The sequence below is a fragment of the Ambystoma mexicanum genome, chromosome 4q (genome assembly GCF_040938575.1).
Source record: "Ambystoma mexicanum isolate Mex_15411 chromosome 4q, UKY_AmexF1_1, whole genome shotgun sequence".
NCBI lineage: Eukaryota > Metazoa > Chordata > Amphibia > Caudata > Ambystomatidae > Ambystoma > Ambystoma mexicanum.
In genome coordinates this window covers 351,610,286-351,898,643 of record NC_090928.1, presented here as the reverse complement: position 1 = coordinate 351,898,643, position 288,358 = coordinate 351,610,286, and positions in this window count along the sequence as shown.

Genomic DNA, 288,358 nt, shown 5'->3' with positions numbered 1-288,358 from the left:
AGATACAGTAAGTAAGGTCTGGTATAGATTTAGACAGTATATTAGAGGAAAAAAGGAATCGTGACGAAACTCACACCTGTAGTTATTCGGGAAATTATGATACGTGAAACAGGATGCTCAGATTTCGGGAAACTCCACTAAATAGAAAGAACGTGTTAGAACGGGCAGAGAAGGAAAAAAGATATTTGTACCTCCTACAACAAGAAATACCTGTGATAAGGGACGGGACTGCTTCCGAGCTGCAGGTTCAGAAAAGTAGTCCGATATTTGTCGGGAGTTGCAGAAGCATAAGATTGACTGGGAGAGAAGGGAACAGTTTTAGGGCAATTCCTACAGTGTGAAAGATAAAGGAAGAGCTAGCCCTGCCTTTGTACCTCGGAGATTACTGAGGGATGATATTGTTTGATGTACAGAGGTAATCCGGAGGAATTCTCTTGAAAGCATGTGGGTTCGTTCTGCTCATGAAACTACTGCGGTTTCAGTTTTACGGCTGGGAAGCAAGGTATACTGATACAGGAAACAGAAGGTAGAAGGTAATTACACACAGTAAACGTAATAAGGACAGAAAGACAAAGCCTATGTCCGTACTTACGCAGCATTGATAAAAAGGAGTAGCAACGCGTCCGCTTGTTGCTGGAAGAGTCAGATATGCTGTGCTTGATTGAGGGGGAGGAGTCGAGGTGCCGTGTGGAAACAGAGCAGCTAGACTGCAGCAGGCAGTAGTAGCCACCATCTTAGATGTAAAAATGGATGCTGCATACCTCTGAACCCAACGGTACCATAAGGACCAGCGCTTCCTAAGAGGCGTGACAGTAGTGACCTGCAGTGGTTGTGGCTCCTGCATGGTAGATTATAACTATTGTTGTGATGGTTGTCTTACCAAGTGATACTGGACCATGTGTGATTCCAGTCAGTAATGTGGAGCGATTTACTGAATTGCAGGTAGTACATAATCTGCTATGGTATGCATTTTGTACAAGTTGCTGAAATGGAACGGATTTACAGTTAGGTACGGATACATATACAAAGCGTTCATTAGGAACTTCTTCTTGTGCGACATGGCTGCAAAGAGTGCATGCATGTTTCCGCATGTATGAAATCTGGAAAATTTCATTTATAGGTATGTTTTTATTTTCTAGTACTTGCCTTAAGTACATTAGAAATTTGTGTGGATCTTCTTGTGTGTTTATAGTGAATTTGACCATTACAGCACAGTAGTCAAATCCTGCCTTATTCTAGAGACACTGTAAGTGTTATCAGGATTGTTGGTTGCATTTCTGTGAAGGACGAACATTTGCAAACACAATTGGTCTTTCCGTGTACGTAAATGTTTTCAATAATTGGTGCCAATTGGAATAGAATATTGATTGCTACATTTGTGTAGCATTTTACACCAGTTATATTTGAAAATTTGAATTGACCTGACAGTTCTGTGTCCAAGTCATTTGTTCAGAGTTTGCATTGTTTCTTTGAAGAGGTATTTGACTTTGTTTGTACAGTAGATTCTTCTGTGGTTGTGGTCATTGATGAAGTAGTAGCTTCATTTAATTTCTTTCGAGGAATTGCCGTGAGATCCTGTCATGATGCCTACCCCCGGGGAACCAGACCAGGTCCACAAACCCCGGAAGCAGGCATCAAGTTATTTTGAGCAAGCCCAAAAACCCCTGCTAGGGGCTGTTTGGCTGCTGTCCTGGCACCTATGGCGCCAAGCTCATATGGAGAGCCAGTCCTGGCGCCATAGGCGCCAGGCTCGTAGAGTAGAACTTACCTGATGCAGACTATGCTGCAAGCTTACCTGATGCAGACCATGCTGCAGAGCTCCAAGCCAAATGAGGCTTGGAAGGGACTATTTTACCTAGGGACTATTTTTTACTCAGGAGGGGCTGGGGAGGAACACTTACCTGGGACTACTTTAGAGGCTATTTAAACCACGCCCGAAGAGCAGCACACGCTTCACCGTGTCTGCAAGCCTGCATCCAGTCTTCTGCCACGCCCGCCTCGAGTCTGCAGCTCCTTGAAAAAGGGAGGAACAGAAGGAGAAAAGGTTAGAACAAGAGCAAAACCTTCGATCCTTACCTGAATTCCGGATCCACCGCACCTTCGAGCTGGAAGAAAGAAGTATTTTACGCGCGCCGCCTCGTCTGCTGCAGCGCCACGCTGAACTCACCGGACTTTGCAGCATCCTCACGATCCACCACATCCTTCTGCATGTTCCCGCTGCATTCCGGCACCTAAGGGGAACACAAGAACAGCCAAGGTGAGCCAAGGGAATAAACAGAGGCAATAGTAACTACCCCCATAGACTTACATTATTTACTGCTGGGGGTACTATTCCTCTTCACGGGTCGGCGCAGTCTCCATTGCATCCTCGCCATACCCCGGCCCCTAAGGGGAACAAAAGGACAACAAGGTGAAAAAAAGGGACAAACAAGGGGAACTGTTCTCACCACAATAGACTTACCTAATTTTACCGCCAGAGGCATTATTCCCCGAACTTTATATTTTCTCTCCACACCTGAATAAGGGAGCAAACAACAGCTCACATTCTAGCCTTATTTTATTGAACTGTGTTGGATAAGACAAATCCTACCCTGAACTTCGTCAGCTACCATGAGGAACTCTTCGCTGGGGTCAAGCTGCAAACTGCAAGGAATCGGACAAGAGTGAAAGTCAGACATGTGAACTCTTACGAACTACATATTTTTCGGAGTCAATATTGTTCTGGAACTCACCAATTCCTTGAGCCAGTGAAGCAACTGGTTATCAACGCGCCCCTGCACTCAATGCAGGATGGAGAGCTCATCTTTTCAAACCGTCAGGTGAGACTATAAGAGGGGATTTCAAAGGTGATCTGTGGGGAGAACAGCGGGGAGGTGGGGGGATTTACGCTCAACTCCATGGGTGGTTAATTCCCTTTCTCCATTTGCAGAAGAATATTCCTACGGGCAAAGCAAACAAAGCTAGGTGGGCCAGTCCAGTCCGTCATCTCGGCCCAACGGGTCACATTGGTGGAGACTGCAGCTGTCCAGTTCAGATCGACGCCTCTGTGGAAGCCAGGTGAGCGTAACAGATCCTGCATAATTTGAGATTGAAGTAGTTTTCTTTTACAAAATTGTGCTTTTTGCCGAACAGGATAGGTTTTTAAATGGGGGTGTAGAGGGAATGCAGTCCATATTCTAGAATGCAAGGAATATCAGCATTTACTTTACTTGCAACAAAGTTGATTAGAAATGGTCTGTCAAGTGTATGTAAGCGTGATAGTGCTACATGGCTCATGCCTTCTTTGATCGCTGTGCTACCAATATCTATCAATGCTTTATCTAGGGTAAGATCTTGTGATTTGTGAATGGTGTTTGCGTATACTAGAGTCAGAGAAAATTGTTCTCTGCGTACATACATGTCTTTGAAAAGAAACAAGCGATCTGTTGAGTATCCTATTCCTTTTAACTTCTGATAGTTTCTCAAAGAGAATATTAACAAACTAAATTTTGTTGTCACATGCCCTTGGTCCAAGTCAAGGTTACGTTGAAGCATTACTCTACAGTTTAAAGATATTTTTAATATTTTCTCCAAACCAGCTGTGTTAGAGATAGAGTTTCTAAGGTATTTAGCCTTGCTGTGGCTTGTTGACACATGAGTAGTGTCATACAATGTACGTCCAGTTTATCTGTGGAGCAAATTTGAAGTATTGGTTGCATTTCCTTTTTTGACATTGTTTCATAAAATTTTGAACAGCTTGCAAGAGTTGGCATCAAGGACGTACAGTAAACAATTTTGTGTGCTAATTGTTCGATGACATCAGTAGCACATGAGTTGTGGCCATAGAGTGCATGGATGCGCCTAGTTTTCAATATAGATTGTGCTTCTTGAGATAGTACACCAACTCTAATATTTTTCAAAATGTTGGCGTATGTGAGGTCTGCAGATTGACACATGTTTTCAGTAAATTTCTGTTTTGGAAATGTTGCCAAAGGTTGACATTTCCTATGCTGCCAAGAATTTTATGGCATAGTTTGTGGCCTAAGGTTTTAAAAATAGGTTCACCTTTAACTGGTGTTAATTGAAGAAGATCTCTGAAAACTATAATGTGTTTTCCTCCTAAGAGTTCTTCATAGTCTGTTTTCAGGACCTCATGTAATCTGAGGTGAATGAAGGCTAACATTAGATTGGAAACCATGCTTACCTCATGCATTACTAGCATTTTCATTTGTTTGAAAAATCTGTGTATTTCCATTGCAGCTTCTGGAGAATGTTTGTAATAGTCTAATTTGTTTTGGTGTTCTACTGACAGGAGTAGTATCGGTGTAAAGTGACACCGCCTATGTTGTAGGCAGCTAAACCTGTGGGGACAGTTACAACAGCTGACATTTTGTTGTTTGTCAATTGTTGGAGGAACTTGCTGATGGTTTTGATTAAGAACGTTTTGCATGAACCACCTTGACCACTCACGTATAGCAGTATAGGTTTGTAGTCTTGGCAGGTTCAATTTTTACTTTCATGCTGCACACCATGTTCAATTTGTGTTGTTATTTCTTGGAAAATGCTATGCTGCTCCTTGTTTAGTTGTGATTTTAGTAGAGCACAGTCTTCTGTAGATTGCTCATACTGAAACATGGTGTTTTCTACTTCTGTCATGGCTAATTCTGTCTCATTTGCTATTAGTGGCTGTCCAAGTGGCTCTTGGCTTCCTGTTACAGAAGGTTGACTACTGCCAGGAGTGTCCACATCTAGTTGCGCCTGGAGTTCTTCTTCTTGTTGATGTTCATTATGCAACATTGTTTCGTACTGTGTAAAGTTTACGTCTGTTATAGTACTTTCATTTGATTTGAAACCGTCTTCATAGGAGTCATAGGTATCTAATAAATCTTCTTCTTTTCTCCATGGTTTAAAAAGTTGAAGCAGGGAGATGTAATACATTTCTTTATGTTGAGGAGTTTTTAATGACAATTTGATATGATTAATTAAGCTTTGTTTGGTAAGTTTCACTAAACTGGCTTCACACTTTTCCACTCTGTATCTACCTTTCTCCTCATCCAATTTAATATTATTTTTGTATGTGAAGTTTCGGGCTATGTGGTATAGACACATATTTTCCAAAGTGGTAATCCTGTTTGGGTAGTGTGTGCCTAGTAAATTGTTTTTCAAAATGTCTTGGCTGTTGGGATCATTTGTGGCTATTGCGTATATGTCTTCATATGATTCGAGAACTCTTTTTCTAGATTCAGCAGGACCAAGCCTTAGCCATTCTATATTTTCAGATTTTCCATACAAGGCAGTACTGGTTAAACGATCTGCAGCTTCATAGCAGCCACATTCTCTATGGGAGAGCTTTTTTATGTCTAAGCTGTACAATTTCTGTGATAGTGTTTTGTCAGATGATATGTAATCCCAGAGGTCTTGCAGCTCTGTTTTTTCTGCTTTGGTTAAGTAAGCTGTGACATACCGTGCAACTGCAGTGGAATTGTCTGCAATGCACTGCACATCTATATTTGCATTCCATAGGAGGGCAATGATTGCATTGTAATCATTTATGTATTTTGATCCTTCTGTTCTTTTTATGTAATATGTGTTCTGAGATGATTTACCTTTGACATTGGGCCTCATTCCGAGTACGGCGCTAACCAATGGCGCTATTAACGCCTTGGTTGACGCCGTACCCAGACCGGCAGCGCCTTGGTGGATGGCGGAATTACCGCCCCATTCCAAGGTTGGCGGGGCGGTAATTCCCCAATCCCCATTTACCCTTCCCCATTCCCATTCTTGCCCCATAGGGCATAATGGGAGTGGGGAAGGCGTCAATTACGCCACCGTAAATTACGGTGGCGTAATTAACATCAAGGTCCCTTAGCGCCATGGTTTTTAACACCTGCTAAAAGCAGGTGTTAAAACCACCATGGCGCAAAGGGAACTCGGAGTATGGCGGTAAGGGATTACCGCCACCGCTCTCGTTAGCGGTGGCCGCTATCCCTTACCACCATACTCGGAATGAGGCCCATTATGTCTAACTGAAGACATGAAGTTGTTCACTTGATCTGTTGTTGAAACTGGTCTAGGGAAACCAAGGCAGCATTTGGTGTAGTATTTCCCTTTGTTTTTATATTTGCGACTGCAATACTTCCCACATTTGTGTCTTTAAAATTGTACAATTTGTCCATGAAGGTCACTATGTGTCATTTGTGAAGGGATTTCACAAGTGACATATTTTTGGATGAACGGCAAAACAGTGGCATCACTGTCCTGACCAAATTTGGAAGTATCTTTAATCCACAAAAGCATGTGGATGTGTGGTGCTCCTCTGGATTTGTATTCCTTTCTCACAAAAGAAGTGTTGTACTTCTCCGAGGGGAAGAACAGTTATATTACAAATCAGGTATAGCATAGCAATGAAGCGATCTAGAGAGCAGAGTTCTCCTGGTGTTTTATATCTACATTTGTTTTGTTTTTGTTTGATATGCGTAGGAAATCGTCTAAATCTTCCCATGCATATTCTGCACAACTTAATGTCACAAACCAAGTGGGTGGGCCAAGGTTTCTTATCATACAGCATACATCTATATGACATCGGAACCAGTATTCTTTTGTTCCACACATGTTTGCTAAAAGATTTGCAATGCTTGTCTGTAAAACCTCATCTTTTTCTTACACGTTTTGTAGTAATTGAGTAGCTGACGTATTTTGAAAATTGGTACCTGATTTCAATGTGTGTGCAACTCCGTAGCATAGAGTTGCTAGTTCACTTTCAAAGAGAAGGTGGAATATGTATTCCACATTTTGGCCCTCATTACAACTCAGGCGTTAAGGGTTAACGCCACCGTTAACCCTTAACGCCTGATTCCCACCTTAACGCCTGCTTTTTGCAGGCGTTATGTTCCATGGTGCTAAGACTCCTTGGTGCTAATTACGGCACCGTAATTTACGGTGCCGTAATTAGCGCCTTCCCCACTCCCATTATGCCCTATGGGGCAAAAATGGGAATGGGGAAGGGAAAATGGGAAATGGGGATTTACCGCCCCACTCACCTTGTAATGGGGCGGTAAATCCGCCATCCACCATGGTGTAAACGTAGTTTACACCATGGTGGTAAAGTTGGTGCACTTAGCACCTCAGTTGTAATGAGGGCCTTTGTCTCAATCTGGGGTGTTCAGAATACATTCATAAAGAGTGGTATTCCGATGCTGTTATTTGTGTGGGTCTATCATCGTACCTTCCTCCTTTTCCAGTAGGAAAGAGTAGAGGAAAGGCACGTGCTTCTATACTTTTTTCCCATATGCTGACTGGAGACACTTTGGCTTGTCACATTTGGTATGTTTCCAGTGCATCATCTATGGTGTCTTTAGAGTGAAATGGGTGAATTGTATAATGGTCTAAAATATTGGATTCTGTTGCAGGTTCTAGAAGTTGAAATTGACCAGTTTCTGATGAGTCTTGAATTATTTGAGTGGTTTCCCTAAGGTTTTCTTCAATATTTATTTCTTTGTAGTATTCATTGTTGTTTTTTTTGATATTGCAGGGCTTGTCTAACTTTATGTAAGTCGACGAGTTGTTGCCAATTTTTTTTGTCTTTTGTAGGTACGCCATTTACTAAGATAAATAAAGATTGATCTATTGGACGTTGCACTCCCAGAGTTTGTACATTTTCTTTGAGATCTAATGGCAAATAAACTACTTTGCCACAACTGCCTTTCAGTAATTGAGAGGGAGGTAGTTTGGCTGTTTTCGGTTGAAGGCGTATTATTGCTTGACATGCGTACACTGTTTGAATTATGATGCTCTCATACAAGTTAAGTTGTTGCAGGGGTTTTGGTGGTGGTAATAATATTTGATATAGCACGTGAAGGTGTTTAGTTGTTGTCAAGTTTTGCAGTGCATTAACTGCAAAGTATTAAGCGGTCAGTAATTTGGTATTTGTTTTCTGCTATAAGATAGCGAGCTAATTGGAACCACTTGGATTCTTCACTGTCTTCTATTTTGTACATTATGTCTACAGTTTGTGTGCTATTCTTATAAAAAGCCCTGCAGCAACACACACACACATGGTTTGGTACTTTAGCAGATGTACTTTTAAACTTTAGTATTCCTTTTCATGTGTGTAGTAGAAGGTTACCATCTGTAAAGATGTTGCTAGTCTGTTGTAAAGCAATTGTATTTTGTAAGTGGCTTTCATTTCCAAAATATTTTCTCTGGATACGCTCTATTTCCTTGAGTAGTTCTTTGGCTGTACCATGTAGAAGATTGTTCTTTAAATTGGCTAGTTCTAAAGCAGGACTTTTGGCATAGTACAGTTTATGAATCAGATGTCTTATAGTTGAATGTTGTGTTGATATCATTTTGATATGGTGGAAGGTGTTTTTGCAAATAGGTCCACAAATGCAGGCTAATGAATGCCCTTGTAGTCCTGTGTATTTGCGCACTGGACAGGAGTCCATAGTTTGTAATAGTTTTATTTTCAATTTGTCTTTGCCTTTCACATACTGATTGAGGAACTGGCGTAAAGATCAGAAAGATTTTTTGGCTATTTTACACATTGATGTGCACGGCCATTCGTAGACTGGACGCATTGATTCAGTGGAATGGAGAGTTGATACTAAGTTTTCCGGGGATATTTTTGTTAGCAGCGTTTCTTGTTCCATAATGGTATTCTTAGGATTTTGATACCCTCATCCACTGCTATGTATGGCAATTGGGTGTATTTGCCTTTGTTTGTATGGTTCTTCATTGAAATGTGGTTCTGTGCTGGTGGTGTGAGTCCATTCACCCCCACAGATGTTTGCAAAGCTATCTTTGTTGATATTTTATTTATTGAGAAGTCTTTTTTGTAGTTTAGTACTTAGTTTTGTTAGTGTTTTCATTCTGTTTAAAACTAAAATATAAAATTTCCTTTTGAGACAGATTACACTATGAGAGCTTCTAGGATTCATTTTCTATGGTAGGTTTTAAGGGTTGTGCATGATATCTCTCTTGTTTTTATAAGGTTCTGAAGGACTCTGTGGCAGAACATTTTTTGTAAAATATTTTTTTTGGTATGCTTACTTGTTGCTATATAGAGATTTGTAGGTGCAGTGTTAGCACTAGTGGTAGTTGCAGTCTTGTTAATCATTTTCTCTTTCGTTTTACATTTTGAAAGAGGAGGCACAGTTTCCTTACTCGAAGCTGGTTTTGTTTCGCTTAGTGACTGTATTAGCTGTTTTGTTTGAACTTTTTGTACAAATTCTGCTAGAGGTGGATTCTTATTTTGGACACATTTATGTTGATTTTGTCTACATTTGCGTTTCTTTCTATGGAGTTGCTTTTTGGTAGACATACTTTGAGGTCTGTTGGAGAAAAAAAGAAAGTGTGGTTTGGGATATTGTGCAGTGTATGTGTGCCTACTGCACGAATGTCCGAGTATGATGCTAAGCATGTATGTAGAGGTGGGTGATTGAGCAATGGGCTGTTACTTCAGGTCGGGAAGGCTATTGTTATTTCTGTGTGTACTATACTTGTGTTTAGATGACAATAAAAAGTATGGAGCTGCTGAGGGGCAAGTAATACCGAATCCAATGCTGCAGGGTTAATACAATTGTTTGCTCTACAATACTAGAATTCTACAGTGTTTGAGTAACAGTTAGAACATTATGGCAGTATTGCACTTACTTTTTTGGATGGAAAGAGTAGGTTCCTTCTGAGTTCTGGTTTGTACTTCAGACAGTGCTGGTTTTGAAGAGAGTGGTCTTCACTGCAATTGTGAAAGAAAGAAGTTAGTAAATATGTGTGGTGATAGTACTGTTGTTAATGTAGACATGAATGTGTTTCTTTTTGCAGTAGCAGTGCTTTCTGATAACTATGCATACCATGTAGATGCACTTTCCTTTGTCTATGTGCATTCTGTATATTTTACTTACAATCTGTCAGACGAACCTGCCTTATAATCTAGTACAAATGAAAGCACACAGAGTACACACAGATTTTTAAGGCAGTGTTATTGGATGTTAGGAGATAGGAGAAATAACTGTATGTTTTCCTTGCTATTTATACAGGGTAAATGGCCGGAACTGTGGGGAAAAGCATGCAATGTATGAATTTGTGAAGGTGTGGGAAATAAAGCAGAAGGATTTGATGGGTTCAGCAGCTTATTACTCGCCAGGATAGTTGTAGGGTAGAAGGTTAAATTAAGAACACTTGGAAAAGTGGCAAAGGGACAAAGCAATTTTACCAGACTGCAGGTGATTAGCAAACTACTGGGTAATGGTGTGGTGCTTGGACGTGGAAGAGTCTGAAAGAAAGTAAGGGTTGCAATGAAAGGTGTGGCGCTTGCGTTGCAGACTGGAGGGATGGGGAGATGTTGTATATGTTGGTTTACTACACTGTTTGTACATAGTTGTACATGATGTGATAGACAGGACTGCACCTGTGTGTAGTTGAATGATGTGGTAAATTCTAGAACGGAATGGGCAATCACCTGGAATGAGAGAGCTGTCTAGATTGGAAGAGCAGTTGTAGAGGCAGTGGTGTTGTTTCAGCTGGGAGCCTTTCAAATGATATTGGCTATCTGTGAGCATGTATAAAGATGCATGTACTCATCCTGGCTGCGTGTCATTTTATAACATACTACAAAGCCTTCTCCCACAATCACACTGTTATTTCTCACATCTTTCAACATGAAATGACACATTGTTAGACAGCTGTGTGTGTTGTGTCTGATTACTATTGTAATCATTATTAAAGGAAGTTCAAATGATAGATTGTAAGTAAAATATCCAAAATGTATAGAAAGGAAAGTGTACGTACATCCTATGCACCATAATGCATTCAATACCATTATAGTTGAAATGTGGATAAATAGGTGGTAGTGGTCACACAAATGACAGAATGAATGAAGAGAAAAACTTTTTGCACTTTACAGTTAGTAATACGCGTAAATAAAAATTTGGAGAGCAGACAGCTTTGCAAGCGACACTTTATCGTAACAGATGGGAGGAATGACAGTAAGCTTTTTTTACAGGTTATACAGGGAAGTGACAGTTAGCATTTATTAAGTATGCATTTATACAAGAGGTGTACATGTACTGTGCAGAAAATATTTGTACCTGTAGTATGTGTCCATTCATGTGGATATGGATGAATCTGCAAGCAGAAAACTTGGAGAGTTTTACAGTACGGTATGTGCTTTGCAATCATAGCACAATTGTACTAAGAGTGATCAAAAGTATATCTAAAGTGCTGAACTGTGATGATGGAGTTAGATGTAGAGTTCTTGGATGTGATTGGTGGATGGTTGTGTGACTGCTTAACAGTAGCCAATGAGGGAATGGTGCCGAGAGTGAAGTGGAAAGGGTAGAACGGCTGCCCCAGTATTACTTACGCGCTCCACAGACAGCGCAGCTGTTTGCAGACAGGGTGTGTCACATCTGGGAATTCTGAAATTAATGTAGTGTACTTACTAGTTTTTTCTTAAGTGTTGCTGCTACTGCTGCGTAGGTGTGCTTTTGGTTTTTGCTGTGCACTTTCTGTGAGGTCATTCTGCTGGAGGCATATGTCATTTTCTTTTGGTATGTTCAATTATGTTGCATATGCTATGTAATTGGAATGTTGGTGTCTTACATTTACAGTTTGCACTTCTTATTTATTCTTCAATGTAATTTATGTATGTGCTGCTCTTTGAACATGTTCAAAGTTTTTATTGCATGATACAACAATGTAAGATACCCTCTGAGTTTTCAAAAAGTGTATTGACGAGTCCGTCCGGGGACATGCGCGAAGTCCGTGGACCTCAGAACAACTAGCGTGGGCAGGGGGTTCAGTATGTTCTATGTTATATGTATATTAACTAAGGAAATTCTACTAAACACCTATCAAATGCATGCTATCTATATCTTTATTCAGTGAAAAAACATTGTTAAAGGGACGTTATGGTTAAGTTGTGCTCCTAAAAATCTACAAAATTCAGTGAAAAAACATTGTTAAAGGGCCATTATGGTTAAGTTGAGCTACTAAAAACCTATGAAATTCAGTGAAAAAATGTTGTTAAAGCGACGTTATGCTTAAGTTGAGCTAGTAAAAACCTATCAAATTCAGTGAAAAAACATTGGTAAATGGACGTTATGGTTACAAGTAAAACTGAAAAACCCCAGAAATTCTAGTTATGGTACGCTAAGCAACCATAACTCGCGCCACCACCATGCACTGTTAAGCCTAACACCCAGGACATAAAAGATGACATCATAAATATCATCGATGACATCACATGTGCATTTACTTTTCATACAAGGTGTTCTGAATGTAATGCTGGCAAAAATGTATCAGGGATTATCGAGAGATGTGTATTAAACTACATACTTCATGACGCAATGTAGAGTTCTAAAGATCATTCCATTGCACTGTTCTTTCTAGTACAGGAAACTACTCATACAGAAATGTAGGTATTGGCCGCAGCATACACCATAGAGGTGCAATATTGTAATTTTCTAAAGTTATATAATAAAACAGTGATTGCTTCAGTATCAGACTTTTCTGTACTGTGAAACATGTACTAAGTAGCTAATAATGCATCACTTACTACATATTTCTACTAAAGCACACAAAACATAAATAGACTACAATGCATACAAATATGGGGCTTATACATGGAGAGTAAAGTAAGCAAACAAGAGGTAGTATCATTAGCAACTGTGTATAACCTACATGATTGTATTCACGCACAAAAATGATTGCTGTGTTTCAGGCCTGCTTCTTCCCCTATATATGTACATCATGAATGCATTTAAATTCTAAGGAAATAGTTTAAGAACATGTGAGAATAGCAACATTTATAAATGTAATACCTTTTGAATGTTAAGTTTCTGACTGTCAGTAAATAAAACCACCTGGCCTACATATGGCAGTGAACAAAAAAGAAGGGGCTAGGCATGTGATGTCATCGGTGATGTCATCAATGATATTTGTGATGTCATCTTTGTCCTGGGTGTTAGTCTTATCAGTGCACGGTGGTGGCATGAGTTATGGTTGCTTAGCGTACCATAACTGGCGAATTTCTAGGGTTTTCGGTTTTACTTGTAACCATAACGTCCATTTAACAAAGTTTTTTCACTGAATTTCATAGATTTTTAGTAGTGCAACTTAACCATAATGTCCCTTTAACAAAGTTTTGTTTCACTGAATATATATATATATATATATATATATATATATATATATATATATATATATATATATATATATATATATATATATATATATATATAAAATCTGGACATTCAATGTCACCATTTTTGTAAGCTCAACCCGTGGAGAAAGGAGGATTGCTAGCTGTGTGTATGTCGCAGCAAAGAAATAAGCAGAGGCTCGAAGATTGACCAAAGGAACACTGCTTCGCCTGGTGTCAAAGGCTAAAGCAGCCAAAACAGGTTATCAGGCCTTGAAGAACAGTGAATGTGAGACACGGAGGCATCCCTTGCTAAATTGCAAAGAGAGAACCCCATGAGTGGCAAGTTTCTTTGTTCAGGACAATTCAATTCTATATAATGGGTTGATTCACGATCTCCTGTCACGTGAGTCCAGGATGGAAATAGAAGTGGGCATGCAAGCCTGGACCTTGATAAGAACATGCTCACACTCCCTTATTTTGCTAGAGAAGAAAAGCTACTATAAGGCCAAGTTCAAGTACAATTTGAATGGCAGAAGGCATGAGTGATGAGAGATGATGGGCTAATTGGGTGAGGAGGTGCGGTCAAGGCCAACCACCAGCATCTGGGGTACCAGCTTACGTGCTGCTAGAGAATCGGATGTTCCAGAATTGTACAAGCGTGCCAACCAATTGTAGGAGGCCATATAACGAAGGGCCTTATAGTTTGAGAGCCAATGATGTATCGTGTTTCTAATCACTATCAAAGATAACTTGCACTAAGGGAGGGCATGAGTTGCCCGGCTGACTATAGAGACCCAATCACAATCCACTCCCTTATAGAAAGTATGCTTAGATACTCCCCTTAGTCTGATCACAATCCCATGTAGGTTTTTGTAGTTTGCCACATAGTATGATGTCACGTATGACAAGTTTTTGCTATAAAAGAAATGTTTTTTATGAAATACATTGAGACCATGCTGTGCGACGTCTGTTCCTGTCCGTTGTACTCCCTGTTTTAGATAATTGAGAATAAAACAGATGTTTTGCCAACTTCCTGAGGAGTTGGTTTTCTTATTTGGTGTAAGAGTTATTCTCCATCCCATGCATCGTTCAATGTGTTACCTTAATTAAAAGGACCATAAGGGTTGACCTTACTTGTAAAAAAGTTTGGTTTGAGTGAGAGTTATCAGATCCCCTGTGTTCTTTTTGGGCTTCCCAAGAGTGACTACCATGTAATCATGGATATTAATGAGGCTGAATGAAGTAACTATATTAGGGTGAGACAAGCTCTCATTCCTAGATATGAGAAGAAACCTTCTTTAAATCTAAATCCCTTAAGGGAACATAAAAAAAAAATCAAACAACCCCACCTCTGTGTACCATGTATGGCCTGTTGCCAGTGATTGTAGCAGAAAAGCTGTTGTCTTAGACTCAGCTGAGCCACCTTGAAAAAAGGTGGCGGCTGTAACCCTTGAAACCAGAGAGGCCACTTTAGGGGACTTCTCCTCAGAGTCAAAAGGCATAACCTGCCACTCTGAAGGGCCTAGCTTCAAATAGGGACGAAGCTCATAGGCCCACAAAGTTAGAGGTCACTTCTGTGACACCACCTTTAGTTAACACTACTCATCATCAACATAGTGCTTTATTTTACACATGTTCCTTTAGCGTGCAAAATTCATACACATCATTCAATATATGGTTAGTTCATCCAGGATACATGTGTCAACCATAAAAACTCATAAAATCAGAACAATTCACAAACATGAGTCACACCATGGGCATGTTTCAGAATTGTAAGATTTCTTGCCGCAAGTACATTTTGCAATCTCTAGGGTACCAGGCCTGAATTCCATAAATAGAGTGTGTTCATAGGCCGGTGATATTAAATCAAGGTATTGTTCGACTCCTTGATCAGTTTCCAAGACTACCTGTATTTTTTCAGATTGAGCAGACCTCACCCCAGTGTCAGTAAATCTTACTCCTAACTAGTCATGATATTTTGCTTGTTCAAGATCTATGCCATCTACTACCAAGGAGCATATGCTGAGCTTTGATCTCATCAGTTTGAATACCAGTGTTTTGGTATGGTTTTTGTTTAGGGTCAGGCCCAACCGACAACATTTGCTGACAAACATTCCAGGCAGTGCCTTATCCCCATAGGTGACATTGCCAAAACACTGGATCGTCGGCAGAAAATAGTGCCAGAAAAATGTCAGGGCCAAGCCTCAGGGGATCGAACCGGCCCTCTGAGCTTTCAGCCACCAGTTCCAAAATTACCTAATTTTTGTAGAGGCAAAACAGGAGCTGGGCAAGGACACAACTTTGCTGCACTCCCTTGTTGACTCTGAACTAGTCAGTGATTTCTCCCCCTGAACCCCAATTCATCACCGCTGTATTGTTGGAATAAAGTTGGTGATGATTGCTACCAACGAATCAGGTGCGCCCCATTTTGTCAATACCTACGATAGCTGGTCTCTTGAGACGCAGTCAAATGCAGTCTGTAAGTCTATGAACACTGTGTACACCTGCATTCTCTTCAATACTGTGTATTATTTTTATAACAAGGGACAGGCAAAAATGTTGGTCTACAGTGCTTGTCCTTTGCTGGAAAACAAACTGGAAGTGGAAAATAGGATTATTTGAGGCTACCCCATCCTGCATTTGCTTTAGAACAACCTTCGCAAATGTTTTTCTGGTGGTGTCAATTAATGAAATAGGCCTGTTATAGCTGGAAGAAAATGTGTGGAGTCACAAACAGAATACTTGTGCGCTATTTATCACTACTATATTCAGAAAAGGCGTCTCTAGCAGCAATTCCGTACCCACCAACCCATCCACAAAGGCTGGCAACAATTAACAATAGTATAATGAAAACGGGGGTAGGAATGCGCTTGACACTGTTAAACTAAAGTAAATCAACAGTCTTGCTGAATACAATGTTTTTAATAATAAAGCTTTCTTTGAAGAACAGCCGACACGTGTTTCGACACTTAGGTCGTTTTCAAGGCACACAAAACTAAAGATCATCAATTAGCTGGTTATATCCGGATCAAAATATTGAAAAAGTTCCCATCACTTGGGAAATATGGCGAAATGCAAAAGAACAAGGTACTAGTTGCCGTATTGGCCGACTGAATTATATAGCTCGATATATCGAGTGAGAAACATATATACCAGGATAAATTCATCCTGGTATATATGTTTCTCACTCGATATATCGAGCTATATAATTCAGTCGGCCAATACGGCAACTAGTACCTTGTTCTTTTGCATTTCGCCATATTTCCCAAGTGATGGGAACTTTTTCAATATTTTGATCCGGATATAACCAGCTAATTGATGATCTTTAGTTTTGTGTGCCTTGAAAACGACCTAAGTGTCGAAACACGTGTCGGCTGTTCTTCAAAGAAAGCTTTATTATTAAAAACATTGTATTCAGCAAGACTGTTGATTTACTTTAGTTTAACAGTGTCAAGCGCATTCCTACCCCCGTTTTCATTATACTACTGTTATAGCTGGACTTTTCTCTAATGTCTTTTTTGTAAATCAGCACTATTTCAGCACTTCACAAGGAATCAGGGGCCTTGTTAAGTTTAACCACTGCTAGACACAATTTACAAAGGATCGAGGCCCAGGCATCTGGTTTGTCTTTTAATAAATCAGCTGGTACCCTATCAGGACGTAGGCTTTCTGACCTTATTAATTCAGCATTGCATTATTTACCTCTTCTAGAGTGATAGTCATGGTTGGTCTATCAAATTCAATCAACTCTCGGCATTTAGTTGGAGGTCCTTCAATGTTATCACACACATTAACCATATTGTCTTTGTAGATCCCACTAAAGTGGTTATTACCTTTGTAGGTGCCACCAGGGTCCACAATGCCTTAGCATTCCTCCTGGTGGCTGCCTCGAAGACATGGCTTTATTGTAGCGCTCTTTGCTCTCCTTAATTTTGTTTTTATATTAAATTATCCATGAATGTAACCCCTATTTATTCACCTTCCCTTTGCTGGCCAGGAATTGCGTTAGGTCTTTCTTTATCAGACTTAAATCGCCACCAAACCAATCAGGCTTCCATACCACTCTTTTCTTTATCCCATTTCCTGGTTGTGTGAACAGAGGCTGTAGGCCTACTAACAAATGATCAAATTCAGCCAAGACTTAATTGTCACCATTACAGTCACCACAGATATTTTCAATGTTTCTCAAGTCCTTTTGGTAAACAGCGTATTTTAACCCAGGTGTCTCTTTTTGGTCCCGTTTAACAGTATATGATGGAATTGCCAGAGATCCAGAGATCCGGCAAGATCCAGAGATCCAGCAAGCGTTGACGTTTCACATAGTTTGTCTTTTAGTCTTATAAACAGCGAGAGGGGTTTGTGGTTGCTTTCTCAGTGGTCTATGATAGTAGAATTGTCCACAAGTCCCCAATCGCTGGTTAGCACAAAGATGTAATCAATCAGTGTGGATCATTCAAACCCAAAGAACGTGTTCCTTCGGGGTCATTCATCACTACACCCGCCATTGCATGCCCTTAAATTAAGACCTTGCAATATCCGGGGCTGAGTCTATCACGTGTTTATGGGCACCGGGAGGATAACTTGCTTCTAGAGCTGGGATCTCCTACACTGAGTCTTGTTCACCCCAAAGCTCTTCAAATTCTCTGAGGGGTTCGAACTGTATGTTAAGATCCTCCATGACTAAGATGTGGAATTTCCCTTGGACCCTATGGTTCCAGCTGTTTATCAGTTCTTGCAGGAGTATTATTGTCCCCAATGGATTGGTCCCATATGGTCTACTATACATGTTAAATATGAGTAGAGTACGTCCCTCTCTGTTTTTACCAATTACTAGTTGTATGTCTGATGAACTTAGGTAACTTATTTCTGTTTCCTCAATCCTGCCACCACTAGGATGAGTAACATTCCAGGACAGCGCCCTTAGTTCCTTAGGCATAGCGGAGTGTCAATCTACTGCTTCTAGTCCCTCACCCAGTGGAGCTAGGTTATACCTCCCTTCAATTGTCAGTAGCCCATGAGTTCTCTGCTGCCTCTCACTAGAGGAAAAAGGTTTTAGGGAAATTTATGGAGATTGAGGAGGGTAGGATCTTGCCTCAATTGCCAGTAACCCTTCAACAAGCGTATTGTCCTTCAATGTCAATTGTTTATAATCACTTTTTTCATTGGGACTAGTCCTTCTTTCACAGGTGATAATGTCATCTCTTATAATGGCAATACATCCCCTGACTTGATGTACCCAGTGGATACTCTTGTTGGTCAATATCTCCTTTCTCTCATAAGTCCCAGGCCATAATTCAGGGACATTACACATGTAGACTATCACACTGCCCCTATCCCCAGCTTGGTTATTGTTATAGATAGTAGGGCCTACTGGTCTTATGTTGGTTACTGGTTCGTGCATGCTATTGCCAATGATCTGTGGCAGGTGAGTAGACACATGTCTGTTAATAGTGTCTGTTATTGATTTAGCCCAATTGGAAATTTTCCAGGCCCTTTTTTAATGCTAACTCTCCCCCACCTCCAATGCTGTTAACCTCAGTCTGGGGATGCAGCAAAACATGTCCCCTGACTGTGTCTTGTTTTGCATCTTTTTCAGGCAGTGAATGGGGAGGGGGTTGAAAAACACACTCCTTCTGTATCCTGGACAACTCATTCCCCTGTTATGTAACTCTGTAACTCTTGTAACCAACTTAGCTACCAATTCCTTAAGTTTCCCAACCTCATCCATTTGATCCTTTAGGTTGTTACTCAGATTGCATTTGCATCCAAGGGTAGGTAATCCATGAGGTTGTTCAAGCAAGGAGCTGGCTTCCATTCCCTTTCGTCCACTTTGGGCTCCTACTCTAGATTTGGATGGCACTTTCCCGGAACTTTCTCTCCCCTATGCAGTCAGAGCCATCTCATCACACGTATCATCTTTTACTTGCCCTGATTGGGAATGTACTTGACAACATTACTGGTTGGGGAACCCAGTGATTCAGAGCTGAGTACTGGAATTAGGTTGTTTCCGCCCCTTCTTCCAGGCTTATAGTATTTCCCACTCTGAATTTGTTGAGGGGGTCATCATCACCAATTTTCCTTGCACATCAAAAGCCACAATCACTTGTGTTACCAGTGATGGCACTGTCCTCATCCTCTATCTGTATTACACCCAGTGCATTTGCACCCTCATTTAGAACTACACAATTAGATTTTATATTTTGTGCGGCAAGTATTCACCTCCTTTATAGGCTCAAAGAGTGTATATACTCTTTTTTATTTGACCCTGGCGAGACTGTGGACTTTGCTTTGCGTTTCACCATCCTCAATGCAAAGACATTAATTGTCTGAAGTCAGGGTTGTCGATCAAGATACAAATACCTCTAGGGCTCAATATTTACTATATAAATGTGTTGTGGGAGGCCCCAACCTACTATTAGGTTTCCAACACTATTGATGCCCATTGTAGTAACAACCTCCATAACTAACACAAGGAAGCTACTTATAGGGCTGCTTCTATGAAGTTTAAAGGTGCTATAATAATTCAAAGTGCATGGTGCAAAGTGCTAACCTATCAAGGAATTGCATATAGTGTGCAGAAATACAAGAACTGAGGCTTTACATGCAATATATATCAGCCTCACTAACACCTAAATTCAGAATGCAATGGATTAGGTATATAATCTTTGCAAAATGGGTGATGATACAGAGTATCAGTTTACATACAATATATATACATTATGTATGAACCTGAAAAAACACTAGATCTAGGATACCGTCCACTAGGTATCTAGAATGTTCAAATGGTGCAAATGATGCAATGTACTTAAGAACAGTACCCCTTTAAAAATAAATATTCACATTTGTTAAATGTTTAAAAGCTTATTAGAAACTTTTAGTAATCCCGGTTGTTAAAAAACAAACAAAGAAATCAAACAGCATCGAGAGCATGGGACACTCACTGCTCAGGGTGCATCCATAGTTTATTTCCCCCTCCTCGCTCCTTACAATGCTTAAATAAGTCAAAATGTATTGTGCAAGTATGCCTCACGATGTCCAATATACAATGACCAGAGGCGATTATTACTTTTGGGCACTCTTAGCCCTTATCTCTTTGCCCTTCAGTACAGTGGCAGGCAACAGTAAAGTTTGTATTTAGCAGTTACTTGTCCCCACTTTTGTATCAGTGCGGCTTGCAATCTTTATGGAAGCTACGCTCACTGCATGCCGCTCACTGCAGTCTCTGGTCTCCTGTTGCTCTTTCCTACCGCTGGCTCTCTCCTCGCAGCCTCCTCTCCCTGAGGCACCATTGATGATCCCCTAAGGGACAGCTCTCAATTCTCAAAAGCCTCCAAAAGCCCAAAACAGTTGAACCCTTTGCCATGGCAGACTTCACCGCAAGGGCAGCCTGCTGCAGTTGTTATCCTTCTCCTCCACCTGGAGTGGGGCAGGGCTTAGTGTCACAGCATGGAAACCACTGCCATGAAAAGCAGATAGGGTCACCCAGGACAGCGGTGCCCATTGCCTCGGCAGGCTTCCACAGTGTGGAAGTGGGTCAACGAATGGACAAAAACATAAGTGTTTCTATTACAACACTAATGTGGTGTAATGTCCTTGTCCAGGTCACTAATGTGAACCAGCTTCAGATGCTGCTGAGGTGAAAGAACCTCTTGAAAACTCACATAATGTTTCAACCAGCTGACAACAACTTAAGTGTTCTTGTCAAACCAATAGCATGGTGTAATACCATTGATAAGCTCACTGATGTGACCCCATCTTTAGTTAACACTAAGGTGATTGAACCCTCTGAAAATCCACATACTGTGTTGATGGTTCACACTGTTGATAAAAAACTTCAGTGTTTCTATCCAAGTAGTATTTTGTTGTGCTGCCACTCTGTAGGTCTCTGATGTGAACACGCCTTCAGCTGAGGCTGAGGTGACTGCAACCTCCGAAACCCCACAGACTGTGGAGGTGGTTCTTGAATCTCAAAACCTGGCCTCTTGTACACATCCTGTGGAGGTCATTCAGAGGGCTGACAAGAATGTAGGTGTTCCTGTCAGAATCCAAAATGGTTTAATACCATTGACACAATGGCACGTTGAGTTAGCTCTGAAGTGGCTGAACCCCTTGAAAATCCACATACTGTGGAAGTGGTTCATACAACTCAAAAACTGGATGCTCCTGAAAACCCACTTACAATGGAGGTGATCCAAAAGGTTGGCCAACTCCCACAGGCAAGGACTTTAGTTGACCCAAAGGTAGGAATTATGTTTTCTCCTTTATTGGTTCAAAGTGCCCATAAGGAAACTTCAAGGCCTGATAAACGGAACCACCTAAAGAGTGATACTACACCTTCTGTTAAAAAGCCTGTGACGCCAATTGCTCCTACAGGAGAGATTGATTTTGTGGGAAACTGTGGGATTCTCTCCAGAGGACCCTACTAAAAGTCATAATGTTAGAGCGACCTCTAACAAAGCCAAACCTAAAACTAGAACTAATGGGAAATGGGAGCTTAAACCATGCTATACCATTTCAATTCCAGATATAAAGCCTTTGAGCCACACTGCTCCTGAGGGAGAGGTGGTTAGGAATAATGGAGAACTCTCTGGGTATTTGGGCATTGTTATTCTCAAAGCAGGTGTACAACCAGCAAAACCAAGTCAGGGTTTAATAACTCAAAGATTATTGGATCCTCTACAGGGGGCTCAATTCCAAATCCTAGTGTAAGGTGGGAAACCTCTACCCAAGGTAAACCTAGAGAGTGGAAGCATCTACCATGCTCCTCCACAACAACTAAGAAACCAGAGACCTAACTTACTCCAGAGGGAGAGGTGCTGAGGAATCATGGAGACCCCTCTAGGTCCTTGGAACCTTTTGCTAAAGATCCCTGTAAAAAGCCTATTGCAGGAAGCTGAAACACCTCCCGAGGGACTGCTAGACAGACATCTTCTTGTAAAAAGAGAACATTGCTGAGCAGTAATTGCAAGTTCTATAGTTTAAGGATAATGACCTTTCAAACTAATCTGAAAAAGGGTTACAAAGGATTTCTGATGGACTCCACAGTATGTTTAACAGACTGGGACATGAGATCCATCAAGGAGTGGATTAGATCCTCCTGTCCCTTAGTCTAGGAGGATGAGCGTTAGGTAAGATGTTCATTTATGTGATAAATTCTCCTCACCAGTGCCAACCCTAGAACATTTTGCTGGACTTGGTGATTATCTGTCCTTGTTCCAGGGTGAGTGGGAATCTATGTCCTCTCTGACCATCTTGTTTACTCATTTTATGGGTGATATTGTTATATCTCTCCATAGAGTATGTTTGGATTAATAGTCCCTTATTCCATTTAGGGTGAATGCATGTTCCTATGGCAGCACACAGCACCTCATGGGCAGTGTTGCTGAGTTGCCCCTTAGACTTCCCTTTTATAATTTTCTCTTAACGTACCTTGGGTGAACTACTGTTCCCAAGGGTAGCAAGGGATTTTCAACCTATTTACATTTTATATGGAAGACCAGCACACTCCACTGTATGTGGAGTGCTGGGGCGATATATGGCATCCCCTTTCTCACTGACCTAATAACATTTAACTGTGGCAAGCTAACTCTTATGGCTGGTGGCAGTGACTCTATTTTAATGATGTTTTATTTAATATTGCAAGCAGGCTGTCAAACCAGCCATGGTAATGCACAGAGGGCTCACCATTCTGCAAGACTGGTGGCTTCATTCTTTTTCAAAGTAAGCCCCTAAACACCTACACCAGAGAGAATACAACCTGATAGGGAAGAAAGGCCCAAGCCGATCTTGTAAGGATAACAAGTTTAATCTCATGCTCAGATGAGAGTAACAGCAAAGAACTCTGCTGCTAAGAATCATCTGCCTAAGAGAGGTACAAGCAGAAACTTTTAAAGGTACACAGCATCTTATTGATGAAACAACATACAGTAAAACCTGCTCAGCTGATAGGATGGATCCTATACAGGTGTTGCCTTCATCCATATGGGATGGCAGTTTATTGGGATGCCAGCATCGGTGGTCCAGGGAAAAGTTGATTCAGTTGTGGGTCCGTTTTGATTATGTACCAATTTTTGTGGATTATTCGTTTGACCTGAACATTCAGACTAGAGTACTTTAGTGAGTGTATAAAACTCCTTTTTTCAATTTTGATCTTTGGGTCCAATAGGTCTTTGCGACTTTGTATTTTTGTTCTTCGATTTGCTTTATTGATTAGATTGTCTGGAAAGTTTCTGTCTGGTTCAAAGTCTGGCGTATAAGAGGGGGAAGAACTTTCGTGACAAACTGATTAGAGCTGAAAAACGGAAAATAAATAACCAAACTTTCTTGTCCAAACCTAAAAGGGGCACCTCTCTGTGCTTGAATTGCCAACATTGTTCTAATATAATAGAAGGAGACCACATCCGACATGGTAACAATGGGAAGAAAATTCTACTAAAACAATTTGATACCTGTGATTCAAATATTTTTATTTATGCTCAACGTTGTCCCTGTGGGAAATATTACGTAGGGAAATCAACCAGGAAAGCCAAAGAACATTGGACTGAGCACAAGTCAAATATCCGTATTAAGAATACCAAATCTCCTGTATACAGACATTTCAGAGACCATCAGCATACAGTGGCACAAATGAGAATGGTGATACTCGAAGTCATACACCCACTCCCGAGAGCAGGGGACTTACAAAAACTGCTATCACAGCGTGAACTCTACTGGATACATTGTCTTGACTCACTTGCCCCACTAGGCATGAACGCGGACTACTATCTTGGCCCCTTTTTATGAAGATCAGATCACCCATCCTAATTCCTTCTTTTCCGTACTGCATATTATTCACATCTAGGCAGACCGCAATTTCCACATTGTGCAGCATTAGTAACCTCTAAAATTAGTTATCTTTTGCATATTATATTGACATGCGGACATGTGTTTGTTAAAAAAATGTAATAATATGGATTGAATAGTTAAAATACCCCATATTTGGGTTGTTGAATGGTTGAAATATCTCTTTTTTGAAAAATGTGCCTCATTTATGTCTCAATGTGCATTATCATTTACTTGTTTATCTTAAAATGAAGTTCCACCAAATGAATATCACACTAATGTCTAAATTGTTAGATTGTTTATCTTAGAACAATACGTTTTTTTTTTGCTCACTGTGTTACTAACTGACAAAGGACGGTCTGACCTACCCACCACGTGACTCACTCTTTTACCTACCTAGCTAACAACTCCTGTGATGGTTATTTCTTATTTCCATCACTCTACTATATATATCTTCATGTCTACATCTACTCTGCATTCATTGCAATTCAAAGTTCCTTTTTGCTCAGGCATTCATGCCGTCGTTCTCAAGCGTTTGTGCAACTTCTTTTGTTTACATATGAGTCTGACGCCGGCTGTACCGTGTCGTCAGACCCATGACGAACACCAATACTTATTGTTTCGTTGGAACTCATGCGCGGCGGTCCATCGGCTACCACTCATGCCCGATCGTACGTCATCATCTCAGACAGTATTTAAGAGCAGCATCATGAACGAACCCCATCCGCTTACTCGGCATGATCTTCGCCATGATCTACCCGTTGAAGTACTGACACATTCCAAAGTAAGTGCTCTCTTGGTCTATGGACACCTGTGTCCCCCGGACCCTTCCTCTAACTATTTACTTTCTCTTGCACTCTTTTGCTATGTAGAACTATTGACTAGCACGTACCGCCTGCATTCGTCTGACTCTGTCAACGGACCGCTCGCTGGAACTTATACAGATTTCTATGTAAGTGTGGATTTAGCACTGTTATCTTTCTCTATCGACACTCAGAGTGTATTGCTTACTTTTTCATATTTTACATATTATTTATACAGTGCAGACGCATACACTTCCTCTCTTAAACACTTGCCATCTTCTGGACATCGTGCATGCTTCAACTATGCTTATCCCATAGTTGGTAAATTGCATGTTACACCTATTGTTTTATATATCTAAAACTGCAGAGTTTATTCTTGATTCATCTTTGAGGCAATTAGGTAGCTGACTTCACGCTCAGTTGAGAAATTATACTTCTTCTTTCTTCATAATACTTTTTGAATGACTATTGATCTGACTGGACTAATGTTTTTCACTCAGAATAAACAGGGCTATTAGGTAGTATCCCAGCCCACTTTTTTCAGGTATTCTAAATTAGACTTAAGATTCAGTATTTATTTTGAATTGTTCTTTTTGAAATGTTTTTAAATGTTTTTTGGAAATGTTTTTTTTAAAATGTTTTCATCAATAATTTAATAACATGGTTAATAAGATATTAAGTTGTACCTTTCTCTATCTTTTTCTAGAAATTGATTGTGAAATATGATGTTTGCCCCTGAAGAAGAGTTTTTACTCGAAACGCGTCGGGCTCAGAGATATTGTACAATAAATTGTTGTTTGCTGTCTATATAAGTTTGGTGAACGTATTATTTCTCTGATTGCTCCATCTATTCAACTGTCAATTGAAAAAAAAGTGTTATGAAATTTAGCAATACACAATACTAGAAAATTATTGATCTGCTCCGCAGATACCAGATAGTGTGCAGGGGACGGGAGTTCCTAAATTTAAGGAACAACCGCTTCTTTCTACTATTCAAACAGTGCCATAAAAGGAATGAAAAGCCATTTGAAACTGTGGGCTACTTTTCATTGGTGCCGAGACAATTTTATGGCCCAGTTCGACTTTTGCTGCTGCTCTTCTAAAACTGTAAAATTGGGCTGTGCTTACCTTGAATTGATTAGTGCACTCCTAAAATAATCTTACTGACTTCATACTTATCCATGAGTAGCTGACTGCCACTCTGTAAAGTATATGAGTTATTTACTTACCTTTGAACTGAATTCTGAAAAGTATTGCTAGTGTAACTGTATCCATTCCTAACAGAAGAACAAGTTGCATATGTTCCAAGGTGTATACTTGTAAACATGTTGGTATAGCTAGATGATTCTTGAAACTGAATAACACTGTAGGATATGACCAATAGAATCTGCTGCCCTTGAACTACTAACTGTATTCCAGAAGCCTAATATTGTTTTACTCCCCATGAATAGCTGACTGACATTCTAAATGTGTATCATTGGGTTTTACTCACCTTGAAATGCATATTGGTGCTCTAAATAAAGTTATACATTGGTTTGCATATTATAGTATTGTTTCAGTTTTTATAATTATGTTTATGAATTGGTATCAGGTAATAAAATCACAGCAAAAATGACGCCGGTAAAAACAAATCACTGCAAAAATGCTGTGGTTTGACCCAGTAAAGGTGTACCCCATTATACCATTTAAGGGGGGCAGGGGTTGCGGGGGTGTCCCCCGATCCCCTTAAATTGTATAATGGGTCTCGGGATTGCAGGGGTGTCCCCTGCATCCTTAACATGATTGTGGCATCAAAACGACAGCATTTTTGTGGTGATATTTTGTATACACAGCCATTTCTGTTGCGATTTTAAGACATGGAACCTATGAATTATGATATAGTACTTACCTTTCCAACGATGTATCTTTGCCTACATATACATAAATCGAACCATTGTTTTTACAATACATACATGTATCAGTGTTTCTTGGGACCATATGTAGGCTACAGTGTATTGGTACCTATGCACAGCCCTCTTTCCCTCCTAAGATTAACCTGGCCGCTGTGTCACCGAATAGCAGTGCTGCACAATGAGACCTGCTTTTCCCAGACGGCTGACCGACCCTAAAACAAACATATGAGTGGTTGCTGATATCTTGTGTGTGAGACACTGTCCACATCCAGTGTTTTTTTTTGGGAAAGAATACAGGGATCCCATGCCATTGGCTCAACGCATTCGAACCCCTTGGCCTGCAATACATCCAGCAGGGAGGAAATAACACCTTTGCAAATTAAGACACAACAATATTGCAACTGAGAAGGAAATGCAGCTTTGGCTGGGTCCTGTGAACAACATATGAGGAGACCATACCTGAGGCTTTTACACTTTGGAAGCGGCTTTCTGAAAAAACATATTTGGATTACCATTATTGAACACCTTGTGAAGCGAAAGAAACTAGCTCTTTGAAATTGAACGAATTTCGTCAATTCACATCAACTTGAATTCTGTTTTTATTAACTGTGTTTTTGATTGTAATGTATACGTCCTGATGAGGTGCACCAGACGGAAGTTGTATAGACCATTCTGGCAGGCCGACACTCGAGTCGACAACACCATAGAGCCTACTCCTACCAGAGTTGGCTTTAACTTGGGTTTACATAGATAAAATATGGGGATTAATATGGGTCCACGAACAATCACTTTGGAATACCTACCCAGTGTTCTTATATCCTTTGATGGAAAAAATACTGTTAAATAGGCACTTTTGGAACTACTAAAATATCAAACCCATACGGATGGGATGTTCTGAGTCACAGAACAAAACTATCAGGATTGCGTCTTTTGCACAAGTATGAGTGGTTTTTTGTATGCATGGGGATGAAAGAGTACGCAAGGAATGATATGTGAGATGTAAGCTTTTTTTGTTGATGTGATAAAATGTGTGTTCTTAACAATTGTTTTTTATAGATGGGTTATTAATATATTTGATATACCCTTTGGTAAATGTTTTTTACAATTGAAATATGATTAAACAAACCTAAAACAAATGCGTTTTGACATGCTGTCTTATGTCCAAAACACACACTCTTTAAATAGGGTTTTTTGTTTTGGAAGGGATTATGCAGCATCTTTACGCATAAATTCATATCAATCAATAATAGGAGGGTGTGCAGTTTATCTTCGGATAACTGCATTTTTGTTTTGTGCTGTGTCCCTGCTGCCAAGATCACAGGTGGTACAGCCTTATACTAATAGTTGGAGATTCTGTATTGCCAAAGGTATGGTTTTAAAAAATCTGGTAGCACTTTAGTCTGTACTGGATAGGATTTGGACATCAAACATACTTTTATCCAAATAGTCTCTTAGGAGCGGGCCACATCTACACCTGAATCTTCTTGGCAAGTTCATTATGTAGACATGTAAGGAGTGACAGTTGGTGAATTTTTTACTTGGTGGGGCATACATATTTTCACACAAATATTTAAGGACCGAAGGGAGATTCGTGGAGGGACAGGGGATTCCCTCCTCGAGAAAATGTTTTGCATAGTAGGTTAAAATGGAGAATGATACAAAACACTTTCTGTGAAAAATTAGGTAATCATCCAGACATGTTGCAATCTCATTTGTAAGGTAACTCAGGAAAAATGAAAATAGATGCAAGTCACCAAAAGTGGACAGGAGCATTTCCCAATGCATTTTCACAATGTGTTTCCATACAATAAATGTATAAAAACATGTTCACGCAGGCTATAGCCATACATTTCCATGCTGGCTGCATCAATATAGATGCACATTGTTCCCATATAAGAACATACTCATGTTTGCTTTGCACTTAACTCCAGTAATGATACTATAAGAAAACATGTCCAAGCTGGTTCTGCCAATATATTCCAATATCCCCACCTAAGAACATGCTTCTGTTGGCTTTGTCATTAAATATGCCATGCCACAATAAGAAATCATGTCAAAACTGACTGCATCAATGTAGACATGTCTATAAATTTTTGCTTATATTAATACCAAGTCACAGTAAAACAGTAGCTAGAGTGGCTGCACAAAAATGGCAATCGAGCCATGTAGTAACACTTTGAAGAGAGGGTCCCAAGAATGACAGGACGATGAGCCAAGAACACTCGCAGCCACCCATCTTATTTTGGATGAAACCCAAGTGCACCGTTTGCTGACATGTACATGGAAAGATATCCTCACAATCAACCATACAGACGCAATCCAGTGCAAGTCCTTACAGTTATATGGGAGACCATGGTGATCATGAATGGGAACACCATAATGGACAGTCTCAACTAAAGCACCAAGAAGCCACGATGCTGATGTCACTATTGACACCGCGACATGGCTGTGTTAGTCATGAAGCCCTTTCACACTACCGCACTGCAGCACACAACCACACACTTGCATTTACAAAGACCATGCTTACCACTTCTATAGCTAGAGGACGGACACCTATACATACTGTCAAAGCTTTTATTATTTTTATCAATAGCCAAATACAGTAATGCAGAAACGCAATGCATCAAGAGATCCTGAGCAATCTTGCAGATGCTTAACACGAATAACCCTATAGGGCTACAGGAGCAAATATGGGGCCTGTGTGACCATGTGTGACTAACGTTTAGGTTACTTAGTATAATACAAGGATGTATTCACCATTTTATACGTTTAAGGAAAGTTACTGATGGCCTCAGCCACAGTGCCTTAGACGAGAAGAGCTGATTCAGGCTGCATGAAGACCAAAGCAGGCTCACAGCAAGGTCAGAGATACACAGCCACATTCCTAATTTGAGACAGCAGAGGACCAGCTGCAGAGAAATTGAATACATCCTCGTAAATGCAAGCTCAAGAGTTCGAATTTGTGGTCTCCAAGCATGTGACACACCCGAGCCAAACAATGGACATTCACCTGTGGTGGGAAAGCAGAGACGATGCCAGCAAGCCAGCTGAAGAATGCAACACGTTTTGCAACATTGGAGTGCACGCTCATATACAAAGGTGGTACACTACCAGTTACAATACAGACACATAATCATTCACATCACATTGAAGAAGTGCACAGAGGGCTGAGAAATGAATTGAGTCCCAGGCCTGGGGAGATCAGCTCTAACCAATCACAGAACAGAAAATTAGGGGTGGAGGACAAGGGGCAAGAACCAATGGTAAACCCATTAATCTGCAACAATTTAATAGATAGTTTCTTGGAGATGGGACAAGCCAGCCACCTGACTTGCAAGGACCAGTAGATTAACCTCTATAGGGAACATCCATAGGCATTACCACTCTCGATAGCCAATCATGTGTAGTGATAGGATTTTCAGGGAAGGGCCAGCGATGACGTAATTCGTTCACATAATCGCAATGCACACATTGGAATACTGAAACGTACTGGAGAACCTTGATTGTCTTGTATGATCCCTGTTAGTTTTTGCAATAAACCACAGTCCTAACTTGCCGTTGGCTGAGTCAGTTTATTCTGGGGAAGGGAGTTGGGCCCTTGAGAGTCAGGCAGCCCTCCAGCCATGCTCTGCTATACCTGGGAAACCTACCACACCAACTTAATATGTTTTTCTTTAATCGTAGATACACAGTAAATAAAAATATCATGTCACAGTAAGAAATGGCTAGTCTGGCTGAACCAAAATGCAGTCTATCCACATAATAATATTTACAATGTTTGAATTGTCATAGATGGCCAGTAAAGAATGCTCTACTCCCTTTACCTCTCTCCCACCACACCCTGTCAAAATCAGTTCCCCAGCCCAGCAAACACACACACATATGCACACATTCATACAACATTCACTTGGTCATTCACACATAGCATTCACTCGCTCATTCACATGTGCGCCCATTCATGCCCATTCATCACACAAGGAGCCGTGCACCCATACAGACCTCAAATGCATACTTTCAATCATTCAATCTCATGAAATAAAGAAAAAGAAAATTCACTTGCATACATTCCCCAATCATATGCTCACACAATCAGCAGCATTCATTCACTATCACGTTCACCAGCATTCACTTGCACTGAATATTCCCTATTTGTACAACCGCATTGTCATATTCACCAGCATCCATTAACTTCATGGATCTCTTCCTCATCCCTGTAATTACTTGTGAGGTGGTTAACCTTTTGTGAGTACTGTGTGGAGGAAAGTTAGGACTAAGAGTATTAGATTATTAGTAAGTAATCCATGCCTTCACTCGCACCTTCCCCATTCATACACTTATGCAATCAGCAGAATTCTTTAACTCATTCACTTACAAGACATTCAGCCAACCGTTTGCATTCATTCACGTGCACATTCAAAAGCTTTACACCCTCACTCAAACATATGGACACTGCACTCAGAGTGCATTATGTATATTTGTGAGTGACACAGACGTTTTTGCTCTAATGTGGCCGGCCGACCCAGTTTAATGCTTTTTTGCAGCTTTGTGTGAGGTGTGCTCTGGCTGGGCTGGGACACGCAGCAGGCCACTGGCACTGCAAGCAGAGGAAAGGACACACAGAGACGGCTCTGTCACGGTCTAGAGCGGGAACTGCCTTGTTGGCGAGCTCTGCCTCCCATTTATTTACTCGTCCACGTAACAGTTGTCACGTGGACATCACATCCCTTTTCAAATTTGGATAAAACAAACCAAACATTTGAACATCATACAATTAACACAAGTCACCCTTTGGGGCTTTGGAGACAAAGTTGTCTCAGACAGTCTAGTGGATCTTCTTTTTGTTGTTCAGCCTCCTTTACGCACGTAGATGCCATTCAGTACATATCCTTGCAGTCTGGTGAGCAAGTAGTGTTCTCTTCGGTCTCTGTGGGGAGTTGGGGGTGTGGCTGTGTTCCTCTCTTCTTCTTTTTGTTCTGGACCCTTCTGTCTCAAGTTCTCGCCTGGCCTTTCCTTTAAGTTGGGGCTGTCTTCCTTTGAGGGCTCGGCTCTAGTGGGGCTGGCTTCTAGGTTCCCTTCTTCCCACAAAGCTGGCGGGACATTTCTGGTCACTGTCTCTTGTCCTCGGGTGTTACGCTCACCTGGTCTCTGCGGGGACGTTGGGGCACGGTTGCAGCCCTCCCTGGAAGCGGATTCCCCTTGTCAGGCTTCTTCCCCTGCTCATATGCTGTGGGCTGCGCTGATTGTTGACACTGCTCCTGCGTGGATATGAGAGACCGTGAGAATGCAGCTATATGACTGCTGTCTCCCTCAAACCCATCTTCCCAGAATGTGCTGAGCATGTGCCGACCCATATAGTCTCACCTGTTGATTGATGATGACGAGCTCTCCATCCTGCTTTTCAATGCAGGGGTGCTTTTGATGGATCGAGTTCCTTCACACTGGCCCATGTGCATGCCAGCCCAGACCAGCTGTGGCTGAACCACTCCTGAAGGTAAGCGTATTATGGCTTTTAAAATATTGTGATGTTGATTCTTGATTATAGTCTGCATCTTTTATAATATCTTTTCTTCGCTTTCTCCCAACAGATGAAATGCGGCCGAGAGGTAGTTGTGGTGCAAGAAGCGAGGCCAAATGGAAAGAAAATGGAGTCCACAATGCTCAGACAGAAGCTGGGTGTTGGTTTAAGGTCAAGCATGAGGATTTGTCAAAGCACAACCTTAAACGTAATGTCTTAGCAAATTCTAACTTTGTCTTTCTCTTTTTCTCTTGCAGGAACCATTTTCAGTCGGATTACTTTTGGTGTCGCGACGTTGGGCTGGAGCGCTGCTTTCCCGAGGTCTGGAGATGGATGATGAATGCCAGAGTTAACAATGATGCATGCCAAAGAAAGCAGATTCCAAGGTAAGTGTTGCGGCTGGTAGCTGGAAACAAGGTAAGATGCGCTCAGGCTGGTACCTGGCAGCAAGGTAATATGCGCTCAGGCTGTAGCTGAAAACAAGATGAGATGCGCTCAGGCTGTAGCTGGAAACAAGATGAGATGCGCTCAGGCTCTAGCTGGAAATAGATAAGATGTGCTCAGGCTGCAGCTGGAAACAGGTAAGATGCACTTAGGCGGCAGTGACTTTTACACTGCAATAGCAGAATAATGCAAAGCGCGTGCATGAGGGCTGAGCGGGTTTATATAGCCTAGCTCTGACCACACCCATTAGCCTTGACTCACCAACCCCACCCTGCCACTCCTAAGGGATGCTTACATGTGCAGTCTGACTCTCCCCAGCAGCCACGCCTGACAGAATGCACGTGGAGGCCCCTGCAGGGAATACAAAGTACTTGCCCCAAATAAAAATGTGCTAATGCACATTTAATTATTAGGCTGGCGCCAAAGGCACCAGGACTGAGTCCAGCTGGGCCCTCCCTGCTGTATTGTCCCCAAAGGACAATAAAAGGTAGTGTTACCCCGTGCTCTCGTTCCCCGATGCTCCAGGATCTGGGGTTCTGGGCCAATGGCCATGACAGCACTCGCCCTCAAGGCCCCTCTCATGGGTGTTCTTTCTCCTGGCCCTGGCTTGGTGGGATTGTTGCGATGGAGTTGTTTGATTAGTCGTGGAGCTTGGACAAATTCACTTGGTTCCCATGTACGGTCCTGAAGTCCATAACTCTTCCAGTCTATAAGGTAGTACAATTTAGATTGCACTATCTTGGAATCCAGAATAGTTTTGGCCTCGTATTCTGGTTCTACTTCTATGATGTCAGGCTCAGGTGGTGCTTCAATCTGAGTACCTGGTTTCATTGGTTCAGGAGTGAAACATGGAATACTGGATGGATTCGCATATTAAGTGGTAATTCCAATTTCATGGCGGCTGGGTATATCACAACTTTCATGGGATAGGGCCTCAGGTATCTGGGACGGAAGTCTTGTGGTCCTTTCAAGGGAATATTTTTGGATGCTGACCAAACCTTGTCTCTGACCTGCTATGTGGGGCTTCCCTTCGGTGTCGATCTGCAAACTTTTTCTGCTTTTCTTTAGCTCTGGTCATATGTTCAGCTGCTTTTTTAAGAATCCGAGTGATGGTTTTATGTAAGGTCATTACTGCTGCATTTCCAATTCATCAAGTGAGTCAAAAGTGGACGTTTGCGGATGCCGACCATGCACCGTGTAGAATGGGGTCTGTCTGGTGCTAGTGTGGATGGAATTGTTGTAGGCGAATTTGGTCAACCAAAGTATGTCTTTCCAGGATTCCTAAGTTTGTTGCAACATACATCTCAAATATTGCTCCAAGGTCTGGTCGGTCCGTTCGGTTTGACCATCGGTTTGAGGATGGTGACTAGTGGATAACCAGAGATTTTGGCTATTTTGCAGCATCTCCTCCAGAGTGCTGAGACGAACTGAGTTGCACGATCTGATATTAGTACTGATGGGAATCTGTGTAATTTGATAATCTGATCCAAAAATACGGTGGCATGGGCGGAACCGGTGGGGAGTCCTTTTAATGGGATACAATGGGCCATTTTGTAGAACAAATCTACAATAATTAAGATGGTGTTATATCCATTGCAGGGAGGAAGATCTGTGATAAAGTCCATCAACAACGTATGCCATGGTGCTGGTGGTACCGTCAATGTATGCAGTAATCCGGCTGGATTTAGCTTCTGAGATTTATGTTGTGCGCAGACACGACAGGTCGCAATAAATTGGGCGATGTCTTTTCTCCAGATTGGCCACCAATAGCCTTTTTGTATTTTAGCTTGAGTCTTAGCAATTCCCAGATGTCCTTCCACTAGTGAATCATAATAGTTACCTATTATTTGGTCTTGTAGCTTCTTGTCCTGAATGTAGAACCTCCCTTGAAAATATGGTAGATCATTTTCAATGGTGCATTGGTCCCCTCTAGATAGCCACTCCTGTCATTTTGCTTGGTTCATCTGAGATTGGAGATCGGTTTTCAAGTCATCCAATCAGGTGGCTGCAGTGATTTTGTTCTGAATTCGTTCTTCAGGAATGATGGCCACGGGCTCAGCCGTGGTAAAAGCTTCTTGGTCCTCACTCATCCATGACAAAGCGTTTGATTTCCCATTGCATACTCCGGGTCTGTAGGTGATGAAAGATCGTATTCCGTGAAGAAGAGAGCCCAACGAAGTTCACGAGAGGATGGGGCTTTGGCGGTCTTCAAGTATTGCAGATTGCAGTGATCTGTGATGACAGTGACTGTATGTTTCGCTCCCAGAAGATAGTGTTTCCATGTTTTGAAGGCTCCTTTAATCGCTAGCAGTTCTTTGTCTGTGATCGCATAGTACAACTCTGGTGCAGAAAACCTACAGGACCAGAATGCTATGGGATGACATTGTCCTGTGTCGGAGTCTCTTTGTCTCTTTGTGATAATACCGCCCCATGGCTACATTGGAGGCATCTGTTTTGACTACGTATGGCAGATCTGGTCGAGAGAACTGGTGCTGTAGTGAAAGCAAGTTTCAGCTCCTGGAAGGCTTTCTCTGCTTCTGGAGACCAAAGGAATTTCTCGTTTTTTCTCAACAGGGAGGTAATTGGATGAACTATTTGTGAAAACCTAGGAATAAACCGACAATAAAAGGTGGCGAATCCGAGCACACTTTGTACTCCTTTTGTGGATGTCGGTGATGGCCATAGAAGGATAGCATCCACCTTGCGTGTGGCCATGTGTACGCCTCGTGGTATGAGCATAAAACCCAAGAATTTAACTTCTGTTACGTGGAAGAAACGCTTTTCTAACTTGGCAAACAGCTGATGCTGTCGAAGTTTTTCCAATACTGCTCTTACATGGCCGACGTGCTCCTCCTTGGAAGCCGAACAATAAGAGAATGTCATCTATGTAGACAAGTGCGCAAACATCTAATAATTCATGAAGCATGTCGTTCATAAAAAATTGGAACACGGCCGGGGCATTACATAAACCAAAAGGCATAACCTGGTATTCGAAAAGACCATACTTGGTGCGGAATGCCGTCTTCCACTCATTACCTTGTTTAACTCTTACAAGGTTATAGGCTCCTCGTAGATCCAGTTTTGTGTAGATTTGAGCATTCCTTACCTGATCCAGAAGTTCCGGGATGATTGTCAATGGGTATCTGTTTTTATCGTGATCTGGTTAAGTGCTATATAGTCAATACAAGTTCTTATGTCACCCTCTTTTTTAGGTATGAAAAAGAGAGCGGAAGAGGCAGGGGAATTAGACGGGCAGATAAAGCCGTTAGCTCAATACTGATCCAGGTAAGATTTTAGATGCTGGTTTTCCAGCTCCGTTAGGGCGTAAATTCGACTGCAGGGAATTTGGGCTCCGGGCACCAGATCGATTTGGCAATCGTAAGGCCTTTGTGGAGGCAGAGTGTTTGCTTGTTCCTTCTGAAAAAGATCCTGGTAATCCAGATATTCTGGTGGTAAGGAACCAGTGAGCCCCAGAATAGTTTTTGTCTTGGGTTTCAGGTTGCCCACATCTTGGTTGTAGAAAGCGATAGCACACTCTTGAGGAAAGGTCAGAACTCGTTTTCTCCAGTCGATCCTAGGGTTGTGGGTTTCCAGCCAAGGCATTCCTAATATCATCTGGAACTGAGGAGCACCAATGAGATTGAAGGAGATGTCTTCTTGATGACCATCCTGGTACATAAGCATGACTTTTTCGGTATGATGCGTCACTGGCCCGGATGATAACTGAGAACCATCCACTGCTGTGACGTTTTCTGATTTCAGCTTTTATTGGAGAGGAAGGCCCATTCATGCAGGTAGATCTTGGTCAATATAATTTCCCACAGCTCCACTATCAATATATGCCTCCAAGGCATGTATCTTTGACGGTTGTTTGTGGTTAACCAAAAGTACCGGGATAACTAGATGTGAGGTCTGTACGGATTCCTTCTTTTCGCTCAACAAGTGGACAACTACGCTTGTCGGGCGTTGGTGTTTCCCAAATCTTGTTCCTTTTCCTCATCACTATTGTCCATTGCTCCAACTAATTTCTTGGGTGGCTTCACCGGGCATTCTCGGAGGAAATGTCCTGCTCTCCAGCAGTATAAGCAGAGCTGCTGTTGCCTCCTTTTCTCCCTTTCAGCCTTGGTGATAGGACTCTGTAACCCACCTGTAAAGACTGGAGGGGAGGTCTGTACCTCTGCTCTCTATATGGTAGAGGAGAGGCACAGAGGACCCCAGCCAAGATTCTCTATTACGGTAGCAATGGACGAGCAATCAAGGCCTAGCTTCTCGGGAGGTGATGCAGGCTGGTTCTTAAGTACAGTGTAGTCCCCAAGCCCCCACAAAGGAATGTCCACACACTGTATTAGTTAAAACACAGTATTTATATAATTAATATTCAAGGTTATGTACACTATCACATTAACTCACTTTGTGCTCAGAAAATCCACAATGGCAATTATATACAGTTATAAAGTTGTACCACAATTATTATCAGATCTCATTAAAGTGCATCAACTATACTCTGGTCAAATGTCACAAAGGTCAAGGAATAAAAGTAACCAAAAATAGATATAGGAGGAACGCAGTGGTTAGAACAATTGGCAGATTACGGGCCCCTAAACACTAGACACAGTTCTGTGTGGAGATCCCCCCACCTGGGCAAACTGTAAAGTAAAGATTTATCACAAGCCCAGTCCATATATTGTTCTATAAGTCTTATTTCATTCTATAATGTTTCTACCCCCCCAATGTACCTGGTGGAGCAGAGTTCTTCAAAGAGGCATCGATGGATCCTTCTTGAGTGACTCCCTTTAAAGCAGGAGCCACGGATCATTGAGCGGCATTGAAGAAGCTGAACTTGGCATCAACGGCGTCGATGAAAAGTTCGAGGGTGCCGAGACCACGGCGTTGATCGAGGCGGTGCTCATCGGCGACGTCTTGCGAGGATGAGGTGTGCGGAGCACCTCGGTGATTGATAGTTCAGAACCGCAAAGAGTTTCTGAAGAACTGTGGCCCGACAAGGCCGTCGAGTCGTCGAAGTCTTTGTGGTCTTTGGGTGGCGGGAAACCCACTGCAGGATTCTCCTCGGCGTGTCAGCACGCTCGACTGGCTCTGGCGGGATAAAGAGGCCGACAATGCGGACAAGGGAGTCCTTCGACTCAACAGTCTTAGGCAAAGGAGCAGGTGGCTCCGGTCGTCGGCGGCACAGCGTTAAGTGGTCCCCTCTTCTGGGCAACACGTCTTCGACGGGCCTCCAGTGGTTACGGCGATACTCCGAACCCTGGTCGACGGCAATGGACTTTGACAGCATCTATGTCCGGGTGCTTCACTTCATTCTCCTGAGCGGTTCCCGTCTTCAGTCGGCAGCCTTTTCGAGGGTCTGACTTCCAGGGAGCTTCGGCAAAGGTTAGTGCTGCTTGATGGTCCCTCAGAGCAGAGGAAGAGGGCGCCTAACCAGGTCCTCTCTCCGATCAGTCTTCGACAAACTCGACAGCTTTCAGATGGGGTCGATGCAAATGCAGCAGCAGTTCTTCTTCTTTCAGCTGGGTGTCGAGGATAGCAGTTACAGTTACTCTTCAAGTGCCAACTCAGCTTCTGAACAATTTCCAGTGGTGAGAGGTGCCCAGATATACTATTCTGTCTCTCATCCACACTGCTGGGTTACACTTAGCAGCCAGAAGGGCATTCATGCAGTCAGTCAGCCAATCAAACATACAGTGAATTCAGGCCATACTCCTCCCTCTCAGACACTCACAACAAGGAATGTGGATTGGGACAAGTACCTAGTCACTCATTACTACACACTGCATTAATGCCAGTTTTGGGCAGGGCTGTCTCAGTCTTTGTCTCTCATACCAGAAACCAGACATCCACAACAAGAAGTACATATTGGTCACACACTCCTTTCACCCAGGTCCCACCCACAGGGTGTACCCACAACATACAGTCACTGGGAAGGCTCCAGCCAGTCTGGCCTGGACTTCACAACAACACCATTTATGGAACTTCCACCCAACAGCCAGTCAGGGCGAAGGGACAGGGTCAGGGCTTCCAGGATTTTGAGAAAACAAGGTAACAGGCAATAGAAATCAAGAGGCCACAGGGGCCATCTTGTTTCCTATCAGGAATCAACTGATTCCAATGGCAGGGCCTGGGTATCCCAACATGGAGGATACTCTGAGCACCTGTCAAATTCATCATGGAGCTGCCACCAGCCCATACCCTGCTCTGTGGGCCACACACAGGTGCCCAAAAACATACACTAGGGGCACAGGATTGCACCACCACCCATGGGTGCCATAAGGGTATCGCATGGGTCTGTACACCAAACCAAAAACAGGAAGAGCTGCTCTGCTAGAAGTCCCTCTTGGACTCCTGGCCCAAACACAATACAGAACACAAATGATAAAAAAGGACTACAGGACAAGGACAGGGAGGACCTATCCCTCCAATGCATTTCCAGCATCACAGCCCCCCATTCCTCAGACTGAGGTTAGGATGCCTAATCTCCCACGGTATAGACATCCTCATCCAGATGGTCAACATACCTCTGGAAAGGCCATCTGCATTATCGTGACTCTCCCCTGGTCTATGCTCTATGGTAAAGTCTAGGACTTGCAGGCTAATGGACCACCTGAGCAGTTTCGGGTTTTCACCCTTCATCTGCATAAGCCACTTCAGGGGCTTATGATCAGTTTGGACCTTGAAGGTAGACCCCCTAAGGTAGCACCTAAAATGCCTAAGGCTCCAAACTATACTGAAACATTGCTTTTCAACAGTAGCCCACCTAAATTCTCTACCCTTGAGTTATTGATGAAGATGATCGGATGTTCCCTCCCTTAGTCATCTAACTGGGACAATACAGCTCCAATTCCGGTGTCGCAGGCATCCATCTGGACGATAAAGGGTTTGCTGTAGTCAGGCACAAACAACACAGGTGCCCTACACAGACTTTCTTTCAAGCCATCAAAGGCTCTCTGACAGTCTTCAGTCCAATTAACCTTCCTAGGCTGTTTGGATGAAGTCAGAGCTGTCCGGGGTGCAGCTGTGATTCCATAGTCCACCATGAAATTGCGATAGTACCCAGTGAGGCCCAAAAAGTCTCTCACCTGGGTTTGAGTAGTGGGAGTCTCCCAGTCATGTACATCCTGTACTTTACTGGGGAGAGGTTGGATTTGATCCCCTCCTACCTCATGACCAAGATACATGACTTTCCCCTGAACTATCTGGCACTTGGTGGCCTTGATAGTGAAGTTAGCGCTTTTGAAGGCCTGCAACACCTTATCCAGATGTGTCAAATGCTCTTCCCAGGTGGAACTGTAGGTGGCAATGTCGTCTAAGTAGGCCACACAAAAGGCCTCCATCCCACTGAATGCATGATTAACTAATCTCTGCAAGGTAGCAGGGGCATTCTTCAACCCTAAAGGCATGATCTTAAACTGGTAGAGTCCGTCAGTTGTTGAGAATGCCGTCTTTTCCTTTTCAGGGTCCGTCAGAGCTATTTGACAATAGCCTGAGGTAAGGTCAAAGGTGCTCACAAATTTGGGGGCACCTATGGTGTCCACGAGCTCATCAGCCCTGGGCAATGGGTGCGCGTCAGTTTTGGTGACGGCATTGACTCCTCGGAAGTCCACACAGAACCTCCAATCCTTGGTACCTGCCTGGGAACCTGCCTTGGGAACAAGGACCACTGGACTGGACCAGGGACTGGTTCAGGGTTCAATAACACCCACATCCAACATCTTGGCGACCTCAGCCTGAATGTGGTTCTTAACGGTATCTGACATATGGTAGCGCCTGCTTTTGACAGGCACACTTCACCAGTGTCAATTTCGTGCCTACACCAAGGTGTAAGGCCTGGTGTCAGTGAGAACAGAGAGGCATACTGCTGGAGCAAAGCCCTGCAGGCCTTCTGCTGCTCTGTCGTCAGATCAGGAGAGAGATGTACTCCCTCCACTGAGCCATCCTGAGGGTTGCTATGCAGCAAATCAGGAAGGTGCTCACTCCCATCCTCTTCTTGCTCTGAAGCTAGCAAGAGACATCAGACTTCTGCTCGCCTGTGGAAAGGCTTGAGCCTGTTAACATGGAATGCCTGAGGGGCTACCCCAGGGACACCCATTGACTTCGCCCATCTTGAAGATGGTCCTGAAGGGTCCAGTCCACTTGTCTGCCAAAGCTCTAGGCTTGGTAGGCCCCATAACAAGGATTTCCTGTCCCGGAGGCCAATCCACTTGCAAGGCTTTAAGGTCATGCCAGTATTTATTAAATTCCTGGATGGCCTTGAGATTAGCTGTTGCTTGACCCATCATCAGTGTCATCCTCCGTCTGAGGCCTAACACATAGTCCCCCATGTGCTTGGCGGGACCTGGAGGGGTAGCCTCCAAACCTTCTCTGATCAAGGCAAGAGGCCCCCTTATGGGATGTCCAAAGAGTAACTCAAAGGGGCTGAAACCAACACCCTCTTGAGGTACCTCTCTGTAAGCAAACAGCAGGCATGGCAGGAGGAGATCCCATTTCCTCCTTAGGGGCTCTTCCAAAGCGCCTAGCATGCCCTTGAGAGTTTTAATAAACCTCTCAACCAGACCATTGGTCTGGGGATGATAAAAGGTGGAGAATTTGTAGGTTACCCCGCACTCTTTCCACATGTTTTTCATGTAACTAGACATGAAATTGGATCCTCTGTCAGAGACAACCTCATTAGGGAATCCAACATGGGTGAAAATGCCCAAGAGAGCCCCGGCAACCACCTTGGAAGTAACAGTCTGAAGGGGTATAGCCTCAGGGTACCTGGTGGCATGATCAACCAAGACCAGGATGAACCAATGTCCACCTGAAGTGAGAGGGTCAAGGGGATCGACAATGTTGACTCCCACCCTCTCAAATGGTGTGCCAACCGCTGGCAATGGTTGCAGTGGGGCAATGACACTGCCTCCAGTCTTGCCAGACAACTGACAAGTTGGGCAGGTCCGCCAGTGTGACTCCACTTCTACTCCCATCTGAGGCCAGTAGAAATGGGCAGAGAGCCACTGCTTAGTCTTCTTGGTCCCAAGATGACCAGCTAAGGGCACATCATGCGCCAACTGCAGCAGGAAGGGCCTGTAAACCTGGGAGTACCACCAACCTCTAGAGGGCACCAGGTTCAGGATTAGTGGGCTCCCTAACAAGGAGCTCACCCTCCCAATAGATCCGGAATGTCCTAGGCACTTCTCCTTGTGCCTGGGACAGGGCCTGTTTCCTCAGACCTTCGAGAGAGTGTCACTCTCTCTATCCCTTACAGAAGTCCGCACAGGAGGGACCCCTTTGAGCCAACAGGCATTGAAGGTCGGGTGGTCCTCTGGTTTGAGGGCCTCTCCCACAGGAGAGTCTTTTGTCTCTTCTCCCTCAGGAGTTGAGCTTGGGTTTTCCACTGGACCGAGCCCATCCGGAGCATGGATCCCAATGGGTGCTGTAGGAAGAGCAGGAAGAGAAGGAGCACCTCTCGCAGAGGTGGCCTTCTTGGTCTTTTTTCTTCTTGCCTTAGGCCTCGTCTTTGGCTTGGGTACCTGACTCACAGCCAGACCCTGTGTCACCTGTGACCTAGTGACTGCAGCAGCAGTCATGGGAAGACCATCCGAGATCAACCCCAACTCTACTAGATCATTACCTAACAGAATGTTAGCAAGACATTGTCCTGAACCAGGACAGGAAGCTGTGTTGTTTTTTTTTTTTTTTTTTTTTATCTGTTTTGGCACAAGCCTTTACAAAATAATAAAATTATAAAATTTGCATGTATATTTCATTGATATCCACCAACCCTGCCAAATGTTCCTAATTTTTGCTGGTTCCAAATTTACAAATACTTCCACTTTACTTTATATTAGATTGTCAGGCCACTTTCTATTATGACCTGGGTTGCTGCAAACATCAATGCGGCGTTGGTGCCCGAGATAATTCTGTCCCAGAGGAAGTCTGTAACTATGTCTTCCTCCCTCCGCACGAGATCTCTAAAAAGTCTAAATCGTAGTGGCCACGTGCCTTCACAATCCATTAGTACATGTCTTAGTGTTTGTTTGGCAGGGTTTTCACAGACTGAGCATAGTTTTTTTGCCATGGCTCCTTGGTTACATTTCACTAGAACAGCACCACAATGGACAAGGTTCAGTCTCATTCTAAGGACGTCTGAACGCAATTTCCTATTGGGAGAATTCAGGAGATATCAGGAGAGACACCCGAGTTTCTTTTCTCCTTTCAAGAAGATGTTTTGTGTTGGGTCTTCTCTTACTTTTTCTACCGTTTTAATCCAGTCCCATTGTTCGAGTCTTTTTTTTACTTTAAGTGGATTTAGGGCCAAGATCTCTTCATTTAGATCTACTGCATCCAGTCTTTCCATCGTTTTCTCTTCCAATGAGGCGAGGATGGTTGATCTCTTTTGTAGAGCTTCGTGTCTTAGATCTCCATACATTGTCGAGTCCTTACTCGTTATTATTTCTCGATATAATGAGATGAGCTTCCAGTCTGCCATACAGTTCAGTGATTTTAGACCTAATTCAAATCTCAGACTTTTTAAAGAGGCACAATCTGGGAGGCCCAGAGCTTTTTTCCATAGATGGCTCTCAAAATTGTCCCAGTTTGTAAACCAGAGATCCGGTTTTGCTTCTAAGCCATATAGGATGACTGGTACCACTTTGGCTAGATAGAACTTCACCAATGGGAGGATGGAGAATTTGCAAAATGTATAGTTTAGCTTGATCATTTGTGATGTGAATTGTTTGACTTTCGCCCTAATTTCGTTTTCTGCTTTGTATATTGCTGGATGAGCATGGATGTTATATCCCAGGTATTTTATGGTTTCAACGGTTCTTATCTGTTCTCCTCCCATGTTCCAGTTTCTGCATTTCGTTTTTGATAGTGGATGTTTAAAGATCAAAATGTTTGATTTGGCTGGATTAACTGTCAATTTATTTAGTTCCACATATTCATTCATTTTATCAAGTAGATGTTGTAAACCGACCGGTGTTCTGTCGAGGAGAACTATATCGTCTGCATATGCAAGCCAACAGATCTTCCTCCCATTTAACATTGGGCTTAACAAAGCAGATGATTCCAAAAAAAGGCCCATGTCTGCCAAGAACAGATTGAAGAACAGGGGCGCTCCCAGGCAGCCTTGTCTTACTCCTCTATTCACTTCAACCAGTCTTGAGAGATGTCCCATTGCATCAAGCCGTATTCTCAAATTGGTATCTTTATATAGATCCACTAGAATTGATAATAGTGGTTCTGGCATTCCCCATTTTCGGAGTTTTTCCCATAGTAGTACTCGTTCTACCTGATCAAATGCTTTGGAAAGGTCTATCCAAGCTCCGTACATTATTTGTTTTTTTCCCCCTCTTTTTTGTTCGTTTAGGATATTTAGGATCAGGCCATTAATGGATGTTGAGTGGCCTTTGCGGAATCCTGTTTGATAGCGTGATAAAATATTGGACTCTTCAACCCATTTCATGATGTGATTCAGTAGAAGTTTCATGAAGATTTTACTTTCAATGTCCAGCAATGCTATTGGTCTGTAGTTACTTGCTATTCTTCGATACCCAGTTTTAAAAAAGGGTACTATGAGAGCCGTTTTCCAGGAAGCTGGGAATGTTCGTTGTTTTAGTATTTCCTTGAAGAGAGTGGATAAAAGTTTTGACCACAACACTGGTTCATTTCTCAATGCCTGATAAGTCAGGCCATTTAGTCCCGAAGCTTTAGATGTCGATGAGTTGGCTATGATTTCGAGTATATCCTCCTCCTTAAAGTTTAGTTGCCAGTGGATATCTGTTTTGTTTTTGAATTCGCAATTAATTTTACTCTTGAATGTTTCTGTCAGATGACTCACCCAATTATCTTCTGACACTAGATTACATAATGATTGTGTCTGGTCCCCTTCGAATTTGTTCAATATTTCCCAGAAGTTCTTGCTGTTTCTCTCTCTAAGGGTGCTAAGTATATGCTCGCCATCTGTTTGCATCCGATGGGCTTTGTGCGAAATTGACCATGATTTATAATTTGCTTTTTGATTTCTTATCTCCATTTTCATTTTTCCAAATGAGTATCCTGCCCTTTTTATATCTCTTAGAGCTTTTCTATGCTCTCTTTTCTTTCTTTGTGTGAGTTCATCGAAGGCATGAAGATGTTTCTGTTTGGTTTCTCCTGTTAAATATTTGGGTGTTAGAGTTGTCCATAGAAAATTGGTAAATCCTTCTGGGTCACATTGCATTTTCCAAATATGTTCCGGGAGCCCTTTAAGTTTTCCATTTAGTTTGATTCCCCCATCTTTATATTTTGTAACTCTGAGTTTTCCTTTTTTACCTTCTAGCAGCTGAAGTTCTCTTTCAGCCTCCGTTATTATAATATTTTCAAATGACAGCTCCAATCTACTGTGATCACTGCCTAACTCCTGTTTTATTTTTAGAGTAGAGGGCAAAGCATGTAGGGTTTTTGAAACGAAAATATAGTCTATGGCAGAGGATGTATTCCCTCTTCTCCAGGTTGTATATGGTTCTTGGTCGCCTTCTAGTGTGCACATTACCATGTGAAGATCCCATTCTTCCATAAATTCCTGCCACTTTTTCCCCTGACTGATTTTCCCTTGAGACATTCGATCTAAGCCTCCTTTTTGGGGATATAGGCAGTTTGCATTAAAATCTCCTGCCATCACGATTTTACAAGCGACTAAGGTAGTTTTTAGTAGTTCGAATAGTGCTGCTAGGTTTTCTAAGAAGCAATTTAGTTTCGATGTTGCAGGGTTCCAGTAAATATTTACAAAGACCCAAGTTGTAATAGTTTCTTGTAATTTTACTTCGGCTCTACATGCTTGGATCCCCCTGGGGATTTTTCCATATTTCTGTGACATTTTTAAAAATTAGATTTTTTAGTGCAATCAATAGTCCTCCTGAGGGATGTCCTAGTGGTTTTTGCGCAGCTGATAGACAGTAAACTGTGTATCCTTCAATATTTAGTGGGTTTACCAGCCAGGTTTCTTGCAATAGAACTACATCTCCCTGGCTAAATAGATATGATTGTGTTTCTTTGCTTCTAATGACACTTGAGCCCCTTGTATTCCAACTAAAAATATTTACATTGTTCCTTCTAAAGACGCTGTGTGCCTAGGCCCAGTTTCTGTAATACTTCTGTCAGTATTTCTGGGAGGAGCAATAGAGTGTTGTCTTTTTCTTTGAGATCTTTTTCTGAATTTCCTTTCTTTGTAGGAATCGCCTCGTTTTGGGATATTTTTCCTTTGGTTGATTGTATTGGGTTGTATTGTTTACTCATAACATTGCTTTCCCTGTCACTGCATGAGACCTCTAGCCCGTAGGATTCTAGTTCAACTGAGTTTTGTAGAATATCATTTTTTGCATTCTTAGAGGACAAGAGGAGTTCAACCAAAAATGGATCAGTTGACAGTGGGAATTTCACGCTCTCGATGTCTTTAGATTTGAAGGAGTGAAGATTTGCAGTTTTTTGTATTATGTCTAAGATCACTCCCCGATTCAAAGCTTTGTGGCGACCCTGATTTGATCGTAGTCTCAACCATACCCTATTGATTTTGTTTTCCAGCGTTGTATTTTGGATTGCTTGACCACATGTTATCGAGGAGTATTGGGACCCTATTTTATTTTCCTCGTGATGTGTAAGAGTATCAAGCCTAACACATTTTCCTTCTCCATTTTGAATTTTAATATCATTTCCTTCGGGTATATTTTTTCCCATCGTATTTGTTGAGGCCAATGACTTAGAAAGATTTGATCTAGGATCCTTAATGGCCACTTGCTTCTTTGATAAGAAAATTGGGGCAATTTTTATATTGTCATATTGATCTATAGCAGTATTTTTGCTAACAGCTTTATTTTTTCCAGGCTGGAGGTTTTTTTTAATGAAGATAGGAGCCCATTTAACTGCTTTTGTTATAGTCTCTTTTTGGTGTTGTGTATCTAAGTTGTTTTTTGCTGGTAATTTCTCCAGGTTTAGTTGCTGTTTCATTTCCTTTTCATCCTCTGTGATTTTCTTTTTTAGGTTGTCTTTTTGCCCTTTTTCCTCCTCTGTTTGCAAACCAATACTTGCTTTTGTTATTAAGGCTATGTCATCCAGTTGTTTTTCTTCAATCGTTTTGGTTTTTGCAGAAACTTCAGGCCTACATTTCTGATTCCCCTTTTCCATATTTGTTTTTTTTTTTTTTTGAGCCGTTGTAAGGGGCTTTAGGATCTTCTAGAATGCTTTCTTGTTCTTCACTGTACCCAGTTGATCGCAATTGTTCTTGTGCGTTTCCTTTCTCTTTTCTGTTTCTATTATGCTTTATTCCTTTATTTTGTTTCCTTTTTCCTCTTCGTTGTGTGGATTTGGATCTCTCTCTCTTTGCAAGGCAATTCCTTCTTTTTCTTCTCCCTCTTTATGTTTGTTCTCCTAGTTCTTGCCATTCTTGCATTTGTCCCTTTTGAATGCTTTTTTGATTTTCAAGTCCTTCTTTTTTTTTTTGCGGATTTTTTCCAACGTCTACGTCTTCCTCTAGTACCATTGCAAGTCTTAGAAATTCTTCCATTATGGATTCTGAAAGTGGTGAATCATCAAGTGAGTATTCCTGAGTTTTTTGTGGAGTTTTTTCTTTTTGGGTTGGGAACGCATGTCCTTTCAAAGTTAGTAGAACCTCTTTTAGCAGTCTATTGTTTTGTTTTCCAGTTTCATTTGTTTCCTTCATTGATTGCTGGATGGATGCGATATCGAGTCCTTGCTTTATAGTCTCGAGGTTTAAGGCCTGAATTTGGGTGCTTAATTTTGTATTGATAGCATTCCCCAAACCCACTAGAGTGGAATCGCAGAGTGTAATTTCTTTTGTTATTTCTAACAATGTCCCATTTTGCGATTGAACCTCTCCTTTTAACATCTCAAAGACTGAGACCAATGAGTTGAGAACAAAATTCAGGGCTTTCAGTGTATCTGCATTTACATTTGTTTGTGCTTTCTCCTCATTTTTTATGTCTGTTTCCCTTTTTCCCTGAAAAAGTTGTGTGCCATTTGTTGTTAGCTGTGAGCTTTCAGGGATTGGAGAAGGCACTTTATCCTCCTCCTGGCATACGGGGCCTTCTTTTTCCAGATTTGTTGATATCGTGTGTATTTCTGTGCTAGACGTGGGGGTTTGTGGGTTCCTTGGGTCTTCCCAAAGAATTAGTGATTCACCTTCAATGCTACTATGGCTTTTATGTCGTTTTTCCCAAAAAAGTTGTCTATTTTACTTTGCATCCTTTTTGTTGTAATGGTGTATTCCAATCCCCGCTTCCAATTTTGCATTATAGCAACATGTAGATTTTTCTCTGTTGGATTTTTTACTGGTGTGCTATGGTTTCCTTCAGCATGTACCAGTGCTTGGATTTGCAATGGGGTGTTTAAATTTACATTCTCCTGAGCATGTTGAATAGTTGGTGTGCTTGCTACGTCGTTTTGGTTTAGATAAGATCCATCCCCTGCCCCTTCCATTTCTTTTGTACTGCGTAGTCTCATTTCAATTTATTGTTTAGTTGATAGACAATCAGTAGTGTGTGTTTTGTTTGTGAAAGTGGAGTTCAAGCAGAGTATACCAAAGAGAATTTCAAAAAACTTAAAAAGATTAGAGACTTTCTACGAACAGAGGCGCGTGCTGCTAAGGATTTGTATATCTTGATAGAATCTTAAATATATCTTATCGGGGAATAAAAATGTGTTTTTTTGTTGCGAAACCTGTTATGTGATCCTAACGTGATCAAAGGAAGTAATATCCCGCAGTTTCAAGTAGGGTCTTGGATGTGTTATAGTAGTTAGATCATATGGTGTGGGACCTTACCTCACTACCACCTCATATGATGCTAGGTTGAACAGGTTTCGTCTCAGTTCCGACTTTAGAATGCGGCGCACTCGCGCAACAGCCGCACAACAGCCAGCGCCCTTGACCCCGCCGGGCTTAACGCCGCAAGGGTGGTTGGCTCTGTGCTTTGTAGCTGGTAAGGTCACGTGATGAGTCACGTGTGCTTGCCGGGTCCCGCCTCCTCCAGGAAGCGACCTCGCGCGAGCAGAAGCACCTGGATGGCTCGCAGTTTCTGCAAAGTGCAGATTAGAAAAACGTTCGTTTTCAGCTAAGTGAAAGTAGGTTTTCAGGCAGCAGTATTCGCCGCTCGGCTGGTTGGCTCTGTGCTTTGTAGCTGGTAAGGTCACGTGATGAGTCACGTGTGCTGGCCGGGTCCCGCCTCCTCCAGGAAGCGACCTCGCGCGAGCAGAAGCACCTGGATGGCTCGCAGTTTCTGCAAAGTGCAGATTAGAAAAACGTTCGTTTTCAGCTAAGTGAAAGTAGGTTTTCAGGCAGCAGTATTCGCCGCTCGGCTGGTTGGCTCTGTGCTTTGTAGCTGGTAAGGTCACGTGATGAGTCACGTGTGCTGGCCGGGTCCCGCCTCCTCCAGGAAGCGACCTCGCGCGAGCAGAAGCACCTGGATGGCTCGCAGTTTCTGCAAAGTGCAGATTAGAAAAACATTTGTTTTCAGCTAAGTGAAAGTAGGTTTTCAGGCAGCAGTATTCGCCGCTCGGCTGGTTGGCTCTGTGCTTTGTAGCTGGTAAGGTCACGTGATGAGTCACGTGTGCTGGCCGGGTCCCGCCTCCTCCAGGAAGCGACCTCGCGCGAGCAGAAGCACCTGGATGGCTCGCAGTTTCTGCAAAGTGCAGATTAGAAAAACGTTCGTTTTCAGCTAAGTGAAAGTAGGTTTTCAGGCAGCTGTGTTGTTTTGTCTCCAATCATGAGTGTGACTAAGGCTACAGGCGATAATTTGAGAGGCCCACCAGATAACCTGGTGGTTCTCAGAGGAGCACCTATATAGTCCTCTGGCTTGAGCAGGGTCCTGTCCACCACTGTCATGCTTGCCCCAGTGTCTCTCAAGCCAGTAGAAGGTTGGCCATTCAAGAGGACACTTCTCAAAAACCTAAGGGTGTTCTGTGGGATAGTTGCCAGTACTTCCGCATACTGGTCCCAGGCCCCAATGGACACTAAGGAAATCTCTACAGGAGCACCAAATGTGATCCCTGTAGAGGAGGGGATGACAGTGGCCTCCACCTCAGACAAGGGGTAAGGGTAGGTCAGGCTGACAGCCTGTACTCCAAGTGCCTTACCTTTACACTTGGAGACACCCTTCTTGTAATCCAGAGCCCCACATTCCCAACAGGTGCCAGGAATGCAGGGTACGGTACTGGAATCACTGGGAGCCTGCTTTGCAGCAGGTGGACCACTACTCTTATTCCCACTCACAGATGACTTATCCCCACTAGAATTTTGGGTTTTAGGAGAGGAAAGTTTTGGTTTACCTGACTGTGACTGCTTTTGGGACTGCTCAGCTTTCTGAGACGTCCCCTTTTCTTTGTCCTTGTCCTTCCCACTGGAGTCCTTTGGGGACACCTGGTGGGAGACACACTTGTCAACCTAGCCAGCTTAAAGGGATCCAAAATGTTCTGGTCAGCAACATATTGACGCAGCTCTGGTGAACAGGCGTCAGAAAAATGCTCAAAAGACAAAAGGTGAGACAATTCAACAAACGTTTTCACTTTGTACCCATCAATTCACCCCATCATGTTCATGTGTGCAGCACTCACCCAGTCAACCCAAGACACATTCTCTCTTTTCTTAAATTCCCTGAACCTTTTAAGGTATTGGGTAGGTGTCTTGCCAAACTTGGCAATCAAAGCAGACTTCATGCACTCATACTGACCCCTTTCTTCCACACTCAGTTTCAGAATACAGTCATATCGAGTCTGAGGCACTCTGCTTAACAAACACTTAGCCCAATCTCTCTTATCAACATCATGAATTGCACAAGCCATTTCAAATGCTTCAATCCATTGGAGGATATCTGAACCCTCCACAAACACACCAACCAAACCTTTCATAAACTTGGTGGCTGGGGACTTGACACTCTCACTGGGTTTAGCTGAAGACTCCACTTTAGTTTCTCTAGCTTGATTTTCTGCCATTCAGTGTACTTGTTCTTGAGTTCAAGGTCCTTATTTTTGAGTTCAAGATCCCTATTCTTGAGCTCCACTTGTTGAGCCAACTCCTCTTTCTTAATCTCAGCTTTCATCCTTAATAACTCAAGCTCCAAGGATTTGCTGGGGTTTGGAACAGAGGCAGCAGGAATGGTGGCATTCCCAGAGACAGATTCAGCAATAACCCCAGGGGAAGAGTCCTCATTGGTTGCATCCCCCCTTCAAGAGTTTCACCATCAGTCTGGTAGTCCACCAGGGCAGCTATCAGCTCAGCCCTAGACTTATCCACAAAGTCTAACTCCGTGGCTTCACAAGCAATCTGGAGAGCCTCTAAGCTCATCCTAGTCAATTTACCATTTGCAATAAACTCTGTTGCTTGTAATGCAGTTACCTTGTACACAACTAAACCTCAATTTAACAAAGTGCAGATATTTTGTAAGTGGCACGGTTATACACTGATTCTTTAAACCATAAGCATCCCACCGCTGCCACCAGTGTAAAGACTGGAGGGGGGTCGGTACTTCTACTCTCTATATGGTAGAGGAGAGGCACAGAGGACCCCAGCCAAGATTCGCTATTACGGTAGCAATGGAGGAGCAATCAAGGCCTAGCTTCTCAGGAGGTGATGCAGGCTGGTTCTTAAGTACAGTGTTGTCCCCAAGCCCCCACAAAGGAATGTCCACACACTGTATTAGCTAAAACATATTCTTTATATAATTAATATTCAAGGTCATGTACACTATCACAATAACTCACTTTGTGCTCAGAAAATCCACAATGGCAAATATATCCAGTTCTAAAGTGGTATCACAATTATTATCAGATCTCATTAAAGTGCATCAACTATACTCCGGTCAAATGTCACACAGGTCAAGGAATAAAAGTAACCAACAATAGATATAAGATAAAAGCACTTGGTTAGAACAATTGGCAGAATACAAGCCCCTACCCACTAGACAGAATTCTGTGTGGAGATCCCCCCACCTGGGCAACCTGTAAAGTAAAGATATATCACAAGACCAGTCCATATATTGTTCTATAAGTCGTATTTCCTTTTATAATGTTTCTAAACCCCCAATGTACCTGGTAGAGTAGAGTTCTTCGAAGAGGCGTCGACGAATCTTTCTTGAGTGACTCCCTTTAAAGCAAGAGCCACAGATCGTCAAGAGGCATCAAATAAGGTGAACTTGGCATTGACGGCATCAATGTAAAGTTCGAGGGTGCCGAGACCACAGCGTCAATCCAGGCGGTGCTCGTCAGCGACGTCCCGCAAGGATGAGGTGTGCGGAGCACCTCGGCGATTCATAGTTAATGACCGGAAAGAGTTTCTGAAGAACTGTGGGCCGACAAGGGCATTGAGTCGTCAAAATCTTTGTGTGCTTTGGGTGGCGGGAAACCCACCGGCAGGTTCTCCTTGGCGCATCAGGCATCCCTGATTCTCGACTTCCTCCGGCGGGATAAAGCGGTCGATGGTGCGGACAAAGGAGTCCTTTGATTCAAAAGTCTTAGTCAAAGGAGCGGGCGGCTCCAGTCATCGGTGGCACAGCGTCAAGCGGTCACCTCTTCTGAGCAACACAGCTTCGACGGGCCTCCAGCGGTTATGGCGATACTCCGAACCCTGATCGACGGCAATGGATTTCGATGGTGTCGATGTCTGAGTGCTTCACTTCGTTCTCCTCGGCGGTCCCCGTCTCCGGTCGGCAGCCTTTCGAGGGTCTGACTTCGAGGGAGCATCGGCGAAGGTTAGCGGTACTCGATGGTCCCTCGGAGCATGGGAAGAGGGCGCCTAACCAGGTCCTCTCTCGGATCAGTCCTCGACAGACTCGATAGCTTTCGGATCAATTCGAAGCAAATGCAGCAGCAGTTCTTCTTCTTCCAGCTGGGCACCGAGGATAAGCAGTTCCAGTTACTCTTCAAGTGTCAACTCGGCTTCTGAACAATTTCCAGTGGTGAGAGGTCCCCAGATATAATATTTTGTCTCTCATCCACACTGCTGGGTCACACTCAGCAGACAATCATACAGAAGGGCATTCATGCAGTCAGTTAGCCAATGAGGCATACAGTGCATTCAGGCCATACTCCTCCCTCTCAGACACTCACAAAAAGGAATGTGGATTGTGACGAGTACCCAGCCATTCAACACTACACACTGCATTCATGCCAGTTTTGGGCAGGGCTGTCTCAGTCTTTGTCTCTCATACCAGAAATCAGACATCCACAACAAGAAGTGCATATCGGTCACAGACTCCATTCACCCAGGTCCTACCCACAGGGTGTACCCACAACATACAGTCAATGGGAAGGCTCCAGCCAGTCTGGCCTAGACTTCACAACAAATTAACAAGGGGGGTCCTGGGAGTCCCTCTGCCAGACATTAGTCCTGGTTGCGAGAGACTTACCCAGAGTCTCTAGCTCACTATCTTTCACAGAGAAGAAATATCCTAAACATATCAGTATTTGTCCTGCCCTGGGGCAGTCCAGCACCGAAATGCTAGGCAATTCTCCTCTGAACAAGAGTACCAACAGCATCCCCAGACACGTGTTTCGGTCTGGTTGGACCTCATCAGTAGGGAGGAGCTGTGCCTCTCTAAGAATAGTGAGCAAGGGGTCCACGTCTGGATTCCCCTAGTAACTTAGGGTGAGACCCAAAGTTACTTGCATATGCAAATTAACAAGGGGGGTCCTGGGAGTCCCTCTGCCAGACATTAGTCCTGGTTGCGAGAGACTTACCCAGAGTCTTTAGCTCACTATCTTTCACAGAGAAGAAATATCCTAAACATATCAGTATTTGTCCTGCCCTGGGGCAGTCCAGCACCGAAATGCTAGGCAATTCTCCTCTGAACAAGAGTACCAACAGCATCCCCAGACACGTGTTTCGGTCTGGTTGGACCTCATCAGTAGGGAGGAGCTGTGCCTCTCTAAGAATAGTGAGCAAGGGGTCCACGTCTGGATTCCCCTAGTAACTTAGGGTGAGACCCAAAGTTACTTGCATATGCAAATTAACAAGGGGGGTCCTGGGAGTCCCTCTGCCAGACATTAGTCCTGGTTGCGAGAGACTTACCCAGAGTCTTTAGCTCACTATCTTTCACAGAGAAGAAATATCCTAAACATATCAGTATTTGTCCTGCCCTGGGGCAGTCCAGCACCGAAATGCTAGGCAATTCTCCTCTGAATAAGAGTACCAACAGCATCCCCAGACACGTGTTTCGGTCTGGTTGGACCTCATCAGTAGGGAGGAGCTGTGCCTCTCTAAGAATAGTGAGCAAGGGGTCCACGTCTGGATTCCCCTAGTAACTTAGGGTGAGACCCAAAGTTACTTGCATATGCAAATTAACAAGGGGGGTCCTGGGAGTCCCTCTGCCAGACATTAGTCCTGGTTGCGAGAGACTTACCCAGAGTCTTTAGCTCACTATCTTTCACAGAGAAGAAATATCCTAAACATATCAGTATTTGTCCTGCCCTGGGGCAGTCCAGCACCGAAATGCTAGGCAATTCTCCTCTGAACAAGAGTACCAACAGCATCCCCAGACACGTGTTTCGGTCTGGTTGGACCTCATCAGTAGGGAGGAGCTGTGCCTCTCTAAGAATAGTGAGCAAGGGGTCCACGTCTGGATTCCCCTAGTAACTTAGGGTGAGACCCAAAGTTACTTGCATATGCAAATTAACAAGGGGGGTCCTGGGAGTCCCTCTGCCAGACATTAGTCCTGGTTGCGAGAGACTTACCCAGAGTCTTTAGCTCACTATCTTTCACAGAGAAGAAATATCCTAAACATATCAGTATTTGTCCTGCCCTGGGGCAGTCCAGCACCGAAATGCTAGGCAATTCTCCTCTGAACAAGAGTACTAACAGCATCCCCAGACACGTGTTTTGGTCTGGTTGGACCTCATCAGTAGGGAGGAGCTGTGCCTCTCTAAGAATAGTGAGCAAGGGGTCCACGTCTGGATTCCCCTAGTAACTTAGGGTGAGACCCAAAGTTACTTGCATATGCAAATTAACAAGGGGGGGTCCTGGGAGTCCCTCTGCCAGACATTAGTCCTGGTTGCGAGAGACTTACCCAGAGTCTTTAGCTCACTATCTTTCACAGAGAAGAAATATCCTAAACATATCAGTATTTGTCCTGCCCTGGGGCAGTCCAGCACCGAAATGCTAGGCAATTCTCCTCTGAACAAGAGTACCAACAGCATCCCCAGACACGTGTTTCGGTCTGGTTGGACCTCATCAGTAGGGAGGAGCTGTGCCTCTCTAAGAATAGTGAGCAAGGGGTCCACGTCTGGATTCCCCTAGTAACTTAGGGTGAGACCCAAAGTTACTTGCATATGCAAATTAACAAGGGGGGGTCCTGGGAGTCCCTCTGCCAGACATTAGTCCTGGTTGCGAGAGACTTACCCAGAGTCTTTAGCTCACTATCTTTCACAGAGAAGAAATATCCTAAACATATCAGTATTTGTCCTGCCCTGGGGCAGTCCAGCACCGAAATGCTAGGCAATTCTCCTCTGAACAAGAGTACCAACAGCATCCCCAGACACGTGTTTCGGTCTGGTTGGACCTCATCAGTAGGGAGGAGCTGTGCCTCTCTAAGAATAGTGAGCAAGGGGTCCACATCTGGATTCCCCTAGTAACTTAGGGTGAGACCCAAAGTTACTTGCATATGCAAATTAACAAGGGGGGTCCTGGGAGTCCCTCTGCCAGACATTAGTCCTGGTTGCGAGAGACTTACCCAGAGTCTTTAGCTCACTATCTTTCACAGAGAAGAAATATCCTAAACATATCAGTATTTGTCCTGCCCTGGGGCAGTCCAGCACCGAAATGCTAGGCAATTCTCCTCTGAACAAGAGTACCAACAGCATCCCCAGACACGTGTTTCGGTCTGGTTGGACCTCATCAGTAGGGAGGAGCTGTGCCTCTCTAAGAATAGTGAGCAAGGGGTCCACGTCTGGATTCCCCTAGTAACTTAGGGTGAGACCCAAAGTTACTTGCATATGCAAATTAACAAGGGGGGTCCTGGGAGTCCCTCTGCCAGACATTAGTCCTGGTTGCGAGAGACTTACCCAGAGTCTTTAGCTCACTATCTTTCACAGAGAAGAAATATCCTAAACATATCAGTATTTGTCCTGCCCTGGGGCAGTCCAGCACCGAAATGCTAGGCAATTCTCCTCTGAACAAGAGTACCAACAACATCCCCAGACACGTGTTTCGGTCTGGTTGGACCTCATCAGTAGGGAGGAGCTGTGCCTCTCTAAGAATAGTGAGCAAGGCCTCCACGTCTGGATTCCCCTAGTAACTTAGGGTGAGACCCAAAGTTACTTGCATATGCAAATTAACAAGGGGGGTCCTGGGAGTCCCTCTGCCAGACATTAGTCCTGGTTGCGAGAGACTTACCCAGAGTCTTTAGCTCACTATCTTTCACAGAGAAGAAATATCCTAAACATATCAGTATTTGTCCTGCCCTGGGGCAGTCCAGCACCGAAATGCTAGGCAATTCTCCTCTGAACAAGAGTACCAACAGCATCCCCAGACACGTGTTTCGGTCTGGTTGGACCTCATCAGTAGGGAGGAGCTGTGCCTCTCTAAGAATAGTGAGCAAGGGGTCCACGTCTGGATTCCCCTAGTAACTTAGGGTGAGACCCAAAGTTACTTGCATATGCAAATTAACAACACCATATATGGAACTTCCACCCAACAGCCAGTCAGGGGGAAGGGACAGAGTCAGGGCTTCCCTGGACTTTGGAAAAACAAGGTAACAGGCAATAGAAAGCAAGAGGCTACAGGGGCCGTCTTGTTTCCTCTCAGGAATCAACTGATTCCAATGGCAGGGCCTGGGTATCCCAAAATGGAGGATATTCAGAGCACCTGTCAATTTCAGCATGGAGCTGCCAACAGCCCATATCCTGCTCTGTCGGCTACACACAGGTGCCCAAAAACATACACTAGGGGCACAGGGTTGCACCCCCACCCATAGGTGCCATAATGGTATCCCATGGGTCTGTACACAAAAACCAAAAACAGGAAGAGCTGCACTGCCAGGAGTCCCACATGGACATGGACTCCTGGGCTGAACACAATACAGAACACAAATGAAAAAGTACTACAGGACAAGGACAGGGAGGCCCTGTCCCTCCAATGCATTTACAGCATCACACCACTGATCTGCATTTGTTCAGTTTGTTAGTGGGTTCACGTTTGATTGTCCCGGGGTCGTATATAGACTGACCTCCCTTCAGCTCTTGTGCGATCCATTTTCCGATTCTGCAATCTGTGATCGAGCTGCACATTCAAGTTGATGTATTGCGCACTTGCCTCGGGGGGATTGACCACTTGGGCTAGAACATCTTTAAGTTCCCCACATAAACCTCGATAAAAGAGTGTAGTCCTCTTTTCTTCTGGCCAGTTTGTTTGTGCTATGAAACGATTGAAAGTGGCGATGTATGTCAATAGGTCTTCATTTCCCTGTCGGAGTGACAATAATTAATTGTCCATACCTTGTCCTTGTGTATGCCTTGCAAACAATTTCTCCATCTCCCGCTGAAATTCCCCAAAGTCTCGAAGTAGAGGATTATCCTGGTTTACTAATGGTATCGACCAGTCTGCTGCGCTACCTTCTAAATATGAGAGTACATATGCGACTCTGGCTTTATTGTTAGGAAAAGCCCCAGGCCGGCAAAAAAAATGAAGGCGACAATGGTTCATGAACATGGCGTACTTGATAGGGTCGCCAGTAAAGTGTTCGGGCGGGGCCAGTGGCGCTGCACCTGGAAAGAGTACTTGAACTGGTGGTGATGGCTGCGGCATGGGACGATGGGCAAGCCCTGGTAGTGGGACCTGACCCGTGTGGGTCTGAAGCATTTGTCTTGCCAAGTCGTTAGTTCGTTCCTGAGTTACAATAAGATCCCTCCTTAAAGCATTGGTTTCCTGTCTGGAGGCATGGACTTCAGCCCGTAATTCCCCCAGTAGTTGGGCCAACTGGTCAGTTTCCGAGGTTTCCATAAATCCCAGGCAGAGATTCGGAGAGGCTTTGTGTTCTGTTACGCTCACCTGGTCTCTGCGGGGATGTTGGGCACGGTTGCAGCCCCGCCTGGAAGCGGATTTCCCTTGTCAGGCTTCTTCCCCTGCTCATATGTTCTGGGCTGCGCTGATTGTTGACACTGCTCCTGCGTGGATATGAGAGACCGTGAGAATGCAGCTATATGACTGCTGTCTCCCTCAAACCCGTCTTCCCAGAATGTGGTGAGCATGTGCCGACCCATATAGTCTCAGCTGTTGATTGATGATGACGAGCTCTCCGTCCTGCTTCTCAATGCATGGGTGCTTTTGATGGACCGAGTTCCTTCACTGGCCCATATGCATGGTAGCCCAGACCAGCTGTCACTGAACCACTCTTGAAGGTAAGAGTCTTATGGCTTTTAAAATATTTTGTTGATTCTTGATTATAGTCTGTATCTTTTATAATGTCTTTCCTTCGCTTTCTCCCAACAGATGAAAAACGTCAGAGCGGTAGTTGCGGTGCAAGAAGCGAGGCTAAATGGGAAGAAAATGGAGTCCACGATGCTCATACAGAAGGTGGTGCTGATTTAAGGTCAAGCGCGAGGATTTGTCAAAGCGCGACCTTAAACGTAATGTCTTAGCAAAATCTAACCTTGTCTTTCTCTTTTTCTCTTGCAGGCACTGTTTTCAGATGGATTGCTCTTGGTGTCACAATGTCAGGCTGGAGCGCTGCTTTCCAGAGGTCTGGAGATGGATGATTAATGCCAGAGTGAACGATGATGCATGCAGTGAATGCGTGTTCTTGGTCCATGCCCCATTCCCAGAGGCCTTGGCTTTCGTAAGTGCGCGCAGGAGGGCGGCGGAGGTGCTTAGGTCCAGAATGAACTGGCTGCAGTAAGTGGCTATGCCCAGAAAGTTGCAGACTTCCATCGCTGTAGTTGGGTCTTGCGAATTCTTGATGTGGCTGACTTTACTTTGGTCAGGTGACACTCCATGCTCGTTGAAAACGTAGCCAAAGAAGCTCAGTGATAATTTCCCAAATTCACACTTCTACTCATGGCACACCGATGCGTAGTGGTTAAGATTTACACATTTGTGGCATGTGGTGCCATATGCTGGGCATGGGTTGTCCTGCCGCGCCGTCCTCCACATCAAATGTTGTCTTTCGGCCGGGCGGCGGGTTGGCTTTGTCGCGGTCAATGTTGCCTTAGGGCATTGATTGTCACGGTGTCATTCCTTGTCAGCTCTGTATCCAGTGGAAGGCAGCTTATGATTTTCTCCATCTCGATTGCATGTTCGTCCGTCTGCTCTCATAGTCGCCCCAAGGACAGGATGGTGTCCAGTGGAATGTCTGTTTCTGCAAGAATGGTACATCTGAGTTTTTCAGGTGACAAACCGTGTATTACTTGCTGTCTTACTGAGAATTCTTCGTTCGGGAAGTCGCAGTCTAGCGCCATTTCTCTCAGCTGGCTGTGTAAGTCGTCTATGCTCTCCTTCGGAAGTTGCCTGGCCTGGGTCATTTTAAATCTCTCGAAGTCGGCGCTGACCTTGGGCTTGAATTGTTTTGTGAGTACATCTTTCTCTGTCTCATAATCATCCAACGTGCCCCAGTTTGGTAGGGCTTGAATATGCGGAGTGCCATTGTGCCTAGGTTATGATATGATATGATATGGCATTTATAACGCACCTATACACAAATGTTTCAAGGGGCGAAGCTTGAGCATGAGGAATGGTCTCTTCATGTCTTCAGTGTCGATTTTTCGTGTGAGAAGGCAGAGCTCGAATTGTTGCATCCAAAGATCCCATCGAAGGCCGGTGCATAGTCCAAATGGTTGGAAGGGCTGCATAAACGTCCCTTGTGTTGTGTCCAGCCAGGTGCTGGAGTCAGTATTGCGGCACTGTAGCCTTTGCGGGGTTGCAACATTGTCCGTCATGTCATGGTGGTCTTAAGTCGGTGGATGCTATGCCTCTCACATGGGCTGGCACGTGGCGGTGTCTAAGTTGAAATGTAAGGGCCAGGCTGTGACTTGGCGAGCTGTGAGCTCTTCTCTTGGCTGTGGCCCTCCTGCTCTTGAGGCTGTGGATGGTGCGTGGTGGCCTTGCGTGCTGAACGTGTGGATGTTGGCTGTGGTGGTGGTAGGAGGTATATGGCACTCTGTTTTCCCTTTTGACGGTCTTTTATAAGGCCTGCTGGGCCTATTGCTTTGTGCCACTGTCCTTCTCCTACCCTTGAGTGCTAGGGTGGAGGGGCGCCTGTCAGTCTATATGCTTCGGGCTGCCATGTGCGTGTGTGGGGTCTGTGTGCCGTACATGCGGTTATTGTCCACTTACTGTGAAGTCTGCCAGGAGGCAAACTTGGGCTTGCAGCGGACCGTTGCAGCTCTCCTGTGGCAGCCACTCGTGGTGGTTTTATGTTAATTTTATTTTTTTCTTCTTCTCTTCCAAGGCTCTCCCAGGCTCCCATGTTGCAGGCGCGAATAGCTCAGCGGGCCTCCGGGAAGCATGGGGCGCGGAAGAAGGGCTGCCCTCACTGTGTTGGTGTGGGGGTGGGGACGTGCCGTGCGGGTCTTTCGGATCCCGCCTCGTCGCCAGTGGAAGTGTGCTCTGGGGGGGCTGGGCCACGCAGGAGGCCGCTGGCGCTGGGCGCACTGCAAAGGACACACAGAGACAGCTCTGTCACGATCTGGAGCGGGAACTGCCTTGTTGGTGTGATCTGCCTTCCATTTATTTTCTCGTCCACGTGACCCTTGTCACGTGGACATCACATTTTGCAATAAAGTCAGCACCATCTTTAGGGTAGAAAAGGTCTGTCCATGGTCTGTGTACATTACAGAAGAGGTGAGAGACACTGGTATATGCTCACACGAATGATTGCATAATGTCATTTCAGAACCTACTATATCAGACATTGCATCTGCAGAATGATCGCATAATGCCATTTCAGAACCTACTATATCAGACATTGCATCTGCAGATCGTGACAGAGACGGATTGTCACGATCTGGAGCGGGAACTGCCTTGTTGGTGTGATCTGCCTCCCATTTATTTTCTCGTCCACGTGACCCTTGTCACGTGGACATCACATTTTGCAATAAAGTCAGCACCATCTTTAGTGTAGAAAAGGTCTGTCCATGGTCTGTGTACATTACAGAAGAGGTGAGAGACACTGGTATATGCTCACACGAATGATCGCATAATGTCATTTCAGAACCTACTATATCAGACATTGCATCTGCAGAATAATTTTAAAATCCGTAAAATAAGCTCTCACTGGGAGCAGCACACTCTTACTGCAAGAGGTCGTTCACATGTGAGAACAGGCCATCAGTCCAGTGTGTCCTGAATTACGACAGCTTGCCATCCTTCCCTCCTCCTCCTCCACCTCCCGGCCAATACAGGACGTTGCTATCATATTCACAACCAAAAACTTTCGTTTCACACCGTTGAACAAGCAGCTCTCATTCTTTGCCTCAGCGTGCTGTACTCTCTCAGCCAATGAATTGCTGCATTCTGTTGATACTGTTGCCTGGTTCTAATGGCCTGCTAAAATCTGTTGCGGGCAAGCTAATGTGGGGCTGACAGGATGTGCAGTAAGGCATGCAATCTCCTTCGTGCCTGAATTACCCCCCCCCCTCCCCACTCTACTCACAGTGGGAGAAAGGTGCAAGCCTCTAGCTCTGTCCTGACCGCACAGATAATCAGCACCACTAAGCAACGGAGAGCCACTCATCTAAAATGTAAACCGCCATGCAGAAGGTTCAGGCAGTTGTCTTCCAAGTTAAGCTTAACGATGCACCAAGAGCCAGAGACTGGGTGTTGTAAGCAATGCCATTTATGTTTTTTCTATGTCTGGTGTTATTCATGCTGGCAATTGTATATTCCAAGGAGTGTGTTACAAGCATTGTTGGTTGTTGGTGAATGATGACCACGTTCATAAGTCTTTTTGGAATGTTTCATAGGTAATTCTTTCCATAATCAAATGGACACTATTTATACACTTTTTTGGGACACGATCCAAGACAGGTTTTCCTTTTCGGTTTTGTTTATTAGGTAGCATTAAAAGTGCCAACTACAATCCCAAAGTGTTTCCTATTAGTACAAATATGAAGGAGGTGGCTTGCAAAGATGGGCACACACCTTACTGGAGTTTCTTGACTATGTGTCCACACACTACACGGCCATAATCATGGTAGTAGTTTTGAAAATATCCACCGCTGGCCAGCCATCTCCACCCCAACTCTTCCCATTTCAATCTCCTTTGCATCTACACACTCAATGCACAATCTCATTCCACACATGCATCTATATACACACAACCTTACATTGCACATGCACCCTCAAATTGCACATACACACTCACACTGCATAGGCACCCATATAGCACACACCTTCACACTGCACATATGCCAACAAACTGCATTTGCATTAAAAATGAACATGTACTCACACACACTTGAGCTGTCGATACAGAATGCAAGTGCACCTTCGTACTACACAAACTCCTGCCGACTGCAGTGCATGCTATCCATCACTCCATCACTCGACACACACAAACCCTCTCACACATCACACTGCACATAACACTATACAAACACAAAGCACATCCACCCATACACTGCATACTGCTGAGATGTGCAAATGGTGCCCTTGCCCATATTATCCACACGTTGTACATATACACACACAATGCAGTGATTTGGCTGTTATATTCTTTTATTTCCTGATTAATATGTTTAGCACCTTCAATCACTGTGTGTGTTTATGAACAATTATTCAAATTTGGCTGACTGTTCTAGATTACTGGTATAACGGTTTATTGAGAGGTGACCTTCAACACAGGGAGTTCCTTCTCTCCCCAAGCTAAGTGTCACACAATAAATGGTAATGTCGGTTATTTTATAAAGCCATATCTCCATTTAATCTAATACCCCTCAGATCAATCCCCTGAGCTACCAATGAGCCAAGAACCAGGCCTATGTACAAGAAATATACATGTATTTGAATTAGATGTCAAGGAAATCGCCCTAAAATGTCAAACACCACTTTACCCATGGCACAATACATTTCTCTCAACATAAATAAATCACACAAGTGAGTTGAAAAGAACACATATCACACTCCTTTACTTTCTACAAATTTCAATTCAAGAAATAATTAAGCTGATCAATAAACAAAAACAGTGGGTTTTCAGACCCCTCTACTTTAGTTTGTTTTGGGGAATTCTGACAGAAAAATTGGGATGATTGAAGAATTTGGGATTTCAGACCCCCATCCAATTAAAGGCCTGTGTTCGGGAAGCTGGATAGCAAAAATTAGGATGATTTGAGACTTTTGAATTTCAGACCCCCCGCCTCCTCAACTTAAATGCCTGTGTTGGGGCTTGTGTATAGCAAAAATAGGGATGATTGGGGAATTTAGGATTTCAGACCCTTCTCTACTTAAAGGAATGTGTTGTGGAAGCCAGACCCATAGGATTACCAAATTAAATTACAGTCTATAGTTTTCACTGCACACCAGGAATAAGCTTTGTTAATTTCAAATTTTAAGAAAAATCACTCTGTAGTGTTCTGCCAAGGGGAATTAAATACATTGATATTTTTTTAGTTAAATAGGCCAAGTATCTACACAGTTGTGCCCCCCCCTGCACCCACTAGCTATAAAGTGAAAGGATTTAACCTTAGCAGATTCCCCCACCTTTTGGTTGCATATGAAACCTATGTTTAAAGTTCAGGAAAGCTAGCAGGGGTTTTGTCACTCCACTCTCAAGGATGGCTTCCAGCTAGCCATCATAGGACCCAGTCAGCTTTTCGGCCTTTGCAGAAATAGACAGCTCCACCCAGAGATAATCTCTGAAAAATCTACTTTTGGTGTTTGGCTGTCAGAGGGTATGTTTTAGCAGCTCCTTTCAAAATGGTAATTTTAGGAGGTTTTTTTCTTCTCTCATAGTGCATCCACTTCATATAGCAGTGATGAAACCATCGAGTTAATAATCTTGGGGAACACCCTGCCAGAGTCCTCGCAAATATCATTGGACTGTTACCCCTCTCTCTCCTCCCAAATCCATCCCATCTCTAAGGATTGGCTTAGGAGTTTGGAGCCGACATGTGGCAGCATCCATTTGCAATCCCCATTTGTTCTCATGTCATATCTTAATAAAAACCTTCATAATTTTACAAGTAACTGCCATAATATATGTATTTCCCGATTCAGGTAATGAGGGTGAATTAAAAAAAATAAAAAACAACAGCCGGGTCTGCACCATGTTGCATGGCTGTTTGGCAATTTTCTGCCATTTTTACAAAAAGCATAATAGTTAGGAACATGTAATTTATTACCCACATCGCTAATTTTACCCTTCACCAGTTTGCCACTTCTTAATTTCGGGACATTTTCAGATCAGCCAGAAACCCATTTTAGATGGCCACGACAGTTCCCTGAGTTGCAGGTGGGTGAATTTTATCTCACCAAAATCACCTGGAAATCATCTACAAATTAAACATACATGTTAATCAGTGTGACGTGCGGTTGCAGAGAAAAAGTTCTAATAGTCCATTTAAATTAATAGTAAATCTTCATGTTTGGTAAATGGGAGCTCTGCTTACTCAAGACATTTTGTCTCCTTGATGTTTGAAGTTTGCAGATCGTAAATACCTGGGATGCACCAGCTAGAGACATTTGCTCTGCATCGAACTGCTTTCAGAGACAGCAAGTCTGGCGGACACTTGGTTTTCAACACCCTTAACAGGACACGCATTATTGCTGTTGTAAATAGTTGGGGGTTGTACAAGCCAGGTTTGAAATGGGGGAGGTTTGTGAAGTTTGCCTAAAAACAAGCCAAAAGTATCTGCCTTGGGCATAAATTAAATCTTCATGTGACCCATGATACAGAGTTTTTAATTACCCTTGTTGATGGTATTTTGCATGTGAATCATAACATACATTACATCTTGTTTACCTGCACCATGTCTTTTTCCTGACATCTTCATGCTGGCAGGGGAACATTTCTCGCTTTTATTGTTTTAAACTTCAAACACACAGGCAAAGCCGTTTTGGTGTCAGTGTTTAAGAATCCAATTTTTAATGTGCAAGGGACCTTTGAATTTCCTCTGCCTTTATGAATTAAAATGCTGCTTTTCTTTTGATAATGACAGGCAGGCCCTTTTCACATGGCCCTTCAGTTCCATTGGTTTGGGGGCCTTTGATTACACCCTACATGCCCCGCCCCTGTTCTTGCAAGAATCTTTTGTCCGGGAGAGCGGGCGGAATGGGGTTTTCATCAAACCTTTTTCTTTTTCTTTCCTAATTTTGTTTTTTGTTCGGAGCCCGTCCGGCTCAACTTCCTTCATTAGGGAGTGGGCACTCCAGTCACCCCTTCTGGCTCTGGATTGGGGGATGTAGCACGTCTACCCCTTTCTTTCTTTTTTTATCCTGGAGTGAGCACTCCAACCTGGAGTGAGCACTCCAGCCTCCCTTTTCATCTTTGGGTTGGTGGTGTGGCACGGTACCCCTTTCCTCTTCCTTTCCAGGGTCCTGAGGGTCCTCCTCAGAGTCCCCTCTTGCCTCCAGGCTGGAAATTAACGAGATTAGTTATATAACAAAAGAAAGGAAAGTAGGTTCAGTACTTTTTACACACCACATTTCCCTGGAAGATGGACATTGGACATTGCAATCGAGGGAACATGTTTACATAGAAATAGACATCAATTTCAAGACTTCCATTCGAAAGAGGAAAACATTACATAAAACTAGGCTAAAAATCACTTCAAAGAATATTCATTAAAATACTCACCTGTTATTCTCCATTCAGGGTTTTCACTCCTTGGATGGTTCCTCCCCTTGACTTTCATTTGGCTCCTCAATCAGTTGTAAAGCGTGTCTGGGATGACCGTTTTTTAACTGATTGATGTGGACCCATTTTTCTTCTCTTCCGTCTGTTCTCCTTTTTGTATGCAGATCTTTTAGGCAACAGGCAATATTTTATCTCCAATTTCAAAGGCACCACAACAAGATGGAAGAAATGTTCCCTCCATGCCCTGGTTCATTTGAAAATTGAACATGTAAACCTTGTAACCTACTTCATATTATTTCTTGGTGGTCTTTAGATCATATTAGGTCTTCATTCCTTCAGAAGACTAATCAAAATTGTGCTGAGCATAAGCAAAAGCATGCTGGCAGTGATTCCTTAAATGTTCAATGTACTCATGAGTAGTGGATGCATTTATCAGGGTCTGTTCCTAAGTTCTTTAGTGTATATGTTGAGGTTTTCATCTGGTCATGAGCCCAAATGGTGACATCTTTTTTGTAGAATATGGTGTAGACCTAAAATCCATTGGGACAAGCGGTAATCAGATGTCCCAATTAAGTCCAGAATCTGTCACAAAGTTCTTTACGATACTTACCTTTTTTTTGTTTCTCTCTACCCCGATGCTTGAGGCTGTATTGTAGGCAATATGGAGTTTTCTTTTTACCCCTAGAATCTCCCACATCTTTGCCATCACCTCACTGTTCAAATAAATTCCTCTATCTGACTCAATCCTTTGTGGGAGGACAAAATGAGAGAAGATGTGATAGATCATTAGTGCAGCAGCTGTCTCCTCCTTACAAGTCAGGGTTTGAAGACATTCTACCCACTTTTTAAAAAGCATGTCACAGTCAACTGTACTTGTTTCCTCTAGAGCAGTGAATCACTGGCCACATGAAATCAACTTGCAAATCTGACCAAGGCAGTGTTAATCCCCTTTATTGTAGGGAAGCTCTGTGTGTTAGTGAACTGGGTTGGAATTCAGCATACACAATACACCCCTTTAGGTAAGTGTCGAGGTCCTGGCCCATGTGTGGCTAGTAGGTAACCTCACACAAGTTTCTAGTGTCTTGTGAAACTCCCTTTGAATGGCAGTGGCCGTGTCATGGGTGAGGTTCAACATCAAGCTTCAGAATGAGGTAGGTACCGTCCACGAGTCACAGCCAGGTAGGGCTCTTCTTACCAACAATCCATCTTGGATCCGGACCATGTTAGAAAACTTTATCAACACCTAGAGATCCTCTTTACCGGTATAATCTGACTCTGCTAGAGGAAATCTCGTGGGGTCTTCAAAGTGTCGAAACATTTCCCAATGATCGGGTCCTTTTTCTGTGTAGTGATCAAATCTGCATCTGGGGTATCTTTACTGCACTGGACAGTCGAGGGTTCGCTGGTAGCACTTGATGACAGCATCAATTTAGATTTTCCCAAGAAGGGATTCTGTTTCTATGAAATCCCCCATCAGATGTCTGGTTTTAGCGAGCTGGTCAGCCAGGTAATTCCCAATCTTATCTGTCCCCTCTATGTTGGAATGACCTTTTATCTTCTTCCAATAGATGGGCATCTCATTGGAGGTTGCCAGATCGTCAAATGACTGGATCAGTTTGGCATGCTTTAAGGGTTTATTTTTGGCACAAAGCATGCCTCAATACATACAGGCAATCAGGTGCTCCACTAACCCATTCCTGACATAATTACAGTCAGTGATTATGACCATTTCATTGAGATGGTGGTGCACTGCAGTGAGGATGGCTTGATGAACGGCCATGAACTCTGCAAACTGACTACTTTGAGGTCCTATTTTTTAACCAGTTAAGGGTTCCTGGGTATCATTCAGCCAGGCACTCCCAATGCCAGCCACAAGTTCTTTTTCCCCATTGTCATCAACATGATAGGAGCAGCCATCCACATAAACTTTGGGTTTCCCCTGACACATATCTTATTCATAGTCCTTGTGTGGGGAAAAATAATTACACCTCCATATTGTTGTTGATCATTGACTTTTGTCCTCGAGACAGTTTTCTGGAACACAATCATGCAAGTCTGCCAGCCCTGCTCTATGGGGCTCTTCTTGTTTTGGCCATATTTGACCTCCACAGGAAAGCCTGTCATGGACAGAATCCAGGAAGTAATTCTGGAATTACTAATGTTCCCCACCCACATTTTATCACTTTGTAGTTATTGCAAGGGTTGGTGACGAGTCTCGACAATTATGTGCTCTACCTGGATGAATGGGTGGTAGTTTTTGGCACCAACACCATTGCCAGCAGTGCCTTCTCGCAATCATCGAATTTTTCCTCAAAAGAGGACAAAGGGCCTCATCACAAGTCCAGCAGTAAATCAGTGCCTGTACCGCTGGGAGCAAATAGCTTACTGCCTAGTGGTGCGGTGCAAACAGTGTTGTATAACAACCTAGCGTGAACATGCCCCCGACACCGAGGGTAACGCCATTAGTGCCTTTGGTAACTGTGCCGGGATAAGGGCTACTGCCAATGAAGCCGCACTAAAAGTGCTGCCACTGACAAACCCGACGGTATTAGCGCTGGCAAAAATTGCGTCACTGCCAGAATGGGAAGCATCGCAGTGGCCATTTTCAAAAACACAATCAATTGAATATCTCCCTTCCTGCCGCCATCTGGTCCTATAAAGTTGTAAATATGTCCAAGGAGAGGCTACAAAGCAAGGGGGCTGAATATCGCCTGAGAAAGCCAAAATGTGTAAGAGGGAGCTTGTGGTCCTCACATATGAGGTAGTGGCCCCTGTGAGAAGCTGTACGAGAGCAGCCAAAAGAAGACCAGTGTCCAGCTGTGAACAGCAATCTGGAACTCCAATGCCCAGAATGTGACAGCAGTATCCAGTGTATCCTGTGATGCTGAGGACTGCCGCAAGAGGTAGAATGACCTGAGGGTAAGGGTTCAGGGACTGCTGTCCAAACGCCACTGTGAGCCCTGGCAACAGGAGGAAGCACTGTAGAGCCACTGGTCCTCACCACCAGGCAGGAGAAATGTAGCATGGTACAGGGCATCAAGGGGAAAGAGGGAGTCGGCAGTGCAGAGGTGGGAGCCAGCAGCCAGGAGGCAGGAGGTGAGTGACCCCCAACAAATGCATGCAAAAATGACAAACCAGCATAAGAAGCCCCAGTGGACAGGTAGTCATGTCAGCAGACCACAAAGCCTGGCATTTTGACAGGTCAGAGTGACGGGGTGGCACATGAGCCACCCTCCAAAGCACCCATGGTGCATGTCACCAGGGGCACCCCTAAGCATCACAGCAGCGGGAAGGGCAGGCAAGTGAACCAAACAAATTCCATTCGCACCACACCCCTACTGGCGGACTCTGTGCCAGCAGGATTGAGGTGCGTGTGCGGCCATTACACTATGCAGCAGTTGCCCAAGCATGAAGCTGTCCCAATAGGCCTGCCCCATGAGGGCATGGCAGATAAGTCACAGGGAAGTACACATCCCACAACAGACATGTGCCCAGCCTGCCAATCACTGTGCACCACAGTACAGCCCTAATGGATGGACAGCATTTCCCCATAGAGCCATGACAGTGCCATGGAACAAGCCCACCCAACCCCACCATGTGAGTTATACCCAGGCAGGGGATGTGGGGCCATGAGGGTCCACAAGAATGCATGTCAGAAATAAGCAGACCCTGCATGGACACGCTGTCCTACCCAAACACAGGGCAATAACCAACAGGCCATGGGTCTCACACCAATTGCCGCAAGCAACCCTATGACGGTGGTCCCACATGCATTCCATGGTCAACCATGCCCATTTGCCCATATGTGTGGGGACACACACTACAGTTACAATTGTAAATGTGTCTTGCATACCTACACATGTGGGGTAACCATATGTAATGACATTTCCTATGTCTCCTACAGGCACTCATGCATCGTCAGAGGCCTTGGAGGAGGAGGTAGCAGACCCATCAGGGAGTGGTGCTTCCCCACAGAGGCGCACACGATCCTTGCTGAGGTGCATGGAATGCTGTGCTATGCCTGCTACCCGCAAGGCCAAGCCTGCAGGTGGCACTGCAGGCCCTGTGCCACCACTAGCAGCTGACAGGAGCAGTGCAGGCCAAGCTGCACCCACACCAGCAGCTGTATACATGGACACTGAGCCAACGCCTGCAGCCATTGCCACTGAGGAGACACAGGGGTACACCAGCCCCGAGTCAACACCTGCCGGAGGCCAACACTCCCCAGATAGCCCTCCACACCGCCAGTGCATTGCAACACTAGAGTCAGATGTGGACACTCCATCTAATGGCTCACCCACATACAGCCCATGTACAGTGCACATCCCTGCACTCAGACTGAGTAGTCTATCTTGCAGCACCCTGCTGCAAAGGCTGGATGACATGATGCGCAGACAGTGGAAAATGGAGGAGATTGGTCACACTCACTCCGCTACCTGCAGACCATCAGGGAAAGTATCCAGGGGGCTACCCAATGGGTTATGTGGCAAATGGTGAGGAACAGGGGCTGGATGAGTGCCAACACACCCATCCTGACACCATATGCGCAACGTGTCAGAGAAATGATGGAGGGTGTCTTGGCTCTAGTGAAAGCCATCTGGAAGGGCAATGAGTTGCAACAGCAGCAGCACCTGGTGACAGGCTCCTCCCATCCACCTCCACCACACCCACGGAGGGGTCACAGCATGGCACGCAGCTTTGACAGTCACAGCCCCTTCTCCACACAAAGTCACCTGGGGCAGGCAATGGGGGGGAGGCCCTGTGTATGATTCTGGGACACTGGCCACCATGAGTGGGCATGTTGGGGAGTTGGTGGTGGGGGGAGGGGGTATAGTGTGCTGTGGAATTGGTGGTGGGAGGGGGAGGAGGGTAGTGTGCTGGGAAGTTCGTGGTGGGAGGGGGAGGGGGATATTGTCCTGGGGATCTGGTGATCAGATGGGGAAGGGGGATAGTGTTCTAGGGAGTTGGTGGTGGGAGAGGGAGGGGGAATAGTGTGCTGTGGAGTTGGTGGTGGGAGGGCTGATAGTTGGGGCACTTCATTCCATAAAAAAACATTAAAATTCATCAATGCACGGGCATTCATAATTGTGTCTTTGTCATGTTTATTGATTAGGGTTGTGTCACACAGTGGTGCATGGCTTGTGCCATGTGAAAGTGTCAAAATAAATTGGCTATCATTACCTGGCATTCCATTCTCCCATCCCTCATGTCATCTCTGGCAATGCATGTATTTACCCCAGCCATGGGCACAGCATCCTATCCTCTGGGGGTGGCATGTCCACATCAGGGGGTAGTGGAACAATTTCTTCAGGCAGATATTGTGCAAAATTGAACACACAAGCACTATTTTGACACATTTCTCTGGAGCGTGCATCAGGGCTCCACCAGTACGGTCAAGGCAACGGAAACATGCCTTCAGGAGGCTGTCGGCACGCTCAATGCAAACACAGGTCCTGCTGTGGGCATGATTCTAGGCATGCTCTTCTGGGATTTGTTGCTCACGCACAGTGGTCATTAGCCAGGGCAGCTCTGGGTATCGAAAGTCAGCTGCATAGGTGGAGGCACAGACATTAGTCACGGTGTAATGTGTGAGGGTGGACTTACACAATATCAGGCCAATGGACTCCATGTGCATGCAGATAGGCTTTCATTTCACAGCGTGTGTCTATTCTATGTCTGTGCATGCAGTGTCACTCATGCCATGCATTGTTTGTGCTTCACCTGCACTCCCTTATGTACAGTGTCTGTCAGTGATATGTGCAGCAGGCATGGTATGGTATGTTAGGTAATGTTTATTTATATAGTGCCTATGCACAGGCAAGTGTTTCAAAGCGCTCAAGGAGGGAAGGAACATGGGAAAAAACAATAGATGCTCAGAGCCCTTGAATTTCTGAAACGATTTAGATAAAGCAAATAGGCCTGACAGTGATTCTGCAGTTTTTTCAAGTTCACATTAAGGGGTGAAGACAAGGGAGAACAGACATAACAATCTGGGCTGTAAACAGATCATGCAGTGCGTGATAGGTGGGGGAGGGGCAGGGGACAAGTGCATCCAGTCGGTAATGACTGGTGAAGTGCTGAGAGAAAAGCTCTGAAGGTTTTGTTACAAGCGCAGTGGGGGTGGAGGGTACTAAGGCAAGTGCAGAGGGACTGGCAGGGATGCCTGGGACCTGTGAGACTCTGAGGTACCCCAAGCAGCCAGTCAGTAATTGTCCCGGGAGGGTAGCAGACCGGCAACATGCTTGCCTTGGAAGCAAGATGACACAAAGCAACACAGGTACGATCCCCGGGTCCGCGCTTAGAAACCTCTGGGTATTTAAGCGCATTATAAATAGGCAAATAAGACAAAACGCTAACTAAAAAAAATGTAAAAAAATAACAATTCCTGTAACAGCGCCTCAATGCCCTCGGGCTGTGTGAGCACTTTAAAAATGCAAAACATTTAAATAAAGTAAGTTGTGTGGAAAGGGGGGGTGGGAGAGACGGTATACCGAGGGTGAGAGAAAAGGAAGAGGAGAAGAGGAAGGTCTTGAGGAGTTTCCGGAACTATCAGACAGAGGGTGGTATGGAGGCTGGTCCAGAGAGAGGCACCTGCTAAGGAGCTTCCTCCAAATCTCTGCTTGGAGAACCGGCTCACTCACACAAGGTTTGAGGTAGGTGAGAGAAGGGCTCAAGTGGGACAGTATTTAGGAAGGCAGCGTTGAAGGTATATTTGTCCCAGGCCCTAGAAAGCCTTGTGGACAATGCAGAGGGTCTTGAATGTGATCCTTGTAGCCATGAGGAGCCAGTGAAGGGATTTCAGCACCAGAGAGGTGTGGTTCCTAGGCTAGAGGCCAAGGATAAGTCTCACGGTTCTGTTCTGGATGAGTTGCGGAGGGTGCATGGCGGAAGCAGGGAGGTTGAGAAGAGGATGTTGCAGCAGTCCAGCCCAGAGAGAACCAGGGGTCTGGAGACAGTGAGCCGCTGGGGGAAAGTGAGAAAAGGTAGTGTGCCTCTGAGGAGGTTCAATTGATGTAAGAGGAGAAGAAGAGAGTGGAGTCAAAGATGACCCCAAGGTTTTTACCCTCACTGCTGGGGGTAGGTGCGGGGGCAAGGGAGGGCGGCCAGAGTGAGAGGGGGAAGGAGGGAGCAGGTGTCCCAATGTGAACAATTGCAGTTTTACTGGCATTGAGACAAAGGTCATTTGCAGCACACCATGACTGAATGGCGGACAGGCAGTCAGGTGTGAGTGAGGAGGAGGAGTCGGCTGAGAGAAGCCTTAAGGAAAGTTGCGTGTCATCTGCATAACAATGGACATTAGAGGTGAAAGAGGCAATCACATGTGCAAGGGCAGCCATGTAGACATTGCACGTTAGAACCCTGGGCAACGCCGCAGGTTGAGAGGGTGATAGTCGAGAGAAAGGCACCAAGTTAAAACTGGTATGGGCGGTCATAGAGAAAAGAGCTTAACCAAGCCAGAGCCTGACCAGTGATCAGGATGTTGTGGTTAACCATGTCAAAAGTGGAAGAGAAATAAAGGAGAATGAGGACAGAGGGAGTGTTAGTGTCAAGATTTGAGAGCAGGTCTTCACGGGTGTTCAGAAGAGAAGTTTCCGTGCCTCTGTTGCTCTAAAGCCAGACTGGTGGTCGTGGAAACAACTGATTGATTATGTGATTAGGTTTAGCTAAGAGATAGCCAGCTTCTCGAGGAGTTTGCCCAGGAAAGGAGTGTTAGAGATTGGCTGTAGTTTGATAAAAATGGAGGGGTCAGCAGAGGTAACTCTTGAGAAGAGGGTGCACAAGGGAGTGCTTGAGAGCAGTTGGGAAAACTCCAGTGGAAAAGGAGAGGTTGCAATGGTTGGCCAAGGCTGGTGCGAGGGAGTCAATGTTTTCCTTGATGGTTTTGGAAGGGCAAGGGTCAACTTGCTTGGATGATGCCTTCAAAGACCATACTTATCTGGAGACCTCATCAGGTGTGATGGGAGGGAGAGAGGAGAGTGGGGGTGGAGGTGGGGCCAAGAGAGGCACTGGTATGGTATGTGCCATTGTCAGACTCCCTTCTTCTCAACGCAGAGGCAGCACAAACGCGGCTAGAACACCTCCCTCCCCGTCGGGTCTTGGTACCTGGGAGCAAGTAACACAGGGCACCTTGACCCTTGGGGGAAAGAGGGTTAGGGTCCGATGGTTGGATGGGTAGAGGTTGTTTAGGAACACCGGAAAGAGGGAAAGGGAGAGGTTATGGATGGGGATGGGGAAGAACAGGGTAACATGCTCCTCAGCTCCGGCTCCTGTATCTGGAGTTCTCCGCCCTGGCGCTTTCTTGCATTCACTCGCAATCTTACTTATGCCAGATGAAATGGGCCTTTGTACTGGAGCCCCAGACCAGTTACTGTGTTCAGTTTACATTCAACTATGCACACTTATGCCAGAGAAGTTAGGCCTTTGTACTGGAGCCCTCAACCAGTTACTGTACTTGTTCTTCAATCACTATCCTCACATTACTTCATGGAGGAAAGTACTGTCTGCATTAACATCATACAGAATGAAAGCACTGTCTGCATTAACATCATACAGAATGGAAAACTCTATACCCAGTTTCTAAACGTGCCCTAAAACAAACAATGTAAGTTGCACTTAGCTTCGGCACTGCTGTGTGGTCTTCTGGTCTCTTCGTGCTGCTAGACCCCTATGGCGTTCTGTACCTCACATGCACTGCAAGAGGCAAGAATAAAGTCAGAATGGAAGCATACATATAAGCGGAGTTGCTGTTTAGGGGTTAATAGTTCTGAGTTAGCAATTCTGCTCTACTGTCTTTTCAGTCTAAACACATGTAGAAAGCATTCTTCGTCTAGGAACACAATCGCGTGTTAATGATGTCTCATGCTGGGTTATTGGACCGAGCGCCATGCATTCCTAAACCGCTTCGGGCGCGGTTCCAGTACGGAAATCCAAACGCGACTTCTTCTAACAAAACTGTCATAAGAATGCTGCCAGAAGGTGCGCGCTTGGCTCAGCACTTATCTTTTTCTGTCACGCGGGGCCTGGGGTGGACTAACAGGCGGCGGGGTGCCCCGCGTAGGCTTGCCGCCAGGAGCTCTGGCTCTACACGTCCTTCCTCTCTGCTGGCCGGAATCGCAAGCGTGGGGCTTTGGGCGCGGTTCGCGCATGCGCACTCGCGCGGGCGTGGCTGACTCCATCCCAGCAAGCCTGTGCCACGCTCGGCCTGCTGGGAAACGTAGTTCCTGGGCTGTCCTTCGTCCCAGAAGCTGTTTCCTGAAAAAGGGATAAAGGACACGCCTGGGGAATAATGTAGGATGAATCCTACGCACCATTAGGGCACCTACCACACTGCCAAAGCCCTCACCAGCCTCAATCCTGACAGCCATGGTGTGGTGGGAAGGGAGGAGAGGCTGTCTTGGGTATTTGTGGTGAAGTATACTGCCAGGAGTGATAGAGGAGGAGGCTGCTGCAGGATTGGCCAGTTCCTTGCAGACTTTAAACATTTTGGCAGTGTTGTTTGATGCCGCGGAGATGCAGGCTTGAATAAAGACTCTTTTCTTGGAGTGGGTGCAGAGTCTATATTGTCTTTGAGGGAGGCGGCAAGCCAGTTTGTCAGATGGACAACCAGACAAATTCCATTTCCGCTCAGCTGCCCTGCACTTGCATTTAAGGGCAGCCATGTCGGAGTTGTACCAAGAGTTGAACTTTTTGGAAGGCTTCAGTCGGACCCTCATGACAGGGGCAAGAGTATCAAGAGTGTTGAAGATAGAGATTAAGGGTAGTAAGGGCTGTGTCAGGGTGGGAGTCAGCCACAGGAATGGGAGGAGGAGAGTAGACGGAGGCAAAGGCAGCCACTGTTACTTTTTTCATGGGTCCTGGTGACCTTGAAGCTGAGTGGCTGTGCCGAGTGAGTTGCTGCCAGAGGAGAGGAGACCTTAAAGTGAGTTGAATGAAAGAAAGTGGTTGGTCCAACAGAGAGAGGTAGTGAGAGTGATAGAGAGCATCTAACATGTGAACCGTGGTGTGAGTGGATCCAGAAGGTAGAATAGAGATTGAGAGAGAGTCACCTAGCTTGCAGAAAGGTCCTGACAAGTCAGGAGAGTCAAGGTGGATTTTGAGGTCCCCCAGAAGGAGGAGTTGAGAGGAGGAGGAGAGTAGAGAAGAAGATAGGTCGGCCCAATCTGAAAGGAAGAGAGTGGGCTGTCCAGGAGGCCGATAGATGGGGGGCAAGAGGAGAGAAAATTTAGGAGAGAGTGAGTGCCTGCAGACTAGGCACTCAAAGGAGGAGTAGGACTGAATAGGGATAATAGACACAGGTATCCATTCAGGGAAGATCAGTGCTGCTCCAACACCTGCATTCTTTAGTCTGAGCGCAGAAAGGATTTTGTAGCCTTCAGGGAGGAGAGTGCCAAAGCTTGTGACAGAGCTGTTCTTGAACTATGTCTCAGTGACGGTGAGCACATCAAGATCCATGAGTTTGAGGAGGTTGCATATATCGGTTGAGTGTTTTACAGCAGAGTGAGTTTTAAGGGTGGCAATGTGGAGTAGCTTGCCATCCTTAAAGGTCTACCATGGGGGGCGGCGCATGGGACAGTGGTCCCCACTGATCGTTGCAAAAGGGCCAGAGCGATAGTAGAGTATGGAGACGGAATCAAGGCTGACAAGGGGGCCGGGATAGCAGGGCAAGGCCCAGGTGCCTGTACAGAGGAGAAGGCAGAAGGTGTTTTGGGCAAATGAGCCTGGCCTGAGGGGAAGGTAAGATTAAAGAGGTGAGGGAGGAGTCTGTCAAAGAGAAGAAGGTTGGGTTGAGGACCCTGAGCCATGATAGTTCCATTGAGGTAGACATTAATGATAACTCTGGAAATGGTGACGAGGTCACGCAGGACCTCCCAGCGAGTGCCACCATTAATGGGAGAAGAGACAATAGGAGAGAGAAGGCTGACCATGTAACGAGTCCATAAGTCAGGTGAGTTAACGAAAAAGAGGATGTTAGTGAAAGTCTCTCTGGGGGAAGCTGTGACATAGTTGTCTGCAATAGGAAGGTCTGGGTTGGTGCCTAAAGTGTCCTTCTTAAGTTTCTTCTGTTCAGATTTAGTGATAGGAGAAGCACAGATTATCGTGAAACAGTTGCAGAGGATAAGAGAGATAGATAGCGACATGGTGGGCAGAAGTGGAAGGGGGTGGAAAGACCCTTGCCATGCTGAAGCACTTATATACTTGGAGGTGGGGGAGGGAGACAGAGGGGGGGTGCTTTGTGGTGGCCCAAACAGCCACAAAGAACAACTAAAATCAATTATACAGCAGGGCTGGTAAAATGCACCACACTAGACAGGCTAAAATCGATTATCCAGCTGGGCTGGTGAAATGCAGCACACTAGGCAGGCTAAATTCGACTTTACAGCAGGCGGGTGAAATGCAGCACACCAGACAGGCTAAATTCGACTTTAAAGCAAGGAAGGTGAAATGCAGCACACCAGCCAGGTTAAATTCGACTTTAAAGCAGGGCACACACCAGGCATGTTAAATTTGACTTTAAAGCAGGGCAGGTGATATGGAGCACACCAGACAGGCTGAATTAGACTTTAAAGCAGGGCATGTGAAATGCAGTACACCAGGAAGGCCAAGTTCGACTTTAAAGCAGGGAAGGCGAAATGCAGCACACCAGACAGGCTAAATTTGACTTTGCAGCAGGGCAGGTGAAATGCAGCACACCAGTAGGCTAAATTCGACTTTAACGCAGGGCAGGTGACAAAGTCAGCTACTGGCAGGGCTAGATAAGATGAAGATCAGATCAGGTAAAGTGAGAGGTAGCCAGATCCGGCGCAGAAGGAAGGATATGAGAAGTTACTAAGAAGGGCTGACCCTCAGAAGAGTGTTCAGAAGTCCATTTCTCACTGTTTGTGGCTATGATGTGGCTGTGTCTTCACACCACGCGTGTGGGATGCTGGGTTCCCCATAGACCCTCCCTGGGCATCTGGTGGCAACAGGTAGGCATTGCGGGCTGGCCGCACATGGGTGCATGGCCTTGTCACTGGAAGTGAGGTTGTGCTGTGTGTCATTTTGGCCATTTATCTGCATTGTTTTGGTGGGTGCATGTTGCAGTATGGAACCTGTAGTCATGTTGGTGTATTTAGTGGATCCTGTATGTATACTGCTGCTTCTCCAGGCAGGTAGGTCCGACATGTGCATGATCCCTGGTCTGTACTGTGACGTTGGTGCAGGAGGTGGGCATGTGCCGATTTTGCATTTGCTTGTGATGCCAGCCTTTGTGTGGTCATTCAACCCCCCCCATTTGGGCATGTGACCCACAGCGCATGCGTGCTAGATTTTCTAGTCACCCACTATCCATGCCTGTTGTCCTCTGTGCCTCGCTGTGTATCCTGGCAGTGTGCTGTTCTGTAGGACCATGGCATTATGGGTGGAAGCAGGGTAGTGGGCACAGCAGTAGCTAATGATGAGGTTGGGGTCGCAGGTGCCCTGCACATGTATGGGGTGGTAGTGCTTAAGGTTTTGGTATACTGCCTTGTGGGCCTGGGGGCCACCAGTGCAACATGGCTACAGTCCAGGGCAGCAATCAGATTTGGGCAATGGTATAGAACTGTGCCTACATGGCATTGCCCTGGGCTGGGGTGGTAGGCAGTGTGATGTGATGTTGCACTTGCCGCAGGAGGGCTTCAAGCACCTGGGCAATCACTAAACAGAATGTGGGCTGTGCCATGCTGCGCATCATGGCCACAGAGTGCTGGAAGGTACCAGTTAAAGGAATTGTTGGATGGACACTAGTTTCAGCCGTGGGGACACAGCTATCAGGATGTTTATCCTGCTCCCTATCTCATCCTGTATTGCAGTGAGCAGCTCTGTTATGGTCTCCCTGTTGAGGCAGCTCAGGGTGACCAACTGGCTGTCAGTGAGGGTCCAAGGTGAAGGTCTGACCCTGGGGGTCAGGGAATGCCTTGCTTGGCATCTCCTCCTCCTGCCCACCGCCACTGTACTGCCTGTGGCTCGTCCTCGTTTTCCAGCCTCTCTACTTCCAAGCGCAGCATGAGCAGCTGCCTGGTCCAGCTCCCGGTGACTAGTTGTAGCATGGTTTTGGAAACAGTGTTGGGGTAGAGTGAGCCTTATATAGGCCTCTGGGGTGGATTGGGATCACCTGTTGCTTCATTTCAGGCACCTATCTTCATTTACCAACAGCTGGACGCTGAAGGAACCTGCGTTGTGTTATCGGCGCTATTAGCACTAATTCTCGGCGCTAAAACTGCTGGACATGGACTTGTGATGCAGCTGTATTTGCACCTTGTGTGGCCGGCTGTAAGAGTGCCAGCTTTAATAACGCCGGCTCGAATGGCAGCGACTGATTTTACTGTCAGCAGTAATCATGCTGGCTCATGATCCGGTAGAGCGGTATTGGTGGCTGACTTGTGATGAGGACCAAAGTCTTGCTCACGTATGAGATGACTTTGTTGACCATGTTGTGCTTTTTATACAACACCGATGTTAGGCAAGTATCTGAATACCCTGTCTCCAAGAAGGAATCCTTGTTCTTTATGGGGTATGCCAAACAATGAGCCTGGGAAAGGCTTCTTCTCAGTTGTTTAACTGCCTCAGCTTGTTCCAAACCCTACACCCACTCTGACCTCTGCGTAGTCTTCAATGAACTTCCAACTATGATTAGTGAGTCCAAAAAGGCTTTTTAATTCTCGCATGGGGATTAAGACACTAAGGGGGGATCATGTGCCCTAAGAGGTTCATTTGGGTCTTACCCCACTCTACCTTCTGAATGAACAGTTTTGCTCCATCTTTCTGCAACTGGATCAGGACATAGCAGATTTCTGCAATATGTTCCTCCACAGTTGAGCTCTTGAATATCATCAACATAGGCCAGGTTTTCCCGTTCGCCCAAGTCGGTCATGGCCTTATGTAGAAAGATGTTAATCTCATTGCCGGAGTTGATGTATCTAAAGGGGGTCCAGCGCCATGTGTACTGCTGCCCCTGAAGGTAAAGGCAAGCTTGTACTGGTTTTCACCCCTCATGGGTACTGTCCAGTAAGCGTTGGTCAGGCCAATGATGGTGTATACCTTTGACCCTTGTATATGTGCCAGCCCTTGTTAGATGCAGGGAAGTGGTCATCTTGATATGTAGACCCATGTGTTCAACTACCTCAGGTCTGCACATAGTCTCCATTGGCCGTTTGATTTGAGTATCCCCAGTACCAGGTTGTTGAAGGTACTATGGATGGGACAAATTATCCCATAGGATTCTAAGTTCTTAATCATCTCTGTGAGTGATTCCATTGATGCAAGAGATAACCCATAGTGTTTCACATGTACTGGAGCCATCTTGGGGTCTGTGTAAATGGTGGTTGAATGAATGGATGTGTGTCCACAGTCATGTGAGTCCACTGAAAAGATATCTTGTAATTCCAGGAAAACCTATTTTAGGTTTTGTCGTTGCCTCTCGGCCTCACAGGAATCAGCAAGATTGATCTTTTCCTCAACCATCTGCTTGGAACTTGGAAAGACCTCAGGCTTGGCAATTTCAGTGCCATCCTACAGTTGGGTGCAGAGATCTCTTTTGAAGGTGTTGACCTGGACAGGAGATTTGAGGTAGTGGTCCTTGACTGTGAACACTACCTCCTACCACCTAATGGGACAGGTGACCTCTTCCACCCTGTAGTGGCAGGACAAGTACACCATGAACTTTCTCCCATGCCTAGTCAAAATCTTTTCTGGAGGAAAACCATTGCTGAGTTCAAACCAGTCATTGGGATTGGTCCCATGATTTCATTACCTAAATCAATAGAATATTGTTGGGCATCAACCACCATTGCAATAAAGGGGCCTGCGCCTAACGTGATACTACGAGGGTTGCTATTATCCACCAATATTTGAATGGTCTCATGTTCCAGGTCTACTGGAGGCATCGGAATATAAATCTTGTTGTTGGAGATGGGAATTTAAATTTGTATAGGCGTCCTGATGTTTGAGGTTCTGTCCTCGCTTAATCTTAAGGGGAATAGTTAATTGCAGCACCTGTTCTTGGATGTTAACCTCTTCTCACACTTGAACTTCAACTGCATAAGGCAGCAATTGAGCTGACTGGAATGCTTTTTTGGTGTTGTCAAAGCCCATGGATTCACCCCCAGTCATGACCAAGCTTTATTATTAATTAGTTCCAAATTGATTGCGAATCGGTTGAGAATGTCACAGCCCAAATAAAAGGTGGAAGGGACATCTCTCACAACCCAACAATTATAATGTTTTTGTCGCCAATGGCAATTATTAGCATACACCTGAGAGGCAATAGATGCTTGGAATTTGGGGTTACCAGACCTATTTCCCATTTGTCAATCAATTTAAAAGTGGGAACGGTCTGATCTTTTGGGAGTTTCCTGAATAATTCTTCGCTGATGAAGCTCCTTCCATTATTCCAGCATACTCTGGTGAGCACCGGCTCCTTCCCCTCATTTAACTGAATGGGGAAAAACAACTGTTTCCCCTTTTTATGACTGTCCATATCTGGTGTCACCGGGACACAAGGTTTCTTCTGATTTTGAACTAGTGTAAAATATTAGGGTGTTGCCTTCCAGTGGGAGGAAGGTTGATTTTCAAGAATGGAGAAGGGTTCCCATCGCCCATTTTTTCACCTACAGAGATGACAGTGATGTCTGGGACTTGGTTATTCTCAAAATGGAATTCTACTTTCTCAGAAAGTTGATCAATAAAATGACAGGTACCATTAATGCTTACATAATTGGTAGTCATTTTCATTTTATAAGCCAGTTAGTCTGGGTCTGGAGGACCTTGTTTACACAGTAGATCAGAGGTGATAACCTACTCAGGAGATAGTTCCTCAGTAAACAAGGTGTGCCCTCTGGAATTACAACTATCACTGGATGTTTCAGGTGATGTCGCCAAATCTTTATTTCCAGATCCACAGTACCTTCAATGGAAATATCATTCCTGTTAAAAATTTTGAGTTGTTCGGGAAGTGGTATGAGGGGAATTTGAAGGCCCTTCCCCATCCTACGGTTAGTTGGGCAAAGTTATTTTTGGACAAAAGGGTGACTTGGGATCCAGTATCCAGCAGAGATGATAATTCACACTGACCCTGAAATCTGCAGAAAATCAGCCTTCTTTCTGTCAGTTATTTGACAGCCCGGTTGTCATTTTCTTAATATTGAGCTCCTACATGATGTGATTTTGGGCAATCTTCTGTGTCGGAGATCGTGAATCTGTAAATAAAATGTTGCAATTCAAAATGGGTGCATTTGGGGAATCCCCTTTATCCCCTGATTCCTTGCTGTCCCCTTTTACCTGGAGGAAGTTCTCAGAACCTGTTTGGGGAAAGAACACCCCCTCAGTTTCAATTCTGTCTGGCTCACCTTTTTGGCTTTAAAGTGTTCCCTGTTCTGGGTCTGTCTCCATACTTACCCTGTCTCACTCAGGGTCTTTTAGGACCCATTTCCCCCATTTTTAAAAGAGATTGTCTGTTTACCTGAGTCATCCAGAGATTATTCTCTTTCAAAGGGAATGATATGGAACTTCTCCACAAAGTGTGCTCTATTTTGACTTCTCCTACTTACCCTCTGTTCTTTAGGTTCCAGCTTTTAGGGGGTAGAATATTCATATTCAGGCCGAGAGGCTTCTAGGGGTTTTGCTCCAGTGGGAAAGGAAGCTTCCTCTAGGGCTTGGCATCTCCCTTCCACCCAGGTCCCCTCTTCACGAACCTGTCGGTTGTCGAATTTTCCTTCAGTCACCCCCTCGCCCCCAAGGCCTCAGACCGGGGTGTTGCGGTGTTAAGGGCAGCAGGTTCCAGTTGAGAGTTTGACTGAGCCCTCATCATGCGTCCCAGATTATTGGTCAGTTGCTGGACCTGTCGCTCCAGTTAGGTAATATTTTCTGAGTTGAGAGGATGTCTCTGGTCATATCTCTGTTGCTCCCGGAAAGGGAAACTGTACCTTCTGCCAGAGTAGTTTGGGTATTGGAAGTTTCCCCCATAATTTTCCCTCCTGGGTCTCCCTTCTCCTGTGTTCAGGGATCTATTGTCCTGGAAGCAGGGAGAGAGAGGAGGATTATTCTGGAAGTTCTTGTTCAGGGGCTACCTGTGGAAAAAGTGTATGTTGGGAGGTGGAGTAATACTTTTTCCCTGAGGGAAGTTTAGAGGGAAGTTTCCCGGGGCAGTACTTACCTGGTTTGGCAACCCATCTATGCCGGGGGAGTATTAACATACCCCAGGATAAACCTATTACCCTTGTATCTCAGGCTTACATATGTGGCAGGGTCAGATGGGTCACCATTCTGGTACCCTGCCTGACTACCATTCGATTGGGCTGGGCCAGAGGGTCTCCTCTGCCTTTCATTCTGCTTGTTAGTAGAAGGAATATGTTTAGGCCCTCCCATCTCCAGATCCAAAAGAGGGCTAATGTTCACCTCTGCCACCTTCGCAGCAGCAGGTGTACTAGAGTGTTTAGGGGTTTTGGTGTTGTTTTTTCTCTCAGTCGGCTTCTTGACCACTTAGCTCCTGTTGGCCTGTTCAATCAAGCAATCCAGGTCCTGTGCTCATGGAAATCCCACACCAGCTGAGCCATGATGTAATTGGGAAGTGCATGGAAGTAGGTGGTCACAAACTCCCTACTATTGGGCTTCACGCGTCCGGAAGTATGTGCAAATGCTTGTTGTAAATCCTGCACAAACTCCCTGTGCACCTGGTCTTCCCCACATTGCAAGTTATATGCTGCCTTATGGACCTTTTTGTGGGTTCTGGTGGGTGGAAAAATGTTTGAATATGGCAGTCTTACAAATGGACCATTTATAGTGATAGTAATCGTCCAGCCCTACAATTAAATATTCGGGGGAGAATGTCCACTTGACAAACTCCATACAAGTCACATCAATTTTGAGTAATTTTTTCATAAAGCTCTAAATGCTTCCATACCAAATATTTTGCATTCTCATGGTAGGGAGTCAGAAAACGCTTTATGGCCTTTATCTGTCGAAATCAGGTCTTTAACACAACAATTCTTCTGTTTGGCAGCCTTCCTTTCCCTCTGCACCTGAGTCCATTCACCTTCTGACTCAGAGCTGCTACTGTTTGTAGTCTATTCCCTGTCCTCTATGCGCTCCCGATCTCAGTGAGATTGGGAATGCTTCCTGGAGTCACACGGTCTGGACTCTCTCCTATCGTTCTGTGAACTATCAGGGTCATTTCCCCTGTAGTCTGCTTTTTGAGCAGAAGTGTGCCCATTTGTTTCATACCATCTTCCAGGTAGGCCAGGGAAATCCCCCCATCTCCCTGAATGTGTGGAGGTTTTCCAAATGCTGTTCCTAGGCCAAAGCTTTGGATATTCTCTTTCTACCAAGCACATTAAGTGGTGCCTCTGTAAGTTCATTGTTTGCCAGTGCAACTCCTGGATTTTCTCATCATAGGAGTCTTCATGGTCAGAAGTACTCTGAGTGGAATTTTGGATTTTCCAGGACACACTGGTCTGGCCACCTTCCCTTCTGCTTGGTAAACATTTATATTCATCAATATCAAATAAGGATTAGCCTTCGGTCTCAGTTGGGCTAGGCCTGGGTGAGTCCAGCTGGCTCATGTTTCTCTGTTCTTGGTAAGTGGTGTGTATGAGGTCAGTTGCCGTTAGGACATATGAAGTTTTGGCTAACTGGCAGGAGTTCCCTGGTAGAGAGGGTATCACTTTTATATAAGTGGGCACTTTTCCATACCCTCACTGCTCAAGGTGCCTCAATGTCTGTTTGTATTTTTCAATTTCACTTGTAAAACTCTCATACCTGCTTCTCTATGTCTTGATTTCATGATGACATTCAGAATGCTGTCTTTCTAACTCTGAGACTAAGGCCTACTCAGAGCTATGAGTCGACCTTTCATTTGCTGAAATTCCTCCTGAAATCTTCATTTATTTCTCATGGTCCTGTATGACCAATGCATATTCCAGGCTTTCGTCTTTCAAGAGATTGTTCTCTTTCTTAACGTGCCCCTAGATTTTGCTGCCTGTGACAGGTCAGCCTCTACCTGATTTGTGGTTTGAGTGCCATAATGTCATCTAACAGCCCTCTATTATAAATAATAGTCTGATCATTTACCTTATGTTGCAGAGTGCTTTCATTTTCCACACACTCTTTATGTGCATCTTGCAGTGCAGAAAAATGTAATCACACTCTGCACTCTTTTGTTACCACATATTGAGCTAATTTTTGAGTTGCTCAAGGAGACTTTCTTGTTGTGATTCAAAGATGTGAATCTGTTGCTCTTTATCTTCTATCTTGCTTGGTCTCTTTCAAACCCACAGTCTGATTCTGCGCACTGGCCTCACTCTTTTCGAATCGTTCTTCCATTAACTGTAAATGAAAGTACAAATACGCTGTGAACTGAGCCATTATAATCTGCTCATCACAAGTTGTTTGGTCATGGAAAAGTCTATTAGAACTTGATGTAACAGACCGTTATCCTCCTCCTCCTTCCATTCTTCTCTAAGGAATAATTTGTATAGGGGGTGCGTAAGAGCCACCACAGGCACCTACGGCAGCACCCACGTGCCAGTGCACCTAGGCCACCCCTGTGAAGCAGAGCAGTGGGGAGGACAGCAAAGGGACACATCCAAGTGCCATGCACCACACAGCCATAGCGGGGGTCCAGCAGTACCCCACTGATGACAGGCAGTGGAAAGTACCAGCCCTTGCCCAATCACCATGTGCAACAGTCTAGTGGGTCATGGGCATCAGGAGCATGTGAGACATGCAACGTCTATGCCTATGCCAGCAATGTACCCCTGCCATGCCACCAGAGAAAATTCACATCCCTATGTGCCCTCCCTGCAGCATGTGGCCCCATCTCTGCCGATCTGCTACCAGATGCAAGCAGGCCAGGTCCATGCATGAGACCAACAGCCCTGTGCCACACCCCACAACCTGTAACTACTACCATGCATGCAAAAACATGCAACAGAATGTGTCCTAACGCTATCCCCTACAGGCACACAGGCATGTTCGGGAGAATTCTCAGAAATGTGCTAATTTCCCTTACCTTTTGAGTCCCCCAGCAACTTAGCTGTATTTGTAGGACTTCTATTTTCACCTGGAAAGAGTGTGAGCCTTTTTTCCCACTCTTTCATGTATTTTGATGTGTGTTTTACATTTTGTGTTCTTTGGATATGGAGTTTTAGACAACTCCATAGGCATCATTTTTTTCTTGGGTGTCAACCAGTGCAGTGGCACGGGAATGTCTTTCAGACTTCCCAAGGTTTAAATACCTTCTCTGTTACTAACTACTGTCTCCCAGTGAATGTAAAGTTAAATTGACTTTACTAGTCTTATTAAATTGCTAGACCCAGCACACACTGCCTTACAGCAGAGTGCTGGAGGGAATGTCTTTCAGACTTCCCAAGGTTTAAATACCTTCTCTTTTACTAACTACTGTCTCCCAGTGAATGTAAAGTTAAATTGACTTTACTAGTCTTACTACATTGCTAGACCCAGCACACACTGCCTTACAGCAGAGTGCTGGAGGGAATACCTAGTATTCCCTATGCCTAGAAAACTCATATAGCCCTCAAAGGTTACCCTTTCCTCTTAGAATGGCTGGTGGCAGTGTTATTAGCCTGATTTTCCCAACTGTGACCCGTTTAAACGCTTCGGTAGCTAAAATTCACTGGAACCATGTTTTTCAAGATGTTGTCTGAACTCCCTCTGAAAAAACAGGTCTGATCGACTTTTTTTGCCATTTCTCTTTGGAAAGGTCCTTCTAGTGTTTGTCTCTGCACGCCAAACCAGGTTTGGTCCCTTTGTTTGTTAGCCTTTGGCGGGCTTCAGTGCTGAAGCCCACTTCTGGCGCCTGAGTGTCTGGGGTGGACAGAATGTGAGGGAAGTGCCCGAAACTCCCTGTGCTTAGTCTCCTAGGAGACCTGAATGCACTCTGGTGTGATTGGCTGGCAGACTGTCCGGCAAGGACATTTCCCCTCCTGGGTGAGTGACAGCTAGGCTGGAATGAATGGGAGAAAATTGTTTAGAAGCAGGTCTCTGGGACTTGGAAGGCAGATTCGGCCACTGGAACTAAAGAACCAAAGACGAGCTGAAGGAAGACCTCTGCTGCAACTCCTGGACCGTTGGTTTGCCGGTGAAGCCCTGCTGCAGGTCCGAATTGCCAGAAACTCCCTCAACAGAAAAGCCCCTTAAGGACGACTTCCTCCCTGGAGCTGGTGGGAACAACCAATTCGCAAGCCACGTGGAAACCATCTCCATACTAGTCGAATTTTCATTAGAGTGCTGTTGAAAACCGGATAGCCAGTGAGAAGGATACCAGATTGTGGACTTTAAGGCACTCACACCTTAAAACGATGTTTTGTCAAGCTTGTGGCTTCTTCCCTGTGCAGTGCAGGAGCCACCCAACGTCCTCCCTCTTGTCCCCACGACTGAGGCTCAGGAACAGCGAGATCTGCAGGAACTACCAGGAACAACTGCCTCAGCTACAGCTTTTCTTCTTCCATAAGGTACTGTGCAAATGCGGTTAAGAAATCCTCTTTGCCGCGGTGACAGTTTGTGAAACGTTCCCAACTTTGGAGTCTTATTCGCTCCTAAACCGACCTATAACTCTTTTTCGTGCAAACTACTTCCAAGAACATTGGCAAATACTTAACCGTTTACTACCAGAAGAACTTTGCTATCCTATACAAGACAATGAACCAGTGACTTTGGCCCAGGCCTATTGAATTGAATTGCCTCTTGTAGTGAACTGAAACTATTTGCCCTGCCTATGAAAGTAACTGTGTTTTGATTCTTTTAACCTTTGTCTTTCTAACCATTTTGAAAGTTATTGAAGTGCTATTTTGCTCCCACTTCAGGTGAGCCTAACTTGTTCAGAAACATATTGGTTTAGTATTGTAGTGTATTGGTGTGTGATATTGAGCTGTTTACCAAAAAACCTTGAGTAAGTGTTTGTTTGAACTACTGTGATTGCAAGTCCTTTGTGTAACATCTTGTACTGCTCACATCCCTCTTGAGATAAGTCTGGCTGCTCAGCTACTGCTACCACATAACTGTGTAGTACAGACTCGTACCAAAGGTGAGATAGTGCTTACACAGGTAGTCTTAATTGTGTGTAGTGTTCCCAAAGGGCACTGCATGTAATTCTGCCTAAAAAGGCATCACCTAAGGCATCAAGGGAAGAGGGCACAGCAGGGCTGTCGACACGTGGGCCCTCCCACAACACCACCCGCACCACCCGCACCACCAGCACCCAAAGGGGATGTTAGTCAATTCCCAGGCACAAGATACAACCCGCCATGGCCCGCTGAAGCAGGGGCACACCCACTGGCCAAGCCCAGCATGCCAGGGGCACACCAGTGGCTAGCATTGAGACCACCATGCCTGACAGTGAGGACACAGCCAAAATAACCCAGGAGGAGGGAGGAACGAGCAGCCCCCACAGTGATGGTGAGCATGCAGCAGCAGCACCGACACAAGTCTGCAAACAGTGCCATCTATCAAAAACACCACCCGAGAGGCCAGTTCGGAAGACCGAGCGCAGCCCAAGGTCACAGGGCCTGGCACAGCACTGATGCACACACACACCGGAGCCAGATACAGACACTATTTCCAATGGGTCCCCAGTCAGAAGCCCCACCAGGAAATGCCTCAGCACGCCACATTAGCCAACTGCCGCCTTGAGTGCTGTAATGGAACACCTCGATGCTATGGAAGCAAGCCAGTGCCACATGAAAGGCCTTGCCACAGCCCACAACAAGCATGTGTAGGCTATCAATCGGGCCATTAGAGAGGCCATGAGGAGGATGGCCCAGGACAATATAGCTACCAGGCTGTAGTGGTAGTGTGCACAGCCTCCCTGACTGGGTTTGATCAGAGGGTGCAGGATCTTTGTGAGGGGCTCTCTGCCTTCACGGAGCAGATGAGGGAAAGCAATGCCCTCCACCACCAGCAGCTGCAGATGGCAGCCTCAATTCCCTCATCCTCCATCACCGCCTCTGATGAATGCCAACAGGGAACATCTAGGTGGAGGTCCCAGTGCCACCTACGCTCACACTCCCCGGATGCTGGGGCTCGGGGAAGGAGGGGACAGCCTTCATGACCGCCATGCATACTGTTGGCCTGAGTGTGCTACATATGGAGACGTTGTTGGGTGGGGGGCGGGGGGATAGTGTTCTCGGGTGTTGCTGGTGGGTGGGGGAGGGAGATAGAATGCTGGGGTGTTACCGGTGGGTGGGGTTAGGGGGGAGAGTTTTCTGGGGTGTTGTTAGTGGGTGGGGAGGGATATGGGGGTAGAAAAAGTCACATTAATGTCTGTTGAAATAAAAAAAAATGCAAGGACATTCATTATTATGAACTTGCGCTCTTTATTCAATATGTGTGGGTTTTGTAGTGGGTCGTGTCACTTTGCTAAAAGTAATTGTCTATCAGTGCCTGTCAGGCCAGTCTCCCTTCCCTCACTTCATCCCTGTGTGTGTCTGCCCTGGCTCCGGCCACATGCTCATCTTCTTCATCTTCCTCTGGGAGTTGCCTGTCAGCGTTGGTGGTAGGGACACATTCCTCCTGAGGCAAATGTTGTGGATCATTGCACATATCAATACAATTTTCCTACTATGTCTGGTGCATCCATCAAGGCCCCTCCTGTGAGTTCTAGGCACCAGAATTTTGACTTTAGTAGCCCGAAGGTTAATTCTATGCATATGCGTGTCCGGCTGTGGGCATGGTTGAAGGCGTGGTGATATGATGTTGGTGGGTCACGCAGAGGGGTCATCAGCCACGCCAGCTGCAGATATCTGGAGTCACCTGCATGGGGTTGAAAAGCGACATCAGTCATTTGTCTCATGAATGGGTCTGCAGTCTCAATGTATTTTCCCATTGTGAGCGGTGGGAATTCTTGTGTGCATCCGGACCATGCATTGTGTATGTGTGGTGGGTGTGCATCCTATTTATGTCATGCCATGCATTAATAGTCCTGGACATGCACACAGTGTTTTTGTGATGGCTGTTCTGTGGCATGTGATGGTTGAATGTACATGGGAAGATGGATGTGGCATGGGTGGACATGCTGTTGGCTGCTGCTGTGTGGATCTGCACTGTAGCACATTCAAGATACATTGTGGTTGATGTGGTCTAATGTGAAATTGTGTTGGCAGCAGTGTGTGTCCATAACCATGTGTGTGTCCGGGTGTGGTAGATGTGTGCATGCACCCTTGGATGCCCACCGGTGATGGTGCAGGTGGTACACGCGTGCTGCAAGTGCCCCCTCTTGACATGCAATGCTTCTGGTGGCTATCCCGCCTTTTTTACTTTTGCTTCAACATGCATTGGTGGCTGGGTTTGGACTCACACACTATATAGGTCTGTTGTCCTCTCTTGTGCCTCTCCATGTATCCTGGCAGTGTGCTGTTGCATAGGACCATGAAGTCGTGGGTGGATCCAGTGCAGCGCGAACAGCAGTAGGTAATGATAAGGTCAGGGCGACAAGTCACCTGCACATTTATGGAGTGATAGTGTTTGCAGTTCCTGTGGTCTGTCTCATGGGCCTAGGATGCCACCAATTCAGCATGGTTGCAGTCAATGGATGCTATCACGTTGGGCAGTTGGCGCTGGCATAGAAGCGTGCCTTCATGTCATTCACCAGGGCCTAGTTGGTGGGCAGTGCGATGTGCTGTTTGACATGGCGTAGAAGGGCATCCAGCACCTGGCCAAGGACTGCGCTGAATGTTGACTGTGCCATGCTATGCATCATGACCACGGAGTGCTGAAAAGTGCTTGTCCCAAGGAACTGCAGGACTGTCACCAGCTTCACCAGTGGGGGCATGGCTGTGCTGATGTTAATCCTGCTCCCAATTCCATAATGTATTGCGGCAATCAGCTCAGTCATGGTCTCCCTGTCCAGGCTGTACTCAGTTACCAACTGGGGGTCACTAAGGGCCCTGGGTGATGGCCTGACTCTGGGGAAAGGTGCTCACCCTGCTGGGGCTGCTCTTCTTCTCCTCCCCCTCCTCCTCCTCCTCCTCCTCCTCCTCATTCCACTCCCCCTGTACTCCCTGTGCCCTGGCCTGGTTTTCCTACACCGTAAGGGCCAGGCGCAGCGTGAGCTGCTGCCTGTCCCAGCTTGCATCAAATAATGGTAGCATTGTGTTGCAAACAGTGTTTGGGGCCTGGGTGGGTCTTATGTAGCCCTATGGTGGAGCTGGAGGCTGGAGGTAATTCTCAGGTGTATTAGCGCCGGATTTGGGCTCTAATACCGGAGAGAATACACTTGTGATACGGCTGTGACTGCACGTTGTGTTGTCGGCGCAGTTAATGCCGGCTGGATCATGCCAGTTAATGCCGTCTGGCAGTATTTGTACCTACTCATGATCCAGCAGAGCAGTATTGGTGGCGCTAATACTGTTACCAACATATTTTAGGACTACCGCCCTACTTGTGATGAGGCCCTTTGTCAGCAATTTCTTCTGGATCAGAATTTTCACCAAACAGTGCAGTGGGCGGAGAAGCCATTCCAAAGTGAGGTTCAGAATCGACATTGTATGACTTGGAATTGTGTGCCACCCATTGTGTGTCAGGAACTGCATGCAGTTCAACAGGAGTGGCCCCAGCTAGATAGCCCCAGAATTTTAAGCAGAATGTACGATTATCGCTGCTTCTCAGGGTTATAAAAAGCCAGACCGAGTATGAATTGTCCAACAAGCATTTATATGCCTTCAACCAGTTTTTAAAGTGTGTGGTTAATGCTGTAAGATATAACTTACCCTCATGCGGAAGGAGTGGAAGGAGTGCAGCTTAACATCTGACCCACACATTTTCCATGCGACAGGATGCCTTTTTCTGATGAATACGAAGGTCAAAGGGTGCCCTAATATGCTTGTTTTTTTTGCCAGAGAAGTAATATTTTTGGGACATACAAAAGGAGTGATACCAGCCGTCAGCTGTTGAATGTCCCAGGCATGTTCTGCTAGCCAGGATAGCAACTGGTCTTGGTGATCTACAATAAAGCTATTGAAGTTTCCTATTTTCTTTCCAGGCCATACTATACGATTTCCTACTACATTTTTCCCGACTGAGATGGTAATAAAAGATAGTATAAGAATTACCCAGACAAGAGTGGCATGATCACTTTGCTCATTGTGATGGATGTTTAAATATTCACAACCACCAAGTATTCTGCGGTTTACTATAACATAGTCCAGCAGAGATGTTTTTTCAGCCATTAGTCCAGGTGTATTTGGAACAAGGAAGGCCGGGATTTGCCCTAGGGAGGCAAGTTAAATCGTGTGCCATGTGAAATTGGTGCCAACCAAGATCCATGTTACCAACAGAATACGTTATTCAGGATTTTGCTGTCTCCATGCCTATTTCCTCAATCGTGACCAGATGTAAGTTGTGTACATTGATGTCTCCAGCAATCTACACTTTGCTTGGTGGAGATCTGTTGTACCATTTCAATAATATAGATGCAATCAGGTGTTGGATTTTCTGTGTTGCCATGCCATTAGGAGGGTAGTAAACGTTGCCAATTAATACTCTTTCATCCAACTGTGGGACTGTGAGGGAAGTTGAAAGTACTTGAGGAAGAGAATGATCAGCTTTAAAGAGTTCAAGAATTTATCGAGTTTGAGCTCCTATGGTTAGGCCACCAGAGGGACGACCTCTATGAGCACCTATTGCATGATTACAGAGGACACTATATCCATCGATATTAAAGTTGGCAATGAGCGAAGTCTCTTGTAGCATAAATATATCTTTGGTTGTTAAATGTGACTGACCCCTCTGATGTCCAAAAAAATGTCTCTGACCACGCATATTCCAAGATACCCATAACAGAAAAGAAGGCATTGTTCTTTGTCAGACCGACCCAGGTGGCACAGCTTCACGATCCATCGATGTGGGACGAGCAATGAAATGTGCGTTCTGAATGAGGATTGCGTGTCATTGTAGATGTTGCTGTTAACAGTTGCCACTTTTTTGTACTGTTAGTCAATGGCAGATAATGATTGCATTCTGCAGATTATTAGTTTGAACAACAGTGTTCCTAGTTCATTTACGCAAGTTTTCAACACGGCAAACATAAGAGGTGAATGAAACTCGAGTATTGCCCAACTGGTCGTGTTATCGTACTTGGGTAATTCACTTAATTTATGTTAGCAGATCTAATTAATGATAATCCACTAATTTGTAAGAATATTTAGACAATTGGCCTTATTACAAGGCTGGCAGTATCCATGCCTGTAGTTCGGGCACAGCTGCTGCCGGCATCCATTTTTTTCCGGCACCCGCAAATGGGCAATTACCGGGTCATGCCGAGTTTGGCAGACCTGGTAATTGTCCATTTGCGGGTTCCGGTAATAAGGGGCTCCCCATCCCCATTCTGCCCCATAGGGCTCAATGGAATGGGGAGGGTGGTAGCACCGGTACTGTTAATAACAATACCGGTGCTACCATCATGTTCTGCTCGCGGGTGCCGGTACGGCCACCAGGTCGGTCCTGCTGTCTGCAAGTGCACCTGTGAGCAGAATTCCTAGTATGGCGGTACGGTAGCAATGGTGCCGGTAGCGATACCATCACCGTTGTTCCCCTACTGCCATACTTTCAATGAGGCCCACTGACTTTTCGATACAGGAATGGCCCACAATTGGTTGAGTGAATCTCCTCCAGCCTCACCCATTTGCCTACTGAATTGATGTCTTCATCTAACAAGGTTTTCTTATTGGGTGGCACTTCTGTTACTATTTGTTCTTTATAATGCTTTGGACTCCCCAGTGCAGGACAAGAATCTTACAAAATGCACTAGAGACGACGGGTAAAGCTTTCACTGTGTTCAAGGTTTTATGGCCAGCTGATGTTCCATTGGTCATTGCTGCAGAGGAGGAGTAGGGTTCTGTGGATTTAAGTGCAATAGGAGGAACGTACAACCAGTGATCCATTGGACCTTGAAGGTACACCCTCCTAGTCGTACAATTGGCTATGGTGTGCGTTACCAATGTTTTAGTGGTTTCAACAGGGTGCATATTAAAATGGTTATCCATGGGATCGATCATTACTTGAGATAGCCCCTTCTCTTTTAGATGGCTTTCTTATTTTATGTATGTTTGTGTTTGATTCTCCTCTCCGGTGGACCAATAACCGGGCTATCAATGTCAGTAGGTAATTCCTCCTTTTCAGAATGGGGGGTAATAGTGACTTCTTCAAAGTCCCATACCTCTTCCTCTAGGTTCTTCAGCTCGAGATCCTTAATCACAGAAGGAGTTGTCTGTACTATTCCCTCCTTTAAATTCAATGCATTCTCAGATGGGAGGGATAGTTAAAATTTGTATTGCCTCTTTTGTAGTGTGCACTATGACTGTGGACTGGGAGTTTTTACCAAAATTAAGTCAGCCAGCTTTGCGACTATTAATTTGAATTCACACTGCTCCTTTGCAATTGTTGAGCAGAGAGCCATCAGAGCATCAACACTAGCCATTATCGCATTCAATTTAGATGCTAGTTGAGGTGCAATGTTTGTAATAAGGCCTTTAGTTGCCAATGGGGACTCGCTATCTGACTCACTAGTGCTTGAGTCCACAGATGACAAAGCACTATAGAAAGGTCGGGTGAGGCTGATAGATTAGTTCCAATCATATTTTCCCATCCATCCGATGCATAGTTTCAAGAGTGAGTTATTGTTGTCAATGTTTGTTGATGTATTTATGGCAGGTGACGGATGCGGTGAAGATGCATCATCCGGATTGTTTAGGCCTGATAGAGGTGATAGTACATCAATGAAGGCAGTGATTGGTAGTTGCGTTAGCGTGTGCTTTACTGTTTTAGTCCTTTTCCCCTCTCTAGCTTGAGTTTTGGGGCTACAAAGTCTTGTAAGTGCCAATGCAGATTTTCTCCATAGACCATGTTTGTGGGCTGTTGATCGATTCATGACTGTATGTGTCAGCCAATATCTGCACCCAAAAAGTGGGGAAAACCAACAACTGTACGTGTGCTTGCCTAACTGAGTAGATATACTGCGGAATGTGTTTGAGTGTGTAGGTTAAGTCTACTGTGAACCTATGCTGCATTCATAAATAGGTCTCAGTATGGAGGAATGAAGCCTGAGCGCAGAACAACAGAATAGCAGCCAACCTCGATGGGTCAAAGCGGCTAACTCCGACGAGGGGAAAAGCAGACTGTGCTATGCTCTCATGCTATATGTATGCTACAGATTGTCGCAGTCAGCCAAGCATCCATATCCTTAAATATGAGCAGTCCATGGGCCTCATTAGGACCCTGGCGGAGAGGGTATTACGCCAGCGTAGTGCATGGCGTACCTCTCCGCCATACTACGAGTTCCCGTAGCGCCATGGAGGTTTTCTCCGCCTGGTTTTACCAGCCGGAGAAAACCATGGCGCTACGGGACCTCGTTGTTAATTACGCCACCGTATTTTACGGTGGCGTAATTAACTCCTTCCCCACTCCCATTATACCCTATGGGGCAAAAATGGGAATGGGGAAGGGCAGAATGGGGATTGGGGATTTACCGCTCCGCCGAGGTCGGAATGGGGCGGTAAATCCGCCAACCCCCATGGCGCTATCGGCGGCTTTCCGCCATGCTTCGCGGTGCATTTAGCACCGCGAAATCCGCCTGGGTCGTAATGAGGCCCCATGTGTCGATAGCAAAAAACAGGAAGGATGTTACACAGTATAATGTCAGATTCAGAAAAGGAGTTCAAATGCCATGAAGGTGATTGTCTGCTTACCAGCTATGTGCAGCAGTTCCGCCATGGGCTGCGTGTATCCACTCCAGCCCTGCTTTCATCAGCTCATTGATCAAATCGAGAATTGTCAAACCCTGGCAGGGGCAGCAAATCTTCAACTGCCTCAACTGCCACAGCTGCCCCTGAATGCCCGTTGTGGCGCTTAGTGGGGTTTTATGGATAGCTGCAAAAAAACACCTCCCCTTTGACACAGATTGATTTAGAAATGGTAGTAAGACTACCAGTTGTTCATTTGGTGAATGCTGCTGGCACACAGCTCTGGCAAACAAAGTCTTTGCTTTTTTCAAAGAGCAACGTTTGCACAGGCAGTCTTAACTGTCACAACAGCCCTTGGATGCCATTTGTGACGCTTCAGGCCTTGAGTGGGGTTTCATGGGTAGCTGCAAAACACCACCTCCCCTCTGACACTCAGTGATGTAGAAACAGTAGTAAGACTACCAATAGTTCATTCTGTGACTGCTGCTTGCACACAGCACTGGCACACACAATCTTTGCTCTTCAAAAAGCACAGTGAGGTTTGCACAGGAAGTCTTCCCTGCCACAACAGCCCTTCAATGCCCTTTGCAGCACTTCACACCTTGAGTGGGGTTTTATCTGTAGCTGCAAAGCTCCACCTCCCATCTGACACAAAGTGATGTAGAAATGGTAGTAAGACTATCAGTAGCTCATTCGGAGAATGCTGCTTGCATGCAGCACTGGCACAAAAAGTTTTCGCTTTTCAAAGAGCACAGCAAGGTTTGCAGAGGCAGTCTTCTCTGCTACAACTGCCCATCAATCCAATTTTACAATTTGGATTTTCTTGCATGCTTAAAAGGCTAGCAGTTTTGTGTACAGATTTGGACAAATGCATATGGAAATTATGATTTCACCCAAACTTTATCCTTAAAATAAACACAGGGTGATTTAGCAGTGGGTTTTTCAGACCCACCTTCTTTGGTCTGTTTTGGGAAAGTCTGACTGAAAAATTGGCATGATTGAAGAATTTTGGATTTCAGGCCCCCCTCCAATTCATGTGTTGGGGAAGCTGGATAGCAAAAATTGGGAGGATTAGAGACTTTTGGATTTCAGACCTCCTGCCACTTAAAGGTCTGTGTTGGGGAAGCCAGATATGAAAAACTGGGATGATTGGACAATTTTGGATTTAGACCCTCCTCCACTTATAGGAATGTGTTAGGGAAGTCGGACTCATAGAATTATGCAATTAAATTACAGTCTAGAGTTTTGAGCATCCACCAGGAATGAGCTTTTTTAATTTTGTGGTGTTTTGCCAAGGGGAATTAATTAAATTTATATTTTTTTAGTCAAATAGACTAAGGATCTACACAGCCACCCCCAACCTGCTATAAAGGGAAAGGATTTAAGGTTCGCAGATCACCCCAACTTTTGGTTGCAAAGGCTTCATTTCTACTTACATAGAAAACCTCTGTTTTAAGTTCAGGAAATCCAGCTGCATGTCAGGATCCTCTGGAAGGACAAGGCAGCAGTCTGGTCACCCCACTCTCAAGGATGGCCTCCTGCTTTTCACCATAGGACCCAGTCAGCTTTTAGGCCTTCCCAGGAAACGACAGCTCCACCCATAGGCAATCTCTACAACATTTCCTTTTGGTGTTTCCTTGTGGCTGTCAGAGGGTATGTTTTAGTAGCTCCTTTGACAATGGCAATTTAAGGATATATTTTTCTTCTCTCACAGTGCATCCACTTTATATAGCACTGATGAAACCATCAAGTTTACAATCTTGGGCAGTACCATGACAGAGTTCTCGCAAATAGGATTGGACAGTTACCCTTCTCTCTCTCCTCCAAATGTATCCCCCTTCGAAGGATTGGCTTAGGAGTCTGGAGCAGACATATGGCAGCTTCAATTTGCAATCTCCATATGTTCTCATGTCAAATGTTTGGCAAAAACTAGCTATGTGGCAAAACATCATAATTTTACTAATAACTGCCATAATATATGTATTTCCCATAATATAACATCTGTGTCCGCTCCATGTTGCACGGCCGTTTGGCAATTTCTGTTTTTACAAAAAGAATAATAATTAGGAACATATCATTTATTACCCACAACCCCAATTTACCCTCCACCAGTTCACCAAATCTTAAATTCAGGACATTTTCAGATCAGCCAGAAATCAATTTTAGATGATCATTAATGTTCCCTGAGTGGCAGGTGGATGAATTGTATATCACCAAAGTTGCCTGGAAATAATATAAAAAATGAAACATACATGTAATCAGTGCAACTTGTGGTTGCTGAGAAAAAGGCTGAAGTTCTAATTTATCATTTACATTAATAATAAATATTCATGTTGGGCAAACGGGTGCTCTGCTTCCTGCAGGCCATTTGTCTCTTTGTTGTTTGAAGTTGGTTGTTTGCAGATCGTAAATACCTGGGATGCACCAGCTAGAGCCATGTGCTCTGCATAAAACTGCCTTCAAAGACAGAAAGTCTGGCAGACACTCTTAGCTGGGTACACTTTATTGCAGTTTAAAATAACAGGGGGGGGGGTGTAAAGCCAGGCTTGCATTTGAGGGAGTTCTTTGTAGAGGTTGCCCACCAACAAGCCAAAGGGGTCTGCCTTGGGCCTGAATAAAATCTTCATGTGGCCCATGAAACAATGTTTTTCTTTTCCCATGTTGCCGGTATATTGCATGTGAAGCATAATATATATCACATCTTGTTTACACGCATCATGTCTTTTCCCTGACATTTTTATGTTGGCAGGGGAACATGTTTCACTTTTCTTGGTTTAAACTGCAAACACACATGCAAAGCCGTTTTTGTGCCAGCGTTTAAAAAATTCTTGTGTTCATGTGGAAGGGACTTTTGAATTTCCTTTGCCTTTGTGAATTAAAATGCTGATTTTCCTTTGGTAATGACAGATAGACCTTTATCACAGGGCCCTTCAGTTTTGTTGGTTTGGGGGCCTTTGATTACACCTCACACTGATGTACAAGAGAAGACTACAGAATATAGGAAGCCATTTGAAATAAGCATACCGTTCCATTTGATGATAATCCCTGGCAGTAGGGTAAGTCTCTAGACCTTTGATTGCGGACCATGCCAATGTGCATGTGGTCTTTGGGTGACAATACCAAGGAACTATGTGAGTATGTAGATCATTGATGCTAATCACTTGTCATGAGCCAAGCACCTGCCATTTGATTTGAACAGAGGGCATTTAATGACAATGTTGTGAGTACCTGGGCATTTGATGGAAGTTCATGCCAATAGTGAGAGTTACTTTGGCATTGCATGGCAGTACCTTGCAATAATGTGTGTACTTGGACATTTGATGGTAATCCCGGGGAATGATGCAAGTGCTTGGATATATGATGCCAATACCTGGCAAAAGTAACGATTATCTGGATATATGTTTATAATACCTGTCAATGCACATTTGGCACCTAAGGAAAAAACAATAGGCTTTGCCAATGATTGTTCTATGTTGTAGCCAAAATATAACAACCAAAAAAGCATCAATGCAGAAAATAAAGCACACTGCAAGGTTGTTGTGTAAAAACACATTTGGATCCATGATGTCTGCCATTTCAAAAAGGGAAAATGTACAAACCATCTGCTCCAACCATTGTATTATATAATGTGCAATTCAAATTCCTTCTAACACAGGTCTACAATTAAGACAAATTATTCATGTCACTGGCCACATTATAGGGATCTTAAGTCACAGCTTCGGGGCTCCCCAGCAAACAGAATGGTGATGCTCGTAAAACCATTAACAGTTTCCAGTGATTCAAACATACATGCAATACCTCTATCAATATCAACATCTCCCTCTTCACCATATGGCTAATTTAGAAATTGCTTATTGATAGTCCAAGGAAATGTGAACTGTATCTGTAAATAAGTAACAGTTATTCAATCATTTCAACATGTTATTCTTTTCAATCTCATGGTTTTATGCTTTACTTCATTAAATATATTCCAAATATGCTTTTTTTTCAATAACATCTTCATGCATTCCTGATTGGCAATGATAATATGTTCTATTGCATGAAATAGCTCCTGTGTTTGTCTTTCTTTTATATCGACTATGTTGCCAATTCCCCTTACTCCACTCACTGAAACCAACAGCAAGGTACAGATGCTGATTACATGTTAATTGGTTACAAGAGGCTGTATAGCCTGTGTTGGTGGACTGTACTGACTGATACTGTCTGAAAGATTTTATTAAACACCCTTTCTCAATTGTGCCATTAAAGTGGTCTTTCAGGGTCCATACGGGCATCTACTTCCTGCTGATGCAAGCTGTAAAGCTTAGTTAAGATCTTAATGCTGTGTATAGAGGGTCCTAAATATGTCGTCTCCAAAAACATCAATCATTTTTAAGAGGTCTTTTTTTTATAAAAACTTGTATTTGTGTTTTGATTTCCATCTACAAAAGAAAGAACACTTTCACATTGTTTTTTTACAATTCATACAGTCCAAAAAGAGATACAAACAAATAAAAAAGCTACAAAAAAAGAAAACAATTTTAAAATAGTAAAATTTCAACACATCAGTTATTGTGTAAAAAGGAAAGGGAGAGGCGGGGAGGGGAAAGAGGAATGATCCAGAAAACAGCAAGAGGGTATATGCAGCAAACAAAATCACAGAAGGAGGAATCATAGTCCACTATGTGCCCCATTACTTATTCCTCTCAAGTGCCTCAAACCCCAGTCCTCAGAAAGCCTGCAGGCAATGGGGGGAAGCCGCTAGGGAGGCCCATTAGCCACCCTCCTCACTTAGTATGCTCCTTGTCCCTTCAACCCCCAGTCTACCCAATTTTCCCAAAATGTTATAAACCAGTTCACATAAAGCAAGAATATGGCTCTGTGCTTGTCCCCCATCAAGATAGCCCAGCAGGCCTCTGTGCCCTTTTCCATTCCCAAGCATTCCTAAGCATCTCAAACGTTCTTCCTCGAGTGCTGTGCAACCAAGTACGAGGTGCTTTGTTGTTTGTTTTTGTGCCGCATCTCCACACAGTCTACAACTAGGCTCTGTCAGGCCCTACCAACTTCCCACCCTCTGAATTGTTGGTAGCTGGTTCAACCTGAATTGTAGATATAATATTCATCTCTTGTAACATGGGAAAATGAGTATATATCTCAGGATCTCTTGTTTTATCCCAGGCATACTCAAACAGTTTTTCTTTACCTTTGACTGATTTGCAGTGAGCTCTTCCACGGTAGACCCTATTTCAATGAGCAAATTATTTTTTTTTGTTTTAAGTTTGGTAATAGAGTATGCCGAGGTTCGAGTCTGTACCGTTCCCCATGTTTCATACAGGGAGTGTGCTGGAGGGTCAAATAACTTGTCATAGGACGTCAGTTTTCTAAACTCCGCCCCCGTGGCAAGTGAGACTAAGCCAAACTCGTGTCAAATAATTGAGTTTTGGATAGTTTTGGCAAGTCTTAAGGTTTCCTTCCCTAACTTCCCTTGGAAAATATTTAGCTACTGTCCAAAATCATTTAGACTTATGTCCAGACCATACAGGATTGTTGGCTCCACCTGCATTTGATAGAATCGGATGCGTGAGACCAATGAGAAACTGCACAGTTGTGCATAAACCCACCTCATCTTCCTAAGCAAGGGGTCATACATAAGGTTCAGATCATGTATACCTCCTGCTTTGGAAGTGGAGTTTGAAACCTTATAACCCAAATAGGTTAGTGCAGTAACCTTTCTAATGGCTTATTCCACACCTTCCATTTAATCTTTTTTGTCCTTGTTTTTGTTGAAAAGATGAGTACCATAGATTTTGCCCATTTACCTTTAGGTTGTTTTCTAACGCATAACTATATAAGAGTGCCAATTTACGCTGTAATCCCAGGGCTGTGAGGTCGAACAACACACTACATCATCCGCAAAAGCGATCCAGTCCGGTGTTGCCGACCCCAACTTTACTGCGTTTGTTGTTCCCCCGACACATTTTGTCAATGTCAGTGGTGAAAAGGTTGTAGAGGGTTGGGGCCACAACACACCCCTGTCTGAACCCCACATGGGTCTCTATGAGCGGCATCATGGCTCCTTCCCTGTTCAATTTGACTCTAATTGTTGTTCCCGTGTGGAGCAACCTTAGTATTTTCATCATAGTTAGCAGAATCCCATACCTCACCAACTTATCCCACAGTCGAGTACGACTGACGGTGTCAAAGGCACTAGCCAAATCAATTGAGGCCATGTACACATTCCTGATTGATTTGTTCTTCACTGCTGTTCTCAAATGGGCTACCTATCTGTGACTCCGACAGAATGCCTTGTGCATTTATTTCTCTTTTAAGGTCTCTTAATAGCAGGGTCCCAAAAATGTTACTGCTGGAATCTAGGAGAGCTATCGGTCTACAGTTAGCTGGGTTTAATGTGTCCGCTTTTTTATAACCAATATGGGATTGTTCCACATATCGGGGACTCTTAAAGTATGATATATATATATATATATATAATGAAAGAGTTCCCATAGAGGTGTTGCCCATGTCTCCACGTTTTCCTTGATAACTACAGGAAGGTTACTGTCAGGACCTAGCGCTCTTGAGGCTTTTACTCTTCCGATTGCCCACACCACATCTACTCAATTCCAAGGGCACTTTACTTCCACCTGGGCCCCCTCTTTCAAACTAATTAACGGTTCGTTGTCAGGGATCGTATATTCCTTCCTGAAAAACTGAACCCAATCCTTAGATTTCTTTGCACTAAATATATATTTGATACTTTTTCCCCAAAATGTAGTCACGTTCCCCATATTGTAAATATTATGCTAAGATCCTGTTTCTCCATTCATCTCTGATTATTTATTTTTCACTATTTATTTGTATTTGTTCCGTATTTGTTCCGATCTTGCCAAGCCTTACGCTGTAGGCACATACATAGCAACCTAAGCCGGACAAAGATTATTTTCAAACACAGTAATGGTACAATGTGAATCACCACATTTCATTATTGTGGTGATTCACATATAAAACATTTCAGGAGAAAAATAATATAACTACAGTTATTGAGCACATACTTCCTTGTCAAAGCATGTGCTGTTTACAATAATTATTTCTATGGGTAAGTTTGTATAACTTGCTATTTTACTGATCAAGTGAACCATGTTTACGGTCATGTCCCGAGTGAAGCTTATTTCCGTGTGACTTGCTGCTGACAAAGTCTGCAATGCTCTGTATGTCAACCGGTCTTCAATGTTATCTGCGTCATTATGGCACAAGTTGTGGAGTGGCAACTGTAGATGCGCAGATAAATACACATCGATAAAATGACTGGGATGTTCATCAATAATTACACTACATTTTCTGATCCAAAAGGTGATATATATTTAGAAATGCGGTCACTCGATTATATTTAAAATGTCATTCAATAAGAGCTATTGTTTAACCATTTTTTTTTACTGAATGGGTCATCCGATAAACACTACTTTTCTATTTTTTAATCCAGAACAATGGCCCTGGTGGCTATCCACTTCTGACTAATTGCGCACCCTTTGTAAACGATGTTTCCATTGAACAGAGAGTAAATGAGATCACCCAGTGTAACCATGGGAATTAAAGGCCAGGCATTCTTAAACATTTATTGATGTGACATTCAGAAGCGTCGAGCCTTGAGATACACTGTACAGAGAATGTGCTAATAACATAATAAACTACCCACATTAGGGCAGGTGTTAACCTAAATGGAAAATACTCAAAGGCAAATAAAGCTCTTCGATTAACAATTCCTTGTTTGATACTTGCAAATCAGTCAAAAAACGCACAAGCTCCCGTCTGTTTCTTCACGGTGATTTTCTTAGTCTTCATTCTGAAAGGCTTAGAGTTGCTTTCAATAAGAGAACCCAGCAAAGTGACCTCTGCTCTCGTGTTGGTTTATGAATGGCAGACCTAAGGTAATTACATGAAACAGTGGAATATTCATGGATGTCAACTACGTCGGGGGTAGTTGGATCTAAATTGTATAACCTAACCACACATAATTTACAATTAACCAGCTATATTTGGGAGAATTAAGGGTTGTGGCTTCTATTCGGATGCCATTGTTCTGACTCCATTTTTGCATTCATTCTCTCATTTCGAGTTCGACTGAAACAGCCGAGCACGTTCACACCACACAGCATTAAAAAACAGCTTGAAACGAATTGTCCATGCATTTTAATTATTCCTAGGCACAATGAACACATACGAGTTTGCATATGCTCGTGCAGACGTGTTAGCTGAAGTCTTTTGTATGCAGTTCATATCATCTACTATAAAGTTCAGTTGAGCCAATCAAAACGTGTGGTGTTGCGCTGTAAACGTAGTAGCAGATGAAAGTCATTTTCGCCATTAGAGACCTGGTAACATGTCTAGTATGCTAGTCGTTTTTTTGCAATATTGTTTATTGGTAACAATTACGAATATTGCGAGTATTATAGTACTACAACAGTAATTTTGTAATCACATTTTTTTAATTGCACTCTTTTGATAGCCATGTGGAAGAGAGGAACACATGTTCAAATCAGAAATTAAGCAAATACAAACCTGTACTGGTCGGGAAATAGAAAATGAAATCAAGAGAACACATTTATATTACACGGTCTGCGGTAGAGGCCCTGTAGTTATGGTTAAGTTGCTGGATGGATTTTCACCAAATTTGCAGCAGGAGCAGCAGCTTGGTCCCGAAAGTGAGCTTTTGTAAATTTGGTGTAAATCCGTCCACTTGTTTTTTTAAAACCGTCAAAATGTAGGTCCCAAAAAATTTGTGATATCTGGGTCCGCTCCGCGGACCCGTACTCTGATTGGCCCGGAGGGCTGCATGATGTCCGCGGACAACCAACTCACCCACTGATTGGCTGGTCGGAAGAGTGATGTGCGTCATATTTTCCCAAAACGCCAGCCATGTTGTATCTGCGGATATCCTTGGATAGTGCAGCGGCAAACAGGGCTGGGAAATATGTTTTGGGGCATTTGGTGTTGGGAGGAGGAGCTGGAAAGGGTGGGGAAGTGAAAGATGATTCATATGATGTTTTTGTTTAGGTGGAAGAAGACTGTGTTGTGTCCGCGGCAGTTTGCAGACTCTGCAGCAGTTTGCAGGTAGGTCCTCAGGCGAGCAGCTTATTTGGTGACTACAGGCAGGCTTCATTAGGGTAGGGGAGTGGAATGTAGATGATATGAGGATGTTTGTATAGGCTGTACTATGCTGTGGCGGTTGTGGCAAGCCCCTAGACTCTTGGTTGCATGGCCACAGGCTCAGTTCCTGTGTTTGGTTGCATAATCGTTGGGACTGTGGGAAAAAGAATTCATGCAGGATAAAATTAAAAACGTTCTACGTGTATTTGATGTTACGTGGCACACTATTTTTCAATGAAGTGTGAAGTACTTACAGGAATCTTTAAGGTGCACATCTATGTGGGCTTGCTGTTATAAACACTATTGCAGTAGGAGGAAATGAAATGGTGTATGTGTTCTGCTTTTCGGGAAGTGGTGGTGCTATGTTTGCAGTAAGATACCAGTTTGCGTATTCTAACTGTTTATCTGTTTCCTCTTTTTATCAGTATCCTTTTATGCTGTTTGATTGCTGTTGGTGATTTCTAAGTACTGTACTATTCACAACTAATATTGCAGTATTGTGGGGTTAGTTAGAAACCGGTTGGCGTATTCTAACTGTTGATAGTTTGACAGTTGTTGAGAGCATGTTTTGTTGCAGTTTGATTGTTGAAGGTCGATTTAAGCAGTTCGACTGCTAAAAGTAACACTGTTGTACTGTGGGTGTACTGAGATACCAGTTGGCATATTCTGGCTGTGGATATTTAATAAGTCTTGAAGGGCTTCATCAGAAGAACTTTTGTTTTTACTGGTGAATTTTAAACTGTGTAATAATGATAAGTAATATTGCAGTATTATGGTTGCAGTTACATACCAGTTGGCATAGTCTGTTTACAGTTTCACAGTTTTGCCAGGTATGTTTTCATTCACCTTCATTCTTGTTGGTAGATTTTTATTTTCTACTATTGCCAAGTGCCATTGCAGTATTATGGGTGCAGTTAGATGCAGTTGTGTATGTATTGCAGTGGCATGGGTATAGTTAGACAGCCGTTGGCTTATTCTAACAGTCGGTAGTTTTACAGGTCAGTGAGGACAGTTTGTAGACCCTCATACTCAGTACTTTTCTTTTTAAGTACTATGGGTGAAACAATGTTTGTGTGTGTTTTCCACAGTTGTTGTTTCTGTGCCTATAATCATTGGGTCATTGGGGGAAAAAACTGTATAGCAGCGCAACTGATGTACTCATGGGCCAGTTGGTGTATTCTACGTTGTTACATTTTCACAGCGCAGAAGGGTATTTTTCGTTTGCAGTTACATATCTGTTGGTGGCTATTGGGAGTAGGCTAAGCTGCTTTTGTAGGTCAGTGAGTGCATTTTGGTTTCAGGAATATTAAGTAGGTATTTTCAAGATTTGCTGGTAATCTCTGCTTCAGAGTAATGGAAGTATCATTACATTCAAACCACCCACATTTCTTTTTAATGTATGCAGCATAGTGACCTGCAGTGGTTGTGGCAACTGTGTGCTAGATTATGCCTACTGTTGTGAAGGTTTTCTTGCCAAGCGATACTTGCCCATGTGTGAAGCTAGTAAGCGTGCAGTTGTTTTTGGTACTATCTGCGTTGCATCGTAAAAGCATTACTATTATTTATTGGCTATGTAAGTTTATCTGTAAGGTGCAACAATTGTCTGAAATGCAAGTAGTACATAATATGCTATGATTTGCATTTTGCACCAGCTGCTGAAATGGAATGGATTCACAGTTAGGCATAGATACATACACAAAGCGCTCATTGCGGACTTGTTCCTGTGCCACATGGCTGCAGAGAGTGCATGTACTTTTCCACATGTATGAAATCTGGAAGATTTCATTTATAGGTATGTTTTTGCTTTCCAGCACTTGCAGTAAGTAAATCAGAAATTCTTGTGGATCTTCTTGTGTGTTTCTGGTGAATCGCACCATTCCTGCACAGTTGTCCAATTCCTGCCTTATTCCTGAGACACTGTAAGCGTTGTCAGGATTGTTTGTTGCATTTCTATGAAGGAGTAGCATTTGCAAACACAACTGGTCTGCACCGTTCAAGTAAATGTTTTGAACAATTGGTGGTACTTGCAAAATAACATTGACTGCTACATTTGCATAGCAATTTACTCCAGTTGTGTTGGACAGTTCTGTGTCTGAGTCATTTGATGAAACTCCACTTTATTTTTTTGAAGAGATGCATCTCTTTGTGCAGTTGATTATGCATTTCCGTTTTCACTTCATCCTTCTGTGGTTGTGCTAATTGATGGAGTAGCAGCTGCTTTCATTTTCTTTAGTGGTACTGTTGGTGGATTACTTATAAATTGTGTTTGCACTTGTTTTCTTTTACTAAGTTTTCCTTTGTGAGGAACAGGGTACATTTTGAGATGGGGTGTGTAGAGTGCACATAGTCTTTTGTACTCTAAGATGCAAGGAATGTCAGCCTTGACTTTGTATTAAAATTGACTAGAAATAGTCCTTGAAGTATACATAGGCATGACAGTGCTACATAACTCATGCCTTCTTTAAAGACTGTGCAGCCAATGTCAATCAATGCCTAATCTTGGGTTAGACCTTGTGATTTATGAATAGTGACTGCATACGCACGAGCCAGAAAAAACTGTCTCTGCGTACATACATGTCATTGAAAAGAAGGAATTGGGCTGTTGAATGTCCTATCCTTTTAACTTCTGAATGTTTGTCAAAGTGGATGTTGACAAACTGAATGTTGTTGTCACGTGGGCATGTCTGGAAGACGACTGTACCGTGTGCTCCATTAACTAAACCTTGCTCCACGTCAAGGTTAGGCTTTAGCATTACATTACAGTTTAAACACAATGTTATCATTTTCTCCAAATCAGCCAAGTTGGAAACAGAGTTTTCTAAGCTATTTACTCATGGTGTGGCTTGCGAAACATAGGTATCGTCATGCCGTGCGCGTCCAATTTGTCTGTGGAGTTAATATGCACTATTATTTGCATTTCTTTTTTTCAACATTGTTTCATTGAATTGTGCACAGCTTTCTAGGGTTGGAATTAAGAACATACATTTTAAATGTTTGTGTGCTAATTGTTCCATGGCATCAGTAGCAGATGTGCTATGTCTGTACAGCTCATGGATGAGTGTGCTATTTAAGATAGACTGAATGCTTTTCAAAATGTTAACATAGTTGAGGTCTGTAGATGGACGCATGTTTTGAGTTAGTTTTCTGTATTGGAAATGGTGCGAGCGATTTACATTTCCTATGCTGCCAAGTGTTTTACAGCACAGTGTGTGTCCTAAGGTTTTAAAAATAGGTTCACCTTTCACTGGTGTTAATTGAAGATTTCCGAAAACAATAACGTGTTTTCCTCCATTTAGTTCTTCGTAGTTTGTTTTAAGGACCTCTTGCAATCTCAGGTGAATCAAAGCCAACATTAGGTTGGAGACAATGCTCACCTCATCTATTAGGAGCATTTTCATTTGTTTCAGAATTCTGCGTAGATACATAGCAGCGTCTGCTGAAAGTTTGTAGTGCTCTAATTTCTTTTGGTGTTCTACTGGAAGGAGAAGCAATCTGTGTAAAGTAACACCACCTATGTTGAAGGGAGCCCGGGGCATCCTTTAGGGATTACCATGGGTCACAACTTCAACCCCTGAAGTCTCCCTTTCTACCACTGTTGTCTCCCTTGCTACCCCTAAAAAAACATTTCTTTTAATTTTGGTCATTTAGGCTACTGGGCTGTGGCCATCAGCATGTGGCACTTTTCTGGTTGGTATAGCCGGTAAAATAGCTCAGTGGGTAGAGCGCTCACTGCTGGAATGTGTGTGTGATCTGCAAGGTCAGCTTAGCCTTTCCTCCTGCTGAGGTTGATAAATAAGTACCAACACAGGTTGGGTGATATGCTATGTATATTTTTTCTAAATGAAGTGCTTAAGCAGAACTGCTATAAAATGACACATCATTATTGTTAGGCCTTGGACGTCTTCTTGCATTCACAGTAATTTGGTAATATGGGCATATTCGCACTGATATTAACAATACATATGATGATCCATTCTTGTATGCCATTCATATCACTTTACAGTGATACCGTATACATATTTTTCACAGTGTACTTAGAAACAATGCTATGTGATTCCACTTCCTGTTTTTTAAAGGGGTGAAAGGTTGTGTTCCATTGCTTCCCGCAATGTCACTTCGGGGTGGGGTCAGATGACATCACATTATGTGACGTCATCAGAGGTCAAGGGTCGTGTGATGTCACTTCTGCTACCCCTGGAATTTTGGTGAAATGATGTCCCTGTAGGCAGCTAAACCTGTGGGGGCAGATACAACAGTTGAAAGCTTGTTGTTTGTCAATTTTTGGAGGAACTTTCTGATGATTTTTATTAAAAATGTTTTGCCTGAACCAGCTTCACCACTTATATACAGGAGTACAGGTATACATTTTTGAAAGGTAAAGGTTTTAGTTTCATGCTGCACACCATATTGAATTTCTTTAGTTACTTCCAGGAAAATTCTACGCTGTTCATCATTCAGTTGTGATTTCAGTAGAGCAAAGTATTCTTCAGATTCCTCATACTGACACATGGTGTTTTCTACTTCAGTCATGGCTAATTCTGCCTCATTTACTATGAGTGGCTCTCCAATTGGTTCTTGGCTTCCTGTAAGAGAAGGTTGACTGTTCTCAGGAGTGTCTACATTTAGTTGTGCTTGAAGTTCTTCCTCTTGTTGGTGTCCATTGTCCAACATGATTGTGTAATGCTTAAAATGTACATATGATATAGTACATTCACTTGCATTGAAAGCATCTTCATAGGAGGCATCGGTGTCCAATAAATATTCTTCTTTTCTCCATGGATTAAAAAGTTGCAGTAGGGACATGTAGTAAAGTTCTCTATGTTGAGGAGTTTTAAATGATTGCTTCATATGATTAATCAGGCTGCGTTTGGTCAGTTTAACCAGGCTACCCTCACAAGTTTTGACTATGTATTTACCTTTTTTCTCATCTTGTTTAATATTATTTTTGTATGAGAATTTTTGGGCTATGTGGTATAGACAAATGGTTTCCAAAGTAGTACTCCTGTTTGGGTAGTATGTGTCCAATACTTTGTTTTTCAAAATGTCCTCGCTGCTAGGATCATTTTTGGCTATTGCTTCTATGTCTTGGTATGATTTGAGAACTCTTTTTCTTGATGCAGCAGGACCAAGGCTTAGCCAGACTCATTTTTCATATTTCCCATACAAGGCTGTGCCGGTTAAATGGCCTGCGGCTTTGTCGCAACCACCTTTTCTATGGGAGAGCATTTTTATGCCAAAGCTGTATCTTTTTTGTGACAGTGTTTTGTCAGATGATATGTTATCCCAGGGGTCTTCCGGCTCTGTTTTCTCGCTTTGGTTAAGTAGACTGTGACATATTGTGCAACTGCAGTGGAATTGTCTGCAATGTACTGCACATCTATGTTTGCATTCCACATGAGAGCAATGATTGCATTGTAATCATTGATGTTCTTTGATGATTTGCTTCTTTTATTGCAGTATGTGTTCTTATGCAATTTGCCTTTCACACTGTCTAACAGAAGACATGAAGCTGTTTACTTTTCCTTTTGCTGAAACTGGTCTAAAGAAACCAAAGCAGCATTTGGTGTAGTATTTGCCTTTGTTTTTGTATATGCGTTGACAATACTTGCCACATTTATCTCTTTGAAACTGTAGAATTTGTGCATGTAGCTTACTATGGGCACATTCTGAATGGATTTCGCAAGTGACATATATGTGAATGAACTGCAAAACAGTGGCATCACTGTCCTGACCAAATTTAGGAGCATGTTTTATCCACAAAAGCATGTGGATGTGTGGTGCTCCTCTGGATTGATATTCTTTTCTCCAAAGGAAGTGTTGTACTTCTCCGAGGGGATGAATTGTTTTATTACAGATGAAGTGCAGCATGGCAATAAAGCGGTGATGGAATTACCTTGACACATTTAAAGGATCAAGAGACCATAGTTTTCAAGTCTATCCCAGCTTTGTTTTCGTTTCCTATGCATAGGAAATCATGGAAGTCTTCCAATGCATACTCTGTACAACTTAAAGTGACAAACCATGTAGGTGGGTCAAGGTTGAGTAGCATACATTGTACATCTGCGTGACGTCAGAACCAGTAGTCTTTCGTACCAAATATGTTTGCCAAGAGATTTGTGATACTTGACTGTAAAACTTCATCCATCTCTTGGACCTTTTGAAGTAGCTGCATAGCAGACATGTTTAAAAAATTGGAACCTGTTTTCAATGTGTGTGCATCTCCGTAACATAGACTTGCTAGTTCACTTTCAAACAAGAGGTGGAATATATTTTCAAAGTTCAGTTCATTCGTAAAGAGCGGTATTCTGATGCTGTTATTTGCGTGAATCTTTCATCATACCTTCCACCTTTTCCAGTAGGAAGAAAGAGAAAGTGTAGAGTAGTAGAAAGTAGAAAGAGTAGAGGAAAGGCTTGTGTTTCTACATTTTTTGCCATATTCTGATTGGAGATCCTTTGGCTTCCTGCATTTGATATGTTTCTAGTCCATCATCTACGCTGTCTTTGGTCAAATTGACCAGTTGAGGAGGAATCCGGAATTATTTTGGTAGTTTCTCTCAGGTTTATTTCAATGTTTATTTATTTGTAGTATTCATTGTTCAATGTAAAAAAATTGTAGGGCTTCTCTAACTTTGTTTAAGTCTACTAGTTTCTGCCAAATTCATTTGTCTTTTGTAGGCACACCATTCATTAGGATAATCAATCTATTGGCCGTTGTACACCCAGAGTGTCTACATTTTCTTTAAGATCTAATGGCAAATAAACTACTTTCCCACAAATGCCTTTCAGTAATTCAGAAGGAGGCTACTTGGATGTTTTCGGTTAAAGGTGTATTATCCCTTGAAATGGGTGTACTGTTTGGATTTCAATGCTCTCATCCAAATTAAGCTGTTGGAGTGGTTTTGGAAGTGGGACTATTTCCAAGTTATTATTGATGGCCAGTGAAGGCATTTGGTTATTATCAAGCTGTGTATTGCAGTATGTGCAAAGTATTGAGGGGTTAGTAATTTTGTATTTGTTTTCTGCTATAAGATAGAGAGCTAATTGGAACCATTGGGATTCCTCATTGTTTTCAATTTTGTATGATATATATACAGTTTTGGTGCTCTATGTTTAAAAAGTTCTGCAGCAACATAGACATACTTGGTTTGGTACTTCAGCAGATGCGCTTTTAAACTTTGCTATTTCTTTTTTGTACGTGTGCAATAGAAGGGTGGCATCTGCAAGGTTGTCGCTACTCTGTTCTAAAGTTACAGGATTGTGTAAGTGCTATTCACTTCCAAAATATTTGCTTTGGGTGTGGTCTATTTCTTCCAGGAGCTCCTTGGCTGTGCCATGTAGGAGAATGTGATTTAAATGCTCGAGTGCTAAAGGAGGACTTTTTGCATAGTACGGTCTGTGAACTAGATTTTGTATAGTGGAATGCTGTGTTGCTAACATTTTGATGTGGTGGAAGGTACTTCTGCAGGCAGGCCCGGAAATGCAGGCTAACGAATGTCCTCGCAGTCCTGTGTATTTGCGCTCTGGACAGGAATCCAGGCTTTGTAATATTTTCATTTTTAATATGTCTTTCACTTTCACATGCTGATTGAGGAATTGCAGTAAATATTTGATGGATTGTTTTTGTACGTTACACATTGAGGATATTCTTTCAATCAATGTTTCTTCTGTCATAATGGTACTGTCTACCTTTTCATTCTCTTGGCCATGGGTATATATGTCAATTGGGTTTGCTTGCTCTTGTTTGTATGACTCTTCATTGAAATATGGCTCTGTGCTGGTTGTGTGAATCCACTCACCAGCCAGAAGTTTCCAAAGGTATCTATGTTGATATTGCATATGTTGCGAAGTACTTTTTGTAGTTTAATAATTAATTTTGTTAGTGGTTTCATTCTGTTTAAAATGAATGTAAACAATTTCCTTATAAGAACTCCCAGGATCAGTTTTCTGTAGTAAGTTTTAAGGGTTGAGTGTGATTTCTCCCCTGTTTTGCTAAGGTTCTGAAGGACTACATGGTGGGCATTTTTTAGTAAAATACATTTTCTGGAATGCTTACCTTTGACTACGTTAACATTGGTAGATGCAGTGTTAGCAATACTGGTAGTTGCATTCTTCTTAATACAATTCTTTTTAGTTTTACATTTTGGAAGAGTGGTCACACATTTATTTTCCTGCTACCTGGTTCCGATTTGCTCAGTGACTGTATTAGCTGGCAGGAAGAATTAGTGTGTGTGTCCAATAGTGCAGCACTGCATAGGAGTGGGGACTTGGGAGCATCAGTATCGTTGCTATAGGGGCCAGTGCTGTAGTGGTAACTGTTCCCTATGGGGCTGGACTTTTGTGTGTGAGATGCTGCTGCACAACTGCTTTGGAAATGGATATTAGGGTGAGAAAAGGGGAATAAAGATGTACGGATTGGAAAGGAGAATGTAACTGTGTATGGAATTTGATTAAGTTTCCCACATATAGATGCCTGCTACATGAGTGTAGAAATCCTTTCCTGTTCTTGCATTTATTCACATTTGCAGTTGGCACTGTTGTCAATGTACACATGCATTTCTTTGCTTTAATTCCAATGGTTCCTGTTTGTAATTTTGCGATGTATGTACTTGCCATGCTTTGCTAACATGCATCCTGTTCCCCTTTTCTGTGTGCATTCTGGGCATTTAACATAGGATCTGCCTCCTGAATTTGCAGTGCAAATAATCCCTATGTGGTTTTCTTTTTTTTGTTTTACAACAACAGAGAGAGTGCCGATAAAATTGAAATATGTGGTTTGCAGCTATTCTGCAAGTGGGCATTGAAAGAAACATTTGAAAGCACTCAGCATTGTAAGTAACTGCCACTTGATGTCAATAGTAGGTTGTGCAGGGTAAGTGGCAGAAACTATGTTCTCATGCATTTGTGACAAAGTTGCAAATATACTCTACACAATATGCATACCCATAGTTTTTGCTGATAAAAGCAGAGGTGGATGAATCTGGAAGCAGAAATCTTGGAGAGTTTTGCAGTACTTTTTGATGGAGGTTCTTTTCAATTACAGCAGATCTGTACTCTGAGTGTTCAACAGTACATCTAAAGTGTTGAACTGAGATGACAGAGTTAGATGTACAATTCTTGCCTGTGATTGGTGGATAGGTGTCTGACTGCTTAATAGTAGCCAAAGAGAGAGTGCTGCAAAGAGTGAAGTAGAAAGTGAGGAAAGACTGCCCCTATTGTACACACTTTTCCACTGGTTTTGGTAGGTTTTTATTAGTGTAATGTAACCATAATGTCCCTTTAACAAAGTTCTTTCACTGAATTTGATAGGTTTTTGTTGTGCAGACTGTTTCACAGACTATGACCACAATGATGACATCATAGATCACATCACTGATGACATCACTAAATACATTACAACAGTAACTGGCAGTTACTGGCCGTAAGCATGGCCTTCAGCCATGATCAGTGTGTATGGCCAAATATATTATAACACATGAATGGCTATTAGTCATGGCCGTCAGCTATGGGCAATGGCCACAACCTTCATCCATGCACACTAACAAGCTACCAACCATAGATTTTGGACTTTACCATTGGATCTGCTTTCAACTGGATTAGGCACTAGCCATGGTCTTTAGCCCAATACTGGCCACTGACCACAATCTTTGGCTGTGCCCACTATATATTCTAACATATAAATGGGCCATTAGCCATGGCCTTTGACCTTGAGCAGTTTGTACATCTTTTGCCCATGTCCACTGAATATTTTAAAATAATAAAATGCAATAAGCGATTACCTTTGGGCGTGCCCACTGTGTATTACACAACACTAACCAGCCACTAGTTATGTATTTCAACCGTACCCAACGTATATTATATACACTAACTAGCCACTATCCATGGTCTTCAACACAATACTAGCCAGTGGTCACAGGCTTTGGCTATGCAGACAGTATATTCTGACATATTAATGGGCACTATGGCGTTTAGCCATGGCCACCGATTACAGCTTTCAATGTTGCCCACTATATATTTTAAAACAGGGATGGGCTACTAGGCATGATTTTTAACCATGCACATTGGTATTTTTTTAACACTAACTGACCACTGGTCAACCACTGGGGTCAATGGCCTTTGGTACTGGCCATTGACCCCAGTCATTGTCATGGCCAAGTCACCTGCCTACATTGTTATTAAGGTAATCAAAGTTTTCATTAACTAACTTATACATGATGTTATGTCTAAATCCATTACTGATTTATGTACAATGTAATTAGTGTTGTCACCAGTGATGGCATCAGTGTTGTAATTTGTAATGTCATCATTGTTCCCAAACATTCTCATTGTGGTCATAGTCTGCAGAACAGGGGTGCAAGGTGAAGGTGGCTTTAGCTGAGATTCCAGGGTTTTGTTGCATTAAGTTCTCACCTTAACATCCGTGCAACTAAAGTTTTTTCCTTGAATGTCAAGGTTTTTTTTACAATGTATTGCTCACCTTAACGTCCCTGCAACACAAGTTTTTCCCTAAGAATTTCAAGGGTTTTGTTATGCCATACATAATTAACATGAACAATATAGCTAATTTGCTAATAAAAACAACCTATGATGTCTACAAAGTAAATTAAAAAGCAATTGTGCAAACACATTCCCCCCAAATAAACCTGTTGTTACAAAAAATATGTTTGCATATTTACTTAACTTTCTAAAGTATTTACATGTACATGTACTGTTCATAGCGCCTTGAAACACTTGTGTATAGGCACGTTATAACTGCCATATCATATCATGAATAGTTATTAAAGTGTTACAGTAACTGTGTAAAAAAACTACACTCAATATATTTTAACATAAATATGTACAAGACTACTGCCCATATCTATATAGCTATATATATATATATATATATTTAAAGAAAAGGGTTTTATAGCCATATCTACTAAAGATGCTACTAAAGATGCCTGCACGGCTACATGCAGCAAGGACTGGGGGTTAGCCGCATGTGTGAAATGAGCCAATAGACACTGACATCCTCCAGCATGGCTACGTGTCTTTGCCCCTAATTTGCCAGCCAATCATATCACGCGCTGCGGCCCCGAAACCTTTTTATGCGTGTCAATGAACAATCCAATCAAACATTGGATGTATTCACACAAATACACCCATGCCGTCTGACGTAGCACGTGCATCTAAAATGAGCCAAAAGGACATGAAACTCCTTTTACTTGTCTACCAATCTTCGTGCATGGTCCACCAGCCAATGAAATCACGAGCTGTGGGTCTGTGCCTACACATGACTTATACGCATCAACAAACAATCCAATCAACCGCTGGGATGTATTCACGTTAATATGCCCAATGGCGTGTGACGTGACCCCTGCATGCAAAATGAGCAAATAGGGCATGGAACTCCCTTGACCCTTCTATAAATCTTCACGCATGACCCACTAACCAATGAAATCATGCACTGCAGCTCCGCGTCTACACGTGACGTTTATGCGCATGAACAAACAAGCCAATTAAACGTTGCAATATATTAATGCGGCTACGCCCACGCCGTTTGACGATATCCGCATTTACAAGACTATCCAAGTGGTTGGCGCTGTAGTCTGTAGCCACAAATAATCACCACACCCACAAATAAGAATTTCACATTTATCATTGCTTTCTGTAATTGCTAGTAAATGGGTTTCTCAGTAACTGCAAGCACCTTTGGCACTTTACCTGTTACATTTCTGATCCTTTTTACCCACCTTTCCCCTAATCCTATTTCCCTTTTGCTATGATTTGTTCAGTTTGTGTATTTGTTGTTTTACCTTTTTTGTCTTTTAAAAAAATCTTTTAAACATTTTTGCAGCATTGTCTTTTTTCTCTTGTCTTTGTGAAAGTTTTACATTTTCCTTCCTACTAAGAAATTTCAACATGTTTGAACATGAGAGCACCATTAGTGACAACATCATGATTTGGGTCCAATCCATCACCACAAGGAAAAAGCGCACAGGAATGAAAAATGAAAAAAAAAACAGCTGACAGTTGGCGCTTCTTCAAAGTGAAGGGACACTACTCCAAAAAAGAGGTGGAGTAGGTACTCTGCACCTTCTGTAATATGACTCTACGCCATGAGCCTTCTGATGTTCCATCTCAAAGCCTAGAAACATCAATATTGATCAACCATCTAGTGAGACCGCATTGGGATGAGGTGGACGATGAATATCAAAAAGCACACAAACATCATAAAAGGAAAATGCATGAGGCCCATTCCTTGCATAGAAGGCAACTAGCACCACCCGGAGAACCTCCATCCACCAGTGCACCAACAACTCCAACTGGAAATGAGGCCTCTACATCAGCAGTGGTATCCACTACACAAACTCCTCTCTTACCGACACCTGATCTAACTATGATGAAAGTCATGTGTAAAAAATGCTGCAAATGGGTAGTCAAAGGATATGCCACATATAATGAATGACAGAAGTTAATCACACAACACCAGATTACCTGCCATCGTTAGATTTTTGTTGCAATTTTCCCCCTTTTTTCTAAAAAAATACAAATAAAATACTTAATAATATTTTTCTTTTTATTTGAATTCCTGTTGTTATATGTTTCATTCTTATGTGTTTTCCTCCCCTATTCCAGCCCTTTTAAGGGCCACCTTTTATCTTACAAGAATAGATAAAATTGAACACAGACTGCAAACATATATAACTATATCTATTGGAATTTCTTTTATACATTTGGTTCTTAAAATTCACAATTGTTGTCTGTAGCCCCGGTTACCAGGGGAAACCGTTTATCCACAAATAAAGGTACTCCAGTCGTTGCTCACTTTAGCCACACAAGAAGAATCCTGTGATTCATTGGCTAATACTGTAGCCATGGCTGGAAATAATATTATAACATAATATACAACTGTTTCTATGTACATATATGCATTACACATATAGATTTCTCAAAAGTCTTAACAAATTCCTTAATACGTGTTCGCCACTTTCATCCAAACTACCAACTCTGAAAGAAAAGAAAATGTACATAATATTAATTTTAAAGGCCATTTATACTGCAGACTATTACCACCAGAGTGGTCATCTGGTGTTCATCATAACAAAATAAATTTAAAAGAAATATATCTTTTTCATAATGATACTAACAGGCCGATTCATGGAATAAATGTGTGCCGAAAATCTCTGCGCAAGCGTGTGAAAGTGTGCAAATCACAGCGCAAGTGCAAAAATCGCAGCGCAAGCGTGCGAAAGGCACGCACATTGATTCATGGAAGTCCGTGCATGTGTCAATTCTGGGATGTGCGCTAAAATCCTGCATGGCGCACTTGGGCGCACGCGTCATCAAACGGCGTGCGCTACGCGCACAGTGAAAGCGCACATAGCGCGGCGCACACAACAAAAGTGGGCAGAACAGTGGGCGTAACACGCGGAATGGGGAACAACGCGTGAAAAAGAAGGTGTAACTGGGGAAGTACTGCAGGGAACTACATGGAAAGCCCACACGCACGCAAACAACCTGCATTCATGGATTTGAATATGGGAAACCCGCGCATGGCAAAAGACGCGCATAGGCGTCAACGCGTCCGCCACACGAAGGCAGGCGGAAGCATCCCACTCACAGTATAAAAGTGTGCGCAAACAACAAACACGTATATACAGCTACGATGAATGCCCCATTTGTCACAGTACTGATCGTGGGACACCACAGGAGGAGGAGAATATCCAGAGCACGCATTTTTTCACCCCGGACAAGCCTTTTTGGGATGCCTGACGACCAGGTCTATAGCAGGTATAGGTTTCCACATCGTATCATCCTAGACCTGGTCATGGAGTGGGAAGATGACCTTACATCCCCAACCCTCTGCTCCCAAGCATTGAGCCCCTTGGAGAAGGTGCTCAATGTCCTGCATTTTGTGGCCACTGGGTCATTTCAGCGGACTACTGCCATAGTGGGGGGGTCTCACAGGCTACGCAGTCACGCAGCCTACACCAGGTCTTGGCAAGCATGACAGCGCGCCCCTCAGTCCATAGGCACATATACATACCCAGAACACTCGCAGAAAGGCAGGCCGTTGTCCAGGACTTTTACAGGGTGGCACACTTCCCCAAAGTGCTTGGTGCCATAGATTGCACCCATGTGGCCCTACGTCCACCTAGGGCCACTGAGCACATCTACCGAAACCGCAAGCACTGGCATTCCATCAACATGCAGGTGGTATGCGATGCAAAGGGAATCATCACCTCTGTCTATGCAAACTACCCTGGCTCCACCCATGACAGTTTCATATACAGACTGTCCGCCCTAAGCCAGGCCCTGGAAGCTGGGCAGTATGGTGACACATGGCTCCTAGGTGAGTACAAATGCCTGTGCACTTGCATGCATGTCACACACACACACAAATACACAAACCCCAATAATCACAACCATCATAACCTCTCCAGGGGACAGTGCCTACCCTCTGGCAACCACATGATGATGCCAATCCGGAACCCCACCACACCACCCCAGGTAAGATACAACGCGGCCCATATTGCAACCAGGGCCATAGTGGAGCACACATTCGGAGTGCTCAAGTCACGCTTCCGCTCCCTTGACTGCTCTTGCGGGCAGCTACTCTATGCACCCCCAGTAGTGTGCAGGATCATTGTGGCAGCATGTGTCCTGCACAATGTTGCAACACGGCAGGGTGTACCGGTGACATGGTGGTGCCCCCACATCCCCAACCACAGGCACAGGCACTGCCCTTGGGAGCGGACAGGGCATCACGCGAGGAAGCCTGGACCCAGCTTGTGGCCACATTTTTCACCTAAACTCCCACCCCTGCGGAGAGCACACAGGCCTGGCACATACCAGGTGACATTCGATGATGACAAAGGGACAGTCAACTGTCACAACCTTACCACCCTCAGAATGTTGCCATGGAAGTGCCACATTGTGTGCATCCCTAGCTACTTAAACATAAGCAATCCTGTGTGACCAAAAGGCACACATGCAAGGTGTGAATCACACAGACCTGCAAAACAGGCCATGGCTATCACTGGTATGTCACCCAAACCCTCCCAAACCACAACATGACATGGCAAGCAATAGATCTACACCAACACAGTACCAATAAGGTACACATTGACATGTGAAAAATGTAAAGTGGCATCAGGCAATGATGCCTGACATGGAATCAGATGAAATAACTGACCAACAACCTCCCACCCAAAAGAAGTCATACCCAAATGCATTCCAACAGTTTTAGTTGTAACATAACAATGAATGCCTGTCTACATGCACATTGTGAATTGCAAAATCAACAATGCAGCTTCTGTGTGCTGTGTCCACCTCTTGCAACACACTGCTCAGCGCACAGCATAGTGAACAGCCATTGTGTGTGACGCACACCCTGAGCATCACATCTAAGCGACAAATTACATCAAAAAGCAAATTACGCATGTACAGGATCCACAATTGGTCATAGATCATATGCTGCAGGGACACAGTGGCCACCAAAAGGCAAACAAAGTGTACATGTGGACATGGAAGGGTGGTTGGACATGTAGTGGATCATAGTGTGAGTGTGTGGGTCAGTAGGGACATGCACTCAATATATGCATGTGCAATCAAGTGACCATCAGTTTCCTCTACACATCACATGTGCACATTCACCATGTGTACACCCCAGCATGTCAAGCCACAACTATTCCCTCACACCTGAAAGTTAAACACAACACATGAACAGGCATTGATCAGCAGAATACATCATGTACATAGGATACCACAATTACAATGTCAGGGTGCACATCACACTGTAGGGCAAGGCAACTGTCAACAACAAAACCCCTCCCTCCTCCCTCACAAATCACCATGACCCACTGAACAACTGCACCTGGATTATGTAGCTTTCATCCTTGAATTTCACCTGGCCACAGGATCACCCTTCCACTTTGTCACCATCTCCCACCTTGTGTGCAAAAAGCATCCAGCACCCTCAGAGGCCACCTTGACTTGCAAAAACACCACATCAAAGAGAACTCAAAGCATGCCAACACAGAAGCCAAGCAAAAAGCCTGCAGGCAGCAAAACAAACCAGAAGAGCCTCCAGTAGATGACTTGAAGTAGCAGTATGTAACACAGCCCAAGTACTACCACAATGACGTAACAACCAAGGTAGCACAGTAAAACAATGTCACAACAGGATGTGTACCATGTGTCGTACATAACACAGAATGATGCACCACAAACTGATGTGTACTGTCACATCTCCCGTGTACAGGCGCAGGAGTGGCACAAACCAACCACCCCCACTGTAGTCTGGGTGCCTGCAAGGCCAAACTCACACAGGCCTCTAAGACCCTGGTGGGGAAGGAGGGTCAGGGATATGCAGTCGGGACAGGCATTGCTATACTGGATAACCGGAATGTGGGGCAGGAGAGGGGAGTAGGATTGACACAGGAAAGTAGGAAATGCACAAAACTGTACTACTCACATTAACACATACACAAGTACACCAAACTTGATCATCATGCACATAGTAACAAATGACTCAAATCGAAGACAAAGAGAAACTTATCTCTGGGGTGAGTGCTGGCCTCCTGCCTGCGCACTCTCAGGTCCGGTAACAGGAGCTGTTCAAAGCTGCAAAGAGAGCCACAGATACTAATCTGTGTGTGCCCATAAAACACAAACACACCACCATATATGCCCCAAACTAACAAACTACTCTACAAACCAACAATCTGGTGTGGATGCTTCATACCCATACGTAACATTACCCCTGTGATGGTTCATACACAGTCAATGCAGTAAGTCAGGCGCCGGTGGGTGCGTGGCAAATTGAAGACCAATGTGTCACGATTCACACAACATGCAATGTTCCCTGGGTAAGCAGCCAGACGCATATAGCAAGGTATGACTTCAGAACAAGTCGTGTTCCACCATGACCGAAATAAAGTAGGTAGTGCATGTGTCAAATTCTACATGGAAATGAAATGCACTGCACACAAGTCTGTCCCTTGCTGTCTGTCCCTGTGAGCTGCTTATTTCCATGTCTCGGTACGCTACATGGCTAATACAAGTGCCTCAATGGACCATGGTGGACCGGAGGTTATGTGCCACTGCCCCTGCAGGGGCCCCAGACAACTTTCCCATCAACTAGCCATTAGTCCACCAACACATCTCAGCTGTATTGTGCGCTTCAACACTAATATTTGTCCAAGCTCACCGTCAGTGCTGCTACTAAGCATGCATGTGCAACTGGCCTGGTGGAAGGTTTGCTGTGTTGTGGCCCCCCTGTGCTGCTCACCTTGCCTGGAGTCCCTTGAAACACATCAGCTGTTTTGGGATGTATGACCGCAATCCCTGTGCCTCTGCTTGCGCACACCTGCACATGTCGGCACCACCAAACGTGTCCAGCTTCCAGACGTCCAATGGCCCATGTCTGCTGGCAAAAGTGGTCTGGAGGCTTAATGCTTTAAATACATCTGTGTGTGTCTCTTCAGGCATTTCATGACTAGACCATGTCAGAGACGTACATCAGAAATCACACAATCAGTCCGTCTTTCACAGGCAAAGTGTGGAACACACTATCTACGGCATGAATAGCAACAAACACATGTACAGTAAAGATGAGAAACATACTACACAATGCATAGCAATGAATGTACACATGAATCATGAAACCCCCATAGCGAAAGAAGAACAGTGGTCAATAACACCCCTACCATCCCCACTAGGGGTGTTAACACAAGTTGAACAGCAGCAGACATGCCACAGATATGACAGTCCAAAGCCCTTGTGTAATAGGCTGTTACACCGAACCATCCTTGCGAGCCCATGGATAAGGGAAGCAGGAGTGGCATATGTGAGTCAAGGACCCCAAGCTGCAACACATACACAAGACAAGCTTGAAGGGCCCAGCTGGAACAGACAGTGGATGCTTTCAAAAGCCACAAAGCACCACACCGTCACATGAAAGCACAATAGAAAAGCAATTTTAAACTATATTAACTAATTACACTAACTATGAAAAACCTACATTACCTAAATAAACTAACTATAAAATAGAAACTTAACTAACTAAACTAAAAGAAAAATCAAAAATGGCCACATACGACCCGGGGGAGGGGGAGGCACCCAGGAGGGGGGAGGTAAAGGGTGCTGCTCAACACCCACATGCGATGATATTGAGGAAAAAAAAACCTCCATGGGCTCAACGCATGCACAGCACGACCTATGTGGGAGATAGATTGTCGCCCGAGTCTGGCTCTTCCTGGAAAGGAGGACGTGGCACACGAGCCTGACCATAACTAGCCACAGCTTGCCCCTCATCGGCAGCAAGTCTGCCAGATGGGTGAGCCTGGTTCTGTGCAGCGATCACACGTAGGTCTGCATGCAGGACCTCACGTGATACGCGTGCTTCCTCTTGCAAGGTAACACATGTAGTTCCTCCTGCAAGGTTTGGCTGGACAACTGTTGCACCTCCCAGCAAGCATGTAGCTCAGCCGAGATGGTACGCTCAACCTGCGCAAACCTCTCCTCTGCCCGCTCCCTCTGGGACATCAGAAGGACACCCAAAGTGGATCTGAAGGAGGCATACTCCTCCCTCAAGGCCTCCATGTGTGCCTCTGCGTGAGCAGCAATTGCTTGACGCAAAGACACCATCTCAGGCGGGCGTGCCCTGTCTGAGGCCGCCATGCCCAGCCTGAGCGAGCGGGCCATGGACCGTGCCGTCTGCTGCTGGAGAAGCACCTGCCTAGCAGGGGGGAGCACAGTTTGGGCCACACGCTCCATGCTCACAGCGATGTTCTCCATTGCTGCCCCCTGGTGTTCAGAATTGGCAGTCATGTCTTGCTCTCACTCAGTATACAGCGGTTGCGCGCGGCGACTGTGTTGCTGGGCTTGACCCCTGCGCGACCCAAGGACTGGGTGCCCTCGTTGTTTTGGCACCACCCGCGGCTGCACGACTACATGCCCCCATCGATGTGATGGCCCAGGCACATCAGCGACTGGTGTGGAGGGTGACCCTGCGTCCCGATCCACCACAGGCAGAGGTTCCAAGACTGTCTGACCCCTCAGTGCAGGTGTCGCGGACAGAGGAGTGCCCACATCAGAATCACTCACCCCTGACATATGGACCTGATACTCATCCAACTCGACATGGACGTCAGAGTGGTCATCCGGGCTGGACTCATTGCCAGCCAGAGACAAGATCCACTGTAGCACATGTAGGTTTTCGTTGTCTACCACCCCATGACCCCCACTTGTGCCGGGTTGCTGTAGTGATAACAACCCTGTGCCTGGCATGACAACACCATCCTCTGGCTCCATTGCGTCATCATCTGAAAAGTAGAGAGAGAAAAGGTCACTCACATGTTAGAATCACACAACACACACACACAGACATCACACAGACACCAAACACATCAAGCAGACATGTCACACACAAAATAGAACCTGCCATGCATGCTGGGTCAACTTGACATTGCTTCTGTGATTAGGCATGTAGAATGGTGTCAGTTTGCACATAAGTGGGATGCAGTGCAGCAACCTTTTATGTTACTCACTATCTACATGTACAAGTACTTCATGATGTGTGTCAGAAAATGTGAGGGCAGTGCAAGGTCAACTTCAGGCATCACGTGCAATGTGCATTCAATGGGAAGCATGGCTACAAGCAAACAACCCCTCCCCCCAAGTGCAAATGCAGGGATGCCTAGCATGGTATCAAAAGGCTGCCCATAGACCTGTGTATTGACAGACAGTGTTGACTAGCATCAACTGCATCATGTGAGTCAAGTGACAACACAGCAAATGATGATGGGAAAGTAAGCAGGACACATGATGAAACCTCTGGAGTACACCCACGTGTGAAGGAGACACTACACCAGTTGGACAGAGTCATTGGGCATTAAACAGGCTGAGGCCTGTGACCCACACAGACTGTCACACCCTAAACATGTGTGCGACGCAGGACTGAGCCACAGTGGACATGGGAAGGCTGATGAAATGCCATGCAATGTAGGTCACCCTGGACTCGTACTACAATGATCATCAAGTCAAGGACACAAAGGGGCATGCGTGGAATACACATGGAGCATGAATGGGCACTCATGTCCCTGCGGGGCATCTGACCTCTGCACAGTCCAAGTGAGACACCCTGCATCAAGTACAAAGGATGTACCACACAGCATATGTCTGTCAGATTGGCCGCTGGAAGTTAGCATGTACACAGGACGCCTGAACAGGGAAGTACTCAACAGCAAAATTGAAGCAGACCAGTGCAAAGGTGGAATTGGTGTGCAGAGTGGGGGTGGAGGGGCAAGGGAGCATGCCTACACGGAGTACCCACATGCAGGCAGAGGACACATGCACGTCAGTCATGCTATGACATAGTCCCTGGGCTGAGAGGAAGGTCACCCCACGCTACATGCAGAAGGGCCAGTGAGCTGGAACATGGACTGGAGGGGCATCCTGGTGACCAGCATGTGAGAAGGGTGCAATAGTGGTGATGCGGACAGTCCCCGTCCGCTCCACATGTCCACCATCCAGCAGAGCAGCCATGCATCAGGGAAGCATTGCATCACTTGCACATCAGAACCATGTACACGTAGTGGCAGTCATGCACAACACATCACACAAGTAAAACACACATGTCCTCAACAAACACGCAGCAACACTCACTGGACTGGGCATCAAAGTCCAGCATCTCTCCCACTCCTTCGACCGATTCAGATGGTATGAACTCTGCAACGAGTGACTCATGCGGAGTGAGGACTTCCTCCTCAGGTGCAGGCCCACTGCCAGTCACCAGAGTCAAGTTGTAATTTGAGGCACGCTTAGCCTTAGCGCTGCGTTTGAGGTCATTCCAACGCTGTTTGCACTCTTGCGCCGGGTGCTCCTCATGGCCGAATGCACTCACATGTTCCGCAACTTGCTTCCAGTGGGTATCACGGTGGGCAGCCGTAATCTGACAATTAGGACCCACTAGCATGTCACGGCTGTGGTCCCACACGTAGTCCACAAGGAAGTCCAATTCCTGGTTGCAGAAAGGCTTCTTCCGCAACATGCAGGAGGTCGTGGATGTGTGTGGGGTCCCAGCCTGTGTGCAGGTGAAACCTTCCTTCTCTTGGATTGTGGCGCAGATCCTGGCTGGCAAATGCCGTCCTGATCAGTATGGCCAGTGGCACCAGTGGATTGAGCCAAGGGAGTGGCAGGTTGAGGGACGAACAAAGGCCTGACTTGCGTCAGTAGCAGCTGGGTGCCCTCTAATGAACCCTGCGCAGCAACATCCGCTGTGGCAGGGTCATTGACCGTGACTGTCCTGGCTGGCAGACTCACAACCGGGGTGTTGTTTGCTGCATCTGCCCCTGCACTTGCCAACACCCGGCTGTTGACATTACTGCCCCAGGGACACGTGTCTTGGTCAGGGCAGCCCTTTGTGCACCTACGGTTTCCGTCCTGGCCTGTTGGAAATCTTCCAAGGACTCTTCAAGTGCCAACGCAGCGTGCGCTGGCAGACCCTGAGCCTGGGTGGTGGTGTCCACATCTGCACCTGCAGCTACCACTACCCTTGGGCCTGCGGCAGTCAATGAAACGGACTGCCGGGTCACACGGGCGCCAGTGCCAGATGCAGAAGCTGCATCTTCCGGAACCACAGGGGGTGGTGACATGACTGCACCGACACATGGCACAACATCGTGCTCAAGTGGCGCACCCCTGCCTCTTCCCCCTCTCCGGCCACCCTGGACAGCCTGGAGTCCCCCTACTCCCTGGTCACTCCGGCCATGTGCCTGACCATGCCTGCCACAAGGAGGACGCTCAGCTGAGGCACCCCTCACCTTTGGTGGCCTCCCAACCATGGCACAGATGGTCTAATGCCGGCACAGATGGAGGAGTGCAAATGGGAGGTGTACACCACAATTGTCACTTGAGGTGAAGGGGGTGGGATACAAGATGTTAACAGCCCCCCTGCACCTGCAAGGCTGTATGTGACCCCGGTGATGTAGTGACGGGTCACGCAACGCTCAGGCACCCCAAAACTGCAGTAAAACCGTGCATGCAACCCTGCATCCTACGTGCGTGGTATTAACCTCCCACAGTACTCAGTGGCCCCCAGTAACACAAACAACGCGTACGCGTGGGACACGCAGGCTACTATGACCTCGAAAATGGGTGCGATACACAGGGGCACCCGCAGTGGGAAAAATAACGTGCGCGACTCACCGTCTGACTAGCGTGATAATGAAAAACACGCGTAGCCAATACCCCCGCCAAAAGAAGAGATACATCCTTGATCCGCTGTAAAGTTGTTATCGCACGCGAAACAACACGAAGTAGCAACACACGTCGGTCTCCACGAAAGGCACGTACAGCGAACTGCTGGCCCCGCTCACCTTTAACCCGTGCTGAGGGAAATGCCTGCGCGCGTAACTTACGCGAGTAGGCCCTTTCCTCAGATTACACACATTCACACGCGGACGTGCAGTTTATTCACGCGCGCGCTGAGCCACTATGCCGATGTTACGATGGAAACGCCCGCGCGCGTCGCATCACAGATGCGCTTACGCGCTAAGGGCCTTTCGTCGAATTACATGCCGACATGCAATTTTTTCATGTGCCAAATCACTCCGTATCAAGCTGGCCACGCAACAACACACGGAAGACCACGCTCCTGCCCAGAAGGCTGAATTACTGCCCCCCAGAGCCCCGAGCATGCTCCCACCTGCCATCTGCTGCTGCTGACTGCCTGCTGCCCACGTGCCCTGCTATTTGGTGCCTGCACGTCAGCCAGGGGTGTAGTTGCTGTGACCACCCCTGCTGGAACTGAAGACTCCCGACTGGGATACCATCTCTCCACAGCCCAGCCCCAGGACCCAGTTGCCCACCCACACCTGCCTCTGGGGTTGCCATGTCGGGCACAACACCATCTGGCACCACTGGCAACCCCCAGCCAGAGAGGCAGAGGGCCACCAGCTTCAGTGCCAGGGAAGTTAGTGTCCTGGTGGAGCCCTCTTTCGAAGTTTGCGCGCCGACAATGAAGGACGGATCAGGATCTGGATGGACATCATGACTGCCATCAACGTGGAGGGGGTGGCAGTCCGCGACATCAAGCATGTTTGGAAGCGCTGGGAGGACTTCAGGTCCAGGACCGTCGACAAGGCCTGGCGCCTCTTGAAGGCAGCAGATGCGGAGGGGCGCCGGGGCAACCTGCCAACCACCAAATGAGGGTCCTGGAACGCAAACGTCCAAGCGCTCCACATCCAGTTCCTTGAGAGGCAGACCCGTCTGGAGTCGAGCGGTAAGTGTGCATGCATGCTGATTGGACGCTGTGCATGTTGTGGTGTGCCAGTAGTGTGCAGGTTGCACATGTGTTTTTGTAGGACCATGTATGGATGTGTCTGTACAGGGGCGTGAGGCTGCCACATGTGAGTCCTCTCATGTGTGAGACACATCGATGGTGTATATGTTGCTAAGCATGCTGGCCAAATGCAGGTGTGGGAGCACACATGTTTGAATTTCTGTGTATGTACTTTGGCATGGTTGTGGTGTCACACATAGATGGTGGGCCCTGCTGCATGTCTCTGCATTGTGTACATGTGCATGTGTGTGTATTTGACAAGTGTGGAACTGTGATGCAACATGGATGCATGTGACACTGACATGTACGAGGCTGATTGCCAGATGTGACATGGATGGCGATCTCATCGCTGCGACAGTTGGTGGAGATGTACACATGCATGTAAGTCTGGTGGCGTGTGTGCATGTGTTGTGCACTCCCCGTGTTTCATGTGATGTCAGACTCACCTGCGGCTGCTCGTGCTGTTGTTTGTGTATGGACGGTGCTGCCTGGTGCAAGATTCCTGTTGATTTGCTCATGTGTGTGAGTTGAAATGACATGTGTGTTGGGGAGTGTGATGCCATGTCTGTAGTTTTACACTGCCACTCATGTGCAACTGTCATGTGTGTATGAGTCCATTGTACAGTGCCCTGATGCCTGTGGTCTATCGCTTCCTGTCTGCAGCGTCAACTGTTGAAGAGGGCGGAGAGGGTGCTGTGGAGCAAAGAGGCAGGGATCGCACCACCAGCCGGAGACGCAAGGCCCGGCTCCCCTCCCAGGTTGTCATCTCGTCGGGGAGTGAGGAGTCTGGTGCCGCATCCCAGGCCGCAGCTTCCGAGGGTATGTCCAAGAGGCGGAGGTCGGAGGTGGACTCCTCGGCAGCAGAAGGGGCAGCTGAGACCCCACAGGGTCCGATGGAGGAAGATGGCATGGAGTCAACAAGGTTGGTGGGGGGTTTGGTGGAGGAGAAGGCTGTGGAAGGGACACACACGGGGTCTGGAGGTGGGGATTCCACTGGTGCTAGTTGTGCAGTGCAGGGGCAGGGACAGGAGGCAGCACAGGCTGCCACGGAGGTGCCTGTGTGTAATCCTGTCCCCGATCCTGTGACTGCATCATCCTGCACCAGCAGGGATGCCTACGTCCAGACCCATTTTCAGGGAGGGGATGAGCTCACAACAACTGGCCTTCCTCTCCCTGCAGACGTGGCAATCCGTGACCGGGTTGAGCCTGTCCTGTCTGGGATGGCGTAGCATCAATGGGGCATGCGAGGTGACCTGCAGTGTTTTCGTGAACACACTGCTCATCATCTCGGATGCCTCGTTGACCGTGTTGACCTACTGGGACGGGTCACCAGTGCTGGATTCCTCCGTATGCTGGACCTTGTTCCGACCCCCTCCTCACCTGAACCCCCTATGCGCCAGTCGTTCTCCATGCCATCTTCCCACCCATGTATCACCTGTGAACCCTGTGGAGCTGCCTCTGACCCTGTGGCCAGGCTGGTGGAGGACACATCCCTGCCACAGTCAGGAGTCGGACGTCCAGCAGGGGTGGCCACCCCAACAACTGTACCCCAGCCGGAGGAGGACGTGCTGGCAGCAAGAGCCAGGGCACAGGCACAGCAGCAGCAGCAACAAGGTGGGAGCCATGATGGCTCGGGGCCTTCAACATCCGAGGGGCAGGCATCGGCCAGAGGGCAGGAGGACCCTGGATTGCAAGTGTCTTCCGTGTGGCAGCTGTTGGGCCAGGCCATAGGTGCGGAGCGGCGGCAGGCGGAAGAGGCATGGCTCACAATGGTCAGGGCGGAGAACTTCATGCGGAGGGCACTGAGGCCGGCCGAGTACCTCGAGGCAATTCGCAGGGAGTTGGAGGTCAACATGGCATTGTCCCTATGAACCCTCAGGGCCATGGAAGAGGACCACCTCCAGGACATCGAGCAGGAGTTTGATGATGCCCTGGCCCAGGAAATCGGGAAGTGAGCCGTCGGACTAGCCCGACTCCATTGTATATAGTTTGTAGTTTTAGGTTTACTTTATCTTTTCCATTCATTTGGGGCGCTTGGACTATGCCCTGCCTTTTTGTATATATTTCTTTATTAGGTCGTTTTTTTGCTATGTTTCATTTCATTCGTTGGGCTCATGGACCCTGGATTACTTCTTTGTACATAGTTGAACAGTGGATTTATCTATTATTTTTCTCACCATGGAGCAATGATTTTACTGTTTCCGTTTCCTTTGGATTTGATTTGGAGGCCGGAGACTTTGGACACATTTTCATTTCGATTTGTTTAGATTCAGACTTCATGTTTTTCTTTTTGTGTTTTGGACATGCTGCATTTCATCTTTTTTTCAAACATTTTTTTCATGTTTTCATTTGATTACATTCTTTTTGTGTTCAATACATTTTGGTTTATTACTTTGATGTGTGGTATTCTCTCATTGGTTTCATGCATGTCACGGTGTAGGTTTTTAGAATCACCAGCACCCATTGTGTGTGTGTGACAGACATGTGTTGATGTACATTCTTGCCATTTGGGTTATATCATGTAATGGGCATTTCAATGTGGGGTAGATGGGATACTTGGTTGGGTCTTTGCACAGGGGTGGCATGTGGTGGGATTTGGGAGGCCATGAGGCCCATGATTGTGGATCATTATGACATGTTGGGGAGACATGAGTCGGGGCCTGAGCCTCACTGGTGGGGTGTGGAGGTCCTGGGGGACATGAGTCAGGGCCTGAGGCTCACTGCTGGGTGGGTGGGGGTGCTGGGGGACATGAGTCGGGGCATGCTGGCAGGTGCCCGTCAATGCTGGGTGGGTAGGGGTGCTGGGGAACATGAGTCAGGGCCTGAGCCTCACTGGTGGGGGGTGGTGGTGCTGTGGGACATGAGTAAGGGCCTGAGGCTCACTGCTGGGTGGGACGAGGTGGTGGGGGACATGAGTCGGGGCCTGATCCTCACTGCTGGGGGGTGGGGGTGCTGGGGGACATAAGTCAGGTCCTGAGGCTCACTGCTGGGTCGGTGGGGGTGCTGGGGGACATAAATCGGGGCCTGAGCCTCACTGCTGGGGGGTGGGGGTGCTGGGGAACATGAGTCAGGGCCTGAGGCTCACTGCTGGGTGGGTGGGGGTGCTGGGGGGACATGAGTCGGGGCCTGAGCCTCAATGCTGGGGGGTTTGGGTGCTGGGGGACATGAGTCAGGGCCTGAGGCTCACTGCTGGGTGACTGGGGGTGCTGGGGGACATGAGTCAAGGCCTGAGGCTCACTGCTGGGTGGGTGGGGGTGCTGGGGGACATGAGTCGGGGCCTGAGCCTCACTGGTGGGGGGTGGGGGTGCTGGGGGACATGAGTCAGGGCCTGAGGCTCACTGCTGGGTGGGTGGGGGGCTGGGGGACATGAGTCGGGGCCTGGGCCTCACTGCCGGGGTGTGGGGGTGCTGGGGGACATGAGTCAGGGCCTGAGGCTCACTACTGGGTGGGTGGGGGTGCTGGGGACATGAGTCGGGGCCTGAGCCTCACTGCTGGGGGGTGGGGGTGCTGGGGAACACGAGTCAGGACCTGAGGCTCGCTGCTGGCTGGGTGGGGGTGCTGGGGGACATGAGTCGGGGCCTGAGCCTCACTGCTTGGGGGTGGGGGTGCTGGGGGACATGAGTCGAGGCCTGAGACTCGCTGCTGGGTGACTGGAGGTGCTGGGGGACATGAGTCAGGGCCTGAGGCTCACTGCTGGGTGGGTGGGGGTGCTGGGGGACATGAGTCGGGGCCTGTGCCTCACTGTTGGGGGATGGGGTGTTGGGGGACATGAGTCGGGGCCTGCTGGCAGGTGCCCGTCAATGCTGGGTGGGTGGGGATGCTGGGGGACATGAGTCGGGGCCTGCTGGCAGGTGCCCGTCAATGCTGGGTGGGTGGGGGTGCTGGGGGACATGAGTCGGGCCCTGCTGGCAGGTGCCCGTCAATGCTGGGTGGGTGGGGGTGCTGGGGGACATGAGTCGGGGCCTGCTGGCAGGTGCCCGTCAATGCTGGGTGGGTGGGGGTGCTGGGGGACATGAGTCGGGGCCTGAGCCTCACTGCTGGGGGTTGGGGGGTGCTGGGGGAAATGAGTTGGTGATCACTAGTGCAAGGTGACATGTGGGCTGGCTGGGGGGCACGCCCATGGTGGATGGGCTGTGTGTGGGACATGACCAGGGGTGCTGGGTAGTCCCCTGTGGTGTGGGCTGCCTGCAGGGGCCGTGGAGGTGGTAGAGGGCACACCTGGGAGGACCCACACTGCCAATTCACGTGTGGGACTCCCAGCGCACCCCACTGGATACACGTACCACGCTCTGACAGCGAAATCGCATGTGAAACCCCCTGCGAACCCCAGTAATACACGTACCCCGCTCGCACAGGACCATTCACGTGTGATACTTCCCGCGCACCCCCCGAAATACACGTACCCTGCTCGCACTGGGCAAAACATGTGTGAAACTTCCCGCAAACCCCAGTAATACACGTACCCCTCTCACACAGGTCCAATTGTTTGTGAAACTCCCCATGAACCCCAGTAATACATGTACCTCACTCGCACAGGCCCAATTGCGTGTGATTCTCCCAGCGCAGGGGTGTACATGTATTCGGAGGGGTGCGCGTGGAGTTTTACAGGCGTTTTCATGGTTGGGGGGCTGTATGCTGGTCCACTGGCCTATGCGCCATGTACGGGATTTGGGCGCTGTGCATGGTGCACGGGGAGGGTTGGGGGCATAACTGGCTCTGCTGCAGGGTTGCTGCGCCACTCTGCACCATGGCTGGTTTTAGATGTTAAAATCCATGAATACGCTGTGTGCGGAAATGGATTTTGGCGCATGCGGCTGGCGCAGACTGTCGCACTCGCACACTGTGCGCCAGCTGCATGTGCCACTTGTGCACTGAATTCTATGAATTACCCCCTAAAAGTATACTGATTGTGGTCCAAGTTCGCAACCATTAACAAAGATGTCTTCATTAATCATGCTATAAAGGAAGAAACTAAACCTCTCTTCTGTTATTTTAAATATTTAACAGTCAGGTCATTAAAAACTCGTTTTTGCATCAGAAAATTTGAAAAAGATTCGCCCACAACATCCATAATTCATACACTGATAAAGGCATTTCACTACAATGCACAGATATTACAATAGTATACCAACATTACTTTATACTACATACTGACACATTTACAGACTTCACCAGGAAACCAAGACATATAACCTATGACTTCAGTTTTACAAATAAATAAATGAAGACATGCCAACACTGTAACATTATTTTGAGTATTTATCTTTTTAAAGTATAGTCATACCTTTATTTCAAATAATAGGTAGACAATAAAAACTTTTCTTTATTAACACATTAGCACTTAGCAATAACTACACTAATAATCTAACAGATGTAAGTTCCATACTTCTTATAAAATCTGTGTGTGTCCTTTGTTTCTCCACCTGCATGCATGAGAAGTTCATAATGACATGTCATATTTTACACATCATATTTTAAAAAAATGTAAAACTTCTAATTATTATATAAACTTCTGTTAGCACTGAAACTTCTATGCAGTGTGGAATACCTTTTTTGACTATATTAAAATTAAATCTAAGTTATAAAAATGATATCTACATTGCCATTTCATAACTTCTATCATAATTTGGTGTGTGTCCTTTTTCTGGCCACCCACACACCTAAGAAGCTAACCTCAATTTTCTTAAACCTACCATATAAAATAAAAAATAAAACATGCATGGTTTAATGACTGAATAGATTATCCAACTTTTCTGAAAACTTCACACTGTATATAGAAAATATTTCTACATTTAACAAACACACCTTTTGAGTAAGGTATTTTAATGTTTCATTTTAATTAGAATACTTTTCAAGAGCGTTGTGTTCATACTTATTTTCAGCACCCATACACATAGTGAACGCAGTATATATGTTTTGTGTATCTACAACCTACTGTTTACTTGTTTCTTATGTAAACAGTCATGGCCGTCTACACTCCCTCACACTCAGAATAGTGTGAATGGAACCATTTATGTAGCCTAGCGCTTATAGGGAACACTTGTACATATTAAAATATATAGGCCCTCATTACGACCCAGGCGGTAATCTTCCGTCATTACCGCCATGCCGTAATGAGCGTTTACGCCGTGGGCCGATGGCGTAAAGAGCGCCACATTACGACCCATCGCGCACGAGCATTACGCCATGGCGGTAATGCAATTAACGCCATCGCGGAAAAGGCCCCTACCGGCATCGGAAAGCGAGCAATGCGCACTTCCGCCACCGTAAGTAGCGGCCACCGTAATTAGCGGCCACCGTAATTTGCGGTGGCCCTAAAAAGCAGGACCTGAAATAGCGTCATCGCGCCGGAACGGGAAACAGCACGTCGGCCATCTTTAATAACACAATCCATTGCCATCCTAACGAACAACACCAGATCCAACCCTGACACCTGTCCCAACCAATCACCCACCCATCCAACTACCCAAAAATGCCTAAAGCTGTTAAGAAGGCATGTGACCGCCAGCGCCAGGAAAGATTCAGCCGGGAGGAACTCTGCATGCTTGCGGAGACCCTGCAAGACAACGCAGCTGTCGTTTTCTCCCCTGAAATGACCAGGACAGCGATAGGGAAAAAGAAGGCCATCTGGGCCCTGGTGGCCGAGCGCGTCAGCGCGGTGGGGACCGTACCCCACACCCCACAGCAGTGCAGGAAGCGCTGGGACGACCTCCGCATACGGGTCAGAGCGGTCATCTCTGCGAACCGCAACCTTGCAATGGGTACCGGTGGAGGGTCTGAATCCCCACTAAAACTCCAACCGTGGGAGGAGATTTGTGCAACCGCGATTGGCATGGAAGCCATTGAAGGCGTCAGAGGGATGGAAAGGGGAGCTCCGACATCAGGCGATGAAGGTAGGTGCCTCAAACAAGACATGCCATAGTCACTGCAGTCCATTCATGTGTAGCACAAGGTTGCCCTAGAGTGTAAATGCAACACATTTCCACACTGCCCATAGCCACATGCGAGCACCACCTTGTATACACTGCTGGCACCCGCATACCTGCATCCACATTCCACACTAAAAGGAGACAACCTGCATGGCCCTGCCTGAAATCTGCCATATCTACTGACCAGAATAATGTCTATCATTGTCATTCCAAAGTCCGCAGACCCATCAATAACGCCCTCCTTCCTTTGCTCCACCACAGGCACAGATTCACACCCCGAGGACCAGGACACCCCTGCGACGAAGAGAGCCAAGAAGGCCAATTATACCGTCCCCGCACCCTCGACCTCAGCTGCAGTGAGGCAGACCCCACAACAAGCAGGACCCACTGCAAGCATACCGGACGTCCCACCGGCAAGCACCCCTGTAGTCAGCAGGCCAGCAGCAGCTGCTCCACCTCTACCAAAATTGCCTGCCACAGAAGGCACCGGGTCAGCGGCCAGCAGCAACATGGGTGAGACAGCTGCAAAAGCTGCATGTTCAGACTCAGACATTGAGGAGCACGAAGTCAGAAGCCCCACTGACCTACTACATTCCCCCTGTTTGTCAGACGCCAGCCCCCATGAGGATCAGACACAGGGGCACACAGAGGTAGAGGAGAGGCCTTCTACCCCATGCCCAGTCCTCAGTCCACAGGAGGGGAGCAGCCCCTCCATCACACCACCAGCACTGGCCATGGGCCAGCAGGGGCAGCAGTCCCTCGAGGACATCACAGAACGGCAGCAACAACTGTCCACAATGCTGGCTGAGCATGCCGCAGAATGTGTGGGGGCTAGGGCAACCATTGAAAAGGCCACGGAGACCCTAACGGCCGAAGTTGCGCAGAGCACTGCCACCCTGAGGGATGCCATGCAGGCCATGTCCAGGGACATCTGTGCTGAACTTGCCGGCTTGCGTCGTGCGCTCACTGAGCTCACCCACACCCTACAGGAGGTGCATGCACGGGGGCAGGCAGGGACATCCTCCACTGCCAGTTCTGCACAGAGCAGCCCCGTCCGACGTTCCGGACGTAACCTGCGCTCCACAGCCAGGGGTGCCCCGGGGGCCGGGAGAGGGGGCTTGTAACAGCCTCTGCCCACTGTCACAGGCATCTGTTGACACCTACATGGGGTGTGTTGGGGTGTGCAGGGGGGAGGGGGGAGGGGGTGTGTTGGGGTGTGCAGCGGGGAGGGGGTGTGTTGGGGTGTGCAGGGGGGAGGGGGGAAGGGGTGTGTTGGGGTGTGCAGGGGGGAGGGGGGAGGGGGTGTGTCACGACGTTTCATAGTTTAAATACACTTGTTTCTTTCCCAAAATGAAATGTGTGGACATTTTCATTGTGTATGTGTGCTTTATTGGTGTACAGTCCACAGTGTGCATGTCCCAGAGACACACAGTGCCCCAAGTGCAGTCTCCATGTGATTCACACCAGCCATGTGTGCTAGAAGCAGTGGTCGATGATACTTTGGCGCATTGCACGCCGATCCTGTGCGTCGCCTCCTCCATGGGGTGCCGCCCCATCTGCACCCTCCTCATCCTCATCGTCAGGTGGTTGCAGTTCTGCGTCAGGGGGCAGGGGCACATTCCGTCTGACGCACATATTGTGTAGCATGACACATGCCATGACGAGCTTTGCCACCTTCTCATGGTGGTACAGGAGTGCCCCACCAGACCTGCTGAGGCTTCGGAACCGTGCCTTCAGTAGGCCGAATGTCTGCTCTATGACCACACGAGTACGTGTATGTGCACGGTTGAAGTCCTCCTCGTGCTGGTTCTGCGGGTTACGGACTGGTGTAAGGAGCCACCTTTTCAGGGGATAGCCTGCATCACCTGTATGTAGGCGAGAATGTATGTGTCAGTCATGTCGTCTGATCAAGAACATGATGTGCCAACATGGCTTGCATCCAACTGTTACTTCGGCTCACTTCTACATGCACTAATTGATTCACACAATGCAACCAGTATATGCTCATGGCTCCCATGGCCTGTTTTGCATGCCATCACCCAATGTATGCAGAGGGGTTGAGTGCATTGTGAGTGCCCATCCTCTGTCTCCGTTCTCTGTGTTACTCACAGCCAGGTGGAGTATTCATCATCCCCCCCCCTATCAGCCAGGTGGAGTATGCATCATTCCCCCCCCTTTCAGCCAGGTGGAGTATGCATCATTCCCCCCCCTTTCAGCCAGGTGGAGTATGCATCGGTACGTCATTCACCTGCCCACTTCCATGATATTGGACTCACCGAGTAGCCAGGATCTTGGGCCTGCATGTCGCTCCATGTAGCGTGGTATTGTGGAGTTCCTCAGGACCATAGAATCATGGGTTGATCCGGGGAATCGGGCACAACAATGTGTGATGATCTTGTTGGAGTCACAGACCATTTGCACGTTGATTGAGTGGAACTGTTTCCGGTTGCGGTACGGTACCTCCATGGCACGTGGAACCACCAATTCCATATGGGTGCAGTCGATGGCACCAATGCAACCGGGTATGCCGGCTAGTGCATGGAAACCCACTTTGGTGTTTGCAATGTCCTGGGCAGTCCGTGGTAATGAGATGTGGTCGTCTGTGTGCTTGAGGAGGGCATCGAGCACTTGGATGAGTGTTCGTGAGAATAATGGTTGTGAAATGCCATGCAAGTGCCCCACTGTGTGCTGGTAGGTGCCTGTGGCCAGGAAGTGGAGTACAGACACTACCTTCAGTAGGGGGGGGTGGCGGTTGTAGTTTCTATCATGCTGACGATGTCGTTGTGTATCATGTCTACGATGGCGGTGATGGTGTCCCGGTCCAAACGGTACAGGGTGTGGATCTGCTCAGCAGTGAGGTTGAATGGATTGGCTGTGATGCGTGGGATTGGGGGCTGCCTGCGTGGTGGCACTGGCTGTGCTGGTTGGGCTTGCTGGGCCTGCCTTGCCCTCCTTCTCCTCCTGCGTCTCCTCTGTGCTGCCTGTTGTTGTTGTTGCTGTTGTAGCACATGCATTGCTATCAGGTCCTCCAGCCCCAACATTGCTAGCCGTATTGGTATCATTGTGGAGTGTGACTGGGTGTGGGAAGGGGTGGGGTGTGCTCTTTTTGTACTTCCTGAGTCTGTATTGCCTTCACCTGTGCTGTTTATGTGCACCTGTGGCAGCTGCATTCACTTTACATGGCCCTTAACGGTTGGTTCGCGATGGCGTAATTAGCACCATGGCGGTAAGGTACTTAACGGGCTGGGTGATGGCGTTAGGTGCATGTCCGCTTGGGTCGGCATTTGCGTACCTTTCCGCCATGGCGCTAAGTACGGTGTGGCCGGTCGCGTGCGCGCACCCTTAGCGCAGTTAGCGGCAGCGTTAACTACGATGCCGCTAATGGCATCGTAGTTAACGGTCACGGGTCATGATCGGACCTGGCGGAAAACGATGGCGGTAACCATTTACCGCCATCGTTTTTCACTTACCGCCAGGGTCGTAATGAGGCCCATAGTGTTTTAAAAAATAAAACAGAAGAAGAAGATTGCAGAATGCTGTTTTCTCTTCTAATTCATATGTTCAGAATCTTACCGCCACATTTAATTAGTACTGTTTTTAAAGTACTTCCTAGTAACAATCCATCTCCTACATTACATAAAACACTTATTACCCCATTTTTGATTTCAAACCTTTATTTTGCATTTTTACATTCACAAAGAATATTACAAATATATTTTAAAACATTGCTTCTAACAAAATTAAGTAATGATTCTTTAAACCCTTTAGCAATCTACTATGGTATGTGACTTTAGAGTAATTACAAATAGGCTGATCTACTTCTAGACGCAGCCGTGTCGTGAAATGTCCAGATTTAATGGATGCCCCCTCATGAAAAATATTTGCACACTTTAAAATGTTTTCTTACTAACAGAAACCTGACCAAATGTATAATTCTTTATTGTTGTGTGAATTTTCTTATCATCTACACTTTATCTTTGAAATATAATCCGTACATATTTATTAAAAACTAGATTTTGCAGTGTTGATTGTAAATTACAACCACAGTCACTGCATTGCATATCATGGAATGCTTTAATTACAAGATCAGAAAAGTGTACATTTTTCTGATCTGGAACATGCAGATACACAAATCTTTCAAAGAGATCTCAAGTAGAATAACCTTTCTTACATTTTGGACACATATGATTCCACTCGTAACAAATTCCTAAATACCTTTCTACATTAACAATTTCCTTCACTAATAAATCAAGGACAATCATTATAAATTCTTGAATATCGTCCTGTGTGTTTTGAAAAATTGTTGATGCCCACTTGCAACAGATACTACATTTCGAATTGACATTGCTGAATGTAAACTGTGTGGATTTTCATCTACAAATATTTTAAGAAATTAACGTTCCACACGTAGCTGCTTCTCTGCTATGGAAGCTATTTCTTGCACCAATGGAGCCATTTGAAACAACACACACAACGCTGCATTACAATAGCATGCAATGCCTGTTTCATTCCTAAATCTGCTATGAGAGTATGTTATAGTTGAATGACTCTCCAACTCTGTTAAATTTGGTTGTTTTCTAGTCTTGAAAGGACTGATTTCATGTGAATGTACTTTCACTGACTCCTTATATTTCCTGGATGATTGCTTCACAGGTACAGGTTAAAGGTTCAGGTGATGAACATACAGTATACACAACCTACTATATTTTTCAATGCAAGAAATATTAGCTTTCCCTTTTCTTTCATCAAAGTTTATTAAATATAAACCTTCTATATTTTTCACACATGACAAGGCTACATATCACATTCCTTCTTTAAACACTGTATGACCAGTGTCAATAAGTTCTGCTTCTAAAGTCAACCCTTACGATTTATGAATAGTTATTCCATAAGCAGAGCACAGTGAAAACGGTGATCTTTTCACAAAGGTATCCTTAAAAATGCATGAAACATGCAGAGATCTGATAAATGAAGTGTGTTCCTTCTACACGGTAAAACTTAACTTCAACATGTTCAATATTTGTACTGTGAGGAAAAGTGTGAAATGCAATCACTGTTCCCATCGCTCTATTAACTAGACCAATTTCTACATTCAAGTTCCTCTTTAACATTACTTGTGTGTTGATGCACAGTTTTAAAACTCCTTCCAGACCTGCTGTTTTAGAAATTGATTTCTCTAGATGACTTAATCGAGCTTTTGCTCTCTTATCGAACTCTAAATGCATAACATGACCAGCTAAAACTTCATACCATTTTATCTCTACAATATTGTGCTGACAGTAGCATTTTAGAGTTAAACTTTTTATATTCTGCAAGTGTCTTTCCTTAAGAGTCAACATGACATCAGACACACTGCAATCTGCATGAAACATGTTAGAAATCAATCTTCCCTTTAAAACTGCTTTCACATTTTCCTCAAGAACACCTATACAAATGCAGATTGCCTCATATTAATGGTAAGTTCCTGGAAATCAAAACAGTTCCAAGTGTTAAAATGACCAATACTTCCCATAATTTTTTGACTATCCTTAGATTGCAGCATTCTGAAAACTGGTTGACCTTTCACAGGAGCTAATTGTAACAAGTCTCCAAAAACAAGTACATGTTTACCTCCAACAAAATGTTGTAGTTAGTCTCCAAAACCTGTAGCATTAAGTTAGACACCATACTTACTTCATCTACAATGAAGGTATTCAATGTTCTAAGAACTTTTCCTACTTCTTGTGCTGCACTTGATATACGTTTTTCGATACTCTAGTTTGTTGTCATGCTGCACTGGTTACATCAACAGGCGATGTAAAGTAACACCCCCTACATTAAATGCTGCCAAACCTGTAGGGGCAGTTACAATACATGAAAAAGAAGAATCTGTTACATTTTGGATCATAACTCTTATTGCATGAATTAAAAAATATATACCTGTTCCTGCTTGTCCACGAACATACCGCAATACAGATTTGTATTGCACAAGACCATTCACGCTTATCATGCAGTAATCCATGTAAGAACCTATCTTTCATTTTATAATACACTTCTTTTTGCTCTATGTTAAGTTTACTAATAATTTCATCACAATTAGCATTTGCAACTTTGCTTTGTTGCATTGTAATTTCTACTTCCTACATAGCAAGCTCAACATCAGTTTGAATAGCTGGCTCACCAAGGACATTTTGACTTCCTGCTGCAGAATCTTGACTACCCTCAGTAGCCTCTTTTGCCAATTCAGCTGCCAAAAGTTCTTCTTGACATAGTTCTTTCTCCCGTAACTCAAAATACTGCTCAAATATTGGACGTGTAATTAAGCATTTTTCAAAACTTCCAAGTAAATCATACTCTGCACACCATGTGAAGAACAACTGCAAAAAGACAAATATAAAATAATTCCTTTTTCTCAGCAGTTTGCCAAGACAGTTTCATGCGGTTAATGAGACTTGCCTACTCATGTCTCACTATACAACTACTACATCCATGTACTTTAAACCATCCTCTGTCACGGTCTGCTTCATTGTTCGATATGAGTAGCATTGTGCTACTTCACATAAACAAAGATCCTCCAACATTTCAGATTGATTTGGAATATATGTATCAATCGTGTTGGTTTTCAAAATCTCTGTACTGTTAGGTGCTGCTTCAGCTAACAGCTCAATTTCAGTCAAAGTCTTCATTACCCGATTTCTAGTACTAGCTGGTCCACGACTCAACCAAACTACAATAATGCTATGTCCATACAGAGGCAAACTTATTAGCCGATCTGCAGCTTTGTAGCCAACCCACTCTCTATGTGAAAGCATCTTCAAACCAAAGCTTAGAAGCTTCTGACTGACACTTTCATCTGCTGATAAATCTGTGCATACTTCAGATGCATTGCTCTTTTTTGCTTTTGCCGTGTGTGCTGTAACATAAGGAGCAACAGCTGTTGAATCATCAGCAATAAACTGTACATCAGTATTTGCATTCCATAGCTGAGCAATGACAGGATTGCAATCATTAATGAATTGGCATTCCTTATCTCTTTTTAGATGATAGGTATTTCTCTGTGACTTACCAGTAACATGGTGTTGAACAGATGGCATTAAACAATTCACTTGACCAACTGGTGTCACAGGCCTTTGTATGCCAAATCTCCATTGAGTGTAGTAGTCTATGCAGTACTTTCCACATGAATGCTTTTGAAACCTTTACACCTTGTTCTGTAGATCAGCATTCATGGGCTGAGCTAGAATAGAACAAGTAGCATATTTTGCAATGAACTCCATATCACAACCATCACTTCCCTTACCAAACTGAGGAGCATCTTTAATCCACAACAGCACATGTATATGTGGAGCACCACATGCCTGTTACTCTTTCCGCAAAAGAAATGTTCCACGGGGCCTATTGGACCATTTTCTTTATAACATATGAAGTGTAAGATTGCTAACAATCTGGGATGAAAAAAATGTGATACACTTACAGGGTTCATAGAACACAATTCTCCTGGTGTCATGTGTTATATGTTTTCTTTCTCTGCATTAGTTTCCTGGATCCCAACCATACTCAGGGCAACTAAAGTCACAAACCAGGTTGGAGATCCCAAGTTTCTGATCATGCATCTATTCTAAGTGTGTCTCCTACACCAAAATTCTTTAGTTCCTCTCATTGTAGCAAACAATTTGTAAGTTTACCCTCTAAAACTTCATTTTCTTTCTTTCACCTGTTGCAGCATCTCACATGCAGAAAGATTTTGAAATCTAGTTCCAGTATGAAGTGTATGAGCAAAAACAAAACATAATGTCGAATATTCACTTTCATACAATAATTGAAAAATGTATTCAGCATTGGTGAGGAATCGTGAATCTTCTGAATACATTCTTGTACAACGATATTCTGAAGCAGAGATTTGTACCTTCTGATCATCCGTCTCCCTCCAGTAACAGTTAGAGAAAGCATAGGGAAACAACGGGCTTCTAAAGTCTTTTCACAGATACTAATTGGTGCATCATTTGTTGCTTTCATTTGATACAATCCTAAACTGTCACCTTTGACTTCAAGTGAGTGTAGAGGATGAATAGTGTAATGTTCAATTAAATATATAAGGGCACCTGGTTGGGACCCTATTCTTCACAAGAGGGCTCTATAGTCAATGAACAAATGAACAGGCGAAATCTTTCCTATTCGTTTATCCCAAGAGTATCGCTAATATAACATAGTAGACACACCTTTTTTCAATAAATGTTTATATTCAAAAGTGGAGACATACTGGTCTAATAGCACACAAAATACACAGAACATTTCATTGATGGCTGAAAATGAACCAAATGCATGGTGTTGTAAGACATACATATTTGAGAAATTTTGACTAACATTTGTATTAAACATTGACTTTAAATAATAGGGTACCTACTGTTGTAAAGGAAAACAACAACAGGGATCACAACAGTTAATACAATTTCTCGACACAGTGTTGGAATAATAGTAAACAGTGTCGACAAATGATACATGAGGTGGAGTATGAAAAGTCTACACAGGTGTGTTTTGGCATTCACAGGCTACTGTATGGGCCTATCTTGAATGGGCCTTCATCAGGACAGAAAGACTTGTGGAAAGGCCTGTTCAGTGTGTGTGCTGCCTTGTCGTAACAAATAACTCTGCATGGTTTGAAAATTGGAAGGAGAAGGAAGGAAATCTATAGCGTATTAGATGTCCTCTTTACTGGACTTAGTACTTTCAACTGTTGAAGTCCAATCTGTGCAAGCCACAGCGTGTTTGTGAATTTTCAATGGCTGGCCAGTGTGTCTGCACTAGCTGTGCCCCTGACCGTCGGGGACCCATCTCTGATTAACAGGCAGGAACCCTGTCGGGGTGCCTCGACGTCACCTTGTCTCTTGATCAGGTGGTATATGCACAACTGGTGTCTAGTTGGCGGCACTGTGAATCACAGCTGATTTTTGACCCGCTGGGGATATTCGTGTCTTGGTTGTACTTGTCTCTGTTATCAGGAAGCGGATGGCACCATGCGTGAATGCCGGGTATGGCCAGGAAAGTCCTAAACCGTATTAGGATCCCACCTCGTGGGTATCTCTAGCGTTGGGGTACTGGAGGCTCTGCCGCGCGGCGGTCTGACTTCAATGCTTTGTCTTTCTCTCAACACGTGTTTCTACATGGTCTATACCCATGGTTTCTCAGGACAGAATTCTATCTTTATCTTAGATTCCTCTCTCTCTGTGCTTAGATAATTCCTCTTGTTTATCTTGTGTGTGTAACCTAGTTTTAATCTCCTAGTGGATATGATTGTCCTGACTCCATGCTGTCTACACAGGTGTGAAGAGAAAGACAAAGCATTGAAGTAAAGTTGGATGATATCAAGCAAAGTGACCACAAATATTAAAAGAAACATTTGGACAAAAAATTGAGAAAGTTTGTTTTTTCCAATAACAGTACGCAATTAGCGCACACCCATAGGATGCAGTTGGATCAAAAAGTATTTTGCAGGATTGTTTCGGTCACAATCTAGGTGTCCAAGTGAGTAGACAACTGGAAATTGTGAATATTTAAAAGGATTTGCCAGGCCATAAACCCAGTCTTTGACCGGAATTACGAAATAAAAAAAGAATATGACCAAAACCCACCTATAGACGCAGTTACACATACATTTCTCAAATGTGCTCAAAAACACATATTAAAAAGATTTCAAAATCAATTCACATTAGCCTTCAGGTGAGAACATCTAAACAGAAACACATGTACAAATCTGAACTAAAACATCCATAATATAATATGATCACTGCACCAAAATACAACCAGCTATAACCACAGTGACAGCAAACAGATTCGTACCCGTGGCTATCAAATACTGCCACAAAGTACGATTGCGATTGGAGCATTTTTTTACCCGCGGATCGAGTCAACCACCAGTAGTCACGGCTACCCGTAAAATCTTTACAGATTCAAAAAGACATATTGACAAGCTGTAACAATTCAAACAACATAAAGGTACACATGAGGGCATGGATTCAGAAACACATGTGAAATTGTGTAGTGTAAAATCAATGGGACAACATGATCAATGCATAGAAATTGCAATCGTTATACCCGCGGCTAAGGTGATAGTTATAAACGTGGCTACACTCACCAAAAATACATGGCGTGCTTGCTCATACTCACAGCTATAACCCATCTTACAGTTGTACCCAGGGCTATAATACACCTGACAGGACACAATGTTTCCTTGGCTGCTTTTGTAACTGCGGCTATTTAAAAAAAAACATCAATGGCATTTTCCTTTTGCAATATACTTAAAAGTTACTCTGGGTGGTTCTTAAAAGAACCTTTGAGTTCTTTTAACAACATATCACCAAACTTTTATTTTTAATCAGAGAAATTCTTTTCACATCTATGATGAATAACTTGTCTGTGCGCTCTCTTTAGATGAGTAATTAATTTTCTTTTCCCAAAGAGAAAAATACTTGTGCTCCCTTTCTAAAATATTTATCGACAATCGCAGCATATGTCACTCATTTCAAACACTCTGTCTAAAACAGTATTATAAAACCAAAAACCTTGTAAGCCAATGATTTGAGAACTCATCACCTTTTCCTCAACATCACTATTAACCCCATTCTCAAAATCCGCACATTTTCCACAGTCTTCTGAACAAAGAGATTACTCTCCTTCTGAAATTGGCTCCATTTTTCAAATATCCAATGAAACAATAAATATACCCCAAAAACAGCACTATCTCATAAAGTACACCTCACCCTCAAACAATAAAAATATACCATGTAGAAAATCTTTTAATATAATAATGCAATATAATCTACAGTTGTATTGGCATATAACTACATCACTTAAAAAATACATACTCTGATAGGTACAATATTCAACAGCATCTGAGGTACTTGACATCCTATTGGCAACCACCCATCACACAGGCAATGAACAACCAACCAGAAAGTAAATACAAGAAATCCCACCTTCTCTCTTCATGTAATCTTCCTCAATTGCTAATTCTAATATTTTAGGTGACAAGCAGTATTTGTGTCTATCACAGTACAATGGAAAATTACATGGAATGACTGGAGGAAAATTATCCTTCAGAAGAAGAAATTAAAAAAGAAGATACTCAAGAAAAGAAAACACAAGAAAATACATCACATTCAGGATTTTGTGAGTACATTCTTTATATTTCTGTAATATTAGACTGGCAATAATATGTTACTGAACAAACATCGGTCACCAAACAGATAATGTATCTAACTACTTTTAAATGTCAATGCAGCCAACACAAATATTGTTAAAGTGTATTATATCTTCAATTGTTTGAAAATATTTAAAATATTTTCAAACAGATGAAGAAGTCACTCAAGTCTCAAAAAGATTCAAGTAGGAAGCACCACAAGTACCCACAAAATAACTATTACTTAATATTCAACTCGAAATACAATTAATGAAAAAAGATATTCAAAAGTAAGACAAATCACGGACAGTAAAAATCCAGATAATTGGGCTAAAAAAGATGTATCATGTGCACCAACTAAAAGAAAAAGAAAACTCCCCACCACATCCCCCAAATAAAACTGTTTTCAACAAACTGTGTTTGAATATTTAGTTACCCTTTTCAAGTATGTACACTTATGTGCATTGTTAATGAATACGAAATATGTCAAATGTTACATACACTGCACTCAATACAGCTTAAAAAAATTATACACATTTATTTTTTTTCCAAACATTATGTATAGCCGTGGTTACCAAATATCCAATGACTACCAAATCATATAACCGCAGCTATGCTATTGCGTGTGTTTCTTTTCATAATCTTAGTGCAAACTATTAGTAACAAAAGACACAGTAAAAAAGAGTATGTAAATAATGCACTTTTTACACATTACAGCTAAAGCCGTGCATGCAGTCATAGAAACCTCGTCTAGGACCTCTCCCAGTCTTTGCTGCATTTAACCACGCCTCCAACATTCAACAGCCCATTGGACTCAAACATAGCTGTGGCTATACATCTATGTTTAAAACAACAAATAATATCCTTCTATCTGAAGAAAAAAGAAAACATAATGATATGATATAATATGATGTGACAGTTTATTTATATAGCACCTATACACAATGTGTTTCAAAGCGCTTCATGGCAAGGGAGGGAGCAAGGGAAAATACAATGACATTACACCAACGTGGTGTTATTCATCAATCATTGTTTTAATCATCAACCAGTAGCGGTTTTCAAAAGTATTCTCAATCTGTTGTCTGCCAACAACTTCTGTGAAGTCAATTTCAAGTACCTAATCCTGGCTTCCAATAGCGCCAAGCACCTGTTAAGCAAATCCTGTCTCGGGATCAATCCCGTGAAGTTAGCCTCTCATCTAGGCTAACTGCATTGGATTGATCCCGAGACAGGATTTGCTTAACAGGTGCTTGGGGCTATTGTAGACCAGAATTTAGACCACGTTGGTCTGAAAGCTCATTTGGGACATCTGTCAATCACTTTTCCACAATGGGAAAAGTAACAAACAAGTGTGTGGCCTTGAAAACGACCTATGGTCGAAACACGTGTCAGCTGTCTACTACATAAGAAATTAAAAAGACATTTTTCAACCAGCATTTGGAGTTAATCTTCTGGCATCTTAGGTGTCATTATTGGACTTTTTTTTAAATATTTAGACTGGGGTTGAGCGCGGGACATCTTTCCATATTCACAACTTATCATTTACCAATTTCAAAACTTTGTGGGAAGTTTTGCGGGAATCAAATTGCTCGCTGCCACCCCCCCTTTTTTTCTTTGTAATAGAAGATGGTAGAAAAGTTGAGAGTGGAAACTAGCACACAGTAAAATAACTCCAGATTCACCCGCAAAAATATAGCTGTGAATGCAGAACTACTCTTACCCGCAGGTATCTGGAGTCCTTTGTAGCCTGGCATATAGCCGTGAATATCGGTAAAATGACCATGTGCCCCCTCATCTGTGCCAGCTCCCCCCAATCCCCAGATGGCTACATGCTGCTTCTGTGATGCAGAGTGCTTTCAGATGTCTGCTATTCGTGGCTATGGCCAAAGCTACAGAAAGCTTTGTGTTGCAAACCCATTCGCTGGAACATTACCAACTCCCAAATTTTACTATGTGCCCTCTACCCACCCCTCCCCCTACTTCTACCTTGATGGCATTTGTATGTTTTTTGACCTGCCTATAGCTTTTTGCTGTGTTTCATTTTCCCATAACCTCAGTTATAGTTGCGAATATCTCTCACATTGAGAGAAAAACAAGATGGAGGTCATTTCATTTCGGAAAACCATGATCCTGCAATGCACCATGGGAGATATGTCAATTTTTTGGGGCGGGGGCAGCCCCTTCCCCATCAAATATTTAAATAACTATTGCACAGAATAACCCCAAACCATGGATGGCTGAAAGTCAACACTTCGTGCCCAAGTTATTTTGGACCTGGTCCAAATCCATCCAGTGGTTTGGGGTGTGCGCTTTGGCAAAAATGTTACTTTTTTGTCTATTGGAAAATGCATGGGAAGTCGGATGCACTTTTGGAGAAAAAATACTTTTGACGCTTAATACATTTTTTTTAACAAATCCTTATGAAACTTTGCAGTCTGGGGGGCACACAGACTTTTAAAGACTTTCAAATGTGAAATCTGTTACTCGAATCAAAAGATATTAACAATAGAATTTTGAGGGGTTCCTATGTGTCTCCAACTCACTTTAACTATAGGGCAGTGTCCGCCGCCGTATAATTACACAGCCACAGTAGCCACTCCTGGACGAAACCTCTCCGAACTTTGCAAAAAAAGTATATGGGCCACACTGAATTGTTATGCAAAGTTTGGTGAGGTTTGGTCCAGGGGGGCAAAATTATAGGGGGGTCCCAAAATGTCTTTTTCCCATAGACTGAATGGGGGAAAAACTTTGCTCACATCTACAGCCCAAACTGATGGATGGATTTTCACCAAATGTACGGCAGGAGCAGCGGCTTGGTCCCGAAAGCGTACTTTTGTAAAGTGATATCTATGTTTGGTCCGCGGACACTTTTCCCTGTTCCCTCCGCGGACAGTGTCTTGATTGGTCAAACGGCTTGCGTCATGTCCGCGGACATGTGATGTGTCCACTGATTGGATGGTGAAGAGCATCAGATTTTTGGAAACGCCCACCATCATGTATCCGCGGACGTCCGCGGACAGCGCTGTGTCAAGTGGTGGGGAAATACAGTTTTGGCAAGTCTGTTGGTCTGTAAGACTGTTTCAGGATGGTGGGGGGGTAAGAGGTGGTTCAAATATTGTATCTATTTAGGTGGTAGCCACCACTGTTGTGTTTGTTGTATCCGCGGACAGTAGCGCTGTCCTTGATGTACGCAATCGTCCCATATGGGGATGCTCTAAGGACACTATACCTGTCCGTACTGTTCGCAGGCAAGTTGAAACTGTTCTTAGAACACACGACGTGTCTGGGATGTCTGCAAATAAATGAAAATGAAGGTGTTCTGAGGACGCTATACCTGTCCGTATTGTTCGCAGGCAAGTTGAATCTGTTCTAAGAACACACGCTGTGTCCGGGATGTCTGCAAATAAATGAAAATGCAGGTGTCCAGAGGACAGTATACCTGTCCATATTGTTTGCAGGCAATTTGAAACTGTTCTAAGAACACACGCCATGTTCGGGATGTCCGCAAACAAATGAAAATGAAGGTGCCCTGGGGACACTATACCTGTCCATATTGTTCGTAGGCAGGTTGAAACTGTTCTAAGAACACACGCGGTGTCCGGAATGTCCGCAAATAAATGAAAATGGAGTTGTCCTGAGGACAATATACCTGTCCGTATTGTTCGCAGGCAAGTTGAAACAGTTCTAAGGACACTGAAGGTGTCCACGGACATACAAAATGCCATGAGGCCTAGTTAAAAATGTTTGATTATATGGGTGTGATCATAGTTAAAATTGTTTGATTCTATGGGCCATGCACCCAAGAGTCTAGGCCCTGGCTGCAACCACTGCAGCATATCACACCCATACATCACACCCATAGATTCAAACATGGGTGTGATGTATGGGTGTGATATGTTTTAGAGTTGTGGCCAGAGTGTACCCAAGACCGAAATTATAAGTACTGAAGTTATAAGATACTATGGGGTGATATGTTGTGGTGGTTGTGGCAGGGTGCATGGGTGCATGGGTGCAGGCTATAGGCTGTAAGCTGTACACCCAATACTCTAGGTCCTGACCACAACCACTGCACCATATCACACCCATAGATCACACCTATAGATTTGATTATATTTCAGCTAGTTTCAATTATACTTACTGCATGATTTGTTGAGATTCGATACATTTTTTACATGAGTTTGGCACCTGGAGGAAGTATTCTTTTTCAAGTTCTGTGATAAAAGAAAAGAGCATGTTAGTGTATGTATTCTATAAAGACTTATTACAATTCATAATAGATATTTCAGCTTTTTTTTACCCTCATATTTGGTTTACAAACCAGTGTACTGAGCATTTTTCTCAGTTTCTGTGTTTGTTTTTCAAATCATTGGGTCTGTGGAAAAAAAAATCTTTGTCGGATTAAAAAAACCTTTTTTGTTATGCTGCAGTCTATTTGTTTGTTTCCTTTCAGTGTTTACATCTTGTTTCTGGTTAATGTTCTATATTTTGGATTGTTGCTGATTTCTGAAGAAGTTAGATACCTGTTGGTGTATTCTAACTGTCTATTATTATCTCTTTGGTTGTTATACAATCTTGGGCTAGTTAGATACCTATTGGCGTATTCTAACTGTTTATAGTTTTTTCATTTAATTTTTTTAATGTTGAAGTACAGATTAATTATTAAATTTTGGTTTTAAGAATATTAAAAAAGCATTTGTAAGATTTGCTGGTAATCTCTGCTTTAGAGTAATGGTAGTATCATTACATTCGAACCATCCACATTTTTGTTGCAGATTTCTGAAGCAGTTAGATACCTGTTGGTGTATTCTAACTGTAATTATTTTTTTTTTATTCAGTTATATTCATTTATCTGTTTGGTTGTTATAGGCCACGCACCCAAGACTCTAGGGCCTGGCTGCAACCAATGCAGCATAACACACCCATAGCTCTTGTTGCACATTTTGAAGCAGTTAGATATCTGTTGGGGAATTCTGTCTATTTTTTGTTATAATTTAGTGGTATTGATTTATCTGTTTGGTTGTTGCAAAATGGGGCAGTTAGATACCTGTTGGCGTATTCTAACTGTGTATTTTTTGTTATAATTTAGTGGTATTGATTTATCTATTTGGTTGTTGCAAAATCTTGGGGCAGTTAGATACCTGTTGGCGTATTCTAACTGTTTTATTTCTTGTTATAATTTAGTGGTATTCATTTATCTGTTTGGTAGTTATAGAATCTTCGGGCAGTACGATACCTGTTGGCGTATTCTAACAGTTTATAGTTTTCTAATAGACGTTTTGTTAATGTTTAAGTACAGATTAAATTTTGGTTTTAAGAAGATTAAATAAGCGTTTGTAAGATTTGCTGGTAATCTCTGCTTTAGAGTAATGGTACTATCATTACATTGAACTATCCACATTTCTTTTTTATATATGCAGTGTAGTGACCTGCATTGGTTTTGGTTCTTGTGTGGTAGATTATACCTATTGTTGGGAATGTTTTTTTACCAAGTGATACTTGACCATGTGTGAATCCAGTAAGCTTGCAGTTGTTTTTGGTACCATCTGCATTGTAACGTAGAAGCATTAGTATTAAGTATTTACTATATGTTTGTATTACTAAGGTGGAGTGATTATCTGAATTGCAGGTAGTACATAATCTGCCATGGTTTGCATGTTGTACAAGTTGCTGAAATGGAATGGATTCAGAATTTGGTATGGATACATACACAAAGCGCTTGTTAGGGATTTCTTCTTGTGTAACATTGTTGCAGAGAGGGCATTTATGGTTCCACATGTATGAAATCTGGAAGATTTCATTTATAGGTACGTTATTATTTTCCAATACTTAAGATAAGTATATTAGAAATTCTTGTGGATCTTCTTGTGAGTTTATAGTGAATTTCACCATTCCACCACAGTAGTCCAATTTGTGTCTTATTCCGTAAACACTATACGTGTTGTCAGGATTGTTTGTTGCATTTCTACGAAGGACTAACATTTGCAAATACAATTGGCCTGTTCTGTGTAAGTAAATGTTATCAACATTTGGTGGCAATTGAAATAGAATATTCATTGCTACATTTGCGTAACAACTTACACCAGTTACATTTGAAAATTTGAACGGACCAGATAGTTCTGTGTCCAAGTCATTTTTTCGGAGTGTATGTTGCTTCTCTGAAGAAGTACCTGAGTTACTTTGATTAATAGGTTCTTCTTTACTTATGGTAAATGATGAAGTACTAGCTTTTTTTACTCTATTTGGAGAATTTGCAGTCAGATTCTGTTGCATTTCTATTTGAATTAGTTTTCTTTTACAATGTTTTCCTTTTTGTGGAACAGGATATGCTTTTATGTTGGGGTGTATAGTGTACGTAGTCTATTGTATTCTAGAATGCAAGGAATATCAGCGTTGACTTTACTTGCATCAAAGTTGATTAGAAATAGGCCGTCAAGTGTACGTAAGCATGATAGTGCTACGTAGCTCATGCCTTCTTTAAAGACTGTGTTACCAATATCTATCAATGCTTTGTCTAGGGTAAGACATCAGGAATTATGAATGGTGACTGCATATGCAAGAGTTAGAGAAAATTGTTCTCTGCGTACATACATGTCTTTGAAGAGAAGGAATCGAGCTGTTGAACGCGCCATCCTTCTGAAACTTTGTCGAAGAGTATATTGACAATCTGAATGTTGTTGTCACGTGGGTATGTTTGAAAGCCAATAACTGTACCCAGTGCCCCATTAACTAGTCCTTGCTCCACATCAAGGTTACATTTAAGCATTACTCTACAATTTAAGGATAATTTTAATATTTTATCCAAGCCAGCTGTGTTGGAGATAGAATTTTCTAAGGTATTTTGTTGTGGCTTGTTGACACATTGGCAGTGTAATACCATGTACGTCCAGTTTGTCTGTGGAGCAAATTTCAATTATTGGTTGCATTTCTTTTTTTAACATTGTTTCATTGAATTTGGAACAGCTTGCAAGAGTTGGCATTAAGGCCATACAATTAACATTTTTCTGCCCTAATTGTTCCATAACATCAGTAGCACATGAGTTATCGCCATAAAGTTCATGGATGTGCCGGGTTTTTAATATTGTTTGTGCTTCTTGAGATAGTACACCAACTCTAATACTTTTTAAAAATGTTGGCTTTGGTGAAGTCTGTAGATTGGCGCATGTTTTCTGTTAATTCTTGGAATTGGAAATGTTGCCAAAGGTTGACATTTCCTATGCTGCCATTAGTTTTACGGCAGAGTTTTTGTCCTAAGGTTTTAAAAATAGGTTCACCTTTCACTGGTGTCAATTGAAGAAGATCTCTGAAAACAATAATGTGTTTTCCTCCAAAGAGTACTTTGTAGTTTGTTTTAAGTACTTCTTGCAATCTGAGATGAATCAAAGCCAACATTAGGTTGGAGACCATACTCACTTCATCTATTAGTAGCATTTTCATTTGTTTCAAAACTCTGCGTAGTTCCATTGCAGCTTCTGTAGAAAGTTTGTAATAATCTAATTTGTTTTGGTGTTCTACTGGAAGGAGTAGTAATCGCTGTAAAGTGACAATGCCTATGTTGTAGGCAGCTAAACCTGTGGGAGTAGTTACAAAGGCTGACAGTTTGTTGTTTGTCAATAATTGAAGGAACTTGCTGATTATTTTGATTAAGAATGTTTTGCCTGAACCAGCTTCACCACTAGCGTATAGTATTATAGGTTTGTAATTTTGGCAGGTACATTCTTTATTTTCATGTTGTACACCATGTGCAATTTCTTTTGTTACTTCTTCAAAAATGCTGCCCTGCTCTTTGTTTAGTTTTGATTGTAGTGCAGTTAAGTCTTCTGTATCTTCTTCATAGTGACACATGGTGTTTTCTACTTCTGTCCTAGCTAATTCTGCCTCATTTGCTATTAGTGGCTGTCCCAGTGGTTCTTGACTTCCTGTTACAGAAGGTTGACTACTGTTGGGAGTGTCCTTATCTAGTTGGGCTTGGAGTTCTTCTTCATGTTGCTGTTCATTTAGCAAAATTTTTTGCACTATATAAAGTTCACATCAGGGATACTGCTTTCATTTGCTTTGAAAGCGTCGTCTAGCAGCCATAGATATCTAGTAACTCTTCTTCTTTTCTCCATGGTTTAAAAAGTTGTAGCAGGGACATGTAATATAGTTCTTTCTGTTGAGGAGTTTTTAATGACGGAGTTTTTAATGACAATTTGATATGATTAATTAAGCTTCGTTTGATAAGTTTTACTAAACTGCCTTCACAATCTGTCACTCTATATCTACCATTGTTTTCATCGGGTTTTATATTATTTTTGTATGCAAAGATTTGGGCTATGTGGTATGGACGCATGTTTTCAAAAGTGGTACTCCTGTTCGGGTAGGATGTGTCTGGTAAATTGTTTTTCAAAATGTCTTGCCTGTTTGGATCATTTTTGGCTATTTTTTCTATATCGTCAAATGATTTGAGAACTCTTTTTCTAGATTTAGCAGGACCAAGACTTAGCCATACTATATTTTCAGATTTTCCATACAAAGCAGTACCGGTTAAATGATCTTCAGCTTCGTAGGCGCCACATTCTCTATGAGAGAGCATTTTTATGCCTAAGTTGTACAATTTCTGAGATAGTGTTTTGTCTGATGATAGGTCATTCCAGAGGTCTAGAAGCTCTGTTTTTTCAGCTTTTATTAAGTATGCTGTAACATATCGTGCAACTGCAGTTGAATTGTCTGCACTGTACGGCACATCTATGTTTGCATTCTATAAGTGGGCAATGATTTGATTGTAATCATTGATATATTTTGATTATTCTGTTCTTTTTATGTAAAATGTGTTCTTAGGTGATTTACCTTTAAAAGAGACAAAGTTGTTTACTTCACCTGTTTCTGTATCTGGTCTAGGGAAACCAAACCAGCATTTGGTGTAGTATTTCCCTTTCTTTTTGTATTTGCGATGACAATATTGGCCACATTTGTGTCTTTGAAATTGTACAATTTGTGCATGAAGGTCACTATTTGTAGTTTGTGAAGGGATTTCACAAGTGAAATATTTTTGGATGAACTGCAAAACAGTGGCATCACTGTCCTGACCACATTTAGGAGCATCTTCAATCCATAAAAGCATGTGCATATGTGGTGCTCCTCTGGCTTGATATTCTTTTCTCCAAAAGAAGTGTTGCACTTCTCCGAGTGGAGGAACAGATTTATTACAAATAAAGTGTAGCATAGCAATGAAACGATGGTTGAAATATCTTGAAACATTAACAGGATCTAGAGAGCAAAGGTTTCCAGGTGTTAGTATATCTATGTTTGTTTTGTTTTTGTTTGATATGCGTAGGAAATCATGTAAATCTTCCCATGCATATTCTGCACAACTTAATGTAACAAACCAAGTGGGTGGACCAAGGTTTCCGTGACGTCGGAACCAGTATTCTTTTGTACCACGCATGTTTGCAAGCAGATTTGTAATCCTTGATTGTAAAACCTCATCTTTTTTTAGAACATTTTGTATTAATTGCATAGCTGACATATGTTGAAACTGCGTTCCCAATTTCAATATGTGTGCAACTCTGTCACATAGAGTTGCTAGTTCACTTTCAAAGAGTAGGTGGAATATGTATTCCACATTTTGTCTAAATCTGGGATCTTCAGAATACATTCGTAATGAGCGGTATTCTGAAGTAGGAAATAGTAGAGGAAAAGCACGTATTTCTATACTTATTTCCCATATGCTCATTGGTGATCCTTTGGGTTGTCGCATTTAGTACTTTTCTAGTGCATCATCTATGCTTTCTTTAGAGTGCAATGGATGAATTGTAAAATGGTCTAAAATGTTGGATACTGCAGCTGGATCCAGAAATTCAAATTGACCAGTGTCTCGTGACTCTTGAATTATTTCAGTTGTTCCCCTTAAGTTTTCTTCAATATTTATTTATTTGTAGTACTCATTATTGTCTTTTAGATATTGCAAGGCTTGTCTAACTTTATGTAAGTCGACGAGTTGTTGCCAAATTTGTTTGTCTTTTATTGGTAAGCAATTTACTAAGATAATTAAAGATTGTTCTATTGGACGTTGCACTCCTAGAGTGTGCACATTTTCTGTCAGATCTAATGGTAAATAAACTACTTTGCCATGAATGCCTTTCACTAATTCAGAGGGAGGTAATTTTGCTATTTTTGGTTGAAGGCGTATTATTGCTTGAAATGGGAGTACTGTTTGAATTATTATGCTCTCATATAAATTGAGTTGTTGTAGGGGTTTGTAGTGGGAATAATTCGAAGTAATTTGTGATAGCACGTGAAGGAGTTTGGTTGCTGTCCAGTTTTGTAGTGCAGTAACTGCAAAGTATTAAAGTGTCAGTTATTTCATATTTGTTTTCTGCTATAAGGTAGAGAGCTAATTCAAACCATTTAGAATCTTCATTGTCGTCTATTTTGTATGTTATATCTATAGTTTTTGTGTTAGTTTTATAAAATGTTCTGCGGCGACACAGACACACATGGTTTGGTATTTCAGCGGATGTACTTTTAAATTTTAGTATTTCTTTTTTGTATGTGTGTAGTAAAAGGTTGCGATGTGTACACTCGTTGCTAGTTTGTTGTAAAGGTATTGCATTTTCTAAGTGGCTTTCACTTCCAAAATATTTTTTCTGGATATGGTCAATTTCTTCAAGTAGTTCTTTGGCTGTACCATGTAGAAGATTGTTATTTAAATTGGCTAGTGCTAATGCAGGACTTTTAGTATGGTACAGTTTATAGACTAGATTTCTTATAGTTGGATTATGTGTTGATATCATTTAGATATGATGGAAGGTGCTTTTGCAAATAGGTCCTGAAATGTAGGCCAACAAATGTCCTTGTATCCCTGTGTATTTACGCACTGGACAGGTACCCATATGTTGCAGCAGTTTCATTTTGATTTTGACTTTGCCTTTCACATACTGATTGAGGAATTGGCGTAAAGATTTGAAAGATTTTTTGGGAATGTAACACATAGACATGCATGACCATTTGTATACTGGATGTTTTGGTCCAGTCGAATGGAGAGGTAATTTTGAATTTTCAGGGGATATTTTTCCAAGCAGTATTTCTTATTCCATTATGGTATTATTAATTTTTTCATAACCTCGTCCACTGCTATGTATAGAAATTGTATTTGTTTGCTTTTGTTTGTATGCTTCTTAATTAAAATATGATTCTGTGTTTGTGGTACGACTCCATTCACCTCCACAGATATTTAAAGTTATTTTTGTTGATATTTCGTTTATTGAGAAGTATTTTTTGTAATATAGTAATTAGTTTTGTTAGTGGTTTAATTCTTTTTAACACTAAAATAAATAATTTTCTTTTGAGAAGGATTGCACTGTCTATCAAATCTTCTGATATTAATTTTCTACCGTAGTTATTAAGGGTTGTGTATGATTTCTCTCCTGTTTTTATAAGATTTTGAAGGACTCTGTGGCGGAACATTTTTGCTAAATTATTTTTTTTGGTATGCTTACTTGCCATTATATCAAGATTTATAGGAGCAGTTTTTGCAGTAATGGTAGCTGAATTCTTGATAATCGTTTTCTGTTTCGTTTTACATTTTGATAGAGGAGGCAAAGTTTCTGTACTTGAAGCATGTTTTGTTTTGCTAAATGACTGTATTAGCTGTTTTGTTTGAACGTTTTGTACAAATACTGCTAGAGATGGATGCTTATTTTGGATACTTCTTTTTTATTTGCTCTACTCTACGTTGTTTTCTAAGGACTTGCTTTTTGGAAGGTATTCTTTGGGGTCTGTTGAAAAAAATAAAGAAGGTATGGGTTGGGTTGTTCTGCGATGCATGTGTGCTGTGTGCATGAGTGTGAGTATGATGGTAGAGATGTATGTGATCGTGTGTGATTGTGCATTGGGCAGCTACAACTAGTTGGGAAGTCTATTCTTGTATTTGTGTGTTACTACACTGGGGTTCAGATGACAGTACAAAGAAAGCTAGTGGTGAGGAGAAGCACACATCCTAAATCTTATGGTATAGAATTAAAACAGTTCTTTATTCTGAAATACTAACATTCTAGAGGCTGGTTATGTCATTTGTGCGCTAAAAAACGGGATTTGCGGGCAGAATGGTGCACTCATATTCACATATTCTTGTAACAGCGCCTCGCTGTCCCTGGGCTTCAAGTGCGATATACAAATGCAAATAAATAAATAAATGCATTTATGTAGAAACATAGGTATTGTGTGCAGCATACATGATGGAGGTGCAATATTCATAATTTTGCCATATTGAATACTGAAATGATAACTTCTTTCTTATTACAGTTTTGCGTACTGTGAAACATTTAATAAGTAGCGAATAAAACCTACTTACTACATAATTGCATTATTACAAAAAAACACAAAGAGACAACAACACATACAAATATGAGTATATACAGGGAAAGTGAAGTAAGCAAAAAAGCAGCAGTAGTAGCAGAAGTGTTCATAACCTACTTGATTATCTTTATGCAGAGAAATGATTGCTCTGTTTCAAAGGTGCTACTTAACCTATGTATATGTATCACATGTGTGATTGCACCCTAAGGAAAGTAGTGCGAGTACAATGTATACAAATATGAATATATACAGGGAAAGTACAGTAATAAATTTTTTTTAAAAAAAACTATCAGAAAGTGCTGATAACCCTACTGATTATCTTCATGCACAGAAACCATTGCTGTCTTGCAAGCCTATGTCTTCCCTTATGTATATGTTTCATATGATGTGACTGGACCCTAAGGGAATTACTGTAAGAACATACTTGAGCGATAACTGTACAAATATAGTACCTTTTCAATTTTTATTTACACACTGTTACTGAAGAAAACCATGTGCCCTACATATGTCAGTAAAGAAAAAAGGAGAGCCAGACATGTGATGTCATCAGTGATGTCATCAATGACATTTGTGATGTCATCTTTGATGTCCTGGGTGTTAGTCTTAGCAGTGCACAGTGGAGGCGCGAGTTATGGTTGTTTAACTTAGCATAACTGGCAAATTTCAGGGGTTTTTCGGTTTTACTTGGAACCATAACGTCCCTTTAGCAAAGTTTTTTTACTGAATTTCATAGGTTTTTAGTAGCGCAACTTAACCATAACGTTGCTTTAACAAAGTTTTTTTACTGAATACATATATATATATATATATATATATATAGCAATTAAAAAACTTTGTTAAGGGGACGGTATGGTTAAGTTGCACTGATAAAAACCTTTGAAATTCACTGAAAAAACTTTGTTAAAGGGACATTATGGTTATGTTGGACTAATAAAAACCTATGAAATTCAAAGAAACAACTTTGTTATGGAGACGTTATGGTTAAGTTGGACTAATAAAAACCTATGAAATTCAATGAAAAAACTTTGTTAAATGGACTTTATGGTTAAGTTGCACTAATAAAAACCTATGAAATTCAATGAAAACCCTTTGTTAAAGGGACGTTATGGTTACAAATAAAACCGAAAAACCCCAGAACTTTGCCAGTTATGGTAAGCTAAGCAACCATAACTTGCGCCACCACCGTGCACTGCTAAGACTAACACCCAGGACATCAAAGATGACATCACAAATGTCATGGATGACATCACTGATGACATCAGATGTGAAATAAATGTTGATGAAAAGTCCCTTCAAGGAGTTTTGTTTATATTGTTGGTAACAAGATGTCAGGGATGATCGGGAGACCTATCATGAACTACTTAATCTGTTAAAGATTGTACTCATCTCAAATCATTGTATTGGAGTGTTGTTGTTAATACAGAAACCTAATCATATATAAACATAGACGATGACTGCAGCAACATTAAAGTGTATCTTCATATATACAACTGAATTGTGTGTTTGAGGCCTGCATGTATGTGCAAATGAGCTGAGACCAAACAGTAGGGAAAGTACTTAAAGAACATATGACAAGGTTAACATCTAGATATATAGCAACTTTTTCATTTTTAATATTCTGACTGTCAGTGAACAAAACCACCTGGTTTATATTTGTCAGTGAACAAAAACAAGAGGCCCAGATTTGTGATGCCATCAGTGATGTCATCAATGACATTTGTGATATCATCTTTGATGTCCTGGGTGTTAGTCTTAGCAGTGCACAGTGGTGGCGCGAGTTATGGTTGCTTAGTTTACCATAACTGTGGAATTTCTGGGGATTTTCGGTTTTACTTGTAACTATAATGTCCCTTTATCAAACGCTTTTCATTGAATTTCATAGGTTATTAGTGCAACTTAACGACACGTCCCTTTAACAATGATTTTTCTTTGAATATATATACAAAAATTAATAAGTTCCCACGGGGAAAATATGCTTACACATGACACAGAGTGTATTCTGGAAAGGATTGATAAGAAACACATGGGGGAAATATGTCAACAGATTAACTCCCTAGTCACCCCACAACTGGCTTTGCAAACAAATGTGGCTTCAGAGGAGGTATGGATTTCCTATTTCACCAACCTTTTCTGGGCTGCAGAGAGAGTGGTAGAACTGGAAAAAGTCCCTTAGTCAATGAGCGCTCCTTTCAGAATGAAAGTCAGGACATTATAACTCTTATAAAGAACGCAAGTTCCTTCCAAGTGCCGGGCGTGACGGTCTGACGAATGTGAGGCGGAAGGAAGAACCAGAGTTATGGGCTGATTTCCTGATACTGTTATTTAGGTGATGAAATTAAAGGAAGTGACCATGTTTTGGAAGACAGCTATAATCATCCCCTCCTATTGCCCTTTTGGATGTTGGGGGCAAGATTTTTGCATCTATAATCTTGGAGTGCTTGAATAAATGGGTGCAATCCTCGAGGCAGAATGACGACACACTCACAAATCTATATAGCATTCATCCACCTGGCCCAAACTTTTGATAGCATAGAAAGAGATATTTGATGGACCAAATTGATGGAATCGGTTTGCCCTGGCGATCCTTTAGGAGCTACAAAAGCACTATACTCTGCTACTTCGCTGAGGGTCCGATTGTGAAAGACTGGATGCCTTTCTAGACCAATAAAAACGAGTAAGGGCCTAAAGGAAGGCTGCCCATTGGCTCCAGTCCTGTTCAATCAGTTTCTCTCGGATCTGGGTAATTGTCTGAAAGGGGCTGGAGCAAATGGATGGAAGGGCGCTGATCTAGTTGTTGTACACTGATGAATTGGTTCTTTTGGACCAGACACCAACAGGTTTACAGCACTGTCTCAGTGCCATGCATGCATGCTTATGGTAGGCGGAATGGGTAAATGTGGCTAAATCAAGAGTTTCAATCCTGCAGTCGCCCTTGGCCAAGCGTATACTACCTTTTCGCTGGCATTTGAATCAGGAGGCCCTACAAAAGGTGGAAACCTTTACATAATTGGGCATGTGCATGAATATTAGTACAGCTGATGCCCTGAGTGAAAGTCAAAGTGAAAAATCTGGCGACGCAGGGATGCGTCTTGTTAAGAAAATATGGTTGCTACTCATCAGTCCCAGTTCTGCACTTTTATAAACAAAATGTTATAGCTATTTTAACTTACGGCGCAGAAGTTTCATTTACATTGCCAGCCAGCACATGGCTGGTGCTGGAAGGCTTGTTCTGGTGGCGAGTGCTTGTATTGCTCAACAGAGTGCTGATTAAAGTTAGGTCTCCTCTCTTTGTATGCGCTAGTGGTATGGACAACGTTTTCATTGGATTGAAAATGCCTAGTTCTGGATTGTCCTGTTATGCTTCAAATGATTAGGGATACGCTGTAAAAAATTATGAACTAATCTATCATGAGTGGCAGCACGCCTGTAGGAGTGTGCTTGAGAAATTGGGCATGACTGAGGATGAGCTATTGGTAAACCCAGTCAGGGTTCAGGTTAAAATGTGGAAGTCAAGACTTTATCGAGATGCTGGAAGCAAGGTAAGAATATCAACTGTTCCATCCCTGCAGCATTGTTGACCTTATAACGTCAAAGTGCTTCCTTAAATTTCCAAGCAACCATTCGAGCCGATTCATGGAATTAATGTGCGCTGAAATTTTCAGCGCAAGCGTGCGAAAGCGTGCGAATCGCAGTGCCAGTGCGAACATCGCAGCCAAACCCGCACACAGTGATTCATGGAAGTCCGTGTGCGAGAAAATTCCAGGATGAGCGTCAAAATTCTGCGTGGCGCACACTGGCCACACGACTCCAAACAGCGTGCACTAAGCGCACAGCGAAATCGCACATAGCGTGGCGCACACAACAAAAGCAGGAGGAACAGGGGGCGTGACACGTGGAATGGGGAACAACTCGTGAAAATGTGGGCGTCACGGGGAAGTACAGAAGGCAAGTGCGTGGAACGCCCACACGCACGTTCAAAACACGTATTCAAGGAATCGAACGGGGCTAACGCGTGCGCCAAAAAAGATGCGCTAATCCGGAAACACGTACACCAGCAGGAAGCAGGCGTACGTGGACCCACGCAGCATAAAAGTGCGCGCAAACAACAAACACGCACAGACGCCAGGATGAATATACCGTTCCTAGCAGCAGTCGTCGTGGGATACCGCAGGAGGAGGAGGAGGATAGTCAGGCCCAGAATTTTTACACCCAGAACCGGCCTTTTTGGGATCCTGATGACCAGGTGTATGGGAGGTACAGGTTTCCACCTCACATAATACTCAACCTGGTCAGTGAGTGGGAGGATGACCTCACATCACCCACCCTGTGCTCCCAAGCACTAAGCCCCCTGAAGAAGGTCCTCAATGTACTGCACTTCTTGGCCACTGGATCCTTTCAACGGACAACTGTTATAGTTGGGGGGGTGTCACAGGCCACGCAGTCACGCTGCCTACACCAGGTCTTGGCCATCATGACTGCACGCCATCAGTCCGGCGGCACATATGCCTGCCCAGAACACCTGCAGAAAGGCAGGCTGTCGTCCAGGATTTTTACGGGGTGGCACACTTCCCCAAAGTGCTAGGTGCCACTGACTGCACCCATGTGGCTCTACGTCCCCACAGGGCATCATAGCACATCTACAGAAACCGCAAGCACTGGCATTCCATCAACGTCCAGGTAGTATGTGATGCCAAGGGAATCATCACCTCAGTATATGCCAACTATCCAAGGTCCACCTACGACAGTTTTATTTACAGAATGGTGACCCTAAACCGAGACCTAGAAGCTGGGCGGCATGGCGATACATGGCTGCTCGGTGAGTATAAATGCCACAGCACATGCATGCATGTCAGATACTAGGCAATGTCACAACCCCACTAATGATACCCATCACCACCTCCGCAGGGGACAGTGCCTACCCTCTGAGCACCCACATGAAGACGCCAATTCTGAACCCCACCACACCACCCGAGGTAAAATACACCCACATTGCAACCCGGGGCATAGTGGAGCGCACATTCGGAGTGCTCAAGTCACGCTTTTGCTCCCTTGACCGTTCTGGCGGGCAGCTGTTATACGCTCCCCCAGTAGTGTGCAGGATCATAGTGGCAGCATGTGTCCTGCATAATGTTGCAACACGCCGGGGCCTGCCCGTGGACATGGTGGTGCCCCCACATCCCCAACCACAAGCATGCCCACTGCGCATGGGAGGGGAAAGGGCACGGGGTGAGGCAGCCCATACACAGCTGGTGGATAATTACTTCACCTAAAATCACACCCCTGTGGAGTGCACACAGCCCTGGCACATGCCAGCTGACAATCAATGATGATGACATAAGGGACAGTCAACTCTCACAACCATACCAGCCTGAGATTGGTCACCTGAAGTGTTACATTGTGTGCCCTACCTACACAAACACCACCAATGCTGTGTCATCAAAAGACACACTTCTATGCTGCAAAAATCATTGCCCCCTTGCAAAATACAACATGACAACAGTGCCATGTCACCCAACCCCTCCCCAGCACCGCCACCCAACACACCATGGCATGTCATGCTATGTGAGAGCAAACAAAGCAATCCCCAAAACATCACACAAGTGTCAAAGTACAGTGTCCTCAATGGAAACTGCTGACACACAATATGCTCCTAGTAATGTAGAACTAACAACACACATGACCAAATACCTACCAACAATACAATGCAACTACACACCCTCAAATATAGCATAAACATGACAGTACTAAGTTAAAGTAGTGGTAGTCTTACAACCTGATCATGCCAGCACATCGGCCACTTCCAACTGTACAGTGCTGCTGCCACACAAATGTCCAAGTGCACTGCTTACAACATGAACTCCATCTCCAAAGTAGACGGCCTTGTGAAGACATGAGGAATTAACCTGCAAGTTAGGCGAAAGACATGGATGCACAAGCACATAGCAATACACCATGCAGTGTACAATTCAACAACAATATCCACTAGGAATGTATACACAGTATTGACAACAGACTGCCCACGCAGCTCATGGGAGTCCTATGTCACCGTATAAGTCAATGTCACTTGGGCACACCCTTTGCAAGCCCATGGAAACGGGAAGCAGGAGGGGTGTGTGTCTCACGAACCCAAGCATCTAACCCAAACTCAGGACAAGCCTTCATGTGCCCAGCCGGAATACAGTGGATGCCCACGGGAGCCGCACAAGGCAACACACTGCAAAAAAAAAAAAATCAAAAATCAAAAATCAAAAATGGCCATGTGGGGTGTGCACCAACACCCACCTGTGTGGATGTTGGGGATAAAAAACACCTCCATGGGCTCATGGCCTGCACGGCTATGCCAATGTGGGAGAACTGCTGCTGTCGCTATCATCACCCTCTGCTGCTGCCACAGGAGGTGGTGCTACCACAGGAGGTGGTGGTGCAATGGGAGGCAGCCCACGCAAAGCCCTGGTATGGTCCTCCATGGCAGCAAGCATGCGGGTGTGGAAGGTCTCGTTTTGGAGGATTACAGTGCGGAGATCCCCATGCAGCACCTGACGTGATGCACTGATCTCCTCCCGACTTGCCTGCATCTCAGCTGAGAGCGAACATGTGAGCCGCACAAGAGGCTCCCTGAGGTGATGGAGTTCTACCCTCAGGGCTTCCGTGTGGCACTGGGACTCTATTGATATCATTTGGTGTAGAGTCTCCAGTGCCGCCCGTCTGTCCCTGTTGGACGCCAACATGTCCTCCCTGTGTGATTGGCAAATGGAGTCTGTTGCCTGCTGTAGTAGCTCCATCTGCCTTTCAGGGGGGACAATGGAAGTGGCCACCCTCTCCATTGCTTGAGCCATCATCTCAACTGATGCTGCCTGTTGGGTTGCCATACCGTAAATGGATTGTTCCCATGCGGTATTGACTGGTGGCATACGGCCACCGCGTCGGCAGGCACCACACCTGTTTGTACGCTGTCTGAGGAGACAGGACAAAAGGAGACATGAACTCTGTTTGAGGAAACAGGCCCAACAAAAAATCAGAAAAGAGCTGTCAGAGGTAACAGGGAGTACGAACTAGAAACGCTGTGAAGTAATCACGTGTGAACCGACAAGAAGTACAAATTTCACCCACTCGCTCTCCACGAAAAGCACGTACAAGGAAATGGCGTCCTACACGCAGCTTTTAAACTGGCCCACACGTACACATCAGAGACGCGTGTATGCGGGCGCTTTCATCCAATTACACCCGATGACACTCGGAAGTGCAGTTTTTCCACGTGTGCTCTGTCATCACGTGCTATGAGGGAAATGCCCACGCGCATAATGTAACTTACACGCCTACGCGCTAAGGGCCTTTTTGCTCCAATGGAATCGTGTGCGTGCGCTGACGCGCTTACGCGGTAAGGCCCTTTCCTCGAATGACACGCTGACGTGCACGATTTTTACGTGCCGAATCACTCCGTATCAAGCTGGCCACGCAAAAACACACAGAAGACCACGCTCCTGCCCTGGAGGCCATTTTCCTGCCCCCCAGATCTCCGAGCACGCTCCCACCTGCCATTTGCTGCTGCCTGACTGCCTGCTGCCCACGTGCCCTGCTATTTGGTGCCTGCACATCAGCCATCTGCAGGGGTCCAGTTGCTGTGTCCACCCCTGCTGGAACTGAAGACTCCCGACTGGGATACCATCGCTCCACAGCCCAGCCCAAGGACCCAGTTGCCCACCCACGCCTGCCTCGGGGGTCGCCATGTCGGGGCAAACACCATCTGAGACCACTGGCGACCCCCAGCCAGAGGGGCAGAGGGCCACCAGCTTCAGTCAGAAGGAAGTTGGTGTCCTGGTGGAGCATGTCCTGGGGCAGTATGATGCCCTCTTCGGAACATCACGCGCCAACAAGGAAGGACGGGATAGGAACCGGGACGACTTTGTGGTTGCCTTCAATGCGGAGGGGGTGGCAACCCGCAACATCAAGCAAGTCAAGAAGTGCTGGAAGGACTTGAGGTCTAGGACCCTCAACAAGGCCCGGCACCTTGTGGAGGAGGGCTGGGGCAGCATGAGTACCATCCAGATGAGGGTCCTGGAACGCCTATGCTCAGCGATCCACGCCCAGATCCTTCGGAGGCAGACCCGTCCGGAGTTGAGCGGTAAGTGGCCATGCATTGCTATGTGAGACAGAGCATGTTGCAGGGTGCTGGTTGTCTGATACTTTCCTGCATATGTGACATAGGCCATGTATGTATGTGTGTGTGCAGGGACATCATGGTCATGCATGTGAGACCAGTAATGTGTGAACCACATGGTTGGTGCATGTGTTACAATGCAACATGCAGAGCAGCATGGGGAATGCACACATTAATGCATGCCTGTCTCTGTTATTGGACATGGATGGGGTGTGAGAGATGGGTGCTGCTGTCATGGACATGTATGGTGTCCATGTCTGTGTGTCTGACTTGCATGTCTGTGACTTGTAAATGCCATGGATACATGACACATGTCTGTGACAATGTTCAGATTCACTGATGCAGCCTAATCATCCTTGTATCCACTGTGTCTGGGGTGTACGAGGCCAGATGGATGAAACTACGGTAAAGTGTGTGCATGTGATAGGCATGACCCATGATGCATGTGAGTTTCTAACCAGCATTGTATGTTTCAAGAGTCCCTTGGACATGTATGCTAATGTTCATAGCATGCACCATGCCTGTTACTGCATGTGTTTTTCCTGCACTGACCCATGTGTTGTGGAGGGACATGATGGAAGTGATGTTTGACAGTGCCACTCATCTGCTATTGCTTCCTGTCTAGGGGACCATTGTACAGCACCCTGATGCTTGTGTTCTATGTCTCCCTCTACACAGCGGCAAGTGATGAAGAGGGCGGAGACGGCGCTGTGGAGCAAAGCGGCGGGGATGCCCCCACCGGCCGGCGACGCAAGGCCCAGTCACCCTCCCAGAATTTACCATCGTCCGGGAATGAGGAGACTGGTGCTGCGTCTGCCACTACGGCTGCATCGGAAGGGGTGTGTGAGCCCCCACAGGGGCTTGCAACGGCAGAAGACAGTGTGGAGCCATCCAGGTTGGTGGTTTCCACAGAGGACGAGGAGGCCGCTACTGAGCCGCACATGGGGCCTGGTGGGGCTGGTACCACTGATGCAAGTGGTGCAGTCCAGGGCCAGGGGCAGGAGGCAGCACAGGTCACCACGGAGGGGCCTGTGCATGTCGCTGTCCCTGACCCTGTAACTGCACCACCATGCACCAGCAGGGATGCCCCATTCCAGGCCTGTCAGCAGGTAGGGGGGATGTCCATGTCATCTGACAATTCTCTACCTGTGGACGAGGGGACCCCTGGCTGTATGGCGAAAGTCCTGATTGGTGTCGCGTTGCACACGCGTGACATTCATGATGACGTGTGTGCTTCCCAGAGGGAGCACGCACATCATCACGAAGAGCAGCGTGCCAACGTGGCCCAGTTGGGAGTGTCAATGGTCGGGGGTTCTGTACATGCGTCGGCCACTCTGGCGGCCCTCTCCTCCTCTGTGGAGACAATGCGCCAGTCGTTCTCCATGTCGTCTTCCGGCCCAGATGCCACCAGGGCCCCCTGTGGACCTGCCCTGACTAACGCAGCCAGCTCGGTGGAGATCCCATCCCTGCCACAGTCGGGAGTAGGAGGTCCAACAGGGATGGACACCACAGCAACTGGACCCCAGCAGATGGAGGATGTGCCGGTATCATCGAGCAGGGCACGTGCACTACAGCGTCGGTGGATTCCATCAGCCTGGATGCCGTCGTGCTGGCAGAGGCAGTTGCGTCGGAGGCAGCGGCAGGCTCAAAGTGGGAGGCATCATGGCTCGGGGCCATCTACACCAGAGGGGCAGGCAGCGGCCGGAGGGCAGGAGGACCCTGGAATGGGAGTGTCTTCCGTGTGGCAACGGTTGGGCCAGCAGATAGGTGAGGAGCCGCTGGGGGTGGAGGAGGCACGGCTCCCAATGGTCCGGGCGGAGAACTCCATGCGCAGTGCGCTGAGGCGGGCCGAGTGCCTCAAGGCAATTCGCAGGGACCTGGAGGTCTGGATGTCATCGTCCCTGCAAACCTTCGTGGCCTTAGAAGAGGACCGCCTCAGGGACATCGAGCAGAAGTTCGATGATGCCCTGGCCCGGGAAATCAGGAAGTGAGCCGTAGGACTAGCCCGCTGCCATTGTATATAGTTAATTAGTGTTAGGTTTCCTTTTGGTTTTAATTTAATTTGGGGCGCTTGGACAATGCCCCACCTTTTTGTATATAGTTATTCATTAGGTAGGGTTTTTGTAGGTTTCCTTTCAATGGTTGGGCTCATGGACCCTGGATTTCGACTTTGTATATAGTTCTACACTGGATTTCACTTCATTTAAGTTTCTTTTTTACCACGGATCAATGGATGTGTCTTATTTTTACACTTTGGATTTGGTTGGACTGACAGACTCTTTGGACCCATTTGCTTTTGGATTGATTTGGATTCTGCTTTCACACATTTTTTTTTGGGAATTCAATGTGCAGTGTTTGGACTGGGGTGGGATTTGGGTGGCCATGAGGGGCATGGGTCTGGAGTGTGATGACCTGTCAGGGGGGACATGTTTGGGGGCCTGCTGGCAGGTGCCCCTGACTGCTGGTGGGTGGGGGTGCAGGGGGACATGTGTGGGGGCCTGCTGGCAGGTGCCCCTGACTGCTGGGGGGTGGGGGTGCAGGGGGACATGGTGTAACGCTCACCTGATTCCCGCAGAGGCGCCGGTCTTGACTGGGTGAATGCCGTATCTTCAAAGGTGATGTGTAACACACGGTTGGCTCTTTGGGCTGGACCTCTGTGCACTGTATGTCTGACTCGAAGAGTAAGATGTCTGCAGATAGAAAATATGGGATTAATGAACTGGGGTTATTGGGTGCCTCTCTCCTCTTCCCTTTCTCTTCTCCTGTAGAACCCCAAAGGTTAACGCCCTCACCTTAGGTAAGTGAACGCCGAGCTCTCCATCTGCCTCGGGGCAGGGTGCCGTAACCAGTTTCTTCACTGGATAAGGGTGCAGGCCTCTTGACCTCAGAGGACTGCTGTCCGTCGTTAACTGCACGAACAGTAAGTTCTGGGCACTTCAAATGTCTTAAAAGTCTTTTGTAATGATATCTCTTGTTTTGCAGGGTTCCGGCGATGGCGGATGGTGGGCTGATGAGAGTTTAGGATCGAACCCGCGTGAGGAATAGAAGCGCCTGGAAGAACGTAAGTAAGCGCTTGTAGCCTGCTTCACGATGCGCACTAACTGTCCCTTTTATCTTGCAGGTACAAATTCGGAGCTTTAGAGAAGCTGAAGGGTGCTGGAATACCCACTGGATTCGGCGTGAGAAGGAGTAATGGCACGTGAGTAATAAAGTTGCCCAATGTCTTTAAACGCACCTTCTTTTGTCTTTCAGATGCGGGATGCAGCGCCGAAGGCCTCCGGAGCGTGCGAAGAGCTGGTAAGCTTTTGTCTTTCAGATGCCAGAATGCAGTGCGAAGACCTCCGGAGCATGCGAAGAGTAGGTAAGCCTTTGTCTTTCAGATGCCGGAATGCAGCGCGAGGCGTTGGTGACAGCCGATGGACCAGGTAAGAGATGGGCTGCCACTGAAGACCGTAGTGCTAACCTGTTCTTTCTTTGTCTTTACAGGTGCTGCTGAAGACTGGATTCCAGGATGGTAAGCCTTTGTTCCCTTAGGCCCAGGATCAGAAGCAGAAGACACGATGAGCGTTCTGCTGCAGAGAATGCAGAATAACGCAAAGCAAGATTCATCCATCGGGTGTGGTTTAAATAGCCTCTTGTAGTGCTTAGGTGTCTCCTTCCACAGCCACGCCTAGGTAAGAAAAGAGTTCCTGCTTTCCAGAAGAGTTCCAGTGTTCTGAACCCAGGGAGTGGCTCCTGCCCCACCCAACAGGAAAAGTAGTCCCAAACAGAAGAGGATCAGGGGTTCAACTGGCAGGTAAGTAAGCAGCATGGTCTGCTGCAGGTAAGCCCACCCAAGCATTATGAGCCCGGCGCTTCCAGCGCTGGGACTGGGCATCTTTATGAGCCTGGTGCCACTGGCGCCAGGACAGGGTCCAAAAGGTCCCAATTGGGACTGGCTGGCACTCGGAACTGGGGTTATGGGTCTGCTTCCAAGGGAGTCGGGCAAGTCCTGATCTTTTGGAAGCAGAGATCATGACACATGTGTGGGGGCCTGTTGGCAGGTGCCCCTGACTTCTGGGGGGTGGGGGCGCAGGGGGGCATGTGTGGGACATGAGTGGGGGCCTGCTGACAGGTGCCCCTGACTGCTGGGGGGTGGGGGTGCAGGGGGACATGTATGGGGGCCTGCTGGCAGGTGCTCCTGACTGCTGGGGGGTGGGGGTGCAGGGGGACATGTGTGGGGGCCTGCTGGCAGGTGCCCCTGACTGCTGGATGGTGGGGGTGCTGGGGGACATGTGTGGGGGCCTGCTGGCAGGTGCCCTGCACTGCTGGGGGGTGGGGGTGCAGGGGGACATGTGTGGGGGTCTGCTGGCAGGTGCCCCTTACTGCTGGGGGGTGGGGGTGCTGGGGGACATGTGTGAGGGCCTGCTGGCAGGTGCCCCTGCACTGCTGGGGGGTGTGGGTGCTGGGGGACATATCTGGGGGCCTGCTGGCAGGTGCCCCTGACTGTTGGGGGGTGGGGGTGCAGGGGGACATGTGTGGGTGCCTGCTGGCAGGTGCCTCTGACTGTTGGGGGGTGGGGGTGCAGGGGGACATGTGTGAAACATGTGTGGGGGCCTGCTGGCAGGTGCCCCTGACTGCTGGGGGGTGGGGTGCAGGGTGACATGAGTGGGACATGAGTGGCGGCCTGCTGGCAGGTGCCCCTCACTGCTGGGGGTGGGGATGCTAGGAGACATGAGTTGGTGATCATATAGCAAAGTGACATGTGGCTTGGCTGGGGGGCATGCCCATGGTGGATGGGCTGCCTACGGGACATGACCAGGGGTGCAGGGTAGTCCCCTGTGGTGTAGGCTGCCTGCAGGGGCCGTGGAGGGGGTAGAGGACCCACACTGCCAATTCACGTGTAGGACTCCCCACGCACCCCCGAAATACTGTTCCCCGCTCTGACAGCAAAATCGCGTGCGAAACTTCATGCGCAGCCCACTAATACACATACCCTACTCCAATCGTGTGTGAAACTTCCTGTGCACCCCTGAAATACACGTACCCAGCCCAATCGCGTGTGAAACTTCCCACGCACCCCTGAAATACACGTACCCAGGCCAATCGCGTGTGAAACTTCCCGCGCACCCCTGAAATTCACGTACCCAGCCCAATCGCATGTGAAACTTCCTGCGCACCCCCGAAATACACGTACCCAGCCCAATTGCGTGTGAAACTTCCCGCATACCCCTGAAATACACGTACCCAGGCCAATCGCGTGTGAAACTTCCCGCGCACCCCTGAAATACATGTACCCAGCCCAATCGCGTGTGAAACTGCCTGCGCACCCCCGAAATACACGTACCCAGGCCAATCGCGTGTGACACTTCCCGCGCACCCCTGAAATACACGTACCCAGACCAATCGCGTGTGAAACTCCCCGCGCACCCCTGAAATACACATACCCAGGCCAATTGCGTGTGAAACTTCCCACGCACCCCTGAAATACACGTACCCCACTCGCACAGGCCCTTTCACGTGTGAAAGTTCCCGCGAACCCCGTAATAAACGTACCCTGCTGAAATTGCATGTGAACCTTTCCACGAACCCCAGTAATACACGCCCCCATTCGCACAGGCACTTTCGCGTGTGAAACTTCACACACACCCCAGTAATACACGTTCCCCACTTGGCGTTTGCTGTTTGGCAGCTCTGTAAACTGGTCCAGGGTTAGCGCAGCCCTTTGCGCTGAATTGGGAATTTTGATGGCTTTTCCTTGCGCGAGGGCGTTCTTGGGGGCGTAACTGGCGCTGCTGCAGGGTCGCTGCGCCACTCTGCGCCACGGCTGGTTTTGGAGGCTAAAATCCATGAATACGCTGTGTGCGGAAATAGATTTTAGCGCACGCGGCTGGCGCAGACATTCGCACGCGCACACTGTGCGCCAGTCGCGTGCGCCACTTTTGTGCAAAATTCTATGAATTACCCTGCATTATCGTGCCCAATTTCTCCGGTTTCGAATTAACCTGTACCTAAGGAAAGATATTTTATTTGTCAGAAAGACAAGTGCCATAATCAACTCAATATGCAGATTTTACACAGTTATTAGTAACACCGAAACACTTCAGCACGTTTTGCTATTGTGCCCACAGAGACGTGAGCATGATATCTTGGGAGATTTTTCTCAGAAAGCAATAGTATGACACCGAGAGAGTGGTGGGAGAACTTTTTAATGGGCAAAAGAGTTCCCTTGGTTTTAGCTTTGATTGGATTTTTAGACAAACTATTTAAAGAAAGTTACAAATTGTAATAATGCGGATTAGTGACTATATGAATTATGTTGGTGATTTTATTTATTGCCTGTGTAAATTGTTGAAAAGTGTTATGATTTTATTGTAGGTGTGTGAATGATGATGATGAAACGTTCTTAATGGACGACCAAATACCGAAATGAAAATAAAAATACATTGTCAGATTAAAGGCAGAGAAAAAATTAGCAGTAAATCGGCACTTCCTATCTACCCCCGTCCATACTGTGATGCACACCTAATGGCGTTCGCAGCCACTTTTCACAACAACTTCAAGCCTTGCACAACTGACACTTTCCAAATATATCATTCTTCCAAATACTATCTTTTGAAGGGACATAGCCATGCAAGATGTGGAGCAGCTGCACATCCTTATACCACCTGGGTAATTATTTAAACCTAACCAAAACCATCCACAAGAAATTCACCCAGGTCCTTCTTTGTTGACATCCATAGGACCACATATAAGAAATGGGACTAATTTATCTGCATCCATGAGAAAAAAATCGTAATCAACACAGTGATGTGAAGGGATTGCACTGGCCCCTCTAGCAAACAAACCACGCATTGGCAATGCCAATAGTTTGGGCTTTAATGTAGGGTTGACAGCATAGGTATACATTTGTTCCTACACTGTCATTGACAGACCCACCAAACACACATCTATTGGAGTCAGAGTTCTCCTGTCCCAACCATCCTGTGACGGACTCCTATGTACCAGATATTGACAGGGAGTGCTCAGAAACGCAGTGGCATGTCCAGACTCTTTTGACTGGGGTGGCCCAAGTGGGCCACTGACTTTTGCAAGGGTGGCATGAAGTATGAGTGCACACACATAATGATTATAGTTTTGGATAATGGAGTGGCACCTGGGTTGGCCAATCAGATTCCAGGGGTAGCATGTGCCACCCCAGGCCACACCGTGGAAACGCGTATGCAGAAATGCTAATACCAGAATTAGCCACGTGTGAGACCATTAAGAGAGGCCAGAATGGGTCACTGTGCTGCGCCACCTAGTAGCCCAAACAAAAAATGTCATCTATGAAATTAATGTGCTCATATTAAATTGCAATCACTGTGTTTTGGGATGGGACAAGGGAGGAATCAGGCACGGTCACCATACATCTAAATTTTCGATTTTGAAATAAAAGGCAGATATGGTTTCAACGTGCAGGCACCATCCATTTTAGAGCCGCTATATAAAGAATGGTAATTAACAACAGGTGGATGGTGTGTGTGTTGGAGGTGATGCACAAGGTTGTTGCTCTGTTGATGCTTTACAATAATTGACATCTATGTAAACAGGTACAAAAGGAGGGAGTTGGTACTTTGCCCAGAGCGAGGTAGGAACAGCCTTTGAAAGGATAGGTAGATGCTGGTTTGCGTGGAGCCATTGTTCTATGGGACAAAGAGTGCAGGCACTTAGAAGGTAACAATGATTCCATGGGTATAAATGGCCTTAGTGTAGACAATGTAATCAAAGTATTTGTTTTCTTACCTTCCTCAGGTGTCGTCATTTTCTTTGCACTGTATAAATGAACTAAAAAGTCCCACACTAACAGTACTAAAACCAAATATTGCCAAGGTCAAGATGGCGGCCATCAACATCTTCGCACTGGGCCCGGGTTCGCATGAATTATAAAACAAGCTAGATCGGCTTTCAAAATATGTACAAAGGGAAGGCCGAAAACGAGACCATCCCCACAATAGGACGGCAACAGTTTAAGAAAGTGAATACATTGAAAAATACTATTAATAGAAGTGCCTACCCTGAGCACAAAATAACGTGCAATAAAGTAGCAAAAGGATTGTTCATCGTGTCTCGCAACATTCTTTGCAACATGGTGATAGTAAACCAGACAGCTTGTGCCTATGTCAGCAGGTCAGAATGCTGCGTGTATTGAAAGCCTTCATTAAAGTGAGTTTAGAGCTTAAATAGTTCCCATGAGGAGGTGTTCTGGGTGGGGAGAGGCAGGAATGGGTGGGAATAGCCATAGGGATTAGCATGGCTATGACAGGCAATGGGTGGGCGCCTAATCAAACAACAATTATACACTGTCCCTCCTCAAATGTCATTCCTCTGAGTCCCTCATCAGATTATACTCCTTCCTATTGGTGTCCCGTTGCCTCCACAAAGTAAATTACTTTGTAGTTATTTAGTTGGTGGAAATTATTTCTTCGCTACTTTGAAATTATGTATATTTTAAACAGCCACGGTAGTTATGGTAAAGTTGCTATTTCCATAGGAAGAGCACTTTTTGGGCGGCTTATAACTTCGCTTCCCCTGGACAAATCCTCACCAAACTTTGCAAAAGAAATATATGGCCCACTCTGTTCCGATTGGCCAATCGGCTTGCGTCATGTCCGCAGACATGCAGCGTGTTCGCTGATTGGACGGCATAAAGCGTGAAGAGCATCAGATTTCCAGTAGCGCCCGCCATCATGGATTCGTGTGTTGGTATGTAAGAGTGTTTGGTGAGGGTGGGACAGTATGAGATTGGTTAAATGTTGTATTATTTTATGTGGTAGACCCTCTTGTTGTGTTCGAAACTAAATGGGGAGGTGTTCTGAGGACGCAATATATATGTCCGTTTTGTTCGCAAGCAAACTGAAACTGTTCTAAGAACACTCGCCGTGTCCTGAAATGTACGTAAAAAACAAAATGGGGGTGTCCTGAGGAGGCTGTCCGTATTGTTCGCTGGCAAGTTGAATGTGTTCTAAGAACACTCGCGGTTTCCTGAAATGTTCGTAAATAAACAAAATGGGGGTGTCCTGAGGACGCTGTCCGTATTGTTCTCTGGCAAGTTGAATGTGTTCTAAGAACACATGTGGTGTCCACTAAATGTTCGTAAATTAACAAAATGGGGGTGTCCTGAGGACGCTGTCCGTATTGTTTGCTGGCAAGTTGAATGTGTTCTAAGAACACTCGCGGTGTCCTGAAATGTTCGTAAATGAACAAAATGGGGTGTCCTGAGGATGCTGTCCATATTGTTCTCTGGCAAGTTGAATGTGTTCTAAGAACACTCGCGGTGTCCTGAAATGTTCGTAAATAAACAAAATGGGGGTTTCCTGAGGACGCTGCCCGTATTGTTCGCTGGCAAGTTGAATGTGTTCTAAGAACACTTGTGGTGTCCACTAAATTTTCGTAAATTAACAAAATGGGGGTGCCCTGAGGACGCTGTCTGTATTGTTTGCTGGCAAGTTGAATGTGTTCTAAGAACACTTGCGGTGTCCTGAAATGTTCGTAAATTAACAAAATGGGGTGTTCTGAGAACGCTGTCCATATTGTTCTCTGGCAAGTTGAATGTGTTCTAAGAACACTCGCGGTGTCCTGAAATGTTCGTAAATAAACAAAATGGGGGTGTCCTGAGGACGCTGTCCGTATTGTTCTCTGGCAAGTTGAATGTGTTCTAAGAACACTCGCAGTGTCCTGAAATGTTCGTAAATAAACAAAATGGGGGTGTCCTGAGGACGCTGTCCGTATTGTTCTCTGGCAAGTTGAATGTGTTCTAAGAACACTTGTGGTGTCCTGAAATATTCATAAATAAACAAAATGGGGGTGTCCTGAGGTCGCTGTCCGTATTGTTCGCTGGCAAGTTGAATGTGTTCTAAGAACACTTGTGGTGTCCACTAAATGTTCGTAAATTAACAAAATGGGGGTGTCCTGAGGACGCTGTCCGTATTGTTTGCTGGCAAGTTGAATGTGTTCTAAGAACACTCGCGGTGTCCTGAAATGTTCGTAAATGAACAAAATGGGGTGTCCTGAGGACGCTGTCCATATTTTTCTCTGGCAAGTTGAATGTGTTCTAAGGACACTCCCCGTGTCCTGAAATGTTCGTAAATTAACAAAATGGGGTGTCCTGAGGACGCTGCCCGCATTGTTCGCTGGCAAGTTGAATGTGTTCTAAGAACACTTGTGGTGTCCACTAAATGTTCGTAAATTAACGAAATGGGGGTGTCCTGAGGACGCTGTCTGTATTGTTTGCTGGCAAGTTGAATGTGTTCTAAGAACACTTGCAGTGTCCTGAAATGTTCGTAAATGAACAAAATGGGGTGTTCTGAGAACGCTGTCCATATTGTTCTCTGGCAAGTTGAATGTGTTCTAAGAACACTCGCAGTGTCCTGAAATGTTCGTAAATAAACAAAATGGGGGTGTCCTGAGGACGCTGTCCGTATTGTTCTCTGGCAAGTTGAATGTGTTCTAAGAACACTTGTGGTGTCCTGAAATATTCATAAATAAACAAAATGGGGGTGTCCTGAGGACGCTGTCCGTATTGTTCGCTGGCAAGTTGAATGTGTTCTAAGAACACTTGTGGTGTCCACTAAATGTTCGTAAATTAACAAAATGGGGGTGTCCTGAGGACGCTGTCCGTATTGTTTGCTGGCAAGTTGAATGTGTTCTAAGAACACTCGCGGTGTCCTGAAATGTTCGTAAATGAACAAAATGGGGTGTCCTGAGGATGCTGTCCATATTTTTTCTCTTTTCTCTGGCAAGTTGAATGTGTTCTAAGAACACTCCCCGTGTCCTGAAATGTTCGTAAATTAACAAAATGGGGTGTCCTGAGGACGCTGTCCGTATTGTTCTCTGGCAAGTTGAATGTGTTCTAAGAACACTCGTGGTGTCCTGAAATGTTCGTAAATAAACAAATGGGGGTGTCCTGAGGACGCTGTCCGTATTGTTCGCTGGCAAGTTGAATGTGTTCTAAGAACACTTGTGGTGTCTACTAAATGTTCGTAAATTAACAAAATGGGGGTGTCCTGAGGACGCTGTCTGTATTGTTTGCTGGCAAGTTGAATGTGTTCTAGGAACACTTGCGGTGTCCTGAAATGTTCGTAAATGAACAAAATGGGGTGTCCTGAGGTCGCTGTCCATATTGTTCTCTGGCAAGTTGAATGTGCTCTAAGAACACTTGCGGTGTCCCCGAAATGTTCGTAAATTAACAAAATGGGGGTGTCCTGAGGACGCTGCCCGTAGTGTTCGCTGCAAGTTGAATGTGTTCTAAGAACACTTGCGGTGTCCTAAAATGTTTGTAAATTAACAAAATGGGGGTGTTCTGAGGACGCTGTCTGTATTGTTCGCTGGCAAGTTGAAAGTGTTCTAAGAACACTTGTGGTGTCTGTTAAATGTTCGTAAATTAACAAAATGGGGGTGTTCTGAGGACGCTGTCCGTAATGTTCGCCGGCAAGTTTGATGTTTTCTAAGAACACTTGCAGTGTCCTGAAATGTTTGTAAATTAACAAAATGGGGGTGTTCTGAGGACGCTGTCCGTATTGTTCTTTGGCAAGTTGAAAGTGTTCTAAGAACACTCGTGGTGTCGGTTAAATATTTGCAAATTAACAAAATGGGGGTGTTCTGAGGACGCTGTCAGTATTGTTCTTTGGCAAGTTGAATGTGTTCTAAGAACACTTGTGGTGTCCTGAAATGTTCATAAATAAACAAAATGGGGGTGTCCCAAGGACGCTGTCCGTATTGTTCGCTGGCAAGTTGAATGTGTTCTAAGAACACTCGCGGTGTCCTGAAATGTTCGTAAATAAACAAAATGGGGGTGTCCTGAGGACGCTGTCCGTATTGTTCGCTGGCAGGTTGAAAGTGTTCCAAGAACACTCATTTTGTCCGCGGACATTAAAAGTTCCCATAGGCCATAGTTGAAATGTTTGACTCTATGGGTGTGATATGCTGCAGTGGTTGTGGCCAGGGCATAGAGTCTTGGGTGCATGGCCACTTGGCCATGCACCCAAGACTCTATGCCCTGGCCATGCACCCAAGACTCTATGCCCTGGCCACAACCACCGCAGCATATCACACTCATAGTGGCTTATAACTTTGGGATCAAAAACAAATTTATAAGGAACAAAGTTATAAGCCACTATGGGTGTGATATGCTGCGATGATTGTACTTATTATAATATACTTACTGTTTGGTTTAGTAACTGGAGTACATGTATTTCTTGTTCATTTCTGTGATAAAAGAAAAGAGCATGTTAGTATTGGTATTTAGTAATGATTTATTACATTGAATAATCAACATTTCTTTTTTTACCCTCATATTTAGTACATTGCAAACCAGAGTACTGTGCAATTTACTCAGTTTCTGTGTTTGTTGCTAAAATCATTGGGTCTGTGGGAGAAAAATAAATCCATGTTGGATTAAAAAAAAAAAACTTTTTGTGTTATGCTACAGTTTATTTGTTTGTTTTCAGTGTTCACTTGTTTCTGGCTAATGCTGTATAAATTGGCTTGTTGCAGTTTTTTGGAGCAGTACTTTTTGGATATTGTAAAATTTTGGAACAGTAAATACCATTAGGCGTTTTCTAACTGTCTATTTTTTATATATTTTAGTGGTATTGATTTATGTGTTTGGATATTGTAAAATTTTGGGACAGTAAAATACCAATTGGCATATTCTAACTGTCTATTTTTTGCTCTAATTTAGAGGTATTCATTTGTCTGATTAGTTGTTGTAGAATCGTTGGGCAGTTAGATAGGTTTTGGAATATTCTAACAGTTTATTTTTTTTACTACAAGTTTACTTAAGGTTTAAGTACAGTTTAGTTATTAAATTTTGGTTTTAAGAACATTAAATAAGCGTTTGAAAGATTTGCTGGTAATCTCTGCTTTAGAGTAATGGTACTATCATTATATTCAAACCATCCACCTTTCTTTTTTATATATGCAGTGTAGTTCCCTGCATTGGTTGTGGCTCCTGTGTGGTAGATTATACCTATTACCTATTGTTGTGGTGCTTTTTTTTTCTTACCAAGTGATACTTGACCAGGTGTGAATCCAGTCAGCTTGCAGTTGTTTTTGGTACCATCTGCATTATAACGTAGAAGCAGTAGTATTACGTATTTACTATGTGTTTGTATTAGTAACGTGGAGCGATTATCCGAATGGCAGGTAGTACATAATCTACCATGGTTTGCATTTTGTACAAGATGCTGAAATGGCTGGATTCACAATTAGGTATTGATATGTATATGAAGCGTTCATTGGGGATTTGTTCTTGTGTCATATTGTTGCAGAGAGTGCATGTATGTTTCCACATGTATGACATCTGAAAGATTTCATTTATAGGTATGCTTTATTTTCCGATACTTGTGGTAAGTACATTAGACATTTTTGTGGATCTTCCGGTGAGTTTATAGTGAATTTAACCATTCAATAACAGTAGTCCAATTGTTGTCTTATTCCATAAACACTATACGTGTTATCAGGATTGTTTGTTGCATTTCTGTGAAGTACTAACATTTGCAAACACAATTGGTCTGTACTGTGTAAGTAAATGTTGTCAACAATTTGTGGCAATTGAAATAGAATATTCATTGCTACATTTGCGTAGCAACATACTCCAACTATATTTGAGAGTTTAAATGGACCAGGTAGTTCTATATCTGATTGATTTTTTTTGTTTGTCTTCCTTCTTTCATGAAGTACCTGGTTTACTTTCTCTAATGGGTTCTTTTATGTTTGAGGTACATGGTGAAGTTTTAGTTTCCTTTACTCTCTTTGGAGGATTTGCAGTGACATCCTGTTGCATTTCTGTTTGGTTTAGTTTTCTTTTACAACATTTTACTTTTTGTGGTAGAGAATATCTGTTTAGATAGTGGGTGTATAGTGAGCATAGTCTATTGTATTCTAAAATGCAAGGAATATCAGCGTTTACTTTACTTGCATCAAAGTTGATTAGAAATAGACCGTCAAGTGTACATAAGCGTGATAGTGCTACGTAGCTCATGCCTTCTTTAAAGACTGTGTTACCAATGTCTATCATTGCTTTGTCTAGGGTAGGGCCTTGTGATTTATGAATGGTGACTACGTATGCAAGAGTTAGAGAAAATTGTTCTCTGTGTACATACATGTCTTTGAAGAGAAGGAATCGAGCTGTTGAGCGTCCTATCCTTTTGACTTCTGAAAGCTTGTCAAAGAGAATATTGACAAACTGAATTTTCTTGTCACGTGGGTATGTTTGAAAGCCAACAACTGTACCGAGTGCTCCATTAACTAGTCCTTTGTTTTGTACTGTGTAAAGTTTACATCAATTATAGTGCTTTCATTTGCTTTGAAAGCGTCTTCATATGAGTCATAGTTATCTAGTATTTCTTCTTCTTTTCTCCATGGTTTAAAGAGTTGTAGCAGGGACATGTATTATACTTCTTTATGTTGAGGAGTCTTTAATGACAATTTGATATGATTAATTACATTTGGTTTGGTGAGTTTTACTAAGCTGCCTTCACAGTTTGTCACTCGGTATTTACCTTTTTTTTCATCAGGTTTTATATTATTTTTGTATGTGTAGTTTTGGGCTATGTGGTATAGATGCATGGTTTCCAAAGTGGTACTCCTGTTTGAGTAGTATGTGTCCAATAATTCTTTTTTTAAATGTCTTGGCTGTTGGGATCATGTCTGGCTATTGTTTCTAAGGGCCTCATTACACGGAAGGCAGTAAGGGTTAACGGTCACCGGTAATGCTACCGGTGACCGTTAACCTTTACCGCCTTACTACGAGGTCCCTTTGCGGGACCCGACCTTAACGGCTGGTGTAGACCAGCCGTTAAAGTAGGGACCCGCAAAGGGACATTGATGCTAATTACGGTACCGCAAGTTGCGGTACCGTAATTAGCGCCTCCCAATTCCCTTTGAGCCCTATGGGGCAAAAATGGGAATGGGGAAGGGCCATTGCGGCATGGGGAATTACTGCCCTGCCAACCTCAGAATGGGGTGGTAATTCCCCATTCCGGCATTGCGGAATCGGTAAATTACCGGCATGAACCATGGTGCTAATAGCACCATGGTTTAGCACCTACTGTGTAATGAGGCCCTATATCTTTGTATAATTTTAGAACTCTTTTTCTAGATTTAGCAGACCAAGACTTAGCCATACTATATTTTCAGATTCACCGTACAATGTAGTACCAGTTAAACGATCAGCTGCTTCATAGGATCCACATTCTCTATGGGAGAGCATTTTTATGCCCAAGCTGTATAATTTCTGAGACACTGTTTTATCTGATGACAGGTCATTCCAGAGGTCTTGCAGCTCTGTCTTTTCTGCTTTGGTTAAGTATGCTGTGACATATTGTGCAACTACAGTAGAATTGTCTGCAATGTACTGCACATCTATGTTTGCATTCCATAAATGGGCAATGATTGCATTGTAACCATTGATATATTTTTCTTCTTCTTTTCTTTTTATGTAATATGTATTTTTAGGTGACTTACCCTTAACACTATGTCTAACTGAAGGCATGAGGCTGTTCACTTGACCTGTATTTGTAACTGGTCTAGGGAAACCAAATCGGCATTTGGTATAGTATTTCCATTTGTTTTTGTATTTGCGATGACAATATTTGCCACATTTGTGTCTTTGAAATTGTAAAATTTGTGCATAAAGATCACTATTTGTGGATTCTGATGGCATTTCACAAGTGACATATTTTTCAATAAACTGTAAAACAGTGGCATCACTGTCTTGACCAAATTTAGGAGCATCTTTAATCCATAAAAGCATGTGGTTATGTGGTGCTCCTCTGGCTTGGTATTCTTTTCTCCAAAAGAAGTGTTGCACTTCTCCAAGGGGAGGAACAGTTTTATTACAAATAAAATGTAGCATAGCAATGAAGCGATGGTGAAAATATCTTGAAACATTAACAGGATCCAGAGAACAAAGTTCTCCAGGTGTTAGTATATCTATGTTTGTTTTGTTTTTGTTTAATATGCGTAGGAAATCATGTAAATCTTCCCATGCATATTCTGCACAACTTAATGTAACAAACCAAGTCGGTGGCCCAGGGTTTCTAATCATACAACATACATCTCCATGACGTCGAAACCAGTACTCTTTAGTTCCACACATATTTGTTAATAGATTTGTAATATTTGATTGTAAAATCTCATCTTTTTGTTGAACTTTTTGTAATAATTGTGTAGCTGTCATATTTTGAAAGTGCGATCCTGATTTTAATATGTGTGCAACTCCGTAACATAAAGTTGCTAGTTCACTTTCAAACAGTAGGTGGAATATGTATTCCATATTTTGTCTAAATCTGGGATCTTCAGAATACATTCGTAATGAGCGGTATTCTGATGCTGATATTTGAATAGGTCTATCATCGTACCATCCTCCTTTGCCAGTAGGAAAGAGTAGAGGAAAAGCATGTGCTTCTATACTTTTTTCCCATATGCTGATTGGTGATCCTTTTCTTTGATGTATTTGGTAGGTTTCCAGTGCATCTTCTATGGTGTCATTAGAGTGCAATGGATGAATTGTATAATGATCTAAAGTATTTGATATTGTAGCAGGATCTAGGAGCTCAAATTGACCATCTTCTTGTGTCTCTTGAATTATTTCTGTTGTATCCTTCAAGTTTTCTTCAATGTTAATTTCTTTGTAATATTAATTATTCTCTTTAAGATATTGCAAGGCTTCTCTAACTTTATGTAAATCTACCAGCTGTTGCCAAATTCTTTTGTCTTTTGTAGGTACTCCATTTACTAAGATAATTAAAGATAGCTGCATTGGACGTTGCACTCCTAGAGTGTGCACATTTTCTTTTAGATCTAATAGTAAATACACTACTTTTCCAGGAATACCTTTCACTAATTCAGAGGGAGGTAATTTTGCAGTTTTTGGTTGAAGGCGTATTATTGCTTGAAATGGGTGCACTGTTTCAATTATGATGCTCTCATATAAATTAAGAGGTTTTGGTAGTGGATATAATTCCAAATTATTTGTGATAGCATGTGAAGGAGTTTGGTTGTTGTCAAGTTTTGTAGTGCAGTAACTGCAAAGTATTAAGTTTATTAAGTTATTTCGTATTTGTTTTCTGCTATAAGGTAGAGAGCTAATTCAAACCATTTAGAATCTTCATTGTCTTCTATTTTGTATGATAGGTCTACAGTTTTTGTGTTACTTTTATAAAAAGGTCTGCGGCAACATACACACACATGGTTTGGTACTTCAGCTGATGTACTTTTACATTTTAGTATTTCTTTTTTGTATGTGTGTAGTAAAAGGTTGCCATGTGTAGAATTGTTACTAATTTGGTTTACAGCTATTTCATTCTGTTAGTGGCTTTCACTTTCAATTTGTGCATGAAGGTCACTATTTGTCGTTTGCAAAGGGATTTCACAAGTGAAATATTTTTGGATGAACTGCAAAACAGTGGCATCACTGTCCTGACCAAATTTAGGATCATCTTTAATCCATAAAAGCATGTGCATATGTGGTGCTCCTCTGGCTTGATATTCTTTTCTCCAAAAGAAGTGTTGCACTTCTCCGAGTGAAGGAACAGATTTATTAGAAATAAAGTGTAGCATAGCAATGAAACAATGGTTGAAATATCTTGAAACATTAACAGGATCTAGAGAGCAAAGTTCTCCAGGTGTTAGTATATCTATGTTTGTTTTGTTTTTGTTTGTTATGCGTAGGAAATCATGTAAATCTTCCCATGCATATTCTGCACAACTTAATGTAACCAAACAAGTGGGTGGTCCAAGGTTTCTGATCATACAACGTACATCTTCGTGACGTCGGAACCAGTATTCTTTTGTACCACGCATGTTTGCAAACAGATTTGTAATACTTGATTGTAAAACCTCATCTTTTTGTAGCACTTTTTGTATTAATTGCATAGCTGACATATTTTGAAACTGCGTTCCCAATTTCAATCTGTGTGCAACTCCATCACATAGGGCCTCATTCCGAGTACGGCGCTAACCAATGGCGCTATTAACGCCTTGGTTGACGCCGTACCCGGACCGGCAGCGCCTTGGTGGATGGCAGAATCACCGCCCCATTCCAAGGTTGGCGGGGCGGTAATTCCCCATTCACCAAGGTTCTTCCCCATTCCCAAATGAGCCCCCATAGGGCTCAATGGGAATGGGGAAGATGCAAATAACGGTGACCGTTCATTACGGTCACCGTTATTGGCTTGGAGGCCCCTTTGCGCCCTCGACTTTAACACCTGCTCAAAGCAGGCGTTAAGGTCGAGGGCGCAGAGGGAACTCGGAGTATGGCGGTAAGGGATTACCGCCACCAGTCTCGTTACCGGTGGCCGCTATCCCTTACCGCCATACTCAGAATGGGGCCCATAGAGTTGCTAGTTCACTTTCAAAGAGTAGGTGGAATATGTATTCCACATTTTGTCTAAATCTGGGATCTTCAGAATACATTCGTAATGAGCGGTATTCTGAAGTAGGAAATAGTAGAGGAAAAGCACGTATTTCTATACTTATTTCCCATAAGCTCATTGATGATCCTTTGGGTTGTCGCATTTCGTACTTTTCAAGTGCATCATCTATGCTTTCTTTAGAGTGCAATGGATGAATTGTAAAATGGTCTAAAATATTGGATACTGCAGCTGGATCCAGAAGTTCAAATTGACCAGTTTCTCGTGACTCTTGAATTATTCCAGTTGTTCCCCTTAAGTTTTCTTCAATATTTATTTCTTTGTAGTACTCATTATTGTCTTTTAGATATTGCAAGGCTTGTCTAACTTTATGTAAGTCGACGAGTGGTTGCCAAATTCTTTTGTCTTTTGTTGGTACACGATTTAGTAAGATAATTAAAGATTGTTCTATTGGACGTTGCACTCCTAGAGTGTGCACATTTTCTGTCAGATCTAATGGTAAAGAAACTACTTTGCCATGAATGCTTTTCACCAATTCAGAGGGAGGTAATTTTGCTATTTTTGGTTGAAGGTGTATTGTTGCTTGAAATGGGTGTACTGTTTGAATTATTATGCTCTCATATAAACTGAGTTGTTGTAGGGGTTTTGGTAGTGGGAATAATTCTAAGTTATTTGTGATAGCACGTAGAGGAGTTTGGTTGTTGTCAAGTTTTGTAGTGTAGTAACTGCAAAGTATTAAAGTGTCAGTTATTTCATATTTGTTTTTTGCTATAAGGTAGAGAGCTAATTCAAACCATTTAGAATCTTCATTGTCGTCTATTTTGTATGTTATGTCTATAGTTTTTGTGTTAGTTTTATAAAAGGTTCTGTGGCAACACAGACACACATGGTTTGGTATTTCACCAGATGTACTTTTAAATTTTAGTATTTCTTTTTTGTATGTGTGTAGTAGAAGGTTGCCATGTGTACAATCGTTGCTAGTTTGTTGTAAAGGTATTGCATTTTCTAAGTGGCTTTCACTTCCAAAATATTTTTTCTGGATATAGTCGATTTCTTCAAGTAGGTCTTTTGCTGTACCATGTAGAAGAATGTTATTTAAATTGCATAGCGCTAAAGCAGGACTTTTAGCATAGTACAGTTTATAAACTAGATTTCTTATAGTTGAATGATGTGTTGATATCCTTTTGATATCATGGAAGGTGGTTTTGCAAGTCGGTCCTATAATGCAGGCCAATGAATGTCCTTGTAGTCCTGTGTACTTGCGCACTGGACAGGTATCCATATTTTGCAGTGGTTTAATTTTGATTTTGTCTTTGCTTTTCACATACTGATTGAGGAATTGGCGTAAAGACTTGAATTTTTTTTGGGAATGTTACACATTGACGTGTCTGGCCATTTGTACACTAGATGTTCTGATTCAGTTGAATGGAGGGGTAATTCTAAGTTTTCAGGGCATATTTTTATAAGGAGTACTTCTTGTTCCATTATGGTATTATTAACTTGTTCATAACCTCTACCACTGCTATGTATGGCAATTGTATTTGTTTGCTTTTGTTTGTATGCTTCTTCATTAAAGTATGGTTCTGTGCTTGTAGTGTGACTTCATTCACCTCCGCAGATACTTAAGAAGTTCTTTCTGTTGACATTTCGTTTATTGATAAGTCTTTTTGTAATTTAGTTATTAGTAATTTAATTATTTGTAATTGTAATTTAGTTATTAGTTTTGTTAGTGGTTTCATTTTGTTTAACACTAAAATGAATAACTTTCTCTTGAGAAGAATTACACTGTCTGTCAGCGCTTCTAAGATTAATTTCTTACGATAGGTTTTAAGGGTTGAACCTGGTTTCTCTCCTGTTTTTTAAAAGATTTTGAGGACTTTGTGACGGAACATTTTGGCTAAAATATTTTTCTTGGTATGCTTACTTTGCACTATATCAAGATTTATAGAAGCAGTTGTATCTGTAGTGATAGCTGATTTTCTGTTAATTGTTTTCTGGTTTGTTTTACATTTTGATAGAGGAGGCAAAATTTTGTACTTGAAACTTCTTTTGTTTCACTAAATGACTGTATTAGCTGTTTTGTTTCAACTGTTTTTACAAATTCTGCTAGAGATGGATGCTTATGTTGGACACTTTTATTTTCATTTGCTCTACTTCTGCGTTGCTTTCTATAGACTTGATTTTTGGTAGGCATTCTTTAGGGTCTGTTGAAAAAAATAAAGAAGGTATGGGTTGGAGTGTTTGAGTAAGATGATAAAGATGTATGTAATGGTGTGTGATTGTGCATTGGGCAACTACAACTAGTAGGGATGGGTATTCTTGAATTAATGTGTTACTAAACTTCGGTTCAGACTACAGAAAAAAGTAAGCTAGTGGTGTGGAGAAGTACAAATAGTTAACCTAATGCTATACAATTAAAACAGTTGTTTGTTCTATAGCATCAAAATTCTAGTGGCTGAGTTGGGTAATTTGTGTGTCGAAAAATAGGAAATAGTGGGCCATTCTGGCTGTAAATCGCTGTTTAAGAAATGGGGATTTTTTAACAGAATGGTGCAGAATCTCTATTTTTAGGCACAGAAATAGCATGAATTAATCTTACAGTTTGTTTAAGTAATAATAGAAATATTATGGTGGTATTCAACTTACTTTTTGTTTCTAAAATGAGCAGGTTACTTCTTAGTTGTTCTTTGTACTTCAAAATTGGCTGCTTCTTTTCAGGAGAATGGTCTTCACTGCAATTGTAAAAGAAATATATTAGTCATTTTGTTTGTATATACCACTGTGTACCTCAGCGCCTTCCTCAAAACCATTAAAACTATCTTATTCACATAAGATACGTTGCACCAGTTGAATGCAAATCATCAGTGATGTCATCAATGACATTTGTGATGTCCACTTTGATGTTGTGGGTGTTAGTCTTAGCAGCGCACAGTGGTGGCGCAAGTTATGGTTGCTTAGCTTACCATAACTGGCGAATTTCAGGGGTTTTTCGGTTTTACTTGGAACCATAACGTCCCTTTAACAAAGTTTTTTCACTGAATTTCATAGGTTTTTAGTAGCGCAACTTAACCATAACGTCCCTTTAACAAAGTTTTTTCACTGAATTTCATAGGTTTTTAGTAGCGCAACTTAACAATAATAACTCTGACTTTATGTACATGTAATATGGAACATACTGAACCCCCTCTACTGAATTTGATGTCCGCAAACTCTTTTAATGTCCGCAGACATGTTCGGACAACAGCACCACTACCCAAAAAGTCTGTGGGGGTATGTTTAATTGTTATGTCATAACATATGAACATTTTAAAAATGGTGTCCTAAAATGTTCGTAAAGAAACAAAATGGGAGTGTCCTGAGGACACAATGCCTGTCCGTATTGTTCGCAGACAAGTTGAAACTGTTCTAAGAACACAGGCTGTGTCCTAAAATGTTCGTAATAATATTTTCCAACAAAAACTCACCATAGAACAAGTCCCACATAGTAATCCTGAGTTTCTACATACTTTTTGTGACTTTTTGAAACCTTTTTTCTGTTCGATCTGTCCGCGGACAGCACGCATGTCCACGAACCGTTTACAAGCACCCCTTTAAAATACCATGCCCTAGAGCTCATTCTCATTGTGTTTCTGGCTATCCTACAGAGCACAGCAAATTTTCCTGCCAATTTGCAGATTTTCAACGCCAAGCTGATCGCTTCCATGGCTCCACTACTGCCACCTGGTGCTGCATCTGCCTCAGCCCCACCACCACCCCATCCACCACCACCACCTCTCCAAGGACCTGAAGAGGGGAACAGGAGTGAGGATGCACAGGAGGAAGAAGAGGATGATGAGAATGAGGTAGTGGAAGTCCCTACTACCAGCACTCGGCGTGAGTCTTGGGTGTGGTGGTTATTTACCATTTGTGGTAATGGTCCTAAGGCGCGTGCGTACCAAGTCACCTGCAATGAGTGCAAAATGGTACTCAGTTGAGGGAGGCATGGTTCATACAGCTTTGGGACAACTACCATGAAGTGACACCTAAGGTCATTCCACTCGGGGGCTGTTCGCAAAGTTGTACCTTGCGAGGAGCGTAGCAGGTTGAATTCCTCTACTTCATCCTCTGTTTCTGATCCTGTCACCACAAGGAACACTCCTGTGGGACAGAGTATTCCTCAAGCTGCCTCACAGGCCATACGCAATGCTGATGACCCTTACCTTTCGAGGGTCACAGTTGTGTGAATGTACTGCGATGCAGTACTGTGCAGAGGGGAGAGACTTTGTAGTGCTTTTGAGGCTATTGTTTCAGAGCACGAAAAAGTCTGCTCACTACCCAAGTGAAACCCACTCTATGTCTTCCTCTCTCAGCTCACCCTTTCTTATCCCTGGGGTTGGTGTCCCCTCCTTACCCTCCTTTCCCCTCCTCTCCTAGTGTGTCTTGTATAAAAATAAAAAGAAAATTGAAAACAACAAAAATTTAAAAAAGACTCTTTTCAGAGCCGCCTTTTACAGTTAAAAAATAGAAGTGAAAATAAATGAAGCAGGACTCTGTGTATTTTTTAGTGTATTTTTTAGAAGTCCCCGGACAGTAGCATGTCCAACCACTTTATTCCACATACTCCATGCCAGTGCACTTCCACATGTGGGAATCCAAGATGTACAGCTACTCCACAGCTTTCTGCATGCACCTTCAACCAATGCATCCACGAGTCTCCCAAAATCCAAACAATCTGTTTTTTGAAACACACAGCCATAGCTATCTGTTCTTCTCTCAGCAAAAAGAGTATCTGAGAAACTCTCTCCTGGCACAACACACCCACTAAACTTTCCTGACCAATCCCTTTCTCTGCTCATTCTCATTTGCATGGCTCCCCAACCCAAAAATCCCCGGATGTAACACCTGATGTCCGCGGACTACCGCCATGTCCGCGGACATATCGTAACATGAACAGTCCTTCTACCATTTCCTTTTCACTTTCTGTGCCATTCCCTCATTGGATATAGCTAAGAAGTCACATGAACATCCACCAATCACATTCAAGACCTCTACATCTAACTGCATCATCATAGATCACCACTTTAAATGTACTGTTAATCTCTCTGAGTACAAGTGTGATATCATTGCAAAGCACCTTCTACAAGAAATACTGTACAAGTATCCAAGATTTCTACTTGCAGCTGCATACATATCCATATGCATGAACACAAACTACAGGTATGTCATTTTTTCCATCTCCTAAAATCAACTGTCACTTCCAAACCTATCTGCTATTTAATTTCTTTTGACACACACATTTTCAAAGCATGTTGAACTAACATATTTAAAGTACAATATGAAGTGTTAACATACTCAAACAAAATTGCATGCACACCGTATGTTCAAAAATCAAACAACAATACTTGTACAAAAATGTAAACATTTATTTATATTTATATACTGTGCAAGCAGGACATGGCATTGAGGTGCTGTTACTTACAAGAGCTTAGTTACATAAATAGTGGTATTCAGTGGTACATTATGAATTCCACAAGGCATACAAATGATATTTTGGTTGGTACAGTTAGTCATTCCAATACAGTTTATGCATTAAGAACATATGATATGTATTCAACTGGTGCGACACATCTTATGTGAATAAGACAGTTTTCATGATTTTGAGGAAGGCGCTGAGGGTCAATGTCAATTAAAAAAATCAATGTCTAAATTAAAAACAATGCTATATACAAACAAAATTCCTTATTTGTTTCCTTTACAATTGCAGTGAAGACCATTCTCCTGAAAAGAAGCAGCCGGATTTGAAGTACAAAGAACAACTAAGAAGAAACCTGCTCATTTAAAAAAAGTAAGTTGAATACCACCATATTATTTGTACTATTATTCAAACACACTGTAATGCTAATTCATGCTATTTTTGTGTCTAAAAATAGAGATTGTGCACCATTCTGTCTACAAATCCCCATTTCTTAAACAGAGATTTACAGGCAGAATGACGCACAATTTCTTAGTTTTCGACACACAAATAACCCAACTCAACCCCTAGAATTTTCATATTATAGAACAAACAACTGTTTTAATTGTATACCATTAGATTTATTATTTCTACACACCACCAGCTTACTTTCTACTATCATCTGAACCCCAGTTTAGTAGCACATAAATTTAAGAATAGCCATCCCAACTAGTTGTAGTTGCCCAATGCACAATCACACACCATTACATACATCTTTATTATCTTACTCACACACTCGTAGAAAGCAACGCAGAAACAGAGCCAATGAAAATAGAAGTGTCCATAACAACCATTCATCTCTAGCAGAATTTGTAAAAAAAGTTAAAACAAAACAGCTGATACAGTCATTTAGCGAAACAAAATAAGCTTAAAGTACAGAAACTTTGCCTCTTCTATCAAAATGCAAAACAAACCAAAAAACAATTAACAAAAATTCAGCTACCACTACAGATGAAGCTGCTCCTATAAATCTTGATATAGTGCAAACTAAGCATACCAAAAAAAGTATTTTATCAAAAATGTTCCGTCACAGAGTCCTGCAAAATCTTATAAAAACAGGAGAGAAATCAAACTCAACCCTTAAAACCTATCGTAGGAAATTAATCTTAGAAGCGTTGATAGACAGTGCAATCCTTCTCAAAAGAAACTTATTTATTTTAGTGTTAAACAAAATGAAACCACTAACAAAACTAATGACTAAATGACAAAAAAGACTTCTCAATGAACGAAATGTCAACAGAAATAACTTCTTAAGTATCTGTGGAGGTGAAGGGAGTCACACTACGAGCACAGAACCATACTTTAATGAAGAAGCATACAATCAAAAGCAAACAAATAAAATTGCCATACATAGCAGTGGACGAGGTTATGAAAAAGTTAATAATACCATAATGGAACAAGTAATACTACTTACAAAAATATCTCCAGAAACCTTAGAATTACCTCTCCATTCAACTGAATAAGAATGTCTAGTATACAAATGGCCATGCACTCAATGTGTAACATTCCCAAAGAAACTTTCAAGTCTTTACGCCAATTCCTCAATCAATATGTGAAAGGCAAAGATAAAATGAAAATTAAACTACTGCAAAATATGGATACCTGTCCAGTGCGCAAGTGCACAGCACTACAAGGACATTCATCGGCCTGCATTTCAGGACCTACTTGCAAAACCACCTTCCATTATATCAAAATGATATCAACACATCATTCAACTATAAGAAATCTAGTCTATAAACTGTACTATGCTAAAAGTCCTGCTTTATCACTAGCCAATTTAAATAACATTCTTCTACATGGTACAGCAAAAGACCTACTTCAAGAAATCGACTATATCCAGAAAAAATGTGAAAGCCACTTACAGAATGAAATAGCTTTAAAGCAAATTAGCAACAATTCTATGCATGGCAACCTTCTACTACACACATACAAAAAAGAAATACTGAAATTTAAAAGTACATCTGCTGAAATACCAAACCATGTGTGTGTATGTTGCCGTAGAACTTTCTATAAAAGTAACACAAAAACTGTAGACCTAACATATAAAATAGAAAACAATGAAGATTCTAAATGGTTTGAATTAGCTCTCTACCTTGTAGCAGAAAACAAATACGAAATAACTGACCCCTTAATACTTTACAGTTACTGCACTACAAAACTTGAACACAACCAAACTCCTTCACGTGCCATCACAAATAATTTGGAATTATATCCACTACCAAAACCCCTACAACAACTCAATTTATATGAGAGCATCATAATTCAAACATTACACCCATTTCAAGCAATAATACGCCTTCAACCAAAAACAGCAAAATTACCTCCCTCTGAATTAGTGAAAGGTATTCGTGGAAAAGTACTGTATTTACCATTAGATCTAAAAGAAAATTTGCACACTCTAGGAGTGCAATGTCCAATGGAGCAATCTTTAATTATCTTAGTAAATGGTGTACCTACAAAAGATAAAAAAAATTGGCAACAACTGGTAGATTTACATAAAGTTAGACAAGCTTTGCAATATCTAAAAGAAAATAATGATTACTACAAAGAAATTAATATTGAAGAAAACTTGAAGGATACCACTGAAATAATTCAAGAGACACAAGAAGCTCGTCAATTTGAGCTCCTAGATCCTGCTACAATATCCAATACTTTAGACCATTATACAATTCACCCATTGCATTCTAATGACACCGTAGGAGATGCACTAGAAACGTACCAAATGAGTCAAACAAAAGGATCACCAATTAGCATATGGGAAAAAAGTATAGAAGCACATGCTTTTCCTCTACTTTTTCCTACTGGCATAGGAGGAAGGTACGATGATAGACCTATTCAAATAACAGCATCAGAATATCGCTCATTACGGATGTATTCTGAAGATCCCAGATTTAGACAAAATGTGGAATACATATTCCACCTACTCTTTGAAAGTGAACTAGCAACTTTATGTTACGGAGTTGTACAAACATTAAAATCAAGATCCCACTTTCAAAATATGTCAGCTAAACAATTATTACAAAAAGTGCAACAAAAAGATGAGGTTTCACAATCAAATATTACAAATCGAGGCCACCAGGGGGCGCAGGCAAGATGGCCGCCTGAATCTCAAGCTCCCCGTATGGCCCCAGGAAACCCACGGATAGACATGCATTATATGCTTTTTAACCCCATCTACCAGCAATTGTTGAGGAGGGGAACCGCTGTGGACTACCCAGAAGCTCGTCTGGGGTTCGGAGATGCCCCGTTCCCCAGAAAGCGACCTGTGATCGGTGACCCCCCCTTCCTGGCCTCTGAGGGAAGGCCCCGCGCGGGAGCCGGACATCGCCTGGCCGCGTAGTGGGGGGATGAGTCGATTTCCCCACCCGCTCTGACTCGCGCACCGAGGCCTGTGGTGCTGTTAATGCCCCCGGGGGGGGCCTGCAGAAATCCCCACCAGTGGCTTATGCCCCCCCCACAGCTGGAGACGGATGGTGCCTGTTGACCGAGGCGGAGACCACGCAACGCAGGGTGAGGAGCCTTCTACCCTCCCTCGGCTGCCACACAGCTGACGGCCTCTGCCTTTCCGGACATCTCAGAGGAGGCCCCACGCCGGATCCGGCGGGTCATCCGACCCCACCAGAGAGGAGGAACGGCCCGCGCGAACAGCTTACAGGGCCCAACGCCAGGCGAGCCTTCTGAGAAGCTGCAACAGCTGCCGGCGACCGGCTCATCCATTACTGGAGGCCAACAGTGACCTGCCTCCATCATAGGGGATACGGGGGAACCACCGCTATACTTACTCCAGCCCGGGCGGCTGGGGGGCCCGTGCTCCCCCCACCTCTCTTACCACCAGTGATTCTTCTGTGCCCAGGCTGACGCCGGAGCTCACCTCGAAACCACTTCCACGCCTGACCACTGCCTCAAAGAAACCCAAGGCCTCCTCCCCACAGCCCCCGCGGGGCCCCGGATTAGTTGCAGAGGAGCCCACCTGACCACCAATGAAGGCTCAGGCCGTCACGGGAGCACGCCTGGGCCTTTCCGCTTCCCGGGCCCCCCCTTGGGGAGGGTTCCCCTGTTGGAGTCCGTGGCCCCCGCCTTCTGCAGTAAAGCGAGATTACTCCAGGCCCCCTGCCCACCAGCGACGCTCAGTTCCACATGCTGGCGGTACAGGTGAGACACGGCGCTTCCCCCCGGGGGCTACCTTGGGGCCCTCCATAGCCAACTTGTCACTGCCCACCTCCCTGCACCCACGATACCGGTAATGAGGGTTATCCACATTACAGGGGAATCGTTACCCCATGGACTGGAGGGAGACCCTTGCGCAATACCAATTTACACATGGGTCCTACAAAATGGATACCGGCCCTGCTGCCTCGCAACCCCCTGACATGAATGCCATGCAGTGCAATATCCAAACGATCCTAGAAGAGATTAGGGGTATGAGGACGGACATGGGGGCCAAATTGGCTGACCTCACGGCCAAGGTTTCAACTCTGGAGGATCTGGTAGAAGGGGTCGAGTGCAACCAGGTATCGACGGACATCCTCGAGGCGCAAATGGAAACTAGATTTCAGGAACTGCAACGCCGCGAGGAGGACCTCTGGCTCAAGGTCGACGATATGGAAAACCGGGAGAGGAGAAACAACTTGAGAATTTTCGGCCTTGAGGAGACGGAGGGAGAGACCCCAGTGGGACTTGAAAGCAAAATCCAAGACATCATCAGAAATGTCTTGGGGTCGGACTCTGGAGAGACTCTCCTGCTTGACAGGGTCCATCGGGCTGGCGGAGGGTAGAGGCCCATGCTCAGTTCTTGCAAGATTTCACTACTATAAGGACAAGGCTAGGGTGTTGGAGAGGTCGAGAACCTTACGGGATACTCAACATGGTAACTCCAGGGTGACGATTTATCAGGATCTCTCGTCCCTCACTCTCCAGATGCAAACGAAATGCGGCACTATCACCAGGTGGCTACAAGAAAAGGGGACACGCTATCGGTGGGGCCACCCATTTCACCTAGCATTCGAATGGCAGGGCCAGAGGTACCAACTAGTCACGGAGGCGGAAATTCGAAGGGCCACCGAAGATTTCACAGGTGACATCACGGGACCATCAGAAAATCTAAACGAAACCAACGGAGATCGCCCTCGTGCCCCTCGTGGCCCAGACCTCTCCCAGGGGAAGCTAAAGGTCAAATGCTCACGCAAATTTCGAAAAACCAAACATCCACCCACAGACCGAGGGGACCCTATATGATCGCACAAGCAGTAACCAAGGCTCACCTTTCTGTGCAGAAGGCTTGATCTACATTCCACGGGAGCACGCGACGACTCATGGAGTCCGCCGGTCATAGTGTGTTTTTCCCACAACCAGTGGGGAGTTCCTTGTTCAATTGACTTCGGTCAGGGTTGAAGTGTTGCCCATTTAGAGGCTGTTGTATGGTTTCATAGAAAGTTACACATCGACTCCACACTGACAACTGTCAGTGTCTCTCCGGGCCTCATGCCGTGACACGCCCTGTCAGGGGCAAAGGGGCCCAATCAAGTACTAAGGCCGGGGGAACCTGGCTCGGGAGACACTACAGCTAGTTCCCCACCGCGGATCCGAGAGAGCTGGTACTTAACGAAGAAAGGCATGTTGGAAAGCGATACACCTAAGAAATTGTTTTCCCGGGGCCAGGGAAGCGACCCTGGTGGTTCGTTGCCAGTCACATCCCCAACTGGGGACCCCGCGGCGAACGCCCCACAAAATGGGTAAAGGAGGAGGGAGGGAGGGGGCAGAGGGCCCGAGGGGAAAGGGAAAACCAGCTCAAACTATGGACACTTGTTTTGCAACGGGCTCCGAGTAGCAGATACTTGGAGGTGATTACAGTGCGCGTAACGAAAAATGATAATGATTGCAAAGATAGGCACGTTGAATGCCAAGGGCCTTAACTCCCAGAATAAGAGATCTCTCACGAGCAACATGTTCCGTAAGCAACACCTAACGGTTCTCTTCCTACAGGATACGCATTACAGGTAAGGTAGGGAATCGAAGATCAAGGGGAAAGACATTGGGGGCAATTACTGGGCCTCACATAGAAGTTCTAAGAAGGAAGGGGTGGGAATCCTCCTGAGCAGGGCGTTCCGTCTCATGGATATAGAAACCAAGAGGGGTTTTGGTGGTCGTTTCCTGGGCATTAAGGGAACCTGTGAGGGAGAGCGCATTACCCTGGCCACTCTATACGCGCCCAACTCAAAACAAATACAATTCCTCACCCAGGTCTTTCATGTCATGGATGAATGGGCAGAGGGAGCCATGATATTGGGCAGGGACTTCAACCTTATAATGGACCCGAGGCTTGACTGGTGGTCCGCGAGGGGGGGCACCCAGGGGTACCTCCAAGGATAATCTGGCCCTGCAGCCCCTCCTGAGAGAGCATTATTGGGTGGACGTTTGGCGAAAAGCATACCCGAGCCAGGGTGGGTACACCTTTTTTTCACCCCCACATTTCACCTACACCAGAATTGACCTTTTGTTAATCTCGGAAGAGGGGAACGGGGTGGCACAACAGCCTAAGGTGGAAGCCATAACTTGGTCGGACCACAAACTACTCATAGCTAATTGGTCACTGCCCATCTCCCCAAGATCCTCCCGATGGCGTTGTAATGATGCACTTCTCAGGGACCCGGTATTTCGTGATTTCATGAGACAGGAAATGTTGGCCTACTTTGAGACAAACAACACCGGTGAGACGGATATGTCCATGGTGTGGGATGCCGCAAAAGCCACTTTCAGGGGCCTTCTCATAGCGGAGGGCTCGAGACGTAAACAGGAAAGGGGCCTAATCGAGGGTAAACTCTGTGCAGAGCTGGGCGCTCTGTGAGCCAGACTTGGCCTCCCAGGGGTTGATCGTGGGGCTCTCTTGGAGGAGATGCAGGGTAAAAGACAGGAACTCCATACGGTCCTTACAGGGGAAGTTATTAAGAAAATGAGATATACTAAGCAGAGGTACTACGAACGGGGAGACAAGGTGGGGACCCTACTGGCACAGAGGGCTCAGGGCTGTAGGGTTGAGAGAGCAGTCACTCGTCTCAGGGATGGAATGGGCGGGATCCACGGGGGCCGTGAGGAAATAGTGGAGTGATTCGCTGATTATTACAGCAAACTCTATTCCAAAAAGGCAGGCGAATCACTGGAGGACATCCGCGCCTAGCTGGCAGAACACCTTCTGCCAAGGCTTTCCGACATGGAGCTAGAGGTCCTGGAGAGAGAGATATCGGAGGAGGAGGTGGAGGGCACCATCAAAAGACTGAAGGTGGGAAAGGCACCGGGAGATGACGGCTATACAGCCAATTTCTACAAGCAAACTCAACCTATCCTGCTGAAGACCCTGGCCAAATTGTTTAACCAGATCAGGAATCGGGAGTCCATCCCACTGACATTTCTGCAGGCCCTCATCACTGTTATACCTAAACCCGGCAAGGACCAGACGGAATGTGGGTCCTATAGACCCATCTCACTCCTCAACCTGGATGCTAAGATCTTTGCTAGAATCCTGGCCACCAGACTAGAGGGCTGCCTCCCGTGACTGGTATACCCCGACCAAGTGGGATTTGTCTTAAACAGGAAGGGTTCCGATAATATGAGGAAGACGCTCCATGTACTTGCCTCGAGAGGGGTCAGTGACGAAGGCGTGCTTCTATTGGCCCTTGAGGCGGAGAAGGCCTTCGACAGGGTCAGCTGGGCTTTTATGAGGGAAGTATTCACGACTCTGGGTATGGGTCCGAGGTGGCTAGGTTGGATCTCCATGCTCTACTCCTCCCCCTCCGCTAGAGTGGTGGCAAATGGGACCGAGTCAAGGACATTCCTCCTCGAGCGTGGTACACGGCAGGGATGCCCTTTGTCCCCACTAATCTACGCACTCGTGATGGAACCATGGGCAATCTCGATCCGTAACGATGTGGCCATCAGAGGAGTACAGGTCGGAGAGATGCAGTGCAAAATCTGCCTTTTTGCAGACGATGCACTACTTTATATCACAAACCCATCCCAAACAGTCCCCCGAATGCTGCAGGGCCTCTCGCGCTATGGGGACCTATCGGTGTACAAAGTTAATCTTGAGAAATCGGTGGCGTTCATAAGAGGTAACTAAACAGATTCAAAGATGGCTTTTGTTAACGGGCTCCCATTTAGGCTGAGAGATGACGGATTCCGGTATCTCTGGGTTCTGGTCACCCGTGATCCCGGGGGCTTATACCCGGCCAATTTCCCCACCCTCTGGTCAGCAATCAGGTAAGACAAAGAGCGATGGTCAGGGTCGGTGCTCTCCTGGATGGCACGTCTCAACCTCATAAAAATGGTAATCCTCCCCAAGTTTTTATTTCTTTTTGCAAATGCTCCCGGTGCTGATCCCCAAAACATTTTTCACGGAAACGAAGCGAGTCCTCCTCAACTTTCTCTGGTCAGGTAAAACACATAGAATCTCCTACGAGGTGCTGACCAGACCGAAGGAGGATGGAGGGGTGGGATATCCTGACCTAGAAACATACCACAGAGCCTCCCAACTGAGGGTCCTGGTCGACCACTTTGCCCCGGCTACGAAAAAACAATGGGTAGGCATGAACAACGGGCCGCTTGCGCCCATCACCATAGAGGAATGGCTCTGGGTCCCAAGGAGGAAGATCCCTAGAAGTGTCTTGTATCACCCAGTCCTAAAAGTGCTGTGGTCCCTATGGAAGGATGGAGGGGGTTACTACCGCTGGCTCACAACCTGGCCCTCCCCATTGAGCTGTATTTGGGCCCCCTCCTTCTTGGCCAAGATAGCAGAGCCAGCGGCGTACCAGACGTGGTTCGAGGCAGGCCTTAGCAGGACTGGTCACCTTTGGGTGGAGGGCTCTTTCTTACCCTTGAAAGATCTGGAAGAGGCCCTGGGGATAGGCAGCCTGTCCCCCTTTCGCTATCTCCAGCTCAAGGGAGTCCTTACCGAACCATCCTGGGGGGACACCCTTAGGAGAGACCTCACAGACTTTGAAAAACTCCTCCTTTCGGCGAGGGGCTCTAAGGGAATAATATCCCACCTCCACAAGCTCTTCCTCCTTTCTGTCCCAAGAGACACCCCACCCGCACGCACACAATGGGGAAAGGACCTGGGCGAGGAAATCGACGACGAGATGTGGGGGGGGATGTGTAGGCGGGCCAATCGCTCCACGGCCTCACTCCAGTACCGCCACGAGGACCTCAAGGTATTGCATCGCTGGCACTACCCCCCGCAGAGGATTGCTAGAATGAGGCCAGGGTACGACCCACATTGCTGGAAGTGTAGGATGGAAAGGGGGGATTATATTCACATGTGGTGGAGGTGCCCGGTGGTCCAAAAGTACTGGGAGGAGGTATTGACATGGATTAAGGGGATATATGGGGTGGAGCGGCCTTCCTGCCCCTGGCTCCTCCTTTTCGGAATTGACATTGGAGATGATCACGAGAATACCCATGACCACATGCTGCAGGTTATGTTGGTGGCGGCCAGGTGCTGCCTGGCACAAAAATGGAAGAACCTGGAATGCCCGGGGAAAAAGCATGGGTAGCCAAGGTACGGGCCATTTACGACATGGAATTCCTCACACATCTACTTGACAAATCTAGATCCAACATCGAGGAAATATGGCTCCCCTTCTTCGAAAAATACGGCCGCTCAATATAATCTTAAGCTCCAGACCCGGAGAACTCCCACCTGGGGGCCTCGAGCCATCGTTCACTGGTCCAGCCTCTAGTCCCTCAAAGCTCGGCCCATGACTTCGGCGTGCTAAGTGCACATCATGTAGACATTGCTATGCTCTTTTTGGAACCCGTTAAATATGCTATTATTGAGAACTTGAACTGGTGGTGGGTGGGGGGTGGGAAGGGGTGGGGGGTGGTGGGTTATAACTGGTTTCCTGTTTATTCATGTTTAAATATGTTCTGCATTGTTGTAACACATGCACGAAACCTAATAAAACTTGATTTTCAAAAAAATATTATGAATCTATTAGAAAATATGTGTGGTACTAAAGAATACTGGTTTCAACGTCACAGAGATGTACTTTGTATGTTAAGAAACCTTGGCCCACCCAGTTGGTTTGTTAAATTAAGTTGTGCAGAATATGCATGGGAAGATTTACATGATTTCCTACCCATATCAAAGAAAAACAAAACAAACATAGATATACTGGCACCTGGAGAACTTTGTTCTCTAGATCCTGTTAATGTTTCAAGATATTTTCACCATCGCTTCATTGCTATGCTACACTTTATTTGTAATAAAACTGCTTCTCCCCTTGGAGAAGTGCAACACTTCTTTTGGAGAAAAGAATACTAAGCCAGAGGAGCACCACATATACACATGCTTTTATGGATTAAAGATGCTCCTAAATTTGGTCAAGACAGTGATGCCACTGTTTTACAGTTTATTGGAAAATATGTCACTTGTCAAATTCCATCAGAAGCAACAAATAGTGATCTCCAAGCACAAATTTAACAATTTCAAAGACACAAATGTGGCAAATATTCTTTTCGCAAATACAAAAACAAAGGGAAATACTACACCAAATGCCGCTTTGGTTTCCCTGGACCGGTTACAAAAACAGGTCAAGTGAACAGCAACATGTCTTCAGTTAGACATAGGGCCTCATTACACGGTAGGCGGTAAGGGTTTACCGGTACCGGTATTTTACTGGTACCGGTAAACCCTTACCACCTTACTACGAGGTCCCTTTGCGTGTTGGAGAATTTAACGCCTGCTTTTTGCAGACGTTAAAAACCAACCCGCAAAGGGACCAGGGAGCTAATTACGGTACCGCATTTTGCGGTGCCGTAATTAGCACCTTCCTCATTCCCATTATGCCCTATGGGGCAAAAATGGGAATGGGGAAGGGCAATGGGGGAAGGGGGAATTACCGCCCCACCAGCCTTGGAATTCCCCTTTCCACCAAGGTGGTGCCGGTATTTCACCGGCATGGACCAAGGTGCTAATAGCTAATAGCACCTTGGTCCACTGCCGTCCGTGTAATTAGGCCCATAGTTTAAAGGCAAATCACCTAAACATACATATTACATAAAAAGAACAGAAGAAGAAAAATATATCAATGATTACATTGCAAGCATTGCCCCCTTTGGAATGCAAACATAGATGTGCAGTACATTGCAGACAATTCCACTGCAGTTGCACAATATGTTACAGCATACTTAACCAAAGCAGAAAAAACAGAGCTACAAGACCTCTGGAATGACCTGTCATCAGACAAAACACTGTCTCAAAAATTATACAGGTTGGGCATAAAAATGCTCTCCCATGGAGAATGTGGCTCCTATGAAGCAGCAGATAGTTTAACTGGTACTGCTTTGTATGGACAACCTGAAAATATAGTATGGCTAAGTCTTGGTCCTGCTAAATTTAGAAAAAGAGTTCTAAAATGATATGAAGATATAGCAACAATAGCCAGACATGATCCCAACAGCCAAGACATTTTAAAAAACTATTTGCTGGACACATACTACCCAAACAGAAATACCACTTTGGAAACCATGTGTCTATACCACATAGCCCAAAACGTCACATACAAAAATAATATAAAACCAGATGAAAAAAAAGGTAAATACAGAGTGTCAAATTGTGAAGGCAGCTTAGTAAAACTCACCAAACCAAATTTCATTAATCATATCAAATTGTCATTAAAGACTCCTCAACATAAATAACTATACTACATGTCCCTGCTACAACTCTTTAAACCATGGAGAAAAGAAGAAGAAATACTAGATAACTATGACTCCTATGAACACGCTTTCAAAGCAAATGAAAGCACTATAACTGATGTAAACTTTACACAGTACAAAACAATGTTGCACAATGAACAGCAACATGAAGAAGAACTGCAGGCCCAACTAGATAAGGACACTCCTGACAGTAGTCAACCTTCTGTAACAGGAAGCCAAGAACCACTGGGAGAGCCACTAATAACAAATGAGGCAGAATTAGCTATGACAGAAGTAGAAAACACCCTGTGTCAGTATGAAGATAAAGAAGACTTAACTATACTACAATCAAAACTAAACAATGAACAACGTAGCATTTTTGAAGAAGTAACAAAATAAATTGCACATGGTGTACAACATGAAAACAAAGAATGCACCTGCCAAAATTACAAACCTATATTATTGTACGTCAGTGGTGAAGCTGGTTCTGGCAAAACATTCTTAATCAAAATCATCAGGAAATTCCTTCAACAATTGACAAACAACAAACTGTCAGCTGTTGTCATTGCCTCCACAGGTTTAGCTGCCTACAACATAGGCGGTGTCACTTTACACCGATTACTGCTCCAGCCAGTGGAACACCAAAACATATTAGACTATTACAAACTTTCTACAGAAGCTGCAATGGAACTATGCAGAGTATTAAAACAAATGAAAATGCTACTAATAGATGAAGTGAGCATTGTCTCCAACCTAATCTTGGCCTTGATTCACCTCGGATTACAAGAGGTACTCAAAACAATCTACGAAGAGCTCTTTGGAGGAAAACAGATTATTGTTTTCGGAGATCTTCTTCAATTAACTCCAGTGAAAGGTGAGCCTATTTTTAAAAACTTAGGACACAAACTCTACTGTAAAACTGTTGACAGCATTGGAAATGTCAACCTTTGGCAACATTTCCAATACAGAGAATTAACAGAAAATATGCAGCAATCTGCAGATTTCCCTTTTGCCAACATCTTAAAAAGTATTAGAGTTGGTATATTATCTCAAGAAGCACAAACAATATTGAAAACCCGGCACATTCATGCACTTTATGGCCATAATGCATGTGCTACGGATGTTATGGAACAATTAGCCCACAAAAATGTAAATTGTATGTCCTTAATGCCAACTCTTGCAAGCTGTTTCAAATTCAATGAAACAATGTAAAATAAAATGCAACCAAAAATTGAAATTAGCGCTACAGACAAACCAGACATACATGGTATGACACTACCTATGTGTGAACAAGCCACAACAAGACTAAATAGTTTAGAAAATTCAATCCCCAACACAGCTGGTTTGGAAAAAATATTAAAATTGTCCTTAAATTGCAGAGTAATGCTTAAACGTAACCTTGCCGTGGATCAAGGACTAGTTAATGGAGTACTGGGTACAGTTGTTGGCTTTCAAACATACCCACGTGACAACAACATTCAGTTTGTCAATATTCTCTTTGGCAAACTTTCAGAAGTGAAAAGGATAGGACGCTCAACAGCCCGATTCCTTCTCTTCAAAGACATGTATGTACGAAGAGAACAATTTTCTCTAACTCTTGCATACGCAGTCACCATTCATAAATCACAAGGTCTTACCCTAGACAAAAGTTTTGATAGACATTGGTAAAACAGTCTTTAAAGAAGGCATGAGCTACGTAGCACTATCACGCTTACGTACACTTGACGGTCTATTTCTAATCAACTTTGATGCAAGTAAAGTAAATGCTGATATTCCTTGCATTTCAGAATACAATAGACTTTGTTCACTATACAGCCCCATCTAAAAACATACCCTATTCCACAAAAAGTAAAATGTACTAAAAGAAAACTAAATCAAACAGAAATGCAACAGGATGTCACTGCAAATCCTCCAAAGAGATTAAAAGAAACTAATACGTCATCAAGTACCACAATCAAAAAAGACCCTATTAGGGAAAGTAAACCAGGTACTTCTTCAAAAAAGGAAGACAAACTCCAAAAAAAGCACTCAGATACAGAATTACCTGGTCCATTTAAACTTTCAAATGTAAATGGTGTAATTTGCTACGCAAATGTAGCAATGAACATTCTATTTCAATTACCACCAATAGTTGACAACATTTATTTGCACAGTACAGACCAATTGTGTTTGCAAATGTTAGTACTTCGTAGAAATGAAACAAACAATCCTGACAACATGTATAGTGTTTATGGAATAAGACAAAACATTTAACTGCTGTGTTGGAATGGTGAAATTCACTATAAACGCACAGGAAGATCCACAAGAATTTCTAATGTACTTACTACAAGTACTGTTTGTTTGTTTGTTTGTTTGTTTTATTCACTTGTAATGCGTGGAAGACCCAAGGGTAACCGGGCGCAACAGTCAAGAAGATGCAAAGCTTAGGTTACAAGGTAGCAATGGTTACATACAAAATACAGGATACATATACAGATACCACAGGTAGTAGGCAATTATAATTTACAAGACGCAGACATAGTTACAAAGTATATAGTATATATAGTAGGGGCAGTAAATATACAGGTGCCGGATGGTAGTAGGTGCAGTAAATATACAGTCCTAGTATAGTAGGGGCAATAAAATATACAGGTGCCGGATGAACATTATCTCCTCAACCAGGAGGGCAGAGTGAAGAGGTCCAAGGGTCAGAAGGAGCAGGGTCAACATATGTAAATACTGGGTAGTCTGGGGATATTTGTGCACCAATGGGCTAATCATTGGTAGACTTCAGCAGGTTGATGTAGTTGGTTCTGAATTTCAGAATTTACTGGAAAACAAAAATAAACCTCTAAATGAAATCTTCCAGATTTCATACATGTGGAAACATACATGCACTCTGTGCAACAATGTGACACAAAAACAAATCCCCAATGAGCGCTTTGTGTATGTATCAGTACCTAATTGTGAATCTGTTCCATTTCAGCAACTTGTACAAAATACAAACCATGGTAAATTATGTACTACCTGCAATTCAGATAATCACTCCACCTTACTAATACAAACACATAGTAAATACGTAATACTAATGCTTCTACGTTACAATGCAAATGGTACCAAAAATAACTGCAAGATGACTGGATTCACACATGGTCAAGTATCAATTGGTAAAAAACCTTCACAACAATAGGTGTAATCTACCACGCAGGAGCCATAACCAATGCAGGTCAGTATACTGCATATATAAAAAAGAATTGTGGATGGTTCGAATGTAATGATAGTACCATTACTCTAAAGCAGAGATTACCTGCAAATCTTACAAACGCTTATTTAATCTTCTTAAAACCAAAATGTATTAACTAAACTGTACTTAAACATTAACCAAACTTTTATTCGAAAACTATAAACTTTTACAATATGCCAACAGCTATATAACTGCACCAAGATTCTACAACAACTAAACAGATAAAATAATACCACTAAATTATATAAAAAAATAAACAGTTGGAATACGCCAACTGGTATCTAACTATCCCAAGATTTTCAATAACCAAACAGATAAATCAATACAACTACATTATAAGAAAAAATAGACAGTTAGAATACACCAAATGGTATCTAACTACCCCAAAATTTTACAATATCCAAATAGATAAATCAATACCACTTAATTATATCAAAAAATAGACTGTTAGAATATGTCAACAGGTATCTAACTGCTCCAACAATCTGCAACAAGCCAAGATATAAAGCATTAGACAGAAACAAGTGAACACTGAAAACAAACAAACAAATAGACTGCAGCATAACAAAAAAAGTTTTTTTTTAAAATCCTACATGGATTTTTTTTTTCCCACAGATCCAATAATTTTAGCAACAAACACAGAAACTGAGCGAATTGCACAGTACACTGGTTTGTAATCTACTAAATATGAGGGTAAAAATAAAATGTTGATTATTCAATGTTATAAATTGTTACAAAATACCAATACTAACATGATCTTTTCTTTTATCAGAGAAATAAACAAGAAATGCATGTACTACAGTTACTAAACCAAACAGTAAGTATATTATATTAAGTACAACCATCACAGCAAATCACACCCATAGTGACTTATAACTTTGCTGCCTGTAAATTTGATCTTGTCCATGCACCCAAGACTATAGCCCCTGCCCACAACCACCACAGCATATCACAACCATAGTGGCTTATAACTTTGCTGCCTATAAATGTGTTCTTGGATCCAAACGGTATAAGCCACTATGGGTGTGATATGCTGCGGTGGTTGTGGCCAGGGCATAGAGTCTTGGGAGCATGGCCACATGGCCATGTGGCCATGCTCCCAAGACTCTATGCCCTGGCCACAACCACCGCAGCATATCACACCCATACAGTCAAACATTTTAACTATACCATATGGACACTTTTAATGTCCGCGGACATCATGAGTGTTCTTAGAACAGTTTCAACTTTGCTGCCTATACATTTTATCTTGTCCATGCACCCAAGACTACAGGCCCTGCCCACAACCACCACAGCATATCACACCCACAGTGGCTTTTAACTTTGCTGCTTATAAATGTGTTCTTCGATCCCAAAGATATAAACCATTATGGGTGTGATATGCTGTGGTAGTTGTGGCCAGGGCACGGAGTCTGGCCATGCACCATCACAGCATATGACACCCATAGAATCAAACATTTCAACTATGCCATATGGACACTTTTAATGTCCGTGGACATCATGAGTGTCCATAAAACAGTTTCAACTTGCCTACGAACAGTACGGACAGACATAGCGTCCTCGGGACACCCTCATTTCGTTTATTTACGAACATCCCAGGACACTTAATGTGTTCTAAGAACACTTTGAACATGCTTGCGAACATGTGTTCTTAGAACAATTTGAAATTGCTTGCGAACAGAACGGACAGGCATACCGTCCTCAGGACACCCCCATTTTATTTACTGACGAACATCCCAGGACACATGATGTGTTCTTTGAACACTTTTAGCTTGCTTGCGAACAATACGGACAGGAGTAGTGTCCTCAGAACACCCCCAATTTGTTTATTTAGAACATTTTACAACATCTGCGTTGTCCGCGGACAAAGCGAACACAACAGGGGGGTCTACCACCTAAATAAATAAAACATTTAACCCATTTCTTACTCCCCCACCCTCCCCAAACACTTTCACACAACAACACACTGTACTAAATAGTATTTTTCAACAAAGTTTCACTGCGCTGTACGTGGATGTCCGCGAATAAAAGATGGCGGGCGTTCCCGAAAATCTGATGCATTTCACGCTCTTCACCGTCCAATCAACGAACACGTTGCATGTCCGCGGACAGGATGCGAGCCGATTGGCCAATCAGGACACCGTCCGCAGAGCGAACAGGGAAGTGTGTCCGCGGACCGAACATAGATATCACTAATTTATTTTGACCTATTTTTTGCTCATTTTATTAAAAACTACTGGACGGATTTTCACCATATTTGCAAATGCATGCTTGTGGGACCAAGCCGCTGCTCCTGGTCCAAATTTGGTGAAAATCCGTCCAGCGGTTTGGGCTGTGGACGTGAGCATAGTTTTTCCGCCATTCAGTCTATGGGAAAAAAATAAGTTTTGGGACCCCCCTTATAACTTTGCCCCCCCTGAACCAAACCTCACCAAACTTAACCATAACTACACAGCCACTACCGTGGCTGTGTAATATATATATATATATATATATATATATATATATATATATATATATATATATATATATATATATATATATATATATATATATATATATATATATATATATATATTTATATATATATATTTGTGAGCTAAGGTGCAAAAGGGGGTGGGGAGGTGTCTGGGGTAGCTGTGGTAGTGGGGAATTCCTCATTAAAAAAATAAATTGAAGTAAAACATAAAAGTAATTTCCATGAAGCAAATTACCATTTATTTCGTGGAAATGGCATGGAACCTCCCTATCTGTACTTGAATCTGACATGAATGCAATCGTTTGGGATGTATACGTGTCACAAGCGACACCTAATAGCCCATACAAAAAAAAGGGAGGGCCTGACGACAGGCAGGACTTGACTGGAAGCACACAGGTACTAATACACTTCCCCAATCGTCCATGCACAGGTAGATGATGGGAGGTGAATAAAAGCCACTCCTACAGCTGGGAGAGAGTGAGTGACAACAGATACCCAACCTCTGCCAAGAGTAGCCACTTTACCAACCACACAGAACCACACAATATCAAATAGGAAAGGAAACGTCATGTAATCCCCTACCATCCAAAACCTTCACACCCCGCATTGTAGATGGGGCATTCAGCCTTTTTAGTGGTGGAAGTATTCATGCACGGTTTGACCAGTGGTCTATACCTCTAGTTCGTCAGAGTTTTTCTTTTGCTGATGCCTTAAAAATGTTGTTTCTCTAACCCAGACATGTTAGTTAAAATATCTGTGTGTTGTAACTTTTAATTTATTTTCTTAGTTTTATTCCTGTTTACCTATTAGAATGAACAGTGCTGCCATGTTAAAAACTGAATTTGGTTTTGCTAGATAGTCTTTTTTGGGCTGCTGTTGAATGCTGGAGGTACGATTAAAGAGCATTCACTATCATTTGGTAACATGTGTTGTCAAATTTTGGTTTGCTATTTGGCGTGCTACTTTGATGTATGCGTTTTTATACGTTTTGCTTGCAGAAGTTTGTGCACATTTTCTGATGATGTATCATATCAGTTGTACATTTGCGATGGTGTGCTTGTTTGAGTGAGGATGGAGTCATCTTTTAAGCAAGTCTTCTTTATGAGTGGTATGTTTGGGATGTGGGGTAAGCCTGGGCATACATTCCTAAATGGTATCCGTGGCTTCCACAAATCTCCTAGTTAGATTCAGGAAGATTAGTGGGTTCCCACACATTGTATTCAAGCCAAATTGCCCCGAGTGTCCTTTGAGTGCCATAATTCTTGAGGGAAGTTCAGGTAGGTTTTGGCGTATTCAAAATGATTGAGGTTTACAATATTACAATAATGGGGATCCATTAAAGACAAGGACATCTGAAAAGCCTATAGGGTTGGTGTGATGAATTTACTCCTACACTGCAGCAGAACAAGAATGAGCAGAATCTAAAGTGCCTACTCAGCCCTCACACTTCCACAAACCAAGAGCCAGCACAATCATACAGGTAAAACAAGCACTGCTAAAATATATACCTCCTTTACTCTGTCTGGTAACCTGGATCGAGAGCAGCCTGTACTGTCGGGGAATGCCCACTAAAGATTCTATGATATACATTAATTAAACACACCATATGCAATAATAACTGAATAGAAAACACTACATAATCCCACCACTATAGGAAGAACACAGAATAGGCAAGATATAGAGATGCAGCACTCTGGGTAATGAAACAGGAGGAAAATGCAGTAAAAACTACTGGGTTCAAAAGGTATATTCTTGGGTTGAAAAAAAAAAGGATTCATGTAACCTCAGCAGTCTCTAGGGCCCAAGGTAGACTAGAGGCGGATAGCAGTGAATAATGCCTTTGCAGTGTCTTGGTGGTTCGACAACAGAAAACCAGGTTTCTGGGTGCTGGTTGGCCGTTTGATGAAGTTCAACATTTGACATTTGCGCAAGTCTAAAGGCAAGCAAAATGTCGTAGCAGGGTCGAAATGTCCAGGATGTGGAGATGAGTCGGTTCGATGTGGGGGCTCGAAGGACAAAGGTGCAGGAAAAACCCCACAGTCAGTTTGAGAGGTGACTTATTTGGCGATGAAGAAGCTGGATGTTTGAGCAGTGGTGCGAGCAGTGCAGATACAGCAGTACTTCTTTCTTTGAGTGGACACAATGATGCAATTCCGGATAGCGCAATGCAGTGGCGAACAGGTTTCAATGTGCAGTAGAGAGTGGTTCAAAATTCAAAGGCAGCTCCAAAGGGTCCTGGTCATTTGATTTGGGTCAAACACACTTGGATCATGGCTCACAGAAGTACAATAGCAAAATGGCAGGAATCCTGGCTGTCTTGGGTCTCAGGGACAAGAGGAGTCCTTTTCTTAGGCTCCCAAACCATGGGCCAGCCTACCACACACCTTCAAGGGTCCTGCAGCAGAGTGTTGTCCTGGCCAGCCCGTGGGTGTCACAGTTGCATGTCTTATTCCAGCAGCAGTTCACCACCAGTGGTCAACGGGTATGGTTAGGGGACAGCACTTGTGTCTGCCTTGGAACACCTGCCTTCACTTCACAACTGCAGGATACTGGGAAGGACTGCACTCGTAACAGGGTCTAACAAAATCTTCTTGAAGGTTTGAAGTGCAGAGATTATAATTGTAATTGTTGATTTGTAAAGCACTTATACACAAGTGAAGCACTTCAAAGTGCTTCAAGGCAGGAAGGGAACAAGGAGATATCGTCATCATTCTAGCATACTAGGCCAGGGCAATTCTGCTAGTATAAGTATGTGACAAATAGTGGGGGGGACAGTCAGGGGAGGGAGAGGAACATACAAGACAAAAGGTTGTTCATCAATGAGCCTATGCATGCAGGCACAGCAAAGCTCAGGAGGCGAGGTAGAGGAAGACAGCACAGATAAACATGCTAAGCCTAGTACATTCAAGGGCGTGCGAGTGAGCAGACAGAAGTGTGAGGGAGCGGGAGGGGACAAGTGCACCCGGTCCAGCAGTGGCCAGGGTTAAGTGCAGAGTGTGTGCCACTCTCATGGAACATATTCCAAGTGCAGTAATGCAGGCAGAGTGTGGAGGACCGGAGGCAGGTGCAGGACTGGAGTGGGAGCCTGGTACCTCTGAGGCTCTGGAAGTGAACCAGGTGACCAGTCAGCTGACTGAACAGGTTGGGGATGAGAGCAAAGGAGGGAAGCAGGAGAGAAGAGAAAGGAGGCTAGCAAGGGAGCAGGAGAGAGACAGAGGAAAAGGAATGTCTTGAGGAGTTTCTGGAACATAAGGAGGTCTGGCTCAAGACAGAGAGAGGCAGGTAGGCTGTTCCAGAGGGAGGTATCTGCAGAGGATAAGGATCTACCCCCAAATCTCTGTTTGGAAAAGCGGCTGACCGCAGAGAGTTGGAGGAGGCGGAGCAGAGGGCTCTGGAAGGAGAGTATTTAGGAAGAGAGCGTTGTGAATAGTGTGGACCCCCTTCCCAGAAATCCTTGTGGACTATGCCAAGGGACTTGAACTTGAACCATGCAGCCACGCGGAGCCAGTGGAGGGATTTCAGCACCCGAGAGAAGCGATCCCTGGGCTTGAGGCCAAGGATAACTCTTGCGGTTCAGTTCTGCATAAGTTGAAGGGGTCAAAGAGTAGAGGTGGGACGATTGAGAAAGAGACAGTTGCAGTAGTTCAGTCTGGAGAGAAGCAGGGCTTTGTAGACAGTGAGCCTCTGGGGGAAGGTGAGAAAAGGTAGAATACCTCTGAGGAGGTGCAGCTGGTGGTGGGCCTTTTTTACATGTCCGAGATGTGAGAAGCGAAAGAGAGAGTAGAGTTGAAGATGACAACCAGATGTTTTGCCTCACTAGTGGGTGAGGGTGCAGGACCAGAGTGAAAGTGGAAAACAGGAGCAGAGGTCCCTATGAGGATGACCTCTGTCTTACTGGCATTAAGGTAGAGATCATTAGCAGCACACCAGGACTGAATTGTGGACAGACAGTCAGGTATGAGCGAGGAGGAGGAAGAGGCCAAGGGTAGCCTGAAAGAGAGCTGTGTGTCATCTGCATAACACTGAAAGTTTGAGGTGAAGGCAGAGATCATGTGGGCCAAAGGGGCCATGTAGGCATTGAAAACCAGGGGGATAGATTAGATCCCTGGGGGACACCACAAGTAGAGTAATAGCGGAGAACCAAGTTCTGCCTGGGAAGGACGATCAGAGAGAAAGGATGCTGTCCACGCCAGGGCATGATCAGTGATGCCCAGGGTCTCACAGAGATGGGAGATCAGGATGTTGTGGTTTGCCATATCGCAAGCAGAGGTGAGTGTCTTGATTCGCCTGGAAATCAGGAAAATTGGGGAAAGGATGAATACCCTTTCCCCAAATCTGATGCTGCTACCCACATGAATACATCATCTGCTGCTTGTGATGCTACCTACGCAAGAAACTCGCATCATGGTTTTCCCTGGACTCGCTCTCGCTTTTTTTCTACTCACTCCGCAAGATTGCCATGGCGATTATGGCGTCCGCTCCATATTCATCACATGATTCAATCCCGGAGAGGCGTAGTTCGGCAAGTTTGCGGGGACCCAATATAATGGTTCTGGGTTACCGCACTCGCCGCTTCTGATTTTGTCTTGGAATCTAGGCTACGCTTCCTAGTACTTGTTTGGTACTTTCTTGTCATTGATCCTTCCTACCTTGCCCCATCCTATTTCCCTCTGAAGTCTTCCTGTTACCGACCTCGGCCTTTGTTACGACCTGTCTTTGCCTATCGTCTGCTAATATTTACCACCAGGACGCTGCCTGACTAGGAACATTTACCACCCAGCTTCTGCCTCCTGAGCTGGTCACCCTGCTGCCCGCAACAGAAGAACCCAGAACAAATTTTGACCACGCTTTTGCTTTTTGGATTCCAACAAACACCCTATTAGCAAGTTGCCAGACCCTGAACGTTTGACCATTCTCTCCGATTGTCTTGTGATTTTCCTCTCGTCGGCGTGTTACCATACTCATGCTGCATCTTTGATACAAGCATCCGCAGCAGGAGATCCCATTTGTGTCTACTTCACTACATCGCTTTGGACAGTACTACTGAGGAGTTCACATCCATTCACCAGAAAGAAACTGCATGACCCATAATACAGTGCTTGGACTAGAGACTGGCACTATAGGTGCTAGAGTCGACAGGTGTCCTCATCCCGTCAGGACAGACACTGGACTAGAGACACTTGCACTAGCATAGGCATCCTCGTGCTAGACTGGTAAACTGGGTTGCTAGACTGGGTTGCACAGTATTTCTCTCTGGCAGAACTCATTTCCTCGCACCATTGGTAAGTTGCTTTTGATCTTGGTCTTGTAATACTTATACTTGTTCATTGTTTTCCCACTACTACGATTCTGAGTCTGTTTGTCTCTGTGATTCCTATAGTTTAGTGGTGATCAAGTACGTTATCCTTCTCTGCATCCTACGCTGTTCCTGCCTCCTCAGAAGTCCGATCTGGTATTCCATCTTCCGACTAATTGGCCCCTTGGTACTTATTTTGGAGGTACAAAGGGACACATTGGTAGGGACAACTGAACTACTACATTACGAGTTCAACTACCTGATTCTTGATATATCTTGACATACTTGACAGAGAAGCCAAGAATAAAGAGGACAGAGGGAGAGTTAGTGTAAAGGTTTAAGAGCAGGTCTTCATAGGTGTTCAGAAGCGCAGTTTCCTTTCCTCGGCATGCTCTAAAGCCAGACTGATGGTCATAGAGACAAACAGCAGATTCAGTGTGGAGGCTAAGCTGAGATAGCCAACTTCTCCAGGAGTTTGCCCTGGAAAGGAGAAATGGAGATCGAGCGATAGTTAGCCAGAATTCTAGGGTCGACAGAGGGTTTCTTGAGCAGAGGGTGCACAAGAGAATGCTTGAGAGAAGTGGGGAAGACTCCAGTGGTGAAGGAAAGGTTGCAGAGGTCTGCCAAGGCTGGAGCTAGTGAGTCAAAGTTGTCCTTGATGGTTTTGGAGGGGCAGGAATCCACCTTGTCTAGAGACCTCCTCTGGTATGACAGGGGAGAGGAAGGACAGATGAAGGAGAGTGTTGCGGGGGGGTGACGTAAGCCCAGGAGATGATGGTGCACGAGTGGGTGCCGAGGACAGAGAAGTCAGGATGTCTTATGTTTTGGTGGTGAAGTGTGAAGCCAAGGTCGAGCAAAGGGCCGGAGGCTGCATAGGATTGGCCATTTCCTTACAGATTCTGAAAGGTTTGGCCCTGTTGTTAGGTGTGACAGAGATGCAGGCTTGAATATGGACTCTTTCCTCAGACCGGATGAAGAGTCTATATTGCCCTTGCAGAAGACGGCATGCCAGCTTTTCCGAGGGGGCGCCTGAAGATCTGCATTTCCCTTCCGCTGCCCTGCACTTGCGTTTAAGGTCAGCCAGGTCAGAGCTGTACCAAGAGTTGCACTTTTTGGCTTGCTTCAGTTGGACCCTCATGACAGGGGCAAGGATGTCGAAGGTATTGGAGATGTAAAGGTGAAAGTTAGAGAGGGCTGTATGGGGGTGGGAGTCAGCTATAAAAGTAGAAGGAGGATAGTAGATGGAAGCAAGGCAGTCACTGACACTTTTTTCATGGGTTGGATGACCTTGAAGATCAGAGGCAGTGCAGAGTGTGCCAGTGCTAAAGGAGATGAAAGCTTCAAGTGAGAGGAAAGAAGAGAGTGATCAGTCCATAAAAGTAGGGTAGTGAGAGGAATAGAAAGAGGAATGTCTGCGGAGGTAAGAGCATCCAAGGTGTGGCCAGCAGTGTGCATCGGGCCAGCAGGTAGAAAGGAGAAGGAGAGCGAGTTGCATAGGTTGCGGAAAACTCCTGAAGAGTCAGGAGATTCAAGATGGATGTTGAAATCCCCCAAAAGGTGTAGTTGGTAGGAGGAGGAAAGGAGATAAGATGCCAGGTCAGCCCATTCCTAGAGGAAGATGGTGGACTGGCCCAGTGGCCAATAGATGGTGGCTAGAGTAAGAGAGAAGACAGGAGAGAGGGGAAGCCTGCAGACCAGGAATTTGAAAAAGGAATAGGTCTGTGTGGGGTTGGTGGAAACAGGGATCCACTCTAGAAAGATAAGGGCAACTCCTCCTCCTGGTCTGTTAGGCCTGTGTTCAGAGAGAATCTTGTACCCGTCAGGAAGTAGAGTGTCAAAACTCGTGATAGAGCTGTCCTTAAACCAGGTCTCCGTGAGAGCAAGAACATCAAGCTGCAGGTGTTCCAAGAGGTGACAGATGTCGGAAGATTGCTTGACCGCGGAGCGGGAGTGAAGCGTAGCAATGTGGAGCAGATTGCCATTTCTGAAAGACTTACAAGGGGTGCAAGGGACAGTGGTCCCCACCATAAGTGGCTCACGTGCCAGAGAAATAGAGGCAAGAGAAGGCAGAGGCAAGGGCGCAGGGACAGTGGTAGATGGCAAGGGAGCCAGTGAGGATGAAGGTGGAAAGTTGATAAGGTGTGGGAGGAGCTTATCAAAAAGGAGGAGGTTGTGTTGAGGCCCTTGTGCCAAGATGGAACCATTGCGATGTGTGAGGAAGAGTAGGAAGAGAGCAGAGCGACCATATGGCAGGGAACAACAAAGAAGATGCCTGTGAGACTCTCTCTGTCGGAGGCACTGATGTAGGTGTCAGCTATAGGAAGGCCTGGGTTAGAGCCAAGTGTATACTTCTTAAGTTTCTTCCTGCCCGACTTAGTGAGCGGTGAGGCATAGGAGATAGAGAAGCAGTTAGAGAAAATAGGAGAGATAGAGAGTGCCATTGTGAAGGGGACCGGTGTGGTGCACTTAACCGGGCTCAACAACTTTGGCACGTGGGAGAGAGTTGACAGGAGTGTGCAGGCTCACAAGGAACGCAGTAGAATGAAAAAGTAGTGGGAGCTAAAGGGGGGCTACAAGGAAGCAAGAAGCAAAGACACTTACTACAAGAGCAAGGAGGTAGATTGGATATCTAACTAGCAGAACTGAATAATACAGGATAATAACACACCCAAATTCAATGTTTTAAACAAAACAAACAATGCAGGACGAAAACACACCTGAATTTATTTTTTTAAACAACACAAACAATGCAGGATGAAAACACACCTAAATTTGATTTTTTAAAATTTAAACAACACAAAAAATGCAGGATGAAAACACACATAAATTCGATTTCTTTAAACAGTACAAACAGTGCAGGATGAAAACACACCTCAAAGCCAGTATTGAGACAAAGGTATTATGCCAAAGCAGTACAGACATGATGACAGTCTGGAGGTGGCTCAGGAAATGAAAGAGTCAATCTAGAGGGTAGGTATTGAAGTACAAAGGGACATATGGGCACATAGATGCAGCAATGAGAATGTCTAGGAGGCAGAGGGTGAGAGTCACAGAGAGATGAGGCAGGCAAGAGAACAACAATCAGCAATCACATGAATGTGGGGGGATGCCAAAGTCCAGAGGCGCAGGGAAAAAGTACCAAGTACATGTCTTTGCCAGCAGTGACAAAAGGAGGGGCTGCCTTACCAGCCATGTCCGGACAGGCTCAGGCAGGGGCCTTAGATGCTGGCCTTTGATTGTTGGTGCCGTCTCCCACCTCCCTGTGCCCCTGATAGGGAGAAATATTTTTGGATAGCTAATCAGAGTGGCTCATGCTCAAAATTACAAACTACTTGTTCATGTAGGCAGCTATATCTTTGCAAATTGAAGGGAGATGCAACCAGAGCCCAGATGGGCTAACCTTGGTGTAGTACTTGTCGCAAGGTCAGCAGGGTGCAGGGGACTGAATGGAACACAATTCTCTACAGCTTTAGGCCAGGAGAATGAGGGATGGGCCTTCACACTGGGTCTAGATGTGATTGTTGGTGCCGGACTCATGCGTCCCAGTGCCCCTGAAAGGGAGATGCATTTTTGGAAAGCCAATCAGAGAGGATCAGGCTTGCAGCAACAGGAACGCTCTCCAGGCCTATGCAGGGCAGCCATCTTGGAGAGTGGCCCACAATTAGGAGCCCTTTTAACACAATGCACAAAGACCTTGAAATGCATCCAAACAACACAGATGCTTCTGCAAAATTAAACACTATCCTCTGAAAGGACTTCAGGAGTGAATGAACCAATTTAGTTACATGTTGACACACAAGGCTCAAAATTACAAACTGCTTGTTCATATGGGCAGATCTTTGTTTGAAAATTGCAGGGAGATGCAACCAGAGCGCAGGTGGACTTATCTTGGTGTGGTGATGGTCAGGATGTCGGCAGGGTGCAGGGGACTGGATGGAACACAATGCTCTGCAGCTTCAGGTCAGGAGAATAATTCAAAGAAGTGGTGGGAGACCCTTTCTTTTGTCGATAAAAGACTCAGCTGTTTATTTATTTATTTGTTTATACCACGTCAGAGCCCACAGGCATCAGGGCACACACAGACACAAAGGGCAACCGACAGAAACAGGACAAAAGCAGGCAGGTCCAGGAAGAATTAGTTCTAAGTGAAAAGAAGGGTTTTCAGTGCCTTCTTAAACGTGCTCATGTGCGGGTCTGATCGCAAGATGATACAGAGGGTATTCCAAATTCTAGAAGGGCAGTTTGCGAATAATGTGCACAGCCCTTTTGATTTCTTAATCGACGGACAAGCAACAAGACTGGTGTTCATTGATCTTAACAAACGTAGTGATTTATGCCATGAGGTGGTTGATTTCAGGTAGATGGGAACTTTCCCATACAGACATTTGTGAAGAGGGAAATATGGCATCTTTTTGGGACCTTTATGATAATCCGGACCGCGTCATTTTGAATGACTTGGAGGTGCTGGGCCCCTACTAAGAGTGCATTGCAATAATCTATTCTTGAGAGAATGAGTGCCCGAGCGAGAGTTGCTGAATTCTCCTCATTGAGGTATGGGCGGATTATCCTGAGTAGCTTTAGATCGTGCGAGCAATTTTTGGCAACTAGGTTCACATGTGATTATGCACTCAATGAACATTTGCCAAAGTTAATTTGCTTTTTTGGGTGTTTCAGCACCAGAATTTTTGACTTTCTTGGGTTAACTTCTAGTCCATTTAGTTTAATGTATTCACTTAGCCCATTAAGTAGGTGCTGCAGACCTATTGCTGTCCTGTCAATCAGGACGATGTCATCTGCATAGGCGAGACAAAAAACCTTACTGGAGTTGAGTTTGGGACTTGCCATGGTCCATTTTTGTAGAAAATCTCCCAGATCTGACAGGTATATGTTGAAGAACAAGGGGGCTCCCATAAAACCCTGTTGCACACCTTGCTCCACATTGATTGTACTAGAGAGATGACCAGCCTCATCTAATCTTACCATGAGCGTGGTGTTTTTGTGGAGCTCAATTAGAATCGCCAGGAGCTTGTTTGGGAGGCCTCACCCTCTCAGTTTTGCCCACAATAACTCCATCTTTACCAGGTCAAATGCTTTAGAGAGATCTACCCAGGCTCCAAAAAGTGGACCCTCTCCAAATGTCCTTGTATGTTCTTCTAATATGCTCAGGGTGAGGCCATTTAATGTTGTAGACCTTCCTCACCTGAAGCCTGTTTGGAATTTGGAGATGATGCTGCTTGATTTGGCCCAATCCTCTAACTCTAATAAGAGTATCCGCATGAATATCTTAATCTCGATGCTCAAGAGGGCGTGGGCCTATATACCATAATGTTCAGGCTGTGATCTGTCCCCTCCTTTAAAGAATGGTATTATGATTGCTTGTTTCCAAGAAGGAGGGAAGCATTTTGACTCTAGTATTTCCCTATAAAGGGTATCGAGAAGTGTCGCCCAGGTGTTAACGTTAGACTTCAGAACCTGATAAGTTAGCCCGTTTGGGCCTGCTGCCTTTGATGATGAGGCGCTCCTTATTAGGTCTTCTATTAGTTTTACATCAAAGTTAAGTTCCCACCTGGTGACCTCCTGTTGATTTTCCAAAATGGCTGACATGTTTTTAAAGTTCGTTGTCAGGTAGTCTATACACCTTTTTTCTGGAACCAGGATGCATTGGGTGATGTTACTGGCTGATTTCTTTCCTTTATTATTAATCATTGACCAGAAGTTGTGGGTACTATTTTCACAAAGAGCCTCCAGCATCTGTTCATTGTCCTGTTGATGACGGAGGATCTTTCTTGACCGTGACCATTGCTTATAATTCCTAAGCAGCTTTTTCTGTTCTATATGACGTTCCGATGGGTCCGTAATAGAGGACTTCAACGGTCTAACTTCACGCCTTAAGGACCTTTTTTGGATCCATGTCTCCTCATCAAAAGCGTGTAAGTGATGAGTTTCATTTGCTAGTGCTCCTGCTATCGGGCGGTGCACCGACCAAATAAATGGCTGAAAGCAGGAAGGTTTACAATTCTCTTTTTGTTCTTCTAATGAGATACGTTTTAACTTCTCATTCAAATTTCGCCCCTTTCTTTTATATTTAACCAGGACTGCTTTGTTTTTCCTCAATAGTAGGTCCTGTGAGTATTTAGCCGACTTATCTTTCATTGAGCTCATAATTTCAACTCTTAGCCGAGCATGATCACTCCTTTCTCTCCAGATTATTTCCATAGATGTTTCTTTCATTCGTAATTTTTCAGAGACAAATACATAATCCAAAGTGGAGAAGGCATTGCCACGGGACCATGTTGGATTCGAAGGGCAGTCCCCTTCAGCAGCTCCATTTAGCTTATAGAGGCCCCAGGATTTTAAAAACTCTGACCACTGCCTCCCAGGCTTGGAGATTTTTGCCCATTTTAATGTGTTCTTCCTATCTTATGTCATGATGCATTGCGTATTCAGATCACCACCCAAGATCACATTGGCATCACCATGGAGCAATGCAATATTCTGCAACACCGTTGACAACGACCGATGGAATTGATCAAGGCTACATTGTACTGGGTTCCAATAAATGTTCACTACTACAAGAGAAGGAAAATCATGGACAGACTGTAATTTGTCTTCACATGCCAGAATTCCTTCCTTTCCATTGTTTAAAAGTGTGACAATTTTGCTTAATGCATTGTTAATTCCAAGCAATAATCCCCCCGACGGTCGTCCTTTAGATTTTTGGCTTGCCGGGGTTGTGAATATTGTGAACCCTTCTATTTCTATTGGATGTGTGTGCCAGGTCTTCTGGAGTAGGATAACATCAGAATTTAAAAAGAGATCTTTCTGTCTGCTATTTGCAGTAAAGGACTTTGGGCCACAGGTGTTCCAACTTGTAACGGTAATTTCATTATGCCTAAAGTCTCTGCTGTGTCAACCACAGCTTTAGTAGTACTTGACTGAGGATCCCAGGGAGTGCTGCTAGGGTACTGGCCTTGCTTTCACCCGAGTTTTCCCAAGCTGGCACTTCTGGCTTCTGATTTAAGATTCCCACAGCATTCACACTTTCTCCTACAGAGTTAAATTTCTCGCTGTTTTGACGCATTTGTACTTCCACTGGGTTCTTCTCAAAAATCATCAGGCTGTTTTTTTCCAGCTTTTTTTTATTACTTTTAATGGCTTTCCACGCTTTTTGTGATGTAAAACCCACCTCTACTATGTTCATCACCTGTCTGCTCGGAACCTTTACATATTCTATGTCCTCAGAGCCAAACAGGAAGAGGTTGGGAAGTCTTTTACCATAGTCCAAAATAGCACTTCTACAAAGTGATGCATGTTTTGGTATTTTGTTTAGCGCTTTCAGCCAGAGTTTCGGAACAGCATATTCTTGAGTTTCTAGATCTTCCAACAGGACTTATTGATAGGAATTTGCCTCCACAACTACTGTCATTCTGAGGTCTTCTGATTTTTCCTTGAGTGCTTCTGTCAGTCTCTTGGTCTTAACCTGACCATTTTTGACTTCCACAATCAGTGATGTGCTTAAGCTCTTCTTAACATCTCGTTTTAGAAAAATTGGTGCAATTTTTAGCGTTGCTTCTGTTGGGCCCAGAATTTTCTTGGAAAGGTTTCTATCCTCCTTCCCCAAAAATATTGAGGCCCAAGGTGGGCCTTTCAATGATGGACAGGTTAAAATTGATTTTTTCTCTCTATTCTCTTTTCCATTCCCAGTTAGGCTTTTAGTACTCACGGGACCTGCACATGAAGTTTGGTGTAAAACTTCTTGTTGATCCATAGGATCTGTCTGAAGGCCGACATTAGCCATCGAGATCTTCGCTTTAGTCGGGCTGCTCGTGTCAGGTTCCAAAATAGATTTCTGCTTCCCTTCTGTCTGTTTTTTCTTTTTTCAATATCGCTAAAGGATTTCCCACTTTTTGTCTGAGAACCTTTTGAGTGTCCATTTGTTATGTTCAGTATATGTGAGTCATTTCCTAGCATATCTTTCTGTGAGGAATTTTTCCAATTTTTAGTTATTAAAGGTTCTTCATTATTAATCTGTTTCTTTTTTAAGTCACCAGGCTTAGCCTTTTTTTCTGCTTTCGTAGGATAACTGGGAATGCCATTGTGCTGGTTTTCCTATTAATTTCTTTTTTTTTTAGCCTTCCTTCGACCCTTTGACAGTTGTTTACCAGGAACCAGCCATTCACCAGAGCTTCATCCTGAGGGCTTGACACATGCTCCTGATTATTTATGGGGGGCTCAATTTCTACCACTACATCTTCATCTACAACATGTGCAAGCTGTCTGAACTCCTCCAGAACTGACTCCGAGAGGGGAGTATCATCAAACTGATTGTTTGACCCCTCTCTCTCTCTCTCTGGCTTACCGCAGATTTTGCGTTTGTGAGGGAGCTTCCTCTTCTGGAGCCTCCTCTACATTTAATATCTCCCTTTCAGGCACTGCCATTTTTTGTGCAGGCAATTATGGGGGAGGATCTTCTATAGATGAGGAATCATTTATGTCACTTCCTAAGCGCTCTATGCTGCTTCTACTTGATACATTTCCATTACCACAACGTTTTTTCTTGCCAAAGTGTTCATCAATTTTCCTTTGGATCTTATTTGTAGTGGTAGTATATTCCAAACCCTTTCTCCACGACTGTACCGTGTAAGAGGGGGTACTGCTAGCTGGCAAGAATCCCAAGGAACCAAGATGCACCTGCGCAATAGTTATATTTTCTGGGTGTTGGCTTGTAGAGGGTGCATTATTCGAGGGCAGCTCTTGGTGTTGGTTCTGAATTTGTGGTTCCTCAAAATAGGAGCCATCCCATTCTGGGCTCCTAGTGTCGTTCTGCAATGATTTACTTCTCAATTTCATTGGCCCCACACTCCACTGTACACAGCACAGGTAGAAAAGAACTGGATAATCCCACGCTTCACTGTTCACTATTCACAGTGCAGACACAGTACTGTGTGTCTCCGTGCTCCGCTACTCAGCCAACAGGACAGTCAAGCCACCCTACTACAAAGGACGCTCAACTGCCCCTTCCAACTGACAAATGTATGGCAAATGTATGGCAATAGACAGGGCAGGGCACAACAAATGTGCTTCAAAAAAATAAAAAATAAAAAAACTGCCCTGCTAGAAACACACAGCCACCTCCCGCCGCACAGTGAAGGACGCAGGAAGGTAACAACTAGGATACACAGCGCACCCAAATATGCTTATTTGCCCCCCCCCCCCCCAGACGGCTATTTCCTGCTTATAATGCACCCGGCAGCACAGCAGCTCATCACAGCTCAACACCACCCAATACAGCTCACCAAACTGCAACACAGTACTAGAGCCGTATTCAGTCGGCACCAGCATAGACCAACGGTCGAGGCAAACAGGGCAAACAGAGCAAACCAGGTGGGCAGGTTAAGAACAAGGTGAAAAATAAGGCAGCCTTTCACAGCTCCCCACAGCTTCTCCACCAAAGTCTAGCTGTAATTTCGCCGTGATCTACCCCACGCCTCAGGGGTAGAAAAATTAAAATCTAAGGGCTCAAAAGGAGGTGAAATGGTGGTGGCTGAAATAGCTCGGGCAGCCCAAACAGGCTCCAACAGCTCAGGCAGCTCACCCGGACTCACCAAACCACTTCACTGCAGCAACTCCTCTCCAGATGCCGCCCCCCTGTTATGAGGCTCTTACGAGGCTCTTACGAGGCTCCGCGCACCCAAAGCTCCAGGCTCCGCTCCACTCGCACATGTCCTCTCAGACTCTCGAGTCAGACTCTCGAGTCCAGGAGCCCCCGCAGCCGAGCCCGCAGCTGAGCCTGCAGCTTCCCCGAACCTTCCCGGAGGGATTGGAGGGAGCGGGTGGATCGAGTAGCAGCGAACACTTCACTTCGCCGGGTTCGAGAAAAGGACTCTACACGCTGCTTGATGGTCGCGCGTCGCGTCACTGACTCAAGCTGCACCTCAAAGTCTCACGCAAAGAGACCGCCTCCGAGTCAATCCGAGTTTCTGCACCTAACCTAGTAATCATGAATATCAGGAGCATGTTTAGCTAGAGAATGCATATACAGTAGGGCTGTTTTATGTATTTTGCAATCGACTATTCGTTTAACTAAGGCTTCATTTTTTATAGTTCCAGGTGTAGGCGAGGTAGATGGGCATGGGGCATAGTTACTGCCTTGGGGTGTAGTGTTCCCTAATCTCAAGGAGTTTATTTGTGGGGCCTTGGTAGGGGGGATTATTAGGGATAGGGATAGGGATGTGATACAAACATGCAGTGCATACAATAGGGAAGGACGGGTGTCAGAACTTGTGCAACTTAACAAACATCTGGGCTGTGAAACAGCGAAGGCAGCAGTAAACAATGCCCTTGTACTAATGGTAGCCTGCTTTAGCGTTCCAGTCCCTGTTCTTGGAACAAGTGGTCTTTGTCTTCTGACATCAAGTGGTCTTTGTCTTCTACATCACATCCAAAGTGCTTTGTACTACTGACAGGAAGGAAAGATAGAGTCAGAAAGAAACAAGATGTGCAACCTTTCTCCAGATGTAAAGATCCACCCTTCCATGTCCACATGTTCACACAGTTTGCCTTCTGGGGACCACTGTGTCCCTGCAGCACATGATCTATGACCATTTGTGGATCCTGTACATGCGTTAATTGTTTATTTATTTGTTTATTTTGTCCTTTTCATGTGATGGTCAAGGTGTGTCTCTGACACAATGGCTGGTCACTATGCTGTGTGCTGAGCAGTGTGTTGCAGGAGACGCACACAGCACACGGATTCAGGAGTAGGGCTTTTGCCTTGCCCAATGTGCATGTGAACAGGCATTGATTGTTATGTTCATGCTACAACTGTTGGAATGCATTTGGTTATGACTTGTTTTGTGTGGGAGGTTGTTGGTCAGTCATTTCATCTGATTCCATGACAGGCGTCATTGTCTGAAGCCACTTTCCATTTATCACATGTCAGTTCGTATATTATTGGTAATGTGTTTGGCTTTTGCTATTGCTTGCCATGTCATGGTGTGGTGTGTCAGACAAGGGTGATGTGGTTTAGGAGGGCTTGGGAGGACATACCAGGGATTGTGATGGCCTGTTTTGCAGGGGTGTGTGATACACACCTTGCATGTGCTCCTTTTGGTCACACATGATTGTTTATGTTTAGGTAGCTAGGGATGCACACAATGTAGCACTTCCATGGCAACATTCTCAGGGTGGTAAGGTTGTGACAATTGACTGTCTCTTTGTCATCATCGATTGTCACCTGGTATGTGCCAGGCCTGTCTGCACTCAGCAGGGGGGGGGGTTTAGGTGAAAAATGTAGCCACAAGCTGGGTCCGGGCTGCCTCGCCACGTGCCCTCTCCCCTCCGATGGGCAGCGCCTGTGCCTGTGGTTGGGGATGTGGGGGCACCACCATGTCCACCCGTACACCTTGCCGTGTAGCAACATTGTGCAGGACACATGCTGCCACAATGATCCTGCACACTAATGGGGGTGCCTAGAGTAGCTGCCCACCAGAGCGGTCAAGGGAGCGGAAGCGTGACTTTAGCACTCAGAATGTGCGCTTCACTATGCCCCTGGTTGCAATATGGGCAGCATTGTATCTTATCTGGGGTGGTGTGGTGGGGTTCTGGATTGGCGTCATCATGTGGTTGCTCAAAGGGTAGGCACTATCCCCTGGAGAGGTGATAATGGTTGTGATCATTGGGGTTTGTGTATTTTTCTGTGTGTGACATGCATGCATGCATATGTACGGGCATTTGTACTCACCTAGGAGCCATGTGTCACCATGCTGCCAGCTTCCAGGGCCCGGCTCAGGGCAGACATTCTGTATATGAAACTGTCATGGGTGGAGCCTGGGTAGTTTGCATAGACAGAGATGATTATTCCCTTTGCATTGCATACCACCTGCACATGGATGGAATACCAGTGCTTGCGGTTTTAATAGATGTGCTCTGTGGCCCTAGGTGGACGTAGGGCCACATGGATGAAATCTATGGCACCGAGCACTTTGGGGAAGTGTGCCACCCTGTAAAAGTCCTGGACTACAGCCTGCCGTTCTGAGGGTGTTCTGGGCATGTTTATGTGCCTGCGAATTGAGGGGCGCGCAGTCCTGATTGCCAACACCTGGTGTTGGCAGCGTGACTGCGTGGCCTGTGAGACCCCCCCACTATGGCAGTAGTCCGCTGAAATGGCCCAGTGGACAAAAATTGCAGGACATTGAACATCTTCTCCAAGGGGCTCAATGCTTGGGAGCAGAGGGTGGGGGATGTAAGATCATCTTCCCACTCCCTGACCAGGCCTAGGATGATACGAGGTGGAAACATATACCTGCCGTAGACCTGGTCGTCAGGCATCCCAAAAAGGCTAGTCCGGGTGGAAAAAATGCGGGCCCTGGCAATTCTCCTCCTCCTGCGGTGTCCCATGATCAGTGCTGCGACAAATGGGGCATTCATCGTAACTGGATATACGTGTTTGTTGCTTGCACTCACTTTTATACTGTGCGCGGGGATGCTTACGCCTGCCTTCCTGTGGCGAACGTTTTGCCGCTTGTGCGCGTCTTTTTGCGCACGCTTGTTTCCCGTATTCGATTCCATTAATACGAGTTAGTCGCGTGCGTGTGGCCGTTCTGTGTAGTTCCCTGCAGTACTTCCCCAGTTACGCCTTCTTTTTCACGCATTGTTCCCCATTCCGCGTGTTACGCCTGTGTCCCGCCCCCTTTTTTGTGTGTGCGCCGACGTTGTGCGCTTTCCCTGTGCGCGTCGTGCATGCCGTTCGGGTTGTTGCAATGACGTGTGCGCCCGTGTGCACCACGCACGGATTGGGCAGACAACCAGTGGAAAACACGCGCAGGCACTTCCTTGAATCACACGCGTGCGCTTGCATTTTCATGCTTGCGCCACCTTGTGCCAGCTTGCGCTAAGATTTTCGGCGCACATTTGTTCCATGAATCGGCCCCCAAATCTCTTGATAAAATGTAAACATTGAGTCTGGTTAAAGCAATAGTTAATGGTGGAGGAGTTGACACTGATTCTTGTGAATTCTCCGACTGAATCCCCTCTGCATCTGCCATTAAGCATTGTGATGCCTTGGATTCTAAGAAATGTTGGCCACCTTATCCGCTTGGCATTACTGCTTCATTCTTGGCAGTGGAATATTCAATAGGTTTCAATAGTTTTTCCTATTCGACACTGATGACGTCCAAGATTCATGCATTAAAACTCCCATGATCAGTATCAGCATATCAACAGTGCATTCACGAGTGCGTATCAGGTGCTTAAGGCATTGCATAATGGTGGAGGTATAGTTTCAGCTCAGAGGGTCATCAATATTTACGATCTGCTTTTTCATGTTGTGTGGTAACCAGTCGCCTTTAATAAATCCTGCAATATGTTTTCAGAAACTGTATCAATGGGGTGGAGCGTATGCATTTTTAATGCTGAGCGGGAGTCTTCCTTTAGGCCTTCCAGTGTGACCCTGTAAGGGCGCTTTATGTATGGTATTTCTCCTTTCACAGTGTGTTTTTTCCACAGTCCATTTTTATTGTAAAGCGACCATAGCAAATTCCTATGAGAGAATCCCAAATTCCGTCCTGATGTTGTCATGCAACTACATCATGGTGTTACATACAGCTTAGCAGTTTTGTCCAGTGGTTAGGGTCTTGATAGCATGCTTGGGGCACTTTGGCAAGTCAAGACCAATCCTAAGGATTAATAAAGGAAGCTTTTATTGCCTTGGGCATTCACCGAAATACACATCTCACCATCCATGTTTAGGTGTGATGGTGCTGTGGGTGGAGCCAAATGTATACTTTGGTTGTATATTTGTTGGTCCTTTTTGGAGGGTAATTTTGAGGAGGCTACACTCATAGCCTTGCTTCAAGAGTTCCAGGAGTTGACTGAGGACTATGCTCCTGATATCACAGATAGTAAAGGGTAAGATAGCAATGGTTATTTTCCCCGTTTCCGATTATTCCACAATGCTGATGTTGACGGAGTTGATCATATGTAATGGAAAGATCGAGTGCAAGATATTCATTACACACCTCCGATTTAAAGTGCATTCATCTGTGGTGCAGAAAAGTTTTTTTTTATTTTTAGTTCTACTTAAATCTCTCAGCGATTAACCTTAGTGGTTGAGCCATTAACGTCCCTCCTGGCAAAATTATCTCCTTCAATTGAGCCTGTGTTATTCATAGAGAAGGTCATTCTTTTAGTTAAGGGGTACTCTGGGCAGCAGCCAGTATTTCTTGCTTGTGCAATCACAGAATGTTGGAAATTAGGTTTGGGATCTATAAACAATAGGCTAACACGTTCAAATATTGACAGATGACTATTGTCAGTTGTATCTTTGGTAGAGTAAATAATGACTGACATGTGGGAGGGTATGAGCAGATGATCACAAATACCCCCTGACATTTCAGCTGTCCTTGTTAATGGGAAGTGGCTTGGAATATCAGGAAATGTCATCCTCGTCTTCAATAGATAGATGGCTGTGTTCAGATAGTGCTGACATTGGTGGTTGACGCCATGCTGACTTGGAGCCATAGAACACACTCTTTATTTTATTTGTTGCTTTCTTATTGCTGTTTTCTGCAATTTTAAACTGTGCTCCCTTGATGGTACAATGTTAGGCCGATAGTCAATGTTGTTTTTGTGTGATTTTTTCTTTTTGTGATCCTTTGTGAGTTTTGGGGAATCAAATCTCATGCTTTTGGGTTCTATAAGGTTGCAAAGTTGTTTGAGGCTGGTCAAGGGTGTAGCAATTTCCACACATTTTATACTCCTCTCTGTGTGGTGATGGGGCAATTTGGCAGAACACTCGATGTTCATGTTAGATTCTTCTCTCTCTCTCGACCGAGTCATTTTGGACATACAGCTGACCCACTTATAGTCAGCTAGCCTTCCTTCCTCGATCTTCAAGTTCCCCATCTCAATTTCCTTGGGGAGGGAACAGGAAACATTGGTGATTGTAGCTTTAAATTCCAAGTGCCCACAGATAGACTTAAGCAGACAAGGAAGTTTGTTGGTTACTTCTTGGATTGTTACACTTAGGTTGTACAAAGAGGTTAATAGAACATCTTCCCTCTGTTTTACAATTAAAGAGGTAGAGTTGGCTATAAGTAAACAAGTCCCCAACCGTGCCCCTGGACCGGATGCCATTCCCGCTGATATTTTTTGTAATGAGGTGGATCTGTGGGCCCCATCACTAACCAAGTCCTTTAATGCATGCTTAGAATTGGGCATCTATCCGGCAACATGGGGACAGGCTATAATTTTTCCCATCTTCAAAAAGGGTGACCCTGGTAGCCCTTTCTCCTATTGTCGATCTCCCTTTTGGACACCTCATTCAAAATCTTTGGTAGGGAAGTCCTGGCACGGCTTGAACAATGGATTTCTGACTCAGGGGTACTTACAGAGACCCAATATGGTTTCCTCCCAGCAGGGTTGGACTGGCCCTTTCGGTCTTTCGGCCCGTGGCCGAATGACTTTGGGGTCTCAGGGGGCCGGTTTTTCGGCAGCCACCTCTGGGCCGTTTAATTTTTTTTTAAATGACAATGTAATTTTTTTTTTATTGGCAGGCCCGGCCTGTCTGTGTGTGTGCGGCTGCGTGCGGCGCCGCGGACTGCGTGAGCAGCTCGCTAGTCTGAGGCTCACAGTCACACAGACTCAGCAGGCCGCCCGCGCCCAGGAAGTAAAATGGGGTGGGGGGGCAGAGCCGCCGCGCTGGGCTGGGCAGGGCAGGAGCCAGAGGCGCGCGCCAGCGGCACTATCTGCAGTCTGCAAATTGCACACAATTCATCATAGCAAGGTAACACTAGATGTTGTTGCCTTGCTTTGATGATTGCATCTGCATCATGCATGCATCATAATTTATGATGCATGCAGATGCAGATGCACGAGCATCATTCATCACGGTGGGCCACCGGCAGCAGTGCCGCCACTGCGTGAGGCCGGTGCCGTTTGGTGTGCACGGCTCACGCTCAGCTCGGGCCGGCGGCGGCCTGAGTAAAGTGACTTTGATCTGTGGAGGGAGGCAGGATGAAGCAATTGTAAACACTAAAGCAATTGTAACACCTGCCTCCCTCCGAGTCCTGACCGGGGGGGGGCAGCCTGCCTGCAGGGCTGAGCTGGGGCCGGCAGCAACTGATTTCACACAGTTGCTTCAACTAGTTTGCAGGAAGTAACAACAGTTGTTGGCACTTCTTTGCAAAATTGAACTTAAGTTAACTTGTGCCCGCCGCGGAACAAGCCAATGTAAATTCGGCTGCAGGAGGGCAGGCTGCCCTGCCCGCCCGCCCAATAGACTCTGTGCCACCATTGCGAATTGCCTTGGGCCTCTGACCCACCCTGGCCCTGTGCATGTATTATGGGCACGCCGGCCGCTCCCACCACACAGCGCAGCAGGCAGCACATGATGTGACTTCGCAGTGGGCAGAGAGACAGAGAGCCACCAGGCACCAGCTGAGCTGAGCCCCACCACAGTGCAAGCACACCAGTGGACCATCCTCACCACAACTTGGAGGCCGCCAGGTGCCAGACCAGTGGCAGTGTACTGCCCACACACAGCCACACTGACTGAGTAGAACCAGTGGACCGTCAGGCAGCAGGCGAGGTGACGACAGCGGCCAGACAGACAGTGCCCACCCAGGCCACAGCAGCCATCAATCAGGTAAGGACTCTTAGACTAGTATTCTCGTAGGTATAATGGGTTTTAATGCAGGCGCCCCCTGTACCCCTTTCCTATAACTACCCTGCTGCAGGCGTCCGCGTCCCCTTCCGTAACCCCTAAATTTATCCCAACCTCCCTATCTCTTTTTATAACTCAAACCAAAACCCTTGCTCTAACTTAGCCGTTTCCCGTGTGTGTACATGCATGCGCTCCCTTGCGTGCATGGAGCGTCTATGACCTGTCCTCTGTGGATGTTTTGCACATGTACATGTCATTAATCTCGGTGGTAAACAAATCACCGGGATCTCCCATGTGTGTATCCTGTTCTCGGCCATAACCTCCCCCTTGCACATTTCCCGAATACGGGTGTTCCATGGCAGTGGCTGGCTGCGGCTTGCCCAGTGTGCATGCTCTGCGCACATGGTGCATGCCCGTGGTTTGCAGCGCAGGGAATTCTAACGGGAAAGGCGCATCTCAACGAGGAAGCTTTCAATCACCTTGCTCCGACCGAGGGCACTAATGGTGCCCGCGTCTTGCCACAAGTCTCAATTGCATTACAGACACTGGCTGGACAAACCCGTGTGCACGGATCGGCGGGAGGGAAAGCTCGTAGCCAGGCAGATGGGCTGGTATCCACATACCTCTCAGGGTATGGGGGTACCAACCCACACACCTTGTACTGCAAGGCTTCCCAGTGCACCCCTCCGATAACAAGACTCTACCCCCGAGTTCTGTGTGGAGATCCCTCGGTGCTGAGCCAGTAGAACCCCCAATGTACGAGAATTAATACACCGTGCAGCTCCACCAGCTGGGGCTCCACAGAGCATAGTGAGCAGATCCACAGATGCAACGCCCTGCGTGGGGCCTCCACCGGCTCTCCGGGGCTACAGTAGGGTTGAGTCCAGGGTCTGAACAGTGTGCCCCAGGTGCAGCGTCCCTGCTGTGACTCAGAATCCTCTATGCAATGCCCTGTGCAGTTGTAGGGGGCCCTGCAGTCACCGAGGACCCTCCCAGTCTAACTTCCTGGATGGGAATCAGCAGCGTCTCCTCGCACTTATAAAACCGCTGGAGGAAGTGGGGATTCGAGGGCTCCCTCCGGGGTCTTGTCAGTGGATTCTGCAGGTGCAAGCCCATGCGTGCCAAAATGGGTCAGAACGCGGCTTGATGCCCTGCAACATTCTCACCAGGACTTGCATTCGACAACCGGACCCTCCACGCCCTTTTGGGTGTGCGCCCCTATAATGCACTGATACACCCTGCCACCTTTAGTGGGGTTGTTTGGTGGTTCACCTGGTTAAAAGCCCAATACAGACCTAAGAACATGCCCCCATCCAACCATAATGCCCTGCACCGATGACCAGCGGTGCCCCTGGAGTATAGTGTCCTGCCAGGTGCCCTGCACTCGCAGTGGCTTACCAGTGTCCCCATCCTGACACTATACCAGGCAATCACAATGACCCCACATGCTCCTTAACCCTCACACAGTCGCATACCCTAACAGCACTGCATTTTAGCTATTTTTCGTCTGCATTTTTTTACTACCCTTTTGTTGGCAACATTTTTACAGCAAAGGTATTTTCATCCCAATTTTCTCAGAGACTACATTTTACTTGGCTGCATTTTAATTGAACAACAGGGTGTTTGGGTGGTCTTCTGGGGTGGTGTCTGCCAGTTTGGCTTCCACACACAGTAGCACAAGTTAACCTAGTCGGTAGTAGCCACATTGTAATGGAGCTCAGGTTGTCATCAACAGGGAGGTTCTAGAAGTTGAATGGGTGAGACCTGTGAGAAATATGTAACTAGATGGAGGACCAGTGGTTGTTCTCTGCTACACTCACTTATGCTGGCCTATGCTTTACTGTAATGATCACACAATGTAATATTGCCATTTTGAAAAACATTTCCAGGGCTACTTGTGTTTCCCAGCCCGCCCATGCTGGAACCTCGTCGTTTTAAACTTGCAGAGTCTGAGTAGTGATGTCTAGAATGACAACTCTTAAGGCCAGATTCTTGGAAGAAACCAAGCACACACAATAGTCCAACAATCAAGCTCTTTAATACACACAGGGCCTCATTACACGGTAGGCGGTAGTGATTTACCGGCACCGGTAAAATACCGGTACCGGTAAATCCCTGCCGCCTTACTACGAGGTCCCTTAGCGGGTTGGAGTTTTAACGCCTGCTTTTTGCAGGCGTTAAATACCAACCGGCTAAGGGACCTCGGAGCTAATTACGGCACCGCAAAATTGCGGTGCCGTAATTAGCGCCTTCCCCATTCCCATAGAGCCCTATGGGGCAGAAATGGGAATGGGGAAGGGCAATGGCGGAAGGGGGATTTACCGCCCCTCCAACCTTGGGATGGGGTGGTAAATCCCCTTTCCGCCAAGGCGGTGCCGGTATTTTACCGGCATGAGCCATGGCGCTAATAGCGCCATGGCTCACCACCTACCGTGTAATGAGGCCCACAGTGTTGCCCTTTTGAGTTTGGTTCTTATTTAGTATACATCGTTTTTTGCAGTTAAGAGTGAACTGGAAACCTTCGCCTTCAAACAAACTGGTGCTATTTTTCCTCCAAGGCTTCCCGCGTAATTGGGTTGCTTGTGTTCTTTGTTCAGTTTGCCCCCACCCAAGTAAACACCCAAGTGTGTTCATTGCCTGGAAGTGGAGGGAACGTGTGACAGAGACGGTGCCAAAGTGCACGGTGCCTGGAATGAGCAAGCACACCTCATAAATGTGCTCATTACAATTTGCACCTGTTTTGCAGGCACATCCCTCTACAAATTGCCCACTGCTTAAATCATGCTGCTCAGCGGCATGCCAAGGCAAGCACAGGGGGTTCCCCCCACGAACAGTGTGTGTGGCTTCAAAATGGCCCATACCCACTGGGGCATTTTCTTTTTCTTGAACGGTCACTTTGACTAAACGTGTCCGTTTGCGTGTTGTGCATAGTACGCTTCACAGTTTTTTTTTCAAAGAAAAGGCAAACCTTTTGTTTTTTTTTATGTTGAAACATATAGAACACGCTGCGCAAACATTTTTGACATGAGTCAGAAACCAAACTAAATTGCATGCAAGAAGGGGCCGGGTGGGTGGGGGCTTGATAATATTACATGATTGAAAAATAGATGACAATTTCTAAACCAAAATAAAAGGGCATGATTCATTTAAAAAAAGTGCATGATACCCTAGAAAATACTAGACACTGTTGTATTGTTATACACGCAGACTTTTAAAAAGTATATTAGTTAAGCTCATATTACTTAATACGTGTATCTTTTTAAACGGTATATATGAGCATTCTTTGAACCTCTCTTTTGTTTTCAAACTTCAAAGGCCCGAGAAGGCAAATGGCTTCTGCATTGTTTTCCATGAATAATTTTACACTAGTCGTGTGCAATAAATGTATGCTTGTTTAAATTAATTTCATCTTTTCAGCACATCTACATTAGAGAGCTGCCAACACAATGGTTGTTAAAGTAACTAGAACAGGCTTTTTTCTTAAGAGAATTAGATGTGCAAGTTGCGGCTGCCTAGAAGATCGGTAGTTCTTTTGAATGCAAATGTCATTTTGGGCAGGCAATTAAGCTGACATAAGACAAGAACTTGGTAAACCATTACCATCGGCAAACCAGCTGGCCTGTAGACGATATTGTATGGCCCAGAAGCTCCCATTTCCAACAGAGGAAGCGGCATCCCCCCCCAGTATGTCCTAGAAGGAGCCACTCCCATTTCCAACAGAGGATGCAGCATACCTTCCCCCACCCCTTATGTCCTAGAAGGAGGTGTAGACTCTCAAGGCAGCCCCAGCACACCATGTACGTAAGCTACTTTGTGGATCAGGACAGAGCATGTATCCGGGATCTATGAGGGGCACCAAGTGCACCCCTTTCCTATAGCTCCCCTGCTGCAGGCGTCCCCTGGACCCCTTTCCTATAGCTCCCCTGCTGCAGGCGCCCCATGGACCCCTTTCCTATAGCTCCCCTGCTGCAGGCGTCCCCTGCTGCACCCACTTCCTAAAGCTCCCTTGTTGCAGGCGCCCACCTGCACCCATTTCCTACAGCTTTGAAGTTGCCAGTGGCAGGGTTCACAAATCACGCAGGGGCAGAGCCGGCCTCAGAAGTTTTAGGGTTGGGGGTTGTTGGACAGTTTTAAAAAGCAGGTTGAAAGTGGGGCCTCGAGTGACAGAATACCCAGCGACCTCCAAATGCTTGCATGGCCCCCATCATAGTGCCGAGAGGGGCCACGCAAGTGGTGACAGCTGTCACAGAACTGTATGCAAAGTAATGTTATTTTATGAGTTGTGTTGTAATGAAACAGATACATGAACCCTCAATATGTAGCATTTTCTGTAAAAGTCATGCATTGACACGATTCACGGATGATGGGTTGAGGGCCACTTTTTTTGAGGCGAGGGGTGGGCCACTTTTTTGAGGCGAGGGGTGGGCCACTTTTTTTTTGTTGTCCGGGCCTATTTCTTGTCCCAGTCCGACCCTGCCTCCCAGGCTTGGGTGGGAACTAGGGACCAAGCCCTGAATTTATACTTGGTGGGCGCCTCATCAATTTATGTTAGGGGTGAGCCACTATATTTGGCTTTCATGGATTGAGTGGAGGTAATTCTGGTGTGCATAATAATCTTTAATCTAGAAGACTGCATCTCAGATGGTTAATTTCATTTTGTGGGGGAGGAATGTCTAGTCTTGTAAGTTTGGGAATGACATCTCCGCCTGATGTGCATAGCCCTGGAGTCGAGCAGATGGTTGGCAGCACCATTTTGCTCTGACTATGTGCTAAATTCAAACCCCTCTCCAATGCTTCTGTTTTGGAATCGGTGGGTGGATACAAAGTAACGAAAATGGCCAACAACAAAGGAATCACAGCCGAAGCAATGGGAGCGGCTGCATAGATCTGGGTGACGGAGCGAAAAGACGAATGCTGGCCTCTGGGGGCCAAGTGGAGCCCTGCTGGCTGTATGCCATGCTCCTGATGTGAGGAGTGGGGACTGGCAATGCGGACATCGGCCATTGTTTAGCAGTTTGCTGTGGCACGTGACCTGGGGCCATGGGCACAACAGCAGCGTGAGCGTAATGCAGCAGACCGGCATATAGCGCTCTCGCTGCCACCAACAATACACAGCTGGTGTCCGTGCGGCGCCCTGCTGTTAGCGTATGCAAGCGTTTGGGGCTGAACAGTAACGCTGATTACTGGGCTGCGAGGGATGGATGATGGTGGCACTGCGAGGTATGTGCTCACAGACGGTGGAAATCGGAGCGTGTATCAGATGCCTCGCGTGAACGCAGGGGCATACGCTTGCTGACAGACGAAGGACAGAATGATCCCTGTTCTGCGTCATTGATAGAATGCAGGCTGCGCTGCGTGCGACAAGAGAAGCACACGGAACACTCCTTCAGTTTACAGCGGTGAGCGATGACTGTACAAGAAGGCAACAATAACGCTGCACCGCTAGTCTGAGAAGCGCGGGTGCCTGGGGGATGCTGGGGCCGACTGACAGTGTTCTTAGTTCTGGCTGGGAGACTTGTGCCCAAGGCCCTAAATTGAAGTGCCCATCTCTAAGAGCAGGTGGCACCGGTGCACTCAAGGTGGATGGATTGCCAGGAATAACGGACAATATATGAGGACCTTTGCATAGCAACAACTGGAAGGGGTCAGAACCTAATTTGTCCTGGACGGTCGCTGGATAGAGGCATAAGCAGGAGTAAGGAATCAAGCAGGCTGAATTCAGATGCTGCTGGACAGTTCCCCTTAAAGTGGACACACAGCACTGAATTCCACAGAGGTCCGAGGCACAGTGGTGGTGGCAGGTAGGGTGTGCCTATTGGCCTGCAGGAATAGGCTAAGGGGACATTGCCTACAGAAGTCATAGGAGGATGTGGGAGGACACAGCCCACTCGAAACGCAACCTCTCATGCCACCACATATCACAACTCTCTGAAGTAGATGCTCCAGCACCTGGCTGAACAGGTGGAGGCACGATAACACTGAAGAGCTGGAACCAGACACGTAGGGAAGTTGGCACAATGTCAGTTAAAGGACTGAGGGCCAAGAGCACACAACCCACAATGAAGACCTTCGCAAAGGCACAGCGGACTCCCTCGACACCGGCAGAAGGCAGAGCGGCTCTTCCGTGGAAGGTATCCTAGAAGGAGAAAATCATCAGGTCCTAGCCGCCATAACAGAATTGAGCGCCAAATGGGGGACGGCTATGGACGACTTACGAGCGGCCTTAGAGAACAAAATAGACACAGTAGGGATCAAAGTCACCCTGCTGCGACAGGATGTCAGGGCACTGGCAGAAAGGACAAGTGGTCTGGAGAGTGCGGTCAAGACTAACACAGATGTCAGCAAACAGAATGCAAAGAAAATACACATACTAAAACAACAGGTTGCTAACCTAGAAAAATGAGAGGAAGAAGCGGAAGGAAGGGCAAGACGGAACAACATCCGGGTGGTCGGCCTGCTGGAGGGAGAAGAAGGCCAAGACCCCACGGACTATGTGGAGAATATGATTCTGCAAGAGATAGGTGCAGATAAGCTCTCACAAGGGTTCACGGTCGACCATGCACATCGGGCCCTGATGAGGAAGCCACGGCCTGGAGCCCCACCGCGAGCAATAATTGCGAAAATCCTGAACTATAAAGACAGGGAGAAGATCCTGGAGTATTTTCGTAAAGGGGGAACGATAGAAAGAGCATCCACTAACATCACGGCGTATCCCGACTATACTATGATGGTGCAAAGACAGAGGTATAGCTACGTGGCGGTCAATTTGAGACTGAGCACGGCTGGTATCAGGTACATGCTCTTGTACCCTGCGAAGCTAAAAGTCTTGCACAAAAGTAGATCGCTCTTTTTTGACACCCCAGAGGAAGTGGCGAAGTAGCTGGACTTGCAGGGCTGCCCAGAGCAAGATGATGAGCAGGATCGCCAGAAGCAAGATAAGTGAGGAGAATGTGTCGAGAACACTGAGGGGATAAGTGGGAGGGTAGTCCTAACATGAGGATTCTGGACATTTGAACTGTATGGTGCAGTTTATGGACTCTATAACCCTGTTGTCTGGAATATAGCGAATAAAATGCGCAAGCGAACTGGGTAGCATTAGGCATAGCAAATCTAAAATAAACAGGAGCGACAGGACGGAGGCAACTTACCCCCAAGAATTAGTAGTAAGGCAGCCATTAGGGTGACTTTACCCTTCTGAGCCGCGAGTACAGGCTTTTGCCAGAAAGGGCTAGATGCGGGGGTGCCTGAGATCCAGGGATGGAGCTGGGCAACAGTTGGAGAGGGTGTTGTTGGGGAAAGGTAGGGAGGGGGGTGGGAGAGAGGTGGGAGGGGTTGTTGTGTTTATAGTTAGTGGGAGTTCATGTTGGGGTACGAGCCTATATAGAAGAATTAAGACATCAGTAGAAATAGGCTCGTAACGGGGGATGGGATAAGGGGAGCAGTGAACGTGATTGAAGAATGTATAATTGAAATGTTATTGTATATATTGCAAGTTTGGTTTGTGTTGGTTGTTTAACTATTCAATGCAATTGTTTAAAAAAAAAAGCATGCTACAGTTGGATGTCATACTTCCTTCACAATTCGATTCCCAGTGAGATGGTGTGACAGCGTGATGGTGACGCACTTCGTGTGCGAACACAGTGGCTTATTAAATATTCCACAGAGGCAGTTCAAAGGGCATGAGACAGCCCTACAGACACTGCTGCTCTGATCGGGGTAGTATTCCACTTGGGAAGACCGTTGTAGCTCTTGTGAAGTCGAGGACAGCAGAAGCAGGTAAGTGCCACTTCAGCACTCAGCAGCTGATTACATATTCCAGAGAGGCAGCTCAGATGGCATGAGAGAGTCCTGCAGTGACTGCCACCCTGATGGGCATTGTAGTCCTCTTGGGAACAATGTCTCAGCTTGTCTGCAGTCAAGGGCAGCAGAAGCAGGTAAGCACCGCTTAATCACAGAGCATCTGATTAAATAGTCCAGAGTGGCAGTTCAAAGTGCATAAGAGAGCCACGCAGTCACTGCCACCCTGATGGGTGTTGTGATTCTCTTGGGAACAGCATCGCAGCTCGCATGCAGTCGAGCACAGCAGATACGGGTAATTCATCACCATTCTAGTCCATGTCACATTGATAGTTCTTGTTAGAGACCTAGGTCTCATCACAATCCTAGTCACAGTCTTTCTCCGTCCCAATGTTTTAGTACTCATTACATTTCTATTCTGAGTTGCAGTGCTAGTCTGAGTCACAGTCATAGTTGTATTCCTCATCACAGTCATAATCCTTGTCACAGTCTTTGTCCCCATCACAGTCTAAGTTCTGCTCAAAGTCATAATCCTCATCCCATTCCTCATCCTTGTCACATTCCTAGCTCTTGTTCTTGTGGATTGTAGCCCTCATCACAACATTTTCTTCATCAATCTTACTCCTCTTGAGTCCTATTCTTCATCAATCCAGTCTTCTCTGTCCCAGCCTTTGCCTTTGTTAAATCCTGACACATATTCGGACATGTCCTTGTCGCCGTGTTACCGTGTGCACTGTAGGGGGTGCACAGTAGATGCAGCACATATCCATCACAGGGAATCAAGTCTAACCCAGCACCTATTTAAAAAATGGTGCCTTCACTTTCAAAATTCAGGAATGAATCCCAGGAGACCTTACCCAGAAGGGTAAAGTTTTCAATTCTGGTCTCAGCAACAAAAGTAATTGACCACCTCTGAAACTGGCATCAAGGCAAGAAACGTATTACGGTTATGGTGAAGACTCTGCCCCTACCTCAGGGTTAATAAAAGGATCACTGTTTTAGATGAGGACTAACACTCCTAGTCCTCATCCCAGTCCTCCTCACAATCTAGTCCCTCCTAGTGGTAGTCCTGGTGCCTGTCCTTATACAGAGTAGACTTCATTAGACATCTAGCCTCCATCCCCATCACGGGCCTAGTCACACCCTGTGTCCTTATTAAAGTCCTAGTCCTCACGACATTCCTAGTTGTCAGCCCTTGTGAGTCCTAGTCCTCATCAGTCCTGGTGTTCATTGCAATCCTGGCACAGTCCTAGTCTTTCTTAACAGCAGCCTACATCTGTGTCCTTCTCAGTCCTAATCCTCAAAACAGTCATGGTCCTCATCACAGTAAAGTACAAGTCATAGCAATAGTCCTCATCACAGTTTAAATCCTGATCAAATTTCTAGTCCCTGCCAATCCTATTCCTAATCCTAATTATAGTCACCATTTTAGTCCGAGGCAGAGTCTGTGTCCTTGCTAAGTGTTAGTCTGCAGACTGGTCTTAGTCCTAGACACATTTTTTTCCAATCCTAATCATCATCAGATTAATAGGGCATGTCACAACATTTGTTCCAGTCCTTGTCTTTGATGTAGTCTTACTATTCAACACAATCCTCATCACAGTTCTAATCCTCTTCACAGTCCCAGTCCTTGTCTTAGTTCTTGTTCTAGTCAGCATTAAAGTCCTAGTCATAGATGTCAGCACTTTCACAATCCTCCTCATAGTCCATTTCATAGTCCAAATCCTCCTCAGTCGTAATCCCTGTTACAGAACCGCTGCACATTCTGCATTTGTATGCAGCCCAATTGAGACATTACCATCTCAGACCGACGTTAAAGCTTATATTTGTAGGTCTACTACACACATCCCTAAGCCAGCCTATAACCAGGTCTCTCACCAGTGTGATTTAAGAGATCTTAGTTCCCCCTTATGGAAAAGCATACATACCCAGGCACAACTGTCAAAAGCAACAAAACAATATTGGCACTCAATGCCCATGTACCTCTCGTCTACACTCATCCACTCGTGATTCCACCCTCTCATTTTTCCTCACAAAGCCACCACAATGATGCCACAAAATAGCATAGATTCTCTATGCAAGACATATTTGTATTGCATTGCATTACAGTCTGTCTTAGTATTCTTCGAAAACTTAGTGACAGTCCTTGTCCAAATCACAATCATATTCCTAATCATAGTCCTAGTCCTTTTCACAGCGCTGATCAGTCATATTGACAGGCTATTCACAATCCTATTCCTACTATGAGTTCTAATTACAGCGCTAGTGCTTGTGAGATATGTCATGGTCCTAGTTTGAGTCAAAGTGATTGCCTTGTCACAATTCACAGTGTTCGTTTTCATACCAGATCTCATAAAAATCCTTTCCACAGATCTGCCCCTGTCATGGCATCTGTGTCATAATCCTTGTCCTGGTCACACTTTTTGTCCTTTTGACCTTCTTAGCCCTTGCCCATCGTTGCCAGACCTCATCAGAGCCCTAGATGTTGTCTGTTCTAGTCTTCTTGAATCCTACTCCTCATCACTCCTAGTCTAATTCTTAGTCCTAGTCTTGCAATCAATTTGTGTCCACATCACAGTCCTCATCACAATCCTAATCCAAAATAGTAGAAGTCCTAGACTTTGTTTTCATCAATCCTAGACCTCATCACAGTCCGGGTGCTTATTCTAGTCACATCGCTAGTCCATATAACAGTCCAAATCCTCATCATAGTCCTGGGCAGTGAGAAGGCATCATGAAGCAAGACACAGAAAACAGACTTAAAGTTCAAATGAAAGATATTTATAAAATTAAAAGTCAGGATGGTAAAAGGCGTAATTTGCCATATGCTAAGGTGGAAATTCCTTACCTGAAGGAAACTAAGGAATGTCTGAGACAAAGAGTTCAACTTAAACGTCTGTCTGTGCCCAAAACCTATGCTTGCCCGCACATGTACGGCTAGACAACGTGTAGAGGTGTTAATAATCAAAGCAATGGTTATTCACATAAAGTTCGGGGATTCTTCCAGCTCTTAGCTTTCTTCTCAGCTCCCCTTCCCCAAGTTCAAGAAAGTTAAACAAAAGTCTCGAAATGTCCTTTCTCACACTCAGAGTAATACAGCTTGACACACTCCTTGGGGTTCCCTTCTACAAATACCAAGCAACACAGTTCAAAAGAAAAGGGTCTTGAGGCTTTGTTCTCAAGACAATACTTGCAGTTCCAAAGTCTCAGCATTCCCTTCCCCAAGACTTTACCTCAAACACTTGTACTTGTGTCAGTCTTTTCAAAATATGTAACACAACTCGAGGTCATCCTGACTCGCCTTCTAGATTGCATTACCATTTCACTTGCAGTGTTGCTCCTTTGCTTATTTCACTATGTCTTTGGTTCTCACAATTCAGAGTTCACTGGTCTAGGGGCAGATGTCAAACCACATGGTCCATCCATCACAGGTCGCCCAACCAGGATCCCTAGACTGGTCAGCATACACAGATTCTTCGGTACCTGCCTCTGTCTTCAGAGTCACACTCACTTAGCTCTTCTTTGTGGGCCTCCTGGCTTTATAGGCAGGTTTACAGTTTTCTGGCTTCACCTAGTTAGCCTCTTGGCTTTGTCACAACGTGTCGTGCACCACTTGCCAGTCTTTGGCCTTGTCACACTACATCTGCTCATAAAGTTCACTTTCAGGTGGTCTTATTCATGCCCCACACGTGCACTCTTTTCCATATATTGCTTTCACATGGGCCCTTTCCCTTTGGCTTTCATCTGCTATTTGCTTTACCCATAAAGTTGTATTCAATTTAGTATTCAATATGCATAAATTCAAGTTTATTATTCATTCGTATTCAATATACATCATTCGACTTTGTTTTGAGTTTTGTCAAGTGCAAGGGTAAGTTCAGACGTCAGGTATCAAATGCTGGTGGGGGGCTGTAGGGCTACAGAAACTGTCCCCAAGTGTGGGGGTTGCCAGAGAGGCAGTGCAGGTGTGCAACTGGCAGGGGAGGGAACCTGGGACTGAGATCAGAGGGTGGCCAGGTAGCCAGTGAAGTTTCAGCCAGGAGTTCAGCAGGGGAGAGGAGGAGAGAAAGCAGAAGCAAAGAGGAAGATTGTGAGGTGCTTCCAGAACTGGAGATGGTTCTCGTCAAGTTTCAGGGAGACAGGGAGGCTATTCCAGAGGGAGGCCCCAGCCGAGGAAAGAGATCTACCACCAACACGCTGCTTAAAGAAGCGACTGGCCCTGAGGGAGTTGGAGGTGGATGATCAAAGAGCTAAATATAGAAGATATTTAGGAAGAGAGAGTTGAAGGTATTGAGGCCCCAGGCACCAGCATTCCTTGTGGACAATGCAGAGGGTTTTGAACTTAATCCTCACAGCCACTGGGGGCCAGTGCAGAGATTTCAGTCCTGGAGAGAAACAATCCCTTGAGGCCAAGGACAAGTCTTGCAGTCCTTTTCTGGATAAGTTGCAGAGGGCAGAGAGTAGAAGCAGGCAGATTTAGAAAGAGGCTGTTGCAATATTCCAGCCTAGAGAGAACCAGAGCTCTGGAGACAGTGAGCTTCTGGGGGAAGGAGAGGAAGGAAGAATACCGCTGAGGAGGAGCAGCTGGTAGTGTGACTTCTTAGTGACATCAGAGATGTGAGGAGAGAAGGAGAGAGTGAGTTGAAGATGACCTCAGGGTGTTTAGCCTTGTAGGTGGGAGCAGGAAGAGGGCCAAGAGAGGCCGGCCAGAGAGTGACAGGAAATGAGGGAGCGGGTGTGCTGATGAGGAGAATCTCAGTCAAACTGGTATTAAGGCAGAGTTAATTGGCGGCACACCACTCCTGGATAGCAGACAGACAGTCAGAGATGAGGGAAGGAGAAGAGGTGGCTGAAGGTAGCCTATAAATGAGTTGAATGTCATCCGCATAGCACTGAAAGTTGGGGCAGAGAGCAGCAATGCGGTGGGCAAGAAGTTCCAGGTATTGGTTAAACAGCCAAGGAGAGAGGTTAGATCCCTGGGGGACACCACAGGTGGAGATAGAGATAGAGGAGAGGAAGGACCCACATTGGACCTGGGAGGGTCGGTCAGAGAGAAAGGAAGTCAGCCATGCCAGGGCCTGACCAGTGATACCTAGGTTATCACAGAGACAGTTGAGCAAGACGGTATGGTTGACCGTATCAAAGGCAGACAAGAGATCAAGTAAGATGAGGACACAAGGGGTGTTGGAATCAAGGTTGGAGAGCAGGTATTCACAGATGTTCAGGAGTGCAGTTTCCATGCTTCAGGCAGCTCTGAAGCCAGACTGATGGTCATGAAGACAACCAACAGATTCAGTGTGAAGATTGAGTTGGAAGATGGGCAGCTTTTCCAGTAGATTGGGCGATAGTTAGCCAGGCAGGACGGGTCGGCAGAGGGTTTTTTAAGAAGAGGGTGCACAAGGGAGTGCTTCAGGAGAGATGGGGAGACTCCAGTGGCAAAGGAAGGGTTGCAGAAGTCGGCCAGACCAGGAGCCAGGGAGTCAAATTGGTCCTTGATGGTTTTGGAGGAACAGGGATGATTAATCAGTTACTTTTATTTTTGACCTCTGCTGACATCAACAAACATGAACTCTTAAAACGGCCACAATGCTCCAAGAAAAAATGTGATCCTGGGCATGGATAGTAAATCAAGAAAAATTAGTGAAGCTGCACTCTGCAATTTCCTTGAGTCTCTATCAGAAAAAACTAAACATGCAGCCTCGATACTTGCTCCATTGCCCTTGTGGTCATCATCGAGAACAATTTCTAAGACTTTGAATGAACACACTGAAAACAAAAGAAATTCTTTGGCAAAGACAAGACAAAACAATAAAAGATAATCTTTGCCGCTTTTGTCGTATGACCATTGAATCTTCAAAACATCTAATAATTGATTGCGAACAAACTCGCAATCAACGTTCTCTTTATCTCACAAAATTTGCACCTCTTGATGATGACATGGCTGTGTGGTGGTCGGTGATTATCTCTGGCAACAGTATCAAACTTACTTGCGCGATGGTAGATTACATGGACATGCTTCTGAAAACTGATCCCTAAAGAAATTAATGGCACTGATCCTATGCTGATTTGGGTTGATTTGAGAATGTAATCTACAGATTTAATTAGTTGTGTAGCAAAATGAGAAACTTTATTTTTGTGATAATGGGGACACAAATGAATTTTCGAGTGTGTGAAAGAAAATTGAAACAAAAGTTTGAACCTTGTGTTTTAAAAACGACAGGGATGAACCTGTTTTGATGGGACTTTCATAGATCATACTTTTCTAGAAACCTCGTCTGGGGAGAACAGGGGAAAGCAGAGAAGGGGGGGGAGAGGTGGCCGAAGAAGAGCCTGAGGAAGAGCAGGGAGTAGAGGGGGAAGGGAGAGAGGAAACGAGAGAGGACAGGATGGCCTGCATTTTAGAGATGAAATGAGAAGCCAGAACTGTGCATAGGGCCTAGGAAGGGCCAGGAAAAGTAGAGACTGCAGCAGGATTGGCCAGTTCTTTGCAGAGTTTAAAGAGTTTGGCTGAGTTGTTAGATGCCGCAGAGACGCTGGCTTGGATGTGAGCTCTCTTCTTGCTGCGGACAGAGAGCCGGTATTGCCTGTGGAGCAGGTGGCAGGCCAGTTTGTCGGAGGATGTACCAGAAGCATTCCATTTCCTCTCAGCCACCCTACACTTGCATTTGAGGATGATGAGGTCTGAGTCATACCAGGAGTTGCACTTGGCTTGGGGGTTCAAGCGGATCCTCATGGCAGGGGGAAGAACATTGAGAGTATCAGATATAGCAGAGTAGGGAATGGAAAGGGTTGTGGTGTCAGGGTGTGAGGAAGCCAAAGGGGGAGGGGAATGAGAAAGTGGCGGCGAAAGCCTCAACTGACACAAGCTTCATGGGTTGGATAACCAAGAAGGTGGGTTGCAGTGCTGGAGTTGGCTTGACCTGGGGGGTAGAGAGGGTGAGTTGGGAGGAAAGCAGAAAGTGATCATTGCAAGAGAGAGGAGTGGTGAGAGGGATAGGAAGGGGAAGGTCTGAGGAGATCAGAACATCCAGAGTGTTCCCTGCAGAGTGAGTTATTTATCCACAGCCCGCTTGGAGTGCCCTGGCCTTATGTGGCTCTTCCCAACACTCACTGGTCCTTCAGCATTCTCCTGTCTGGCTCCTGCTGCTTCCTTCCACTTCTCAGGTCAACATACTGGCTCCTGCGAGTCCGGCTCGCATTCTGGCAGCAGTTCTGCACATGCCAGTACTATACTGTTTCTACAGGGATGCAGACAGATCCACTGTCCCACCTGCTCTCAGCACCAGCTGCTTGTTTTTGTATAAGGATGCTCCCAGAAATGGAACAGCCTCACAGCATCTCTCACCTTGGGCTCCCCGGGTCCTGCAGGATGTCGACCGGGACCTGGCTCTCTTCTCCAGTCCCACCAAAGCTGGCTTCTCTCAGGGAGGGTCCCCTGCTGGTCCCTCCCACACAGCCTTCCATGTTTCTTCTTCTGCTGTTCTATGGTTCTCCATTTATACACCTGCAACCACTTGACATACTGCAGGCGTGCATTCTCAATTTGGCTAGCCTGACTATAATTAAAGGGATATGCCTGATCCTCGCAGTGCTTGGAAGGCATCCTCCTTATCTCAATTCTAGAGTGGTAAAATGTGTTTTTAGTGTGGTATAACTCTTTTACTAGTGTTCACTATGCCCAGTCAATTCTTCCTTGTCTCAGTACTGTCAGATGGAAAAAGTGGGAAAATGAGGGTAGGTGGCTAACAATAGCCTATAAAGGCTGCGGGAGGGTTACGTTGGTCTTCACTAGGGAAAGGGGGATACCATGTCTCTCCTGTGGTTGCCCCACTCCCAATCCTGAGGGCCCTCTACCTGGCTGATCCTCCCTCACTTCTCCACCACCAGGGCCAGGATCCAAGAGTGACGGCCTTTCCCTGGCCACCTGAGATGAGGTTCCAGGGGGAGTAGGACTGAGAATACCCTCAGGTTTCTCACATACCCTTCCCCAATGCTGGTTGGAATGTGGTGCTTCACATGGAAAATGGGAGAAGAGGTCTACATTACCTTGCTCTCTGCCTTTCCAATGTCTGACTGTGAAGCAGTAAGGTTGACAGCCCAAGAAACCCTGTACGTCCCTTAGGTTGGGTTCTTCTTACTAGTGTCATGATCTCCAGTAGATCCCCACATCGCTCCAGCAATCTCACACATCACAGTAACAGACCCACACATCATCATAACTACATGGCCCACATTGCCAGAAAAAGGGAAGACTGGACCTTGTTGCTATGCGCCTGGCGCTCAAAGTTGCCATTGAATTGCATAGTACTAAGTCTGGGCATGGAGTCTCCAATATGGCTGTTCTGTATGCCTGCTCTGTTCACCACCAATATGGCCTACATCAAGCCCACAAACCACCTTCCAGAACAACAAACTAGTGTGCATGGGTGTGGTCACTATAAAAACCACACCCCATGATTTTCTCCTTGCAGCACAATGCTTACCGTCGGCTCCCGTTTTCATTATCCAGCATCCAGCAACTCGGTTCCTAGAAGAAGAAGGCAAGCTATCAGCGGAGCTCAGAGCAAAGGCAAAGACATTACTTACCATGCCATGCAATCACCCCTCAGCATTTCAGGCATCCATTTGCCGAATCCGTCCCTCGTCAGGTCAGGCTCCCTCAGCTCTGGATGTGATGGCCTGAAATCCACAAGAAAAGAGACAGTAAGACCACGAATGCAGGTTGGCAAGCGCATAAGTAATAGACAACATACAGCAGCCACAAAGGGCATGCACGCGTGAATGCACAGAAAGGAAAGGCACATCCAAGTCTGAAAGCACAGAGAAAAGAACAGCACACTGTTTTAGAGTCAAGAGGCTGAAACTGCGCAGAGATTCTGTTACACTCACCTGGTCTCTGTGGATGCATTGGGCACGGTTGCAAGCATGTGTGCCAGATCCCCTTCCAGACCCCTTCTCCCAAACCGTGGTACCCGTGGGATGTGCTGTCCCTGGAAAGCTCACCTGTTAATTAGTTTTGGCGAGCACTCCATCCTGCTGCTTCTGGCAGGGACGCTTGTATGATCTGGACAAAAATCCTTCATAGGTAAGTGTTCCTGCTTGCCTTTGTCTTTCCTCATCTGTTTTTGTTGTATTGTAAAGTTTGTTGTCTTGTATTGCTCTCTGTTTCTCTTTTGATTTTTGCTCTTTTGGTTTCTTCCATTCCAGGTGATGTTGCCGGCCCGGCAGAAGAGGCAGAGCTTGATGCAGCAGCCAGAAGGAATGAGGAACGAAGCTGAAGTGCTGAAGTGGTACAGTAGCTGGTAAGTTGTTAACTAGGGTGCGCGCGGGGTTCAAAAGTGGCACGGCCCTAGGACGGATGTTCTAACCTAGTCTTTCTTCTTCTTTACAGGGTTCGAGTTTGTGGATGCGGAGTGCTGTTCTGCGGTGTTGGGATCAAGATCACTCAAAGTCAGGAGATGAGTCTGCAGATGAAGCAATGAAGCACCGGTTTCCTGGAGGTGAGTATGAAGGAGAATGAAGGTTTCAAAGGTAAGTAAACTGGTCCAAGCGGCAGTGAGCGTCACGTTGCACACGAGTGCACAGTAATGCGAAGCACAGGCCTTAAGGATGGAGCCGCATATATGGCTGAGCTAGTGAAGCCGCGCCCACCAGGTTCTGCCTGCTGCCACACACTGCCACACCCAATGAGTCAGCACATGAAGACCAGGCCTAGGGAGCCACACCCGATGTGTCAGCACATGAGGATGTTCTCTGGAATAAAGGCTTTCAGCTCCTGGAAAGTTCTTGTAAAATAAAAGCACTCCATCACTGAAATAAAGTAAAAGCACTCCTGCACTCGAATAAAGTGTTCCTGCTCACCTATTTATATGAGACTGGCGCCAACGGTGCCAGCACTGAGTCCAACCAGGGCCCCTGTGTTTATGGGACCCAAAGTGACATAAGTGAGTCAAGTGACCCATTACCCCCATCACTAGATGGTGTGCTTTTTGTGTTCTGGGGCCTGTGGCCATGACAGCACTCCCCCTCAAGGCCCCTCTCATGGGTGGTTTCCCCCTGGCCCTGGTTTAGTGGGGTTATTGTGGGGAACTGCCTGATTAATCGTGGAGCGTGGTCATGCTCACTGGGTTCCCAGGTACGATCTTGGGGTCAATGACCTTTCCAGTCTATAAGGTAGTAAAACTTGGACCGGAACATCTTAGAGTCTAGGATCCTTTTAACTTCGTATTCTGGTTCTCCTTCAACCATTTCGGAATCCGGTGGAGTAGTATCGTTCCACGTACCTGGTTTCAATGGTTTTAGGAGGGAGACATGAAACACCGGGTGGATCCGCATGTGGGCCCGTAATTTTATTTTCATTGCTGCAGGGTTGATCACAGCCCTAGTAGTGTAGGGTCACAGATATCTGGGACAGAACGCCTGTGGTCCTTTCAGCGGAATGTTTTTGGATGCTAACCAAACCTTGTCTCTGACGTGGTAGTTGGAAGCTTCCCTTCGGTGTGTCGATCCGCAAACTGCTTCTGTTTCTCTTTGGCTCTGGCAAGATGCTCTGCTGCTTCCTTATAAACCTGGGTGATAGTTTTGTGTAAGGTCGTTAGAGCCGGCATTTCTAATGATTTGAGTACATCGCAAATGTGTGTCCGTGATGTCGACCGTACACTATGTAGAATGGGCTTTGTCCCATACTGGTGTGAATGGAGTTGTTACATGCGTATTCTGCTAACCAAAGTTGTTTTCAGCATACACCTTATGTATTTCTTGAGGGTCTGGTTAGTCCGTTCGGCCTGGGCGTCGGTTTGGGTGTGATGGCTTGTAGATAACCGAAGGTCGATTTTGGCATTTTACAACACCTTTTCCAGAATGCAGAGACAAACTGATTTCCTCGGTCTGATGCGTCCAAAAACATGGTAGCCGGAGTCGAAGCAGTTGGGAGACCTTTCAGGGGAACAAAGTGGGCCATTTTGGAAAACAGATCTACGACGACTAAGATGGTATTGTATCCGTTACAAGGAGGGAAGGTCTGTAATAAAATCCATTGATAGCGTATGTGTCATGAGCGCTACTCCCGAGGAGCCAAGACTGGCCCAGCGTCCCCGGAAGCAGGCTCATCATCCACACCCCCGGTTCCAGCAGACCCCTACAGGGGCCCTTTGGACCATGTCCTGGCGCCTCTGGCGCCAGGCTCATAAGGAACCACAGTCCCGGCGCCATGGGCGCCGGGCTCATATTCTTAAAGTGTGCAGTAGTGATTGGGTGGACTTACCTGTGGCAGACCATGCTGCATACTCACCTAGAACAATCCAAGCTGGGTGAAGTCCCAGCCACTGGCTGGGAGGGACCAATCCTCTGTTACAGGAACTCTTTTCTTACCTGGGTGGGGCTGATGCTAATCCTCTGACACTGGAACTCTTTTCTTACCTGGGTGAGGCTGGAGGAAGAATACGCACCAAAGCACTTCTCCACTATTTAAACCACGCCCGATAGAATTCACGTGCTTCGTGTTATTCTGCAACAGCAGCAGGACGCTCACCCAGTCGGCTCCTGCATTCCAGGTCCAGACACACCCTCAGCTTCTCGAGCAGCAACCTGTGGATGAAGAAAAGGCACAGGAACATCTACTCACCAGAATTCAGCCAAAAGAGTCCAGTCTCCGACAACCTGCAGATAAAAACATAAGGTTAGAAAACGGGCAACACGCTTGCAGCTGCGCTCGCTTACCTTATCCATCCGTGATCACACAACGGAGTTCACTGCGGCCTTCGCTTCGGCAGCATCCCAGCACCTGGAAGACAAAAGACATTGTTAGTGGTGTCCGAGCCGAAGGGTTCGCAACTCAGTTATACTTACGCGCTTCTTCACGCGCAGCAGCGGCGGCATCGCCCTCAGCATTTCGGCACCTGAAAGGAAGGAAAAGACATTATCAGAGGCGCCCATTTGGAAACGGCCACAATTCAGTTATACTTACGTGCCACCGCACGTGCAACAGCGGCGGCATCGCCCACAGCATCTCGGCACCTGAAAGACAGAAAAGGACATTATAAAAGGGTGCTCCTTCAGATGCGGCCTCAGATCTTCTATACTAACGAGCCTCTTCTTGCACAGCAGTGGTGGTGTCGACAACAGCTCCTCGGCACCTGAAGGACTAATACAAGCCACAAAAGGACACTGAGCCTAAACACTGAAATCATCCAGTGACGTAACTGGATTCCACGCGCCCCTGCACCAGAAGCAGGATGGAGAGTTCGGCTTTACTAAACCAAAGGTGAGAGTTCGTGAAGACCAGTCAAGAACCAAGAAGTGGGAAAAGCAGAAGATTGGTGGGAGAACTTATCCAATCAGCTTGTAATTACCCCTTTTTCTTCCACCTGCAGAAAACTCACCTTACAAGCCAGACAGTCAAAATTTGGAGGTCCTGCCCAGAGCGACTTCCGAGTTCTATGCCTCATAATAGTCATAGAAGCAACTGTAGCAGTCCAGTTTGGGTCAGCGCCTCCATGGGAATCAGGTGAGCGTTACAGAACGCGAAGCCTACCCATAATCTCCTACCCAGGCGCTATGGAAACTTTCGACACAGACCAATTGGCCCAGTTGTTGGGGGAATTAAGAGCTGAAGTCCATGCTGCTCGCCAGGAAACAAACGCCCTTAAGAGGGAATTGATAATGTCAAAAGAACGAACTGACGATCTCGCCAGACAGTTATTACAGAGTCAAGCGGGGCAAACTCCTCTACCTAACTCAGGGGGGAATTATACCCCAGTTACTTCAACAAATCCTGTTCAAATCAACCTACCTGGAAATGTGCCATTGGCACCACCTGAACGCTTTTCTGGTGACCCTAAAAAAAAGATTTGCAGTGTTTATAAATCAATGCCGACTGCACTTTCTTTGTAGACCCGCAGCCTTTCCAACTGACCAGACAAAGGTAGCCTTTGTACTTTCGTATCTTAGCGGCAGCGCCGCTGATTGGTCGATCCCTCTGGTTACACAGGATGACCCAATTCTTCGGAACTTCTCAGCCTTCCAGGCGAGTATGGAGAGACTTTTTGCAAGACATTCCCAAGGGCAGGCCCTGGACAACGAACTCCTCTCCCTGCGACAGGGCAACCAGGACCTCTTAGCCTACATTGCATCTTTTAATAGGTTAATCGTGGAAACTAGATGTCCCGAGGATAAAAGGATCACGCTATTTCACAGAGGTCTGCGTGGTGAACTTAAAGACGTCCTTGCCCAGGTCGTGAATCCTCCTCAGGACTGTTCGGAATATATTGATTTGGTGGTCCAATTGGATCATAGGCTCCAAAACAGAAAGGCGGACCGATCCAGATTTGAAACCCGAGTATTCACGAAAACACAAAGCAACGCCAAAGGGGTCGACACCGTTGAACCTATGCAGATTGGGGCCGTAAAGGGTCCCTTAACCCAGAAAGAGCGTGACAGAAGACGACAAATGCAATTGTGCCTCTATTGTGGAAACTCTGGACATTTTCTTCGAGATTGCCCGGTAAAACCACCTAAGAAGACAGTAAGAGCTTCTGACAAGAACTCTGAAAAGCCTGAGCCGGGAAACGACCTTGCCCGACAAGTGTAGAGGTCCGCTTGCCGAGCTTAAAAACCAGTTCTTTGACCTTGCACTTCATAATGCCTATGGTCCTCGTAAACCCAAAGCAACCAGAACGTTTGCATGCTATTAAGGCATACATTGATAGTGGAGCAATAGGAAATTACGTGGACCGCAAATTGGCTTCCAGGATGAACCTATCTCTTTGTCCAAAGGTGGTTAAAGACGTCATTACCACGGTGGATGGGACCGAAATCGCCTCCGGACCGGTAACCCATACCACTGCTGAAGTGACGTTACTAGGCCAAGACGGGCATCGGGAGGTAATTGTGTTCGACGTGATCAAGGCTCCTCAATTCCAAGTAATCCTAGGAATCCCTTGGTTGGAGAAACACAACCCTCAGATTGATTGGTGAGCAAGGACGATAATGTTCCCTGAGTGTGCACCAACCTGCTATCCACGACCCAGCATTGGCCTAGCGTCAGCAACGACTGACGGTCCACAATTACCTCAAGAGTATCGAGAGTTCCAAGATGTTTTTCAAAAGGAACAGACTAACATCTTGCCACCTCACAGATCATACGATTGTCAGATAGATCTGCTACCCGGTGCAACTCCCCCTTGCAGTAGGATTTACGCCCTCACCGAGCCTGAGAACCTTCATCTGCGACAGTATTTAGACCAGTATCTGGCCAATGGCTTTATCCGTCCGTCAAAGTCTCCTGCATCCTCGGCTCTGTTCTTCGTACCAAAAAAAGAAGGTGACCTCAGAACCTGTATTGATTACCGTGCTCTGAATCAGATAACAGTAAAAAACAGATACCCCTTACCTCTGATCCCGGAACTCCTCGACCAGGTGAAAAACGCCTGTATTTATACCAAGCTTGATCTCCGGGGAGCTTATCATTTGGTACGGATCAAGGAAGGTGATGAATGGAAGACGGCATTTCGCACTAAGTATGGGCTATTTGAATACCAAGTGATGCCCTTCGGACTATGCAATGCGCCGGCCGCCTTCCAATATTTCATGAATGACGTCCTCAGAGAGCTCATTTATGTCTGTGTTGTCGTCTACATAGACGACATTCTTGTGTACTCATCTTCGGAAGCTGATCATCGAAATCATGTTAGGGCGGTCCTTGAAAAACTTCGCCAACATAAACTCTTTGCCAAGCTCGAGAAATGTGCCTTTCATGTCACCGAGGTCGAATTTCTGGGATTTATTCTGACACCCAAAGGAGTCCACATGGACTCGAGAAAAGTTGACGCAATCCTCAAATGGCCATCTCCTACTTCCGTGAAAGGCGTTCAAAGCATGCTAGGCTTTGCCAATTTTTACCGCAGATTTATTCCAGAGTTTTCACGAGTGGTACAACCCATCACATCCCTCTTAAGAAAAAATAAGCGCTTTGAATGGTCTGCAGAAGCTGAACAAGCCTTCCAAAAGCTAAAGGCCAAGTTCACCACGGCGCCAATACTGAAACACCCACGCCCGGATCTCCCTTACATCGTTGAAACCGACGCCTCCAGCTTAGCAATGGGAGCAGTTCTATCACGAAGGGATCCAGAGACTAACCAACTGCATCCTGTGGCGTTTTGTTCTCGAAAGTTCTCGGCGCCTGAGATTAATTACACCATCACGGACAAAGAGCTTTTAGCTATTGAATCTGCCTTTAAGGCCTGGCGGCATTATCTCCTCGGGGCCAAACACACCGTTACGGTGATCACCGATCATTGAAATCTACAGTATCTGAAAACCGCCAAAGCTCAATCCTCCAGACAGCTTCGCTGGACTCTATTCTTTGCTGAATTTGACTTCGTGATCACTTACCGCCCGGGCAACAAGAACGGCAAAGCGGATGCTCTTTCCCGAATCGGAATGGGAGATAGCGTTGTCAATCCCGAACCCATACCAATAATTCCTGAACAAAGGATCTTGGGTCTGATTTCTTCGCAAGCCATCGAGGATATTGAGGCAAAAACTAAACAACTTGTGACCCCATCAGACTTACAGAGCTGGTTACAAAGAGGAGAGAACTTCACCGCAAACAATGACTTGCCTTATTTCCAAGGACGATTATTCCTACCACACGCCGATTTACAAAAACAGGTAATCTCCTGTTATCATGATTCATTAATGGAGGGTCACCCTGGCATCGCCAAAACCAGAGAAAAAGTGAAGAGACACTTCTGGTGGCCTTCATGGAGAAAAGACATAAAAGAATTTGTGATGTCCTGTGGTGTGTGCGCTCAAAACAAGGGTTAAAAGAAAAGGCCGGCTGGTCTTCTGCAACCATTAGACATTCCACCGTGTCCCTGGCATACCCTTTCCATGGACTTCATCACAGACTTACCCTCTTGTTCCAGGTACAACACTATTCTCGTTATTGTGGATTTGTTTTCTAAAATGGCCCACTTCATTCTGCTAAAAGGCTTACCTTCAGCTTCAGTACTAGCCAGAGAATTCCTTGAAAACATTGTCCGGTTACACGGCTTCCCGTCGGTACTAATCTCTGATAGAGGAAGCCAGTTTATTTCTCACTTTTGGCATAGTTGTTGTCGGTCAGCTCAAATCGATGTAAGGCTTTCAACCAGCCATCACCCCCAGACCGACGGGCAAACCGAGAGAACAAACCAGACTCTCGAACAATATTTACGATGCATGCTACAACAGTCTGAAAGCAACTTGAAGGACATCCTTTGGATAGCTGAATATGCATACAACAATTCAGTTCATTCGGGAACCGGGAAGAGTACCTTCTACATCTTGTATGGAATTCATCCTCGAACCTCCAACCTCGACCCACCTCAAGATCTTGGAACACCCGCCGTAGATCAGTTGCACTCTGTTATTACCCAGGCTTTCAAGGAAGCGACTGCACATCTACAACAAGCTAAAGAAAGGTACAAAAAAGGAGCAGACCAACACCGAAGCGATGCCCCTCAATACCAGGTTGGGGATCAAGTCTGGTTGGCCACCAAACATTTATCGCTAAAAGGACCTCGCACCTTCTACCCCAAATACCTGGGACCATATTCAATTACGGCCATAATTAATCCAGTGGCCGTTAAATTAGATTTGCCAACCCATATGAGAATACATCCTGTGTTTCATGTATCTCTTTTGAAACCCATGCAACCTGGAACCAGACTGACCAGACCTCCAGAACCCATTCAGGTGAATGGAGAGCCCGAATTTGAAGTTAAAAACATTTTGGACTCCAAGATCATCAAATCAAAACTATTCTACCTAATCGACTGGAAAGGCTATGGACCCCAGGAAAGATCCTGGGAACCCTATGACTACGTCCATGCTCCTCGTCTAGTCAGGAAATTCCACCGAACCTTTCCCGATAAACCAAAACCCCCGGGGAGGACAAGTTTGGGAGGGGCTTTGAGGGGGGGTGCTGTCATAAGCGCTACTCCCGAGGAGCCAAGACTGGCCCAGCGTCCCGGAAGCAGGCTCATCATCCACACCCCCGGTTCCAGCAGACCCCTACAGGGGCCCTTTGGACCATGTCCTGGTGCCTCTGGCGCCAGGCTCATAAGGAACCACAGTCCCGGCGCCATGGGCGCCAGGCTCATAGTCTTAAAGTGTGCAGTAGTGATTGGGTGGACTTACCTGTGGCAGACCATGCTGCATACTCACCTAGAACAATCCAAGCTGGGTGAAGTCCCAGCCACTGGCTGGGAGGGACCAATCCTCTGTTACAGGAACTCTTTTCTTACCTGGGTGGGGCTGATGCTAATCCTCTGACACTGGAACTTTTTTCTTACCTGGGTGAGGCTGGAGGAAGAATACGCACCAAAGCACTTCTCCACTATTTAAACCACGCCCGATAGAATTCACGTGCTTTGCGTTATTCTGCAACAGCAGCAGGACGTTCACTGAGTCGGCTCCTGCATTCCAGGTCCAGACACACCCTCAGCTTCTCGAGCAGCAACCTGTGGATGAAGAAAAGGCACAGGAACATCTACTCACCAGAATTCAGCCAAAAGAGTCCAGTCTCCGACAACCTGCAAATAAAGCCATAAGGTTAGAAAACGGGCAACACGCTCGCAGCTGCGCTCGCTTACCTTATCCATCCGTGATCACACCGGAGTTCACCGCGGCCTTCGCTTCGGCAGCATCCCAGCACCTGGAAGACAAAAGACATTGTTAGTGGTGTCCGAGCCGAAGGGTTCGCAACTCAGTTATACTTACGCGCTTCTTCACGTGCAGCAGCGGCAGCATCGCCCTCAGTATTTCGGCACCTGAAAGGAAGGAAAAGACATTATCAAAGGCGCCCATTTGGAAACGGCCACAATTCAGTTATACTTACGTGCCACCGCACGTGCAACAGCGGCGGCATCGCCCACAGCATCTCGGCACCTGAAAGACAGAAAAGGACATTATAAAAGGGTGCTCCTTCAGAAGCGGCCTCAGATCTTCTATACTCACGAGCCTCTTCTTGCACAGCAGTGGTGGTGTCGCCAACAGCTCCTCGGCACCTGAAGGACTATTACAAGCCACAAAAGGACACTGAGCCTAAACACTGAAATCATCCAGTGACTTAACTGGATTCCACGCGCCCCTGCACCAGAAGCAGGATGGAGAGCTCGGCTTTACTAAACCAAAGGTGAGAGTTCGTGGAGACCAGTCAAGAACCAAGAAGTGGGAAAAGCAGAAGATTGGTGGGAGAACTTATCCAACCAGCTTGTAATTACCCCTTTTTCTTCCACCTGCAGAAAACTCACCTTACAAGCCAGACAGTCAATATTCGGAGGTCCTGCCCAGAGCGTCTTCCGAGTTCTATGCCTCATCATAGTCATAGAAGCAACTGTAGCAGTCCAGTTTGGGTCAGCGCCTCCGTGGGAATCAGGTGAGCGTTACAGTATGCCAATGTTCTGGGGGTACTTCTAAAGGACGTAGCAGACCTGCAGGACTTTGTTTTTTGGACTTGTGTTGTGCACAGGTGCCACGGGTCGCGATGAACTGGACAATATCCTTTCGCCAAGTTGGCCACTAGTAATTTCTCTCTATTTTACCTTGGGTTTTGGCTATTCCCGGATGCCCTTCTACTAATGAATCATGATAGTTTGCAATGATTTGATTCTGTAATTTCTTATCCGGGATGTAAAATCATCCGTGGTAGTATGGTGGGTTGTCCACGTTCGTAGACCGGTCTCCCTTCCCTAGCCATTCTTGTTGCGCTGGTGGACACATCAAGTGTTGCAGGTCAGATTTTAAGTTGTCTAGAGTGGTGGTTGGAGCTATCATGCCATGGATTTGTCCTTATGGGATGATGGCCACGGGGTCTGGTGTAGTGAATGCCTCTTCTTCCTCACTCATGCGAGACAGGGAGTCCTCTTTTCCATTGCATACTCCGGGTCTATAGGTGATGAGGAAGTCGTATTCCACAAAGAAGAGAGCCCAGCAGAATCGGTGTGATGATTGCGCTTTAGAAGTCTTCAGCTATTGTAGATTGTGATGATCTGTGACGATAGTGACTGTATGTCTATCTCCAAGAAGATAATGTCTGCAGGCTTTGAACGATGCCTTAATTGCAGCAGTTTTTATCAGTGATTGCATAATTCAATTCAGGGGCTGAAAACTTGCGAGACCAGAATGCCACGGGATGCAACTGACCTGTTTCGCGGTCTTGTTGTGACAGGACTGCTCCCATTGCTATGTTGGAAGCATCAGTTTCGACCAAGTATGGTAGTTCTGGTCGAGGATTCCGTAGAATTAATGCTATCGTAAATGCTTGTTTTAGCTCCTGGGAGGCTTTCTCTGCCTCTGCGGACCAATTAAATTTTTAATTTTTCTGTAGTAAAGAGGTGTTTGGGTGGACGATCTGGGAGACCCCGGTAATGACCGGCGATAAAAGTTGGCGAACCCGAGTACACTCTGTACTGCCTTTATGGATGTCAGTGACAGCCAGTTAAGGATAGCGTCTACCTTGCGCATGTCCATGAATATGTCCCGTGGTGTGAGAATAAAGCCGAGGAATTCTACCTCTGTCACATGAAATAAGTATTTCTCCAATTTGGCATAGAGCTGGTGTTGCCGCAGTTTCTCCAAAACTGCCCGGACATGGTTGACATGGTCCTCCTTGGTGGTCGAATAGATAAGAATGTCATCAATATAGACAAGAGCGCAGACGTCCAACAGTTCGCGAAGCACGTCATTCATGAAAAATGGGAACCCCGCTGGGGCATTAGATAGTTCAAAGGGCATAACCTGATATTCATAAAGGCCATATTTCATGTGAAAGGCTGTCTTCCACTCATGTCCTTTTTTGACTCTTACTAGATGGTAGGCCCCTCGAAAGTCTAGATTTGTATATATCTGAGTGTTTTTGACTTGATACAAGAGCTCGGGGATAGCAGTAACGGGTACTGGTTTTTTACCGTGATCTGGTTAAATGCTCTGTAGTCAATGCAAGTTCTCAGGTCTCCCTCCTTTTTAGGCACAAAAAAGAGGGGCGAGGATGCAGGGGACTTGGATGGACGAATGAAGCCATTTGCCAGATATTGATCGAGGTAGGTTTTTAGATGCTGGTTTTCCTGTTCTGCGTAAATCCGGCTGCAGGGAACTTGAGCTCCAGTTACCAGATCAATTTGGCAGTCATACGGTATGTGCAGAGGTAGGGTGTTTTCTTGCTCTTTTTGAAAGACATCTTGGTAATCCAGGTATTCAGGTGGTAGTGCACTGTTGAGGCCCAGTATGGTTTCTTTCTTCAAAGAACCTGGCTTGGTAAGACCTTTTTAATGAGAATCCCTTGCTATAAAAGGTGTCAGCACAGTCTTGGGGAAAAGTCAGAACACGTTTACGCCAGTCAATCCTGGGATTGTGGGTCTCCTGCAAAGGCATTCCCAATATCATCTGGAACTGAGGAGCGCAGATGACATCGAAGGTGATGTCCTCTTGGTGACCATCCTGACACAGAAGTGTGACTTTCTCGGTGTAATGCGTCACTGGGCCAGATGATAGCTGAGATCCATAAACTGTTGTGATGTTTTCTGAAATCTGCTTCTGTCGGAGAGGAAGGCCCATTCGGGTAGCCAGATCTTGGTCCATGGAATTCCCATGGAATTTCCCACAGCCCCACTGTCAATGTATGCCTCCAAGGCAATGTATTTTCAACGATTGCTAGTGGTTTACCAGGGGCACAGGGATGACTAGATGTGAGGTCCATATAGGTTCCTTTTCACCGCTCAACAAGTGGACCCCTGCGCTTGTCAGGCGTTGGAGTTTCCCGAGTCCTGTTCTCCTGCTCCACCCTTGTCAGTTGCTTCAACTGCTTGCCTCGGTGGTTTCACCGGGCATTCTCGGAGATAGTGACCTGCCTTACCACAGTAAAAACAAAGCTGCTGCTGTCTCCTTTTCTCCCTTTCTGCCTTGGTGCGTGGGCTCCGCAAGCCTCTGATTTGCATTGGCTCGGACTGATCATGTGATTTGGTTTGATTCTCACGAGGTCGAACATAGACCGACCTCCCCTTGGCCTTGGCCTGATCCATCTTCTGATTTTGCAATCTGTTATTGAGCTGCACTGTCAGGTGGATGTATTCAGCACATCTTTCTGGGGGATTTACTACTTGGGCTAATATGTCTTTAAATTCCCCTCGCAAGCATCGGTAAAAGAGTGTAGTTGTTTTCTCCTCTGGCCAGTTAGTTTGTGCTATCAGATGATTGAAGGAAGTGATATATGTTAGTAAGTCTTGATTTTCCTGCCATAGTGATAACAGTTCATTGTCCAGAGCATGCCCTTGAGAATGGCGTGCAAATAGTTTCTCCATTTTACGCTGGAAACCTCTGTCTCAAAGCAAAGGATCATCCTGGTTTACCAAGGGTATTCACCAGTCCGCTGCACTACCTCCCAAATATGAGAGTACAAATGCCACTCTCGCTTGATCGTTGCGGAATGCCCCAAGTCTGCACATGAAAAGTAGGCGACATTGATTCTTAAAGATGGCAAACTTATTTGGATCACCTGTGAAGCATTCTGGTAGGGCCCAGGGAACTCCCCCCTGGAAGAACCACCTGTACTGGCATGGGCTGTGGAGGCGCGGCAGGAGGGGCATAAGCCGGCAGTGGGACCTGGCCTGCCTGTGCTTGGAGGCTGTGAGGATTAAGTTCAAAATCCTCTGCATTGTCCACAAGGCCTTCTGTACAGTAGCTTGTAGGTTGTTAACTAGGGGGCACGTGGGGTTCAAATGGGGTGTGGCCATAGGACGGATGTTCTACCTTGTCTTTCTTCTTCTTCACAGGGGCCGAGTTCATGCATGCGGTGTGTGGTGCTATGGCATCGGGATGAAGATCACTGGATGTCAGGAGATGAGTCTGCGGATGAAGCAATGAAGCACTGGTTTCCTGGAGGTGAGTATGCAGGAGAACGCCTGGTTTCAAAGGTAAGTAAACTGGTCCAAGTGGCAGAGAGCGTCATGTTGCACGCGAGTGCACAGTAATGCGAAGCACCAGCCCTAAGGATGGAGCAGCCTATATAGCTGAGCTTTTGAAGCCACGCCCACCAGGTTCAGCCTGCCTGCCACACACTGCCACACCCGATGAGTCATCACAAGAAGACCAGGCCTAGTGAGCCACACCCGATGAGTCAGCACATGAGGATGTTCTCTGGAAAAAAGGCTTTCAGCTCCTGGACAGTTCTTGTAAAATAAAAGCACACCTGCATTGAAATAAAGTAAAAGCACTCCTGTACTGAAATAAAGTGTTCCTGCTCACATCACTATATGAGCCTGGCACACTGAGTCCAGCCAGGGCCCCTGTGTTTATGGGTGCCAAATAGACATAAGTGAGTCAAGTGACCCATTGCCCCCATCAATAGATGGTGTGGTTTTTGTGTCCTGGGGCCTGTGGCCATGACAGATGCAAGAGACAAGAGACTCAAGCAGCACACAGATTAGAGACTTAAAATGAAGAAAGCAAGAGGACACAAAAGACTGTAAGCAACCACATCCGACAAGCCACAACCAGTCTGGGCAGAGCTATTGAAGCAACTGGCATGGATGAAACCAGGCACTGTGTGCACTTGTGCAGTTCAACAGCTGAATCCAGCCTTCCATGGGGGTGGGTGATAGATAGGGTTAATTACACAGAAATATGACACATGTTTTGGTTTTAGGACCCCATATCCTGCACAACACTGGTTATCCCAGGGTTGCAGCATCCAACAATACACTCCCGCTCCTTCCATCCCACACCTGGTTGGTGTTTATCTTGGTGCTACATAGGTGTGGGGAGGTGAGTGACATGAAACAGGCATCGGAGGGTCCAGATGCTCCTGCATAGTCCAAGGTAAGCGTTACACTAGTATATCAAATCCACTCTTAAGAAACTAATGCTTTCTTCCGCACTAGTTCTCTCGTCAGACATGGAAAGTTCCAGCTTCATTGGGTGGTGAGGCCTAACTTTAAGAGTCTTGGATTTGTCTTGGGCCACCCGTGAAACCCATTTATCGAATCATGGTGAATTAGTTCCTGGGACTAACTGGGCTGCTAAATTGGAAATGACTGCTACATTAGATTTATTTTTCTTTCTAAGATGGTAATGGTGAACTGGATTAATGGGAGATTTTCCTTATGGCCATGTAAACATGTCACTCTCTCTTTTTTCACTTCTTTTGACCCCTGGGTAAGTAACTCTGTTCTTGTGGCACTTTTCTTACTTTCGGTATTCAATTTTGCCAGGACTATTTTTCTCTCTAAGATAACAGGGACACCCCAGTCTAAGGGCAGGAGTCGTGACAGCTCCCCTCTGTTGCATCTGATGTGGTAATGGAGTTGGGGGAGGTGGATAGGATGGATTATGAATGTGTGAAGCTAGCTTTAATTGCTAGATTTGGCAAGACCCCTTCCCAGTACCTTAAGAGGTTTAGGACCCTCAAAAAGCATGATGGTACCCCTTGGGATACAAAACGTAGTGGGATGGATTAAGGGTTACAGAGTTAACACTTATGAAGGAATGCAACATCTTGTCATGTTGGAGTCTATCTATGATGCCTGCTATCCTGAGCTCAGGCAGCACTTGGCTGATTCAAAGGAAATAGATTCCAAGAAACTAGCTAAGGCTGCTGACTTGTGGGTTGCCAACAGGGCTAGGGAAGAGGGCATGTATTGCTACATGCCAACCCTTAGTGCACTCCGAGGGGAGTTCAATCCCAAAAACATTAATGTTGCCGGCATATGGGGTCTAATACAGGTCCCACTGCTTGCTGTTCAAAGTTTAGCGTATTATTATAAAGGCTTATATTAGGATTTCAAAATACAAATGTTCAATGAAGTTAAGATAGGTGTATAACCTCTAGTTAACTTATAGTTTGGCAACTAATTGTTTGTCATGCACTTAATTCAGTTCACAAAATGTAACAAACAATTCCTTCATACAATAATTTACACCATAGAGAGTCAGAAAAGCCTAAGTGGGTTATTTTAATCAACCAAAGTGTATAATTTTACAAAACCTTTTTTAGTGAACATAATGAAAGTCCCACCATAGTTGGTTTGCTCACAAAATTTGTTTTAGTACATTCACAATTTGTAAGTGTTTTGTTTCACACATAGATTTGCATGTGCAAAGTCCCTTTTCCCTCTATGTGATAATAACAAAATCAAATAATATGATAAAGTTCTTTGGTTCAAATTCACCAATCCAAAGTAGCATAAGGATATTTCAATGTATTGCCAACGTGTTTCGGACTTTACGCCAGTCCATCTTCAGGGCCAATGATACTATTTGTTTCCAAAAGTTCTATAAATTTGTGATTTCAGTTCCTGAAGCAAAAAAACATAGAAGGTATTCTACTATCAGTGTCATTACGCTGGGTCAATATTGACAATCTCATCTTTAAGCCATTTGGCACTTTAAGAGTTGCAACTCTAATAATTATAAACATAATACTCAAAGTACCTCTTTTAACAGGGCTACTCACAAGGATTCTGGGGTCACTCAGAAAAAGGATGAGGTAAAGCAGCCTAAGAAAGACAACAAAGAGAATTCAAATAATTACAATTCCAAAGAGGGCCACAAACAAAACTCTAAGGTTAAGCCACAAGGGAAACCGAATCAGGCTAGTGTACCTTCTGGTCCCAGACCAGAAGGAAGTCAGAGCAAACCACCATTCATAAAGACATTTGGAAAATGTTATGTTTGTGGTTCAACTGACCATGTGAAAGGGAAACCTTCAGGGGTCCACACAGTCTCCTTAGCCTTCACTCCAGATGAGGAAGTATCAAAGACCAGTGGAAACTTTCAACTACTAGCTGACGACCCCATCCGAGTCTCAGCTAGTGTATCTTTAGTATCCTGTCATGAGCACTGCTCCCGAGAAGCCAAGTCAAGCCCAGCATCCCCGGAAGCAGGCTCACGACCCTCGTCCCCGGCTCCAGCAAACCCCTATTGGGGCCCTTTGGACCATGTCCTGGCGCCTCTGGCGCCAGGCTCATAAGGAACCTCAGTCCGGGCGCCAGGGGCGCCGGGCTCATAATTCTTGCAAAGGTGCTTGGGTGGACCTACCCGTAGCAGACCATGCTGCATACTCACCTTTGCAAATGCTGGCAGGATGAAGTCCCCAGCCTTCTGCTGGGAGGAACTATTCCCTGAACTGGGACTACTTTCTTACCTGGGTGGGGCTGGTGCCACTCCGTAGCTCTGGAACACAGGAACTCTTTTACCTGGGCGAGGCTGAGAAGAAGACACCCAATCACTCCAACACTATTTAAACCACACCCGATTGGGAAAACGTGCTTCGCGTTATTCTGCATCTACAGCAGGAAGCTCACCGAGTCAGCTCCAGCATTCCAGTGACATCTCCAGCTTCAGCTCAGCAACCTGTGGAAGAAAGACACGAGAACTATACTTACCATCCAGGAATCCAGACACCGGCAGAACCTGCAAGCAAAAGAAACATAAGGTTAGCAAGTTGCAACACGTTCGCAGCCGCGCTCGCTTACCTGATCCATCTGTGCTTTCACGGATTCTTCGCGGCCTTCTCTTCAGCAGCCTAACGGCACCTGTAAAGACAAAGAACATTGTTAAGTAGGAATCGGGTGAAGGCGGCCGCATTTACTTTTCGTACCTGCTTTTGTGCGCGTATTACGATCTCTTCAACCGCAGCAACCCGGCACCTGAAAACAAGAAAAGACATTATTTAAGTGCCATTAAAGACTGCAAGAAAGCCTAACACTTACGTGCTTCCCCACGTGCATCCGCGACTGGGAAAACGCCTGCAAGTTCCCGACACCTGCAAATAAGAAAAGAACATTGTTAGAGGTGCTATAATAAGGTAACAGATCATTATACTCACGTACTTCGCATGTGCAACGGCAACGGACGAACAACGCCCGCAACATCTCAAGACCTGAAAACAGAAAACAAGGGACATTATTGAGGTGTCATTGAAATTCCCATACCTACGTACAACCGCACGTGTCGCGCTCTCAGTGACCACGCCCTCAGCATCCAGGCACCTGAAAAAGACAATGCAAAGACTTCATTAAAGGTGCCCATCTCTTCAAGACTATAAACTCTTTATACCTACTGGCATCCGCTCGTGCAGTAACGGCGGCATCACCTTTTGGCATCTCAGGATCTGTGCCACTTCTAAGGCCACAAAAGACTTTGAGGACCTCCAGTGACGTAACTGGAACCCACGCACCCCTGCATAAGTCGCAGGATGGAGAGCCCAGCATTTATACGCCTAAGGTGAGAGCTCACCAGGACATTGGACTTTCAGAGAGTTGGCGATTAGTGAGGAGGAAGTTTAGTCAAACGGTCATTAACCCTTTTTTTCTTCCGCCTGCAGAAACCTTACCCTGCAAGCCAGACGGTCAATAAGAGGAAGCCCAGTCCAGAGAGTCATCCGAGCTCTACGCTTCTCAATTGAAGAGACTATAACAGTTCAGCCAGGACCAGCGCCTCCGTGGGAATCAGGTGAGCATTACAGAACGCGAAGCCCTCCAATTATCTCCTACCCAGGCGCTATGGAAACTTCCGAAACTGATCAACTGTCCCAGTTACTAGGGGAATTAAGAGCTGAAGTACATGCTGCCCGCCAGGAAACGAATGCCCTGAGGAGGGAATTGATTATGTCCAAAGAACAAACTGATGACCTCGCCAGACAGTTATTACAAACACAAGCAGGGCAAACCCCTCTACCTAATTCAGGAGGGACCTATACCCCGGCAGCTTCAGCCAATCCTGTTCAAATCAATCTGCTCGGAAATGTGCCTTTGGCTCCGCCCGAACGCTTCTCTGGTGACCTTAAGAGGTTTGCGGTGTTCATAAATCTGTGCCGATTGCACTTTCTTTGTAGACCAGCTGCTTTTCCGACTGATCAGACTAAAGTAGCCTTTGTGCTTTTGTATCTTAGCGGCAGCGCCGCTGATTGGTCGATCCCTCTGGTTACACAGGATGACCCGATTCTTCGCAATTTCCAGGCCTTCCAGGCCATTATGGAAAGACTTTTCGCAAGACATTCCCAGGGGCAGGCCCTGGACAACAAACTCCTTTCCCTACAGCAGGGCAATCAGGATCTTCTGGCTTATATTGCGTCATTTAACAAACTAATCGTAGAAACCAGATGGCCCGAGGACAAGAGGATCCCGCTTTTCCACAGGGGTTTGCGTGGCGAACTCAAAGACGTCCTAGCCCAGGTCGTGAATCCCCCTCAAGATTGTTCAGAGTACATTGATTTAGTGGTCCAATTGGATCACAGACTACAAAACAGAAAGGCAGAGCGCTCCAGGTTCGAAACTCGAATATTCTCTAAGCCACTAACTCACACCAAAGGAGTTGAAGCCGTAGAACCTATGCAAATAGGGGTCGTAAAGGGTCCCCTAACCCAGAAAGAACGCGACAGGAGACGACAATTGCAGCTATGTCTCTATTGTGGAAATTCAGGACATTTCCTCCGAGATTGCCAGGTGAAACCTCCGAAGAAGACAGTGGGAGCTTCTGATAAGAATTTCCGAAAAGCCCGAGCGGGGAAACGACCTCGCCCGACAAGTGTAGAGGTCCGCTTGCCGAGCGTAAAAACCAGTTCTTTGACCTCGCACTTCATAATGTCAATGGTCCTCATAAATCCAGAACGACCGGATCGTTTGCATGCCATTAAAGCATACATTGATAGCGGAGCGATTGGAAATTATGTAGACCGCGAGATGGCTTGCAGGATGAACCTACCCCTTGTCCTAAGGTAATTAAAGACGTCATTACCACAGTGGATGGTATGGAAATAGCCTCTGGACCGGTAACCCATACCACCACAGAAGTGACGTTATTAGGCCAAGATGGACATCAGGAGGTAATCGTGTTCGATGTGATCAAGGCCCCTCAGTTCCAAATAATTCTGGGGATCCCTTGGTTGGAGAAACACAATCCTCAAATTGATTGGCGAGCAAAAACGATACAGTTCCCAGAGTGTGCACCTACTTGTTATCCTCGACCCAGTATTGGCCTAGCGGTAGAAACATCCGAAGGACCGCAATTGCGCAATTGCCTCCAGAGTATCAAGAATTCCAAGATGTATTTCAGAAGGAACAGGCTAATACCCTGCCTCCCCACACATCTTACGACTGTCAAATAGACCCGATACCCGGAGCCACTCCCCATTGTAGTACAATTTACGCCCTTACCGAGCCTGAAAATCTTCATTTGCGACAGTATCTGGACCAGTACCTGGCCAATGGATTTATCCGCCCATCAAAGTCTCCTGCATCCTCGGCTCTGTTCTTCGTACCTAAAAAAGAAGGTGCCCTTAGAACCTGTATAGATTATCGTGCCCTGAACCAGATAACGGTTAAGAACAGATACCCCCTACCTCTAATTCCGGAACTCCTTGACCAAGTTAAGAACGCCTGCATTCATACAAAGCTAGATCTCCGGGGAGCCTACCACTTGGTACGGATTAAAGAAGGCGACGAATGGAAGACGGCATTTCGCACCAAGTATGGACTATTTGAATACCAAGTGATGCCCTTCGGACTATGCAATGCACCAGCCGCTTTTCAGTATTTTATGAATGATGTCCTCAGAGAACTCATAGATGTTTGCGTGGTCGTCTACATAGATGACATCCTTGTGTACTCATCTTCAGAAGCAGATCATCGGAAACATGTTAGAGCCGTCCTTGAAAAACTCTGCCAACATAAGCTTTTTGCTAAGCTCAAAAAATGTGTTTTTCACGTCATGGAGGTCGAATTTCTAGGCTTTATTCTAACACCCAAAGGAGTCCACATGGACTCGAGAAAGGTGGACGCTATCATCAAGTGGCCATCACCTACTTCCGTGAAAGGTGTCCAAAGCATGTTAGGTTTCACCAACTTTTACCGCAGGTTTATTCCAGAGTTTTCAGGAGTGGTTCAGCCCATCACCACCCTCTTAAGAAAATCAAAATTTCGAGTGGTCAACAGAAGCAGAACAGGCCTTTCAAGAGCTAAAAGCCAAGTTCACCTCAGCACCCATACTGAAACACCCACGCCCAGACCTCCCTTACATCGTTGAGACTGACGCCTCCAGCTTAGCAATGGGGGCGGTTCTATCACAGAGAGATCCGGAAACTAACCAATTGCACCCCGTGGCATTCTGGTCTCACAAGTTCTTGGCGCCTGAAATTAACTACACCATCACAGATAAAGAGCTTTTAGCAATTCAGTCCGCTTTCAAGGCCTGGCGGCACTATCTCCTTGGAGCCAAACACACCGTCACGGTAATCACCGATCATCGAAACCTACAATACCTGAAAACCGCCAAAGCTCAGTCCTCCAGACAGCTTATAGGGGCACTTTTCTTTGCCGAATTTGACTTTGTAATTACTTATCGCCCCAGCAACAAAAATGGCAAAGCGGATGCCCTTTCCCGGATTGGAATGGGAGATAATATTGTCAATCCTGAACCTGTGCCAATAATTCCAGAACAGAGAATCCTGGGCCTGATTTCTTCACAATCCATCGAAGATATCGAAGCAAAAGTTAAACAACTTGTGACCCCTTCGGACTTACAAAACTGGCAACTGAAGGGAAAGGACTTCATCATAAAAAAGACCTGCCTTATTATCAGGGACGACTATTCCTACCACATGCCGATTTACAAAAACAGGTAATCTCTTGCTACCATGATTCCTTGATGGAGGGCCACCCAGGCATTGCCAAAACCTCGGAAAAAGTCAAGAGACACTTCTGGTGGCCGTCATGGAGAAAAGACATAAAGGAGTTTGTGATGTCCTGTGGTGTGTGTGCCCAAAACAAAGGTCAGAAGGAAAGACCAGCGGGTCTCCTGCATCCGCTAGACATCCCGCCACATCCCTGGCATACCCTCTCCATGGACTTCATCACCGATTTACCCTCCTGTTCCAGATACAACACTATTCAAGTAATTGTAGATTTGTTTTCTAAAATGGCCCACTTCGTTCCACTAAAGGCCTTAGCTTCAGCTTCAGTTCTAGCACGGGAATTCCTTGAAAATATTGTAAGATTGCACGGCTTCCCTTCGGTTTTGATCTCAGATAGGGGGAGCCAGTTTATCTCTCACTTTTGGCGAAGTTGCTGTCGTTTAGCTCAAATCGATGTGAGACTTTCAACCAGCCATCATCCCCAAACCGACGGACAAACTGAGAGGACAAACCAAACTCTGGAACAATATTTACGTTGTATGCTACAGCAGTCGGAAAGTAATTGGAAAGATATCCTTTGGATAGCCGAATATGCTTACAACAATTCGATCCATTCAGGAACTGGAAAAAGTCCCTTTTACATTTTATATGGGATTCATCCTCGAACCTCCAATCTCGACCCGCCCCAAGATCTTGGAACGCCTGCCGTGGATCAACTTCGCAATGCTATCACTCAAACTTTCAAAGAAGCGACAATCCACCTAAAACAGGCTAAAGAACGGTACAAAAGGGGAGCAGACCAACACCGAAGAGACGCCCCTCAATACCAGGTTGAAGATCAAGTTTGGTTATCCACCAAACATTTATCACTTAAAGGACCTCACACCTTCAACCCAAAATATCTGGGACCATATCCAATTACAGCCATAATAAACCCAGTGGCTGTCAAATTGGGTTTGCCATCCCACATGAAAATACATCCGGTGTTTCACGTATCTCTACTAAAACCTATGCAACCTGGAACCAGACTGAATAAACCTCCAGAGCCTATTCAAGTAAATGGAGAACCTGAATTTGAGGTTAAAAACATCCTGGGCTCCAAGATCATCAAGTCAAAATTATACTATCTGATCGATTGGAAGGGTTACGGACCTCAAGAACGATCATGGAACCCTCTGACCACGTCCATGCTCCTCGTCTAGTCAGAAAATTCCACCGAACTTTTCCCAATAGGCCAAAACCTCCGGGGAAGACAAGTTTGGGAGGGGCCTTGAGGGGGGGTGCTGTCATGAGCACTGCTCCCGAGAAGCCAAGTCAAGCCCAGCATCCCCGGAAGCAGGCTCACGACCCTCGTCCCCGGCTCCAGCAAACCCCTATTGGGGCCCTTTGGACCATGTCCTGGCGCCTCTGGCACCAGGCTCATAAGGAACCTCAGTCCCGGCGCCAGGTGCGCCGGGCTCATAATTCTTGCAAAGGTGCTTGGGTGGACCTACCCGTAGCAGACCATGCTGCATACTCACCTTTGCAAATGCTGGCAGGATGAAGTCCCCAGCCTTCTGCTGGGAGGAACTATTCCCTGAACTGGGACTACTTTCTTACCTGGGTGGGGCTGGTGCCACTCCGTAGCTCTGGAACACAGGAACTCTTTTACCTGGGCGAGGCTGAGGAAGAAGACACCCAATCACTCCAACACTATTTAAACCACACCCGATTGGGAAAACGTGCTACGCGTTATTCTGCATCTGCAGCAGGAAGCTCACCGAGTCAGCTCCAGCATTCCAGTGACATCTCCAGCTTCAGCTCACAACCTGTGGAAGAAAGACACGAGAACTATACTTACCATCCAGGAATCCAGACACCGGCAGAACCTGCAAGCAAAAGAAACATAAGGTTAGCAAGTTGCAACACGTTCGCAGCCGCGCTCGCTTACCTGATCCATCTGTGCTTTCACGGATTCTTCGCGGCCTTCTCTTCAGCAGCCTAACGGCACCTGTAAAGACAAAGAACATTGTTAAGTAGGAATCGGGTGAAGGCGGCCGCATTTACTTTTCTTACCTGCTTTTGTGCGCGTATTACGATCTCTTCAACGGCAGCAGCCCGGCACCTGAAAACAAGAAAATACATTATTTAAGTGCCATTAAAGACTGCAAGAAAGCCTAACACTTACGTGTTTCCCCACGTGCATCCGCGACTGGGAAAACGCCCGCAAGGTCCCGACACCTGCAAATAAGAAAAGAAGATTGTTAGAGGTGCTATAATAAGGTCACAGATCATTATACTCACATACTTTGCACATGCAACGGCAACGGACGAACAACGCCCGCAACATCTCAAGATCTGAAAACAGAAAACAAGGGACATTATTGAGGTGTCATTGAAATTCCAATACCTACGTACAACCGCACGTGTCGCGCTCTCAGTGACCACGCCCTCAGCATCCAGGCACCTGAAAAAGACAATGCAAAGACTACATTAAAGGTGCCCATCTCTTCGAGACTATAAACTCTTTATACCTACTGGCATCCACTTGTGCAGTAACGGCGGCATCACCTTTTGGCATCTCAGCACCTGTGCCACTTCTAAGGCCACAAAAGACTTTGAGGACCTCCAGTGACGTAACTGGAACCCACGCACCACTGCATAAGTCGCAGGATGGAGAGCCCAGCATTTATACGCCTAAGGTGAGAGCTCACCAGGACATTGGACTTTCGGAGAGTTGGCGATTAGTGAGGAGGAAGTCCAGCCAAACGGTCATTAACCCTTTTTTTCTTCCGCCTGCAGAAACCTTACCCTGCAAGCCAGACGGTCAATAAGAGGAAGCCCAGTCCAGAGAGTCATCCAAGCTCTACGCTTCTCAATTGAAGAGACTATAACAGTTCAGCCTGGACCAGCGCCTCTGTGGGAATCAGGTGAGCGTTACATATCCTTGGGATTGTGGGAACAACAGAATTTAGATGTGTATAATTCTATCCCAAATAATACTACAGAGTATTATAAGGACAGTGTCCTAGTGAATGGTCAGGAGACCCCTGCCATTAGAGACACTGGATCCATCATAACTGAGGTGGATGAATATTTCTTCAAGGCAGAGGATGTTGCTAAGGCACCCAAATGCCTCACCAAGTTAGCTGGAGAGCCTGTGCAGATGCTTCCCCAGTTTCCAGCTCTCATCCAGTGCAATGACATAACTGTCAGAATACCTGTTAGTATCCAATCTGAAGTACCTGGAAGGGTGTTATTGGGCAGTGATCTTAAAGATCTTGGAGTAGTGTCAAGTACTCCCAGACCTCCTAGTACAAGATTATAGGTGCTCACCAGACCTGCATGGGAGAGGACCTTGAGAGGCTCTCCTGAGGAGATGATAGAAAAAGAAATCACTCCTACTCCACTGGAGTTACTAACTGTAATTCCTAAGCAACCAGAAGCAAAGGGGAAACCCAAGACTTCCAAAAAGAAACCAACAGAAAGCACTCCAGTGCTTCAACCAGGAGATCTCCTAGGTTGTCCAAAATCACACCTGTGATTCCTCCTCCAGCTGAGGCTGACAGGGAGGTACAACCCTCTGTGGTTGAACTTGAACCTGAGGATTCAGATCTAGTAGAAGGCCAGGATCTTATTGGAGATCTGGACCCTCTGGACCATTCTGAGCTGCAGTCTTTACTGACAGAAGGTGGCCCCAACAGGGCTGACTTCAGTAGAGTACAAAGAGAATGTCCAACTATGGAAGGTTTTCACCACCAGGCAGCTTCTGAGCTTGAAGGGCAAGAGCCTGGGAAGTATAGATTACACTGGGAAGATGGCTTCTTCTATAGTGAACCCACTGAGTCCACCCATGGAGACTACAAAAGGCTTGTAGTCCCCCAAGAGAACAGATTCCAATTCTTGAAACTAGCCCGTGAGAAACCTTTGGCTGGTCACTTAAGTTTCAAGAAGACCAAGGAAAGGCTCTCTCTCTACTTTTATTGGCCTAAAATGGGGGCTGAGGTAGATAAGTATTGCAAGAGTTGTCACAACTGCCAAACTTCTGGTAAGAGTGGCTCCAAGAACATGGCACCTTTATTACCTCTCCCTGTGGTGGGAGTACCATTTGAGAGGGTTGGAATCATCATTGTTGGTCCTCTTCACCCTCCAACCTCTTCAGGCAACAGGTTTATTCTTGTTGTAGTAGACCATGCTACTAGCTACCCTGAAGCAATTCCTATGAGAACTGTTACAGCTCATGCTGTGGCTAAGGCCCTGCTTGGTATTTTTACCAGTGTTGGGTTTCCTAAGGAGGTAATATCCGACAGGGGGTCACATTTTATGTCCCACTACATGAAGGCCATGTGGAAAAACTGTAGAGTTACGTTCAAGTTCTCTACCGCATACCACCCTCAAACAAATGGATTGGTAGAAAGGTTTAACTGAACCATGAAGAGCATGAAAGGAGCTTTGGAAGACCCCCTTAAAAGAAAGTGGGATCTTCTACTGCCATGCCTTCTCTTTGCTTATAGAGAAGTCCCTCAGGAGGGAGTAGGGTACAGTCCCTTCAAACCTCTCTATGGCCATCCAGTCAGAGGTCCATTGGCCCTGATTAAGGAGGGGTTGGAGAGTGCTCCTTCCCCCAAGCCAGTCAGAGTGACTGACTATGTGATAAGACTCCGGAGGAGAATGTCACACATGATGGCTGAGGCAAGTGATAACTTGAAAACAGGTCAGGCTCTGGTTAAGCATTGGCATGACCAGAAGACCAACATGGTTGAGTTTGCTCAAGACCAGCTAGTTCTTGTTATGGTGCCAACAAGGGAGAGGGCCTTGCAGGACAAGTGGATAGGACCCTTCAAGATTGTGGGAAAACTTGGAGAGGTGAACTATCTGGTGTATTGAAGCAATCCTAAGGAGGCTCCCAGAGTCTTTCACACCAACCATCTAAAAGCTTATGTCTTGAGACCAGAACTGGGAGCTTTGCTTCTAGCTTCAGCTCAAGAGGAGGAGGAGAGGGAACCTCTGCCTGACCTTCTCAGAGGCAGGCGAACCTTTAGATAAGAAAATAGAAGGAGTTAATCTCTCTTCTAATCTGACTTCTGAGCAACAGGAGGATTGCAAAGTTTTGTTAAATCAATTGGCCCCCTGGTTTTCACTTTCACCAGGCTTGACCCCTTGGGGCCAGCATGACATCAACACTGGTGACTGTCTACCTGTCAAAAGCAGGGGTTACAGAATGTCAGAGAATGTAAGAACCCATATCAAAGGAGAGGTCAACAAGATGCTTGATCTCTGGGTAATAGAACCCTCTACTAGTCTATCCCAGTTGTGTTAGTACCAAAGGCAGTATCCAAGGAGTTGAGATTCTGCGTGAACTATAGAGCTCTAAATGCAGTCACTAAGACTGATGACCATCCTTTGCCAAGGACAGATGAGCTGGTGGAAAGACTTGGTTCAGACAAGTTCCTCAGCACATTTTATCTCACGTCAGGCTATTGTCAAATAGCCCTGACAGACCATGCCAAGGAGAAAACTGCATTCTCCACCCCAGTAGGCTTATACCAGTTTAAGGGTATGCCTTTTGGCTTAAATAATGCACCTGCAACATTCCAAAGGATGGTTAACCAGGTTCTGAATGGGATGGAGGACATCTGCATTGCATCCTTGGATGGCATTGCAGTGTTCATCCCTACTTGGAAATGACATGTTGACCACCTAGGATATGTTTTGCAGGCTCTTGAGCAGGCCCAACTGACCATAAAGGCAAGCAAATGTCAAATTGGTCAGAGTAAAGTGGTCTACCTTGGTCATGAGGTAGGAGGTGGTGAAATAAGGCCGTTGCTCAGCAAGATTGAAGCTGTGCAAAATTGGACAACACATACTACTCAAACCCAGGTAAGAGCCTTCTTAGGCCTCACTGGGTATTACAGGAATTTCATTGAGAACTATGGGTCCATAGCTTCTCCACTGAATGTAATCTCCTCTCCAAAATTCCCCACAAATGTCAAATGGAATGAGGAGTGCAATCAGGCCTTTGAAAGCCAAAAAAGAGCCCTTTGTCAAGCTCCGGTTCTAAGAGCTCCTGACTACCACCAACCCTTCATTGTGCAAACAGATGCTTCCAATACAGGAGTAGGTGCCGTCCCTAGTCAACTGGATGAGAAAGGTAGGGAACACCCCATTTGCTTCATCAGTAGGAAACTGAAGGAACCTGAGACAAGGTGGGCAACTATTGAGACAGAATGTTTTGCCATTGTGTGGTCTTTGAAGAAGTTTAGGCCATACTTGTATGGTTCTACTTTCACCATTCAGACTGACCACCAACCCTTGAGATGGTTGATGCAAATGAAAGGGGAACACCCAAACTGTTAGGATGGTCAATCTGCCTCCAAGGGTTTGATTTTAGCATTGAGCACAGGTCAGGATGTCAGCACCAAAATGCTGATGGTCTCTCTAGGATGTTTTTAACCGACTAGAGGTAAGAGACTCATCCAGGAGTGGATTAGATCCTCCTATCCCTTAGTCTGGGGGGGGGGGTGGCGAGTTTTAGGGAGAATTCTCTTCTAAGGCTAATTTCCCTTACGTATAGAGTCCCCCAGCAGCATGTATCTAGACTGTCCCAGATGACCAGCCGTCAGATGAAAATGTGCTAAGACCACCTGCTTGCGATTTTTCAGGATTTTTTTTATAAGGCCTTCTGAAGTGGTGTCTCCTCTATAAGAAGTCCATGTTTCAAAAAGAAAAAAGTTCCCCATTCCTCACGACCCTCTGGCTCAGATATTTATGCTTCAGCTAACCAGGGGTTGTCTCTTTGGGCAAAGACTTAGGGCCTCATTACGACTTGGCCGGTAAATGTGGTGGATTATCCGCCGGACCTAAATAGCGCTAACGCCAAGGCACCCGGCGGATAATTCGCTAGATCACGAGTCATTGTGCACGTGCCCCGGTCCACGGCGTTAGCGTGGTTAGCGCGAACCCTTAAATCCGGCGCACCGCCACCTCGCGCTTATAGCACGCGGGAAATGTGGGAAATGCGGGAAACGCGTAACCGCCGGAACGGGAAATAAAGCGGTGGCCATCTTGGAAATCACAATCCGTCGGATATCACAGCCACTGGAAGCCATCCACGCGATCTGAACCCTGAAAATGAGTCAAGAGCGCACTAGGGGCAAGTCTGCACTGGACAGGGTCAGAAAACCCAAGTTCAATGACCAGGAGCTTGAGGTACTTGTGGAGGAGGCACTGACGTACCATAATGAGCTGCAGCAGCGTAAAACCAGCACCCAGCGCAGAGGCCAAATATGGAGATCCGTCGCACAAAGGGTCAGTGCAGTGGGGCGCGTGCCCCGGGATGGGGAGGACTGCCGCAAGCGGCTGAATGACCTGTGCATGCGAGTGCGAGGAATCCTGTCCCAGCACAGGAGTGCAAGCAGGGGCACAGGAGGAGGGCCACCACCCCCCCACCCGACCTCACACCATGGGAGGAGGAATTAACGGGCCTCATTGACGTCGGAACCATTGAGGGCATTGGTGGAGCGGAGGCAGGGACTGGCATAAATCCAACGGCAGGTGAGTCCCATCCCCAAATACATGCATCTGAATGAGAGTGAAGACATATGTCTGAGGCACTGCATACACCCGTAAGTGAGGGCCACATCCCTAGAACAGTAGTGCTGCCTAGACGACCCTGTACGTATAGTGCATGAATGACAGGGGCAGGGGATAGACTCCCATACCCATAGGACAGCTACGTAGAGTGGTACTGTGCTTCAACACAACCACAAAAGCCTGAGCGCAGTCCACCCCAACCACGCGTTCCCATGCAGTGTACCTCCATGCACATCCACAACAAGCATCACATGGTGACTGAACGGAATGCAAGTTGACTGCGTCATTGTCACTGTCTTCATTCACACTTGTTTGCATGACCTGCATCACACAAATGCATGTAGCATTGTACTCAAACCACTCCCTATGTACCCCACAGGCACACGTCGATCCCAACAGCCTGGTGATGAGGGCGATGAGGCCACATCGACAATGCGCCCACAACACTGTGCCTCCACCAGCACCAGCACCCCCAAAGACGCTGCACCCATGGGAGACAACACAGGGGAACCCCCACCTCACCCCAACGCAGCCCTGCCAGACAGCAGCGGCAGCCACATGGCCACAGGGAGGCGACTGGCAGCTCACCAGAAGCCACCATCCACAGCCCCGATGCCGAGGGAGAGAGGCCTGAACTGGAGCCCGACGTGGGAGCAACACCTCCACGTGGGCATCATGTCACCGCACTACACTCGCAAAGTAGTAGCGATGGAGAAGGGGTGTCAACACCCCATGGAAGCCCAAGCCCAGGCAGACACCAGGCAGGGAGTCGCCATGTGCCTATGCGTCACTGCAGCACAATGCAGCCCTATGGGAGCCCAGAGGCCCAGCGATCTGAGCCAGGCAGCCCAGTCCAGTCTGGTGGCATGTCACCATGCAGCCCCCCCCCCACAGCGCCCAATTCGCGGTCTACCACCTGACGCACCAGGAGAGGCCTTTGTCACTGGGGCAGCAGTCATGGGCCGACTGGATATCATTGAGGCAAAACAGGCCCGGGTGGAAGGAATGGCAAGGGTCCAGAGCCGGCACATAAAGGCTGTGAGTAAATCCATCCGGCATGGGTGCAGGTACATTGCGCGGGACAAAGCACGCACATGGCAAGTTGTGCAACAATGCACCGCTGCCCAGACAGGCTTTGGGCAATGAGTCTGCGAATTCATGGAGGCAGTGTCAGCACTGGCAGAACAGCAACGCGAGGCCAATAACATCATGCGCCAGCACATGATGGCCAGCGCTTCCATACCCTCTACTTCCACAACACCCACAGAGGGTTCACTAGACCCATCTCCGAGGCGCCGGTCCATGCACCACCTGAGGGCATGCAGACCGTAGGGTCCTGGGAGAGGGAAGCGCCCACGCCCATCCTAGTGGTGCATGGCAACATTGTAGTTGGCCTGATGAGGCAACTGCACAGTTGGGGGTTGTACACTATGGGGAGGGGGGATTGTTGGGTGTTCACTGGGGGGAGGGAGGATTGTTGGGTTCACTGGGGGGAGGGGGATTGTTGGGTGTTCACTATGGGCAGGGGTGATTGTTGTAGGGAAAATAAATCACGTTACAAAAAACACAATGCATGGACAGTAGTGATTGTAACAAATGCAATTTGATGTTGAAGTGACATTTTCACAATTTACCTACTATCCATTTCTAATAGAATCCATCAATCAATCCCTGTCTGGCCAACCTCCCTTCCCTCTGCCCAACCCTTTGTGCATGTGCAACACCTTCTGGCACTTCATCGCTCTCACTACCATCATCAGGTGGCTGCACATGTGCATCAGGGGGCAGTGGCACATTTCTGCGACAACAGATGTTGTGCAGCATGGCACATGTCAGTACAATTTTTCCAGCTTTTTCTGGTGCATACATCATTGCCCCTCCAGTGCGGTCGAGGCACCGGAAGCGTGCCTTCAGCAGTCCAAATGCCCTCTCCACGCAGATCCGTGTACGGGCATGGCCAAGGTTGTATGCCCACTCCGCCACCGTGTGTGGGTGACGCACAGGGGTCATGAGCCACGTGTACTGGGGATATCCAGAATCACAAGCAGGGGAGAGGAAGCCGGTATGGGGACAAGGTAAGTCCAGTGGGTGTACAGAGCCCTGTCATCAGTGTGATTTTGCCATATTTGTTATATGGCCTATAACATTGTGGAGTGTGCTGTCCTATGGGCACGATTGAATCAATAGGGTACTCTCCACTTGGTACGCCTATGTTTCTGTATGTAACAGTACTCATTCACTTGTCTCAGGATAAAGGGGCCCTTCCATCTACTTCTGCTTGACAGAAGTGGCTGCCTCATGTGTCATTGCAAATCCATTTGGCTGCAGTTGCATTTGCTGCTCTTCACTATTCTGTACTGTTCTCCATGCATTTCCATGGCCATTTTGGGGACAGTGTCTGTGGGATGTGCATTGTCATTACTCGGCCTACTTATGTGTGGAGCATTCATGGATGTGCCAGCTCATGGTTTGGAATTACATTACTGTCGGATGGCCAGGGTGGGATATCTGGACTGTGTCAGTGTTGTGAGCCATGGTGCTACTCACACAGGAGGCTTTGTTGTAGTGGGGATTCCATATGTCACTGTGCCGCCACATGTCTTACAACCTGCATGGGTGTGTTCTGCTGTGTAGGACATGTCCAAGGTTCATCGTGCAAGGTGCTTGAATGTGTATGCTGCTGTGATGCTGCTGACTATTGGGAATGATGGATTCTGTGACAGGCACCATCAGTTGTGGATTGACATGCTTTGTGGGATACATTTGTACTATTTTGGCCTCGGTGCTTTCCATGTACGCTGGCAGGGTACTGTTGTGTAGGACCATGGAGTCGTGGGTGGATCCTGGGTAGCGGGCACAGCAGTGGCTGAAGGTGAGGTCAGGGCCACATGTTATCTGCACGTTGAGGGAATGGTACTGTTTACGGTTTCTGTAGGCAGCCTCATGTGCCTGGGGTGGTACAAGTGCCACATGTGTGCAGTCCAGGGCTGCTATTACATTTGGGACTTGGGCAATGGCATAGAATTGACCCTTAAACTGGTGCACCTGTGCCTGTGTGGCTGGCAATGCAATGTGTTCGTTCACATGATTCAACAGTGCATCAGGCACCTGTCCCAGCATGGCACTGAATGTGGACTGGGCCATTCCATGCATCATGGCAACGGTATGTTGGTAGCTGCTAGTCCCAAGTAATTGAAGCACAGACACGAGCTTCACTAGGGGAGGTACTGCCGTGCTGGTGGCTATGCGGCTGCATATGTCACCCTGGATTGGGTCCTGCAACTGGGTGATGGCTGCCCTGTCCAGCCGATATTCTGTCACCAACTGACCATCAGTTAGGGCCCAGGGTGTTGGCCTGACCCTGGGGATAGCTGTCCGCCTTGCTGGTGCTGCTCTCCTCCTCCTTCTCCTCATCCCCACTGCCCCTGTACTCTTAGGGACCTGGCCTGGTTGACTGGCCTCTGTAGCTCCAGACGCAGCTGATAGAAGTCGACATCAAGGCTCCCGGCTCCAAATGGCAGCATGGTGTTGGTGAGAGTGTGTTGTGCATGAGTGGGTCCTTTGTAGGCCTCTGATTTGCATTGCTTCCACCTGGGCCCTCATTGCTGTCTCCCCCCTGCTCCTGCTGGTGTAATGGGGTTGGGGAGGGTGTGTTGTGCATGGGTGGGTCCTTTGTAGGCCTCTGATTTGCATTGCTTCCACCTGGGCCCTCATTGCTGTCTCCTCCCTGCTCCTGCTGGTGTAATGGGGTTGGGGAGGGTGTGTTGTGCATGGGTGGGTCCTCTGTAGGCCTCTGATTTGCATTGCTTCCACCTGGGCCCTCATTGCTGTCAGCTCCCGGCTCCTGCTGGTGTAATGGGGTTGGCGAGGGTGTGTTGTGCATGGGTGGGTCCTTTGTAGGTCTCTGATTTGCATTGCTTCCACCTGAGCCCTCATTGCTGTCTCCTCCCTGCTCCTGCTGGTATAATGGGGTTGGGGAGGGTGTGTTGTGCATGGGTGGTTCCTTTGTAGGCCTCTGATTGGCATTGCTTCCACCTGGGCCCTTATTGCTGTGGCCTGTGTTCTGTTACCTCCAGCTTTCTGCTGGAGGTATTTTTGGCAGATTATCTGCCGCTTTTCTGGCGCTAATAGCACTTACGCCAGACTCGTGATTGATGATGTTTTAGCACAAATGGTTCCTGGCGCTGTTATGGCCGGCGCTTGTACAGCCGGCTGTCCTTGCGCCGGCTGTTATTGCGCCGGCGGTATTTGGAGTCGTGATCCGACGGACCCTTAAAATCGGCACTAAGAGCGTTACCGCCAATTTTAATGGTTACCGCCCAAGTCGTGATGAGGCCCTTAGTCTGGAAGTTTTTTGTGTGGATGGGTTACAGGCTCTTCCTCTGTAGGGTTTCTGGGTTGAGGGTTGGGAGAGCTGTCAGATGTCTCATTAGCCTCCCCCAAAGCCTTGAGTTCCCCATCTGTACTTTCATTCCTGGCATCTTCCTTGAGTCTAGGTAATACTGCCTTCTTAAGCACCCCTTGAGCAATTATATCCCCTTGATGAATTTGGAATGGGTCCTTTCCGTGATTTTGTAGCACTACCTTAACATCACCTCTAAAGTCTGGGTCTTTTACTCCTGCAAATACATGCATTTCTAATCTCCATGCCAGCACTGTCCTGGGGTTGCTAGCCTAATATATGTAACATGTGGTAGAATTAGGATCAAATTAACAAGGGGAGTCCTGGGAGTCCCTCTGCCAGACATTAGTCCTGGTTGCGAGAGACTTACCCAGAGTCTTTAGCTCACTATCTTTCACAGAGAAGAAATATCCTAAACATATCAGTCTATGTCCTGCCCTGGGGCAGTCCAGCACCGAAATGCTAGGCAATTCTCCTCTGAACAAGAGTACCAACAGCATCCCCAGACACGTGTTTCGGTCTGTTTGGACCTCATCAGTAGGGAGGAGCTGTGCCTCTCTAAGAATAGTGAGCAAGGGGTCCACGTCTGGATTCCCCTAGTAACTTAGGGTGAGACCCAAAGTTACTTGCATATGCAAATTAACAAGGGGAGTCCTGGGAGTCCCTCTGCCAGACATTAGTCCTGGTTGCGAGAGACTTACCCAGAGTCTTTAGCTCACTATCTTTCACAGAGAAGAAATATCCTAAACATATCAGTCTTTGTCCTGCCCTGGGGCAGTCCAGCACCGAAATGCTAGGCAATTCTCCTCTGAACAAGATTACCAACACGTGTCTGGGGTTTCTGCTGGTACTCTTGTTCAGAGGAGAATTGCCTAGCATTTCGGTGCTGGACTGCCCCAGGGCAGGAAAAAGACTGATATGTTTGGGATATTTCTTCTCTGTGAAAGATAGTGAGCTAAAGACTCTTGGTAAGTCTCTTGTAACCAGGACTGATGTCTGGCAGAGGGACTCCCAGGATCCCCCTTGTTAATTTGCAGAATTAGGATCAAACCAGTGAGCAACAATCGTCTGTCACCTGGAGGATTTGTCTCATCCCTACTTCTTTAGATATAAAACCCAATAGAGCTCATGGTAGATACTGAGGGTTATAATGCTCTGGCATATAGCTTTTCGAATTCTACAGCACCCAAACTTGTATTGGTCTATCTGAATCCCACCACTGACACCATTTGTGGAGGCATCATGAAGCAAGAAACAGACAACAGAGTTAAAGCTCAAACAAAAGATATTTATTAACTTAAATGTCAGGATGATAAAAGGCCTAACATGCCCTTGTTTGGGTGGATGTTCTCTACCTGAAGGAATCTAAGGAAAGTCTGAGTCTAAGAGTTCAACTTAAATGTTGGTCTGTCTTCAAAAAGTATGCTTGTTCTCACAACTGAAGCTGAGCAAGGTGTAGGGATGTTAATAGTCAAAGTATGGTGATCAACATAAAGTTCTGAGCTTCTTCCAGCTCTTAGCTCCCTTCTCAGCTCCCCTTCCCCAAGTTCAAGAAAGTTTCACAAAAGTCTCAAAATGACTGTTCTCACATTCAAGGTAAAACAGTTCCACACACTCCTCGGAGTTCTCTTGCTCCAGTTCCAAGAAACACAGTTCAAAAGAAAAAGTGTCTTGGGGCTTCATTCTCAAGACAATACTTGAAGTTAAGTTATGTTATGTTATGTTATTTGGCATTCATATAGCACTCTATATATCATTGGTATTACCTCACAGCTCTGGTAGGTTGAACGCCCTCAGGGACCTTAGTCCAGGTCAGTTGAGAGAGTAGGGTGGTTGGGTGCACCGGTTATGAGTGCAGCTGATGTAATTGCTTGATGATATCTGCATCCTAGCATTAGGTGTGCTGGTATTGATATCAGATGAATGTGTGCAGTCTGACGGGTGGACACCAAGACTGGGTTCTGGCTGCGTTAGGCCTGTAGGACACTTATGTGTGCAGCTAGGCTTTGTTTGTCATGGGATATAGCTGCACATTAGAATGATGAGGTGTTCATGGGGTAATGTTCATATGTGAGCAGCTATGCCGAATTGATCGAGGGATGCAGTTGCACTCTAATTGTGTGATGCTGTAGAGTAGAGAGTAAGCATAGTGATTTGGGAGGAGAGTGTTTGTGTGGAGTTTTGATAAAAGGAGATCGATATTCTGCATTTCAGGCACGTGGTTGCTTAAAAGCGAATTAATAGGCGTATTCAGTGATGACATTGTTCGGGATCTCATTGAGCATTAGTCATCGGGTTGCTAGGGTTCAATCGCTTCAGAAAGTCTTGTTGATATTACGGGAAGAGCCAGGTTTTTAGAGCTTTGGGGAACGCCATATAGTCTTGGGTGTGTTGAATATGAGGGGGAAGCGAGTTCCACAGAGTGGGGTCCAAGGTTGAGAAGACAGATCCTCTGATCCTGACAGAGTTAGAGGTAGAAGTTGGAATCACTAGATGTGCTTGATTTTCGGGTGTGGGATGGGAGTTATGGTTTTATCTTTTCTTGTAGGTATAATGGACTGGTCTTGTGCACTGTTCAGTGAGTGATGCATAGGGTCTTGAAGGTGGCCCTTCATCCGACTGGGAGCCAGTCGAGGGTTCCGAGAGCTGAGAAGTGAGCTCTTTGACCCAAGGCAAGGAGCAGTTTTGTAGCAGCGAGTTGGCTATTTGGAGTTTGTTGAGTTGGTATTTCGGGGGTCCTAGGTACACAGAGTTGGCATAGTCCTGTCTCAACATCACAATAGACAAAACTGCGGCAAGTCTGTTCGGGTAGGAGAGGTAGGGAAAATGCATCGGAGAAGTTTGAGGTGGTAGTGACAGCATTATGACATGTTGTTGATCTGATGCAAGAGGGTCAGGCCTGAGTGCATAGTGCAGCCTAGGGTTTTCACTGTATCGGAAGGGGGGTAGGGCAAGGGATGAGTGCCATGGGAGCAGATCTGGTAGAAGCGCAGTATTGCTGCACACCATGATTAGCAGGGTTCAAAAGGAGGTGGTTTATTGTCATCCATCGATCAATATTGCAGAGACAGGCTTCAAGGTCGGGAAGGGGGTTGGTTCCTGACTTGGGATTCTTAGGATAATTTGGGTATCGTCAGCATAGTTCTAACAAGAGATGTTGTGCATGCACATGATTCCCGGTAGATTGGTCATAAAGAGGTTGAACAGGAGAGCAGACAGTCATGCACCTTTTGGTGCTCCAGTGTTCACCAAGAGAGCAGTTGAGACATTAGGGGACAGGAGGGTTATTTGTTTCCTGTTGCTGCGGAGGGAGGTGATCCATTTGAGAGCAGTGCCATGGATTCCTAGGGAGTGAAGGCGGTCAAGGAGGATTGAGTGGTTAACTGTGTCAAAGGCTGCAAGAGTTTGAGGAGAATCAATGCTGCGCAGCCTTCAAAGTATGCAGTGACCTTGAGATCATCCCAGATCGATATCAGAGTGGTTTCAGTGCCATGTCGCGGTCTGAAGCCTGATTGTGCCAGCTCGAGGAGGCAGTTGGATTCTACAAAGGTGTTGAGCTGGGAGTATGCAGTCCGGTCAATGAGTTTTGCGAGACATCTGGTGTTGGAGATCGGTCTATAATTCTTGGGGTCACGTGGGTCAAAGGATGCCTTTTTTAGAAGTGGCTTGACCTGTGCCATTTTGAAGGCATCAGGGAAGATGCCAGAGTTGAGGGATTCATTTAGAATGGCTTGTGCATTTTCTCCTGCGCAGGTAGACGAGAATATTTCTTTCAGGACAGAGACTGGGCAGGGGTCGAGGGGCGACACAGAGGGTTTGCTGGCTGATAGTAGGTCAAGGAACTCGTCTCTGGAGATGGGTTTGAAGGAGTCGAAGGAAGAAAATTGGGCATCGGGGCATTGGGATCAGAAGGGGTCAGTGAGGGGGGAGGAGGGACAATTTGGTGTTAAGGGATGTCGTACTGTCAAGAGCAGTGTTGTAGAAGTGTAGGGAGAGGGAGTCACAGAGTGGTTGTGTGGGTGTGGATTGGGTAGAGGAGCAGGTGGGTTTGACAAATTCTGATATGATCATGTGGAGTTCTTTGCTGCGGTTGCCACAGTTGAGAATTTGTTTATTGTAGTAGGCTTTTTTGGCCTTTCGGATTTCAGCTTTGTAGTTATGGTGATGCAGGGCGAACATGGATCTGCTAAGATCTGTTTTAGATGCTCGCTATTTGCGTTCAAGGGAGTTATTTTGTTCTTTGGCATTCCTCAGGAGGGGTGTGAACCATTTGGGGGACAGTCCATTGTGTGAGGAAGCGGGATGTGAGGGGGTGAGAGGAATTAGTGAGTCATTAAGCCAGGAGTCCAAGGAGTCGATGTTTAAGGCTCTATCAGGGGAGCGTTGCAGGGGGGAGAAGAAGCAGGGCTTCGGCTAGGCCAGGAACGACCTTGACTTTGTTCCAGCATTGGAGATCCCAGAGGGGAATGCGGGGGAGCGGTAGGAGGAGGGGCAGGGGTGTGGATAGAGAAAGGGATGGCGTAGTGGTCGGTCCACATGAGTGGTTTGGGACGGGATAAGTAAACCAGGTCATGGGAGCTGAAAATTGCATCAAGCTTGTGCCCACCTGAGTGGGTTGGATTAGTTGTATAATGGGAGAGGTTGAGCGCATCAAGATTGTCAACCGCAGATGAGTCATGGGGTTAGTGGGATATCTAACCAGATATTAAAGTCTCCTAGGAGTTTAAGAGATGGGTGATATACTTGCATGGTAGCTATTGAATCACAGAGGTTGTTTGGCAAAATGTCTGTCGTAATCCAGGGGTTTGTAGATGCGGAGGAAGCTGTGGGTGAAAGTCAGTGGTAGAGATAGTTTCACTAGAAGGGATTCACAGGAGGCAGTGCATGTCTGGGATTCGACGAGAGAGACAGAGAAATGACGATTGTCGAGGACTGCCACCTCTGGAGGATCTATTGTGGGTGATGAGGGAGAAACCGGGGGGAAAGGATTCATGTGCTACAGGGCCAAGTCGTTGGAGAACCAGGTTTCAGTGATAAAGATGAGGTTCGGCTTGCAAGAGGCTAGGAGGTCCAAAATGCTGTGTATGTTTCTTGCTACCGAGCAGGCGGTAAAGAGTATGCAAGTGACTTTGTGAGTCGATGTGGGTTTCGTGGTGCTCATTAAAGTGGAAGCTTAAGGGACATGGCTGCAGGGTGGGGTGGTGGCTGCGGTAGGAACATTTAGGGGTGTTGAGACAGGTTTAGGAGGGGTACGGGAGGGGCTGGGTGTTTGAGGTGCCTGAGCGTCCACTGAGAGGGTTACATCTGTGGGGGTGGGAAGAGTAAGCTGGTGGAGGTAGGAATGTGAGAGATGAGGTGTTGGTCAAGGGGGGCTGGGAGGGTGGTGAATTAGTCAGATGGTGTGAGGGGTTTAGGTCGGCAGATTTTGGAATGAGTCTGGGGCGAAGGGGGTTTAGGTGTACAGGGTGGGCAGTCAAGAGAAAGGGGGTGGAAACTGGGGGAGCTGAGTGCAGGGGGTAGGGGAGGGAGAGGCTGGGAGGGTGGGCTGAGGCAGAAGTGGTGAGGAGTAGAGGGGTGAGGGAGAGGACCAGTCATGTTTTCTGCATTTCGTGGGTTTTGTTGCCATAGGGGTGAGAGAAAGGGTGGAGGTTAGAGGGGGGTGAGGCTACCATTCTAGCAATGGTGATACGATCTATATTCTGAGTGAGGAAGGGATATGAAGGGGGTGGTTTGTCGGCAGGGGTCAAGTAGGAGATATGAGGGTTGTAGGGGTGGTGTGTTCCCCAGTGGGCTAAGGGGGAGGGAGTGGGTGGCATGGGAGGTTTGTAGAGAGGGAGGGGATTTCCTCAGAGGGCATAAGGATGGAGTGGAAGTGAAGATGGGTTTGCGCTGTTTGGAGCGCCAGAGGGCTCCCCTGGCTTGGGAGTTTGATAGACTGTGTGGTGTATGGGCGGGGGGTTTTAGGGTGTTCTCAATAGATGGCAGAGGGAGAGTAGAAGTCGATGTGTTAGGCTGGGATGGGGAGAGGGGGTTTAGCACTTGAGGGCACAGTTGTTTGGCACGGCAGAGTGCTCCTCTGATCTTACAGTTGGACGAGGGATGATGGTAGGAGAGAGGGTGGGCAGCTTCTGTGTGTATTTATGTATGGGGTATGGTGCAGGGGGCTAAGGATCAGGACGGGTCATAGAGGGGGAATATCAAGATTTTGGATCTCCATCCTGGGGGAGGTCAGTGCAGTATGTAGGGGTTGATGAACTAGTAATAGTAGATGTATACCCACAAGATGTACAAAATGTGTCTAGATTCCGGTCGCCAGGGAAGTGGGAGAGGGCAAAAGAGGGTAGAGGAAGGGAGTTCTAAGTGAGTGGTTGAGGTAACCTAATCACAGAAATATCACACTGTGCACTTTCTAGAAGTGTATCAATAACAGTGGGCACTTTCTAGGTGCAGATTAAGCTAACAGGAGCAATTCTAAGTGTGCAGCGCAGGCAAATAGATTACAGTATTATTTAAGGGGGCACCCTCTAGATGTGAATGAAGCTACCAGGAACAATTTCCAAGTCACATACAGTAGTCTCTAGATGAAAATCAAGGGCACATTTCTAAGTGTGTGGTACAAATAAATCTGGAGTTTTAGGTGAGCAGCAGAGGCAACTAAATCACCAGAATGTCACAGTGTGCACTTTCTAGAGGTGCATCAATCACAGTGTAAAATGTGGAAAAATTAGGGGAGCTGGCTTACAATAGCCTCTAAAGGCTGGGGGAGGGTTAGGTTGGTCTTCAAAAGGGAAAGGGGGATGCCATGTCTCTCCTGTGGGCACCCCACTCCTACTTCCAAGGACCCTCCAAACAGGTTATCATCCCTTGCTTCGCCACCCCCATGGTCAGGATCCAAGAGTGATGGCCTTTCCGTGGCCACCTGAGAAGAGGATCCAGGGGGAGTAAGGATTAGAATACCCACAGGTTTCTCAAAGCAGTCCTAGTCCTAGTCCAAGTCCTCATCCCAGCCCTGGTCACAGTCCACGTCCTCAACACAGTACTAATTGTCCTCACAACTCTAGTCCTTGACACACTCATAGTCAACTTCTCAGTCCTACTCCTTGTCAGTCATGGTTTCATCACAGTTCTAGTGTTTGTGAGTTCTAGTCCTCATGAGTCCTCATGAATCATATGCCGCATCATTCCAAGTCATTTTCTATGTCCTTATCATCATCTCAGTACAAGCCCATGTCATAGTTCTTCTTACAGTCCTAGGTAATTTTATCACAAATTCCTGTTCTTGACATTGCAATCCTAGTCAAATATGTAGTCCTTACCAGGCCTAGTAATCATTGCAGACCTAAACTCAGTCCTAGCCCTCAACACAGCATTTGTCCTCCTAGCTGTCCAAATCCTCATCCTAATCCTAATCCTAATCCCAGTCTGAGTACTTGTCAGCTGTAGTCAGCATTAGAGGGTTCCATGTAATAATGTTGTCACAAATATTTAGCAACATCTATAGAAAGATCATACGCAAACACTGGAAGATGATCTATACGGAAAACTTCAACCCCCCGGTTCCCAGGTTTGCGTTTAAAAGACAATCAAATATAAAAGACAATCTAGTACATTCTTACCAGCCATCTAAATCCAAGAAATTTGCACAAACATCCCTCTGGGGCTTACCGCCTGTAATAGGTCACCATCGTTGTGGATATTGTTCAGTGTGTGCACAAACAACTACTTTAAAAAAAATCACCTTGTGTCATCAAACTAACCAACTGAAAGAGTTCACTAATTGTTTAACACCGTGGGTAGTATATGCCATCAAATGCCCCTGCGACTTGGTATATATAGGCAAAACAAAACGGCCTGTTCATCAACGTATTAATGAGCACAAATCCTGTATTCGTAATGCAGTAGAAAATAAACCACTAGTGGCTCATTTCTCCAAAAAACAACATAAATGTACAGACTTCCTATGGTGTGTTATACAGGTGATCAAAACCTCCCCTCGCAATGGGAATAAAGATAAAATTCTAACTCAAGCTGAACAAAAATGGATCTACAACTTGAGAACAGTGCAAAACAGGTTAAATATAGCCGTTGAATGGAGTGCCTTTCTCTAAATAACAAAAGAATAATAAGGCCCTGTCCACTTTACATAAATGAGTCAACCAGTCTAATTAAACTATCCGTCATTTAGCAAGCGGCTCCCTATCCCACATAACACTTCATGGTGGGGCAATAGATACAACCAATAGTCCTACAGCCAATATGTATGTTCCAGCTTTTTTCGCATAGATCTTGCGAATTGCATGGTCATCAGTAACCTCATGATACTTAAGTATACAATACATTCATATTAAAGTGTCCATAATATACAATGCATTGTGTAACTTCTAGGATATATGGACTTTTGGGTTCAATAAAGTAGAACCTCTTTTTTGCCCGACATAAGTGCATTGTCGAGAAGCTAAGATTAATTAGTTCATGAGAATTCTGTCCCACAGAAATGTCTTTTTATAATTTTTACAATTGAAATTATCACATACTCTATAGCGTGCGTTATCCAGATAAAAGCCACATTTCTGCTCGCAAGTGCACCAGTTGCTTTTGAGGTCCCTTGATAACCAAAGCGAGCTAACACTGTGCAGCACGTTTACATATGGTCTCACTATTACGGCTGAGTTCTGCGTGAACATCACGTTTTAGGCACCACGTGATCCTTTAAAAGATCAAGCCCCTCCCTTCTGCTTGAGTGATTCAGTTACATGCCAGAAGACGCCGCTCGAGCGAAACCGCCAACTTCTCCCAACAAGCAACACAAGTAGGTACTCGTGTTTCCTTCTCGCATCAGCGAGTCAAAGGTTTCTTGTAACTTCGCGGCTAGGTATATATATACTGCTCACCGCGCGTCCTATTAGTAAGGCCAAAATTTCTCTTTCAGTTATCTCCACACCAGCAACAACAAAATGTGCTCGTGTACTTTCCGAAATCATTCTGGTACACTGAAACATGATGTAATAGGGTTCCAACACGAAGACTTCATCAACGCATTAAATTCATCAACTTTGCAACTCTTTTAAAAGCAATTACAACCGTGACTTACCTTTAGCGGAGGTCGCTGGTCAGAATAACCGCAAATAAGCAGTATTTCCCTCATTAGAATCAGTGCCTAACATCAAACACATGAAATCTAATCGAAAGATTTTCGTTCTTTATTCGTAGCATAAACAAACAGTTACGGTAGTAAAAGTAGCAAAAAACGACATAGTAATTACATGATTTCAAGTCACAGTCTTAAAGCTACAACTGATGCAAAAGCATTAAAACCACTGCTTCTGTTTAGAAAAATGACACGATCAAAGCAGGTTAGTTTATCTAACGTGCTTCTTTTTTGCAGGCATTACTTTTGAAGTTGCCGCCGCAAACAGCTCCAATTTATTGATAAACAACTACGCGACATTGGAGGCCAGAAACCTGAAGATTCATCCATATTTAGGTGTCAACTGTAAGTTTCCTTTGAGATGTCAAAATACAGTTTTTGGCTTTTGTGCTAATTGAATAAACACGCAGGGCAGTAATTTTCCTCTATGTGTTCCCTCTCGACAGGGTC